The 286343-nt window shown below is 45.3% G+C and overlaps 4 protein-coding genes across 8 annotated transcripts; 3 read left to right on the top strand and 1 right to left on the bottom strand.

Annotated features, from left to right (window-relative positions):
* The first annotated feature begins 39799 nt into the window (after positions 1-39799).
* FN1 (fibronectin 1) lies at positions 39800-93883 on the top strand. Of its 5 annotated transcripts, none has more exons than XM_063162658.1 (46): positions 39800-39959; positions 40181-40309; positions 41776-41913; positions 43755-43886; positions 43994-44131; positions 46481-46639; positions 48037-48237; positions 49034-49213; positions 51036-51212; positions 52005-52157; positions 53967-54095; positions 55597-55740; positions 57521-57642; positions 58854-59031; positions 59158-59334; positions 61758-61886; positions 62003-62092; positions 62606-62800; positions 64125-64397; positions 67261-67527; positions 69097-69191; positions 69505-69673; positions 69931-70017; positions 70770-70961; positions 74570-74752; positions 75973-76062; positions 76179-76448; positions 76821-76937; positions 77297-77461; positions 78080-78235; positions 78980-79093; positions 80743-81012; positions 82765-82952; positions 84012-84099; positions 84265-84441; positions 84646-84735; positions 84909-85088; positions 85628-85717; positions 86439-86538; positions 86674-86887; positions 87988-88126; positions 88838-89002; positions 90055-90180; positions 90764-90870; positions 91834-91944; positions 92255-93139. In XM_063162658.1, exons 1-46 carry the CDS (start codon positions 39800-39802, stop codon positions 92327-92329), a joined length of 7029 nt encoding a protein of 2342 aa, XP_063018728.1. In that variant the 3' UTR covers positions 92330-93139. The 5 variants fall into 5 exon arrangements, with proteins under 5 accessions (XP_063018728.1, XP_063018730.1, XP_063018726.1 ...); XM_063162660.1 differs by adding an exon at positions 73253-73525 and having other exon boundaries at positions 86439-86887; XM_063162656.1 differs by lacking the exon at positions 92255-93139 and adding an exon at positions 93177-93883 and having other exon boundaries at positions 86439-86887.
* A 3044-nt stretch (positions 93884-96927) lies between these two features.
* Positions 96928-118282, bottom strand: ATIC (5-aminoimidazole-4-carboxamide ribonucleotide formyltransferase/IMP cyclohydrolase). Its single transcript, XM_063162654.1, has 16 exons — positions 118172-118282; positions 117586-117712; positions 116376-116452; positions 115364-115430; positions 112987-113075; positions 110996-111147; positions 110707-110863; positions 109428-109553; positions 109228-109335; positions 107970-108055; positions 106744-106833; positions 105345-105473; positions 104002-104094; positions 99477-99659; positions 97773-97928; positions 96928-97221 (listed from the first exon to the last, which is right to left on the bottom strand). Exons 1-16 carry the CDS (start codon positions 118191-118193, stop codon positions 97102-97104), a joined length of 1782 nt encoding a protein of 593 aa, XP_063018724.1. The 5' UTR covers positions 118194-118282; the 3' UTR covers positions 96928-97101.
* Positions 118283-142830: 24548 nt separating this feature from the next.
* Positions 142831-223189, top strand: ABCA12 (ATP binding cassette subfamily A member 12). The gene is made up of 54 exons (XM_063162653.1): positions 142831-143240; positions 146986-147079; positions 159127-159274; positions 161519-161607; positions 162612-162721; positions 163439-163624; positions 164435-164613; positions 167438-167550; positions 168601-168697; positions 168826-172950; positions 173570-173685; positions 174307-174413; positions 175853-176106; positions 176217-176329; positions 176760-176884; positions 177684-177857; positions 178739-178903; positions 179914-180115; positions 180703-180842; positions 181407-181526; positions 182620-182710; positions 184045-184224; positions 185109-185415; positions 187686-187800; positions 189154-189483; positions 190310-190379; positions 190481-190615; positions 191280-191435; positions 192165-192342; positions 193824-194042; positions 194658-194854; positions 195468-195628; positions 196366-196590; positions 197363-197501; positions 199317-199569; positions 201206-201292; positions 202075-202168; positions 203614-203741; positions 204649-204736; positions 205197-205302; positions 208677-208731; positions 209438-209615; positions 211862-211977; positions 212691-212850; positions 214120-214388; positions 215406-215616; positions 217068-217177; positions 217803-217947; positions 218076-218210; positions 218992-219095; positions 219341-219433; positions 219881-219986; positions 220496-220633; positions 221809-223189. The coding sequence occupies exons 1-54, from the start codon at positions 143172-143174 to the stop codon at positions 221926-221928; spliced, it is 11925 nt and encodes a 3974-aa protein (XP_063018723.1). The 5' UTR covers positions 142831-143171; the 3' UTR covers positions 221929-223189.
* A 13228-nt stretch (positions 223190-236417) lies between these two features.
* On the top strand, positions 236418-284931 carry BARD1 (BRCA1 associated RING domain 1). Its single transcript, XM_063161419.1, has 12 exons — positions 236418-236444; positions 238126-238508; positions 238611-238667; positions 243109-243254; positions 250418-251403; positions 261456-261536; positions 263501-263673; positions 271064-271172; positions 272639-272774; positions 273766-273858; positions 282805-282902; positions 283567-284931. Exons 1-12 carry the CDS (start codon positions 236418-236420, stop codon positions 283918-283920), a joined length of 2643 nt encoding a protein of 880 aa, XP_063017489.1. The 3' UTR covers positions 283921-284931.
* The last annotated feature ends 1412 nt before the right edge of the window (positions 284932-286343 follow it).

The following is a 286343-nucleotide window of genomic DNA, read 5'->3' as shown; positions in this document are numbered from 1 at the left end:
GTTTGGTTTTGTTTTTTCAGTGCCTGAATTCAGTTCCAGTTAGAATATTACAGCTCTAAAAACTCCCCTTCAAGATACCATGAAGTGATATCTCAAAAAAAAGCTGACATCTCAAAAAAAAAAAAAAAAAAAAAAGAGGTTTCATTAGCTATGTGGTACCTTAGCACTGCAACAGAGGGGACATTTGCCTTTCTGTAGTTCCAAGCAACACTTCCTTCACCCTCTGTACTTGGTGGGACAGATTTCCCTTTCTTCCCTTCTGGGCACAGAATTGCTGCCATAGAAATTAATCACCAGAGTCTCACAGTGGTTATCAAGTTTATATATAAAGTGATGATGGTACATGATTAGTTTCAAGCACCTGTTATTCATTGTGCATTATTCTCCACCTTCTGATTTAATGAGCATTTGTGACAGCTCAATCAGTTCCTGCTGAGACATTTGCACTGTCCCTGACTTTATCCAACAGCTCCTGTGAGGCAGCAAAGCAGCTGGGCACAGAAAAATATCCACTTGTCAGTCCTTGCATTTCTCAAGAGTTATGTGAGGCTTCATTATAAACCTTGGAGGTAATTAGAATTAGAGATTTGATTAATCTGTCAAATATGAGCTACCTAAGCAGCTCACACACACTCTCAGGAAAACTAACCTTTAGTTCTTATTTTTCTATCAAGATATATTTGGGAAGGAAAAGTGGGGCAATCTATTGTACTGGAATTATGAGAATAAAAATGTTTTATTTCTCCCTAAGAAAGAAGAAAGAGGTATTAAAATAAACCAAATCTTATCAAGGGCTAAGATTTCTACAGCTAAGTACATTTGTTGTCATCCCAGTTGTGGAAAACAACTTGCCTCTTCTAGCAAGCAGTGAAATTCCAGCAAGAGAAGCCAAAAGAAGTGAATGAATTCAGCTAAGCCTGGCTCCCCTAAGCTAGCTTGGTTCCACCTCTGTCTGGATTTCTCAAGGACACCTCAGACCCCACAGTACATCCAATACCATGCAATAGCTTCTTTGCCATTTGAAATTGGGAGCACTCATATTTGGACATAGGCTAAGCAAGGTGAGATTAAATTCCTCAGTTCTGAGTTAAGCTGTGTGATGGCACTATTATGTAGTTTTTTCAGTTTCAAAATACTGCCTGCATGTTCTACCACATGAGAAAAATCACTTTCCCCTGTAACAGCAGTTTTTAGCCATGAGAAGCTGCCTTCCATCTAAAATACAGATAGAACGGAGCACTAAATAAATTTATTCTCCTAGTGTTCTCTTGGATAACTGGGCTTTTTTAGAACTTTGTTGGTTTGTTTTGTTGCTACATGAAGTACACCTGCTCTGGAGAGATGTCAGGAAGCTTCACCCTGCTCAGGTCCTTTATTCTGACATTTGAACTGGAGATATCAAGATCTCCCAAGTAAGTTTTATTCCAAATCCATCTTACCTAGCAATCAAAGTCTGGAGGTTTTAGCTGTTTGTCTGCTTTTTCTGAAAGAGTAGAATTCAGCTCAAAAACTGGAAAATAAAGAGAGCTGAAATCCCAAGCTCATCTTTAGGCTGGTGCTGCAGTCTGAGACATCTGACAATACTAAGAACAGTCAAGCTGAACTCCAACCTCTCAGCCACATCTTACCACAACTGAAATCAAAAATATTGAGAGGTGATGCCACTCTGGAAACTTCTCCCAAAAAAATGCTCTGGTTTTAGAGACTCTAGCTCTGTATTTTATTCTTTTTTTTCCCTGTTGATTGCTTTGACATATATGATGCCAATTCACATCTTGGGCACTCTGCAGTTGGGTTTTTGGGGTTTTTTTTGATAATTCTTAATCCAAGGGTTTTGCAAGCAGATGGGTAGAAAGAAACATGTTCCTAACAGCCAGATGAGATCATCCTGTGTCATGTGTGATCTCTCACCCTCCCAGATTCAGACAATACCCTATAGACTTTGAATGTATCCATGTGATGCAAGTGTGTATCACAACAGTTCTCAGAAACGGGGGAATCTGGAACATCTCTTCTCCTGCACTCAAACTGTTGATATCTTACTGAAAAAGGACATTGTGAGGAGACACATGCTGCTCTGCAAGACAAGGGGGTGGGCAACAGCTGCATGGTATCCCTGCAAATCCAAACATTTAGGAACAGCTTAACCCAAAGAAAGTCATGGCTGTCAGTGCATTTTGAGATGCCAGACTGGAGCAAAGTCTCTGCCATCCTTCCTCAGCCTGTTTTATCAACACCTGGAACAATTTGCTGTCAAAGATGAAGCTGCCAGTGCCAGCATGGTGTGGGAGGGTACAACCCAGCACTGCTCCTTTTCCATGCCCCAGGGCTGCTCAGCCCACCCTGCCACAGCTTTCTCTGCATGAAGCACAGCTCAGCAGCCACTCTGAAAAGTAATGCTAATTTCCTCCTTGATTCAGAGCTAAGCATCACACAGGGATTTATTGGTACAGAACTGCTGTAAATAAAGACTACACGCTCCAAATACGGCATAATTTTTCTACCATGAGTGCTACAGAAAAAGGAGTCTTGCCTGTAATATATTGGTTAAATACATATAAACACCACAAATATTAATACAAGAAGTGTAGAGCAGAAGAGGACTCAGAGCCAGCTCAGGAGCACAGGGAGAGAATCCAGCAGTGTAGAGCCACCAAGCCATCCCTCTGGAAGTTTGATTATTTAGTTATTAGTTAGGTGGATGCTGCTTTGGACACGACCCCAGGATGGAACTGACTTTGATATTTAAGAGAAGCCAAGTGTTTTTAAGAGCATTCAACAAATAATAAAGGCAGATGAGCAGTCAGCATTAAACATTTCACCTGTCCCCAGGTATGCACAGAAGCATCTCCATGTCTGATTAGCCTGGAAATCTAAAAATCTCATCTCCAGCTTCAACTGCAGCTTTTCCTCAGCTTGGAGCATTTACAAAAACTCTCCCTAGTGGGGAACTCCCAGGTATCCTTTGAGCTGGAGGTTACAGTTCACAGTAACCAAGTTGCTCCACATATGTTGAATAATATTCAAAACTCACATTTAAAAAGTGATCAGGTATCAGCAGTTTGATTACTTGATAATTATACAGAGTTTTAGAAGAAAGCTTGCTTTTGGGATTTAAGCACCTGCTAAAAGAGACAGAGTATAACATCTAAAGAGAAACACTTGGAGATTGGGGGAGAAAAACAACAAGTTTAGGAATTGGACAAGGATGGCTTTCTGCAGAAAATCCAAGTGTTCAAGAGAAACACTGGCAGGCAGAAAGCAAGGAGAAATGTGTGGAACAGATGAAACTATGTGTGGATTTACCAGTCTCTAAGATCATCCCTACTGGAAATTCACTGCTCATCTGCAAGAACAAGGGATTATTTGACCATAGCTGGACAGAAATCAAAACCCTCAGGAACATGGTCTAAAAAGCAGGACAACATCACTCTTGATATTTTTCTATTTTGCTCCTTACACAACAACAGTAGGAAGACTGGACCCCACTGTGTCTTTGGACTTCTTATGGAATATACAGATTATTGTGCAAGTGTTTGGAGCTGGAGAAAAGCCTGTAACAGCTGGAATGCTATTGAATGACAAGCCATGGCAGGAACAGCCTGATCTATGAAATACAGATGAGAAACAGCCCAAGGTCTCAGAGAAGGGCACTTGAAGGCTTGTGAGACACCACAGAAGGGACCTCGGGAGAGGTGCCCAGGTGAAGGTGGAGCCCTGGAAGCAGCAGGGTGGCAGGAGCTGGCTGGCATTGAACAGGCAGCTCTAGGAGAGGCTGCCAGGGGTGTGGGGTTTGCCTTCCACCAGCAACCCTCTCACAGCTGCACAGGAAGATAGGAAAAACCCCAAATTTCACTTAAGATGTCTCTAGCTCTTTGTGAGGATCATGCTTTTTTTCCTAACAAAGACAGGCAGAATTTATGTACTTTTCTTCATACCAAAGCAATAGTACAAGGCTTTACATAAGTGTTTAGATAAATGTTTGTTAGTCTTACAGTCATAAGTGATGACTAAACCCAGATGAGAAGTCTTGGCAGAGAGCAGCAGCCAGGATTGAAGGACTGTTTTACCAAAAACACAATAATAAGCATTTTTGTTTGCTTTGGTTCAGTGGATAAGGCATTCAGGGATATTTGAAATCTTTGTTCAGATCCCTGCTCTACTTTGCTGTGCCCAACACACTGGGCTCATCTGCAGGATTGCCAATTCTGATATTGATCTTGTTATAAGCTTCTAAAGTAGACCCTTAACTGAGGTGGTTTGGGATAAGCTTTTCATCAAAATATAGATGTTTGTGGTGAAGTTTCGGGCTGGGGAGCCTTTCCTCCAAAAATATAGTTTATTCCTCAGAAAAGAAAAAGAACCTCCACATTGATCACCCAGGGGCTAGAAAATAAATCTGAGCAAAGTGTAAATTATTCAAGAAATCAGATTATCATCTAGATCATACAAATAGATACCCCCTTTCCTATTTAAATCATTGGATAAAAGTAGAAAATTATGGGTATTTGACACACACAGAAGTAACAAGAATGGCTGAGACCTGCATGGTTATGGTTGCTGTGCCATAGTGCAGCAAGTCAGGACAGTTATTTTGATTTCTACTTTTTCAAAGTGTTTTTTTCTGGCAGAAAAATCAATGATTTTCTGAAAAAAAAAAAGTTCTTCAAATGCTTCATTTTAGTTACAAAACTGCATCCTACCTGATCTGAAGAAAAACCAGGTGAATCCAGATTCCTGATTTGGAATGAATATTGTCATAAATCCATAGTGTCCATCACAGCATGTTTGGGGGAAGAATTTACTGCTGTTTTACATAATTTTGACAAGGATTTTACAGCATTTTCTTGAAGATGCCCTTCCAGACCAAGTTTTCTGGGTTTCATGTTTTTAAGGCTTTTGTTTTTAAAATTATAGGAATTTCAAAGCACCAGGTATTTCCACATGAAAAACCCTCAGTGTTGACTTCCAAAATCAAACACTGAATCCCACAAACTCCAGATAAAACCATGGATACCACAACATTCCCCCCAAGCCTTTCCCACTGTCTAGTTGAAAAACCACAGCTTGGAGAGAAATGAACTCAGTGGGGTGGGTGTCTTATTTTAAGCCTGAAATGCATAGTAAAAAAAAAAAACCCTTTTACTTGTGTTTATTTATAATGACATTGATCAGACCAGCATTGGGGGATATGTATAAATTCCACACTGTCATAGGTAAAATAGCATCCAAGATCAAATAATAAAACCTGGGGTATGGTTCTGAACATAGAGAGTCGATTTAAAGCTGCACAACTCCACACTCACACAATTTTCTGAGGCACAAATTAAATTCTACAAACCCAATTTGTCATTGTCCTTAAGTGCATGCTCTTAATTATGCTCCTGTTCAAAAAAATCTTATTAGTGCTTTGTGAAATGTGTGTATTGCAAATGGAAAAAATTAGGGGAAAGAGACATTAAATGTAGACCAAATAAAAGATTTTCTCATGAATAGTTAAACTGACTGTATTTAGTTTGCTTTTCTGTTTGTGTGTTTTTCTCTTAGCAACAGGGGAAAAACAGCCTTTTAACCATAAGAAACCATAACTGTAAGAGCATAAAAATTGACATAGAAAATAGGATATCTGAAACTACCTACAACAAATCACTTACACTGTTTAGGCAATAATTGAAGCAATTCCTTTAACTTTGAAAGAACTCAGATTTGTGTAACTACAAACAAACATTTAGAATTGTATTTTAAAGACATTCTTCCCAGAAAGCTTTACATGTGGAATGCATTCAAATGCTAGGAAAACCCTGAGGACTTTTATTCAGTCTATTGCCAACTCAGTGAGATTATTCATTTATTTAAAATTAGTCACCAGTTTATGTATTTGCAGAAGTGAGTGGGCCTGAAAGATTTCTTACATCCCCCTGAAATGCAGACATCTCTGCAGCAAGACAAAGCTGTTCACAAGCTCTACACCACAGAAGAAATAAAGCCATCAGGTTCAAGGAAGGCAGAACACAACAGCCTAAATTAAAACTTCACCAGGACTAGACTTTACATCATTTCCCCAGGCAAAAAGCACAACACAAGCTATTCAGCAATATGTTCACAAGTCAAAACTTTGCCTCTGCATCTCAGATGTGGTTTATCTTAATTTAGCAAACCCCAGAGGAGAGTGCCACTGATTTGAGTGCTATTAGCATCACCTGGATGGGATGAGATACTGCACAGCAAAGCTGGGAGGGGAAGGTGCTCAAACATTTCCCAACCCAGGGGCTGCAGAATTTCTGAGTAGCTACAGGAGGTAAGTTTTACTAAAGTATTAGCATGCAGGTGACAGAAAAAAAATAACCCTCTGAACCTGTTATCATGCTGGGAATGACTGCCATGGCCTGTTAGGCAGGTCTCACACAGCCCTAAAGTCTCCCAACACCTCACCACAGAGTGGTGTGATGAGAAGCTCCAAGGCAGTCCTGGGCTCTGCTTTTCACCAACATATTCCAAACAAATATTTGTTGGCAGTAAACCACCAAGGAAAACATGCACACCTTTGCACCTTCCAGCGTGGGCTGGAAATTAATGACCCACAGCTGGCAGCACACCTTCTCCTTCCTTGAGGTTTGAATAACTCAAGTAAACCACAACAGCAAAGTGCAAAACAGGGTTTTAACAAGAGACTTCCCAGAGCATGGAGACTTCCAGCAAATCCCTTTTTCCTAATCTCCATTACTGTATAACCAGCTGCTGTTTGGGAGCTTTCTGAGGAGGCTCTTATCAGGTGAGGGAAATCAAGGGTCAGAAAAAGAGCTGGGCACTGCTTAAGCCTGTCCCAGGTTTTCTTGCCTCCATCACCGTGCTAATCTCAGGCTGAACATTGCCCACAGGTAAGAGCCAAGCCCCCTGCAGCTAGGAGAACAAAAAGGCAAAGAAGATTATCATCTTGAAGGAAGGTGGGAAAAGCAGGTGGAATTTGCTGCAGTGGCTTGAGGGGTCAGTATGGCCTTACAGGACCAGCCATATGAGTTAGCTGACAGCAGGGCTGGGGTTATTTCTGCCCTTTTTGCTGTACAAACTTCAGCAGGCTCTGGGAACCTTGCAGCATCACCAGGACTTGGACAGCTCTTAAAAACCTTGACTGAGCAACACTTAAGGCTGCAAGCAAGTTGTGTACACCCAGCATTAAGCAGGTTCTGCAGCATTTAATACCTGCAGGAGCTCTTTGTAGGGCCCAGAAGAGACCAGCAGGCGCACCTGTACTGTCCCTGCTCCTGGGCAGCATCTTATCATCAAAACACCTTTTTTGCAGGATTTGTGGAACAATAACTTCCTCCCACAGCCTGTGGCAGCTTTGTCTGAACAGTTCTGCACACTGAGCCACACTATCAGTCTTGGAGGAGATACATTGTCACAGAAATGTGTTTCCTTTTAGCAAACTCACTGTCTCTTGTCCAATTTCAGAGTGGAAAGAGCTGCTTGAGGTGAACCTTGCAGCACCACCAGGACCTGGGCCTGAACATTGCCCACAGGCTCTTGCCAAGCCCCCCTGCAGTTAGGAGAACAAAAAGGCAAAGAAGATTATCATCTTGAAACAAGACCATTCTGGATTTTCATTTTGACTCCAGCCCACAGTTAAACTGTGTGTAGATTTGAGCTGTACATCCTTATTGGAAGTGGCAGGCTCTGGAGGACCGGTGTGCCTCCAAGTTTGGGAAATAACCACACCTACTGCATCCTGCCACATCCAGGGGACTTGGAACAAAGTGTCACCAGCCCCTCTGACCTAAAGCAGCCCCACAGTGTGTTTGGGCAAGCCCACAACCATCCGTGGTACCTGTGAAGATCAAGGGGACATCACAGACAGGATCAGCTGATCCAGAACGTTGGAGTTCACATTTCCTGGAGGGTTTTTGCTCAACAAGCTGACTGCATCTCTGGCTTAGATAAAACAACAGCCTGATCCTTGATGTTCTGCTGCCTGTGGTACACACACAGAGCACTGCTTTTAGTCCTTTTGGAAACCAGATCCACCTCATTCCCTCTAATGCACCCTGGAAACAATCCCATCAAGGAGGAGTTCACGACAGGGAGGCAAAGAGGTAACAGCATGAGCACAGGGTCTGCAGGACTCAGCCATAATCTCTTTGGGGTTCATTTGTGACCTAGAGAATAGAAGGAATGGGATGTGTCGCAGACACCTTTTATGAAAAATTCTTCCTTGAGGACTTGTCCTCTTGAGAAGCTGGGAGGCCTCAGGAACAAAATGTAAACATTGATTATCTGCTGCTGTGGAATGCAACAGGTGGATCTGTGACTGGCCCATGTTGGATGTTTGTGATTAATGGCCAATCACAGCCCAGCTGAGTCAGACAGAGAGCCAAGCCACAAACCTTTGTTTGTGGCTAAAATAATTCTATTTTTAGCTAGCTTTCTGATGAAACCTTTTCATCTATACTCTTAGTATAGTTTTAATGTAATATATATAATAAAATAATTAATCAAGCCTTCTGAAACATGGAGTCAGATCCTCATCTCTTCCCTCATGCTAAGACCCCTGTGAACACCGTCACAGGGATGGAAATCCTGGATGCCCTATGAAGGCTTCATCACTTGATACAATGGAAAATTATACAAGGCTGTTTCATGAGGGCTGGGGCTTCCAGCACTCAGAAAAGGGGGGAGGTAGAGGCAATGCCTCAGATGCATTTAAATGAAGCCTTTTATGTTCTAAAGTTTAGAACAGATAAGTTGAGAATGTTAAGTTCATAAATGTTCTAAATTGTCTGTTTAATTTTAAGCTTTGGTTTACAGGCCCAAAGTTCTGAGAATTCCTTGCATTTTGGATTTCAACATCTCCCCCTTCTTTTTGCCCCAAGAACACTCCTTTGATGGCTTTGTCAATCACATTTTATGCACTGGAGCAGGCAAGGCACAGCTGTAAGTACAACTATGATGACAAAAGCTTTGCCTGCATCAGGACTGAACAGACACTTATTTCAATGGGACAATAACTAAATTCATCCTTAAATTAGCTATAGTCTGAGGTTCTCACATAGCAAAGCCAAAAGCAGTTTAAGAAAAAGTCCTGGGCAGAAAGTATTTTGTTTGGACACACAGACAGAGCACCAATATGACCCTACTGCTGCTGACTAAACCTTTTCATTACAAAACACAAGCTCAAGTACGTGCAGGAGCAGGTTTTTAGCATGAAACATGGAACTCAAAAATCAACTGTGCACATGTATAGGAGATATTGGAGAGAGAACTGGCAGGATGACTCAGAGGGGATATGAAAAACACTTCCAGGACTTGCTTTTAACAAAGCTGACAACCTTCTGGTTTCTTAAATTATTGCATAGAGGGCTTTGAAGAAACAAAGAACACTGTAAAAACACATCACAGAGCTAAGTAAACACTCCACCCTAATAGGAAGTCTCTCCCCCCGCTCTGATCAGACATTTTTGTGTGCTTTCAAGGCTGAATTTCAGATCCAACCTCAGAAGTTCCATTCTAATGGCTATTGGACAAATCCCCAGTACCATGCAGTGAGGAACCTTATTCCAAGCAGTGTCGTCACAACAAAAATAAATTCAGTTCTCTGGCTTTATGTTGGGTTTCCTGAGTGACATATCTTGGTTGCAAGGTACACAGGAAAATTCAGACTCAAGCTAGTTACAAACAACAACTTAAAAGCCATTAAAAACTCCAAACTGAAAACAAAGCTTCAAAAGTCAGCATCAGACTTACACTGATTTTAATCCTGAGGGGTTTGTGACAAACTCACACCAATACTCTACATGAGCAGCTGCTTCTAAAGTCTGGTGCAAAATACATCAGTTTTAGAACAACAAAACCATCCAACCCCCTCTTTATTTTGTATTAAAACAAACCTATGCATGATGTGCCTTATTTTTCTTCCCTGACATCCTCCTGGAACGCCAGTGAAGATTTTTGCCTTCATACCATTGAACATTTCTTAGTGCTGCTTAAGCCCTTCTGCACATTTCTGCCTGGGATTGTGCCTACCACTCAATCCCACTGCCAGGCTTGCACCAGGTCTTGTGGCTCAATTCATGTCCAAGCCCAGAGTTAACTGCTCTAAAGTGAGAGGGGAGGATGCACTTACAACTACAATAGCCAGAGATATTTTCTCCCCCAAAAATGGTTAAGAGAAGACACTTCAGTACAATTACTACAGGGACAAGGAGCCTCACTCTTGTAGCAGTCCTCAGATAACTCCCTCACCTCAAATATTAGTCATGTCCAGAGCAGAATATGAACCAAAACATTTGGACATCACAAGAATGTTTTCTCCATTTGTGCATTTGGAATAAGCAAGATTACTTTTGGCTTGTAGAGTGTGAGAAAGTTCCTTTTCAAAGCTTTTCCAAGAGAGAATAGGAGAAAAAACACCTTCATGCAAGAAATATTTGCTTCCAGAACATTATGGCAATTGTTTGTAGAGGCTGTGAAAACTGGGACGAGCATTAGTTCTCCTAAAAGCAAGATCAAACTTCAAATTTTCTGAAAAGGTCCAGCCACAATAATTAGTGCAACTGTTTTTTGTTCAATTGTTTTTCAGTTATTGTATGATCTCAGTACACATGCTTGAAAGTACAATCCTGAAGTCTTCAAAGATTGAAAAATTAGGAAGTGACTTTCCACTGTTTTAGCCAGTGGACCAGTATGAGCTGTCTGAACATTACCATAACAAACCACCATTGCACCACTTAAAAATAATATTTGTCTACTGAAGCTGTCTGTTACAAAGTCATCAACTTTGAGCAGTTTAAAAAAAGGCACCAAATTATAGGGTGGAAGTGCTGAAACACAGTTTTATTTGCAGGGAATTTGCAGGACAGCTTTGCTCTTTTATCAGGAGCTGGCAGTCAAGGATTTCACATGTTTTTAAGATCCTAGCATGATCCAAGCACTACCAAACTTTGCCATTTACTGACATTCAGTGCACTCAGACATTTACCTCTAATCTTGCAGGAGTAGTCCCAACAGCCCTGGTCCCAGTGGGACTGGCTTGTTTTGGTGACCTAAACACCCAGAGCCAGCCAAGTGCCATTAGTCTGGATGTGGGGAAACATTGCAGGACAGGCATCAGCACCTACTCCACCCTCCTCACAGCACCCAGAGCCAGGGCAAAATGAGGTAGGAAATGCTGTTTCTAGGCAAGTTTCACTAGGAATGCACCCAATCTTATTTTCTCAGCCCAAACCCAAAGTTTTATGGCTGATTGGATGGACACTGACTTATAAAGCAAGATTTCTCAAGTCTGTTCCTGGTCCATCAATACCTTGTGATCTAGGACAAATTATCTTTGCTTCCTCTGCCTCAGAAGATTTCTTATCTACTTCAAGCTCCTTTGGAGAAGCCAAGGACAAGGAAGAAAGGATAAAGCTCCTGGTTTATTCATAATGACCCAGAGGTACAGGATTCCTCCCACATTGTGACTAACATCAGTAAGATGGATCAGTATTCCCCCCCGTTAAATCTGCAAAGCCCAACATCATCAAGAAAGCTTGAAGTGAAAAATGTAAAGTAAATTTCACTCCTCTCAGCATGTGCCATTCCCTGTGCATCACAGAGCTCTCACATTAACTTGCCCAAAGAGGGAGAAACATTGCAGTGAAGAGAAGCAGAGACCAGAGCTGGCCAAGGAGACAGACACACAGTACATAATATTTTAAGCCAGGGAATTAACTCCTCAGTGCTGACTGCAGTATTTTGAGGGCAGCAGGAGGCTGGTTTGCAAGGCCAGGCTCTCACCTCCTCCTGCCATGCTCCAGTGATGTGTCAGCAGGCTGATTTTTAGTCAGCACAGCTGAAATGTTTCTCTTTTGCTGTCCCCACTCATGATGCTCTGGAGCAGAGTCACTCTCAGCTGCTGTGGGATGAGGCAACAGCCTCTAGCTCATCCTACAGCTGGAGAAGGGAGCACTCACAGCTTCCCCTGGGGCATTCCCAACAGCCTGGAGAGCACAGCTCCTGGGACACAAATGGCACATGAGGAGAGGGAGCTGTGCTCAGCAATCATGGACAGCAACAGCTGCTCAGCCTGGAGGTTTCTCTTCAAGTGCCTTCCCTTTCTGCTCACCTTTGTGGCTTCCCTCACAGGCAGACTTGGCTAAAAAAGCCCCCATGGGACCTCCTCCCTCCATAGCCCACTGGAGCAGCAACTTAAATCAATTCCTTCTGTTGATGTTTTCTTCACAGTCTTCACTCAACATTTAAATTCACCTCCCCCCCAGCTTCAGACGCACAGGAGCTCAGCTGATTCCTGACCCTAGCATTGACACTTGGAATTGGCACACAGGAATTAATTCCTGGCAATCACATTCTTGGAAGCACATGTTTAACACAGGCTTTGGCATTTCCCCTACCCTGCCATTCAAAGTTCCCTTCCGTGTGTTGAGCATGGTCAAAACTCCCAAGTGGAGATTTCAATTTTACTGGAAACCTCCAAGTTAGTTCTCATTCCAAATTAGAGAAGTTTTCTGTTTCAACAATTCAATTACCATCTCAGGAAAATATCTGCTGGAGTAAAAAAACCAAAAAAAAAAATCATTCTATTTCAATAAAATTGAGGAGGTTTGTTCAAACAATGGTGTTTTGAAGCTTGATAACACAGTAACTCAACATACTCCCAGTGAAAGCATTATTATGAAAGGAAATCCTTCATCTTTGTTTGCTTACATGACAAAGCAACACTAATGCCAGCATTTTACCATCAAAGTTTTGGATTTGTCAAAATAAATGTGTTTTGCGTGGAAGCTTTCTGTCAGAAGGCTTCCTACCACATGTGCTCTCCAGAGCTGCCAGCACGAGGCTCTGTGGGGCAGCGGGCTCTGGGAAGGGGAGTCAGGAGGTTGCAGACAGCACCTCTCCATTGCTGAGGGACCATTGTTTGTGTGTCAATAAATACTCAGCAGCACAAGCTTTATATCCCTCACACCGACCCCAGCTTCCCACTTAGTGCTTCAGCTCCGTTTTTGCATGGTTTCCCCACCTCAGTGATTTTCGATCAATAAACCGAGCAGAAAAAAATAACTCACAGTTTATAAATACATCATTTATAAAGCTTCTCATCTCAGTTTCTCCCAGCCATGCCTCAGGGTGGTAATTACCCAGGCAACATCTCTATTGAAGACACCAATTTGCTGCCCTGCAGGCTTCAGCCAGGTAAGAAGAATGCTCTGTGTATCCATAAATCATATTTCTATCCAGGCTTTTGAGAGAGATACAGAACATTTAATAAATGGTTGCCTTTTTGTAATTTAGGACTAGAATCTTAAAATATTTGTTAAAAGAACTGATGGCAGATACTGTTTTTCTACTCATGTAATTATCATTAAATGCTTCAAAGAGGTAAATCTCAGATGTATGCAAAGGAATTAACTGCACTGATAACTTTCCAATGAGTGGAAGTTGTGCTTCTTCAAAAGTAGCCTTGATATTTCAGCTGTAGAATCAGCAAATAAGCCAGAAAAAAAGTCAAAGCAAAAAATTAAAGGGATGGCCAAGAAAGAAGAAATGAACAGATACAGGAGCAGTAAAATTCAGATTGGGAGGATTCAAATAGTGGAAGGAAAATGAGGAGTATTGGGTCACAGTCTGCAGCCTTTCTGCCTCTGCCATGGGTGTGGTGCAAGGACAATGCATTTCAGCCACAGCTTGGAAAATGAGAAATCTTCTGCCTGGGTGTGAAGCCAGAGGCAGCTGCAGGGAGCAGGGATAATGTGTGGATGACCATGGCTCAATCTCCCAATGATCTCCTCACAGGGAGATTTTTGTTTGCCATCACTGCAGAAATAGCACAAGCTCCAATTCTCTTGTTCCAGCTACTGCCTGCACTCACAATACTCCAAACTGACTCTCAACACAGACTGGGCTCCCAGCTAGTTAAAAAAAGGAATAATACTGAATTCTATCAAGCTTGTAACCACCCCAAGGCTCTGAACACCCCAAGGTGAGCTGAACACTGCTTTCAAAAGCTTGACACTGATAACCCACCCCACCAGCTGGCAGCAGCTCCAAGAATTCATTTCACCATGGGTGAAGCCCAGAGACTCTGATGGCTGCAGCTGAGTGCAGCACAAGCATCTGGAATTGCCTGGGCTTGAATAAAAGTACCAATATGGCATTTCAGTTTAAATGGGTGAAACTCAACATGACAGTGGTTCACACTTCACTTCCTGTCGAGCCCTTAACAACCAGCCCTGCCAGAGCTGTAGAAGTCAGGAATAGCCAGGGTGAGGCCATAAATCTCCAGGAGGGATCCTAGAACTTCACAATATATAGGAGGTATTAGAATTGGTGATTCTGTTTATGTCTTGCCCAAAATCCATCAGTCCTGGGATAAATTTCCTGCCAGTTTGTATGACCACAACCACCAGCAAACAGTCAGGAACTTGGACAAGACTGCAGCACAGCTCCTTGTTCACAGATAACCCAGATGAGATTTACCCAGCTCATCTCTAAAAAAAAAATATTTACAAATACTGCTCATCATCTATTTAATTTTACCAGATACAGTTCCTCAAACAGGCAGTGAACAACAGGAATGAGAAGAAAGAGTGGTTTGCATTGGGACTTCTCTCTGCCTGTTCCCCAGGCACCAAAAGCATACAAGATAGGTGGGTCTGTGAGTGGAAGACAAGAAACAGAGGATTCCTCAAACCTTTAACTGCTCCAGCTGCTCTCTGTGCCACCCTCCACAAACAAGCCAGTCTTTGTCCCAGCCTGGACTTCTGTGCTTTGCTCAAAAAGGGAAGTAGCACTCTGTCTAGACTCATTACAAAAGCACTTCCAGTGGTTTCTGCTGAAATATTAACACTTCTCCATATAGGAAAACAAGACTTTCACCATTTGCTTACGAGAACAAAGGACTGAGTTTAATTTTTTTTTAACCACTAGAATTGGGATAGTTGACAAAATATTGTAAATTCCTATTTATACTCAACACTTGCTCTTCAGGGAAATTTAGTTCATTGTCATAAAGACCACAAACTGAAAAATTTTTTTCATGACAAAGAAATAAACTTCATTTTTCTTTTGTTTAATAACAGCAAGTTTTCAAGTGCCGTGAGAAAGCAACTCCATTACCCAGGCCAGGGAAAAGACAAGAAAAAAAACCCCAATATTTGTAAAGCTCTTTCTCAAGAACATCACGGGCAATGCTTCAGGTGAATCAGTATCTCCATGGTCAATCACTTTCCATCCATTTGCTCATTTCCCACACACAAGGACATGCTGTCTTCAGCCTTCTGTACCATGAGTGGGCTCAGCTTCTCCACATAAGAACATGGAGAGATGATTCTGAATATCTGTATTTATACAGCTTATTTTGCTCTTTTGCACATCAGCAGCAAGAATAGCTGCCTTACCTGCAGAACTCATGGAACTACAGTGAAAAAATCCCATAAAGACTATCCAAACCTTGATGAAAGGCATTACCTGCTAAAAGCTTTGAGGCTGCTCTCTCTGCTCAGTTACAGAGCTGTGGCTGAGGACTTGCTGATATCAAATGCAAGTTTATGCACAGGAAGGCACTAAAAGAGAGCACAGGAAAAAACCACCATTAAAGCACTTTCATAATTGGTCTTCACAGGGGTTTTTAGCCAGTCTTACACTTCAGAGGTGCTCAAAGCAAGGGCAAAAGGAGTCCAAGGGTTTATCCCAGTCACCCCTGGTTAGTACCAGCAGAAAACACAGGCAAGAGATTCAATACTCTCTATTTAAAACATCCTCCTAACCATAAAGGAGATTTAAACAGTCAGCTCAGCTCTCTGCAATACTTTTGAGTTTTTAAGGAAAGCGGTGTATAATCAGAACAAAGTAAATTAGTCAGCATCTAAAATTCCCCGTTCACACACAGACACAGCAGATTCTGCAACACAAGGTTTCCCAGAAAAAGCTCACTGTAGGAAGTTTTCACACTTTTGAGCCTGGAGGAAACTTCATGGGAGTTGGATGAAGCAACTGAAAGCCAGGGGAAAGGGACACCATAGCCTATTCCAGGAATACCTTTTCCAAACGAGGATTTACAAAGAATTGCACACCAACAAGGCCAGCACCTAGAAAAGAATCTCCTTTACAAACTAGCAGCCGCAGAGCTTCCCCTCCATTTGAAGGCTGTGAACAGGAGCTAGGTGGTGCTTACCATGGAATCCACCTGGCGGCCTCCCCGCATCCCGTCCGGTTCTCACCCCAGTAATGAACTTGCTAATGAGCTTGCTAATGAGCTAACCAGCGTCAGCTTTCTGCTACAGCTGGGCACCAACGCCGGGCTCCAGACTGACAGGAGCTGAGGTTAATTCATTTCTCCCTTCCTTTGCAAACAACTCAAATGGCCCAGTAAATTCAAAGCTTAATTTGGTTCAAATTTTGCTCAGTACACGCTAAAATTTTGTATTTCAGAGGCAAAGATTCAGTGCCTCTTGCACTGCCCTCCCTTGTGGGTCTGCTGTCTCAGCCCCCTGTCATGCACAAGAGTTTGTCCACCTAAGCCATGCCATGAGGGCTTGAGAAAGATCAACATTTTCCACCACAACTCTGCTTTGACCACATATTTCCAACCAGTTTTCCTTTACCCCAAACATATTGAAGGCAGCAGGAAGGGGCTCTCTGTTTCAAATCACACTCCTCATCCATTTTATTTTTCATCCTATTTATCCATTTATTTCTAATTACACCCTTTAGAACCATCAGTATTAATATTACAACCCATTTGATTTTAATTATCACTTATTTACAGGAAGGGCGTGGGCAAATTAAATTGTAATTTGTGAACTGACAACTCTTATTTGCAAAAGGAAACAGCTGTGAAGGCCAGATTTTTTTTTCCTCCACTAAGAAAAGCTGGGAAAGAGAAATCCAGCAAGGAAAATGTATGACAAAGAGCTTTATGACAAAGAACTACTCCTGGACACTACTATCACATTTTAAGCAGCATATCCAGCTCCCAGAGGGATGAAGAGCAAAACTCTCCCTGTTTCAGTGGCACCAAGGCTGGCTGGAAGGGAGCCACAGATGATATTTCCAGGTCAGTGCTCCAGGAGCATCCCACATCATCTGCTGCACAGATGTGTCCAGATGTGGGGGTGGCAGCCTCCTGGAATGAGGCAGACAGCTTTCAGAGGAAGGCAGGGCAGCTCCCAGGCAGGGCAGGCTATGGCAGCAGACCCTCTGAGCTTGGGAATTCCAAGGAGAATCCTCACCTTCATCAGCAGCTTTATCATGAACCTTTTACATCTAGATCATATGTAAATTTTCTAGAATGTAAATTTTCTGGAATGTAAATTTTCTAGGGTCAATAGTTCATGGGAAATATAGAAAGGGATTTTTGTTAATCTGCAGACAAAAAACCCAAAATGTGCCAAAGGATGGCTGCACAGGGGCCCATCCCATGGCTGCACAGACAAAAGGGCTTTGAGAGGAAAATGTATCCACAGAGCTGCAGGAATGATTGCTTCCAGAAGAACGTAGGAAATCCTCACCAGAGGGAGGTCTGAGGCCACTGACTCATCTGGTGAGAGGCAAAATTGCTACTTCACAGTCATAAACCATTTGGGTTGGAAAAGACCTTGAAGATCATCAAGTTCAACCACTAACTCAGCAACACTTCACATCAGTGAAATTATGCTGGTTTGCAGGAGCAGATAGTCTGTGTCTACTGCAGTTGCACAGACAAGTTTTTTCAGCCAGAATTTTCCCCCACACTCTCCAAGAACTTGTGTGTCCCCCTCAGACTGGCTGGTGGGTTTATTATTTTACCACCACCCCATGGAGGAGAGTTGAAAGTTATCTTGGAAATATGCATTTACTCTCAGTTTGAATCAAAACATCAGAGGCTCTGCCTCAGACAAACAGCCACTCTGGAACCAAATTTGTCACATTTCTCACAGACAGTCCTTGCCAGTAGTGCTATCAAAAAATATTACCATTTCTTGATATTTTAATGATTCTTTCAACATCTGGTTATTTTCCTAAACACCCCAATTTCTGCATAACATGGTAAAAGACTGGTGCTGTTGTTAAATTCCTGTTTCTTTTTTAAAGATACATAATAAAGCTGGGATCTAATCTAACATCTTTGAAGATATCACTCAGTAGGGAGGAGGAACAGGATTTTCTGAGCCAGCAATGTCCCAAGAGCAGGAGCACCAGGCTCAGAGGAGCATCAGGCTCAGGCGGATATGGATCAGAGGGGATTTCTGGAAGTCACCTGGTGCAACCTGCCTCCCCTTCCATGGAGGGACAGCCTTGCTCAGGTTCTCAGAGGCCTCTTCTAGGCAGGGTTTAACATCTCTAAAGCCACTTCAGCTATTGCAGGAAGCACAGAGGCACCTCAGAGTAAATCCAGGGAGGCAGGAGAGTAAGTCCATTGATGAGAAGGTATAGGGAAATGGATGGAAGTCTAAAAAGCATTATTTTTTTTTCTATCAATCCTACCCAGAATAATGACCGTGAAATTGTTTTCAGAGAGTTCACAGATTCATGGAGCTCCTGTGGCACATCACCTCTGGATCTCCATACCATTATAACCCAGGATTCTCCAAAGACCTCTTCTGTGCCGTCAACACCTTTAATTTTACCATTCATCTCAATTTATTTGGCATTTTTCTTAACAGCTCAGCTTCTAAAGACACGGAGCACTAGAACAATGTCGACTTTCATGGTGAAAACCCCTGCTAGATTGTGGAGGAAAGCAGAACAGAGAACCTTACAGATTCCAAGGCCACAAGTCAAAAGCAGCCCCAATTAATTTTATTAGTTCAACACGCAGTGAAAGCTGGTTTGCTACCGAGCCCCGGCGGATACGGGGATTCTCAATCATTTCCACGTTAGTGGAGCTTTCATAACTTCTCTCTTGGGCACATTCAGGCTTACTCACACCTGAGCTCACACTTCAATCTTTCCTTTCAGTCACAAGATCTCTCTCTTTCCTACTCAACAATTTATTGCTGACTCTTACACGGACAGAATTATCCTTGACATTTGTACCCTTCTGGTGCAATGGGTTGGCTTTAGTCAGCGGGTTCAGAAGTTGAGGGAGAGGAGGATGATGATCACCTAAGGAAACAAAGTGTGGGCGACGCAGCTAAAAAGATCTCACAATCTGTAATCCAGCCTCATCTTTTCTAGGGATGTGACTCCCTCTGGAAATGACTGCTTGCAAGTAGCAAGACTCAAAGCAAGGCTGAGGCTGAGAGCAGAATTTGTCGCAAGGAGGCTCAAGTGGGAAATTTGAGTGTTATTTTTTAGCATTATTGTATGGGTGCATAGACAGATAATATAATGTTTTATCTTAGGGAGTGGGAGGCATGGGAAACATCTGCTGAGAGCATGACCACTTCTTTAATATATTAAATACAGGCATGCTGTAAAGGCAGATCACCCCATGTACTATTGAATTAAAAAATAAATATTGCAAAGCTTTATGTCCTGGTTTCCTGTTGCTCAAGAGACATTTGTGACGAGGTTTCCAAGAAGCAGTTTCACAAGCAGTTATCTAATTCTAGCTGCTGTGTCATGTTATAGAACAAGACTTTCTTCAGTGTTGGGTTTGCCACCCATTTGTCTCAACGAAATTTCCTACAAATCTTTCTCCTTTTTTTTATTCTCTCTGCTACCAATTCTGCACTTCATGTCTGGGTGATGTTTCTCTACAAAGAATGAGAAACCCTGTCTTTTCTATGATTGCTTCACTCCTTTTCTAATAAACACCGACTGCTATTAATCACTAGCTACCTAATTAAGCACTCTGCTTAATGTCCTATGGTTGGAAAGCAAAATGTTATTGCCTGGGTTTCTTTCCCTTCCACTGTAGAAAGGGTTTAGCTTTTGTCCTATCCTGACCCTGCTTTTTGCAATTATTTTTGCCATATAAAAGGCAAATTCCCAAATCCTTGCTCTCAGAAACTTCTAAGGGTCCCAAAGCCAGGAACAGAACAAGGTCTTGCTGCAGGAATTGGGGTAAATCTCCCCATTTGCAGACATATTGACTGGTTTTATACTTCTATCAATTCACCCATCATTTAATCCAATTAAGAGTCACTCCCTGGAGTTTTAAGATCTCCACTGTACTCATCTCATCCTCCCTCTCTGATCTTATGTTATCTTGGTCCACCAGAGACTTTCACTTGTAATTCTGCTCTGCTTAATTCACCCCAGTGGAGGACTGTTATTTCATTTGTGTGGGTCCATCTCCTCAGGATCCTTTTTCCTGAATCACTTCCTCTACAACAAACTCTTTTTTTTTAAATTAGAGAGCTGATGGTAAGCTGATGTAAGAGCTGATGGTAAAGCATTTTCCAACATGGGGAAAACAGTTGTATGACAGTATCTCCGAGTGCAAGTTGCTTGTCAACAAGGACTCCACTTAAAAATTATGTTAATGGACCCACCCAACTTCATAAAGCCAGCTTTGGAGGCATTAAGGAGACCTTTGGTGGTCAAGACCAGCTGAATGTATTCCAGCCCCAGAATACTGAGTAGGCTGTGTAAATGGCCTCTGAACTGCTAAATTACATGGCATTGTTTTTACTGAATGATTAAAACACTCCAACACCCACAAAGAACTTCCAAAACAGCTGAGCAAATGCTTTCAGAGGGTGTCACACTTTTTCCTTTCCATTTTTCAGACATGCTCCTTTCCAGTTTTGTAACTGTTGTAAATAAAAGCGGCAGGACAGATGTTTGGAGAAAGCAAAGAAAAGGGGTCACAAAGCAAATTAAAGCAAAACCAGCCTGTTCAGAGCTGGAGATATGGCTCCCAGTTTCTCTTCAAAAATAAATACAGATTCATGTGTCTTTATTTCAGTGAGCACAACCCAAGCTCATTTTACAATGTCTTCTGAGCAGAATGAAGAGCAACAAGGCATCACTCAGAGAAGGAAGAGCACAGAGGAAAGAATAATAGTGGAGTAAAAAGGCCAGAAATCCTTCTAAAAACAAAGCACATCATTAAAGGAGAAAAAAGCTCCATTAAACATAATATCTGAGACAGCAGTGTTTTTTTACATCTTACGCTAGCGCCACGAGGCCTAAAATGATGATTGAGAATTCTAAAGCACGATGTTTTGTAAAACAAACTACAAGACAGTCCTTGCCTTGAAGTATTTACTGCTTCAGCGTGGAAGGAAAGAGGCAGAGGAGAAGAAAATCCAAAGAGTTGTAGGAGAGGGAATGGGAACAGCACACTTATTCCCCTGACACCAGTTAAATGTTCAGTGCAACAACTCCCTAGTCTGTTCTTTTCCTTCAGGAAGAATAGATCTCAGCCACTTAAGAAGTGTTTTTAATTTAAAACTATTTTTACTTCAAAGCCTGAAGTGCTGCTTTGTAAACCCACCAGGCTGGTCTCTCACCAGTGACATTTTCCTATCAAAAAGGAAAATAAGAAAGGCAGCAGGAAGGAATTGATGAGAGGCTATCCCAGGACACAGGGGTGGCCCAAGGAAGCTGCACTCCTGTGGTCACAGAGACCAAGGTTTTCCAAAATCAGGAGGTGCACAGACAGGATTGCCAGCTGGGCTGTCCTGAGGTGGGAATCAGTGTCACGGTGACAAGACCTTGGTCATGCCACACCACAGGCACAGCTCTCAGCTGTTCATCACCATTTACCAGCAGCCATCAGGGCAGGGTTTTCCATACTGGAAACACTTGGCATTCCCACAGCACAGAAAACAGGGCTATGGAGGACACAGAGCACATTTTGGGGAAAAACCTTCTGGTCTTCATCAACTCCAGCTGGTGCCCACCAGGACAGTGCTGAAAGTGAAGGGGCACCAGCTGAACCTCTTGAAAATGAATAGCAGACTTTGAAGAAATAGAAGTGAAGGGAATTTTGGTATCCACACGGCAAGCATGAAAATAACCCCTCTTTGTACCTAAATGCAGCAACAATGCCCCGCTCCAACAACTGGGACCAACACTGAGTTGTGTCAACACATGACTCAGAAGAGGAGGAGGAGGAGGAGGAGAAGATGGAAAAAAGGCCAAAGGAAGGCAAGGCTGCTGGAAGAAAAGCAAACAAAAAGCAGCAGAGAAAGCAGCTGTGTTCTGAAGGGAGCGTGTGCGACTGGGAAATCGGTTAAATTTGGGGGAAATTCGCCTTCCATACTCCCAACAAGCCTGCCTCACATTCTCAGAGGGGGCAGGGGAATGAAAAACATACTTGGGGGTAATTAAGCAAACACGGGATGATTAAGAAGGTAAAGCTGCTCTCCCTTCTATCCAAACCACCATTCCCAGCACCCCAGCTCAGAGCACATTCCATCCTTATTTTTCAAATCAGCCCATTCCTGTACTGCCAGCTGCTTCCCTAAGCAGGGAATACAGCAGGTTGTGCAAGCAAGAAGGACAGAAGCCCAACCATGCAGGAAATCCATCAGGAACTGATAAACCCCATACAGGTATGGGATTTCAAGGGAAATGCAACCCCATCCCTACATGTTACAACTCCTATTTAATAGAGCAGGACAACCAATGCCAAAGATCTCACCACCATTTGAAAGACCCTGAAAAAATAGAGACAATTGCTTTTTTATGGTGGCCTCTCCAGAAGCAGCATTTAACAGATTCAGGGACATACCTGTGCAGAAAGTCAGCCCCAAGTCATTGGAATTTGTTACGTGTCACCAAGGCTCAGTACAGACCTGTGTTTGAGGTAATAAACCAGCAATCTGACTTTTCAATCACAGCAGACTCACATCCAAGGCATTTCAAAAGCCCTGCAATTTCAGCATTTATTTTCATTCCAAATCAAATGGGAACATTGCTTTTCAAGATTCTAATCAAAACAGAAGCAATCTGACTTTCATGCCAGGTTTTAAAAGAAAATTTTCTTTAAATTTTTTAAATTAACATAAATTTTAAAATCAGATTTTCTGCATTTTCAGGGGTATTTGAGATTATTAAAATGCTAGATCTGATTGTCTGGGAAATTTGTGGGCATTTTGCTTACATTTCCAAAGTTCTGACTTTGAGGATACAGTACCTTCCAACAGCAAAATACTTCATAATAGCATTTGAGTCCCACAGATTCTCACCCAGGAGTGCACTCAACACCTTGGGTCGTGAAAGAATTAGAAGGAATAGCTATTAAGTTAAGCAAAAAGAAATAATGCCGATTCCTAAGAGACACACAGGGCATTGCCCAGCACTTTTAATGTCAATGACATTAAAATGACAAAGGCATAGGATAAAATCCACTAAGGAGGCAGGAGAAGTCAATTTAAGGGGATCTCCCAGGAGGCACCACTCTGCATCAACAGTATCTCATCATTAAAAACCCCATCCCGTTTGCCACAATCGTAGGAGTGAAAGCCCGCAGCCCTGGCTTAGTTTCAAATGGGATTTCGCCTGCTTGTAATTTCACTTGTGGTTTCAACCAGAAAAAGTTGCTGTTCCCCTCTTGTTCCTGTAAATGCTGCTCTGCAGGGATGGATATGGTGGATACGCTGCTTCATTCCTCCTGATTCTAATTTCTCCTGAGTAATTATTTCCCTTGAATAAGTGTTTCCACTAAGTAATTATTCTAATGAATAATCATCCTCATGAATAAATAAAGCACTTCAGGACCTTACAGGGTAGGGCTGTGGAGCACTTCTCCCATCCCAGCTGTGGAGCAGCTGGAAGAGCTGTACCCTTGGCCTCTCTGCTGACCCCTTCATTTCCATCCTCTTTCAGAGTTGCTTATGATAAGAACAAAGCTCTGTAAGAGACATCTCATGCACAGCGAGGTCCTTGGTGCAACCTTTCTGAGCATTTCCACCCACTCTGTTTCAGGGAGAGTGGCTCCTCTGGAATCAATTAAATGACTCCCAACTGCACCAGCTAAAGATCTGCTCAGGTTATTCTCATTCCTGCCTCTTGCCCCAGCTCTGCAGCAGAGGAGCTCATGCCTCCACAAACACCCTTGGTCATTGTCTCTGTGAAATCTGTCTCTGGCTGGTTTGCCCTGCTTTGTCTACACAACATGCTGGCTGCTGTAACATCAAGGTATTTGCATTACCAGAAAAATCTTGGGTGTGAAAGGAAATTTTCATTTCCTCCTTAGCTGAGCACTTTACAATATGTGTTTTAATAAAACAGAGAGAGTCAAATTATTGCTTGTAAATGCCAATGTGCAGGAGAATTAATTAGGGCAGCAGCAGTCTGGCTGTGGAGCCTCTCTTGAGGGGCTCACGTGCTCAGGACAGCCAGAGCATGGATTCCCTGAATAAATATCTCCTAAAATTGCAAGCTTATGCATTTAATCTTGATGCAAAAAAATCACTGCTTTTGAAATCAGATTCATGATACACCAAGGGCCAGGTTTATCTCTGTTCCTGCAGTATCATCCATCAGCCCTGAAGGAAATGGTGATCCTGATATGAGGGAGGTGTGTCTGCCAGTGTGTCTGTAACCTGGAGGAGATTACAAAATATTTTTATAGCTTCCAGTCAGAATAAATCTTGAGAGGTATTAGGCAAGATGGCATAATAGTCCTGCTAATCTTCTCCTCCAGAGATTGGGTTTAGGCCAGTACACAATGGTTTAGTCAAAATAACCCCCAAAAATGTAGAGGGCAATCATCTGCTATGAGCTTAGATCCAATAAATACCCAGGGTGTTTAATTGTGCGTCGTTTTACATGCTGTAATCCCTCCACCAACACCTCAGTGCAGCTCAAAATGCTGTCAGTCATCTTAAGCTTTTGCAAATCCTTCAGCTGACTGTAGGAGTGAGACACACTTTTTCTGTCTCTCAGAGGTCTGTAGAAATTCTGGCCCACCTGCCAGAAAAATTGGGATACAAAATTAGGAGAAAGTGATGGTGAGATGGGCAGGATGAGTGTGGCTCCAGAGCAGGGAACAGGAGTAAGCAGGATCTCATGCCCAAAGGTGGCTGGCTGGGTCAGAGGATGGAGGATGCACCCCTGGAGGCACTTGGGTGCATGAGAAGAGTGCCCAGCAGGAGAAGCATCACCATATGGGACTCTAAAGCGAAGGCAAACCCCCTCCTGATTCCTGCAAGTGGTTGCTGTCCCTACCTGCCTGCAGGCAAGGGGTTTTGCTGTGAGTCTGCTGTTCCAGGGACACAGCCTGTGAAGCTGTTCCAATGTGATTCAGCCCAGTTTGTTTTGAAAAGCCCCACAAATACACAAACACATGTACAGGAGGCACGTAAACTGCAGCTTGTGTTGAGAGCACAGTTGCTGGGTTTATACACTTGAGCCAGGAAGAAAGGAATTCTTGTTGAAACTTGTTCTGTCTGTTGGTCTGCATGTAAACTTCACATATTTTGTGGGATGCTACGTCCACAGAGAGAAATCAAAATGCATGGGGGGGAAAAAGGAAATATTTGCACATAGTCCAGTCTCCATTTCTGCTTTGCTGCTGCACATTATTAACACACTGAACAGAACTGCTGGTGCTCACTTACAAAGACTATGAATAATTCACTCCTTTGATCTCTTTCAAAAATCAAGAGAAAGAAGAGATAGGGTAGGATAAGGATTGCATTAAGTATGGTAATGTTTAGAACTTCTTGAGTCTTGAATGCTCTTTTTTCAGGGGACCGACATATTAAAAATTAAAATTATTCCCATTAAAACTTTGTTCCCTGGTACAGCTGTCAAGAATAAGTAGAACATAACTAGGGCATTTGTGTTTGGCCAAAAGTCACCAAAATTTCCAAGAATTCTCAAGGGGAGTGTCAGAATCCCAAATGACCTTGACATCACCTCTGAACCAATAACTTGACATCTGTTAGAGGCAAGTGGAGAATGCTCAGTGATAAAGGGAGCTTATGTGCTTCAGCAGCAGAACTCAGGCAAAGAAAGAAGGGATAAGGAAAACTTCAGGCTGTAGAAATCAGTGAGATGCTGTTGCCAAAATTTAAAATTCTCACTTTGGGCTGTAGGAAAGGAGAAAAGCAGTGGAATAGTGTAGGCAAGACACAGAGGCTGATTCCCATCCTCTGTCTGTGATGCCACCCCTGTTATTCTGAAGCCATTCAACAAGATGTCTAGGGACAAATTGTAAAGAGTCTAGAAGGGAGCAGTAGGAAAGGAATAAAATATGGTCAGATATGAAAGTGAGTTTTATCTGGGGAAAGAAGGAAGAAAAGAAGGGAAAGGGAAAGGGAAAGGGAAAGGGAAAGGGAAAGGGAAAGGGAAAGGGAAAGGGAAAGGGAAAGGGAAAGGGAAAGGGAAAGGGAAAGGGAAAGGGAAAGGGAAAGGGAAAGGGAAAGGGAAAGGGAAAGGGAAAGGGAAAGGGAGGGAGGGAGGGAGGGAGGGAGGGAGGGAGGGAGGGAGGGAGGAAGGAAGGAAGGAAGGAAGGAAGGAAGGAAGGAAGGAAGGAAGGAAGGAAGGAAGGAAGGAAGGAAGGAAGGAAGGAAGGAAGGAAGGAAGGAAGGAAGGAAGGAAGGAAGGAAGGAAGGAAGGAAGGAAGGAAGGAAGGAAGGAAGGAAGGAAGGAAGGAAGGAAGGAAGGAAGGAAGGAAGGAAGGAAGGAAGGAAGGAAGGAAGGAAGGAAGGAAGGAAGGAAGGAAGGAAGGAAGGAAAAAGGAAGGAAGGAAGGAAAAAGGAAGGAAGGAAATCAAGATCTGTCACTGAGGCTGTGGGGGAACAGCCACAAGGAGGATAATTTAGCACAGTTTTTATCTTTAGTGGTTTAGGAAGAAATTTTTGCAGTTCCAAAGTGCAGCCCTGATTACAGAAGCAATGTCCTCCTCAGGAGGTGCTCAAGTCAAGATTAAACCAACATCTTCTGGACCACTTTACACCTCTGCTGTGTTCAAACCCCAGACTGGAGCATGGGATTTTTTGGATCCTCTAACCTTACTTTCCAAGGAGTACAAGCACCTGCAGTAAGCAGGTGTACATGCAATTCCTCTCTGCAGTCCAGATTAATAGTTGAAGTCTTGAACTTTTAAGAAGTAAAGGAGTTCTTCACCAGGCTTGAAAGTAGTCCAGATCTCGAACTTTGAATCCCAACATGTTTGCTGTGAAAGTGAAGGTCAAAACCCAGTGAAATTCATGGGTTCAAGTTTTGTCTGTTGCAAAGGGCTCACATCCATCCTTTCACCAGTGAAGCTGAACAGACATAAAACTGGAGACAGAAATGATAGTTCTTGGAAAATAGTATGTTGTTTTCTTTCTGAAATGCAGAAGGGTTATTTTGAAGACTTATTTTTTCCACTGTATTTGTTCCCAAGGGTGAATTTTTTATAAATCTAAATACACCTGAGACACTGAATGTTCTTTCTACCTTGAAAACAAACCAGGGTGAATTTTCATATACACAGATCCATTAGCAGAGCAGAGATCTCCATCTTTTCTTCCACTTGTTGTGCATTATGTCACTTTCATTTACAACATCCAAAATAGCTGTGTTTATAGCCCTTTGCAAAAAACAATCCTTGCATTGACACCTTTCCTCCCCGAGTCCCCTCAGTACTGTTTTCCAAGTGAGCATCAGGATACCTAGAAATTGTAATAGATATCAAACTGTTTTAATTTTTTTCATTTATTGCTAAAACTTGCTATGACATTGAAGTTGAAGCATTTATCTTTTTTCTTTACATAAATTATACATTTAGTTTGTTCAACAGTAAGATTTTTTCCCTATAAAGATGGATCTGTAAACTGATTTTCTCCCTGTTAACTTTCAGTTTTTCAAAGGGGACAGCTGCCAGATTTTGCTGACTTGAAATGGACTTAAAATTGAATTTGAAAAGAATTTCAAAACTTGAAAAGAGCATAGTTAGCATCATGTTATTCCATGTAGCACCTGACCCTAGAGGAAAGTGACCTGTGATTTTCAGAGATGCATTTACTTCAGAAAGGGCAGTGGGCTTTCAGAAGTATCTGACCACAAGCGAATTCCTGTGGAACACAGGAGGAACAGTTCTTGCAGTCCAAGTACTTCAGTTCTTTTAAAAAAAGGAACCATATTTCTTAATGCTGCAAGCTGGATAAGGGAAAATCTGCACAATAATGGAGTGTGGTCAAGGGAGGATTCCTGCAAGAATGGGATAGGGATGGCTGAAAATACAAAACACACAAGGAGTCAAGGTATTTCACCATGGTGGTAGGAGAGATGATTAAGATAGAGGTGTGTAAGCCAAGGTTTGCCCATAAAAGTCTTTGGTCTTTTAAACAAAGTGAAAACAGGCTGTCACACCAGCAGAAAAGATAGTTATTACTGTAGACATGATAGACCCACTATAAATTCACTTTTTGTCTGGCTTGGCCCTCTGCCACAAACGTGTTGCAAACCATTACAAGGATGCCTCATAGCCTTCCTTGACACAGCATCCTAAATTTCTTCCTTAGAAAGTGTGCCTCCAAACTTCCACATGCATGCTGCTTTAATTCCTCTGGCCATTGAGACAGAAAACAATATTTTTCAGATGTCGTGAAGGTGCAGAGAGGTGCAGAGAGGTAAGTATACACTAGATTAGGAGAAATCCCACTTGTTCTCAGCAAAGTTTCTCCAAGGTCTTGGATATTAGATCCAGGCCATATTAGAACCTGTCCACCAAAGCACCACAGAGCAATAACACCACAGTTAGCAGATAAAAATTCACACCTTCTGCCTGTGTTACTGCCTCCTGCTCTGAGCCCACTGCAGCAAAAGGGAACATTTGCTAAAAACGCCACAACCTTAATTTTAAAAGAAGTTTTGTGGTCCAGTGTAGCAACAGTTTTATTTCAAGAAGCATCTGGATTTTATTAGATGCAAACACAGTTGGTAGACGTTGAGGAGGGGGAGAGATAAAAAATGTTCTCCCTGGAATATTTGAAACCAGAAGCATTCATCATGCACAGCATACCCTTATAATCTAACACAGGGCTTTAGGGTGACGGTGCAGTTCACTGCAAAGCTCTTGCTACTGCAGTGAGTTATTGTATTTATCCTTCCATTGCCTCTGGCAACTTGCAAATGGTGGCAGGTGAAAAGTTTCCTTTCTTCTTTGCAGGATTTAGCAGTTGCTTGCAGCCTCATTCAGATTCCTTTGCAGCAGAAAAGACTGAAGAATGATTTCTGGTCCTTTCCAGACAGTTATGGACATTTGCTGAGCCTTTTCCCTACAAAAAAACCCTTTATATTTGGAAAGGCATCACTCACAGATGATGTTTGTGGTGCTCTCCCTGATCTTGGCTCTTCTGGCACCAGTTTAACAAGGCCATGTCTTCTAGTTCCCACTCAATAAACATTATGTAGTTTGTTCATTTAGACTGAATTTATATTGAGTAGACACATCAATAAAAATTTGAATGTGAATCTAAATTTAAAATTCCCAGGTCACAACACCCCGAAGTTATGCTTGGACTTAAAATCAATATCAAAAATCAGTTTTGTAAAGGAAGTTTCTTCTTTCAATAAGGCAAAACAAATCAGTGACTGATACCTAGTGTGGCATTTGGGCACCAGAAAGTGTAACCTTCCAAGGAGGTGAATGTGGTTCAGTTTATTTATATTCTACCATTTAGGAGAGAATTTCACCTGAAAGGAGTTAAAGATGTGAGCAGTCACCCTTAGCTGAGGCATGTCTGCAGTGTTCCTGTGCACTCATAGAAACAAATGGTGTGCACAGCACTGAACACACTGTGGGGTGTACTTTTAAAATGAATTTTATCTCTGTGTGACCCCTGATTTAAAGTGCTGTGACTTGCAAAATTTTTCCAAGTGTGCATCCCACCAGCAAGGCATTAATTGTGCCTGGGATGCTGTAGCATTTTCTGCCATCCCTAAAAAAAAAAAAAGGCAGTAATGTATGCAGCACCAATAAATAAACAGATTTCTGGAACAACTCAGTAGCACTGAAACCTGCTGTGTGGCACTCGGGGACAGGCACAAATTAATCACTTTAAGATTGTTCTGAGTATGGATTAAGCTCAGGCCATTTCCTCTTTCCTCCTGCAGCTTGGCTGGAACCAGCAGTGTTGGAAGGCACATTTTGTGTATCTGAGAACTGGATCTAAAAAGCCATTTAGCACCACTCAGAGAAGCTAACTGAGAGCATGAGCACACAAATATTAACTCATGAGGTCTCACTGATTCATGGGATGAACCTACACAGCTCTCCAGGGAGGAGCTTTGGCCAATATGCTTAAATCATGGGAGGGATTTTTCAGGATGCCAAAAGGATTAGGATGCTCCATTTTCATTAATAACCAGACACTGTGCAAGGACCCACAATGTCTTTGAAAATTCTTCTCCATGTGTTTGTTCAATATGAAATCATCTGGTGGGCTGCATCCTCCAGTGGGTGCATATCTGTTTGTTTCTTTTAAAAAGCTTGACTGCTTCCAAGAGCAGGAATAAACTCTTAGAAATACCTAATCAGTGTGTTCAGATCATAACCAATACAGCATTATGGGCTTTTATTTCCTGTTCTGTGTTGATTTTTAATGAACGTTGACATTTATATATAAAATACTTGGTTTTCAAAAGGCCAACGGGAAACTCTCTTGTGGATTACCTCATCCAAGCACAGATTTTTTTGGTGTGCATATTTGTAATTGTTTGAAGGTTTTCCAAGTGTATCTTAAAGTCACACCACAGTTTTCCAACACACTTACGAGAATGTTGTGAGTGTATGAAACTTCAAAGAAAAAAAAATAATTTTACACAGTAATGGTGCTTAGAGTTTGTGATGGACACTGGATGTGGAAGGAATATTTAGGCCCACATCCTGTGAAGGCTGACACACAAATTTAGGGATATAGCTGCAGTCCATGGATTTGGAGATGGGCATGGACAGTGTGTATTGAGAGCAATTTTGTGAGATTGCTCTGGCCTGCTTCAAAATCAGTGCCACTTTATGGTTTTCACTTTGGCTTTTCTATAAAAAAGGAAGAATTTCTAATGGTCTTAAAGCATCAATCCTTCCCTGAGAGCTGAGACAAAAAGAAAAACATTAAACAGAAATTAGGAGACTGAGCCTGCTCCCAAAGAAACCAAGGTCAGAAATGGTCTCATTTCAATGGAACAAAGTCTAGTAGTAAAATTTCTGCCTTCCTCTTAAATATTAGTCTTCCTTTGCTTCTCTCCTCATGTGTCTGCCACAGCTCTCATCTCTCCAGTAGCTGTGATCTGCTGCCAAGATTTGCTCTACTCTCCCTGTAATTTATGACCCTGTCATGCAGTTTATTCCTCCACACTTTCCTAGTGGCAAGGCTGAGGATACCAAGGTACCTAAATGCTGCTCACAGAGAGCAGGGAGCAGAGAGACAAAGCACATGCCTGCCTTTATTCAGGTGTGGTAAATCAAATCGTGGAAAAACTGCAGCAGGTAAAGCTCCACACTTTAATAGGTCTTTGCAGGGTCACAATGTGAGCCTTCCAGCTGCAAAACCTCACAGATCTGAAAGCTGAGAGCCAACAACAACAAGGAATTCAGTGCCTTGAGCTGCCTCTGGCCTGACGGTGCTCCCCACAGGTGATCTGCCTCCCACTGGCAAAGTTTCCACCAGACACTGTTTCTGCAGCAGCCAGGGGCATAAAGGACAGGGCTGTATGGACTCAGGCACTGGGACACCTGAATTTACTGCCTTTCAATGAGATTCAGGCTCACCAGTCTCTGGGAGCTGGCCTGTCAGACAATCTTAGGTCATAAATAGGATATTTATGACCTCCAACACATGGGAGGTAGATGTCCTTAGGCTGGCCTGAGCCCCCTGCATTTCAGAGGGGCCTAAACAGCAGCACCCAGAGCCCAAAGCTCTGCCACATCTTACAGCAATGCTGGTAAAACACTACTGCTTTTTCTGTGATCTGTAGGATTCTGTTGGCTTAAAGATCTCTTTCCCATACACAGGTGCTCCATCTTCTGTAAAAATTCCTATCAAAGCTATGTGTCTCTCTTCCCACTTTGACTTCCCTGTAAGAAATGTCTCAGGCTGTTTTGTTTATGAGACTTATACAGGCCCTTTGCAGCCTGCCATTTCTATGTCCCTGTGCACCACTGAAACAAAATTTTAAAAAAGGGAGAAGGAAGAGTCCATCAAGACATAAATTCTTTGTGTAGCACTAATTTTCAATAGTACACATGACATTTTTGACTGAAAATTAATTGAAGAGACCTTCTGTCAAAACTTTCCCTTCATTTTATGAGCACCTAATCTTCACTTTATAGTAATGCACTCTGTGGAAAATGTGAATGTTGTTCCTGGAAAGTGAGCTACGACCTCTTTCCACATTGTATATAAATCTGGAGACTATAATCAGATGCAGAAGCAATGTATATCTCCAGACTCTAAAGCTTCTACCTTCCCCAATAAATCTTTCAGACATAGAATAGACAGCAAGTGGGTTTATACTAATCCTGCCAGATTAATACCCCAATCTGATGATATGTATTTAGGTAATGTTTACTTCAATTTCTGCATGACCTGGCTAAGCAAAAATGTGCCTCCAATAAATATAGCTGGCTTGGGACATATTCAATCAGTACAAACACCAGATGCATCATCAAGAGCTTTGGGATATTTGTTTTTAGCATATGACCAAGATATGATGCATCTTTGAAACACTTCCTACTTCACTTAATAATAATGTTCAGCTTTTTTGGTCTTGCCAGAAGCTATCCTGGACAACATAAAGAGAAACTTTCCTCTTCAGACAGTGTCAAACTATTCAGGCTTTTTTTTTCCCTTTAGAACAGCTTTTTTCCCCCCTCTGTTTTCATACCTATGGAAATGGTAATCATTACTCTAGAACATTCTGCTAACAGGCTGAAATGCTGCACCTTTTAAGAAAAACGTGAATTTTTTTTCTCAGTTCAAGGGGCTGGACTGCAACTACCTTATTGCAAGATAAGAGATTTAGTTTTCTGTCCTTTACATGGCTAAGTACCTGCCTGGCCACTGCTCCCATGCCATTACAGGAAAAGTGTAGCCAAGAAAATGTAGGCCAAATGATGAAGCACTCAGAGGTGCTGGCTGGGCTTGAGAGGAGAATTCTGCAAGAGAAGAGATGTGTCTGAATCACCAGCTTTCCTGCAAAACACTGTGAAGCTTTAAATCAGTGTGTAAGTGTTTGGAAGTAGTGAAACAGATTCCTGGAATATGGGCATGGCTCCTTGTTCCAGGCAAACTGACTTGTTTTCACTTGTGATGTCCCAGTGGAAAACCTCTTGCAGCATCTCTAGCTGAGCCAGTCCTTCACAGGGCAAGGCTGAATCCTATCAGTGATAAAGTTTCCATTTCCACACAAACTCCTTTGCTGGGGTAGATGGCAAAAAGAATGATATAAAATGGCCCATGAAAACCATATATATTTATTGTTACTACACTCATTCATCATCTCAAGAGTGAGCACACTGCAAACTCTATAAATGCTGTCAGAAAGGCAAATGAAGTGAGTGACAGCTGTTGGAAAGCTCCAAATCTGTATGATTTCATGGATAGGTGGCTCACTACAGACTGAAAATACGAGCTTCAAACCAGTCCAAGATGTAAAGAATCCCCAAAACCAGAACAAGAATCAGAATCAAAAAACATATGCAGACTAACATCAGTTTTCAGTGCCAGGGGAAAAAAAATCTAACTCACTATAATCAACAGCTGAAAGTAAAGAAGGAAGTCAAAGGATTAATGACAGAGCAGAAATTTTCTGAGTCAGTATAGGAAGTCCTTTGCCATTAGGCCCAAATTTCAACCAAAATGAATCCAAGCACAGCTAGAAGATAACAGGAAGGCACCCAAGAAACAGGCAATGAGACATTGGGACTAAGGTAGCTCCATTTGCCAGCTTGAGTCCCATTTAGAGGTTTCCAATGGAAGTGATGGGAGGAAAACATAATTTCAATCCTGATGTCTATAAAGAATCAAAACTGTCCCTTGGCAAAGCTCCTCAGAGAAGAATCATACCTGTAAGAAGCCCTGGCTTCAGACTAATTGTGAGTTGACATTGACACAGAATGAAACTCCAGCCTGCTTTATTACAATTTCTTGCTAGAAGCTCAGCCTCCACACAGGGTTTGAATAAGTCAGAAGCAGCCCTTCTGCCTTATTCTGGGCCTCTCTCTGGGCTGGATTCCCATCCACAGAAGAGAAAGAGTTGTGAAAGTCCCACAGGAGAAGTGACACTATTGCTGGGCCATAGAAACGGCCAAGTTAAAATAAATACATCAGAAACCAAGGAACATCTTGCTGGCCTGGACCACCGGAAGGCAGAGGGTGGAAAAGCAAGGAGAAGAAAGTGAGAATGAAGACAGGGAGAAGACTCAAGTTCTATCCCAGAAGCTGGGAAGTATAGAGTAGGAGGCCAATGAGAACTTCTGGGCAGGGCTGAAAAACAAGTGAAAGTGAGAGCTTCTCTCATCTCTGAGAATGCAGCCAAAAAAATCAGATTATTTACAGTAAAAGAAGAAGAAGGAAACAAACAAAAAAAATTAAAGAAAAACTCCTCAAAACTGGCAGCAAAGAACTATCCACACTCTTGGCTCCATATAATGTTGGGTGGAAGGGTAAGAAAGAAACAGGGGACAAACTGCAGCTTGGAGCCAAAACATTTCCCTTCTGCATGCTCCTGGCTCAGTTCAGCCCTTTGTGACTCTCAATTTCAACCCCTTATGCACTCCCCTATAATCATCATAATATGTGGCTGCTCGCTTGCTCAGTGTATTCAACTTCCTCACAGCAAGCCAAGCTCAACCCAGCACTAACATTTATTTCTGGATTTTAACCAGGCCTGCCTAAAACCAAACAAGACTCAGTGTGGTTTGCCATATTCACTGGGAGGGAATAAAAGGAATTGCACTCAAACACCAGGGTTTGTGGCCAAGTCCACCTCATGCTGCTGGTGGTGATATCACCGCTATTTCACTTTGCTTTAGTATTTTTAAAAGTGCTGTGGAAAAAGGGAGGGTTTCAGCTCTGTTTCTGGGCTTTGAGGGAGATGCAAGTGATCCTAACAAAAAGGACATAAGTGACTGTTGCCCTTTCATTAAAAGAAAAAAACCCTTTATTAGTCAAAAGTCAAATTATTGTTAGAGACCCGTAATGACTAAATAAAAACAGCCAACAGAATGTGAGCAGGGCAGACATCAACTGGGAGATGGAACAGTCCTTGAGACAAAGTAGTTCCAATTCTGCCTAAAATAACATTTTTTAAGAGCTGGCCCCACTGTGCTCGGTGTGGGACACCAAGCCAGGTCCCAGGGTCCCAGTCAGCAGTGCTCTTGACGCATCCTGAAACAGAAACTCAGAGTTCCAGAGCGGTCCTGAGAGTTCCCAGAGCTGCTGCAGAACTCCTGAAACAGCAACTCAGAGCTCCAGAGCTCCCCTGAGAATTCCCAGAGCTGCTGCAGAACTCCTGAAACAGAAACTCAGAGTTCCAGAGCGGTCCTGAGAGTTCCCAGAGCTGCTGCAGAACTCCTGAAACAGCAACTCAGAGCTCCAGAGCTCCCCTGAGAATTCCCAGAGCTGCTGCAGAACTCCTGAAACAGAAACTCAGAGTTCCAGAGCTGTCCTGAGAGTTCCCAGAGCTGCTGCAGAACTCCTGAAACAGCAACTCAGAGTTCCAGAGCTGTCCTGAGAACCCCCAGAGCTGCTGCAGAACTCCTGAAACAGCAACTCAGAGCTCCAGAGCTGTCCTGAGAGCCCCCAGAGCTGCTGCAGAACTCCCTGTATGAGCATCAGGATGGGGTATCCAAAGTATTTAGGGCAGCACAGGTAGGATTCAGGCATCTGTGCAAGTCTCTGCCAAACATCTCAAATGTGATGAAGAACAGGTTTTGAGCTCTTTGAAGCTGGTGCTGCCCATCTGGAAGCTTCACCAGGGAATGAGTGTCCCATGCCACTTGCCTGCCAATTCCCATTGTTGTGGGTCTAATGAGAGTTCTCGTTTTTGTTGATGTTTTGGCAACAGGAAGCACGTCAGGATCTCAGGTTCTGTTCTTAATTCACTAGTATGTGATGTAAACACCTCACTGAAAGTTGGGAAAACAAACAAACAACCTGAAAGCCCAGGAGAACTCTTCTACCCGGGAAAGAATGGAAATCTCTTCCCCCTTGCCCTCCAAAGTTGCTCCCCTGATTTTGCAGGGAGTGGCTCACAAGGGTTAAAAGCCCGGGGCTGACAGTACTGCAGACTCTAATGCAAAACAAGAGCTGTGGCTGCAAACTTCTCAGCACTGGCAAACTACAACGATTTGGGTAGACCAAACTAAATCTCCTAATCCACGGACAGCTAGAGAAAGGAAATGCATTTTTCTGTGTTGATGACACCGAACAGTTCGTTGGGAAGGACTAGGGAGGAGGGAGAAGAGAAGGAATTTCCATTGATAGTGCCAGAGATGCAGTTAATGTCCTGTCAGAGAGCATTTATACCCCATGAAATTCATTCCTGTGCTGAGTCCCTGAAGCTGCAGCTAAGAGGCAGAAGGAATGGATTTCATTTCAAGAGCCCTGTTCCGGATTCCTGGACGAGACACTCAGCAGTGAATGAAGCACTGTGCAGCACAGCCTCAGCAGCCTTGAAGTGAATTTTGCTGTGACCTAACAAAAACCACAGACTTGAAATTGTGATGATTCAGAAATTTTCAGCTCGCAACAGGGGTTCTTGCAAAATATTTGGGAACTGCAGGAAGCGTTTAATGGTCTCCCTGTGTCAAGGAGAGGAATCCTGACCTTTTCTCTTCATGGTTCCTGTTCCTTATAAGCAATAATTTTAGAAGGATATAATTAAGCCCAAGTGGGCTTTTTTCCTAAGGTTGCTTATAGAATAACAAGTGACTTGGATTGGTCCTTTATGTACTGATTGACCCTCTCTTTGCTGTTGGATTGTGCTGAAGAATGGCTACAGGGACAGACCTTGCTCCCAGTCACACGTGTGGCTCCCTACAAGTGTGTGCAGTAAAGGAAATCAAGTGGAGAGGTTTATCTGCAGAGCAATACAATGGAGCAAGAAAAGTCAGGAGAGCCTTATAAGGGTATGTGCCTTTCCTAGCCAAGAGTCAAAAAGGTAGGATTTCAGTAGGGAAAAAAATTTGAATAGACCAAGAACATGAATCAGAATACCAATGGCTAAAGCAGAGGTTTGGGACATTCCTAACCCTTATTTGGATGCAGAACCCATGAACGGGTGGTTTATAAATTCAAACTGATGTCATCTGAAGGAAGATTTCAGGTGAATCTTCCTTTCATTTCCTGTTAGCTTGAGGGACAAACTGACAGAGGGACGGACAAAGAGCTACATCCCTTTCCTGAAATAAATAAGAGACATCTCACAAAGTTTAACAGCATGCAGTATAATAATTACTACATGCTTGTATTGTAATTACTGTCAGAGATTCCTTTAAAAAAGAAACCAGGCTGTTCCAAATAATTTTGAAATACTACTTGTAAGACTATTTGTGCCGGCTTGTAAATGATGGCTATGCAAGAAACTAATTTGAGCATCAGTGGAAATTATAATTTTGTTTTATGTGCTTCCAGTAATGTTTTCTCAAACAAGGATCTTACATTTGTCCCTGTATTTGTGTAACTAATTCTGTGGAAAGCATTAGCACAGTCACACGCTTGCTGACACTGTCTTTTCTCATTCAAATTTCAGACAAACAGTTTTCAGTTTGTGTAAGTACTTATACTGCCCTTGAAGACCTAAGTGCAGTGCAAAATTATGTGAACTGGACTTAAAGTAGACAGAAATGAGGTTAATGTCAATAATTTAACTTTCATGGGAACTATACCTGATACATGAACCTTTTATTGCCACTTGCAAATAATTGCTAAAAGCAGATATTTCTTCCTCATGTTTGCTTATTCCACTGCATCCTGCTCCTTAGGTACTTAGCTCTTATATTTAGCAGATTTCCCTGAGCAAATTTTACATGTCATAACCCTGCTGTCCTTGAAGGCTTCTCATAAGCCTTTCCTTTTCCATGCCCACTGAGCTCAATTAGCAGCTTGGTCTGGTCACACATTCATTGGCTCTATACTCAGTAACTGGAAAAATTATCTCAAATTGCCTCCTCATTGCATGTATGGATGGAAACTCCTCTTTTCCACTCATTTCCACTCAGTAGTTCTTCCTTTGGAGCAAGCTAGGTAAAGTACATCCAAAAAGTAGGTAAAGTACATCTCAACCAGCAGCATTTTCTGACTATGTGCTTTTCACCTGGCTTTTATCAGAGAATTCCAGACATGAGGTGGAATGTGAGATGGAATTTGAGGATGACACATCATATCTTAGGTCTCAGAAAAGAAGGAACACTTTCTGAAAGCAGGTTCTCATTTCAAGGAACTGGATATTTGCTGGTTTGTGATGCTGTGTCCTGCTTCAAAAGCTAATACTCTCCCTTGCTGTGGCCACCTAAGTTCTGTGAATATTATGTGGGATAATGTGTGTCCGGTGACTCAAAAATTAGATAAATTTTAAAAAAGGCTGTGCAGTGGATCTAAAAATAAAAATTAGGAAAGGTGGGAATTAGCTCACCACAGCTCACCTCAATTGCCAGGTCAGGTTTCAATTTCCAGTAAGTTTTCAGCAGAGTAGCTTGTGTAAATGTACCCGTGGGCAATCCTCATACAGGGGAAAGGAAATTTCCTTGAAAAGAGATATCTGACATCACAAGTAGGTGTTTTCCTGGAATGGAGCACGTTCTGGATCAGTACTCTGCCTGCTGCCATAGCCTTCATCCCAGCAGTGATGTTACTGCTGGCACGTCAGTAAAGAGAACACAGAGGGTTTGCAGGAAGTGGAACCAGAGCGTGGGGCTCAACATGCTGAAGAACTCTTATGGAAAACTGTGGATGTGCACCTTAAAGATGTCTGGAAACACTGTAGCCTTCTTCACACTCAGGTTTGTCTGAAGAGTTGCTTTTAGACATTGGGAACTGCAGCAGACTTTTTAGATTAACAATCCCTTTGCCAAGACAAAATAAGTGTGAGAAGCATGAAACCACCTTCCTGTATGGTCTGAACTTGGGTGCTGGTCCAGGCACTGTACCAGAATGGGGCATGCACTGTGCTTTGCTCACTGGCAGCCTGAGAGCAACACTTGCTGTTCACACTCTCTGCTTTGCAGTATTCCTTCAAACCAGGGAAAAGAGCCCCTCCCCGCAGCACCAGAGATGCCCATGGGAAGAAGACAGATGGAAGAGGTTGACAAAATTCATGTACAACAACAAGGTTACATTGGGGCATCACATTGAAGAACCCTTCTACTTAACAAAGGTTCAACACCTAGTATTTCTTTCACCTTTTTTTTTTTTCTTTTTTTTTTTTTTGTTCTCAGAGTTGATTTTGGACAGCAAGAAATAAAGTCAGACAAAGAGGGTGTTAAATTTATTTTGAATGGAATGCAGCGACACCGATTTTTCCAAGCGAGGTGTGAAAGCTTTTAACCTTGAGTTGCCAGCAGTAGATAAAACATCACTCAGAGTTGCTATTCCCAACCCGTATGTTACACCTCACCTTCTCCCCCGTGCAGAATATTACTCCTCCTGAACGGAGCAGTATCCGCTTACAGGCAGCGCTGCTCCACGGGAAAAAAAAAAAAAAAAGAAAAGTTTGCCTCTCCCTTCAAAAAAAGCCATTTTGTTCAGCCAGATGTTGTACAAAATGGCACGGCCGCTGTGCTTGAGCGGGGCCGGGCCTCCCACCCCGGCGGGGCTCGGCGGGGCGGTGGCGGCCCCCGCCCGGCCCCCGGCGGCGCCGAGGCCAATGGGCGCTGGGGCGGCGGCGGCCGCCTCCTCCCGCCCAGCCCGCCCTATATAGCGCCCGGCAGCGGCGCCGAGCCGTCCGTCGGGCTGCCCGTGCCGTGCCGAGCCGTGCCGAGCCCAGCCGTGCCAGGATGCCGGGCCGCACCGTGTGGCGGCTGGCGCTGCTCGCCCTCTGCCTGGGCGCCGCGGCGGCGACGGGGGGACAGCGCCGCGGGGCCGGCGGCAAGAGCCGGCGGCAGGCGCAGACCCAAACCACCTCGCTGCCGCAGAACACCGCCGCGCAGGGAAAGCGTGAGTACCGCCCGCGGGCACGGCAGGGGCAGGGCACGGCGCGGGGATCGGCACGGTGGCCCCGGGGCGTTTTGTCTGACCCCCGAGCTCGCCCCTCGGCTCGGCGGAGCCGCACACGTGTGCGCCCCGCGCCCCTTCCCTCCCGGCTGCTGCCCTCGGTAACGCCGAACTTTGCTTTCTCTTCCCCCTGTGCGTCCCCGTTCCTCGTCCTCTCCCCCCAGAGACCTGCTATGACAATGGACGGTACTACCAGATAAACCAGCAGTGGGAGCGCACTTACCTGGGGAACACTCTGGTCTGTACCTGCTACGGTGGGAGCCGAGGGTTCAACTGCGAGAGCAAGCCCGAACGTAAGTTTGGTGGCCCCTTTTGTCTGCGCCGAGACCCCAGCGCGGCTTTTGGTGCCGAGTAAGCCAAGCCTTGTACGAGTTAGGGCTGGCAGCCCAGGCTTTCCACTGACGTTTGGTACTTAGGGTCAGTAATGGGATCTACACTCAATTACACTGAAGATCTGGCTTGGGATTTTAAGAAATGCTTTTCATTAGCGATGGGCCTGCCACCAGAACCCTGAGCCAAACATCACTCATCTCTCTGGAGGATTGGATCTAAACATTAATTTTGGAGCCAACCTCTTCTTTATAATGAACTGAACTGACTCCTGGACTCGCACGGGGAAGTTCAAATCTGGAGTCACTTTGCAGCTCTGGCTCTGCTCTGTTTGATTGCTTCACCCCAACTTTTCATAGCTGTGCAGTGTCGTCAGCTTGTTTAAAAATATTTCAACTTACAACTTTCCACAGCCTCCCGGCCGTGCTGTGAGCTTTCTATAATTGAGTGTAAAATGAGATTGTTTAGTCTGTGCAGAAAAAGTTTAGGGAACGGAAAGAAGTTTAAATGCAAAGTCTGCTGGAGGATGCGTCTCTCCAGGATTCGGTGTAGTTTAGTTTATCAGATGCAATCTATCTGTATTTATTGGGCTGAAGCCACTGGTTTGCCATAATTCCTTTATGTTGCTCTGGAGATAGAAGAGATGAAAAACTGGTTCCTGGCTGATAGTGTTCATGTAAGACAGATGTGAGCATCTCAGCCATCTGTTCTGCATGGTTTGTGTGCTGCCTTTCTCATGACTGGAGTATTTTAAGGAGTACTCAGTCCCTTTACTCCCTAAAAGAGGGTTCAATCTACTTTTCCTTCCCCTGCAGAGATTCCCAAGTTTTACAGTTTTGAAGTCCAGTAGGAAGTTTTCCTTATGATACAATGAACTTTATCTGTCCAGAAGTGCAGAAAGTTGTTCTGCCTCACATCTTGAGTCTGGTGGCAGCACTGATGTTCTGTAATCACTCACCTGTGCATCAGTAGTGAACTTTGCTGTTGACTTTGGTGGGACTGCTGCAGAATTTGGGATTAATCTACACAGTTTTTGCTAAGTCAGAGTGAGGAGGATTAGCATGACAAAGCCCACAGTTTCCAGGGGTTGTTTGCTCCCTCCTGTCTTCTCTCCTGTTGGCTTCAAACAGCTGGGATTGATGCTTTCAGGCATGCCTGCCGTGTGCAACTTTTGGTTCCCTCAGGGAGGGAAAAAGAGGTTATTGAGGTTTTTGAGCATCATGGGGGCCTTGAGGGGCCAAATTTCACCCAACTTCCTCTCTGCTGTTTCATCCCATGAGGAAAGAGGAGACTGATAGGCATTTTTCCCCAGGATAAAAGGAGTATCTGTGTGAGGAGGCAAGGAATGTGTTTCTGTTGACTGTGCATGTTACTGGTGTGTGGTTACATGAAGCTGATTATTTGATTTTTATTTTTTTCTCCCTCATAGCTGAGGAGACCTGCTTTGACAAATACACTGGATCCACCTACCGGGTTGGGGAGACCTATGAGCGCCCCAAGGACTCCATGATCTGGGACTGTACTTGCATTGGAGCTGGACGTGGGAGAATCAGCTGCACCATTGCCAGTATGTAACTAAGAGCCTCTTCCTAGAGCTATTGTTCCTTAGAGTCATATTTTCCAGAGCAATTTACACACTATTCCCAGTGCCTGTTAGCCACAGTTGCATTGGGCTTTAATCCAAAGCCTACTAAAGCTTTTAATTTTAAAGTCCTTGTCCCGTGTACATTTGCACAACCAAACTCCTCTTTTATTTAAGAGGTCAAGTGCTGTGTGAGAAAACATAGGTCAAAAATTACTGTTAGTGTCCAGCCATACAGTCTAGTAACTTATGTACAAGAGTGTGTTACATCTTCACAGGTGCAAGTATAAAAGTAGTTCTTGGACTGGAGAAAAAGTCTGCTCTGCAGCTGATGGGTCAAAACAACACAGTCAGCATTAATGGGACTACTCAGAATAAATGATAATAAATGAATGTCACCTGATAACCAGTCCTTCATCCTCCAAAAATGTCATTGACCACTGGTCTCTAAGGCAACTGGGATTTGATATCCAGTCAGCAGCTTAACATGTTTCTGCAACTCCTTTTTCACTAGCCTGACCCATACTTTCCTCTTGCTCTTCCCTCTTTTCCCTTGGTCCTTTCTCCCCAGCTCCTGTTTCATGTCTCTGTCTGGAAATCCTTTCCTTATTGAGTCACTGAATTGTTCACAATTTCCCCTTAATTCATAATTGGACTTTCTGTGAGCCCAGAGGAAGATTGCTATGTGTCAGGATTTTTAGACTGAGGTTTTAAAGTCTCTGAGGTACCTTTTGAGAAAAGTCTTGCTGTTAAAAGTATCCAGTTTCTTGTTTAAGACACTCAAGCAGACCTTAGTAGTGTTGCCACAGAGGACTCGGAAACCAGCCATCATTGTAGCATGGGAAAAAAATAATGCATTAAATCTAACAAGTGAAGCTGGAGACCTTCTGAATTTAATGGCACTTTATTGGGCAGGGATGATAAGTGTTGTAAGAGAAAGAGTCAGTAAGGAAATTGCGAGTGTAAGAGCAGCCTTGTTTCCTCATCATCAGCCTGGTTTAGAGCTCACTGGAGAGTCTCACTGACTGCAACTGGCTTTGAATCAATCTTCAGAGTGCTGAGATTCCCTGCTTTCACAAATGAGCCCACAAAACATTTTACTGGCTCTTACTAAATGATGGGATGTGGCTGTTTTTTTCTTTTTTTTTTTCTTTTTTGTCTCGGATTCTTCCAAAGAAACAAACCCTGTGTTTGCAAACTGCCCTGCACCCTGCTGCCCTCCCTCAGTCTGGGCTGCCTCAGAGCTGTGGGGCACTGATGGGCGGGAATCTGCCTTCCCAGGGCCGGCTTTCCAAACCTCAAAAAAGGTCTGATTTCTTACTGGACTGTCACAAAAGAGGTTTGATTTCCCACTGGGCTGTCACACCAAGCACTACATGCTGTCCTGGCCACCATGTCCCTCATGAATGGCCACAGAGAAGCCCAAGTGGCGCTGCCTCAAACAAGATGGAGGCAAACCCTCTCTTGCCAGCCCTCAGCCTGAGGGCAGGATCTGAGGGAGAAACAAGGCCTCATCAGTCCCTGGCACTCCCTTTTCACCAGCCGGGCTTTGGCTGGGGTTTGGAACATGGAGAAGTTAGCTGAGGGGAGAGGACAGGGCTTGGGAAGTGCAGAAAATAGTGGGCTCCCACAGAAAATGGCGGGAAATGTTGAGTACCATTTTACAGGCCGATGTCCCCCCTCATTCTCCTCAATGTCCCTCCTCCGTCTTGCTGCCCCTTACCCCAACTGACCCCATTTGCTCCTGGCCAGATAGCCCTTACCTTGTCACCACCATGCTGTCCCTGTTGTGTCCCTCACCTCATCTCCCCTGTGTGCCACCACAGATCGCTGCCATGAGGGCGGCCAGTCCTACAAGATCGGTGATACATGGCGCCGGCCCCATGAAACGGGCGGCTACATGCTGGAGTGTGTGTGCCTGGGCAATGGCAAGGGCGAGTGGACCTGCAAACCTGTGGGTGAGTGGCTGCTCCTTCCTTCTCCCTGAGGGTGTGTGGGCCCTTTCTCCTCATCCTCCCTGTGTGGGAATGCCCTGGGTGGGCTCTGATGCGCTTTCCCCTCACAGCCGAGCGATGCTACGACAACACGGCCGGGACATCCTATGTGGTGGGAGAGACCTGGGAGAAGCCCTACCAGGGCTGGATGATGGTGGACTGCACCTGCCTCGGTGAGGGCAGCGGCCGCATCACCTGCACCTCCAGAAGTAAGTGCCAGCCTCCACTTATTTTGGCTTACTTCTTTTTCTTTTTTTACTTATTTTTCATCCTGCATGGGCAAGGAAAGTTATTCCTTCGTCTGCCCTGTGTAAGTAACAGTAGTTTGAGAGGGACAGGCATCCCCTGAGGAATGACGGGAAGCAGACGAAGGGACAGAGGCCTGTGGTGGTGCCCCGGTCACCATTTGCAGTCTGGGAACACTCCTCAGAGCTGGTCATCGGTGCTGGGACAAGGGTGCCTGGATTATTTGGGGATTTAATCTCATGGAGAGAGAAAGGTGTAAGGGATGTGTATTTCAGCTGAGCCACAGCCAGGCATCTCCCAGGAAATCAGGGAAATGGCTTGCCCCACAAAATGGCAGAGCATTTAGCCCAGGACATCCATTTCTGTGCTTTTGAGGAGCCTTCTGAGGGACAATCAAGTGGTTTTTAAGTTAAATACCCTTTCCAACAGCAGGATCTGCAAGATTAAAATATTTTCTTACTTCTTTCTGTCTTACTGTTTAATTTGTGTTAGGGCTTGTTTTGCCTGCTCTATCATCTCACCTATCACTTTTCCCACCCCATTTCCCACTCCAGCAGCACAGGTGAATTTTTTAAAAAAGTTTTGCATCATTGAGGGAGATTACCGTAAATACTCCATTTTATTTGTATTTGCAGAGCAAACAAGACTTTTAAAACCCAAAATCTTGCTTGATTATTGACCTTCTGTTCCAGTCCTGTTAGCTCTACTACAGACCTTACTTCTGTCTCGGGTTTACACCAGTTGCCTCAAGAAGATTTAACTTTGTACCTTATACCTTGGTTATGCAAGGTTTGAGAAACTATTCTGTAGCTTTTCAGTTGCCTCATATTCAGTTGCCTTGGGGCACACAAATAATGGATTTTTGCTGATATAAACAGCAGAGCTGATGATATAAGCAGCAGTAAAGAATAAGACACTAAGGAAGACCGAGATTAAAATGTAAGATCTGGACAGACTCGGTCAAGAAGTGAGCTATAAAAATCAACCCAGCCTTGACAATATTAAGTCTGTTAAAGACATGTGGGGAAAAATCATTAGCTGTCAAATGGGAATGAATAAAACAGAATGTGTTGTTTGTGAATTTTGGAGGAGTTATTACTGCTAATAAAATGCATTTGGCAGTAGCTTTCTTTCCATCACTCAGGTCTGTGCTGTTGTATCATGGGGGAAATTGCAGTATAAGGAGCTGTTCATTTTTCATTTTGTTTTCCAATTACATTTGAATAGAGAAATTCAAATTTATGTCTATAAAATGATACCTCTAGCCCACAAAATGACATTACTCTTCAAGTGTGTGCTGCTGTTATGTGTCTTTTATGGCCAGCATTTTCCAGAATCACAGCTGGTTGCTTCCGTGACATTTCAGCTTTTTGTTGAGAAGTGTGTCCATTAGACACATTTTTTTCACATTTGCAAAATTGCATGATGAATACCTCACCAATTTACCATACTTCTGGCAAATGCCCAATTCCTGGTCATTCTAGCAGTGTGAATCAGTAACATGTTTCCTACATTCACATTCTGTCCCATGTGCTCTCTCAGTGGCAATCTGGCTTAATGCATCTGTCCTTCCACAGTTCTTCATAAATCCATGTTCATTGATTTGTGATTATATTTGAGCCACTGTATCAAGTTTCCCTTGAATAAGAAGGTAAAATGTTGTAATGGAAGAAGAACTAGTTAATCCATGTGGATCTGGCATCCAGACAAAAGTAGTTTGTTGTGCTGTCCTTTGAACCCATTTGCTCAATTCGTCGGGGGCTGTGGGTTATTAAAGAGATTTAGAAAGTCTGGTACTCCTGGTATTACTTGAGCAGCTTGTATTAACTTCTCTGCAGCTTCATGCAGGCTTCTTTTGAAAGAAATGGGATTTTACATGTTACCCTCAAACAGGTTTTAGTCCCTTCCATATGAGAGAGAGAATTTGAACTGAGCCCTGTGTATGAAATGACCAAGCTGCAAAGACTCTTGTTTTTTTTCTTAAAAGACAAAAAAGTGTCATTAAAGCAAGTTTAGCTTTAAAGGTGTGTGCTGGACAGAATGGGTTTAGAATGGCTTTAAAAAGTAGCTCATTCTGACAATGGCTGCCAAGTGAAAGCACAGTTCTGGAAGTGAATGGAAATCTTGCAGGATTTTGGGATGCTCTCAGCCTGTGCAGTTTAGTTCATGTAGGAATTGCAGAAGTGGGCTCTAGAGAATGAGGTGTGCTTTCAATTCAGGTTTTAAAGGATGAGCTTGTTTGGTAGAGTTGGTGGTGGAGTGCTGGAAGCTGCCCAGTGCAGGCCCAGCTGAGAGTCCTGTTCCTCACACAGATCGCTGCAATGACCACGACACCAAGACTTCCTACAGGATTGGAGACACCTGGAGCAAGAAGGACAACCGTGGCAACTTACTGCAATGTGTCTGCACTGGGAATGGCAGGGGAGAGTGGAAGTGTGAGAGGCACACGGCCCTGCACACCACCAGCACTGGTGAGTGGCACATCATGGCCTGGAACAAGAGCAATGGCATGTTTTGGCATGTCAGGGCTTGGAGTTGAGTTGTTCCATCCAATTGAGGTTTTTGGAGTCTTGTCTGGGAAGGATCAGCAGCAAAGAGGGTCAGAGTTCAGCAGATGCTCCTTGTTTGTGCATGTGGAGATAAGATTAATTGGTACCTTGTTTCCATGCACAAATGGGGCTGGCACATACAGGTGGGATTGCCTGCACAATCACAGGGCAGTAAATCACATCCAGGGCCCTGCATCCACAGGAACTATCTTTGTCTTGGGAGCATGGCACTCCAAGTTAATGTTTGAACTTTGTCTTCCCCTCAGGGTAACTTTCTTGAAATGGCCTTTATTTAAACCCCACTGAGACCATCTGGTTTCTTTGACATGATAAATACACCTACTAATGGCTGAGCTTTAAAAACCCAGAAATGTCAAGGAATGTATACAATGCTGTTTAGTATCTGTACATGAGATAGCTTGTAATTTTGGTATGAAATATTGCCTAGTTTACGTGTAGCATATTTTTTCTGCCCAAGGTTTACATCTTCAGCTCCTAAATTCTTTTTCTTGTCATTTTAAGGATCTAGGTTTCTTATCAGTGAGTGCAATGTAGGGCTTCTGTTTTCCTGCAGTGCCTGCACTAAATTTTTCTTGGTAAATGACTTTTAACTGTTTGGTACCAGCAGGTTAACTTAAAACTTAGAAGGTCTAAATTTCAAAATGAGTAGCACTTCAAGGATGCCAGTATTTTCAAGGGTTTCCATTATTACTTCAGCAGAGCTGAATTTGTGGAGGTTCCTGTGGGAATCATTAGCAGAAGTTCATATGATGTAGACAACAACAAGCCTCTTGTCTCTCAGTATTATTTCAAATGGTAATGTGCTAAAAACTTAGATTCAAAATTTAAAAATTGCTGAGTAAAAGAATACATATTAAATTTATTCTCCTTGTTTCTCAATGAAAAATTCAAAATTAATCCTTTTTGCCTTAGCTCCCTACTCCCTTGGTAATTTTTATTCTCTTGTCACTGACCTTGATTTTTCTATTCTACATTTCCTTCAACTAACTTTTTTCCCCAAAAAAATTGTTTTCTAAGCAATTGTATGAAAAAGACTTTCTAAACTGTATGAAATGCTTTCTAAAGCCACTCTACAGGGTTGGCAGCCAGAGGCTGTCATTAGCAGAGAGGGGGAGTCGTTCTTCTAATTTCAAAACTTGCAAAGTGGAATAATTAAGCCGCGTCTCGGGAAGCTTGAGAGCGTCGTGCCTTCCGTCTGCTGGAGTGCCCGAGGTTTTATTATCTCAGCACTTAATGGCAGCCTTCTGTTGCTGAGCTTTGAGTGCCACATGTCCCTCCTGTGCCACGTTGTGCTGCAGGCTCTGGCTCCCCCAGCATCACCAACGTGCAGACGGCGCTGTACCAGCCCCAGCCGCAGCAGCCGCAGCCCCAGCCCTATGGGCAGTGCATCACCGACAACGGCGTCGTCTACTCCGTGGGCATGCAGTGGCTCAAGACACAGGGCAGCCAGCAGATGCTGTGCACCTGCCTGGGCAACGGAGTCAGCTGCCAGGAGATAGGTATGAGCTGCTCTGAGGTCTCTGGGACTGTCCTGTGGCTCAGTTTCCAAGTAGAACCCTTTGTGTGTGTGTGTCAGAAGTATCCTCTCAAGAAAACATGCTGGAGAAAGGTGCAAGAGGGAAAGAAATGGTTTGGTTATTTGAAGCCTGGTTGTTTAGGGCAGGAATGTTTCTCAGTGAGGTGTGTATAACCTTCTGAGAGGGAAACAGAGCCCTTGGGGAGCAGCACCCTTTGTGTGTGTGTGTGTGTGTGTGAGAAATACCCTCTGAAGAAAACATACTGGAGAAAGGTGCAAGAGGGAAAGAAATGGTTTGGTTATTTGAAGCCTGGTTGTTTAGGGCAGGAATGTTTCCCAGTGAGGTGTGTATAACCTGCTGAGGGGGAGCAGCACCCTTTGTGTGTGTGCATGTCAGAAATGTCCTCTGAAGAGGACGTACTGGAGAAAGGTGCAAGGTGGGGACGAAGTGTTTTGGTTATTTGAAGCCTTGTTGTTTAGGGCAGGAATGTTTCCCAGTGAGCTATTTATAACTTGGTGAGGGGAAACAGCGCCCTTGGGGAGCAGCATTAATAACTTCATTCAAATGGAGCTGCAATAATATATGTTTGGAAAAGAATGTGGAGGAATGCCACAGCTATGGAGCTGTCTCTTGGTGTGTATTGGCTCGGCTCCTTGGCAGTCAGTGTGGGTTCCCAGCAGCCAGCAACTTGGCCTGGAGGGACTGTTGCTGTTTTAGAGCCCTGAAATTTGTGAATTGCTTTAAACTGCAGTCTAATGCTATGATTGTCTCTCTGAAGCCGTGACCCAAACGTACGGCGGCAATTCTGATGGGGAGCCCTGTGTGCTGCCTTTCACCTACGATGGAAGGACCTTCTACTCCTGCACCACCGAAGGGCGCACGGACGGGCACTTCTGGTGCAGCACCACTTCCAACTTCGAGCAGGACAGGAGATACTCCTTCTGTACTGAGCAGAATGGTGAGCTCCAATCACAGCATCTGCACATGACCGTGGTGGAGGGATGGAGGAGGGAGCAGAGGACTCAGGAACAGGCTGCCTACCAATTCCAGCTGTCTGGAAGGACTCAAGGATGGGAATGGAGGGCTGTCTGGTGACAGAGCACTTGTATGGTCTTGGTGATTTTGGAGGGTGCAACAGAAGTACCCTTGAGTGTGACTGTGTTCACAGGGGTCCGAGGATGAGGGAAGAGATGAGGATCTGACTCCATGTTTCAGAAGGCTTGATTTATTACTTTATGATATATATTATATTAAAACTATACTAAAATAATAGAAGAAAGGATTTAATCAGAAGGCTAGCTAAGAATAGCAAAAGAAAGAATGATCACAAAGGCTTGTGGCTTGGACAAAGAGTCTGAGCCAACTGACTGTGATTGGCCATTAATTAGAAACAACCACATGAGACCAATCACAGACTCGCCTGTTGCATTCCACAGCAGCAGATAACCATTGGTTACATTTTGTTTCTGCGGCTTCTCAGGAGAAAAAATCCTAAGGAAAGAATTTTTCATAAAAAGATGTCTGTGACACTTGAGTCCTGTTTTCTGAACTGACTTTAGAATGGGAGTACCTGGTCATGGTGGAGCTTTGGCCCAAGGGATGCTTATCTTTGGCTTTGCTTGGGTGAATTGCTTCAAGCAATGCCCATATTAGGCTGCAAAGAGGAGGATGCCCATGGAGTACAGTTTGTGCAGCCCTGTCATTCCCTCCATCCGGGCTGCCTAGCCAGGCTGCCATATATAGCAGTGCTCTTCGTGTGATTTGTGGTCACTGATCAAGAGCTGGGGCATGACTAAGGCAGCAGCATTGCCTCTTGTCTGGGGATGGGGAGTGTTCACAGCACAGATCTGTCTACCTGTGTGGTTGCACTTCCTGGAGTGCCTGTCAGACATCCATGGAGCAGTGTCCAGGCAGCTTCTTGAGATCTTGGAGAGAATATTTCATGTTCCCACATGAAAATACTGCTTCTTACACTGCATAGACACTGTCTTTAAAATTCTATTCTACTCTGGTTGTTTTTCCCTGATAAAATCAAGCCTTTTTCTGCAGCACTTATAATACTTCATCAAAAAAAAAACAGACACCCAAAAAAACCACCCAAACACTGTCCCTGTCCATGTACATGTTCATGTTTTAGAGAGGCTTCTTGTGATACACTGTGGAAAAGAGAAATGTAGAAATGTGATATAGAAAAATCTCAGTAATTGTCTTGTTGTTCTACAATATTTGTAAAGCAGAGTTGCTCAAGAGGTGATTAGTTCAGGTAGATTACAGCCCTCTTTCCACTGCTGCTTGCAAAACATGAGGCTTCCAGCCTGCAGAGAGGTTGTGGCTTGTCCTGTTGTACATGACAGAGCTGTAACCCTTTCCTGAGGGTGAAGGCTTCCCTTAGAGCTGAGGGGCACCACTGGGAAATGGCTTCAGAGACAATACAGGTGTGCTGAGAGCTGTGAGTTTATTTCAGTCCCTAGGCCTTGGGAGAAGGCATCTGCAAAGCTACTTCCCAAGCACAGTAAGCTTTGGTTTTCCCTGTTTCCTGGGAATTCCCATGGCTGGCTCTGCAGCTCATTCCAGAGCAAAGCTTGAACTGAACTGACCTCGTGCAAAGCTTGTTTTTCCACATCTGAATTAATTAAAGCCAAGAAAAGAGGCCTGTGGATTATATACAGGGCACACATGGGAAAAAGCAGTGCTAGTGCTTTGTTTTCCAAGCTCTTCTGTGCATGCTAAGAGAAGAGTGCAGGCTGAATTTGCATCTGCTCCTTTCACTTTTTGTGCAGTTTTGGTCCAGACGCGGGGTGGCAATTCCAACGGTGCTCTGTGCCACTTCCCCTTCCTGTACAACAACCGCAACTACACCGACTGCACCTCGGAGGGACGGAGGGACAACATGAAGTGGTGTGGAACCACGGAGAACTACGATGCTGACCAGAAGTTTGGCTTCTGCCCCATGGCTGGTAAGGCTGAGAGCCATAAAGGGCTTGTGGAGCACGTGGTTCTTTGAGCTGGAAAGTGAAGATCTCTCTGTCAGATATTGATGACTTCTAATGAGCTGAGTCTCAGCCCAAAGCCCTTTAAGGCATTTCTGAAGTTTTCTTTTGTCCTTTTTTCCCCATTGACCACCTCTAGCAGGAGAAGTCAATTTTCATTACTTCTTTGCTACAAGCCAGTGGTAGGCATGCTCCTCAGCTGGTGTGAGTCCCTGATACTCCATGATACTAGTTAGTTTATTTTTCTTTTTTTAAATCAAACCATTTCTTTACCCCTCCCTACTCTGTCACAAATAATAGTTGTCAGTAGAGGTTATTTTTATCAAATGTTTTGGTGAATTTAACTTTTTTGTTGTGAGACTTGCTGGAATTTGCTGTTAATTTTTTTCTTGTCTTTCATCTACTTCTTCAGATAATGTTGGGTGCTTGGAGTTTTTCCTTTAAATTTCTCTGATACTCCCTGTAATTCTGATTTGGAGTCCTTCTACAAAGTTAAGAATAGAATCAGTTTGTAAATTAATTTTGCAAAGGACTTTGCAACAGTAGGTACTTCTACAGCTGAAAACTTCAGAAGTTTATACCATCAGATCTGCTGGTGTAGATCTGCTGGAGAACCTAAATTTGAGTGTGTGCCTAAAATTTCCTCGTTAAGATGCAGAAACCACTACCTGGTATGAAGGGGCATTGCAAATGGTCTCAGTCCTCAAAATCTTGTAAATTGTGGCCTCATAAATATTCTCTTGCTTTCTTCTCACCTAGCCCATGAAGAAATCTGCACAACCAACGACGGTGTCATGTACCGTGTTGGGGACCAGTGGGATAAGCAGCATGACATGGGCCACATGATGAGATGTACTTGTGTAGGAAATGGCCGTGGAGAGTGGACCTGCATTGCCTATTCACAGCTCAGAGGTACTGAATTTCATGTGGATATCACCACTTCACTCTAAGTAGGAGATGGGAGAAGTTGGTATCCTTTTCTATCATTGTGGGTTTGAGCCCACACTCAAGAACTGTTGTGTAATTTTTGGAGTAGTAAGGGGATTAGAGGAGCTGTGAAGTTCTTGTCTTGTTTATGTGCTGGAAAAGTATATTCCAGCCTTAACAGGCTCTGAAGCAGAAGCAAACCTTGCTTGTCTGGATCATGGTATCCCTCCCAACTTTTGTCTACACTTAGGAATTGGCAACACTGTGATTTTACATGGAGCTCAGTATAGGCACCTCCCCACCTCAAGAACAGACAAAACTCCAGACTAGTCTGAAGTTTGAAAGCAGAGCTGTTGTGTTTTATTGTTCTGCAGTGAAATTTTCAATTCCTTTGTGCTGGATTAGCCTTTTGCTGGCTAATCTATATGGAAGGCTGGCAGGAAAGCATGGAGATTACTCTTATTTATTTACTCATTTGTGTGAGTGGTCCAAGTGGAGAAGCACTTAAGCAGTACCAAAAAAAGAAGACTTAAAAGCACAGACATTTGATCATCCTACAGCTAACTCACAGCATTGGCTTCATGTCTGGAAAAGGCAGGGGGGTTGCTGTCAAGAGGCCAAGAAAGGACTCTTTTAACACCACTGCTGAAGTGGGATATAATTTATAGGAGAAGGCTCACTCAGGGGCTTTGGAAGGGGTTTTTTAAATGTGTTCCTTCAGCATGAAAAGCACTGCTCAGAGTTCTGGGCTGTGCAAGTCCTGTTTCCACTTACACAGCTCTGCAGTTCCTTTCTGGAGTTGAAGTGGTCTTTCTTGCCGAGGAGAGGGTAGAGATACTTTGCTTTTTCAAAAGGCAAAGGTTATCTGAGTAGAGCTGTTTAAACACAGCAGCCAGACCTTGGTGCCTGCAGGAGGGTCTGAGCACTCCTTGGTTTATCCAGATGCTGTGCCCATGGTGTGGGAAAATATCATGGGGAATAAAATCATGGGAATCATGGACTCACTTCCCCAAGGACAGCTGGTCCAGGATTGACTCCAGACCTGAACTTGGGTCTCTTGGGTCCCACTTAACAAAACAACTTGCTTCTGGACTTGTTTTCATGTTTGTTTTGTCTTTCTGCTCCTTGCTGTGATTAGACTGGCTTTAGGAATTCTATGCCAGATCCCAGATGGACATTGAACCTAATAGAGTGATACCATTGTACTACAGCATGGGGTCTGGTTACTGTGTTATGAGGGAAGGGTAGGCACCAACAGCATCTTGTGTGTGGGAAAGATGAGCCTCTGCCTTCAGATTACTACAGAGGGTAGCAGAGATACCTAGCAGAATAACATCATGAAGATGGCTGTACTTCCTCATTGTATTTTTATAAATTTGGAGCAGCCCTTTTCTCCTTGCGTAGTTGCAGTGGTTTGAGGCTGAGGAGTTTGAGCTGAGGTGTTCCTTAGAGGAGATGATCAGAGAGTCAGTGTGGTGGTTTAGAGTTTTGTTCACACATGGAATCTGTCTAAAGGAACAAAAAGGCAGTTCTGTAGCTGGATTGTGTCCTACAGACCTCTTTTCTGCAAGTGTTGCTTATTTGTACAGTGCTGGTAGATGAATTTGAGAGCTGGGCTGTGTGTGCAGCCCTGTGAGGGTCACAGAGTACAGAAAGGAGGGCTCCTCTCTGCCTTGGATGGAGCTGCTTACAATCGGTCTGTGTGCTGATCTAGCAAGGGAATGATGTTCCAGGCAGAAAGGTTCTGTCTCAATGCTCACACCTATTGCTGATGAGCTCTGCTCTCTCCCCCAGACCAGTGCATTGTGGATGGCATCACCTATGACGTGAACCAGACCTTCCACAAGCGCCATGACGAGGGGCACATGCTGAACTGCACCTGCTTTGGCCAGGGCCGGGGCAGGTGGAAGTGTGATCCTGTAGGTGAGTCACTGGCTGTCCCCCCTTGCCAGACACACTCTGTGCCTCTGGACAAACTGGCGTGGGAGTTTGGGCCCAGTCTTTGTCCACTTTCCGTCTTGAATTGTACAAAAGCAACAATAGAAGCAACACTGCATTTGCTGGAGGGTAAGTGAGAGGACATTTGTTAATTCAAGGACATATGCTTGGCTTATCACACCTGCCACAGAAAAACCTCGACTGTGGCAAGCATATGGTGTAAAATATGGTTATGGTAGCAGGGCAGTTAGCCTGTGGTGATCTGGCTGGATTCTGGTACCTCAGCTGTCAGCAGGGCTCTCAGCCTGAACACTGATAAAACATTCAGCTGGGCCCTGATGCTAGGATCAGTTTTCTTGCCTTTCTCTATCCTAAAATCTTTCAGAGTTTTCTCCTGAACTGAGGAAGGAACACCAGCATATATTAACTTACCTTGGACTGACTTGATTTTTTGGCTGCCCTTTGTTCTAGCAAAGAGAGAGCTCAGGATGAGAACACGTGTTAATAGTGCTCTGGAGGTTAGCTAAAACCATCATGATTCTCTGCAGGAAGGAGATTTCATGTCTTCTTCCTCCCCCCCTTCCCTAGAAAACCTTGATTGTAAGATATGACCTGACTGTTTGGTTTGCAGTTACTAAGTCCAAGAGAGCTTCAAACTATTGCCAAGAAAACCTATTAGAAATTGCTGGTTGTGAAGCTCTGCTTTATTAAGGGTAGTATCTCTGTGTGTTTACTCAAGGAACACAGATTGTAAAGCTCCAGAGAATTACTAGTTTGAAGGAAGGGGTGGGGGCATGATTTCAGCTATCTGTATAAGTGCAGTTAAAGTTTTAATTTTGTTGGCTGTCTCTAAACAAAGCTTTTCTTTATCCAAGCAAACGTAATGCTGGTTCTCACTGAAGATTTCTGTGGAGCCAGGCACACATGCAGTTGTCAGGGCAGAAAGTGTGCTGAAGTGCTGAACTGTGCTGTATTTACACTAGCTTAGCTGATTTCAAGATCTGATCTGTCCCCCTTTGGTTTATACAATGGTAAATCTGGAAAGATTCTGCTGAAAATAAAAACATTCTGGGGACTATTAAAACTTAAATGAATTCTGAAGGCAGGAGGAATTTTTGCCTTTGATCTCCTTGAGAGCAGCATGGTTTAGCTTTGGATGAGAGATGAACTCAGTTGGCCAAGGGCAGGATTGACCTCCAGAGTGGATGACATTCTTTCTAGAAGGAACACCCCACAGAAATGCATCACAGCTGAATTAGCCCTCTAATATCCAACCTAATACATGCAGTGCTGTATTAAGAACCTTGATTTGAGACTCCAATTCTGTTGCCACTTTATTTTTATGTACCTCTATTTGCAAATAAACATCGGTGCTGCATTTCTTTGTGCAAAAAGGGGGGATATTTTTGCTTTTGGGACTTTTTTGTAGCTATTCCAGTGTGGTTTCAGTAACACTCAGTGTGAACTGTCCCTCTTGTGCCTCCAGACCAGTGCCAGGACTCAGAAACCCGGACCTTTTACCAGATTGGAGACTCCTGGGAGAAGTACGTGCATGGGGTCAGGTACCAGTGCTACTGCTATGGCCGTGGGATTGGAGAGTGGCACTGCCAACCTCTGCAGACCTACCCAGGTAAGAAACCAACAGAAAATGAACTCACCTGCTGAGTGAGACCTGAGGAAGGCCAGCTTTCCACTCCTCACCTGTTGAGGTTTCTGTACCTAATGTCTTTTGATTTCTTCTTGAAACAGAACAGATTCTCCTGTCCCTTGGCAGACACAAGCAGTGGTCAGGGACTGATAAAGAGGGGCTCAGGCTGTTTGCAGCTATTCCTGAGGCCAGGGTTAGTTCATAGAATGACCCTCAGTGCACACAACAGCTTGGGCTTACATTGCCTCTTGGTATTTAGTGGTATCACATGTGTAATCTTCAGTTTATATTTCCTGAAATTCACATGTGTGGTTCTTCCTTTTCCACTCATTACAGAAGCAAAATCCATCATGGAACAAAATGTTTTTCCTGATCAGTGCCCCAAAGACATTAAATATTTGAACTCTTGTTTGTCCAGGCAATTCCAGGAACTCTATAGGAATGGGCAATGCCTGTTTGTTGTTCAGCTGTTGGTTGTTCAGCTTCAGTTCCCTGAACAGAACATGAGGGGAACTTCTCTACTTTCCTGTTCAAGGTTGCAACTGCCACTGTCTTAATCTGAATAAGATGAAGTATTAAGGCTTGCTGAGCTTCATTTACTCCTGTTGGACTGCTTAAACAAACATCTCCCTGAGCTATGTGAAATATGCATGCCTCCAGCCTGGAGACCAGGCTTGGGGCTGCTTTAGACACAAGAGTGACTGAAAATGTGTAAATAAACCAGATCTAATGTTTCTGAATGTAGGTTTGGGGTTAGGTGAGCTTTGAAATTTTCTGCCTGCGGGCAGAAGTTTGTTTTTCTAGAAATCCTGTTAAACGGGGAACAGGTATATATGTTACATGGTTGTCCAAATAAATTATTATTAGAAATGTTGGGAATGGGGTGAGGGTGCAGCTATTTAATGGCTTAAACACTTTTCTGCAGATTCCAGGGATGTCTTTGCTGGGATTTTCTGAGAACTAACATGAGGACAGTGCTGCTGAGTGTTCAGTGACACCTCCCCAGTGAGCCCAGGTTCTCTGAAAAAAGAGCCATAGGGTCATAAAACCTGTCCTTCTTTATTGGAGAGCTTGTTGGAGGAAATAGGCCTGAGCCTGACCTAGCTGAATGCAATCAGTAGTCTTAAGCATTAGAGCACTGCAGAACTTGTATTTTCATCAGTTCATGGCCCTCTTTTGTCTCAGGACTTCCACCTACCCTTCTGGTGGGGTTAGTGTGCAAAAGAAAAGTCTCGCTATCTGTGGAGTCCTCCAGAGAGTCAAGAAAATTTAGTGTTTCAAATGAACTGAAGAAGAAATTTAGTAAAATAGTAGAAGATTAGTGTCTATTTTCAGGTTGTATTCAGTGTCAGATCAGAAATTTTCCCTCACCATGCTGCATGATTAGACCTGGATTTGGCAGATGGTTTCTATCAGCTTCCCTGCTCCATTTCAGAAGATATTAGTGAAGAAAACAATTATTTGCTGAGAAGTTCCCCCCATTTCTTTGAAAAGCAAGGCTTTGCATTGCAGAGTTTTTCTGTACTAGACCTCTCGCATTTTCCATTTCATTGGTAGCTTACAGGAAATGGACCCAAGCAGTGCTCATTAACTTCCCCACAGAATTTATTCTTACTCACTGGTTTTCTAGGTGGCAATGAAGGATAGAAAGACAATAGAACTGATTTCCCATGTATATACTCTGTGAGCCATGTGGTTTTCTTGCTTTTTGATGACTCCACAACATCCCCAGCAGGTTAAAACAGCAACTCTTTTTTTCCAGGCTCAACAGGACCTGTTCAGGTGATCATCACAGAGAGCACCAATCAGCCAAACTCCCACCCCATCCAGTGGAATGCTCCTGAACGGTCTCACATCACCCAGTACATCCTGCGCTGGAGACCCGTGAGTGCCACACGTGTCATCATTTGTTCCTCAAGAGTCCTTTATTTGGCTTTTCCTGGTGTCTGAAAGAAGTGGCTGACACAACTTCTGCAAACTTGAGTTGCTTATTCACTGTCTTTGGCCTCTTGAGGTCAACAGCTACTCTTGAGCATCAAGGGGAGAGCCAGTGCTGTATAAACACTTCATGTTTTCTTGCCCAAACTTCACTGGTTGCTGTGTTCATAAAATATTCTATTAAACAAAGCACTAGTACAGCAAGCAGGCAAGTTTATATCCTTAGGAATGCAAATCCTTGTGGAAGCTTCTTCATCCAAAGAAATGCTGCTTTAGTAACATGTGCATATGCAGAAACTACTGGGATCCATTTTTATTCTGTTAATGTGGAGGTAAAAATGATTAGGATATGAAGTCATAAACAGCTTGTGTAGGATTAAATAAACAGTCACGCCCATCTTCTCCAAAGTCTACACCAAAACTGGTTAACCACAGCTTGTTGGCTGGCTCTTCTGTGAGGAATGATTTGGTTTAACCAGCACAGATGAGCTGAGTTCCAGCTCCCCTGAGTACAGCTTCACAAAAGACCACTTAATGATTAAGAACATTAGTACCTCAATGCTGCCTGTTATTAAGAGAACAATAAAGGCCCAGATCCAAATCCATTGAAGGCACTCAAATATTTTACTGATTTCAGTGTATCTTGGATGAAGGCCTGAATGAAATGGACTTTAAAGCACTGGAGTACAAACCTCAGAGGATGGAGCATTATTTTAAAGCTTCTCATAGAGTTCAAACACAGGGTAGAAGGGAAGAACTTCTCTGTATATTGTTTTCAGATGATGGCTTTAGAGTGTTATTATGAACAGGCTTCAAAAGTATCTTTTCCAGCCAGTACTTCATGCCTTACTGTGCTTTTGGTGAAGGAATGAGTTGAATTATAACAAATAATGCTCCTTTTAAAGGGTAAAGTTCACAGCTAGGTTGTTTTTAGTTTAACCCTGTAAAACCTAATAACTCAATGCCATTGGTCCTGCTTCTTGGCATATTTTTCTCATCTCCTTTGACTTGCTTCTGTCTGTGCACTAAAGCCATTCAAGTCACACTTGTGTTTGAATATTACAGGGAGCAGTGACCACATAGCAGGTTAGGTCACTAGATTGCCCTGCTTGCAGCCTAGGGAATCTCTCACTGTCTGAGTGTCCTTTTTCTTGCAGAAAAACTCAGGCAGGCAGTGGAAGGAAGCCACCATCCCTGGCCACAGGAACTCCTACACCATCTCAGGCCTGAAGCCTGGTGTGATTTATGAGGGACAGCTCATCAGTGTGCAGCAGTATGGCCACAAGGAAGTCACCCGCTTCGATTTCACCACAACCAGCACCACAGCAGTGACAAGTGAGCCGAGCAGGGGGACATCCAGGGAAACCTCATCTCCTTCACCCACCTCCTTGCTTTGTGCATCCCACTCAACACAAAATTGTAGTGATGCTTAATGCAACCTCTCTCTGCTCTCTCTGATAGGCAACACTGTTTCAGGAGAGACAACTCTTCTTCCTCCCGTGGTTGCTACTTCAGAATCAGTCACTGAAATCACATCCAACAGCTTTGTTGTCTCCTGGGTTTCTGCTTCTGACACCGTTTCTGGATTCCGCGTTGAGTACGAGCTGAGCGAGGAGGGTGACGAGCCCCAGTACCTTGGTGAGACTGCTGTGTGTGCCAGGGCAAAGCAGGGTGGTGAGATAATGCTGTGTGTGCCAGGGCAAACCAGGGTGATGAGCCCCAGTGCCTTGGTGAGACAGTGCTGTGTGTGCCAGGGCAAAGCAGGGTGACGAGCCCCAGTACCTTGGTGAGACAGTGCTGTGTGTGCCAGGGCAAAGCAGGGTGGTGAGACAATGCTGTATGTGCCAGGGCAAAGCAGGGTGACGAGCCCCAGTACCTTGGTGAGACAATGCTGTGTGTGCCAGGGCAAAGCAGGGTGATGAGCCCCAGTGCCTTGGTGAGGCAATGCTGTGTGTGCCAGGGCAAAGCAGGGTGATGAGCCCCAGTGCCTTGGTGAGACAGTGCTGTGTGTGCCAGGGCAAAGCAGGGTGATGAGCCCCAGTACCTTGGTGAGACAATGCTGTGTGTGCCAGGCAAAGCAGGATGGTGAGCTCCAGTGCCTTGGTGAGGCAGTGCTGTGTGTGCCAGGGCAAAGCAGGGTGGTGAGACAATGCTGTGTGTGCCAGGCAAAGCAGGGTGGTGAGCCCCAGTGCCTTGGTGAGACAATGCTGTGTGTGCCAGGCAAAGCAGGGTGGTGAGCCCCAGTGCCTTGGGTGAGACAGTGCTGTGTGTGCCAGGGCAAAGCAGGGTGATGAGCCCCAGTACCTTGGTGAGACAATGCTGTGTGTGCCAGGCAAAGCAGGATGGTGAGCTCCAGTGCCTTGGTGAGGCAGTGCTATGTGTGCCAGGGCAAAGCAGGGTGGTGAGCTCCAGTGCCTTGGTGAGGCAGTGCTGTGTGTGCCAGGGCAAAGCAGGGTGGTGAGGCAATGCTGTGTGTGCCAGGCAAAGCAGGGTGGTGAGCCCCAGTGCCTTGGTGAGGCAATGCTGTGTGTGCCAGGGCAAAGCCCTGCTCACAATCAGGGCATCACTGCTCTGTGGCACTCAGTAGAGCTGGTGTGAGCATCACAGTGAGCACCTCCCCATCTTTCAGGAGGATTCAGTTAGGATGTGAGAGTGGCAGGAGCAGCTTGGATTAAAAGCTCAGTTCTTTGTCTTTTCTCCATTAATAGCAGTAAGAGAGCAAGGCAAGTAAATAGCAATATCCCCTCAGAATGTTGTCCCAGAATTCTGCAGAGGAAAACTGCCTGAGCCAGGAGTGGTGGATGGGTAATAACTCTGAGTAGATATAATTATTCTTTTCACCTCCATGAATCTTTGCTCCATTTTCTTTGCTCAGTTTTTTTTTTTTTTTTTTTTTCATTTTACAATCATGTAAAGTTACTGGCTTCCACAGCATCCTGAAATGAGCAGCAGTGCAGATGAGACAAGAACCAAATCTGTTTTTCTGAACCTGCCTCTCAGCTGGTTTCCTTTGGCATACCTTTGTCCTTCCATCAGAATGGACAGAGAGAACTCTTTCCCAAATGCCTTCTCTTGGCTGCTTATCTCATGGATATCTCATCATATCTTGACTGCTCTGTCAGTTGTTTTGTTTGGATCAAATCTTCCTCATCTTTGATAATATGGCAGTTTAGCTGAGCTGAGAAGCTGGTTAAAGGCACTGGACTCAGACACAGGAATTGAAACTCATTTTCTAAAATTTTCTGTAGAGCCCATGGCACCACTACATGTAATTTCATTTGAACTTTTTTCCTAGTTTCCTGTCCTAACAGTGATAATAGCAATATCTCACCTCAAGCATTTGAAGTTATAATAGTTACTGGGACATGAGTGTGGTAAAACATGACAAAAAGAACAGCAATCTCCCGACCTAATAATTCTCCCTGGATTGTTGCTCCCCTGAACTCACAAGCTTGGGCACTGAGCAGTGGTGGCATTTGTGGGGACTGCCAGCACTGTCACTACCTTTCTTTCTGCCCAGACAGCTGTGAAGCAGCTCCTGAGCTCATTGTCTACAGACAGGGGTTTACAGGCAGACTGAAAGGCAATTCCTAGTTTTCCCCCAAGATGCATGGCTTCAGTCTGGTCAGCAAGGAGCTGCTTCTTGGGGAGTTTTCTACATCTGGCACGTAGGTGAACATCTGGGAGAAGGGAAAGAAGTTCACCAGCCCTCATAATGTCATTCTTCTCATTCATGAGTCAGTGTTTCCACATAACCTACTCATGTGAAAGTTTTTCCATATATTTCTGTACTGAAAGCTCAACAGTGAGGGTATGAAATGAGTGTTCAGCTGAAATGGCTACAGTGTGCAGGGGGCTGCTGCTCAAGCTGCCCTGCAATACCTTTGGTTGCTGCTCCAAACTCTCCACACAACTCTTCCACAGTGCAGAGAAACTGTTGTTTTATTGCAGGAAGACTCTGCTTCAACCTAGATTAGAACAGGCTTCTCAATTATTTAATTTGGAGAGAAAGCAAGAAGATGGAGTTGCTAAACCAAATTTTTCTCTCCTGCCTTCCTCAGATCTTCCAAGCACAGCCACTTCTGTCAACATCCCTGACTTGCTTCCTGGTCGCAAGTATATTGTTAATGTCTACCAGATCTCTGAGGAGGGAGAGCAGAATCTCATCCTGTCTACTTCACAGACTACAGGTATGTGTGGGTGGCTGTTGCTGCACTTTGAGAGCTGCTGTTACTGTTTGCTGAAGATATTTTTGTTGCCTCTCATCTCACACTTGCTGTCCTCCTGTGTTTATTGTCTTAAACAGCTCCTGATGCACCACCTGAGCACACAGTGGAAAGTGTGGATGACACATCCATTGTCATCAGCTGGAGCAGACCACAGGCTCCAATCACAGGTTTGTCCTGTTGGAGTGCACTTATTATTGATAGAACCTAAAATGTAGGTGAAAAGGAAAATATAACTCTGGGACAAAGGTATTGCAAAATTCTGCCTGGTCAGAGAGACCAGCTGGAAAGCACATGGGCAGTTCAGCATTTCCTTGGCTTCAGTGGCTGAACCAAGCAAGGCTGGATGTAAAACAATTCCTTCTGGATTTGTGTTAAATAAAAACAAGCCCTTATATTTGTATCTGTCATCCAGACCATCCCATAGTGAGCATGAGAACAGTGCAGGCCTAAAGCCACATGTCAGACCTCAGAGAGATCCTTACCCAGGTCAGGCTGTGCTTTGGAAGGTGGTGTGGGTGTGTGGTCTGTAAGTGGGACGTGAGCACAGGCAGGCCACAGGTCCTGCTGCAGTTCAGGACTATTTTTATCAAAGCTCAGGAGGGAGATCAGTTCAGCCCTCATTTCTAGCATTCTTTGTGCTTGCTGCTTGTGCTGAGGATTACATATTTCTCTTGCTTCAGGCTACAGGATTGTCTACGTTCCCTCTGTGGAAGGCAGCAGCACAGAGCTCAACCTGCCTGACACTGCCACCTCTGTGACACTCAGTGACCTGATGCCAGGGGTTCAGTACAACATCAGCATCTATGCTGTGGAAGAAAACCAGGAGAGCACTCCTGTCTTCATCCAGCAGGAAACCACTGGGGTCCCACGCACAGGTAATGCTCATCTTCTGGGGTTCAGTCACTGAGATTTCTGTTGCTAGCTAAGGGAGTGCTTAAATGAACTCAGTGATGGTTTTGTGGGCTTGAATTTAAGTTTCACTGGTATTGAAGTTCTCTAGTAAAATCATACTTATTGACACAATTAAAACACCACTCTGCATTAAGAGGGTGTAATTCCCAGGGACTGGACTGCAGGCAGGTCTTGCACTGTCTTCAGAACAGAAATCAATTTCCCAAGTCATCTTAGGGGGATTCTGCTAAGAAATCCTCTGAAGTGCCTGGTGTATTATTTTGACCCAGCACTTGGCTCACAGATGTTCAAGGTTATGTATCACACACCACAACACAATGTTCAAACTGTTCACCTGACTTTTACCTCTCCCTTCCAATCCTACCCATTATTTTCCTTTGCAATCAGTGGGGATGGGAGATTGCTCAGCATTGACTGATGTGCCAAAACAACACCATAGGATCTAAACTTGAGGCACTCAGTACTTAAAAAACTTCTGGTTTCAGGGTTCTTTAAGTATCCAGTTGGACTGAATAACCAAACCAAAAGAAGGGATAGTGAAAGAATTGGGATTTGATGTGGTAAGCAGTGGAATTTCATGGTCCTGCAAGTTGCAAGCACGTGTTCGCAAATGGGAATTTACCAGGAATGAACTCAGCTCAATGATTTTATGGTTTGGCCTCTGCATCTTCCAAAAATGTGCACTGGTTAACCTTAGGACAGTATCAGTCCTAGTCTCAAGAAACTTAATTTAAACACAGGAATTCAAGGGTGCAGTACTGTGGCCCAGCACTGAGGGAACTGCATTTTGCATTTGACTGCAGTAAGGCCAGATCAGCCCCTGTACTTGTTTAATTATAAAAGGTGGATTTCAAGTTAATCACAGACATTCAGAACATGCTGTGGGTTTTGAAAACCCTCTCTTTTAATTTTAGAAGGAGGTTACTGTTTCCAGCCCCTGGAGTACTTTTGTTTCCCCTCAGGCTTTGGTTCTGCATATACTTGAAGTTCTGTAGCATATCACATCTGGTCTTTCAGTACTTTCTGTCACAGCAAGATACCTTCTGAAGACATAGTATACTTTAAAGTAGATAATGATGTTTAGAATTGCAGTCTGCTTGAATATTGTCTGGGAATGTGTGTAGGCATGTTTACAGTGAGGTTACCCTGATTTTTTTAATTCAGTAAGTAGTCTTGGGCTAGCCATCGTTCAAGGAAAATTCACTTTTTTTTCCTTCCATGGAAACCAATAACTCCTCCTCCTGCTAAGGACTGCCTCTGGCAACTGTTGTACCCCTGTGCTTTCAGATGAAGTGCCTTCCCCCAGAGACCTGCAGTTTGTGGAGGTTTCTGACATCAAGATCACCATCATGTGGACCCCTCCCCAGAGCCAAGTGTCCGGCTACCGGGTGGAGGTGATCCCCGTGAACCGCCCCGGCCAGCACGGCCAGAGGCTGCCCATCACCAGGAGTGCCTTTGCTGAGGTCATTGACCTGATCCCAGGAACAACCTACCTCTTCAAGATCTTTGCTGTGAACCAGGGCAGGGAGAGCAAACCTTTGACTGGAGAGCAAACCACCAGTAAGTGTCTTTGTCTTTCCTCTGTGCTTTTTTTCAGCCTTTGAAGCGTGGATTTTTCTGTCACTTGGAGAAATGTATAAACAGAGCACTTGAAGTGCAGCAGTTCTAGCCCAGGAGGTATCCCATCAGTAGGATGACAGGGCTGGGAATTCATTCATTCTAACAATGATCTCTTCAGCAGATTTATCCTCCTCCAGGGCTTTCCAATGGGAGTTCAAGTCTCATGGCACTTTAAAACAATTTCATATGGCTGGAATTCAACTTTTTTATTACTGGCTGAGAATTGATGGACCCTGCAGTTCTTTTACAGCACAGATCACAGCCTGTGACTTTTATAATTTTTTCTTTCTTTTGCTGGTACCTTAGGGCAGATTTCAGTATGACTTAAAAGCCTTGCTGAGGTTCCTCTGAAAATCCCCATCTCCCTTCTGACAGCTCCATACCTATCTGGCTCCCCTGGCAGCAGTAGCTGCTGTGCCTGCACATGCAAGGAAGGCTCATGCAGGATCCCTCAGAATCTGATTGCTAGTGATCTAGAGGCAGTGCAGCTCCTCACTAGTGTGAGGTGAAATGCATTTTGTCAGGCACTGTTTTTTGCTTTGCAGCAGTGCAGAGAAGAGAGAGGGAGCAGTGGCTGGGCAAGATGTAGGTTTCAGATGGAAGAGTAGGAATTTTATCTGGGTGGTTATCTCTGTTTTTGGCTCAAGAGGAGCAGATCAGACAGAACATGGGAGATTGTTTGATCAGGTCCTGTTTATTGGGCAATTGAAGGGTGAGTGGGTATTTGTGATGGGTCACTATCCAAAGGGACAAAATTCAGCCATGTGCATCTGCTGCTCTTCTGCTACTTTTCAGTAAATAAGAGTAACTTCTGAGAACCCAGCCTGGCTCTTTGTAATATGAGAGGGAAGGAAAGGAAATGGGATAATCTGGGAATATAGCCATGCTGTTTGAGGAATATCCTTACCTCCATCCATAAAGTTATGAGCAGTGAATAGTGCCTGTCCCTTGGCTGTGCAGGGAGAATGGGATCCTTATGTCCATCCTTTGCCACAGGTGTCTAATTTGAGCCCAGCACAGATGGTGTGAGCACCCTCCCTCCTCTTTCAAGCGAGGCTTTCAAAAGCAAGGATGAAACTTAGGAATCTGAGCCCTCTTGGAAGCATTTAGAACAAGAGGGGCTCAGTTCCCAGCCAGATCTGTAATTTTCTGTGGTTGTTTTGAGGAGCCTGGGCTAGGTGTAGGGTTCCTCTGAAACTGCACAGAGAGGTGTACATTGGAGTATAGACATTTAATTCAGACAGCACAGTCACAAATGTCTGGAATCATTTTCCATAGGCTGTGATCATCTGCTTAACTGCTTGGCCTAAACCACATTGCAGAAACTATTCACATAAATTGCATCCTGTAATCGAAAGTCCTGGGAAACAGAAATCATTCAGGGTTCCCAAGGAAAACCCTGCAGCAAGAGTCTCTTCCCACGGTGTAAATGTGATTCTCTTTTTGGCCTTCCGTTAAAAAGCAGTCTACAAATAAACTCTGAGTGTGCGTGTGGCTTTTTAATCTTCCCCTTTTCCCTCTGCCATGGGGAGAGGAAGTGATAGAAGCCTAATAGAGCTGGCAAATTAAATGGTGCAGAAAGGAACTGACTTTAGGCTACACATTTTAGGAGGATACAATCTTTGTCAAATGAGACTTAGCCCAGATCTAAGTACCAGCAAGGGATAAAGTTGACTTTCAGCCTGTGGGTTGGAGATGGGCTTAAGCTAGGTTACACTCATCCTTTTCAAGTTCTCCCCAGTTTTTTCTAGTGGTGGAAGAAGGAAGACTTCCCTTCCTTTTTCCTCCCTCCTCAAAAATGGAGAAAACAAAAAGGACAAAAGCATCTTCCCGCTGAATCACCGGGAGAGTGATGAAAGCATTAAATTCTTTTGTCAAAATATTACTTCTCCAGGAGGAGAAAAAAGAGCATTGATGAAACTTCACTGCTCTTAAGTTCAATAATGGTTAGAATATAGAAATGGTGGGGAGACTGTGAACTCCTTGCTGCAGCCAGTGCTGCCCTCTCTGCTGTGGGGGCAGATTCCTCTGCAGAGCCTCACCTTGCCTCAGCCCAAGGCAGTGACATCTCCACCAGTCACTGTGGCTCCAGTGAAGGAGCTGTGCTGCCTCAGCCTCTTGTTTATGGAGCTATCTGGGTTATCAGCTTCAGCAGATTCTCAGGGGCACTGATAAAAAGGGGAGGAAGCCTGGTGAGAGCTGTTCCCTGAGTCCCAGGGCAGAGATGAGCATGCTTGGAATTGTTGGATGGTCGGTTCCATGGTGTGAATATTTTTAAGTAGATCTAGGAACTGGTTTTCTGCAGAAAGTCGCTGACTACTACTTATTTTGACATTCAAATGACAAAGTAGGGCTGGTTTATTTTGGGAAGGGATTTTGGGAGGACTGGGCAAGGATTTAAAAGAATAAATCTTTTTCATGGAAAAGGGCTAAAATTGGCTTTCCGTGCTTACACTGACAAGTCTAAACCAAGCTGGTTTTTAAAAAATGCTCTGCACTCATGAGAAACTGTTGAAATTCCTGAGTGTGTTGGGGTCAACCTTTAGACTGCCCTCCCCATGGGATGCAGAGATGGCAGAGACCCAAATCAGTGCAGCCTGGAGCACTCAGGTCTGCCTGTCTCAGTGTATTAATGGATGGCACTGAGGCGTGGATGCAGAAGTGAAATAACTTCCCAGCTCTCTCACAAGTCCCACCTTCTCTCCTCCCACAACCCATCAGAAATCCAGGCCATGGTTTGGAGGTGGGGGTGAGGTGGGGGTTCAGCTGTGAAGCTGATGGGTGTTCTGCTTTTCCTCCCCAGAGCTCGACGCCCCCACCAACCTGCGGTTCCTCAACACCACGGAGCACTCGGTGCTGGTGCTCTGGACGCGGCCCCGCGCCGTCATCACGGGCTACAGGCTGACAGCAGGGCCCACCAGGGGAGGGCAGCCCCGCACCTACAACGTGGGGCCCTCTGCCACCAAGTACCTCCTGAGGAACCTGCAGCCTGGCACCGAGTACACCGTGTACCTGGTGGCCGTGAAGGGTGACCAGCAGAGCAACAGAGAGACCGGCGTCTTCACCACTTGTGAGTGAGGCACACACGCGTCACATCCCCCTTTTATACCCTGGCCTTCTTCAGAACTTGTGCTGAAAGTGCCTATTGTGAGTTGATTTACAGGGGCAGCCTTTTGAAGTAGCATTCCAGCAGCAGAACAGCTTGGGAAATGCTCCTTGTTGTTCTTTCTGAACTCGTTGGCAGGAAAAAGGAGCTATTTGCATAAAAAAGCTTTTAGTAAAATATATTTCAGCTTTTCCTGATGATTAAAAACAAGAGGGAGAACTTTACTACTGGTGCCTCACTTTTGCTTAGCTGGATGTCAGAGAAATTTAATTTTACTTGATCTTCCTAATTGCTTGGTTTTGGCATGACAAATGAAGGAAAGAATACAAATCCCTTTAAAATGGGCAAGGAATGATTAGTCTGGTACTTACATAAAGCTGAAAGCAGTCATTTCTCAAGCTCAGCCATACCATCTCAGGCAGCTCAACTGCAGTTACCCAAACTGACACAAACTTTATATTCTATGGAGTTTTCTTGGGTTTTTTTTTTTTTTGCATTTTAGTCATCTCTCTTTGTGATGCTGGTTTGGAAGAAATATTAAGCAGATTTTGGAAGGAAAGGGAGTTCTGTAACAACCCCCACACACTTCTAAAAAGAGCAAATAGATCCAGTATTTAAATAATGATGATGCCATCACATAAACTAGCAAAAGTCAAAGCCACCCAAGCCCAGAACCACATCCTCTTTTCAAAAGAGAATGTGGTTTCTTTTAGAACAGTGTGAAACTAAAATAAGGGCTCAAACTTTCAATCAGAGTACCATTGTTGACATTGGCAAGGTGCTTTTTGCTGACAGTCCTATCTATAAATATTTCTCAAGTAGAATGTGATTTGATATCTTAGATTTAATATTTTCTGGCTTGTCTGAATGAAACCAGTCCAGTTTGAGACTTAGATCTGATTAACCAGGCCTCTTCATTAATGGCATTAATGAAGACCATTTTGGATTAAACTCAGTGTTGTTATTTAGGCTGATCTTGGCATGCACAGAGGCTTTGGCTTCTGTGTGATGCTTCTGACAGATGTCAGTGAGACCACAGATGCCTCAGACTGACATTGGCTCCTTTCTGCTGACTTCACAAGATGTTGGTGAGGGATGAGATGGTCCTTGCTGGGACAGCTGGATGACAGACAGGGGTGTGCTGTTCTGCTGATTGGAAGGCATATGGTGGGTGAATCAAAAAAAAAAGTGGGTTTTGAGGAACACTTTAGATATCATGCCAAAAAACAGGATTCCCAAGATTCTTGGAGCTGGATGCATAAAGGATCATGCATCCACTTGAGTATTTTTGTTTGCCTCAGGAATAAAAGCTCTGGCTGTGATTAGACCACTTGCATACTGTGTCTGTCAAGCCCAGCAGCGGACAAAAATAATCTGTCAGATCTCTCCCAAATCACTGGATTTGGGATCTAGTGATCTAGTTCAGCACTCATTTCATACCTCTGGCTATTTGTGCTGCTGTAGGTCAGGTTTTCAAACTGTTTGGAGCCCTCCCAGCAGGTAGACTTGAACTCTGGCCAATTCACTCCACAGATCAGCCTGCTGGCTCTGTTCCTCCTTTTAACACAGAAGTGACTGAGACCTCTATTGTCATCACCTGGACACCTGCCCCAAGGATTGGTTTCAAGGTAGGAGGAGATAAGTCTTGTGTTGGCTTTTCCTCTTGCTTCACTGTGGTGGGGAGGGCAGATTGAAGCCATTTCCTATGGACTGTGGTGAAGATGGCAGCACAAAGGGGAGAGGTGCAGAGGGCCTGTTGCTCACAGGGAGCAGGTTTAGGTGTCAGAGGTCAGTGCAGACATGGGGTTTCAGCTCAAGTGGGACATCTAGAGCACGAGTTACAGGGCTAACAGCTGGAGTTCAGCCCTGGTGGTGCTGCTGGGTGGTCAGTCAGGGGCTGACAGCTTGTGACTGAAAAGCACAAACCCCTGTGCCCCGCAGCTGGGAGTGCGGCCGAGCCAGGGCGGGGAGGCTCCGCGCGAGGTCATCTCCGACTCCGGCAGCATCGTCATCTCCGGGCTCACCCCCGGCGTGGAGTACACCTACAGCCTGACAGTGCTGATGGATGGCCAGGAGAGAGAGACCCCCATCATCAGGAGAGTCACTACACGTATGGCACCTGCTCTTCCTCCATCATTCCCTTTTCCACTCCTCACTGCCTTCTGGGAGGCAGTTCTGGTCTTTCCACCCTGTCGTGGGCTGGTTTTTCAGTGGCAGCAGCACTGGCTCATGCCATGCAGGGTCACAGCTTCAGGGGGGTATTTCTGGCTAATTCCAAAGGTTGAGGATATTGTGGGGAGTGGGGTGCTGAGGCAGCCAGGATGGCTCTCAGTGCCATCAGTGACCCATTTGTCTGGACACTTGCAGCACTGGCTCCACCGACCAGACTGCGCCTGAGGTCCAATCCTGACACTGGCATCCTGATTGTGTCTTGGGAGAGAAGCACATCTCCAGGTAACCTTGTGAACTCACTCTCTGCTCAAACCTCCTCTTGGAGCAGAATGCTAGCTAGCACTTCTTCTGTGGTGCCTTGCAGTTTGGTGGGAAGTCACCTGCTGATTTTAATTTAAAGAAAAATGTACCTGTTTCTAGGTATATTTAAGGATATAATTTGCAGCTAACTATAACTTGCTGTAGGACTCTTAATGGTTTACATTCTGTATAAAATGCTGATTTGGAGCACGAATGTGTTAGAATATTTCAGCTGTTTTAAGGATTTGAAGGGTTTCTTCAGGTACCTCCAGTGGCTGAAAAACAATCTGAGGGAAGGAAAGCAGAATGGACCACAAAGATTTGTGGAAGTGACAAATGGAAAGTGAAAGTTCTGACAATGTTCAGAATGAACTCTTCTCCCACAATAGCTGATGGGAGCTCTGCAATTGATTCCCATAAGAAGTGGATTGAAAGTTTTCAAAAACCTCTGTTGATAGCTGAATCTTTTTCTGAGAGTCCTGAGAGGAGTTCCTCTCAAAACTCCTGAGATTTTCAGTTTGGTGAGGTCCCAAAAGGAACAGAAATGCCATGAGGATGGCACGAGTAGCTCCTGCGAAGCTCAGTTAGGATTGCTTGACAAAGCAGCCTCTTTCCTGTTGGGCCCAGGGTGGCAAAATGACTTGTAAAATATCACGTTTGCTTCAGCTGTTGCACTGAGGACTGAGGTAAGTGGATCCAATAGGAAACTCCTGACTCTGGCCTCTGTATTTCAGGCATCACTGGGTACCGTGTGACCACTGCTCCCACGGATGGGCAGCAGGGCTCTACCCTGGAGGAGGTGGTGGGTGCAGATCAGACCACCTGCACCTTTGAGAACCTCAACCCTGGCGTGGAGTACAACGTCAGTGTCTACTCTGTCAAGGATGACCAGGAGAGTGTGCCCATCTCAGAAACCATCACGCCAGGTAACCAAAGCTTGAGCAGCAATTTCAGCTGCCCAAGCTCAAATGGCTGAGCCTGAGAGCTCTATAGTGCAGAGCTTGTGTTAGTCTGCTGGTAGAGGGCTTAGACTTCACATTTAGTCTCAAGAAGCAGAATAGCCACGTTCCAACCTGTGACAGAACTTCTTACACCCATGGATGGGCACCCTGTGTGGTGCTCCACAGGCTGGTCATCAGCACATGGATCTGCTGTGTCAGTACACTGAGCTGGGCAGCAGCAGCAGGGATTTAACTTAGCCCTGAAGTGCCCCAGCATCTGGAGCATAGCTGGTGGGAGCAGGAAGTAGGTGAGCAGAGGTATGAGTGGGAAAGAGCACAGGAGAAATTCTGGCAGCACTGGTGGCAGATGATCACTTGAGCACAATGGAGAGGAAAGTCAAGATGGAAAGGTCCATCACTGTGGCACTTGAGGCACAGTGTGGAGTGTGCCACCTCACATGACATCTGTGGGGACTGCAGAAACTGCCTTTGTAGCCACAGTAGCAAAATTAATGTGCTTTTCCCCAAATGGTTGTGTTTAGTTTTCCTTTGTGAAGGCTTTGTTTGTTTTTGTTTCTGCTCTGAGATGATGCCAGCTACTGTGTTTGCTTGCTCTTGTAACACTGCTTTAAAATTTCTGTGCTTCACTGAAGTGCTGTGTGCTCCCTGGGGTGAACTAATACTGTGAATGCTGCATAGTTATGCAGGAGTAGCTTTAGCCCTTCACCATCTTCTGGCGAGGGAAAGCTGAGAATGTATGTGTCTGGCTTTTACAACTCTTAAAGGTGATATGGTACATGCATTCCATGTGGATAAACAACTGTTTTACAGAAAACTGGCTTTTTTTTGCACCTATTCTGTAAAATAAGTGTTTTCCAAGAAAGACATCAAAATAGAACAAAACCACTATTATTAAAGCAATATTTCTGTCCCTGAATTTCTTTTCAAACTAACTTGTAATGAACAGAATGGACACAGAGTCCTGCATCTTTGACTCACTGATGTCTGATCCTGAGTGAGGGAGAGCATCCATTAGTTCCCACTGGTTTTGGGATCACCCTGATAAAGTTACACAGCCAAATCTTGTGGCTTCAGTCAATACCAATTTATTGACTTGAGCAACTGAAGGTTTGGCCATTGTCAATTAAAGATGCACCCAAAGTTCCCCATTCCCTGCCCAATTCTGCTGGTCCTAACATGCAGGAAATGAGCACCTTTGCTAATGGAATAATCAGTAGGGAAAACAGTCACAGCTGGGCTTATTTTCCCTACAGAAATTTAGGCAGCATCTTAAAGGTCATTAAAGGGCAATCTTATTCAGGGGCTAAAACTTGGGATTTTGAACAATTTTAGCCACATATGTGAGGCTCTTGGGCACATCATATGCTGGGCGTAACCTCTGAATTCGGGGATGTTGTCACTCAGACAAAATTAATACCATCTAAAGGTCATTTTTAACCATTTCCATGTTTCCAAGGGAGTGTTCTGTTGCTTACTGTTTCACATCATCTGTTTTTAGCACATATATTGCAGCAGTTAGTTGGTAAGTAGACCTTGAGGAATTCTGGGCCAGATCCTCAAGCCATTGCAGGGATTTGAGGCTTTTTTCCAAGTGCAGTGGAAGTAGTTCAGGCAGTGGATGATCTACTCTGGAACTTTGTGAAAGTTCTCAGCAGCCAAGGGTCTGATTTAGCCTTTTCAAGTGAGTTGATGTTTTTATGATACCAGTGATAAAAGATTGACCATTTGAACAAAACAAGAGTTGCAGAGGGTCAATCAACAGAGCTATTGTTTTATTTGCACTTTAGCAAACTTTGCTCTCTTGTAATTTACCTGGAGAAAGAAAAAAGGGCTGTGTTTTTTCTGCTTCTGTTTTTGTCAGAAAACGATGGGTCTTTGTGGCTCATCATTGCTCAAAGTTAATTTGTTGGAAGTTAAGTGCCTCTTGTTGGGCTCTCTGAAAATTTTATGTCGAAAGAGAACTGGGGTTTCAGCTTCTGAGGGGATCGGTGTTTTAGCTTCTGTCTGCCCAGGGAAGCAGCTGGAGACTGGTAAATCTAAGAAAACAAGCTGAAAACAACAAAAGCAAAAACACAACAAAAACCACCCCACCAAAATCCTTCCTTTTCCCCCAAACCCCAACAGAAATTGTGCATATCACCGCAATTGCTTCAAGTTCTGTCGATGTTAATAGTGATGAACACTGCTTTTTTCTCCTTGTCTTTCTTTTGCCTCTGTGTGTCTCTGCCTCTCCCATTTGCTCTTTGCCTCATTAGAGGTGCCCCAGCTCACTGACCTAAGCTTTGTTGACATAACTGACTCGAGCATCGGCCTGAGGTGGACCCCGTTAAACGCCTCCGCCATTATTGGGTACCGCATCACAGTAGTGGCAGCAGGAGAAAGTGTCCCTATTTTTGAAGATTTTGTGGACTCCTCAGTAGGATACTACACAGTGACAGGCTTGGAGCCGGGCATTGATTACGACATCAGTGTAATCACACTCATTAATGGCGGAGAGAGCGCCCCTACCACTCTGACACAGCAAACGGGTGAATTTTGAAAACTTCTGTGTTTTGTAACGTGGATGGTGTCACTGGCTGTCACTGGCTGTTGGGGTGCTGGGGCTTTGTCCAAAGAGGAAATGAGCCCCTTGCTGCAGGGAAGCCAGGCAGACCCAGCTGGCTCTTTTCCCCAGATGGCAGCTGGGGATGGATGTGGCGCTGCTCATTTTTGAATTGGAAGCATTTTAATACCATGAATGACTGCAGACTTGCCAGGCTCATTCACCTTCTGCTGTTCAGATTTCCAGGATCCAGTTGGAATCAAGAGCCTGAAACATGAGCTGTGTGTTTGCCAGATTTTAAAACTGTGATTGCTCAAAATAGGAGTGCTGGAGGGCAGAGCAGATCAGTGGACACCCTCCAGCCTTGACAGCTGTTTGAGCTTCCAGCAGCCCATTTCCATGGTGGCTCCACTCTTTCCACAATGCCCCAAAGGATGCAGATGGGCACCACTCCCTGAGTATGTGCCAGTGACAGCCATGCCACACCATCAAGGGTTTCTTATAGTGCATGAGCTGAAGGAGAGCTGGAAACTGGTTCTTGCATGAAATCCTGTTGGGTTTGAAAGTCCTGAGGCTGTAAATCCTCCGACATGAGTAGAAGTAGAGTCATAGGAAATTAGTGATATACCCTCTCCTCTCCTGTGTGTGCATGTATGGATTCTAGATGAGATTACTTTTCCATCTGTACCTGCTGTATGGCAACTTTAAACCTCTCTTGGCACCACATCTTTAATACAAAATCCAGCTGCTAGAAGCACATCCTTGAAACTTGCTACCTTGTTTTTAAATTAGCCCCACGGGGTACATTTAACATATCAGGAATTGCCAAGAGGTTAAAGCAGCCTGACAGCAGTGCAGACACATTTTTCTCTTAACTGCAGTAGAACCAAATGTAGTTTAGAAGTCTGCATGAGTCTGATGCCGTAGTCAGTTGTGCATGAGATACCTTCTCTGGTGGTTGATTCCCTGAGCAGACCCCTTGCTCAATATGAGTCTGAGAGCTGAGGTGGGTTTGTTCTTTGCTGTGCAGCTGTGCCTCCTCCCACTGACCTGCGCTTCACTAACGTGGGGCCTGACACCATGAGGGTGACTTGGACTGCCCCGACCTCCATCGTGCTGAGCGGATTCCTGGTGCGCTACTCGCCCGCCAAGAAGGAGGAAGATGTTGCAGAGGTCACAGTCTCACCCTCGGACAACATGGTCATCCTAACAAGTGAGTGGGTTACCTGCATAAAACAAACAAACATGAGAAGCCCCTCATCATAAAATCATAAGATTAATAAGAGAAAAGACCTCCAAGGTCTTTGAGTCATCAACTTTGCACCACCATGTGCCAATCCACACACACCACCTGAGCACTTCCACTCCTGGCCAACATTTCAGTGAAGAAATTTTTCCTGATATCCATTCTCAATCTCCTCTAGTGCAGGTTGAGGTCTTGTCTTTTTTTGTTACCTTGGAGAAAAGACTGGCCCCCACCTTGCTACAGGTTGTAGAGGGTGAGAAGGTCCACATAGCACAAGATGAGGCAAAAAAAATTGTTTGAGTGCGGCTGGCCAAATTCTCAGCTGATGTAAAGTGATGTTGCAAGCAGCCTCATAGAAACTCACACCAAATGGGATTTGGCCTCTAGCTTTACCCAAGTTAAAGCCAAACCACGGGCAAGTTTTTTCCTATCAATCCAAGGACAGTGATGAATCAGGCTGTGAGGCAATTGCATTGATTTGCAGCCTGGTTAGGCATTAACAGTAAATACGTGTTGTTCGCCTGGTTTGCCAGTAATGTCAAGGACTTGCAGTGCAGAGGTTCAGAAGAGGATAAGAATATGCAAAAGGTCATTGCTCCTTTGACTTTGTATGCTCAGACCAGAAAGCACATCCTGTTTTGGAACCTTACAGGACATGGCAGCAAAAATTGGGCGTTTTCCAAAAGCCAACATTAATTTTTGGGGCAAAAACTGTGTTGTATTTATAGTTGTTTGTTTTTTTTCTCTATCTGAGAACCTGGTTGGTTACATTAGAGACAAGACCTGTTTTCAGAATAAAAAACTAAATCTAGAGTTTGTCTGAGTTAGAACAGCTTTGTTGGAAATCTTTGGCCCTTATATCAGCTAAAGCTTTGGCCTGGTGCATAGATAAACTGGTAGATAACCAGAATGGACCCTGTAAAAAGGTAATTGCTTCTAGTCAGTCTCCACAAACTGATGAAGCAATGATATAGGATCTCATGCTCGTTGAGGCTAAAGCACTGCAAGGAGCCATGGTGCCACAAAAATAACTGATTTAAACATTTGATTGTCCTGGAAGTTCAGATCTTCCATCAAGCAAAACCTGATTGTCTCCTAAGAAGCACAGTTGAAATTGTGTAGGTCGATTAACTTCTTGATGTTAGCAAAGAAACATTAGCCCACATTCCTGTTCTTCAACTCCACAGACCTGCTCCCTGGCACTGAATATCTGGTGAGGGTCTACAGTGTTTCTGAGCAGCACGAGAGCGCACCTTTGTACGGAGTCCAGAAAACAGGTACTTGGATGCATCCTTTAAAAATTCATTAGTGGGACTGAATTACTTTTTTTTCTCCTGTGAAGATGCCAGGCAAGCCTGGTTGAGCTCACCCTTGTGTCTCTTGAACCACCCAGGCCTGGATTCCCCCACTGGCCTGGACTTCTCGGATATAACGGCGAACTCGTTCACGGTGCACTGGATCGCTCCCCGTGCCACCATCACGGGCTACAGGATCCGCTACCAGCCCGAGCAGGGCGGGGGCCGGCCCAAGGAGGAGAGGGTGCCCCCCTCCAGGAACTCCATCACCCTCACCAACCTGCTGCCAGGCACCGAGTACGTGGTCAGCATCATCGCTGTCAACGGCAGGGAGGAGAGCCTGCCCTTGGTTGGCCAGCAGACAACAGGTGAGGCTGCAGGGACTGCTGGGTTTGGGGTATCCTCTAGCAAAGTCGTTCCTCTTAAACTGCATCTTCCCTGCCAGCTTCACTTGTGAGGAAATGCCTGTGTGCTGAGGTAGGGCCTGATTTAGGAAAAGATGGGAGAATTCATGCTGCTTTCAGATGTTTCTAGGGCCAGCAGAACTGTTTTCATTAAATCCAGTCCAGTGCCATATGGTTTTTAACCAGATACATCTCTTTGGCTCAGAGCACATTCCTCTTCCAAGGACAGACAGATGAGTAGCAGAGGAGCACAGTATAAGTGGAGTATGTAGCTGATGTACAACTGTGTTTAAATTCCTTCTCTTCAAATTCCTTCTCAATTCTCTGTTTTTCTAGTGTCTGATGTTCCAAGGGACCTGGAAGTCACCCCTACCAGCCCAACCAGCCTCAAGATTTCCTGGGATGCTCCTGCAGTGACAGTCAGATACTACAGGATCACTTATGGTGAAACAGGTGAGGGCAGGCTGCTACAGCTGGGCACAGATTAGAAACTCTGTTCTGAGGCCATTAGAAAGCAAACAGCAAAGGCACCTTGGGCTGTAGCAGACATATAGGTGCCTTTTTTAAAAAAGAGCAAATCATATTTTGTCTACCTAAAAGAAAGAGAACCACTTCTAAAATTACTGGAATACTCTAGATACTATGTGTATGTTTCATTCTTTTCCTCTAAACAATTTTGACCCAACAATCACTGAAATCAACAGGGTCCTGCTTTCAGCTTGATGCACGTAGGACTGTCCTGTTTTTTGTAGAGATGTTAGTTGTATGCTTTACAGGTCCATCACATTTCTTTCTTAACCTACTCTTGCTAGGTGGAAGCAGCCCAGTACAGGAGTTCACAGTGCCTGGCACAGTGTCCACTGCCACCATCACTGGCATCAAGCCTGGTGTTGAGTACACCATCACTGTGTATGCTGTGACTGGCCGTGGAGACAGCCCTGCCAGCAGCAAGCCAGTCACTGTCACCTACAGGACAGGTGAGATCTGATTAAACCAAACAAGGCAAAAACCCCACAGCTTTGTGTTGGCTTTTCCCCATAAATGTGTATTGCTGACCCCTGGTTTCTTTTAGAAGCCATGGGCTGTAGGGCCATCAGTTTGTGGAGCTGTGTAGCTTGGTGGCACAGAAGGGGTCTGTGGACCTGGAGAAGGAAAACCTATGGAGTCCAGATGGAGATAAAAGCAGTGCTCAGCTGCTCACTGCAGAATGGAAATCCTGTTGGGCTCTCAATGTGGGGTCACTGCTGGCTTAACTCCAGTGCTTCACTGTCAGATTGTGATCCTGAGGAGTCTTGCCATTTTTTCTAATGCCAAGACTGTTGTCTCGCTCCTGATTTGGATATAGCCAAATCCTACTCCTTCTGTAGCTGCAGATAAAGGCATTAAGTAGCCTTTAAAGCAACAAAAATCATCAGCTAACATTGATATGAAATAACTCATCCATACATCATGGTTGAGGCTAGCGTGACAGAAAAATAAATAGCAACATGTGTTTTCTCTTCCAAGCAGTGCAGAATAAAATTCAGCCAGGACACAAAAGTGGAGGGAGGGTTTCCTGTACCAACATACTGAGAAAAATTATTTTTGTTGCCCAGAAATAGACACACCATCCCAGATGCAAGTCACTGATGTCCAGGACAACAGTATCAGCATCAGATGGCTCCCTTCAACATCCCCAGTCACAGGCTATCGGGTGACTGCTAATCCCAAGAATGGACATGGACCCTCAAAAACAAAAAATGTCCCTGCAGGTAAGAGTTATGTCATCCTTCACTGGATCTGTAAAGAGTGCAACATGTGACCACTGAAATCCTGCTGCTGGTTGTACCTTTTTTTTTTTTTTTTTTGCATCTTGCTGATTTTCAGTTATGTCTCATCCAGGACAGATGAGCTCAGGCAGATTTTTGTCCCAAAAGCTTCATATTTCTTTGACACCACTGTACTGCAGAAGTTTGTTCTTGGCAGTGTGCATAAAAAGTACCTGCATTTCAAAGAAATAACATTGGATTTTCTAGCATCCAGCAAAACTTGCTCTGAAATCCTTTTGGAAGTCACACAACGTGACCCTTGGTCACAGCATGGGTTCAGTCACGTACACTACAGGTTTGTAGTGTAGCACCTGTGGAACCTGCCATGTCAGCTCTCAGGAAAACTGCATGTTGTGGGATCAGCACAGCACTTGGGGATGCTTGTGATGCAGCTGAGCTGGTGGTCATTCTTATCCTAAAAAGTGGTGAAAGCTGGTCTCTCTGTACCTAGTTTTACACACTGTGCTAACCTGCCCTTTCAGCTGTGGAGCCTTGGAGCAGGTACAAATGGCAATTGTGCACTGCCAGAGAAGCATGGTGCAATTTAAAGGCAAATTTAATTTGTCAGTCCCACCTTGTTTTAATAACATTTATTCACTGTATGGCTTAGACAGGCCATTCATTCAAGGCTACTTTGAGGCCAGCTTTGTGCTGTTCTTTCTGACTGATGGTGTTCTCTCCTGCCAGATCAAACTCAAGTCACTATTGAAGGTCTGCAGCCCACAGTGGAGTACGTGGTCAGTGTCTATGCTCAGAATCAGAATGGGGAGAGCCAGCCCTTGGTTCAGACAGCTGTCACCAGTATGTATTTCACTTCATGGCAACAAGCACGTGTTTTCTATTGATCTCTGAACCTACCACCACATTCCCAGGGAAAGCAAAAGCTAGGGGCCTGGTCTCCAGGAGAGAGTGAGGTGGTCTGCCCTGTGAGAAATACCATGCACCTAAGCTGCAGATGCTGGCAAAAATGCAGTCCCTCTGCCTCAAACACTGCCAAAATGCAATTTCCTGCCCCCTCAAAGTGCTGCGCTTCTTATTTTCTTTCACTAAAGCTACAAAAGCCTTTTGGGGTTTCCAGCAACCAATTGGGTTTGCCATCAGCCAATCAGTGGATAAAATGTGCCGAGATCTCCTTTGTGTGGAGCTAGGTGGCAAAGGTGATTGCTGTTAAGGGACTGGACTGGGCTTGGGATCACTTGCCCTGTGTGAGAGAGTAAGGGAAACCACGTGGGTTATACTTGAGATGAAGCACTGCAAAAAAATGAAATTCCAGGACTGAGGTGCTGTGTAGAAAACAGCAGTCTTGCTCAGGTCACAAGAGGGACAGAAGACCTTGTAACTCAGGGCTATGTTTGAGCTAAAGTGCTTTTGAGGGATACCTCTGGGGTAGGGATTTGATTCTTACTTCCCTGCTCAAACTTGTATTCAAAACCATGACTCATCCTCAAACACTGCAGACAGCAGGGGCTTCTCCAGAGCTTTGCAGAGATGAGTGAAGAGTCCACATTCAAACCAGCAAATTCCTGAACAAAAATCACCTTTGCCAACTAGAAAATGCAGAAAAATGAGGACTAATACAATATGGCAAATGAAAAAGATGATGCTTTCTAGAAAAGCATGGTTCTGATTGAATATAAAAATCACATGCTAGATCCTCACATTTTGTGTATTTCTGTGATAGCCACTCCAGACTTCTGAGGAACAAGGCTCACTTCCCCTGCTCTGAGCTCCCACCTTGCCAGGAAATCCTGTGAATTGTTTTAATTAATGGAGGTGTGCATATCACCCAGTTGCACCTGTGGACATTCCCTGTGCACTCAATACAAAGCTGAAAAGTTTGTTTCTAACTGATTCTACAATATAATATCCTGAGTAATTTTGCTTTCTTGATGAGTATGTTAATTGGATCTTAATTTATGAAAGAAAATAGTGGGATGGATTCTCCTTGGACTGGCACTTAGCACAGCAGCTCCCAGTAGTGAACAGCAAGTGCAGCATGAACCCAAACTTACAGAGCCAGGTGGGTTCTCTGGCTGCCTTTGGCACCAGCAACCATTTACATGGCAGAAATGGGTCTTAGCACTCCCATTCCCTTTTTTTCTCTTGTCCCCTTTTAAGGTAGCTTAATGCTGCTGGAGTTGTGTGAAGGGGTTTTGGTGCCAGGGGGACTCAAAAATAGTTGAGAATTGGTGTCCTGGCTGCTTTGAAGGTGGCAATGCAGGTCCTTCTGGTTTCAGCAAAGCCAAGATTGCCTTCCTGCTGCCTGGCACTGCCAACTCAGGCTTAGGGATGCAAGCATGCGTGCAAGGTGCAGCACAGAGGAGAATCCAGTGCCCCCCTTGCCACACCAGACTGAAAACCGCTTTGCATGTAATGGAAATGCTTTTTATTTTCCTCACCCACAACCTGCTTTTTATCACTTAACCTCTTACCGTTAATTTGCCTAACAGACATTGACCGCCCTAAAGGACTAACATTCACTGAGGTGGATGTTGATTCCATCAAAATTGCTTGGGAAAGCCCTCAGGGGCAAGTCACCAGGTACAGGGTGACCTACTCAAGCCCTGAGGATGGAATCCATGAGCTATTGCCGGCCCCAGGGGGCGAAGAAGACACTGCTGAGCTGCATGGCCTCAGGCCAGGTTCTGAGTACACTATCAATATCGTTGCCATTTACGATGACATGGAGAGCCTGCCCCTCACTGGGACCCAGTCCACAGGTACAGCTCCCACCACCCCCAGCAGGCCATGGCAGCAGCGGGTTCTGCCCCCAGGGGTCAAGTGTGCTTCCATGTGCAACTGGTGCTCCAAGCGGGGCAGCCCAGGGGATGGGATTGCTCCTGAGGGATGGCTTAGCTGGGGCCAGAGAGCTGCCTGGAGCAGAGTCAGCCTGCATACACGTCAGGGAAGGGCAGGCAAGAGAGCAGGATTGCAGATCTCCTCCTGAGAGAAAGGAGGCAGGGTGTCCCGTGGTTTCATGTCCCTGGTCACGGAGCCTGAGCCATAGTGAGCACTCTCACAATGCTCTTGCCTCGCCTTCAAGGTATGGGACACTCAAAGCACAGGTAGGGACCAACAAGAGAGATGAGGGCAGCTTTCATGGCCCAGGGACCTTGCTGTTGGAGCCAAAGATCAGCAGGAAGGGCTGGCAGATTGCTGAACCCTCAGGTCTCACAGAGATCCCTTACTGGCACTGCCCTAGGGACCACAGCCTACTGCATGCCCACACCCTGCACCTCATCACCTCCACAGGAGACTCCCTTCTGTGCCAGGCTGATCCAGCTGCAATTCCATGCATTGAAAATTCCTTGATGAGAAAGGAAAATTACTGCAAGGAATTAGCTTAACTTTGCTTCCAGCAGTATGGAATCCATTGCAAGCTTCCAGCATTACCAGATGTGACTTTATTACAAAGACAGGTAGCACCTGTGTAATAAAGGTCTCCCATTCATTTGTGGCTGAAAAGTTGGCACTTTAATTCCAGGGGTGGAATGAATTCAGTGGGTCCTTGTGTATGGATCTGCTGTGCTAAACTGAGGCAAAGTGATGTAATGATGGAACAGCTGGCTGACTACCTGCCAGAAATGCAAATATAATGCTTTTTCAAACACACCCTCTGTGGTTTACCTTTTGAGGGCTGTTCCAAAGTGGATTTGAAATAATTCAAGATTTTCCATTGACTCTCGTGGGCTTTAGATTAAACTCTGAGCTAAGCCAGTGGGAAGAATTATCCTGTATTTCCACTTTGTAAAACTGGAAAGTGTTGATAGCCATGTGCCATAGTGGGCACTATGCTAAGGTGTATCTTTGCTCTGTTTACAGCCCCAGGCTTACCAACAGTAAGGCAAGAGACTATTTCAATGGACACTCCTTTTTTTAGGCATGAATTTGTTTGTAAGGATAGTGGATGTGTTAGCTCCTGAACAGGCTCTTGTGTGCTGAGCCTTATGGCCACCACAGCTCTGCTTTTCCATTGCCTTGCTCGCTGTGTAAGTGGCTGTAAAATGCTTCCCCTCTCCATCTGCAGTATTTTTATATCTTCTCTGCAATTCCTGAGCCTGCTTCCTACTCACTTTTGTAAATCATCCATGGTATTTTGGAAATGAACAGACTGGGGCGAGTGGAGCAGGACTAAACCGTGAGCTGTGTGATGAAAAGCAGAGACTGGTAGAATAATTAAAACAGCCTGGCTTGCTAGAGATTTAATCACCTTCCCAAGCCTTTACCTTACATCACAGCAAATGTCATTGCTCACTTAAATTCAGGATTGAAGCATTGATATCTCCTAATTTCTGCTGAAAAGTGTTTCTGTAGATTTGAACAACACATCCCCTCCCACAGTGTTTTATGCCTATGTTTGTACAAGGCACTCCACTTTCCTGGCCTAAACCTGTCTCATGTTCAGGAGACAATACTGTCTTACCCAACTGTCTTTTTTTAAAGTAACCCCGTGCCTGTCTGGATTTTTGCAGCAATTCCACCTCCAACAAACCTGAGGTTTACTCAGGTAACTCCCACCAGTCTCACCATCAACTGGAACGCGCCCAACGTTCGCCTCACTGGCTACAGAGTCAGAGTGAACCCCAAAGAAAAGACTGGTCCTATGAAAGAAATCAACCTTTCTCCAGACAGCACATCTGCAGTCGTGTCTGGCTTGATGGTAACTTTTTTTCTTTGTGTTGTGGAAATGAGATTTTTGGAAGAAATGTCAGATTCCTGGGTCAGGAGCTTCATTGGAGTAGATCATTTCAGCTCCTGAGGGTCTGGCTCTGAAGCTCATGGCAAGTCAGCCTGCAGCTACTCAGCACTGTAGTTTTTTTAAAAGGCAAGTAATTGGCCTGCTGAAGCTGCATTCTACCCCCTTCCTCATCTAGCACAGGGAGACTGGATGCCTAATCAAATGCAAATTACCAGGTTCACAATCAAAAGTAACCAGCAAAATGCTTTTACTCATCTCTCACAAAAGAGGTCAGATAAAGTGATCTGATGCAGAGATTTCAAGCTGTGATATGGGGGCTCTGGCAGTCTATTGCCTATTTTTAAGACATCTGCAAAATATACATTAAAAATATGAGTCTTTTGTGACTTAGGCTTAAATTTGCTATATAGCTATCTTCTCCACTGGAAGCATTTCATGAGTTCCTGAACTGGAGAAGGCTGAAAATAACTGCTTTTATGGTTTCTGCGATCTTAAAAAGCTAGTGATCTGTTTTTAAGGAGTTTTATGAACCATTTTCAAAAATGAGCCTTAAAAACATTCTAATCTAAGTGGACCCATGGTCTGATGCAGCTAAGGACAAAACCCCCCATGCTGATACATTCACAGTTATCTTTTATTCACATTATTTTATTCTTTATCATAGCAAATGGCATCCATTAACCCTGGGAAAAATAGCAGGGAAATTAGAGTTTCTCTGAAGAATCAGCTTTAAAGCACAGATTTCTAAAATGAGGGGTGATAAATAAGCTTCTGCCAGGATTTCTTTTCCTCCTGAGTGTGCATATGTGCACAGTGTCTAAGGGTCCGTGCCTATTCTTTTATTCCAGCTGGAAATAATTAGAATTATCCCATCAGTCCTTCCCTAATTTATTTTAAGGCTTCATTTTTCAGTAAGTGATGACTTAAAAGCGTGGCTCCACCAAACACTGACTAAGGGCAGGAATATTTCCCTCTGTGCTGGGTCCTTCTCTTAACATGGCACAACTCTGTCCATTCTAGGTAGCAACCAAGTATGAAGTGAGTGTGTATGCCCTGAAGGACTCCCTGACCAGCAGACCAGCCCAGGGGGTGGTGACAACCCTTGAAAGTAAGTGGTGGCCCTCCCCAAGTGACCACTGAGTGCTGTGTGGGTGCAGAGGAGCTGTGCCCAAAGTTGGGGCTCTGCCCAAAGCTCCATCCCAGGCTGCACCAACCCTTGGCTGGTAAGATTGCCATCCCCCCTGTACTGACAGGACCCTTCCCTTGTGTGCAGATGTGAGTCCCCCTCGCAGGCCCCGGGTGACAGATGTCACTGAGACCACCATCACCATCACCTGGAGGACCAAGACTGAGACCATCACTGGCTTCCTGGTGGAAGCTGTCCCTGCAGGTGGCCAGAACCCCATTCAGAGGACCATCAGCCCTGAGTTCAGGAGTTACACCATCACTGGTAAGTGAGGGCTGCTCCAGGGTCACATCAGAAGCTACACTGGGTTCTTGTTTTGGATTTGAATATCCTTGATGAGAAATACTACAGGAGCAAAAGGTGGGAAAAAATATCTGAGGCATCAAGAGTTTATTGAAAGACCTTCTGATGGCCATCCTAGGTGGCTTCCTCTCCTTAGCTAACATTTGTGTTTCAACTTCATTTTAGGCTTGCAGCCTGGCACTGACTACAAGATCTACCTGTACACTCTGAACGAGAATGCACGCAGCTCCCCGGTGGTTCTGGATGCCTCCACTGGTAATGACCTTGTCTGACCTTTTTGCAATCACATATGGCCAGTTAGGAGTTGTCTATATCTGATCACATTTAATATTCCCTGGCAATAGGTTTGAGAAGGGTGTCAAGCTCGGGTGAAGAATATGCTGGTGTTTTCTGTATTTGATGTTGTGAACCCTTTTGTTTCCACCCAGCTATCGATGCTCCTTCTAACCTGCGCTTCCTCACCACCACGAGCAACTCCCTGCTGGCCACGTGGCAGCCTCCCCGAGCCAAGATCACAGGCTACATCATCAGATATGAGAAACCTGGCTCACCTGTCAAGGAGGTGCTGCCTCGGCCCCGGCCCGGCACCACCGAGGCCACCATTACTGGTAACTCTGTTCTGTCTGGGAGCTCTTCACCTGAAACCCTTGAATTTTGAAAGAGATGGAGGGGGAAGGCCTAATTATAAAATGTGATTATAATTCATGATTAGCTAATAGGGAGAAAATTGTGTTCCTTTACTGTGGTTTCCAGTACGAGAGTTTTCCTGTAAGCACACCTGTTCTACAAACACATTGCACCTCACTGATCAGAACAACCTCCACATTTGAACAGTCTGGTGCTTGTTTCCACTATCACCACAGTTGTTATCCTTTCAAGAAAGAAAAGCCCCTGATTCTGGCACCCACCAGTCACATGTGCAAAAGATCCCTTATGTTTGGGTTTATCATCACAGCTGACATGGTCAGACTACAAACTTGCTCTGAGGAACAGGAGGCTGAACTCTGCCCTGTCCTGAAAAGCTCGGGTGTGAAATGCAATACCCAATACTGCAGCCATACCCACCTCTCATTCTGCCTTAGTTCTCACACATAATCATAAAAAAAAGCAACTCAGAAGTCTAAAATTGTTCTTCCTCCCTCCCTAGGTTTGGAACCTGGCACTGAGTACATCATCTACATCATTGCTGTCAAGAACAATCAGAAGAGTGAACCACTGGTTGGCAGAAAAAGGACAGGTAAAACAAAGCTCTGGATTGTTGTGTGCCAACAGGAGAGAGCTTTAACAGTGTGAAATACATTGAAGGACATTTGTGGGGGACTCAAATAATGTTTTTAAAAATACCCTGTTCACACACTCCTTTTCTTTGAAGGCTTTGTAAGGAGGTTTTCCTTTCTAAGGATGCAGGAGGTATACTTCTGAATTTATATTAGTAACACTTACCTGTTTGAACACTAGCAACAGAACAGTGTGCTTGATGCTGAATTCTTGCTTGGGTACCTAATGGATAATTTAATCAGGGTTAACATGACTGTCTAACACTTGATAGTGTCAAATGCAGAACCCATTCAGTTTGTTACTTGTTGCATTCCTCTCACTTTGCAACTTTCACAGTACAAGATTGACCTATCACAAATTACCAGCTGGTCATCCAAATATGATCAAGGAACAAGTTTCTTCCTGCTTACCAGTGATTCCTCTTAAAATGAGAACCTGCAACTATCTCTTGCAACCATTCCTTCTCAGTTTGAGCAGTGATGGTGGGTTGCAGTGTTCAAAAGTGTTGCTCAGCTGTATGAAAATTTCACACCAGCACACTTAGGTGTGAAAGATGCAGAGAGGGAAATTACCTTTACAATCAGTGCAAGGTCATAAAAAGTGTAATATTTGATGCTTGGAGTGGTGTAATGCAGCTTTTTTGTTGCTTTGCTTGATGGCCTCCAACCTTTGTTTGCCAGATGAGCTCCCCACGTTGATCAGCAGGCCACACCCCAACCAGCCCGACATCCTGGACGTGCCTTCCATTGACGAGGGGACCCCTTACCTCACCAACAACAGGTACGACAATGGCAATGGGATCCAGCTTCCAGGCTCCTCTGGGCACCCTCAGACCGTGGGACACCAGGGCCAGCAGATCTTCTTTGAGGAGCACGGCTACCGGCGGCCCGGGCCCACCACAGCCACTCCCCTCAGGCCAGGCTCCAGGCTGCCCAGCGTGGACGAGGCCATCGAGGTGCCCGGCTACCAGGTGCCCATCGTGGTGGAGCCCTTGTACCCGCACGGGCCGCGGCGCAACGACAGCCAGGAGGCCCTGTCCCACACCACCATCTCCTGGAGGCCCCTGCTGGAGAGCTCTGAGTACATCATCTCCTGCCAGCCCGTCAGCCAGGACGAGGACACGCTGCAGGTAACGGGCTGCCTCAGCACAGGGGTGGTGAAACTTCACCTGGGGCTCTCGGGGTGCCTTTGCTGTGCTAAGGGGTGTCAGAACCCAAAAAATTCCTCAGACTGCCCTGGAGGACTCAGGACCCTGGCAGGCACCTCAGAGGCCTTGTGCCTTTGGCACCCCTGTGCCTTTGATCTTGACCCATGGAAAAAATTACCAACCTTATATGAGGATTTACAAGCCACAAAGGTTTGAGTAGAATGATAGTGAATTTATCACAGAGTGAAAAATAGATTTTTTTGGGGTTTTTAGAATAGAGGTTCAGGAGGCAAGATAGACTGGATTCTGCCCAGATTCTTCCTTCTTCTTGGCCTCTTTCTTCTGCTGTGATGGTGGCACTTTTGGATTGGTTGAAGCTAGAAGCTCACTGTCTTAACACAGGTGATAGGTATTGGGAAGTTATGATAAATAGTGTACATGTAGTTTTTAGTATAAAAAGATAACACCAGTGTGCCTCAACCTTACCTGCCAGACAGACCTGGAGAAAGAATTTTATTGATAAGAAGCAATAAACAACAGAAGAATTCTGACTCCTTCGACTGCTGGGCTGGGAAGAGGCATGTACGTGTTTCAGAGTCACTCTGAGCAGCAGAGATTCTGAGAAAGGGAGTGGCAGGAATTAGCCTAAAGAGTCTGATGAACACATAGCTGAGACCAGGGTGGATGAAAGCCTCCTCATCTCCTTTATGGAAAAGGCTGCAGGATAAAACTGCAAACCCAGAAAACTTAGAAATGCTGTCAGCAGTGACGTTTCACCAGGGAAGGGGGCAGCAAGCTGAGTGGGAGTTTCAGAGATTGAGGTGCTGCTTCTCTAAGCTACAGCTACCTACTCTTCCAATGAAGTCTCCTTGAAATAGCAAAACTCACCCCTCATGATCCATAGTCCAGGGTAGCTAAGTCTAACTTGGTGTTATCTGAAGTTCTTAGAGTGCCTAAGGGGAGTGGTCTGGCTCCATCATGGTACAGAGCATAGGGGTCATCCTAAACCTTTCCTATGAGACAGGTAACACCTCCAGGGTGTTACCACCTCTCTGGTGACCTGGCATTGTCTCTTGTTGCAGTTCAGGGTTCCTGGCACTTCCTCTAGTGCCACGCTCAAGGGTCTCACCAGAGGGGCCACCTACAACATCATAGTGGAAGCCCTGAAGGACCACAGGAGACAGAAGGTGCTGGAGGAGGTGGTCACAGTTGGCAATACTGGTAAGGAACAGCCTGAGGGAGCCTGGCTGGACCTGTGCAGCCCCTGCCTCATTGCCCTTACTCAAGGTCACCTACCTGGTGCCCAAGCTTGACAACAGATCAGAAAGGAAACTTCTGACAAGGACAGTTCGTAGCGGGACACTGGGACAAGTGATTTGTGAGGTTCTGGACCATCAGCTGATGATCACCCCCTGAACTGGTGGCTGTAAAGCACCCACCAGCCAAGGCACACTCCTAAGGTGACAAATCTGACAAATCCCTCTGCCCCACCACAGGGTCTGCTCTCCTTCTCCCATCCCCTGACATGCCACAGAACCCACAGCAGCCCAAAAAGGTGCACATGCAGCTACCACCCCCCTGCTGTTCCTCAGCATCTTGCAGCACATTTTCTCCTAAAAACAGGCAAGAGTCAGGTTGTTGCTCACCAGCAGCAAATGCAGAAACTCACACTTGCTTCGAACTTGGCAAATCAAAATGAAAATAGCCTTCATGTCAGTTTTTTTATCATTCAACTGTTCTGACACATGCAAATGGAAAATAAATCACAGGGAGCTGGGCTGCTGACAACCATCAAGGATATGCCCATGGGGTGACTCCATTACTGCCAGGATATTACAAGAAGAAAAACATGTGTGTTCACTGGAAATCAGTCTGTCTGTCAGCAGCTGCCATTGCTGTGTGTGATGCCTGTTTCTCCTCTTTCTGTTGCAGTGTCTGAAGGATTAAACCAGCCAGCTGAGGACACCTGCTTTGATACTTACACTGGCTCCTTCTATTCCGTTGGCGAGGAATGGGAGCGCTTATCTGAAACTGGCTTTAAGCTCTGGTGCCAGTGTTTGGGCTTTGGCAGTGGCCATTTCAGATGTGACTCTTCTAGTGAGTAGCTTGCTGTTAACCATCCCCATCCCCACTCTCCTCCAGCAGCAGTGCCATGTTTGACAGACTCAGCCTGGTCCAAACATGGAGCAAATGAAGGCAGGATCTTAAACCAAAGCGATGTTTTGCATCGTGAGAAGTGATGGAAAACTTTGGTTACCTCTGAGCTTTGCAGCTAATCTAGAATTGCCATCAGCAACAATCAGTATTATATTGATAAGAGACATTTTACCTTGCCAGACATATCTAGGTAATATGGGAAAGTGTGCATTTCAGTGGGTATTACAGCCAGTGCTGGTATTACAATAAATCTGGTTTGCATTGCAGGCAGCCTTTGCAAAGCAGCTTGCAAAACTAGTTTTTAACTAATTTTTCTAACACTTCTGCCTAGGGCATTAAGTTTTATTCTTTGCAGAACTGTGTGGTTTACATGGAAAAAAAATCCAACTTGACATAAGGGAATGGAACAAAAGTCTGTGATTGAGCAGTTTAACACAACACATACCCAGCTAATTGAAATTAGGCTTTTAAATTGGGGAATAAGCTCAGCAGAGAGAGTATTTCTGCAATTTGCATAGATTCAGAGGAGTCTATGTAGAGACACTTAATTTTACAGGAAAAGATGTTTATTTTACAGGATTAATATTTATATTTCATTATTTGATACACATGGCTTACCCATGGTGTCTTGTGAGATTGTGGTAAATTTTATGCTGGGTATTTGCACAAAAAAGAGCATTTAAATATTTTTCTCTCCTATCCTGCCCCACATCTATTAAATTCCTTTTCATTTCTTTTCATCTCCTGTGAACCAAACCTCCTCTCCCCACTCTTTGTCACATCCTGCTTTTTTCCCAAGAGCCTCTACACATTTTCCAGAGCTGGAACAGCCTTCAGCAGTTAAAAACTGCAGGAGCTGAATCCATTTCCTCCTTGAGACTTAGATGAGCTGAGAAGATTGTTTCTCCTGCCTTTCCTGAGACAATGCCAAGCTCTTTTCCTCCTGCTGCCTGTGGGATAACTCCTGATTCTTGTTCCCCTGCCTTCTCCAGAGTGGTGCCATGACAATGGAGTTAACTACAAGATTGGGGAGAAGTGGGACAGGCAAGGGGAGAATGGCCAGATGATGAGCTGCACCTGCCTTGGGAATGGAAAAGGAGAATTCAAGTGTGAACCTCGTAAGTGTCTTTGTGCTGTCAGTCTGAGCTCTCCTTCAGCAGGTCTCAGCTCTGTCCTGCCAGGAGGACAAGCAGACTATCAGTGTGTCTGGTTCAGGCTGAACTGGTGACAGCTTCAGGCTGTTCTCACAGGAGATGAAGGCATAAATCTCACATTCCTGAGCTTGAAAAGAAGAAAACCTTTTGTTAGCTCAGGTCACAGCACACTGAGCACCTGTGTGCCTCTGGCCCTGGAGCTGCACACCAGGGACGTGTGACTGTCCAAGAGGGGTGGATTGCCCCAGCTGGACTTTCCTGCAGGGCCTGCTGCCTCAAGCTCCTCTGGCCTTCACACTGTCACTCAAACTGCATTGCTTGTGTCAGGAGAACACCCCCCTGCTGGAGGTTAAATTGTCTGGGGAGCTGTGAACATGGCTGATGTTCCCCTGCCAGCCAGGGAGCCTCTGCTCAGACAAGGGGAGCACACTCCCCCAGGGGCTCCCTGCTGATCACCAGGCTGCTTTGGAAATGCTTTGGGAATGCTTTGGGAGTGCTTAAAGCCCAGCCCAGGCCCTGCAGCTGAGCTCTGCCTGTGCCTCCACAGATGAGACCACGTGCTATGACGATGGGAAGATGTACCACGTTGGGGAGCAGTGGCAGAAGGAATACTTTGGGGCCATCTGCTCCTGCACTTGTTATGGAGGACAGCAGGTAAGCAGCAGGGAGGTGGGACCCAGGGGAGGCTGTGCTGGGCTGCACTTATCAGACACTTATCAGGGAAGGGGCCAAAACAAGCCCAAATAAGGAGAAAAGTAATTAGGAGAGCTGCAGTACTTGCATTGGTGCTGGTCTGGTGTAACACAGGAGCAGCCTCACTGGTGCTGGTGGCTCTAGCCTCATGTATGAATGATCATGAATTAATGGCTTTAAGCTGAAGGAGAGTAGATCCAGATTGGATATCAGGAAGAAATTCTTCCCTGTGGGGGTGGTGGGGCCCTGGCACAGACTGCCCAGAGAAGCTGTGGCTGCCCCTGTGTTGAAGTGAGGGGAGAACGACCATCCTTTGATGCATCGGACTCGATTTATTGATCGATCAGCCAGCTTAAATAACAGTGTTAACAAACTTCATGCATATTCCAAAATCCAGGTTCATGATAGGCTAACAGAGAAAACTCTAACCACTCCTTTTGTTTTACTACACCGTTGATTGTTTACACAAAATAAAACCAGTGTTCCCACTGTGATATGAACGGTTCCCAAAACTTCCATATTTGTTCCCAGGGTGCCATCTTTTCCCAGAGAGGGTGTTTCGCTTGTTATGGGAAGACTGCCTGAGAACTTTGTTTATACAATGATGCCTGAAAGAGTCTAATTGTTTATAGAAGTCAAGCTGAGAACTGTTTCACAACTACCTATTACTTTTCTCTCAATTGCATGGCTTCATGGCCTTTTTCTTCAAGCCATGCCTGAACTAAACTCTCCACACCCCTGGATCCCTGGAAGTGTCCAAGGCCGGGCTGGATGGGGCTTAGAGCAGCCTGGGACAGTGGAAGGTGTGGAAGGCGTCCCTGCTCACAGCAGGGGGGTGGAATGGGATGAGCTTTAGGGGCTGGATTCAGTGAGCCCTGGCAGCTCCTTGGCCATGGCACCGATGGCCCCGTTGTGTCCCCGCAGGGCTGGCGCTGTGACAACTGCCGCAGGCCCAGTGTGGAGGTGGCCCCCGAGGGCTCTGCTGGCCACACCTACACCCAGTTCACACAGAGGTACCACCAGGCCACCAACACTGTGAGTACAGCTTTCCTTCTCTGCCCCACGCTGCTGTGAGGCTGGCACAGGGGCGGGCTGGCTGTGGGTTGGTGCTCCCCTGGTAGTGCATGGCAGCCCCCAGGACACACACACCTGCTTGAGCTCACCCCCCACACACACGGGCAGTGCCACAGTGCCAGCAGTCCCACAGGGCCTCGTGCATGCTCGGAGGCAGGAGTGCATGGAGTGGTTTCCACTGTGTGCTTTGTGCTGGGAAATGTCCCCAGCAGCTCCCAGCACAAAGCACAGCCAGGACAGAGCTCTAACTGATTTCCTTCCCTCCTGACAGAACGTCAACTGCCCCATTGAGTGTTTCATGCCCCTAGATGTACAGGCAGACACACAACAGCCACGGGGAAAGTAACATCCAGCGAGACTGCTTGCGGCCATGGCAACAGACAAACCAAAGTGTAAACCCCAATGTGCCACGAGTACCATCCAAACTGGAGTGATGCTAGCAAAAAAGTGCATCTAGTGACAATGGCCCCCTGCTCTGGAGCCATTTGCCCAGCTTAAGCTCAACTCACAGCTTCTCCAAGCGCCACTCTTGGAGTGTTTCAGACTTTTCTCATGATTGATAGCGATTGTCTTGGTTTTGCTCAAAGGGTTGAATTCCAGTTGATATTTTCAAATTTCAAGAGGGCAAGGGAAAAAAAAAATAAAAGGAGGGGAGGAGGGGGAGAGGTTGTAAATCACAAATTTGGTGGGGAATCAAAATACTGATGGGAGGGTGGGTGTAGAAATTCAAGGTTCCCGTGCTATGCAAGAACATTTGAGTACAGCAATACTGAGGTTTAGGGATAGGAAAGTCCACCAAACACTTCTGCTTTCACATAAGCGTGCAGCCAGCAATAAGATAGGAACAGCAAATCCAATCACTGTGATATTTAAAATATGCACAGTCCTAATTCTTTCTTGATGATCCTAGTATTTTTCTAGCTGTATCTTTATATCTCATACTGTTATTTATCAGTTTTGTTCCCCTGACCTTCCAAGTGTTTTTATATGGGAATAAAATGTATGGAAGACACTTAGTATGCAGTTGACAAAAGAGGAATTTGGTGTAATTATGATCAGTGATTATTTTTATACTGTAAGTGCCAAAGCTTTACTACTGTGGAAGAGGAAAAAAAAAACCAACTCTTTTAATAAAAAGATTTACAAACCAGACAAATAGTTTAAGTGATTCTCTTTGCTGCCGTGGAATTTAGGATGAAGATGATTATTCTCAGCTGGATTATTCTGAGGTGGATAATTCTGAGCGAGATGATTCAGAGCTGGAGTAACACAAGATGGAGCAAACATCCCCAAGAAGAGTGGAGTAAACCTGGAGAGAATATTGCTAGAGCAGTTTGTTAAAGAAAGGCTTCCAGCTGCACCCCTGCCCCCGTAGAGCACAGACAGTGGTAGGTATGGCACGGGCAGGAGGCACAGGCTTGCTTTGGGGCAACAGGGGAAGGGGGGGGAAGGCAAACAGCCCCTGCTTTGCACATGAACTGAGCTAGAGCTCGTTCCAATAGCTAGAATTCAATAAGCTTCCAGTGGCTGAGGTGCCAGAATTAGTGAGACAGTCCAAACCTGTGAATTTCAATGTGTCCAAAGCTACAAAACCCAGCAGGAGACAGGCACCAGCTGTGGGTCTAAGCCTGGCTGTTACAGGCACAGACCCTTTTCTTGTCTCCTGTGCCTCTACCTCATGGTGGGGAGGGAGGTAACAAAATGCTCCTCACAACCCTTTGGCTGAGAGTGAGCCAAGCCAGCAGTGAGTCCTTTTGCTTGCTCTGCCAGGACCTGTCCAGCCTTTGCAAAGGCCAGGTCCTGTCAGGGTTGCTGAGCCCCCTCCCCTGGGCTGCACACGCACTGTACTGCTCCAGGCACTGGCATTCTCTGCACCCAATAAAGCATCACATGAAAACTCCATTTGGCTTCTTGGCATGTGGCAGCTGCCAGCAGGGACTGATACCTACAGAGCACCCCAAAACTCTGCAGAGCAGGATGATTGCAGCAGCAGTCAGCTCTACCCCACCAGTGCTCCAAAGCCAAACATGTCCCTAAAAAATACCTGAGAACTGAAACTGGCCTAGACAGAACTCAGAGGAGTCATTTCCCATTAAACCAGACTGGTTTTCCCAAGTAAGGGCTACAGATTTGGGACCAGAGAACAACTCTGCAGTGATCCTTTCACTTTGTCACTAAATAATTCACTTCACTGTTGTCATTACATTGCAGAGGTTCCATAGTGGTAGAGTTTTGTACCTCCCTGATGTTTCTTGCAGGCAGCTCCTCCAGGCACTGACTCTTCCTTGTCCTCACTGCAGCCAGCTGACTCCAGTTCCCCTCAAACAACCAATCCACTCTTCTATAACACTCTTCTTACTGGCTACAGGTGTGGCCTGTTAACATCAGGCCTGCTCCTAATCTTTAGTAATCAGTCCAGCTGCAATTCTTTAGGGGATAAGATTACATCCTATGCCACCTTCATTTACCCAAACCGTATCCCCCTACACTTCATCAACAAACTGAAGGGAGTCAGAGCCCACCTCCTCTCCTCTGCCACATCTCTTGTACCAGCAGCAAACACCTCCCCTGCCCACAGGGAGCATTTCAAGATAAAATCATTTGAACAGCACTTTTCCCCAAGCTCCCTGTTGAGGTTTGTCTGTGCCTTAAAGCACACAGTGCTCACAGCTAAGCCCTTGGCAGTTCATTTCCAGAGCAGGAGGCACATCTCCACAGGGCTTGTGTGCTCAGCTTTGGGTAGAGCCCAGGAACAACCAGAGCCAGGGCTCTGTACTCCAGGGAAAAGTGCCTTGGTGGCTGAAGAAGAAAATAAAACCCCTCTGTTACTGCTTGCCAAGGCCCAGAATGGTTCCTCCCTGCTCACATCCACATTTTGAGAGCTGTTGTCTCCAAGGTGCCACAGGTGACAGATCCCAGCCTGGCAGCAGCTGCTCCTTAGGCCACAGCAGCTGAAGGGACATTCCCTACATTCCCTTCCCTCTGGGCAATGACACCAAGCAGAGCTCACAGTGTGCTGGTAATCCCTGCAAACAGCCAAGGCAGAAGCAGATCAGCACACCTCAGGAGGGACACCTTGAGACCACCACAGCCCTTTCCTACAACCACTCCCACACCTTCAGGGGAAGCTTCCTTTGGGGGAAGGTGCCAGGCTGGTTGGAATTGTCACTACAGGGGACAAGGCATCCCCAGAGACATTCCTGTGAAGTCACCTCACACCTGGAACCAGACCAGAGATTTTTATCAACCTTTATCCACTCAAGTGAGGCAAGATCGTCAAGAGCTCTCGTTTGGGACATTAAACAATCCAATTTCCCCCCTCTGACAACTCCTGCCTGTCCTTTAACCTTACCACAGGCACAACAGGCGGGAAAGCAGGTGCTGAGATGTTGTGTACCAGCCATGCAGCACAAGTAAAGCAGCAGGCAGGTCCTACAGAGCTATCAGCCGAGGCAGACATTCCCTGTCTCCTGCAGATCTCACCTGAAGATCAGTACCCATTAACTGCCCTCAGTAAAACAAACAATGCCCCAAGGACAGCAAGCGAGGATCAGGGGAATCCACAGAGGAGCTGCCAGGGTTTTACTGCCAGCCTCTGTTTTAGCCAATGCTGCAGAAGATGCAGGTGAAGAATGCACAGAGGGATTCCCTGGAGAACCTCACAGCCACAACAGCAGGACACAGAAGACATGTAAGGAACATTGTGGACTCCCCTCTGTGGAAAAGTCCCCAACCCCAACTTTTAAACTCCAAGCAATGACAATTTAGTGGAAGCAACAGCACAGAAAACAGTCAGAGGCCAGGGTTGGGGTTAGCACAGCAAAGGGGCCAGCCAGGAAGAAATGGACAATTTTTATTTTGGATTGCAGTCAAAAAAGTAGAATGCTCTCTACCCTGTCCTGTCTCATCCAGTCACCTGGAAATGATCCATTGTAGAGATCAGAAATGACAAAATGATCCACTGTAGAGATCAGAAAAGAGAGGACTCTGCTCCCTTTCAGGCTGGAGCAAGGGCATATGGAGTAACAGTGTTAAAGGAAAACCAGTGTGTGGATTATGGTACCTTAAATAACTCACCTGGAAGTGTCTCTGCTTTGCTCCATTTGAACCAGTCTGGATCAGACCATCAGGTAAAACAAAAGCCATGGATGGTCACAGTCACAGCAAGTCAGCAGCACCCCCAGATTTCCCCTCTCCCAGGTCCATCTCCCACCTGGGCAGCCCTGCTTGAGCCAAGGGCACACGTGCCCACTCCCTGCTCTGCACCAGCTGAGAGCTGAGCCCACTGAAGTGTTCCTTGAAAAACTCTGGGCTGCTCCTGGGCAAAACTGAACAGATTTTATAAAATGGAACCAAAAAGAGAAAATCCCTTTGGAACAGGCACAGTGACTGCCAGCAAAACTGTGTCTGGGCTCCTCCTGCACTTCTCTCACTGTGCTCCACATTCTCACTCTGCTTTTTCCCAGACTTATGTTCAAATGTGCTTAATGCAAACTGCAGACAGCAGAGAAGAGAAGTGGCTCCAGACACTTTCCCCTTCCAGCCTGTGAACTCTGCTGTGCTCCCAGTAAGGGGACAGGCCTGTCAGTGGCTCTTCTACCTTGGAGAAAGCAAAGTAGCACTGCCAAAGCAGAGTCTAGGGCAGGGTTCAGAGCACCAAACCCCACAGTGCCTCGTGCAAAGGAGCTGCTCCCCTCTCCTCCCAGGGAAGAGGACAATGGATTAGAAGTACCTGCCGACCCAAAAAACCCCACCAACTCCACTTAGTTCAGGACAATGCTGATCTTTATCAGTTCCATGAGAAGCTGAGCAGAAGCCAGGCTTTCACACCATTCCACAGGCCCTCTACTGAATTTGTAGAGTGTGGACCATAAAACCTACCTCAAAACAAACCCTTTTTCCTGAGGACACAGAATTTGGGGGACAGAGACCACACAGCCAGCAGGCAGCTAACAACTGTACGTTTATTTGCAAAAGACACTGATTTTCTACACTGGAAGCCAAGTTGTACCTCTTCCTTCTCCCTGAACAAGGGGAAAGGCCCCTTCCCAGGCTGCAGGAGCCTCCCAGTACAGCAGTACAGCCACGTGGCTGCTGGTGAGGCCGTGCCCAGAGGGCTCAGTGGTGGAACAGCCGGAGGTTGGTGTGGATGAGGGTGATCCCCAGCTCGTTGCAGGCCTCGATCACGACGTCGTCGGCAGCCGAGCCCGAGGGGGCAGCGATGAACTGCACTCCACTCTGCACACACAGGGCATGGAAACACAAAATCCCCCTCAGAATGAGCTGGCAGTCCCAGTTTTTTATCCACATCCTACTAAACAAAGGCTTCTAGTCCCAAAGATGCTCCTTAAGGGAGCAGGAAGTTCTCTGCTGCTCAGAGAGAACCTAAAATGGTTGCTCTGGAAGCAACAGGCCTTGGCTTGATATTCCTAAATGGTTTAATAAACTTTAATCCTCTATTCATCCCAAATCAACAAAATGAGCAGTGACTGGATAATTACTGTCCATGTGAGAGCTGTAACCACCAGGAACATCCTTCCCAGGCTCTGCTCTCCTAGTGCAGGCATTTTGCTCAGCAGTGCACACAGAATGAAAAGGACAAGCTCGGGCTGCACAACCATTCCTCTGGAGCCACCCCCAGCCCCCTGGAGCCAACCCCATTCCCCTGGAGCCAACCCCATTCCCCTGGAGCCAACCCCATTCCCCTGGAGCCACCCTCAGCCTCCTGGAGCCAACCCCATTTCCCCTGGTGCCAACCCCATTTCCCCTGGTGCCACCCCCAGCCTTACCCGCTTGGCTCTGTCGACGTTATCCCTAAAAGGGAAGAAGGCATCAGAGCTGAGGGACACAGCAGAGAGCTTGGCAATCCACTGCTTCTTCTCTGCTTCTGTCAGCTGCTTGGGCACCTCTTCAAACAGGGCCTGCCACTTCACCAGGTCCTCATCCTGCAGGCACGAGAAACCAGCTCAGCCCCAGAGCACACAGCTCCCCCTGTTCCCTGCCAGGGGGATGAGTGATGGCCTCCCTCTGATCCCAGGATTTGTGCTCCATGACTCTGCTGCTGCTGGGAACTTCATACCACAGGGTTTAAACACATCACCACCATCAGTTATTTCTGCATCCTTTTAACTCCTTCCCTCTCTCACCACAGGACCTGAGGGATTCCTCTTCTCCCTCCTGAATTTCCTCTGCCTGCAGTGTGCTGCTCCATAAATGCCAGCAGGCATCTGGTAGATGACTTAACAGCAGCTCAGTTCATGATTAACCTTCTAAAACAGCAACTGATCCAGTTCTTACCCCTTTAAACAAGCAACTGCTCACTAGGTGATTCACAAGGTCCCTAATCCAGCTCTTGGCTTTTGATACTTAAAAAGGACATATTATGTTGTTGTCTCACTATGGCCCGTAACGGGAAGGTCAGAATCTGGATTCTGAGAATCCAAAGTGCCACACAAGCCAACAGCTCTGTGTGAGGAGGAGCCAGTGACAGGGCAGGGAGAACTGGAACATCAGCTGGAGCTTTAGCCCATCCTCACTGCTGGGAGGAGCCAGGAGGTGAAGCCAAGGTGCTCAGTGGGGCACCAGGGCTGTGGGTGCAGTATGGGAGAGGCAAATGAGGACACTTTGCCATGGGGCCAGTAAATGACCCTGGGGGATGGATCACTGTCCTGTGCCTGGGATGCAGTGAATGACCTTGGGGGATGGATCACTGTCCTGTGCCCAGGATGCAGTAAATGACCTTGAGGGATTGATCACCACCCTGTGCCCAGGATGCAGTAAATGACCCTGGGGGATGGATCACCATCCTGTGCCTGGGATGCAGTAAATGACCTTGGGGGATGGATCACCACCCTGTGCCCGGGATGCAGTAAATGACTTTGGGGGATGGATCATCACCCTGTGCCCAGGATGCAGTAAATGACCTTGGGGGATGGATCACTACTCTGTGCCCAGGATGCAGTAAATGACCTTGGGGGATGGATCACTACTCTGTGCCTGGATGCAGTAAATGGCCCTGGGGGATGGATCATCAGCCTGTGCCCAGGATGCAGTAAATCACCTTGAGGGATGGATCACTACTCTGTACTGTAGGTGCAGTGAATGACCGTGGGAGATTGATCACCACCCTGTGCCCGGGATGCAGTAAATGACCCTGGGGGATGGATCACTGTCCTGTGCCTGGGATGCAGTAAATGACCCTGGGAGATGGATCACCACCCTGTGCCCGGCATGCAGTAAATGATCCTGGGGGATGGATTACCACCCTGTGCCTGGGATGCAGTAAATGACCTTGGGAGATGGATCACTACTCTGTACTGCAGGTGCAGTAAATGACCTTGGGGGATGGATCACTACTCTGTACTGTAGGTGCAGTGAATGACCCTGGGGTTTGGATCACCACCCTGTGCCCAGGATACCCCAGCCCTGGAGTCACCCATTCCAACCCCCAACTGGCACAGGGGCTGGCGTGGCAGGCGCTGTGGTGCCCTCACCTCTCCGATGGTGTCGGTGACGTACTGGTCGATGGCGTTGGAGATCTCGGCCCTCTTGACGCCGCCCTTGAAGCGCATGGCCAGCACGCGCGGGTGGTGCCGCAGCCACCAGCTGTTGGCCTTGTCCCCCGCCAGGCGCGTGCAGTGGATGCGGGACTGCTGCCCCGCGCCGATCCCGATCACCTGCAGCACAACACGGGCTCAGAGCTGCCCCAGGGCAGCTGCTCCTCCTCACCCAGGCAGGGAAAGGGTGGGTGAGGAGCGGGGGAATGCCTGCGTTCCTGATCCTGTAAACTGGCTACAGGGCCAGCTGTCGGCACTGCTGGCTTGTACAGCTCTTTGGAGCTGACAGTCACCCTCAAACGCTGATGTGATTTCACCCTTCTAAATAACACTGCCCCAGCATCAGAGTCAAAGCTTTAACCTCAGGAGAGGGACACAATCATGGTTTCTTTTCCAGCCTCTTCTGGTCAGTGTTAATGCCTAAGCCCAGGTCACGCAAACACCATCATCTTTCTGCTTAGACACAAGCTTAACCACATCAGCTGAGAGGTGCAGTTTGTCTGGCAAGGCTGCTAAAGAAGTAAACCCACTGCTCACTCAGGAATGCTGGTCAGTGGCACTGTTACATCCATGGATTCTCTACCACACATCTCCTGTGCTGCCATGTGCCAGAATCCAGGCTTTCTGAAATGGCTGCTGCTAACCCTAATCAACAGCACTTGTGCTTGATCTCTAACAGATAAGCAAAATCCACACAGTGGTTTTATCTCAAGGAAGCTGCTATGAAAATACAGCACTGGCTCAGCTCCTGCAGCCAGGCCCAGCCATCAGGGATGTCAGACTTGGGTTAGAAACTTCTGTCCATCCTGTGGGTCCTATGGAGAACTGCTGCCATTCCAGTCTGGAGATGTGACAGGAAACAAGTCTCTCCCATCATTTCCTGCTCAGCCACAGCTAAGCTGCTCCCCAGACTGTTCTCCAGAGACATGATGCTGAGGCTTGAGGTGTTGGCCAGTGCCTCAGAGTTCCCAGCTCAGCCAGGGACAGATGGTAAAGCCATAAGCTGCAGGCTGCCCTCAAAGGAATGACTCATTTGTCTTCCCATTCATCAAGACACGGTGACTTCACCTCTTACCAGAACCGTAAAACATTCTGCTGGATCCTGTTCCCCCAAGGAGCAAACGAAAGGCTTGGGCTGCTATCAGATATAGTCTGCTCAGCCATAACTGAAGTCACCAGTGTGTAATAAACCCACAGGGATATTGCTGGTACCACAAACACTGGACAGACACAAAGTTTCTTACAGTTTAGTGGCACCTTGCCCCTGACAAACACTGCTGATGTCCAGACTCTGCTCTCAACCCACCCACTTCCACTTCCAAGGGAGCCTGGACCCAGAGGAGCTGGGGCCAAAATCCCATGGAACATCCCCAGGTTTCTAATGCTTGGCATGTCCTGTGTCCTTTCCCAGCCACAATGGTGTCTCAGTCTCCATCAGGTCCTTGTGAGCTGTGCCTGGCACTCCTCTGATGGAATGAGGTGGATGTGCAGGAGTAACTCCTGCTACCTGTCAGCATCCCAGAACCTTTCTGAAAAAGCCTTTTCCTTTCCTCTGTGAGCCACTCAAAGTATTTCACTTTTTCTGTGACCTAAATTTTATCAAGAGATCAGTAACTAAATTTTGGCTTGTATTCAACAACTCCAAAATGGCAGGGACTTTGTACTTCAGCTGATCAAAGTGATGCAGCCTGTGAATTCCTCACAAGCATGCCCACATCTGCAGAGCTTTATCTGTAACACTGGTTCAAGCCATTGTTTTGCCTTTTTTAAAAGCACAGGTTTTGATGGAACATTTCTGGGGAAGATTTTCTCAATCCAGCCTGGAATTTCTGGTCTAGAGAAGGGAAATCAGGAGGTTTTAGCTTTTCTGCTTGATAACACAACCTTGAGACTTGTACCTGCATCTCCCCTCACACTGGCCTGTACCAATTCCCTGCCCTTTTTTTTCACTTTATAAAATCCTTTTTCCTACACCTCATCACTCCCTGCCCCACACGGTGCCCTTCCCCCACAAAAACACAGCCAAAACCTCAAAATCCTCCACTAAGGAGCCATTCCCCCCCTTTCCTACACAAAAATTAATTATGTTTCTTTCAGAGCCTAATCTCCTGGGGATCCAAAAGTGCTTAAGCAGAGCCCATGAAGTGTGAGCAGTGAAAGGAGACAGCAGCAAATGGTGAGTAGAAAAAAAAAATAATAAATCTATCACTTAATAGAAAAAAGATTGGGTGAAAATTAAGAATTACTTGACTAGAAACACTTTGGTTCACAGGAGAGTCAAACACACTCCATAGCTGGAATGCTGTGCAATAGCACAGAGTGGATGAGATGGATAATGCCCAAAGGATTCTTGCAAAATGATCCAGACTGCTCTGGGTTTACTCAGATTTACCCAGGCTAATGAATGAAAACAAAAACCCTTAAGACACCTGGAAATATAAAAATCTAATAAAGGACTTGACCATTGGGAAGACAAACAAAACAGGGAAGTCACTGGGAAAGCATAAGGTAAATTAACAGGTTTGTTTTATGCTAGTGTACAGAGAATAAAGGAAGAATAATTTTAAATTGCTAATTTAAAACATGATGGTGTCATTAAAGCAAGTGTAAATCAACGTGCTACAAGCTGAAAGGCAGCCAGAACAAGTGCAAGTGTTTATTGCAATTAGTGGCAGCTGGCTTCCTGCAAATGAAGTGACACTCAGCTCCAGGAATGCTTCCCACTCCACACTGCTGGAATGTACTAACACAGCCACCTTGCTGGAGGGGCTGATGTCTCACACACCAGAGCTTTCCAAGGTATCCCCATTTCTTAGGGATGCTGTGAGGCTGAAATACCAAAAAATAAAAACAACCCATTGCATGAATGCTAGATCCTGGAAAACCAAAAACAATGGGACTGAAAGCAAGCTGGACTTCCCAGGTGTAGCCCAAACCAGATCAGATCCTGGGGGAGCAGATGAAGAGCAGCAATGTGGAAGGTGAAATGTGGGGATTTTCCACATGAAAATCTGTGCAGCCCAGCCAGCTGAATCCCTGCCTGCCCAGGGATTCCCTGTCCCTGCTCCCTTCCATATGGCACATCCATTACCACACACCCTCTGCAAACAGCTGAAACACCAGACTTGCAAAAGCTCCAGGGAAATTGGAAATTGCTGCTGTGATGAGGGGAAAGGAGCAAAGACAGGGACACCTTTGTTCTGGGGCTATGGGATCTAACACTGCTGAGTGCAGACAATCATTTGAAAGTGAAGCAAAAAGAAACCCAACATAAAGCAGAATAAAAGACAAATGCTGGATCACCAGAGACATCTTGTGAGGAACCACAGAGCACAGGAGCAGCACTGCAGCCTTTTCAGGCTGTACCAACAGCCTGACAAACACACATCAGTGCCAGTGCAGGAGAGCACTGCAGCTCAGTCTCAGTCTCCACCTGTGGGCTTCACTCTTTGATCCATTTTGCTGATATATAATGTACCAAAGCTCAAAAGCATTCTGTATATTTTTCTTCTGTACTAATCCAGGCCTACTGAAAACCTTCCATGGAGAGCAAAGAGCCAGCTAAACAGCACCATTACAAGAATGATCTGCTGGGTAACAATACAACTTTCAATACCTTTACACCAATTTTTAGATAAATTATTTAGGCTGAGCACCTGGTGATGACTAGGAAAGAACTGACTTTTTTTTAAAATTCAAGATTCAAACTGAAAGAAGGGAAGTTTAGGTTAGATATTAGAAAGAAATTCTTCCCTCTGAGGGTGGTGAGGCCCTGGCACAGGCTGCCCAGAGAAGCTGTGGCTGCCTCATCCCTGGAATTATTCCAGGCCAGGCTGGACAGGGCTTGGAGCACCCTGGGATAGTGGAAGGTGTCCCTGCCTGTGGCAAGGAGTGGAATGGGATGAGCTTTAAGGTCCTTTCTAGCCCAAAACCACTGTGTGACCATATGATTCATAATCTCAATTACACATTTGATAATGCCCCTATGAATTCCAACATACATCATCAGCTTTTTAAAAAAATACAACCAGGGAAAACAGAAGATTTTTGTTATCCCAGAGGGATGAGAAGAAGAAAGCATATCCCATCTTCCTAAGGAAAAAGTGAAAACAAAGAAGCAGTCAGAATCCAGCTGAGAAACCTACTGTCATTTCCTATGGGCTCTACATAGACTACAACACACTCTGAGAAAAATGATGTGAAAGAACAGAGTAGTTAGACAGAAATGACTCAAGGCCACAGTGCAGAAGCAGGTAAGAGCTTTTCCAACCCCACCAATGAAAGAGCCAGCCCTGCCACGACCACGACCATGAAAAAAGAGCAGCAAGGTTTTGAAGCAGCCTCTTGAGAAGCAGCTGCTCTGCACAGGGCAGCTCCTCTGGCCCTGCCCAGCAGCTGCCCAGGTGCAGGAGGGTTTTCCTGTGGGCAGGGGGTGGGGCAGCCCTGCTGCTGCAGCTCCTACCTGGCCATCCTTGGCGTAGCAGACCGAGTTGGATTGGGTGTACTTGACAGCGATGCTGGCCACGATCAGGTCCCGCACAGCGGCCTCGGGCAGCTGGAACAGAGCAGCCCTGTCAGCACCCCCTGTCAGCCCTGCTGCACCCACACACAGGGAAAACAAGGAGCTAGGAACACCCTGGTGTGGTCAGTTACCAGCTAGTTTTGTTTGGATTGAAATCCATAAATGATTGGTCTTCCAGCTCTCAGGGTAAGACTCAATCTCAGTGGGTTCCATCACTGTCACTGACATATTTTATGAAAAATCTTTGCATTAAGATCTTTTCTCTTGAGAAGCTGAAAGCTTCAGCTTCTCCATGTTTTGCTGCTTTGGAATGTGATTTAGAGAACTGTTTACCTATCATGTGAAATTGTTTTTACTTGATGACCAATGACAGCCACCTGTGTCAAGGCTGTGAGCAGTCACAAAATTTTATTATCATTCTATTCTTTCTATTCTTTTCAAGCCTTCTGATGAAATTCTTTCTTCTATTTCTTTAATATAGTTTTAATATATAATTTTCTTTTAATATAATATATATCATAAAAAAATCAGCCTTCTGAAACATGGAGTCAAGATTCCCATCTCTTCCCTTGTCCTGAGACACCACCACACATCACTGGCCTTCAGCCTGAGAACTCCTCTGCATTCACTGTCATCAGCTGTGCTCACAGGCAAAAACCAGGACCACAACAATTAGAGCAGCTCCCAAAAACTGTATTATTTTTAAGTTTTCCATTCCTAATTTAGAAAAACGATTTTTATTACCTCAATATCTGAACTCGCTTCTGAGCCCATGACTAATTGTGTGCTCATTAATGTCTGATCTCATTCTCATTAAAAAAACAGAGACAAAGAAATCACTGAGAACTTTCTGGTGATGTGGGCTCTAATTGCTGAGCAATAGAGCAATAGCCAGGCCAGAGTTTATACAACACCATGCACACAAAAGGGTGAGCTAAACAATGAGTCAGGAGCTGTGACGGATCCTTAGCACATGGCTGTCTCACCATAAAAAAATTGCACACGGTAGCTTCTTGTTTACAAAGAGCATTTACAAATATTGTGGTAGCCTGAGATAATGGGAAAGCTCCAGCTCCTCTTATTTATCCAAGGAATCAAAACAAAGGAAAGCCATCTTGATTTACTCAAGTATATGAGGTGCAGAAAGTCTGCTGCATTGTTTACTAAGAGCCAGTTAAACCTCACTAAAATAATTTAGGAGCTCTTGTGGTAAACTCCCCGATGAAGGCACAGCAGCTCATTCACTGCACGTGTGTTTAAGCTCACTCATCCCCCTCACTCACGTTTTTGTTCTTGGTGACAATGTTCTTGAACAGCGAGCGGTCGATGACGGCGTTGTTCCTCTTCTGCATCAGGTTCAGCCCGTAGAGGGTGCGCACCTCCAGGTCGTCGGGCTCGTAGTGGGGATCCATCTGAAAGCCACAGAGAGCCCAGTGAACACTTCTGCACCAAAACCTGCACTCTCCCAGTCCTCACACAGGGGAAAACATGCACACACACACAGAGCCTTCCAGAGGAAGGCAGGAATATCTGGAGCTGCTTCCTACATGCCTCAAGGTACAGCTCCCAGCCCTCTGTGGCATCCAGAACAGTGAATTTGGAGCTGCTTCCTACCTGCCCAGCCCTCTGTGGCATCCAGAACAGTGAATTTGGAGCTGCTTCCTACCTGCCTCAAGTGACACCTCCCAGCCCTCTGTGGCATCCAAGGACAATGAATTTGGATCTGCTTCCTACCTGCCCAGCCCTCTGTGGCATCCAAGGACAGTGAATTTGGAGCTGCTTCCTACATGCCTCAAGTGACACCTCCCAGCCCTCTGTGGCATCCAGAACAGTGAATTTGGAGCTGCTTCCTACATGCCTCAAGGTACAGCTCCCAGCCCTCTGTGGCATCCAAGGACAGTGAATTTGGAGCTGCTTCCTACCTGCCTCATGTCACAACTCCCAGCCCTCTGTGGCATCCAGAACAGTGAATGGGATTTTTTCCACAGCTGCACTCCTGGGGCACATCTCCACCCCAGCTGGAAGCACAATTATTAATTTACACCAGCCCAGGGATCAGGTTAACTGGAACTGTGATGCTGCACTCAGGTCCACCCATGCATGGCCTTACTCAGAATTTTGGGGGCCCTAGCTGAGGTTTCAGACAGGAAACAACCCAGACTAAGGTGACCAGCTCTAAATAGGAGGGTGCACATGCTTTATGTGGTTTGCCTAATTCACTGAAATGTTTCAGACCAACTTTCCTTAGCTTTGCTCTGCATTCAGCCCTGAAGACACAGGCTTCACAATATGACCTCATCCTTGAGAAGTTAATTGAATTCCAGGAGGTAATCAGCTGCCAAGACTGTCTGCAATTCCATTCCTTCTTGCCTGAAGCTCCTGAGCCATCTTCTCCAGCTCCCCTGGCAGCTACACTACAATTGCAACCTCAGCTAAGCCTTGGATTTTCTTTTTGTGATGCTACAGTGAAGTTCTCTGCTCATTTGTCTCTCAGAGGCAGCAGAAATAGGCCCTGACAGCAATCTGTGATCCATGAGTCATGTTCAACAAAACTGAATTTGGAATCCCAACAATCACTGCAGGAACCAGGAAGGGAACCTGACACTGACTTGAGCACAGCATGTAAAGGTCCAAAGTGTCTGTGTTTCCAGCTTCATCCCTGACTGGATCAGGGGTACAAACCTGGAGCACACAGTAAGCACCATTCTTCTTTTTGGAAAGGATTTTGAGAGCTTCTTCCTCATAGCCAGGAGCCACCACACCATCAGACACCTGCAACACACAGAGATTTCAGCTTCCACAGGAGAAAAATGGAACATGGGCTAAGCTAAAGCTGCACCAGCCTTTTCCTGCACTGAACACACCTCTCTTGGGGTCTGTGTGTATCCTACAACAGTAAAAACACTGTTACAGTGTGGGCCTCAGTGCTGGAAACAAAAACCAGCAGAGCATTGTGAGCTCTTGGCAGAAGTTAGTAAAAAGCACCCTACATCCCTCTAATCAGAATGGAGCTAATAACTAATATCCTCCTCCTAATATCTTCCTCCAGGGGGAAACAGCTTGACCATGACATCCCCACTTCTCAGCCCTAATGGTAAACGTGGCTTAAAATCCAATCAATCCTTATTTCAACAGTGATACTCCTGGGGAGGCAAACACCCTGGAAAAAGAGCTGTTAAGAGCATGGAAACTGAGAGTTTACATTCATCAGTGCCATGAAGCCATACACAACTTCCACATTTGTGCCTTACAGTGTGGGAGAGAGTTTTTTAATTTTCAGCAGCACTGTACCAAAAGTTACCCTCACAAACCAGCTGAATATGCTCTCTCATTTGTTTGGCATCACAAAATCACAGAATAGTTTGGTTTGGAAAAGGCCACCTCCCTCCATCCTCCTGTTGTGGACAGGGACTAGAGCAGGCTGCTCCAAACCTAGAAGATTCTGTGATTCTAAGGAAAAAGCACAGCCTGGGAAGTGGCTGAGCCTACATTTAAGTGGCAGGTAGCAACCTATTTCCAAATTCCTGCCTTGGGCAAGGGGCTGGCCATCAGCATTCCAGCCCTTCTTTTCTCCCCTGACAGCTGCTCAGCCAAATATTTGTGACAGCCTAAGCAGGGCTCCTTTCCAGAGGTTTGCAATCATCTCCTGGAAAGCAGCATTGCCAGCTCTGCTGTTTCACAGGCTCCAGCACACAGCCAGGTGATAATTGGTAGGGAAAAAAGAAAAAAAAGAAAAAAGACTGGTGTAAATTCTGCACTCCAGATCAGAGGATGATGACAGAAATGGCCCAGTAAAAGTCCTCCTGGTAAAATGGGTCAATTTCCAACAAAAAGGCTGTCACAGAGCCATGGCTGCATCTGAAATGATTCTCCTGGATGGCCTGGAATGATGTGCTGCTGTCACTGACCTCTCTGGAGATGATCTTGGCAGTAGGCACGTCACAGACATCAGACAGAGCAATGAAGTCACCAAAGGAGGACATCCGATCAGCACCTGAAAAATCCTCATTTCACTCATCTGTCACACTTCAGCACCAGACAAAGAAAACTCTCCACTCCTACAGTCCAGTCAATTGCTGTGACAGCTAGGAATTTAATCCCACAGCAAAAATAACCAAAAAGAGGCCATAAAAGCAACAAGGATGAAAAATCCTACCTCAAACACATGGACCTTTATATATTCCCATAGTTCAGATATTCTTCCTTCTTCACTGCCTCTGTCAAAGCTCTAACTCTGTAATGACTACCTCCAGCTGAACCCTTGGTGGCAGGAGGACAAGGAGAGGCAAGGATCACACAGAAAGATTTTAGATGGGAGACAGTTGGAAAAAGAGGAAAGCTTTTAGATGGCTATGCTCCCACCTGGCTTTTCCTGCAAGAAAGCAGATCCAGAAATGTGGCAAATTTTTTCTTCTTCTGTTTTAAAATAAGTATTTTCTATTTAATGGCATAGCTAAGGTGACATCAATTCCTATCAGAAATGCTCCACTACTCAGCAAGGTCAATTCTTCTGTCCCTGCCATTCTAAGGGTTTATTTTTCTGGCAATCATGCAATGGTTTTGTGAAAGCAACATTCAAAGGTGGTCTGTGAAAAATGAACCCAAGCCAACGTGCTCCTTATCAAGTCTGCCTTGTTTTTTGTAATCTCTGCAGATTTTCTAGGAATGCCATGGAAAATGAGAGATGTAGCAAAATATCTCAGCTAAGCAGAGGAAGCTGGTTTTGTTTACTTTTCTTAGCTTTTTTTGGTGAGCTCTGCAGTAGAAAAGCATTTTTAAAAACCCCATCAAATAGCAGACAGAAAGATCTCTAGTCAAGTTAAACTTTCCTGAGCAGCCCAATGCTGAGTGTGCTACCAGCAGTGCTGTTTATCCAGGTCCTTTAGTCAAAGCCTCATATATATACATATATATATATATATATATGTGTGTGTGTGTACAAATTTAAATGGTCTTCTATATTCATCAAGGAACAGAATCCAAAGTGGTTTTATCGCTTTGAAACCGTACACAAGGGCTGCTCTCTTGGAAAGCAACTTCTGACAGGCAGTCAGGAAGACCCTTCTGGAGAAACCCCCTCTGGAGGAGGAGTGTGGTGCCCAGGGAGGAGCAGGGCAAGAGCTGAGGATGCTGCTCAGGTTTGCCGCGGCTCTCTGGAGCCCTCACCTCTGCTGCGGGCGTAGGCAGAGGCCAGGGGCGTCAGGCTCTTGTGCAAGTCGTGCACCATGCACACGTGGGCCTCCTCCTCGCTGAGCGGAACTCCAACAGCAGCACCTAGCGGGAAACACGAGCCAGGGCACTCGGGCTGCCGAGCCTGCCCCAGGGCCTGCCCACACGCCGGGGGCGGGGAGCAGAGCCCAGCCTACCTGCGGGGCTGACGTGCTTGAAGGAGGCTGCGGCCGGGATGCCCAGCGCCTGCTTGAGCTCCTTCACCAGCTGCCAGGCGTTGAGGGCGTCGCAGAGGTTGATGAAGCCCGGGGAGCCGTTCACCACTGCAAACACAGCACATGGACGTGTCAGAGCAGGCAAAGCCTCTCCCCAGAGCCTGGAGAGCCAGCACAAAGGGTTTCCCCAGAGAGCACTCAAATCACTGCAAACTGTTCTTGTTCAATGACCCTGGCTCCTCAGCAGCTGGTGGAGTGCCCAGAAATCCACACCAAGAGTAAAGGCCGTTTAAAAGGCAGCTCTCAAAACGTTTTGCTCTGGTCCTGAGAAAAGAACTGCTTGTACTGACATGGCAGCACTGTGAGCATTTCGGGAGACTGGAGGACAAAAGATCATTTCAACAATAATCCAGATTCAGGAGCAGTGAGCATAGCACTGCTCTGCTGCCATTCTGGGAGGCAGACTTGCAAGCAAATCAACCTCCAGTGCAGGAATGGAAAAGCTTCCTAAGAGGTCCCAGAGCTGAAATGGGGAAAATGCTGCAACACAAAGCTTCACTGCTTATTCAGCAGGACAATCCTGCACACATTGAAAGGAGTCTCAAGAACAAGAGTAGCCAGACTTTCCCTCACTACAACAATGCTGTGGCAAGTGGCACACCCTTGTAAAACGGCACAGAGACACAGCAGACCCATCCCAAATTTTCAAGTGGAACTTGTATTCTACAAACCCAAGGTAATAATAACCCCAGCCTGCTCAAATCCACCAAAGAAAGAAAGACCAAAAAAAGAACAAAACCAGTTCAAACCTAGGGAAAAACAGCTTGGTTTCTTGGTTTCTAGGCAGAGTAAATAGTGACACAAAAAAATAGGGAAGATACTAAACAAAGAAAATTGCAAGCAGAAAAGCATCATAAAAGGATAACAAGGTTTTCCTTTGCAAAATCAGGATCTAATGTCATGCAGAAAGTACACTACATAAATCTGTTCACAGCATCTTGGACACACAATCCTAAAGGTGCAGAGAACAAGGAACTGCAATTGGTCTTGTGGGGCTCAACAAATCAGCATTTCTGTCTCATACAGCTCAACTTTGAACTGCAAAGTTAGTGCCCCTCAGTTATAAAGCAGCTGTAAGACACTGCTGGCCATCCCCTGCACTAAGGTGCAAGATGGTGTTCCAGTTTCCAAGGCCTGTCCAAGCACCTCCATTCCCAGCTCTCCCAGAGCCCCCTCCAGGCCAGCAGAGCTGAGGGCTCACCTGTCAGGGGCAGTTTGGGGCTCGTGGTGTAGAGCTGAGCAGGACTCTGGTGAGGATTCATGCCGTACCTCAGGGGCAGCTGCGACACCCCCTTGCTGTACTCCTTCCTGAAGTAGTCAGAGATGGCTGCATCATACTGAGCAGTGTGGGTGAAGGCCTGGGGACACAACAGGGGACACTTGTCAACTCAGACACATCACCTCACAGAGGATTTGGTGTTTAAAGGGGTACAGAACCCCTTTCTACACAAGTTTAGCCTGGTTCTTCACGGCAGCAAAGCGTGACCTACCTTGAGTGCCAGCAGGCGCCGGGTTTCCATGGCAGTGTCCTTGTCCCTGGAGGCTGCCATCTCTTTAGCCACTGCAGCATAGTCTGCAGGGTCACACAGCACTGTCACACGGGCGTGGTTCTTGGCAGCTGCCCGCAGCAGGGCCACTCCCCCTGCAAGAGAGGGGCACGGCGTGGAGCACTTCCCTCCTGGACACAGCAGCGGCAGCAGTGAGGCCAGGCAGGGACAGGAAGGGACTGCACCATGGCTCCTTTGTGCCACATGTGTCCCTCCCTTCAGCACAGAGAGGGGGGAGAGTGCTCTTCAAAACGCTCAAAGCTGCTGGGTTTGACTCAACGCTTGTCGGTTTCTCGGCTGTTTGGGTGACCTGGAAAGGCCCGGGGTGGCCTTGGACAGTCCGGCGCTTCACAGGACGAGAAGAGACTTCTGATCTTTTCTCGGTCTCGGTGTTTATTAATTGTTTATCTAAAAGATTTTCTCTCAGCCCGACAGAGGTCTGCACAGCAGCCAGCCATGGGCACACTGAGAGCCCCCAGGGCGGTCACTTATCTTTATACCCGAAGTTACGTGTACAATATTTATCATTTTTCCCCAATACCTTCTACCCTTATTAACCGGTGCACTTCTAGTAATAACCAATCCCAAAGTGCCACCATCACCACAGAAGATGGAGGCCAAGAAGAAGAAGAAGAAGAAGAGGACACACCCCAATTCCTCTATCTTACTTTTTTAGACCCCCCTGTACAGAAATCTTAAACCCTGTGTTTTACACTCTAATTAACTTATCCCTTCACCATTCACCCAGTGAAATCCTCCCATCCTCATACAGGTGTTGTCTCCCGTGCAGGATCAAAGTGCAGCCACCAGACACTTCTGGCAACATTCCAGGACTCCCGAGCCCCCCAAGGGTGGTCTCGGCCACTCTGCACATCAGTCCTGAGGTGCTGAGATTCCACAAACTCTGACTGGGCTTGGCAGACACCAGAACAGAATGTGGGCTGTGATGAGCAACTGGGGCAAGAAAAAGAAGATGGCTGTCCCCACACATGGCCTAACCATCATCCTCTGCACACAGAAAGATTTGCTTCCACGCTGCCACACAACAGAGGTTCCCAAATGTCTCTGCAAATAATAATGAATCTTGCCCAGGTCCTCTGTGGGAGATAAAACGCCATGCTTCTCCCTTTGGTGTGACTGCACTGCTATTGCAACTCTTTAAATCACACAAGATACCAGGCTGCTGCAAAGGAAAAGCAGAGGCTGGCATTGCTTCATGCAGAGCAAGTATTACTCCATAAAACATTTAATAGAGAGCTCTGCTGGGCATCATTTGGACTAAAGTACTGCAAGAAAATCCAATCCCCATCCCAGCACAAGGCACAGAACTGTGCCTGTGCTGTTCACAGGCTGCCAAGCAGAGATGCTGCAGTGAAGGCACAGCAAGCCTTTGGGGTTAATAACCAGCAGCAGGAGAAAACATGCTGATGTCCAAAGCAGGTGTCCATGCTTCCCAGCTCAGGTCCTGAGCACTCTCCCACGTGTTCAGACCAACCCCTTCCCTTCTAATGGCTTCCTGCAGTGAAGTTCTCACTCATCCTCAGAGCACTTCCAGTGGCTCAGCTCTGCTCTCCAAAGCTCATGTTTTTTTAAATTTCTATTACATTGTCAAGCTGTAAAAGAGGGTTAGTCTGTTCTTTGTGTTTCAGCAGGAAGCATGGACCACCTGGCCTTTCCTAGCACAGCCCTCAGGCTCCTCCTTTAGGGCAGTGCATGCCTTGCCAGCCTGTTATGGACACTTTAATTGCTTAAAAGCAACGAGGCTTACCCAGCTATGCCTTCAGCCTGCTCCTTGCAGCTCCTGAGCAGACTTCCTTTACAGGTGTGTAAAGAACACCAAACAAAAAGAGAACAGCTGAGACCACTCAGAGTTCAGAAGCAAAGAGTCTGTCTGCAAAGCAGATTTTCCCTTCTTTACTTTCCCTTCAACTTACCAATATCAATCTTTTCCACTGCATCCTGGACAGTCACACCAGGAGAAGACACGGTCTTCACAAAGGGGTACAGGTTGCACACTACAACTCTGAGAATTGAGGAAAACTGGGTTACTCAGCAAGAAGTCAAAGTGCCAAACTGGGCTTGGCAAGCACAAGATATCACCACTAATTTCATGGTCTTGTCTCTCAGATAAAATCCTGTGGCCAAGAGTGGTGCTCAGCCCAAGGGCAAGTGATGGTACAGTGCATTAAAACATTCAGCTGAATTCTGTGTATCAAGCAGTGTCAGAGCCACAGTTTGCAGCAACCAGACTGAAGGAAAAGCTTCTTTAAATACATATGCCTGAATATAAATGTTTAGTGATTTTGGTGCCCAACCTGAGCCATTCCAAAGGACTTCAAAATGGGCTCTCAGCAATACTGAAAGTGGGCATCCACCAATTCTCCAAAGAGTGTAAGCACCCAAGAAAGATCCATTGCAAACAAAGTACAATCTAATTTTCCACAAGTTTTCCAAGAGCAGAAAATGACCTACGTGTCACCTTGTGGACTTTTAAAATACCAACAATATATGAAACCTGAGTGTGCAGCCCAAATGCCATAAAGCTTCTGTAGCACATGAAAGTGGAGGAGAAAATCGACTTTTCCCTCTCAAGCTAAGACTGGACCTTACTGGAATTAGTTTTTCCATCTGATCTAGAAGCAGGTCTGTATTCCAGCGAGCATGATGTAATAATAACTTGCCTGTCCCATCCTACCAGAGCCACAGGAACTGCAGTGAGAGGAGGGATTTGTTCTGACCTTCACAAGCAGGGTTTTTAATCCAAGAGAATTAATTTACTCTCCTGATCTGTGCACATGAAGGTACAGAACTCCAAGGCGTGCTCAGCATGGCACAGAACTGCTGTGATGAGTACCCTTGTGTCCAACTCACAACATTCCTTTGTTCCCACTCCCTGTGAACTCCAGCAGAAGGGATGAGAAGCTTCCAGTATGGATTTCAGAACCCCCCTCCATGTCTCTGAATTTCCTACAATGTCTTTTATTGTCTCTTGTGTTTCTGATGCCCCCTTCCCCCTGATCCATTCATGCTCCTGACCTGTTGCAAACCATCAGGAACCTGTTGGCTTTAACACTGCTAAGGCTTTTATTTGTGCAAATCAATATCAGGCTTTCCTTCACTGACTTGGATATGCAAATTTTATGCAACTATGCAAAGGCAGTCCTGCTGAGGATCAGCTACTTCTGCTTTTTGCAAGAGAACCTGAATCCAAATTACCAGTCTGGCTGCAAGTGCACCATAAGTCACTGATGTAAGGGCACGTTATTCCCCCTGCAATTCAGCAGAGCCTGCTTTAATATGCAGCAGGCTCTGAAGAGCCACCACTGCTGAGCCATCTAAGAGGATTCCTGTGGTTTTAAATTTCAGGTTTTCCAATTCAGCCCAGAAATCCATCCATCAGTTTCTAACAGTAATTTTAAAAACTCCAGATGCATTCTGGCCCACAGTTGTACTGTACCTCCCACCCTGGCTACACCTGCAATTTGCTATGTCCAGCTCAGCCATTTGCTTCTGAACCAGGAGCTACTCCCTGATGTACAACTGGTTATTCACAAGCAGTAGCTGGATGTTAACACCAGGTAGTTACACACAGCCCCCAGCTGCTCTGTGTGACTGAACTAAGTAAACACATTCTAACAAAAACTGAAAAAAGCACCCTAAACTTTGCTACATTAGTGCAAAGTAGCAAACTCTGTTACTTCAGCTTCTGGATGCAGCTCACTTGCTCCCAAGGTGGCTCTCAAAGTTGAAGTTTTCTGTCTCTTATCTGTGTGTTTTCTGTCTGAACAAATGCAGTGTTCCTGACCCATTTTCCATGTCTATTCTTTATTTATGTGTTGAAACTCAGTAAACATTATGCAAATATCAAAGGGTATATTTACTAAGCAAGCATTTCAAAATCAGGAATTGCCATCTGATCAGACACGTGGAACCAACCTGAGGGAAGATGAGGCAGCTTCAAAAGCACTGAAATCAACTCTTCAGCACGTGTAACGTGGCCCTACACTGACTGAGTGTAACGTGTCAGATTTCCCAGGGAACCAGCAGGAATTCAGACCTCTGAGTTCCCTGTGGAGATCACAATATAACTTTCTTGTCTCAGCTTTCTCTTACTACAAGTGGAGAAGATGATCCTGTAGAAAATTATGTTTTTAAACATACAGTTTGTCCTGCCAGGGCAAAGAAAGGAGACTGCAGAGCTGCTGGTGTGCAGAGGTCACAATTCCTACTGCTCCCCTTCCTTGGTGTTGACTGGACTCTGCTGTTGGTTTTTGATTACTGATGGATTGCATCACATCCATCAACATTTACCTTACAAGGCTGAAATCCTGTTTCTTCATATCAGCATTATCCTCTGGAATATTGCGAGCCAAGATGCCTAGTTAAAGAAAACAGTGCATCTTTATTAAAAAAAGAACTAAATCACCACCAGCTTTTTAATTCAACATCTCCCTTCACACTGTGCTTTTTTCCTCAGCCTTTCTAGCTTAACTTTTTCATTTTAGTTCAGACAGCACCCTCAGCCCTGCTCCTTTATTCCGCTTTACAGTCTTTGGCTGTTTAAATTCCATGCTAACAGGTGGAATGCTAAATCCTAAAGTACTCCAAATACTGAGCAACAACCTCAACAACTTTCTAAGCACTCAGTTGCTACCCTTCAAACACTGAAACCATCATCAGGGATTTCAGGGGAGAGGAAAAGGGCACCTGCCCTGTGAGACAAGGGAAGCAAGAGAGGATGGGCAGTGCAGGTGGCTGGTGGGGTCTAGAACTCAGAGAAACATGAGGGTGACAGGCTGGCACAGTGTGAGGAGCAGCACAGTCCTGTGTGCAGGAGATTGTCTCCAGCCCTCATGGGCTGGAGGTTCCACTTGAGGTACCCCAAGCACAGCAACAGGAGAGGGAAGAGCAGATGGATCAATGTGCAGGCAGAGCAGATATCAGAGATCCTCCCTCTGAGAACACACAGGAATCACCCCTAAAGCCTACACTGCTGTGTTGTTGTGCTGCACAGCAGACCCACCCACAGTGAAACTCTGTGCAGCTGACTCTGCAGAGGCATTCACAGAGAAGCTCTGTTACTTATAGCCCCAGGGAGAGAGCTCTGCTAACTGCAGACATGCCAGCATTGCAACAAGGAGCCAATTCAGCCACCCTGCACTTCTCCTTCCCGTGGCTTTCCACCTCTCCTTCTGCTCCTGGAGCAAATCTGTTCCTGTTACTTGGTTCTTCCACACAACCCTTAGAAAAGGCATCTGTCACCTCCTCTTCCCACCCTTCCTGCCCTCTTTTAAGAGTGAAAGATGCATTAGCAGAAACTTACCAGCATGGACTGCAGGATGAAGGGTTTTCACACGCCCACCCAGCATCTCAGGGAAGCCTGTCAGGTCTGACACATCCCTGCCCAAGGGGAAAACAGCACATGTGCCATTCTGACTTTATCTAGAGGCTGAATGACCCAAACCAAAGAAAATGTATGGATTTCACTACAAAACCCCCCTGTGGCAAAGGGGCAACAACTGCTTTTCCCATGGATGGAAATGGAGTTCATGGGTCACACCCAACTAAGCAGTACAGCTTGAACACACTACAATCACCAAGATAAGCAAACCCCAAATCAGAATGGTTTACATAGAAAATGGAAGGTCATGAGGAGGTGCTCTTCCTCCCAGCTTAGTTTCACCACTCCTTGTGACTATTTAGGGTGGTAATAACAATAATGAGGGAAGCATCATTTGCTTCAGGCTTCACTGACAGCACAGCCAAAGAAATAAGTTGGAGACACAACCAAGGGCTGGGTAGCAGTGAGCTCTGGAGGTGATGTAGATTTGTGCTGATGTGTCCCAGGGGCCAACCACTGTGCTCACAGGGAGCAAAAACAGAGTCACAGCCACCTGCCCTGCCAAATAATTGACTTTTTTTCATCACTGCACTAAAACCCATTTTTATTTGGCCAGAGCTGTTTTGGTTTTTTTTTTGTAATAACAGCATGGAAGAAACCAGAACAAATTTCCCCAGAATCATGGGCTAAACCAGCCAGTGACTGTACATGACCTTTTTCCAACAGTGGATGTGCAACTTAGAGCCTTTAGGCTCAGTCTGCATTAAGTGAATTGTGCTGGGAAAATTATTTGTGACCAGTGAACTCCAGTGAGCTTCAACATGTTCTTAACATATCAATGCTGTCCCAGGAGCAAGCAAAGATCAGCTTCACCTGGCTGTGAGGAGCAGCACTCAGGGCAGATTATGAAAATCAAGGTAACTGATTGTCCCATGGAAATAAAGTTGGTTCAAGGCAGACAAGGAATGCCAACAAAAAGCTCCTCACAGTAATCCACCTCAGCCAACAGATATGCAGACAAAAAGGTTCTGAAGTTTGCTTTGGGGTAGGGTTTTCTTTTTTTGTCGTTGTTTTTGAAGGGAAGACTCCTTTCAGACCAGTTTTCACTCATTTTTGTTCACAGAGAAAACAATTTAAGCAGCCTCAGGGCCCACAAGAGCATTTTTGGCGATGTACAGGGGTGTGTGTGTACCTGACCGGCAAGCCAGCATCCCTGAGGGACTTGGCCGTTCCTCCGGAGGCAATCAAACCCAGGCCGAGCGCATTCAGGCTCTTCGCAAACTCCACCAGGTTGGTCTTGTCAGAGACGCTGAGTAAAGCTGGCAGGCGGGAAGAGCGCGAGTGGTTGAGTTTTAACGGAGAAAACAGCAGGATTAAGCGAGTAAATTCAGCGTAGTTTAGGAGCTGCGTAGTTTAGGAGTTTAGGCGGGGCCAGGTGCCTGGGGAGGGGACGGGGAGCAGCACCAGAGCCTCGCGGTTCCCCTCAGGGGAGAAGCCGCCCCTCAGGGAGGCCACGGCCGCAGGGCGCGGGCCCGATCGCCTCAGCGCCTTCCCGCGGCAATCGGTGCACCGGGAAGAAGGGACACCCGGCCCGGGGGACACGATCAGTGCCCGCCCGCTCTCGGCACCCTGCGCGGGAACCAGCGCTGAGGCGCCTTCCGGGGCCGCGCTGCCGAGCCCAGCCGAGCCGAGCCGAGCCGGCGGCCATTGCGGCGGCAGGGCACCCCCCCACACCCCTCAGGGCTACCCTCCCGCCGCCATCGCCCGCCCCGCGTTACCGAGCTGCTGCCGCGCGGCCATGGCGCCGTCGGTGGGTGCAGGAGGGCGCGGAGGAAGGGAAAGGAAAGGACGAGCAGCGGCGGCCCGGCGGGATTTGGGCGCACGGGGGCGGGAGGCGGAGGGGGCGGCCCGGGCGGGGCGGGGAATGGAGGGAGGCGGCGGTGGCGGGCATGTGTGTTTTGGGACACACGCGTGTCCTCGGGGCGAGGTGCCATGGAGGGTGAGGATGTTCCGTGGGCCACGTGTGGGCGAGCGGGTGTTCCCGCTGCACGTGTGCTCAGGGCGTGTGTGTGCACGGCATCAGACACGCACACGCACACACACACTAGTGTATCTGTGTGCTTTGCCATGGATGTACCGCACCCACACAGAGGTACTTGTATGTGCACACACACACACACACACATACAGAATGTTCGGTGCTGGGACACCCAGCTTGGTGCACAGATGAAAAGTGAGGGGCAGGTGAGGCAATAACCCTTCACAGTGGAAGGTGGTGCAGTAAGGATCATTCATTTTTCCAGGAGCCCTGACAGGAGTTTCATCTCTGGAAAGTCCTCCCGCAGAGCTTCCACACGGGCAGAGGCAAAACCCTCGTTTGCCAAGTCTGAGGTAAAAAAATCATTTGCAAATAGCAAAGTGATGCTTTTCTTTATTTATTTTCTATTTGTCTCCCTAAGGGGAGCTTTCCCCCCAAATTTCCATATATTCCTTGCAGAAGAGCTTTGTTTGTTTTCCCTGTGGGTCACAGGTGATGCTGACTGAACTTGTTGGCTTTAAGTGGTTAAAATCTCTGTTTTGCCTCTGTGCACTGACTGAACTTGTTGACTTTAAGTGGTTAAAATCTCTGTTTTGCCCCTGTACACCCAGCAGGGTTTAGCTGCAGCACTGGGACAGCAGTGCTCTGTACCTAGAGAGCTCTGCAGTTAATTTGCAGCACAAGCCCCGGCCCCACCCGGTAATATTGAATGGGGAATTCTGTCAGCACGGGCAGGCCCCCGAGGCATCCCTGCCTACTTCTGTCACATTGTCATCGGCCACACAGGGGTTCACTGCACACCTGCAGCTCCCAGAGCACTCAGGCTGCATTAAGCTCTCCACTGGCATTACAAAAGAAGGAATAAACGGGAATTTTTAGCTCTTGCAGGCAAAAAAGTGGGAAGTACAAAGTGCAGCTGGAAGGCCCAGGCACTTGGCTGTTGTGATTTGTGAGTCTCTGGGCTTGGGCAGTATTGTCTGTGTGAGGAAGAGTCAAGCCAGAAATACCAAATATACTGAATAAACCCAGTGTGTGTGTTACTCTCAGTAGCAGCTAGTGACAAGCAGCAATAAATTACTGCTCAGAGGGTGGCTGGGGCCAAATGAAAATATACTGTTAAGTAAAATATACTGTTAAGAGCACTATCATTATGAAAATACACACCTTGGAGAGAATAAAAGTAGTGCACAGAGTACAGCTGAGGCAGGCTTTGGTGATGATGAATGTGTGAGCAAATGAACAATTTGACAGAGCCCTGCATTTTTATCCAACATTGGAGAGCGACTGTGAATTCCAGCAGGGTGCCTGGTGGCCCTGTCAGCCTGTGCATGAGGACAGGGACACTGCTGCCTTCAGACAAACAGTGGGAGGGACATTGTCAGGGTCAATAATGGTGTTGGCTCCGTTGCCTGTCCAGCAGTTCGTTGTCCCTTGGCACCTGAGGTGAGGCTTCTGTTTGTGCAGGAGTGGCAGGGGGTGGTTTGGGCTTAATCCCTGTCCCAGCACAGGAAGGACATGGAGCTGTTGGAGCCAGTTCAGAGCAGGTCACCAACATGATTGAGGGATGGAGCAGCTCTGCTGTGAGGAAAGGCTGGGGGAATTGGGATTGTTCATCCTGAGGAAGGGAAGGATTTGGGATGAATTTATTGTGGCCTTCCAGTGCCTGAGGAGCTGGAAAGGTGGAGACTCTACAAGGACCAGGAGTGACAGGACAATGGCACATGGGGTCAAGCTGAAAGAGAGCAGGGTTAGATTGGCATTGGGAAAAAATTCTTCCCTGTGAGGGCAGTGATGCCCTGGCACAGGGTGCCCAGGGAAGCTGTGGCTGCCCCTGGATCCCTGGAAGTGCCCAAGGCCAGGTTGGATATTAGGGCTTGGAACAACCTGGAATAGTGGAAGATGTCCCTGCCCATGGCAGGGGAGTGGAACTGGATGAGCTTTAAGGTCCCCTCCAACCCAAACCACTCTGTGTGTGAGAAGGGTCATTCTGGCTGTGTGCTAAGGGGTGTCTGGATTTGGATGTGATTGACATCTCCTGGTTTGGAGATGGCTTTGCAGGGAAATCAGACAGTCTGCCTCCCCAGAGGTTAAGTTTTGCTTTATAGAGCTTAATTTTAATTGCTTTTGGTGATGTTTAAAGGATATTCAAATATCCTGTGCTCTGCTCATGTCCCATCATTTATTCAATAGGAATGGGGTCTCATTGGAGCCTTTTCCTGGTGTTTTAAAGCACTACAGAAGCTCTTCCTGAGCCAAGAATGCAGTAACATCATATTGGAAATAATGGCAAGAGGTAAATGCTAGAATTACAAATACCACATTAAGGTTATTTCTAAATCATACCAGGGCCTACATCCAAGAAAGAAAAATCAGCCTTAATAAGCACTGTGCTCTGCTGTGTTAATAAGGAGAAGTAAAAAGAGGTTGAGGCTGAATAGAGGCACACAAAAGGGATGGTGTTAGGACAATACCTTAGATTCTCTTCTCTTTAGGCTGTAGGGAGCAATGGTGCTTTTTAGCTTGGCTCTGAGTCTCTGTTGTGAGTCTGTTTTCTATTGTTGGGGTTTTTTTTCGTGTAGCAGACCAAGAAGGGTGTAGATAAGCAGGTCAGTTTGGCTGTTGGTTAATTTGTTAGGGCAGGAAGCAAACAAGGCAGGGTTCTGCAGCTCCCTGCAGCTGCCTGTGGGCTAGCAGAGGGTGCAAGACAAGGAAGACTCAGGCAAAAAGTAGGATTCCATTCAGAGTGGATTTCTGTGGCTGGCCTGGTTTGGGGCTTCAGAGGTGAAGTGTCATGAGTGGTGAGCATTCCACTGATCTGGATCTGTCCTAGCCCAGGAAAGGTCTCTCATCTTCACAAGGCTGCTTTGGAAAAACATGTTATTGTGGGCATCTCTGCCTGTATGAGCACAGTCCTCAGCTTTGAAATTCCCCATCCTGCCCAGCTTATCTGCCTTACCCAGGCCCTGCTTTCATTTACATCCCTCCCCACGCCTTTCCTCAACAGCCCCATGCCTGTGCTGTGCTCTGTGGTGCCCTCAAGCAAAGGCTGTGGTGTTCAGCATGATGAGAGACAAATTCACCTCTGTCCTGCTCAAACTCCTGTTTTCCTCCCTGGCAGCAAGGGGAAGCAAGGAATTGTTCTGATATCTGCTGTCTCCCTTGAGGATGGTGTTTGCCAGGCACTGAGCCTCAGTTTCTCCAGTCTCCCAGAGAGCACAGCCTTGCAAGCACTCATCTGTGCCCCTTAGTGAGTATTATGGGATGGCTTACTGCTCAAGTCTCCTTGGCAAGGGCTTCAAGTGCCCTGTCTCAGATGCTGCACAACAGTGGAGGTGAGAGTGGAATTGAATCCTCCCAAGGCTGCCTCTCAAGGGTTACTGCTGTATGCAGGCTTTTGGTTTGTTTGCCTTTTGCTCTCAGGGTTCATGAGAACTTCAGGGTAAAATCTTTCTGCAGTATTCCAGGAGAAGAGCTGCTAAGTATTGCTCTGTTGAGCCTTGTTCAAGAGCTGCATCACACAGCCTGTGCCACTCACTGTGGGTAAACTCTGGGGTAGCTCCAGCACTGAGCTGATGAACAGGCTGGCCAGGAGTGTTCCACAGTAACAGAGAGGCTCAAGAGCCCTGATGCATTCTGAGTTTCTTTTTCAGCCCTTATCAGCTCGGAGCAGCTTTTGTTTCCCTGTGCTCCTCAGAGGTCCCAGTTAAATCACATCCATGCCGTGCTGCCTGTCCCTGTAAATCCCTGCTCAGGGTCCCACGGAGCTGCTGAGGTGACAGTGAGCCTTCAGCTGAAGTTCAGACACCCCACTGAGCTCTTCAATCTGACCTGGGGTGTGAAGGTTACATCCCCTCTTCACTCACCAACACCAGTGGTTGCTTTTCCCAAACCTGTGGTGTCAATGTCTGATGCTTTTCCTGCAAAAGAACCAATTTCCTTGTAATAGAATAAATCTTGCAGATTTCAGCCTGAGTTATTTTCCTAATGCTCTGGGTTATGGATGAGACCCAAAGGTGCATAAACTGAAGGACGATTTATTTTCTGAACACTTCCATTCCTTTCCTCCCAGAGGCTGGTTCCTATCCAAGCATAGAAGGAAAAATAATACAAAAAAAAAAAAAAAAGAAAATAAATAGTTTCTCTTGTTGGCAACTCAGTGCCTGCTCTATGATCTGAGCCCCACATACAGGCTGTGGGTGAACAGGTCTGTTTGCAATTGCAAATATGGGGTTTGCAATATAAAAAAAAATCCCATCCATTTTGAGGTTCCTTGCCTTGTCAGGCTGTTTGTGTGAAAGGAAGAATTCCCAGAGGAAAGGAAAGAGGAGGAAATATTTGATTTGGGTGTTTTTGCTGTAGGTACAAAGAAATAACTTTATCCATAAATAACAGGCTGCTTTAGCTTTTCACAGCCCCATGGAATCCCAGAATGTTTTGGGTTGGAAGGGACCTCAAACTCATCTCATTCCAACCTCTGCACTCAGCAGGGACACCTTCCACTATCCCAGCTTGCTCCAAACCCTGTCCAACCTGGGCTTGGACACTTGCAGGGATGCAGCCACAGCTTCTGTGGGAAATTGAAATCACTGATTCATCGGTGTCTCCCGTGCCCCCAGCTCTTTGGACACGAGTGTTTGTGTCCCTGGGTGAGAGGGCTGCTGCCGGGAGAGCTGTCCTGTCCTGCCGGGAGATCTGTCCTGCTCGATCCCGCCGGGATCCTGCGGGACGCTGCCAAGCGTGCAGGGAGCCGGCTCCCACTAGGGCGCGCTAGGACTGTTAAAATGGAGCCGGTTTTCCGCTGCCATCGGGGTGGAACCCTCAGAGATCCTGTGTAAGGAACGGCACTTCTGGCCTTCCGCAGGGATTCTGGCTGAGTTCCCCATCTTTTGAGTACATTTCCCTGGATGAGTGTGCAGCAAAGCCAGCTGTAGCTGCCTCAGAGCACTGAGGTTTGGGCTGGGACAAGCGCTGGCACAAACCTGTTGGAAAGCCCTGGCCTGGACAGAGGGCAGGGAGAAGCTTTGTCCTCAAGGCTGTCTCATCCCACAGTCCCTTTGTTGGCTGCTCTGTAAGGCAGAGGGAGTGGAAATCTGTGCAGTACCTGAACATGGACAGGAGTACACCTCAAAATCCCATTGTTGGTCTGCTGTTGTCATTTGTGCATTTTGAAACAACCCCTAACAAGTTGCCCATCTTCACAGGAGAATTTCCTGCCTCCACCCAGGCCCTGGGACCCCTGTCTGCTACCCTGGTTTGCTTCATGTTTACTTAATTAGCCAGCTGGAGCATAATTCCTTTCATGATCCACGGTCTAATACATAAAGATGACAGTGACACGAATCTTGGCTCAGGTTTCAATTTGCATGTTAATTCATTGTGGTTCCCCAGATGGCTGGAATTTGCTCCAGCAGGATCTGGGAGATGATGAAATGGGTGGGTGTGCTCTCCTGTGTCCCTGTGAGAGCCTGGAGCGATAGGTGACACAGTTTTACTGTCCACCAGGCATCATCTCTGCTAGATCTCCAGCAAAAAGCAAAGCAGAGGTGAAAAGCAAAGCAAAAATGCTAAATGAGGAGCTTGTCTTAGTACAGAATGCAAACAGAGTCATGGCTCTGGTAGCTGAGAAGCATCTGGAAATGGGTGAAGCTTGATTAGGAAGGAACAGAGTGATTTTACACAGCAACCCAGTCCCAGTCATCACTTGTGTAGAGAAGAGGGAGACTCCAGGCAGGGAGAAAACAGTGATTTCCCTGAGTGCCAGACAAGCCCATGTTGGCTGTGAGGGGTTTAGGCACAGACCCCAGCACTCCACGGGACTCCTGTTTCTGTGTGACATCCAGGAGACGAAATGCTGCGAGCCTGTGTTCAGTTCCAGCACTCTGGGCCACCACAGGACACTGACAGCAAACACAGGCAGAGCTGCCATTTCCCTGACATGCCTGAAAAAGCAGCACCTTGCCAGAAGTGGCACGGGCTCTCTGGGGAGGACAGCCATAGGTGGGTATTTATCTGTTCCATTAGAGCTGAGTGAGATCCAGGCCCTGGAGAGCCGGGATCCAGGATGAAACCAGGGCTTGCCGCAAGGCCCTGTGAGCTGAATAGAAATCATGGCTAAACAGGAGGATGGGAAAGGGAGACAGAGTTGTGGGAAGAGGCATGGGCAGCATCACACAGCAGGCAGTGCCACAGCCAGCGAGGCTTGGAGCACTCTCTAGCTGGCAGATGGGTTTAGTTGCAGCAAATCATCCATTTTCAGATTTTGCTGATTTTACACAGTCTAATTTTAATAACAGAAGAAAAGAGTGAGACGTTTTTTTCATAAATCACTTTTTCCTTTGTTTTTCCTCCCAAGTAACTGCACTAGGTATTTGTATTTTAGTCTTAGAAGCATGGATAACATTTTAATGAAGAATTTGTGGGGACAAAAAATTGAAAATAAATGTTGTCTCTTCTCTGTGTTCAAAACCCAGTGGCTTTGGATTCTCCAGGAGTTTCTTGTGCTTTATGAAAACGCTGTTATCTTGTATGCCCTGCATTCATAATCTGTTGTGCTTCCTTCTTTGTGTTCTGACCTTCCTTGCTCAGAGTCTCAAGTCACAACAGGACAAATTCTGGCTTTTCAAAATCATCTTCCTGATGCTTTATGGCTAGAAAAAGAAGGGTTTTTTCCCCCCCAGAAAACATTGTTAAATCAAGCCTTTTCATTTTTCACCTCAATCAAAGCCAAGTTTCTCAGCTTTTCATTAAAAAACAAGTATTTGAAGTTGTTCAGGAGGCCTTAAAGTGAACATTTCCAGGTTCTAGAATAAACACTGTCATTTTTCAGATACTACTTTTCAAGGAAGCAGGATTTAATCATGTAGCTTCTGTTCCATTAACTAGGTTCCATTAATATTTTCAGCTAGCTTAGTACAGCTGCTTGGGAATTGGAAAATGCAAGGTTATGCAAATTCAGTGAGGGGTGTTGGTGTTTCCCTGCATGAAACAGTGTCTGGGGGAAAAGCCTGTTCACAGCTGAAATCTCTTGGTGCAAAGCCCTGGGCAGGACTGGGTTCCATCAGTCCTGGGCACAGAGCACCTGTGGCAAATCCACCTGGAAGCAGCAGGGAGCCTTCAGGATGGGGAGGATAAACACCACCCCTCATTAGGCAGAGCTGAGGCAGGTACTAATTATACTAATTAACCTGGAGCTGCAGTGGGGCTGCTCCTGCCTCGTGCCCTGATGGTTCCTGACTCTCTTGGGGCGAGGGCAGGATCAGTGTTGGCTCTGCTTGTGGTGCAGCTTCCCTCCTCCTTTTCCTCCACCTTTTCCATGCATTTCAGGCATGGAAGCTGTGTCCCTGTGCCCATCTGTGCTCAGTGGCTCTGGAGCCACTGGAGCTTTAATTGTGTGGAGCTGTTTTCCTGAGCTAAATTAGCAGACACATGGGGGTGACAATTTGGGCCCTGTATGAGTTTGGTGGTACAAACTGAGCCTGGGACTCAGGCCAAGGCAGCAGGGCCAGAGGGAATTTAATGGGTCTTCCTGCAAGACACAGCTACAGACTTTCAATTGACTTTCTTCAATTTGTCTAACTAATGTCTTCTCCAGCCCTGCTTTTTAATTCATGATACTATCATCAATCACATAATTATGACCTCATCTCATTCTCTGTGAAGACTTGGGTGACAAATAAGGACAGGGTCACACTTCAGTTTGTGTTGCTGTGTTTTATTGCCTAGATGAAAAGAAGCAAACATGCTGGGGACAGAATTCCCCAAACATAAAATCCTGCTGACAATATGCAACATTTGGCTATTTCTGCAGAGCTGGAAAGCAGGACTTTTTGGTTGGTTGGTTTTATTGACACTGTTTTCCACATAAATACACACCTTGTCAGACCTGGGAACAGACTCCTTTTAACTCATCTCAGGAGCACACATCAGCATCATAACAAACACATGGGGAGAAGAACTATTTCTGCAGGCAAGTGGCAGCTTATCCAGGGTCAGATAAAAATCCTTCAGAGAGAATATGGGAAGTTCTTTTCTAGGTTAACCACTGCAAGGGACTGAAATCCCAGTGTTAGGCAGCCTCAAATTCCACTGATGCCATAAGCCATGGCAAGGAGCACACTGACATTAGGAATTAAGACCATGATTGAATCATGTGAAAGGGTTTTTACTCCTGAATTAATGTTAGAAATTTGATTCTAAAGTTATAGTTAATTCTTCACATCCTGCATTTTTGTTCAGCTTTGACATTTCCCTGCCAAAACCTCCCTTTGCTGAGCCACTTCATAATTTTGCTGGGTCATCAGCATCATCCCATCTGGAAAGAGGGTGGTTCTGTTCTTCACAGACATTTTAGGCTAAAGAGATCTTCTAAGCATCTTGGGAAGACCCTGGATGCTGAATTCCATGGGGTTCCTTGGATTCCCAAGGAGGGATAAACCCCAAGGGAAGTCTGGTGTTTGAAGTCTGATCTGTGGCTCTGTTGCAGACACTTGGAGCAGACTCCACCCTTGCACAACAGGAGAAAACCATGAAGGTTGGAAACTAGAGTAGAAACATTTAGAATGTATGGGGTGTTTTTATAAACCCATCCATTTTCAAGCCACTTTCCCAATTTTCTGAGCCTAACTTGTAAGTTCTGAGTGTTTGGGGTGGGCAGTAGCACACAAACAATATCCACTTCCAGCACATGGGCATTCACAAGCTTCTCACTCTTCCTCCTACAGATAATGCCATGCAATCCTCTTCCTAATGGTTTGGTGGCACAATGCTCAGCCAGTTTGAGCTGTGCCATGCCATGCCATGCCATGCCATGCAGCAGTTTTGCTGCTCATCTCTTGTATTCACATTTGGTAGCTGAAATACTGCAGCCCTCTGAACCTGCTTTCCTGTTTCCCCCTGATTTTCACTCCTGCTCACATTAGCACTTAGTCATCTTTACAATCCTTGCCTTTCCCTGTGTTCTCTTCTCTACAGCATGACCAAAATTTGTTAGCACAGGGTTTTTATGAGCTCCTGCCCTCACTAAAAAAGGCCCAACTTGTCTTGGGAAGTTTCCCCCATCAGTTTTGACATCTCCTGCAGCTTGCCATTCCTTAGCATTAATTTCTATCGCTTTCCCCCATTTCCCTGGCAGAAATTCTGATTAGGCAATAAGTGCTGGGCCATCCATCATCTCCTGCCAGTCACAAGTCACAGGGTTCTTCTCAGATCGTTCTTAATCAAGCCGAGAGTGCCACGGGTAGCAGAGCTAAAGACCCGATTCCCGTGGCCATCCCCTGGGATCCCGTGTGAGCACGGCTGTAAGGCAGAGCCATTGTGAGAGCCCCGTCACACAGCCCCGCAGCACGGCTGATTAAAGCCCTGCAGAGCTCCGAGGGCTTCACAAAAGTCCTGTCAGTCAGCCTGCATTTGATTTCAGGTCTGATTTTCATTTGTTTACAGTGTCGCCCATTATGTGTAGAGTGTTTGCTAAACACTGAAGAATAATGGTCCTGTCCCAGGTAGCCGACAGCAGAAGGGCTGACAAAGGGAAGGAAGGCAGTAAAAGAGGTAATTTATGTATGAGTCATGCTTCCCAGCCAGCTGTGCTGATAAAAAATGGCCACTTTTATGGGAAGGCTGGAAAAGAGCAACGAAATTACCTTTCTGAAAGAAAACCAACCCAAACCAAACAAAATATTTGGACCGGCAGTTTGATTAAAGGTGACTTATTGCCAACAGCACAGGGAAGGGAGTCCTGGGGAGGCATTTGGGTTTATCAGGGAAAGATCTTTCTGGCACAGACACCTGCACCTAAAACAATACTGAGACAGCAGCAGGAGGTCCTGCCTAGGGCACAGAAAAACCTGATATGGAGGCAGGAAAACAGAGGATACCAAGTGTGAGAGATGAGAATTGATAAGCAGGAGTGGAGTTAGGATCTGGGAGCAGTTGCTGAGGCAGGGGAGGAAATCATTGGATGCGGTGTTGTGGGAGATGAGAATTTGACTCCATGTTCTCAGAAGGCTGATTTATTATTTTATGCTATTATACTAAAAGAAATTATATACTAAAACTATACTAAAGAAAGAGAAAGGAGACATCAGAAGGCCAAACAAGAATGATAATGGAAACTCGTGACTGACTCCTCAGAGTCTGATACAGCTGATGGTGATTGGTCATTAATTAATAACAATTCATATATAACCAATCAAACATTCACCTGTTGGTAAAGAATCTTCAGACCACATTCCCAAGCAATCAGATAATTATTGTTTTCCTTCTTTCCTGAGGCTTCCCAGGAGAAAAAATCCTGGCAAAGGGATTTTTCAGAAAATATCATGGTGACAATTGGAGGTACTTTTTCAGCAAATTGCCAAGCAGTCCTGTATCCACCTGATGCACAGAGCTCTGCAGGAAGATCTATGTTGTCATCCAGCCACGTGACTTGGGGCCTGGCTTTGCTCCACTTAGAGGCAATGACAGACTCCTATTGATTCATGGGAACCATAGAAATCAAAGAAAACTTGCTGTGGCAACTGGCTAATTCAATAAAAGCATTGATTTTTCCAGCTGGACAATTAGAGAGCATGAATGCAGTGTAGCTGATTTCTGTCCCTGAATTAATGTAACAAATGATCATTGATTCAAGGGAGAGGAAACTGTACCCCCAAGGAAAGGAGCTTCCACAGTAAAAATCCCCCAGCCTATGTGTGCTGGTCCTTAATGTGCCAGAGACAGAGCTGGTTATGATTGTGTGTCTGTCTTGGTTAGCACACTTAGGAGTGAGTTACTGTCACCTCACAGAGCAGCCAAGCTAAAGGCAGACACACAGGGCCAGGGAGAGCCCTGGAAAGGTGATGCAGGAGACCATGGAGTTCAAAACAGGTACTGGGAGCACCTCATAGCATCCCTTCAGATGAATGGCTCTGATTTTGCCCTGGGTTTGAGATGGAATCATGGAATGGTTTGAGTTGGAAGGTACCTAAAGATCTTCCTGCTGCACCCCCTGCCATGGGCAGGGACATCTTCCACTATCCCTTGTTGCTCCAAGCCCTGTCCAACCTGGCCTTGGACAGGGAGGGGCAGCCACAGCTTCTCTGGGCAGCCTGTGCCAGGGCATCACCACCCTCACAGGGAACAATTTCTTCCTAACATCTGATCTAAACCTACCCTCTGTCAGTGAGAAGCCATTCCTCCTTCTCCAGTCACTCCAGGCCCTTGTAAATGTCTCTTCATTTTTGTTGTCAGCTCCTTCAGGTGCTGGAAGGTTCCAATTAGGTCACCCCAAAGCCTTCTCCTCTCCAGGCTGAGCAATCCCAATTCTCCCAGCCTTTTCCCACAGCAGAGGTTCTCCATCCCTCAATCATGTTGGTGCTTCCTCTGGACTGGCTCCAACACCTCCACATCCTTCCTGTGCTGGGTCCCCAGGGCTGGAGGCAGCTCTAGAGGTGAGGTCTCACCAGACTGGATCACACAGCTCTCTCGTCCTCCACAGTGAGGAAGATACTTTAAAAGAGGAACTTTACTTACCCCACATGCAGTAGCTGTGAACTGGCCCCGAGATTTTTGGGGCTGTTGGGTATTTGCAGACTTAAATTATGGCTCATAGGGTATGGTTACTTGAGGTTATGGCTTAGGATATTGCTGCCCTGGCTGAGGAGTCAGAGTCCCAGGCAGTGTGAGGATTTCTTTCACAGGAAACTGGTGTGCCACTTGTCCATTGTCGGAAGCCAGGACATTCCTCTGGCTGCCCTGGAGGGCTCGAGCCCCTGGCAGAGGGCTCAGAGAGCTTGGCACAGAGTCAAAGCCACCTGTGCCTTCAATTTCAACTCATAGAAACATCTACCAACTTTGTGTGAGATTTACAAGCCACAAGAGTTTGAGTAAAATGCTAGTGAATTTATCACAGGGTGAAAATGTAGAATTTTGAAGATTTAGAATGAAGGTTCAAAAGGCAAAATAGAAAAATCTAAGCGTGTTCTGTCTTTCTTCTTCTTCTTCTTGTCCTCCATCTTCTGCTGTGATGGTGACACTTCTAAATTGGTTTAAGGTGGAGATAAACTGTCTAACATAAGTGATAGGTATTGGAAAATTATTGTATATAAAGTACAGGTAGTTTTTAGTATAAAAAGCTAACACCACCCCAAGGGCAGTCAGTGTCCAACCTGCTGGACAGACCTCCGCAGGTCTGAAAAAGAATGTATTAAATAAAATAAACAACCTTGAGAACCAAAGCCAAAGAATCCCAACTTCTCCGTCGAGCACATGGCTGGGAAAAAAGACTTTTTAATATCTCAAAAGCCATTTCAGCAACAACAAACCCAAGAGTCCATTTGCAAACCCCCTTTGCTGTTGGGATTCATTCTAATGGTGTTGAAGCATCTGAACTCGCTGCACCATGGCAGCCCCCCAGCCTGGGCTGAGCAGTTCCAGATGCTGCCCAAGCCTCCCCCAGGGCTGAGCCTGGTTGCAGCAGGGTGTGCCCAGCCCCTGATTCAGGCTGGCTGCTGGCTGTGTGGGAGGTGCCATGTGGCACAGGGGCTGCTCCCTGCCGGGTGTCACCGGGGCAGGACAGGCTGTGACATTTTAACAGCTGCCCTGTTTGCGTCAGTGCCCGCGAGCCAGGGCCCTCACCTGGGGGTGTTTCACCTTGCTCCCTGCCTTTGACGTGGATGGGCATGCCAGCACCCCTGGCCTGCCAGAGACAACACCCACACCCCTGTGGTGGTGTTTGTAGGGGGTTTAGGATGAGGGAAGAGATGAGGATCTGACTCCGTGTTTCAGAAGGCTGATTTATTATTTTATGATGTGTATTATATTGAAACTATACTAAAAGAATAGAAGAAAGGATTTCATCAGAAGGCCAGCTAAGAATAGAAAAGAATGATAACAAAATCTTGTGACTGACTGAGACAGTCCAGACAGCTGGGCTGTGATTGGCCATTAATTAGAAAGAACCACATGAGACCAATCACAGACCCACCTGTTGCATTCCACAGCAGCAGATAACCACTGTTTACATTTTGTTCCTGAGGCCTCTCAGCTTCTCAGGAGAAAAAACCCTAAGGAAAGGATTTTCCACAAAACATGTCTGTGACACTGACCTGCCAGAGACATCACCTCCTCTCCTCTCTCCACTGCTTCTGCTCTGGGTGCTTTTTTTGTTCCATTTCTAATGGCCTGTACCTGCAATAGAGATGTTCTGAGAGGGCCCAGCAGACACAGTGCACCTGCTGCCCTTCATCACAGCAGCAGCAGTGAGGAGGTGTGATAAGAGTGGTGCAGCATTAATGGAGCAGGATGCTCAGGGCTGGAGGGGAGGAGGGATATTTCCATCAAAGCTAAGCTGCTTTACAGCACAGCCTGCTAGAAAGTGCTGGTTAGAAAAACCTGTCTATTAAAAGGTCAGGTGTGGTCCTGAGTTCTGGGCTGACACTTGCTCAAGCTGGTAAATGATACATAATGATCACTTATTAGATTAATTTTGTCTATTTGGGGTCGCTGTGAACAGCCCATTAGAAAATAGTAGGTTTCTCTGAGGCTGCCAAATGCTGGTTGTTATTATTTCTGCAGATAATACTGAATCTGTAACTTGTTTGAGAGCAGCTTATGCAATATTTGGTGATCAGATTTGGAGCATTAACTGGATAGCTCAACTACTTCGTGTGCTTCTCTTCAGTGACCATGGGAGTGTAACTCTTAGAATCAGACTTCAACAATCATGGGGACAGCCACAATTAAAGTTCCACTACCCTAAACCACTCAAAAATTGTATTGGCCTCTCTGATTACCATGTCTTTGTAGAGTCTCTGGTTTTCAGCTTTTCTTTTCAGTCATGAGAGCTGAAAATTAATCTTTTGCTTCAAGTGAAGGAGTACTCTCACTTATATCCCAGATGCCAGCACCAGAAACACCAGGGAGAAAAATGAAATACCTGAGAGCATAAAACTGCAAATGTACTTTCAGAATACAGCACAGGATTTGCTCCCAGTAAACTGCCAGAGCTCCTGCTGCTAGTGGAGAGTGCTTGCTGAAAAACAACGTGAAAGGTGCCAGACTTATTTAAAAATTCACAGCCACATTTTCATACTCAGAATTCTCTCCCAGTGTAGTAAGAGAGCTCCTGGAATGGTTGGTAGCTGTCATGGAAGCTTTTTGTTTCCTAGCAAAAGGCACAGAGGCAACAGCAGCACAGGCAAGAGAGCTTTGATGCACAATGTTCAAAAGCCTGATTTCTATTTCCTCTCCAAAGACAGGCCCTCCAGAAACCTTCCTTAACCTCTTCCAGGTATGAAATAGTCCAGGATGGGCTTTGGTGCTCTTCTTCACAAGATTCTTCCATGTCCTCCCTGCAGGCATCTTGCCAAACAGCCAAGGAAAGTGTTGCTAGCACTGCTTTCTTCTGTGGATGGATTTTGATTATTAATAACTTGGTCAGGACGAGTGGAACTAGTTCACATCTTGTCAAAGCAGCATGCTGCTTTTATGAGACTTGCCACTGCCCCTTCCTCCTCCAGACCATGCCTTTCATGTGCCTGAGCAGCACTGAGGTGACTGCCTGCTTCATTGAGAGCTGCTGCAGCACAGGAACCAGCTCAGGAAGTGGTTTACAAACAGCAAAGAGAAACTCAGAGACAGAGTGAAAAACAGGGGAAGAAAGAGATGATTGCAGTTTTAAGTTGAATTTCCACGACCTTCCAAGCAGGCATGCCAGGATGAGCACATTAAATTCATGTATTTCTCAACAGCAAGGGCTGTTTAGCAATAAAGACCTTTAGCACTGAAAGAGGCTCAAAACAAATCTTTGCAGCCAGCAATAAAACACAAGGAGTGCCATGCTGAACATCACTGGGTGGCATAGCTTGTTAAGGCAAGAGGCTGGAGGCTTATTTGTGCAATCCCTGCAAGAAATGCTGTCCTGTGACACACTCACTGTCAGAGATAACTGCCTTGGAGATTAAAAAAGAAAGAATTTAATGTGGCCCTTCCAGTGCAGTGCTGTAGCCACACTAAGGGAAAATGTGCACACCCACAGATAGTGTGAGAGCTTTTTGAAACTTGAACCAAACTGCATTTGGAATTGGGTTTAGAGCTGTTGATTGTTGCCTGTGAAAAAAAAAAAAAATAACTGTTAGAGATGCTTGCTGTGCATCCTCTGAACAACCTGATCCAGGGGAAGTGGAAAAGTGGTCCCCACCTTTGGCAGGGACTTAGACTGAAGGATCTTTAAGATCCTTTCCAACCCAGGCCATTCTATGACTCTGTGATTCTAGAAATTAAGATTAAAAAAAGTCTCAAAACCAATGCATAATACAGGGTTTTGTCTGGAAGTTCCCAACATCCAGTCCAGGAAAAAGGCAGGGTGGGATTTTCACATTTTCTCCTGTAAAAAAGGAGATGTTTGACTCCCCAGCTTTCCTGAGATCTGAATAATGAAATAGTTCTAGTCAGTGTTTATAGGAAGGTTTGACTCTGGTGGTGCTTTGCTTTGCACCCACAGAATGCCAAGAGCCTTCCTGCCATCCAGGAGAGGCCTCTGGCTCCCACAGGCTGCTGTCCCAGTCCTGCAGGGATTTTTTCCACAGGCTTTTCTTCCTCTTTGTGGGGAGCTGTTCCACTTCTCAGTTGTCTGTGGAGATAAGCATGTGTATAAATGATTGTAGAAGTGGGTTATTGAAACTTTGGGTGTACATTTTAGGATGGTTTCTACCATTTTTTGGGATTTTGCAGGCAGATTTGAGTTTGCCCTGCTCATGCTCCAAGGAAAAGTGAGGAAATGTGGAAATGTGTCTGTGGTTAGCTGACACAGCATTCCAGCTCAGCTCACAGTGAGCTCCAAGCATTGCAGCCACAGCTCTGTATGCCTTTAAGAATCAAAGCAAATATAGAAATTCTTCAAGACTCAAGGCAAGGTGATGCTGAAACTCCCTGTGCTCTCACACCACAGTGTGTAGCTATGTGTATGGGAGTTACTCCATGTTCTTACATGCAGGAGAGGTTTTTTCCAAAATCTCTCTCCCTTCCCAAACCCACTGTTTAACCAATGCTTGATAAGGATGTTTTAAATTATTGTTTGCATCAAGTTTCCTGTAGAATTTAAGATAATTTCACTGTCACAAAATATCCAGTTGTATCCAAGTGGCACTAACATATGGGACTGGGGGAGATCCCATAAATCCCAGTGGTGTAGGAACACAGTGTTTTACATTGGTGGGGCTCCTGCCTGTCTCCAAGTGATGAGCTCCTGGCAGCCTTTGTGCCCCAAGCAAGCTGAAAATAGTCCTGCAGCACAGAATTGCTTTTTGGCAGTGTTTTGTCCCATTGCTAGCCCACTCTTGTTCCAAATTATTGTGTCTAATTTTCCTCATGTAAATGCAGGAGATAGATTGTTGATTCTACAACAGCTGGGTTAGTCAAATGAAGACCATGTCTAGGTATCATGGAATCCCCAATTTTCTGTTCATGGCCTGAGAGGAAAAATGTTTCCAAAAGGAGACAATCACCTGTTTGCTGATTTCTGCTATTACTTGTTATGTTATTTGTGCACCTCAGGTCTCTTCACCCAAGCCAAACAGCCTGAACTGGTGAGGAGGTTCATGCCTTGCTGTGTCACCTGTCTGATGTGGATATTACATCCACATTTATCCTCTGGTTTAGCTTCTAGGAAGAGCTTATATCCCAGATAAATACACAATCCCATTTGCCAATTGTCAGGATGGCAGAACTGAGCCTTGCTCACCCATTTCTAGTGAGATACAGGCATACATCTCTCACAGTCTGTCCTGGAATTAGTTTTGGAAAAACAGGAATCAGTTCTCTCCTTCCCAGGGGTTTACATAGGTTAGTGTCTACAGAGGGCACCCTCTTCCATGGCATTGTTTCCTCAAGCACACATCTGATGCTGCTTCTGTGTTCTTGGAGGCAATGAATGTTGCTTCCAGTGCATCATCAAGTGTCTCATTATTAAATAATTAGAAAAGGTTTTTTAGAAGCATTTTGGCTGTAAAGAGCTCCAATTACTGCTGTTACCACAACCTTCTGGCAATGCAGAGGAAGACACTGGTGAATCTTCCTTTGATCTTTGTTGAAACAAGCTGGAGAAAATGGGCAGACCTTTGGACTCTAAATAATAAAGCTCTTAAAATAAATAATAAAGCTCTATGAGGCCCTTTGGAAACAGACTGTAACTTCCTGCCCAAAGGTGTTCAACTTCTCCCACAGGCACAGTGTCTGTCCTGTGCTGTCTTATCACTGGTCCTGCTGCTTACATTTCTGATTGTGGTATTGTAATGGCATCCAAAAGGACACTCATCCTTTGGCATGGGTTTGAGGGGTATTTTATGAGGGGTTTTTATAAAGTAAAAGTTTTTCTGGACAGAAATTTTGGGGGGCAAGGAAAGGAAACCAAAAGGTTACAAACAATGTCACTTTTTGGAGATTTTCAACATCAGGTTGGCAGTGAGGGGAATTCTGGCCAGAAGCTGCAAAACCCAGGAAGATGTTTGGGATATTTTGGACTGCAGACCAAGGAGCCTAGAATACAGTGACCAAAGAACCTTTCTAATAGTCAGAGGGATCTTCCAGGCCTGGTCCTGCTGCTTACATTTCTGATTGTGGTATTGTAATGGCATCCAAAAGGACACTCATCCTTTGGCACGGGTTTGAGGGGTATTTTATGAGGGGTTTTTATAAAGTAAAAGTTTTTTTCTGGAAAGAAGCTTTAGGGGAGCAAGGAAAAGAAACCAAAAAGTGACAAACAATGTCACTTTTTGGAGATTTTCAGACATGCAGGTTGGCAGTGAGGGGAATTCTGGGAACTGATTTTCAGACATGCAGGTTGGCAGTGAGGGGAATTCTGGGAACTGATTTTCAGACATGCAGGTTGGCAGTGAGGGGAATTCTGGCCAGAAGCTGCAAAACCCAGGAAGATATTTGGGATGTTTTGGACTGCAGACCAAGGAGCCCAGAATACAGTGACCAAAGAGCCTTGCTAATAGTCAGAGGGATCTTCCTTCCAGGCCTGCCAGATAGGCAGAGGTCCTGGAGTTGTGGCTGTGGACAAGTTGCCTTTCAGCTTTCCAGTGCCCACGGAGTGGGACCAGCACAACAGGACCTGTCTGACCTGCTGAGGAGGTCCTGCAGGGTGCATCACTCTGTGCCCACCAAGCATGGCTTGGTTTGGGTGTGACTGACCATCTGTGGCTATCCAGAAGCTGCTGGACTGGCTGTGCAAATCCATCCAGCACTCCTGGAGCTTGATTTCTCCTCTTTCTCTGTTCCATGCCCAGGATAACTTCCATGTGACAGCAAAGTCCCAAGATCAACTCAAGATTTCATTTCTGTTTGAAAAGTGAAACTGCAGCATGAGCCAACTCTCTGAGGTGCAAATCTAGAGTGGGGTCTGCCTGCTTGGGCATCTCCCAGGACACCTCCCAAGGTAAGGGCACATCATGGAAGCCCCAGTGAGCAGGGAGAGGGGAATGCAAACTCAGGGTGTGCAGGTGAGGCCCAGCTGGGTGGCAGCACATCCTCCAGCCCCTCCCAAGGTGCTGCCTCTCCCAGCACGTGTCCCACACCTTTCCCCAGCTCTCCAGGGATCAGCCTGGGTGCCCTGTGCTCAGGCACACACGGGCTTGGACATGCAGGGCATGCCTTATAATGAGCCCTTCTCTGTGCCCTGCACTTCCTGAAGGACCAGGCTGATTCTTCCCAGGAAGGTGCCTGCTGCTACAGTCATTAGGGAAAGGAGGGGTGAGCACTCTCTCCCAGGCTGATTGCAGAGCCACCTTCCTTTCTTGCCCATGTCCACCCTGGCAGTGAGAGAACCAAACCCTTTTTTGGGACAGCTGCCTTTTATCAATGATCTTTAACCTTTCCTTTGCTAGGAGTGAAGGAGCTCTCAGAAATATTCTGTAGGTAAGCAAACCCATCACCGTGGTGCTGGTGAGGGATTATTACAACACCTATTTTTCTCCACAGCAAGCAAGTTCCCAGCTCCAGGAGGCTGACAGGCCTTGTGAAACTTGTCATTACTCATCAGCACTCCCTATGCTCGTTTAGATCCCAGGGTGGGGTTTTAATTAGCTGATTTTGTAACAACACCAGGTGACTTGGTGATGGACAGTCACCCTAGAAACCTCTTAAGCAGGAGTGTGGTGGCTGCATGTCCTTAGAGTTTGCTCTCAGATTGCTGTTTGCTTCTAGATATTGAGCTTTTTGGGGTTGCCTGTCAGCCCTTCCCCATAGCTTCCCAGGCTGTTGGTGGATAAATCCCACAGGAATGAGCTGTAGGTTCTCCACTGAAATGTGCAGCCAGGTAGTAGAGAAAGAACATGGTAAAGTGCCTGGGCTGGAAATCCTGTGCTTCTTTTAGAGAGTCCACATGGGAAGGAGCATGTGTGAGTGCACTCCAGCTATGGGGGGAATAAATACTGCTCACAACTCAGTTGCTAAGTCTGAGCAAACCTTTAAGTAGGTGTTTTATTATCCTGTAATATAATAAAAATTATGGTTTTTCCTGTGTTTTGTATAATTATGTATATATTGGTCAAACAACTGCATTATGGAATGTAGAAAAAAAGCCTTTACTAAATCCACATGACTGAGGGTTTAACTTCCTTTGATGTGCAAATATAGTTAATTTTTAATTTGATACTATTTTAATCTTTCATGAAATATGGTTCAATTGCATACAGAACAGCCCACCCATGATACAGCTGTTGTCCCAGACACATCCTGCCTCTATTTCCTTATCTTTACAGTCTGTTCCTAGGCCTCTTAACTTGGAAGCTGTTTTGTTGGAGTTTTTTTGGGCAGCTTTGCTGACACTTTGGCTTGGAAAGCACAACTTGTGCCCAGCCTTGGAAATACCAATTGTTCTTTACAAAGTCAAATCTATTTTTCCCAGTGACCTTGCTTTGACCTTGTTATCAGCCTTGCCATGAATAGTGTGATCCCTAATTAGTCCATCTGTCAGCTGTCCATGCCCACATGATGGGACAGGAGCATTGCTGGCAGATTGGAAACCAGCTGAAAGCACCAAGAATGATAAATGAGAAATGTCAGGATTTGGGCACTGGCATCAGATCTGGGTTTAACATTGGTGAAGATCTGAAGGAAGGGTTAAAGGACATCCTAATGAAACTCCCATATCACCCACTTGCTCCAGCCTTGGGATTCAGTGGGTTTGTGTAGACTGGGAGTGGGGCCCCCAAAAATAAGACTTTTGAGAAGGGGTTTGTTGTGCTCACACAGTTATGGCTGGGGCCTGATTCATTAAAACCCTAAGTCAGTGGCTTCACTGCATACTCTGAAGAACTGTGCATTGCTGAGCAGGAATAGAGTGGGGGATGGCTCTACTGCTGTACCAGGGAGAGACTAAGCTGGGGTTCTTGGTGCCTGCCAGGAGCTCCCAGCAGCTGCTGCCTCTCACTGCTCATTTTGTGCCACAAGTCTTTGCTGACTAACTTCTGATCCTGATCCAGGCTGGTGTGTTGATGGGATCACAGGAGTTTGTAAGCACTGGAAAAGGGGCAGTGTGGAGCCTGCAAGCAGCCCTGTGGTAAGGTAGGGGTTTGTGTGTGTGTGTGGGAGCCTCACAAATCCAGCCCTCAGTGCTGGGTGTGGTGGGAAATGATTCATGCACCTGTAGGTTTGCTAGGACCACATGTGGCTGAAGGTGACCTTGGGAGGAAAGGAGTAGGGTGAAAGACTGGCTGGGAACAGGGCGCCATGGCTTTAAACCCAAAAGTTGCATTTCTCTGCCTTTTCCTAAATCTACTCTGGCAGAGCATTGTTGACATAAGAGGAAAAAACCCAATGGTGAGCTCTTCTGCAAATCCTCTTCTAAATGTTTCAGCTTGTCATGCCTCTAATTCATTTGCAGGAAGCTTGGACTTAGGCTAAAATAAAATTTATTTTTGTGCTTATCTGCTCTGTTATCAGAGTATCTCCAAGCTCTGCTTGGTCTGGGGGCTTGTTCCTGGAAGCAAGGCTGCCTTGCAGGAAAAAGGAGTTAATATCCAAGAACTCTGAGCCAAAAATCAGCTGCACAGTTCTCCTTGACCTCTTTGGAGCAGGCCCTGTGTGAGATAATCCTTGTTTTGATGACAGTGAGGAACCATTGGAGGGAAAAGTGCTTCCAGGAGAGGCTGCTTTGCAAATACATTTTAATAGGGGGAAAAAATCACCAATAAATAGTGGGAATGTGTTTGGTGGCAGAGTGGTACCATGGTGGTGCCATATCACCTGCAGTTTCATGGGGACTATAAATAGTGGTGCCCCTTTTAGTTTTTGGAGTGTTCTGAATGTTTTTAAAAATGCTGAGTGAGCATCTCTCACAAAACCATGTCTTGTGCCTGAATTTGGGCACCCAGGAAATGTGTTGGGATTTGCATTTCCAGGCTCCTGCCATGCCATTGGAAGGAACTAGGAGCAATTCCCAGGGAGTGTGTGCAGCCTCTCCTGGGGGATGCCATGGGCTCAACCAAAGCCTTTTTTTACCATTTCTCAAGTGGTGTTTCATTTTGTCTTACACCACTGCAGCATCATCCACTGCTGTGCACTGTGTTGCCTAATCCTGGCAAATCCTCAGGCAACTGCTGCTCCACCTGTGAGGGAGTCAGGGCTTTAAATTGGTTAGAGACTTTTAAATGTTACCTTCCTTGGTGTGCTGCAAGGGCATGTGATGTTAGAATCATGGAACTGGTGAGGCTGGAAAAGACCTCAAAATCCAAGCATCTATGCAGCCACCACTGTGTGCACCTCAGAACCACATCCCAGGGATAGAGACTGGCACTGACTTCAGGGGGGTAAATCAAAGGAGATCAAGCCTGCACTGTCAGGTTTGATCCCCTTGTATTTCACAGCCAAGCCAGGACTGGTCATGAGCAGACTGCTGCATTTTGTGCTGCTGCTGTGTGGAGCTGTCATTTTGGCCAAGAAACCAGTGAAATATGAACGATAAGTGTGGCCATTTTTCTCATTCCCCCACTGTGTTAGGGCTGGAGAGAGCCCCCAGCAGCCCCTGAGTGACCCTGTGCAGCAGCTCCTCCACAGCACTTGGCTCTGTTGATGGATCCCTACCTTGCTGCTGCCTGTGGCACTCTCAGCAGCCAGCCCTGGCACGTTGGATAGGTAAGGACATGTCCTGCAAGAATGTTTCCAGCATCTGGCAATCATTCCCTCACGGGCTTTATTCTGTCTTGCATCGCTTGCCTCACTTTTCATTTCTCATAGAGGTAACTGGGCACTCTTGGGAAGCACAAATGCTGCTGAAATAAAAACTCCTCTATTTGAAAGAGCATCCCAAGGAAAGGTCTGCTGGTGAGTTCTGCCTCTGTGGGGTGATTCTTCCTGCCCTGGAAGCTGCAGCCCCTGCAGGGTGATGAGAGCTGCAGTACAGGGGATGAATCATGGCTCTAATCATTTGCATTGGATAAAAATCAGATTTCAGAGCTCCCCTGAGAGCTTTCTCAGCTCTGTGGGCACAGAAACAGATGCTGCTTTTCTTCTCAGTGATCTGAACCACCCCTCAGTGGGTTTGCCCTTCAGCTCAGAAGAGCCCTGGTTGTTCAACCAGAGGAATAAACCAACTGAGGATGTATTAGGAGAGGGAAGAATTTGGCCTTTCCCTCCTTTCCCCCTCTGGCTATTTGCACATTGGCACACTGGGACGTGTTCCTGCTCTGGTCACTTTGTCCCCAGCCTCCTGTGCCATCTGCAGGAATTATTAAGTACAGGAATTAAAAAGCAGAAGATTATAAGGGTTTAATAAAGTCCTCATCCTGTCTTCTGGAATGGGAATGCTGTGGTGTTTGGGGAGATGAATGCAGGTGCTCTGAGAGCCAACTGACACTGAGTTATTCTGATTTTACAGTGATGATCTTGAACAAATGATCCTTTGGGTACTTCCCAAGGGGAATGTTTGTTGACTCAGTTCACAAAGGAAGTAAGGATGTGCATTTGCTTGGGAAAATTATTATCCAAATCATAGTGCTCTTTTGAAACAGTTGTTTGACTGAATACCAAAAAGAAGCAATCAGACACTTGCCTTAGAAGACCTTGGCAAGGCAGTGAATGGTGAAATTATAAATTTCTTCTCTCTTACCCCCTCAGAGCAGAATTATCTATATTTGGATTTCTTTTTTTCAGCCCCAGAGAGGAAGTGAATGAAGTTTGCAAATCCTGTTTGGACCAAATGCAGTGAATCCAGCTGTGCTTCCTATGTGGAGCTGAACTAAAAGAGTGTTCCAAGGAGCAGTGCTTGTTCTCAACTCCCAGCCCCAAATGGGATCCCTCTCCCTCCTAAGGATATTTGGTAGAGAAATAAAAAGGGGAATGTAGAGCTGGAAGGTTAAACATTTAGGTTTCTTCCCATTGCTATCAAAACTATACCAGGGAAGCCTTTTAGGTTAATTTTAGCTCCAGCTTCACTCCCATTGCTGGAATGTCCAATCTATTTAGGCTGGAGGTATGTGGGGCAGGGACTGTTCTGGGTCTGTTGCCATTCCAACCTTTGCAGTGCCTCCTTACCAATCCAGAGAAGCTGTTTCCCTTCACCAAGTACCACATGTCTCTCTCCCTCTCAGTGCTTTCAGCAGCCTTTGGAGTCAAAACTCCTCTGCTGCCACCTCCACTCTGGTCCCTGAGTGGAGTTTGGCAAGGACTCCTTCAAGATGGTTCTCATTTTTGAGGCCTGAAGTTAGTTTGTGGCTGAAAGAAATGCCATGCACAGGAATGCTTTTGGATGTCTTGTGGAATATGCTGAGAACAGTGATGTCTTCCACTGCTTGCCAAGTGCTTCAAGGATGTCTTGGTATTAGCAGACACCCAAGGGGGACCAGAGCTCTTCCAGCTGAGCAGAGCCCATCAGACAAATCCATATTTCAGATTTATGCTGCTCCTGTTGTGCAATGAGAAGTTCCCTATGCTGTCATTGCTTTCCACTGTACCTGCCTCTTCTCTTTGCTCTCATCTTTGTTCTTTTTAGGTACCACTAGCTTGGAAAATTCAGTGATTAGTTGAATAATGAGTATTTAAGCCACACTAATGCTCTGAAATCTTGTCAAATCTGGCCCATTCTCAGGGGACTTGGTGTGTTTCATGGAAACCAGCCAGTGAGAGCCCCAGCACTCGATTTCCTGGAGGAAAGGGAAAGGGAAGGGAAGATGCAGGGAGCCAAGCAGTTGGATCAGTCCCTGAGATGCAGGCTGTAGCTGTGGATGCTTTCTCCCCAGGCATTCCCTGTGAACTCAGGGAAGTCAGACTGGCCTGGCAAGTGGCCTAACTCTGCTGCTGCTGATGACACCTCTCCAGCAGAAGCAGTGTGTGGGCAGACAGGGAGTTTCATCATGGGGAGGAGGAGGAGGAGGCATGCATCACCTTTTGTTTAAGCAGCAGCATCTTTTTGGAATGCTATCCATTTTATCTGGGAGGGCTTGGACAGGGAGCATCCAGGAGAGGCTGGATATTGTAATTAACACAAGTGGAGGCAGGCTGCTGCATCTGCCCGCCCGCCCAGAGAGGAAGAACCTGTTGAATTTGCTAGGAGCTATTGCTGTGAGGACAAGAGCCACAGTTCCTGGGAGTACAGCAGCCACAAGTGGATGGAGTAGCTGCTTCAGAGCTATGCTGTGGGGAAGAGGCAGAGGCCTGGATTTTGGACACTGGGTGCCCTTTTGGGTTAGAGCCTCCACTTTTGCCTCCTAAGCGTGGGGAGGAGGAGCCCGCAGCCCCCTCGCTCTCGCTTGGGTGAGCCAAGCATGGCTGCACTCTCCCAGCACCTCAGGATCCTGCTCTGGAAGAACTGGCTCAGTGTCAAGAGGCAGCTGGTGAGTGTGGGAACAGAGGAGTGCAGGAGGGAGAGCCTGGAAACACCAGGAGCTGAGGAGCAGGGGGGGCACTGCAGAGAGGGAGCTTGGGCTGGTGGAATGGGAGAGTGGTGGTCGAAGCAGAAGGAAGGGAATGGCACAGAAGTGAAGATGGATTTTGTGTGAAGTCAGGAAGAGAAGATGGGTCTTGTATAAAGCTCAGGAGTCCAGACTGAGTACTGTGGATGCCTCTCTTGTTTTCTCAGGACAATGTCTGTGCAAACAAAACCATGCACAGACTCGTGGGCAGAACCTGCAGTTCTGTACCTGCTGCCATGTGAGTGACCCTGTGCCTGCTGCACAGCCTCTGAGGAGCCCCTGGGATCTGGGGGTGGTGGGGCTGCCCTTACACAGAGCCATTTGTAAAGGATGGATAAAGAAAAAGTAGCTCAGGTGATACTTTTGTTATCCAAGAGGGATGCAGGTAGGACAGGTTTCCAGTGCAGTCCAGTGTGCTGCAAATCAAACAGCCCAATGATCTTTGTGTCTGAGAGATAAACCATTGCCAGAAACATCCAGAGAGGGATCTGAGCTGCAGCAGCATCAGGGAGCAAACATTCCTGTAGGAGGGATAGCATGGCCAGGCAGAGTAGTGTTGTCCCAGTCCAGTTTTGGTGTGTGGTATTTTCAGCAGAAGCCTGGGCAGTTCAGGGAGCTGCACCATAACCTGTGCTCCAGAAACCCAAACGTGGTGGGGTTTGAACTTGCCCTGCTGGAATGGAAACCTTGGCAGGCACAGGAAGTGCTGGCCAAAGAGAAATGTCCATGGAGGGTGTGATGTGAGGGTGAAGTGAAAGGCCTTGTATGACTATATGCAAGGTCTGTTCCAGCTCACCCTGCCCTATGTCCTGGTTGTGGAGCCTGATCCAGAGAGGTGCTGGGTGCCTCTGACTCCTGTGGAAATGCTGTGTGCCTCAGAGCCTTCTTCACTGCTGCACAATACACTTTTCCTGAGATGCAGAAGAATCCCCATAAATTATCTCTAATTTCTCAAGAGAAATTGTAACAGCCTCGTTAAAAGCAGAAGGCTTGGGTCCCTTTTAGCTCCTGTGTACCCTGAGTAAATGCCACCTAAGCCCTGCCTGTGCTTCTGACCACAGTCTGACTTGCTGTAATTCTGGTTTCCTGGGGAGTTGAAATATCAACTCTGTAGACCTGAAATGTCAATTAAAATAAAATCTGGCCACTGCTGACTGTTTTATGGCAGGCATGCCTTGCAACCCTCCTTAATTTCCCTCTCTTGCTCCAAATTAGGGAGCTTGCTTAGGCTGAGGAGGGTGTGAGGAGGTAAACTCAGATCTTTTTGGGAGCAGAGTTGGGCCTGAGTGCCAAAGGGAACTGGAGATATTGGTGCCTCTTGTGTCTTGCACTTCATTATTTCAACAGAGGCAGGAAGGGGAGAGAAACTGTGCACTCAACCAGAGATCCTAAGTAAGCTCTGAGAGATTAAATCAACTTTTAGCAGTGAAATAATCCAGCAATTGAGAAATTATGCAATCTACATCACAGTTGTTAATGTCCCAAGAGCCAGATTGAGGTTGGTTGTGGTTCCATTGGAGTCAACATGTTCTGGCTGGGGTGGTTGTCTTGTTTTTGTTTATTAGAAATGCCTGGGACAGTGGGAATGCTGTGATGTTGCAACTGATGTGCCCAGCTACTATTAAATCCAATTAAGTCACAGGACAGAGATACTGAGAGAAGACATGTCTGGAAAGTTGGGAGTGTAAGCTCAAAATGGGGAGGGACAATGATTTTCCTGAGTAGGAGCAATCAGTATCCATTTATTGTCCCAGGAATGTGACAGATGTCCAGCCCTCCCTTTAGGCAGCTTCTGACTAATATCAGTTTCTGTGCTGTTACCCCATAATTTTACTTTAGCCTGTGTGGTGCTAAACTAGGAGGACACATTAATAATACCATTTGCATGAGAATTAATCACAGTTCAACTGCATGTTTGGGGACTGATTATAGGGAAAGCATCTGATATAAAAGAAATTACTAAAATATGTCAGTGCCAGTGATGGATCTTGTTAGAGGTTGGCAGTGTATACATAAAAAGCAGGAAGGGCATTGTCTGTCTGAGCTAAAATGTGGCTGAATGCTAAAATTATAGGAGCACCTCTAAAGGGGTGTGTGGGGAGGTGCCTTGTGGTTTGATGTCTGTCACTTACCTATTTTGGGGCACAAATTTGCTGCTACTTTCAAGCCTGAGTCACCTCATCAGGGACCATAGGGATGGAGTTGCAGTGGAACAACCATCTTTGGGCTGAATTGCTCTCCAGGATTTGTCTGTCTGTCTGTTTGGCTTTATGTTCCAGTGAGTGTTACAGGAAATGAAAATTCGGTTGTGGGCTTGGAATTACTTTGGAAAAACAGCTTTGGATAAGATGTACTGATCTTAAAAAAAAATAGCAACACAACGATGAAAAATGGGATTATTTTGAAGAAAGACATCTTTGCAGTTCCAAAAATGGGCATGAAGATAGAACAGCAATTTTGTAGCACAGAGGAGTTTCAGTTTAACTACTGATAAATGGAAAACTCTTAATCTAGTAAGCATGGGAGCCAGCTCTCCCCTAGTGCAAAACCAAGGGATTATTTGAATAATTACAATTTCCTAGCTCACAAAACTCAAAGATTTTGGGCATCCTCCCTAGATTGGTTTACTAGACTAGATGATTAATTCCAGTGTTTTCTTAATTCTTGTCCATTGAAAGGGGCAACCCTCATGTCAGAGGCAAGAGTGCTATACATGTTCATGTCCATTAGGGCAATATTACATTATTTCTCTTCCACCTTAAGTTAGATATATGGAAGAAAGTCTTCCCTGTGAGGGAGATGAGGCCCTGGCACAGAGAAGCTGTGGCTGCCCCTGGATCCCTGGCAGTGTCCAGTGCCAGGTTGGATGGGTTTGGGGCACCCTGGGGTAGTGGAAGGTGTCCCTGCCCATGGCAAAGGGTGGGACTGTATCAGCTTTAAGGTTCCTTTAACCAAAACCATTCTGAGAATCATTTCAGCTCATGTGTATGGATTGCTACAGTCTGGAGAGGGAAAGGTGGCAGAGATTTGGGCTGCTGGGGTCAGAAGTTCTTATAAGGGTTTTGTTCTTGAAGATGTGTGTTCTGTAGGCAGGTTGCACAACTCCATAAACCCCTTCCTCTGCCATGCTTGAGCTCCACATCTTGTGGATGACCACTGTGCAAATCCTTCCTTCCAGCTCTACCATGAGGACCCACTGCTTGTGAAAAACAGCTAAATTTTTTTGGGGGGGGAAAACTGCTGTAGGCTTGTCAAACACTTCAATTTTGGGGTGTAGGTCAATTGAAGTTGTATTTATCCATCATTTCACTGAAAGTGAAACCAAGCTTTCACTCTGCAGCTGCTTTATCTTCTGGCTGGTGCTTCCCAGCATGCCTTTACTGTGACATAGCAGTGTCTCAAAGCTGGGTAAACACAGTCCCCCATAATTACCAGCCAAACTGAAACCCTGTGCTGCTCTCAGCCTTGTTATTTGCTCTTAAAATCTTCAGTAGTTTTTCTTCCTGAACAGATAATGCTTGGATTTTAATTGTATGCATGCCAGGACAGGTGTGATTTACAATGCACCCCATAACTCACTTAGGGCCCTGCTTGTGCATTCCAGACAGGCTCTGGGTGGCATCAATGCCACAAACGTAACCGATTTATTTTCATTGCTCTTTTATAGGTATGGTCGTTTGTTTTAATTTCCTGGCCCGTGGTTGTTTTCATAATCTTGGCCATTATCCGTCTCAAATTCCCTCCAGAGCCACAGCAGAACTGTAAGTAACTGGTTTGTTTTTATGTCTGTGGGGTTTGGCTCTCATTTCAGTGCCTGATGTGTTCATTTGATGTGTTTTGTTACTTTTACAAATTTGGCTCCGTGTAGTTTCCAGTGGAGATTTCCTGGGATGCATCATGCTGTAAATAAAATGTGTGTGCTCCTCTGAGGTTGTTTTTGCTCGTGGTTGTTTTTTTTTTTTTTCCAAATTAGCTTTATAATTAGAAAACAACCTTAAAGAACTGTCTCATCAAGATTTATTTGGATACTGCAATATAAATTTCCAGGATAAACTGAGGGAGAAGAGGGCAGCTGGGGGGAGAGCTTACTCAGTAAAATGAGTGAGGGCAGAGGCTGCAAGTGTGATTATGCAGGTGAGGTGGCAAACATGAAAGGTTTTACCTTGTGCATGCCACAGGCAAAATGTGCACATTAAAGTATCTCACTGCTAAGGCTCAGCTGAAGAGGGATAGCTTGCTTGGCTCCTGGGACCTGATGGTGCATGTGAGCCCCTTGTAATAAAAACAGCAGCTCCTAGGGTGGCTCAGGAGTTGTTGGGGGTCAAATGGGTTTGCACAAGCTGGTTCTGCTTGCAGGCCTCTCTCCTTGGGTCAGGAAGTGTCCATTTCAGAGCAGGGATGCTCTTGGGTCTGCTCTAAAGCACTTCTGCTGAGCAGTGAGTCCTTACCACCACCAGAGGCATGTCCCAGCCCTGGGCACTTTTGTTCATGAAGTAAAGCAGAGCAAGGAGCTCTTCATCCAGTTGGGAGCCTGTTTTCCTTTCACAGTGTTAGCTTTGAGTTGAATCAAATGATAAAGCCATGGAATGGTTTGGCTTGGAAGGGACCTTAAAGCTTTTCAGCACCTGGTTGATGGCAGAGACACCATCATGGGTGACCCACATGGGGCTGCAGGAGCAAAGCCCTGGCATGGGCAAGGTTGGAGGTTTGTATTTGGGGCAGGGAGACTGATGCAGGAGGACAGGAGACAGTGGCTGGCAGCAGAGGAGACAAGCATTTGTCTCCCAGTGTTTGTAGCTGTGCCATGTGTGGGATGTGGCTGGGAGGGATCTGCCTCTCAACACTGGGATGTTCACCCTGGTGTGATTCTCTGCTTAGAAACTCCTCTTCCTCTGTGAGGTGTGAGGCAGGAGCACACTGTGACAAGTATCAGGCATGCAATTAGGATTGTCCTTGTAGCAGAGAGTCCTTGTTACAGCCTAATCCCTCTGAAGCATTGTGTACCTCCTTCCATAGGCAGGGATGTAGGCAAGTTCTTCCTGAAAGTATTCTTTAATGGGAAAGAACATTCTTGAAATATTGGGATAATTTTTGAACCCCAAGCCCATCTGCTGTCAGCAAAAGACATCTTTAGGCATGGTATATATTCCAAGTTCTCCCAAATTCCCTGGAACAAGTTGGAGCAGGCAAGACAGGACATGTTGAGCTTTGTGAAAACCCTGGATTTTGCCAAGTGTGGAAATGGCAGACCTCCCACACTGCCCCACCAGTTGTATTACCTGTCCCAATAAATCAGATAAGTTGGATGTCAAGGGAGCCATCTGGATGGGGAAATATTTATTCTTTTATTTGACATGGTTATCAGTTTGAAGCTATATTTATTTGCAGCATTTTTACTCTGCATGATCACATGTCTGCCTTAATGAATTAACAGCAATAATCTCATGACCTGCAAGTAGCACCAGCAGTTGTGCTTTGCAGGAGAGGGGAAAGTTGGGCAGTGTCTTTGGATGAGTTCCCTTTCCTTGTGCAGATTAATTTTATTTCAGTGCAACTCTCAGTAAGTGTGTGAGTAGGAGTCTGTCTCTCTTAGAAGTGGATGATAGGAACTCTCAATTGCAAGAGAGGTTTTTTGCTGGAAAATAATGGTTTTGGTGTGTTCTTGTGATCCAGATGTTCAGAGACCATCTAAGAATCCTGAGGGAATAACAAGGATGCTAACCAGAGCATCAAACAGCCAGTTTCTGCTCCTACTATAGTTAAATAAGAACAGTTGCTTGACAATTACACTTTTTTTTTTTTTTTTTGACAACTGGAAAAAAATGTATCAAACTTTTTGCTTGAAAAGCAAAAGATAAATCACTTGGGAACTTTCCTTTTTGATAGAAAAGCAGGCGGGGGTGGACACATCTAGGAAAACTATTACAGGAGGGGATTTTATTCATTTTATTCATAAAATTCACCTTATGCTGAGTTCCAGTGCCTGCCTTAAGACAGAATTGTTAAGTAGTGACAAGAAATTGTTTCCAGTTCTGCTGTCAAGAGATTATTACAGGTAGACAAAAGTCAGGAAGCACAGAATCAATGGCACAGAGATGGAATAGGCTACTCAGATGCTGATGTTTGGAGCCTTAGAGATAACCCCACAGAAAATCCCACTCTGTAACCTTATCTTGTGTATTCAGGGCCACAGAAATATCATGAAATCTATTAATTTTTTTTCAATTAAAGCAGCTCAAATTGAAGACAGTAATTTCTTCTGAAGGGCAGCTAATACACATTGAATAGATGGAGGATTATGTAGAGAAATTACCTGGCAAATATCAGTCAAGGTGAACAAATGGCAAGGGTTTCCTGCAGGAGCAAGTTGCTTGTGCTGAATTATATTGTGTAGCACTTAATGCAAAGGGAGCTTGTGCCAGGCTGAGCTTCAGAGGGAAATGACATGCCAAATAAATGTCACCACTCCAGAGCTGCTCATAGGAGAGCTAAGAACTGAGGGAAACAAGGAGCTGAGGCCTGATAAATAATTTTCTTCACAACTAAAGCATCCTGTATCTAGGAGGTAAAAAAAACCCTATCTCTCTTCTTTATTCAGGGATTCTGTTTGATGATGTGTTTCCAGGTCAGCAGAGATTGTTGTCAGGAGAAATGAAAAAGAGATTTCACTGTCTGCATACCCAGTTTCTGTGATGATCCCAGAGTCTTACAAACAAAATCCCCATCCAGCTTACTATTCACATTGCAGTTGTGACTTCTGACCCTTTTATTCCAGCCGTTGTCTTTGCTAGGACACATTGGGATGTGTATGTGTGGAATAGGAAACTCTGGACTGGATCCTGCAGGTGAAAGCCACCGGGTTTGATGGTATCTCCCAGACTTTTGTGCCTGTGTCACCTGTTTTCTAGAGCAGGGACACAAATCCCTTTCCATCCTGCAGGTTTTAGCAAGGTATGGGAATTGTGTGCGAGATACAATCTGTCCCTCAGGGCTCAGCCCACTCAGTCTGCAGAGGAGCCCAATTACGCTGCTTGCTTTAACGAGCTGTGACACCCTGTCACACCCTCCCCGCCCGATTCCTTCCTTTCCTGCTGGCCTCCTCTCCCTGCTCTAAGTTGAACCTCGTCAGAATTCCCGGCAGGAGCTCTCCTGGGTGTGGTTACAGAACCCTGAGCTGTGGGGAGGATGTGGGGCAAACCTCGCCCCTGTTAGACCCCGGGTCTGCTCCTGTGGTGCTGTCAAACCCACGCCTCATGCACAGACAGTTCTTCATGAAAAGCAGCTGTGCTCTTGGGTCTGCTCTTAAACCCACCAAATTCTGCCAGGGAATTCCTTGGCAGAGCTTTTCCCAGTGAAGCACTTTCTACCCTTCACCTCTGCCCAGAATTTCCCCCCAAGATTTCCCCAGTGTTGTGGAGATGCCTGCAAGGGTGCATTGCATTCACTCAGAGATTCACTCAGCAGCACAGTCCTCCACGAGGCTGCTCTGTGCAGCCAATATTCTGGGGGAATATCATCACAATTGGTTATCTGGTCAGTACAAGCACAATTCTTTGGGTCTAGCTTAGAGCCAGAGCTATGAAGGAGCAGAGTCTGCTCTCATTCTTGGCTCCAGTGCTCCTGGGAGAAGGAAGGCCCAGGATAGGCTCTGCCTCTGAGCTGCATCCCATTCCCATTGGACCTTTGAACAGGTCCAAAACTGGCAGGAAAAATCAGAACTCTCTGATGCCTTAGGAGGTATCTCACGTGGAGGTGAGAAAACTCAGAAAATATGCTGTACTTTATAGGAATTTGCCTCTTAGTTGGAGGCACCTGTGTTCATCTCTTTTCCCAGTAATGTGGAAAAATTAATAGGTTCCCATGCTAATTACAGGGAGTTGGGATGATGGCTCAGCTGCACAGGCCACTCCATTCATTTGGATAAGTCATGGATATTTATGCAAGTCATAATCCACCCCCAGGGTTCAGCCTATTCTGCACACAGCAGACTGCAGGCTCTCCTTCACCACTTGCCTGTGGTGGAGCAGCCCCTCTCCTTGTGTTCCTTTACACTGCTTCATTTTCCTCCCCTTCTTTTCTGTCAGTCTTTCCTCCCCTTCTTTTCTGTCAGTCTTTCCTCCCCTTTCTGCACATCAGATTTTTGTATCTGATGGAGTCTGCAGTGATGAGGGAAATACCTCAGCAAGTCTCTTGCTCTGGTGTGAATGTTTTGTTTCATTCTGTTCTGCTGGGGAGCAGACTGCCTTGTAACCCTCTGTTTCATTAAACCAGACCTGAAGAGGGTATGGATTATATTAATTAACCCCATATTTGCTGGAATAGACATCTACACTGCTTTCCTTGCATGCAGAAGCAGTGCCCAGCCATATAGTACCTGATTTTCCCCTTGGCTTGGAGATCAGCTGCTTAAAGAGAGCACTGGGATGTTTGTAATGCCTCCCTTGTCTTAAATCTCCACACTTCCCTTTCTTCCCACAGACTCTTCTGCCTTCTGGGGTGTGACTGAAGGATGTTCAGGGCTGGAGCTGGGAACTCCTGACTTCCCACTGTGATTTTTCCTTCCTCATTGAGCAGGGCCTTGGGGTGATCATTTAATTCTAATTGACTTCCTGAAACATCTCAGTCCAGGCTCTGGGATCTAAAAGGGCACAGGTATTTTTCCAGAGGTGCTGAGCAGCTTGGCTTAGACTGGAATTAGCAGTTGTTGGTGCCTGTGTTTCTGGGAAGGAGGTCACTTTTGCTTAAAGAATCTAAACCTGGGCTCTGGAGGCACTCAGCATTGAAAGATGTTGGTTGGTTAAACACACTTTCTGTGCAGGTGTTTTTGCAAGAGTCTAGATATGGATTTCAGTTTTTAGGTTCCAGTTTCTTGCTGGGAAATGTCCTGACTCTCATCTTAGGTCCTGTTTGGGTAGGGCTCATACAGACAAGATCATCTTAGCTGTGTTACAAGACCAGGTTAGCCTTGTCTGCATTAAATATTGCTTTCAAAGAGCCCTCTAGGAAAAGGGCTTGTGTGCAGGTACTGCTTTCTCCTGGTGTGTTTGTGCTTCAGGCAGTGGAGCATCCCTTGCTAGCACTGTGAGCCTCCTCAGCTCTGCCCTCACCTCTGTCATTTCCCCACCTTGCCCTGGGTTTGCAATACCTCTCTGAAGGGTTCCAGGTTCCACCTCCTCTCCTTTGTTCCTGCCTTTGGTTTGGAAGTCCTTTCTCCTCCCTCTACACCTGCTGCTCTTTGACTCCTTTGTGATTTTTATGCTCTCTGCTCTTTATGATCATGAACCTGATGTGATCAGATTGCAGCTCTGATTTTTAATTTATTAAATAAGGAGGTGGAAGTGGAAGGTCTGTGGCTGAGCAAAACCAGCTTGCCCAGTCTTAATGAGCATGGAAGTGGATTGTGTCTGCTCTGGGTTGGTCTCATTGCAGAGCCTGAAGTGCTTGGGGGAAGAATTGGGCAACAAAATGAAATGTTTCTTCCATGGAGGCCACAGAGAGAGGGAGGAGTGTGGCTGTGAGTTGTCTGCTGCTTTGATTGCAGTGTCCTGGGCAGGACATCATGAGAAAACAAGGGTCCTGTGGCTGTAAAGATTAAAAAAAATGCAAGGCTTGGATGGATTTATCTGGGGCCCTGCTGTGCTTCCATTTCAAAAATCAGGAGATGCAAAAGGAGGCTGTATGAGGTGGGGATCAGTCTGTTCTGCCATGTCTCAAGTGAAAAGATGAGAGGTAATGGCCTTCAGTTGTGCCAGGGGAGGGTCAGATTAGATATTAGAAAAAAAATTGCATGGAAATGTCACAGCAATAGAAGTGCCAGGGCAATTAAAGATTCTGTTTTAATAGGTAAGGCATGAACCAACTGAGTATTCATGTATAAAGAGTGCCCTGCTTAAAAATTAATCCCATCCCATAGATTTGATGATTTAGTTTAGTTTTTGGAGAGCGATTCAAAGTCCTAGCATTAGCATAAAGCTTTGTACAATAAAAAAAATAAAAATAGGCAGCTTCAGTTGTTACTGATAAATAGATGTGAACAAAGCTGGAAATGGACAGTTGCATGTGGTTGGAGGGAAGCAGGATCTTTGTCATGTCATGAAACAGGCACTTTTGTCATTTTGGCTGTTGAAAAAAAGCAGAAATTAAAATTTAAAGTGATGCTGTGTGACAATGAGAAAGACTAGAGGGGAAGCCAGGAGGTTGTGTGTGCACAAACACAGCCAAACATTTGGCACAGGAAGTTGGGAGGAGGTGACCAGAGCAGGACATATTCTCACTAGGAGCTTTTGTGACTCTTGAGATAAATATGGATCACAGCTGATAAACAGTTTGGGATCTTTTGCTGCTCTGGGTTAGACCCCACTGCTCAGGGGTGTGTAGGAACACAGCACAGAGTGCTCCCTCCACTACAAAAATCCTGAAAGGTTTAAGCTTTCTTCAGCCAGCAGCTGAAGGGGTTTGATCCATGTGGTCATTTTAGTAGCTGCTGACAAATCTATTTTTGTGAATTTGTCTAATTCTTTTGAAATCAATGTCTGCTTTATCCCATGGCAGTAAGTTCTACAATGTTTTGATATTTGTTACAAAAATCTGTTTTCAGTCCTGTTTGCTGGTTATGCCCTGATCTCACTGTATTTTGGTGTCCCTGTGTTATGAGGAGTGACCATTTTTTCACCCTTTTACTCACTGATTCCCAACTTTATTCATTTCTTACCAAACCATTTTTTGGCTACTTTTTCCCTAGCTGAAAAGTCCCAGTTATGTTGTTGCCTTGTATGATTTGGCAATGATTGAATGCATTTTCAATTAAACACAATACTTCCTAATGAAACCATTAGCTCATTAGTGCCTCCATTTCACCAGAGTTTAGATTTATATGAATTTTTTATGAACTATGGGAGGAATCTGGAAGGACTTAGAGCACAGGTAGTGTCAAAATGTGTGCATTTTGAAGGCAATTGAATTTTTTTCATGCCCAAGTAGTGGTGATAAAACCCTAAACTGGAGGTGGGTAGAAACCAGAAAAACTCAGCTGGGGGCTGCTGTGGTCATGGTGCTGATCTGCTGAATTCCTGGCTGGATCAGCAAATGGCTGGACTCAGCTATAATGCAAATACCACAAACCTCAGAGCAGTGGAAGCAGCAAAATCAATGTGGCCACGTGAAACACAGTCCATTTAGGTTTAAACATTTGGGTCAGCTTCAATTAATCTTCTAGACCACAGTGAAATAGTCATTGTCATCCCTTTTGTATGACATTTAGAACCACCCTGACATTTCTCATACCAAGCACCTTTACCTGAAGAAAACAAAATGTTTTGCTCCTGTTGAGGGGAAGTGTGCTGGAATTTACAACATTCAGAAAAATAGGAGAAATTAATTTTCTTTTCTTATTCTGCATGAGAGCAAATGGGGAAAAGCTAGAATTACCAGTGGCATGCATGCATTAATTGGTATCTTATGTTTGTTGTTACTGTTCTGCATGCCTTGTTTCTTTCCAGCTCTTGGAGATGTGGTTAGATGCTACAGAACAGGGAGAACCAGCCCATGCAGCTCTGAGCCCTCGGCCTCCTCTGCCCTTTGGGAAGCCTCTGTCCTTCAGTTCCTGAGCCCTTCTCTCAGTGGGGACAGGAAACCAAAACTCTCTGTCTGAACACACAGTGAAAACCTCTGCACTTGGGATTCTGCTGCTGGCAGAGCCAGAGTCAGGCTTTGCTATCAGGATACACATCTGGGCTTGGATTTTGGTTGTAGATGTGTCAATTTGGCCAGAAGTGTGAGAGGGTGATCTCTCAGCTCAGACATGTGGCAGCAGGGGGTGCAGTGATCTCTCCCCCTGAACTCATGGGCACTGATAATGGAACCCTTCAAGGGAAATTGGAGTTTTAGCAAATTAGGAGGTTTAAAGCTAAAGGCAGTAGGAGGATTGAAAAAAATTTTTTGTTATGTGTTGTGGATCTACTCTAGTGTGTGATGAGGGATCATAAAGCTGGGGCTTGGATAGGGCATTGCCATAGCTTTGAGTGGGAGAAGGAGGTGCCTGTGGAAAACAAAGGGATTTCCAACAGTAGAAATACAGCAAAAGTTTCTAGTGGGGGTGTTACCCTTCAGGGAAACTATCACCATGGAAAGACTGTCCTTTAAATTTTACAGAGCAGGCACAACTCTCCTCCTGTCACATTTGCTAGCTGGTGCTTAGGTGGTGTGCTGGATAAACTCAGTATGGAGATCTCCTGGAGCAGCTTCCTCCCTGGCCATCCATGCAGGGGTTGCAGGGCCAGCAGGGAACTCATCTGGCCCTGGGAATTTGGCTCTGCAGTAACACCAGCCCAGAGCAGACACAATCCACTTCCATGCTCATTAAGACTGGGCAAGCTGGTTTTGCTCAGCCACAGACCTTCCACTTCCACCTCCTTATTTAATAAATCAAAAATCAGCACTGCAATCTGATCACATCGGGTTCATGATCATAAAGAGCAGAGAGCATAAAAATCACAAAGGAGTCGAAGAGCAGCAGGTGCAAAGGGAGGAGAAAGAACCTGCACATCAAAGGCAGGAACAAAGGAGAGGAGGTGGAACCTGGAACCCTTCAGAGAGGTATTGCAAACTCAGGGCAAGGGGGGAAATTCATCTGGGTGGGCAGGACAGCCCCTGTGGCTCTGTGGGGTCACATCTTCTCATCCTCAAGGGGATGGAGGGCAGGAGGAAGGAGCAGGGAGATAGTATAAATCTCATGGCTCACCTTGGCATCAGTAAAGTCCTTTGCAGGAAGCAGGGCTGGAAACCAGCTTGGGTCTAACTCACACCACATGGGAATCTGGCCCAGACATTTTGGGTTTTTCTGCGTCATGGTCTTTCTCAAAAAACTTCATTAATTCTCCAACTGCTGTCAGAGCCCAGGCCTCTTCCAGAGGAGTCCTCCCTGGCACTGCCACTGCTCCTGTGCCAGGAGCATCGTGGGGTAACACTGGTTTGTGACTCAGGAATGGATCAGGAGACCCATGGCTGCATCCAGCTGCCAGCAAACTGCTCAGCATCTGCTGAGAGCTGGCAGAGCCTCACCGAGTGCCTCAGCCTCATGAGCCAGCAGTGTCTTCACAGGCATTGGGCACCACCACCAGTGGCAGCACTTCCAAACTTCAGGTCACAAATTCCTGGCTCTTTGTATCTGGGGCTGCTGTTTCAAAAGAAAAAGAACCTTTCGTACAATACCATTGCTGTGTTCTGATGCTAAACACTGTGATAGAGCAGCTGATTGTTTAATTGCCCACTTAGTTCAAAGTGTGTCACCTTTGAGTCCAATTCTTTGAGTCCATTTAGGGTTGGTTCACCACTGCTTGGGCATGAAAAAATTCTCTTGCCTTCAAAACCCACACACTGACACTACCTATGCTCTAAATTCTTCCAAATTCCTCCCATAGTTCATAATTCTAGAATTTGTTATTGCTGTAAATGTACCTCAAGGAAGGGTCTTCCTCTGATCTGGATGCATCAGGATCTCTTGCTTTATCACCTCTGTAAACATCTGGCATGTCTCTGGAGAAGACCAGTGCTCTCCAGACCCATCCTTGTGTTCCCCTTTCAGCTTTACCCTGGGGAGTTCCACAGCTTTGGCTGCTCCTGGTCTGCTAAGAGACATGAGCTGTGTGGATGTGGGTAGGTGTGGAGGGCACTGAAGGGTGGAGCTCCTACACATCCTTGTGGCTATGCCCTCCATCCCAGGCCCCATGGCTTCCCACATCTTTGAAGCTTCATTTTGGGAGGGACACTGATCCAATGAGGTCTGTGGTGTGCATTTTTGGATTGGTGTGCAAGTCAATGCCCTGCATGGCAATGAGGGTGTGGGAGATGAGAGGAAGGTGCCCATGTGTGCAGAACGCTGGGCAGGGCTGTAATTGGTGATCCCAAAGGGCAAACACTGCAGACATGACAGGGATATTCACACAAGGATGCTTCCAGATTAAAGTGCCCTGCTCTAAAGTTTCCCTCATGGACAGCAGATTAATTACCCTGCAACACCTTTAGAGTGGTGGATGCTTGGTCCTGTGGCCCCAACAGCAGAAGTTCTGCCTGGAGGGATAAGGGAGCTCTTTTGCTGCCCTTGGTGCTCTGAGATTACTGAGAGCTGGTTCAGCCAGCTGTGTAACTCCTGAGGGAGAGAGGGAGGGAGGGGTGTAATTCCTGAGGTGGCTTGAGGGATGCAGGGATTGTTGGGGGAAGCTCCCCACAGCAGGGAGCCTTCTTCATGTTCTTTAATTTTCTCTTGTACTCCTAACTCTCCACTGAGAATCACACCACCATCAAAGTGGGTGCCTGTACCTCTGCAGGTCTCAGGGGCCTCTATGCTGGTTGCTGTTTTGGCCAAAGCAATGGGACCTCCTTGCTAAACCATGAGCTCTTGTGTTCTGACAGAAAAATGCAGCAACCAAATGTGCTGAGGAAAGCTCAGGAAAATCCACTCTCCATCAAGGAGACCAACAGCCCTGGAATCCACCTACCCCTGCTAAGCCCTCTGGGAGCATCTGGGGTTTGACCACTGCTATAATGAGTAAATGTTGTGCAAATGTAGTTCTGTGTCCTTGCTGGAGGGGTGAGAGATAAAGCTGTGCCTGAGAGAGAGTCTCAGGTCATCTTTGAAGACTAAAGAGCAAGGTAATCAATTACCACAAGCCTGCCCGCAGGCCTTCAGCAAATCTGGCTCCTTTCCATAGGAGGAATAATAGCAATGTCCTTTGCCAGGTAATTTTCCAAATGATTATTTTAAATAATATGTTGCTGTGATCCAGCAAAAGAGTTTGGAGATTTATGAGAGCGTTTGTCTGCGAGAGGAAGAGCAGCCATGAACTCTGCGGGCTGGCAGCGAGCAGCACGGGGCAAGAGGCACATCCAACACTCCCAGAGTGTCTCATTGCTCAGGACCCCTCTGTGGCTGGAGAAATGGACACAGGGACACACATCCCATCCCTCAGCACTGCCTGCCAGCATCCCAGCTCACCAGGCAGATGGTGCTGGAGCTGCTCTGAGCTGGGAGGATGCACGGGGGGTGGTGGTGATGGATGGCTCCTCTGCCTTCCTGGGGCAGCTCTGCTCAAAAGGCAAAGGATGTTTGTTGGTCCTGGATCCATTGCCCCTGCCTGTGGTAAAAGCAGAGGCAAAGCCCTGTTTTAACAGCAGCAGTGGGTGCAGTATTTGGCAATGCATTTGATTTCCTGGCTTGGAAATGAAGATCGTGGCTTTGTGTAGAAAACAATCCCACAAGTCTTGGAGAACATGTTCTCATGGGTGCTTCAGGTTACTCTGGTCATGTGCCTGCTTTCACTTTATTTTATTTTTTAAAAGACACAATTAGAATACCTTAATCTAAGTGGATTTTTGTCATTTTTTTCCTGTTGTTGGATTTGGGAGAGAAGGGAGGGAATGTGCAGTTGTTTCAGGATCAGCAGGTATCCTATGAACAAATATCTTGGCTCTTCTTCCTACTAACTGGGAGCCTGAGCAACTGGGTCTGGTGGGACATGTCCCTGCCCATGGAAGGCATGTTGGAACTGAGCTACCTTCAAGGTTTCTTCCAAGTCAAACCATTCTGTGATTAAACAGCCTGTGATAGCTTTGTCAGTGTTGAGGAGGTGCTTGTAGTGGGATTTGGCAGATGATACTGCCAGGGTGGAGTCAGTGAAAGGAGCCTCAGTGGAACTGAGAATCTCTCCTGCTGTTTAGGAAGGGAAAATAGCACATCCTGACAGAAACATATGGCCAAAAAGTGCACGTCCTCATCATCATAATGGCATTTTGTCTCTCTTTCTCCCTCCAGGTTACCTTGCACCCCGAAACCTTCCCAGTGCAGGCTTCTTCCCGTTCCTGCAGACGGTGCTGTGTGATTCCGATGCCAGGTGTAAGGGCACACCATACACACCAGAAGATCTGCTGCCAAGACTTAATGACATCTCACCCCTCAGACTGTAAGGGAATCTGAATATTTCCTGGTGTTAGGAGGTGTAAAACAAAGTCTGTTTTGAGGGGGAGGGAGCATCCATGCATGTCTGTGTGTATGTACAAATTTGTCCACAACAGATATGCCTCAACTACCTGTTCTAAGAGATGGCTGACACTTAGAATATCAGCTGCAACTGGACACTTCAGAAATAATCACATTAGGGACAGCTCTCAGTAATGTGTCCACTGATTCAGGCTTGAATCTTCTACTGAAGGGAATTTTGCTCCCTGAGAAAAACTCTTCAGCTCACCCAGATCAAAGCAAAGGAACATGGTTTTGCATGGCTGTGGGTCAGATCAGTGATAAGACTTGCACCCAGAGCAGCCCAGAATGTTGATCTGCCACTGAGAGGGATCAGTTCAGGATACTTTGGCTGGAAGTTTGGATGTTAGTTCTGGAGCAGCTGCTGTTTGAGCACATCCTCCAGAATGGGTGTCCTCTCTGCAGGCCATCAAACATGTTGGGAAACACATGAAAATGCAGAAACATTTTTTGCCCATGAAAGCCAGAGATTTGCAGCATGGAGCTGGCTGGGCGTGTTTTATTGGAATGTCCATTTGCTGAAATGGAAATGTTCAGTGGGACCATTTCAACTTCTTGATGTTCCAGTTGAAGTCAAACAGGATTTGCCTTGAGGCTTGCCAACCAGGTGGTTTCTACACCTTGGCTGCCCAGTTCTGACAGACCCCTGGGGGACATGCCCATGCTGAGGCCTGGCTGGTTAATGGAGAGCTAAAAATCTGAGCATCTCACAGTGGCCCTGGTTGCTCATCTTTGCTTTTAGGTGGGAGGCTGCTCCATAGTCAGAGTCTCAAATCCCCCCTGGCGAGAGGTTGAGATTCTGAAGAGCTAAAATGGGCCCACCATCAGGCAGTCCTGAGGTTGGAGCTCCTTAAAGATCCTCCCTAAGGCAGAGGGAGTCATTTCTTAGGCCAATTCAGTGGTCAGAATCTCTCCATGGGTGGGAAGGATGATTAAGGATGTGGGCAACTGAAGTTGCACGAGGTGAATCCTAATTGAATTCAAGGTCATGCAGCAGAAGAGAGAAGGGAAGGCAAAGCACATGGAGACTGGATGCCTGGATTCACAGCTCTGTTCCTCAGTGTCATTGTTTTTTCCTGGGCATGTTAAACAATGGTTCATTTGGGGTATTGAAATGAAGAAATGGGAGCTTCTAGTGCCAAGGCTGGAGATCTTCCATGGGTTTGAATAGCTGCAAATCCTCCTTGCTTTCTGCTTTTGGTTTCTGAAAAGCTGTTTAGGAAGTAAGTGGCTTTTCCTGCCAAATGAAAACCAAAGGAATTGGCCAAATTTTATATCAAGAACATGAGTTATTAACAAGCATCTTGACAGCTTTTGATGCTTGAGATTGTGTGTGGGAAGTATCATTATAGATATGTGGCCATTCCTCCCCTTGCATGGTCAGCAAGGTGAGGAATGTGTTGGTGTGTTCTGCAAGGAAAAACACCAACTATTAAGTAGCCACACCAAAACTAGCAGGATGCAGCAGAGTCTAAAACCTCAGGAAAAGATTCCTTGGGAAGGGGAAAGCTCCAGATGAATAGGTGCAGCTCTGCCTCAGGGGTGCAGGATCCTCATTGGTGAGGTTGTCACAAAGTGTTTGAGCCGTGGCCCTTCACTACCTGGATCTGTTGTTTTGTAATATTCAGCTAATCCAGGCTGGTTTTCTCCTCTCCCTCCCATTGTGCAACTCACTGAAGCTCTTGTTAAGCTGTTTTATAACTTGCCCTAAAACTATGTATAACCAGAGGTCAGCAGGGAAGATGGGCAAGGTTCTCCCCTTTGATTCTGTTCCTTAGAGGCATTTACCAAGGTGTGCATGGTAAGGTTGCTTGAAATTTCCCTTAATGAAAGAGAACCAAGTCCAAAAACCAAGCTCAGCAGCCTTTTCTCCTGTAGTGGAATGTTTGGGAAGGATGAGTAAGGTCCTGTTGTCTGGAAGGATTTCTTGGTAAGGCCACACACTTTATAGCCATGGAGTTCTGGACTTTTGCTTCCCCAAGAGACGTGCCAGGCCTCCAGAAGGAACCAGGCTTTTGCATAACCCAGATTTCAACACACCTGCCATGAAATCCAGCCACAGACACATTCTGAGTTAAAGCAGTAAATTAATTATAAGAAATTCTTGCAGTTGTTACAGTTGTCTCTTCTTTTTTTTCCTTTTTTTTCCTTTTCTTTTTCCTCCCAGCAAGCGCAGGAGCTCATCCAGTGTAGCCAAGCACAGGCAGCCATGGCCATGGAGTGCAGAGGTTCCTGAAAGCAGGAGTGCTTCACTGGGTAGGTTCTCACTGCTCTTTTGAAGATCTCTGGACAGAGCTGCAGTTCTTAGAGCACTGCTGAAATGATTTATGTGTTTCATAGAGGCACATGACAATGGCCACGACATTAGTGTAAATTCTTGGGGACAAGTACAAGTAGCTGTAGAGAGGACTTTGGAATTTGGCCAAGAAACCAGGATTAAATGGTTGTGTTTCACAGGAGCAATGCAAGATCACGGATTGATTGGACATTAATTAGAGACCTGGCTGTTTATGGAATATTGCCCTTTCACTACCCACAAATTCTCCATAAACAGCTTATGATTGTTTTTTCAAACAGGTTTTTATCCACAGTTATCCAGCAAATAAGTTGTCTTCTGTGCCAGAGTGGATATTTATTGTTGGTGATGTTCTCCTCTGATGTGATTCTCTTTCCTGAAGGAACTTTCAGCCTGAAAGTTTCCATAAAATCATTACAATTATTATTTATTGATGGTAATGGCTGGTACAATCTGCAAGCCATCGTGATGGATAGTCCTTTCTGCAGGGAGCTCACGATGAAATGAATGATTACAGATTTGCATTTGCCTGTTCTGCTCCAGCCATTCACTGTTGCAATTAGCATTCCTGCCAGCACCCTCTGTGGTGCACAGACAGAAAAAAGCAGAATGCAAAGGGGACCAAGTGCAGAGGCGTGGGGAGGGGAAAAACAAATCAATGAACAGTTATGGGAACTATTGACTCATGCTGATGGTCAGGGAGGAACTCAGTTCTACATTTTATTTAAAAGTAAAATTTAAAATGATAGGTCGTGGCCCCATATAACAAGTTACAGTGTCATCCAGAATTTCATTATATCAGGAAAAACCCTAAAGTACTTACAGGTAGCCATTGGCTGTACCTTTGGAAACAGTTTGCTAATGCACCCAAAGCTGTAGGTAGCTGTCCTGTGTCCTGCTTTTATGGAGCAAAGAGGTTTGAAAAGCTGTAAGTGAAATACAGTGTTTCAAACTGTTGTTGCAGCGTTTGGGGATTTGGTATCTCATGGAGAGAAAAACCTTCAGAATGTTTCATCACCATCCAACTTGACTTCCAGCACCCACACGTTCAACAAGATCTTCAATTTTGGGAAGGTAAGTCTGTATTTGCATAATAGCTGAGTATGAACATTGTGTATTCTCATATTTAAAGAATTAGAAGCTCAAAGAACCAAGACACAGCTTTTATTGCTTTAGGATCTCCCTTATTATGTGAATGAGCTTTATTTGGGAAACACAGTGATTGTGGGTGGATTTTTAAGCTTTGTGGTGAGTTTTTTATCCTCTAGGCAGAAACCAGGCAAACCTTGAGACATAATATCATGAAATACTAAATATATATAAATACTCTGAGATACTTTGTTCAGAACTTGTGTGAGTTAAGGTATTTGCAGTATATTTTCTTTCTTATGAAATTAAAAATATGATGTCAGAGGCTTTGACATTCAAATATTTATTTGCCCATGCTAGTCCTGCAGTGGCATCAGAGGCACTGTGTGTTTATTGTATAGGTATTTCATATTTATAGAATCTATTGCTTTGTAATAGAAATTTGTTACAATTTAGTGGACACTGCTTTTGTGGTTTGGTGTCAAGGCCTACAAACACTTAAGCACACAATTTCTCTTTGTAATAGATGAGGAACTTGAGGGGTTTTAGTGAAACTGTTCAGCTGTTAGAATTCTGTCTATGCTGTAACCACAGTGTTTTTCATTTACTGCTATCCCTTAAATAAGTTTCATCGCTGCATTTAGCACCACCCCAAACACAATATTGCTTCACAGCCCCCCTGAATGTTTTTTGTTCTTCCAGAGGCAGCCCCAACACTCCACTGCAGGGAGCCTCAGGGCCCTGCTGTGCCAGCTCCTGTCGCGGTACCTGGCACATCCTGGTGCCACGGGAGGGAGCATGGCAGCCAACATCCACCACACCTTCTGCTTCACCAACTCCTCGCTTCTGGAGGCCTTTGCCCAGGAGTTCAGGACCCAGCTGTCCCAGGTGAGTGCCTGGGACCTTCCCTGGGGGCTGCAGCTGGGAGCTGTGGCAGTTCAGACACGTCAGGCAGGGTTTGGAGCTACAACGCGGCCCCTCGTGGGCAGGAGTTGCTCATCTCTGTGCCCAAGGGCAAGTGGGGCACAGTGAGGATGAGTGAATTCTTGTGAATGGGGTTAACCCAGACACCTCCAAGCTGAGAACATGGCTTGGAAAGGCAAGGGTCATCCAGCCATCAGCTCATGGCTACCAAGGGTTCTCACCACGCCTGGGCCTTGCTTCTCCTCTTTCTTTGCAGGTCAGTAGAACAGCATGAGGATGTGGTGTAAATAAGAGTGTTTAAACCTTAGGAAGGCAATAAATTTAATTGTGTATTACCTCAGCAGTATCACTTCATCCAGTGACTTCTGCATCTGATCCAGCAATTCATGATTGAAGCAGTACTTGTCTCTGGGAAAGCAATATAATTAAAGCAAATTAATCCTTTAAAGATAAAGCCTTCTTCTTTTTTTTTTTTCTTAGCCAAGGTTAGAATTGATATTAATTTTCTTATATTCCTAGTCTTTGGACTCTTTAGGACATTGTGAATTGTAGGGCTTGTCTGAGCAGAGAATTTATTGTACAGCCTGGGGTGTGAAGGTAAAACACAGTCACACTCTCAGTTATTACCTGTCCTTTGAATGTATTGTTTGCAAGCTTGCATGCACGTGCAGTTCCAGCTAAAAAACATAGAAGTACCCCCCTGAAGCAAGACTTCTGGTTAATAAATAATTTCTTCTGGTTCTTAAATAATTCCTTACATTTTTGTTTGTTAAGGTGCAGCACAACCCAGAGTACCAGGAGACTTTTGTCAATGAAATGGTCTCATTTCTGACACTCATCTCCCAAGTGCAGAATGACACCTCCCTGTGGCACCTGCTTTTGCTGGCCCCAGATGTGTTTCAGGACAACATGCAGCTGCGAGACATCATTGATTTCCTTCAGAATCCAAGCAGGTAAAACAGAGAAAATGGCAGGAGAAGCACTGAAAGCTGCTGGGCTTGTGTACTGACCTCTAAGGGCATCATCTTTCTTGAAAGAAAGGTGTTACCTTAAAAGCATGATTTGTTTGGGGAATGATGCAGCTCCATGCTAATGCATCTCTAAAGGTGTCTGTGGACTGTGAGCAGTGTGTTGTTTTTCAGTGACTCTTGTGTCATTCTTTTAATGGGAACTTGATATAAACTCTTGAGTTTTCTCCCAGCCTGCTCAGAGGCACTGTCATGCCCTTGTGCACATAGAAAAGCTGGTGAGTCACAGGCACTGCCTTTGGTGGAAGAAAAACCCTCCTGGCTGGATGAAGAAAGCAGCCAGCTGCTTCTTTCCAGAAAAGCACAGAGCCAAGTTCAGCTTGCTTTGGAACACCTCAAGCACTTGAAGGAGAGCAAGAATGTTGGTTTTTAAAACTGATTTCCTAATCTACTGCTGGGTTAATCCTTCAAGACTGGTCCCAAGAAAGCAGAGAAGAGAGGGAACCTGGTTTTCTACCATATGGGCTTTAACACATCTGACTTGAAGAAGAGAGTGCCAGTTATGCACTTGCTCAGGGGTTATATGAAAACAGAGCTGGCTTAACTGCATTATTTAACTGTACTGAAATATTTGATGCAGTTTGCACCTAGGGCAATACAAATTTCTAAAATGGGCTTAGCCTTGAAATCCCTTTCCTGGGCTGTAGTTTGGCTTAACTCTCCCTGATCTCCAGAAGACACAAGTTACTCAAGATTAAGGGACCGTCTTCCAAACCATCTTCTGGATGTGTGACTGATCCTGCTTGTTACAGTACATGGAGGACACCAAGAAATTGAGTGTCTTCAGACTGCTTTTTGTTTTTATCTTGCATACATGAGCAGTTGGGTTAAGATGCCAAAAGAAGTTGTAGAAGCTTTGATTGCACCCAGGCTTAGAGGGACTCACTTTTGATCACTGGAGTGTTGCTGAGGCACTCAGAAACCTGTACATTTAATATCAAGGTAATTTTCCATGCTGCATTGTGAGACCCATGTGTAAGCTGTAATGTCCTTATCCTTAAAGGAGTCAGCAGCAGTGTGGCAAGAATTGTAATTTTATTCAGAAGCATTTTGTTCATGCTGCTGTTTCAGTCACAGGAGTATTACATTTGGTTGCATTTACTGGCTTGCAGAACCCAGCCTATGAACCAGCCCTGTTGGAGTGCCCAGGGAGAATTAATATTTACTGTGCTGCCCTGCTTTGCTCTCCAGCTGCAGAGCTGGGGGAAGTTATCATAGGCACAACAAAGAGGCACATAGAATTTCATCACCAGAGCTGTGCAGTGCTTTTATGCCTGGCATCTGGCACTGTAAATGCATGAGTAAAGAGTTATTGCAAAGAGATTGCACAAATAGTACTTTTAATGATGCTTACAAAAGCACATCTTAGCCAGCCTGCCCACGTCTCTTACTCAGGCAGGACTGAACTCCTAAAAAAGTGCTGTACAGGGATTTTTTTTTTGTGGTTGAAATATGAAGGTATAGAAGAACTTTTGCTCATTGTTGCATCTGTATGAACCGAGTGATAAACACCACCAGTGTGAAACAGTAACTTCCAAGTCATGAATCCTATAGAAAGTTTAGCAGCAAATTTTATTGCCCACAAAAACCTCGTTTGCAGACTGATTTCACAAATGTTCCTGTTTGTTGCTGAAAGATAGTTTTTCAGCTAAGCATATAAGCTGAGCTTTTTCTCCACAGCCAAAGTCTGCAGAAACCCTGCAAGACTGAAATTAAAGGGCAGCAACAACACTTGTTTCCATGTTTGCTGCCTTCTGATCTGTGTGATGTGCATCCATTTTTGGCAAGTCTGTGCCTGCCTCCTCCTTGGCTCTGCCATTGCTCAGCTAAATATGTCATTTGTAACTGGGTTTCTTCCCCTCTAAGACTCTTCCAAGCACATCTGCAGAATGAAAATGATGAGCACCAAGCCCGGGAAGCCTGCATGGAGACATTATGTTAAATTAGGAGAGAAGAGATCCCCAGTGCTCTGCTCTCAGTAGCAGCCTGTTCCCACAGATCAGTATGTATTTATTCATGCCACTGAGATCTTTGTGTGTCACCTGCACAACCTGAGGCAGGTGAGAGAGGAATGGTGCATTTCAGTGACCCCACAGCTACTGTGAAGGCTGCTCTTTATACAGGAGAAGAAGAAGGGACTAAAAATCACAGTGAAGTTTTCAGTAACCTGCACACCTGAGCAGGCAGTCCTTTAAAGTAGTTCCTCTGTGATACAATATGCCTGATTATCAGCTTGTTCCTTCCTAAGCCTGGAAAACATTCCTTGCTTCCCTGACAGCCTGGATATTACAGCATGAAAAAGGAAAGAAGGAGAATTGGAAATGGTACCAGTTATTTGTGATCACTTCTTCCTTCATTCCTCCAGATGTTTTCCCCCCTGGGATCCCTGCTCTCCCTGGAGCCTTGTCTCCTTGGTTCTTGGGGATTTTTAGGAGGGAATTCCCCTGCAGCAGTGAATCACATGGCTGCTGTGTCACCTGGGTGTTTTCTGGATTTTAGTGGCCTGTAGATTTTACATAACTCTGAAAAAGTGCACCTAATGGGTGCCACACGAGTGTTTGGGCTGATATACCACCATGGCTTTCCCTGGTGTTTGTATCTTGTGCATCATCAAACAAATCACTAAAAATAGAGGTGATGTCTTGTCTGTCAGACATTTTAAGAATGATAGGCTGTATTCCAGCTGTTTCCTATTAGAGCATATAAACCTGTAACCACAATTTATTTTCCTTTTCCCCCCCTCCTTCAGTGTTGTGCTGGGAGCTCAGAATGTCTCTGCATCTCTGGTGAGCGATGATAGATTCAAAACTGTTCAGAATGAGGTTACAGATTCTCCACTTCCCCTGAACTGCTTGGAGCAAGGTAAGACTTCTCCATCGAGTCATATCTCTGCTGAAAACCTGTGGTGCTGAGGAGAAGCAAACTGCAGGCTAATGAGTAAACATACAGATTGCACACTGTTCAGGGCTCAGCGTAATGGCTTCTTCCTTCAGCTTTTTACAAATGCAAATAAAATGCCTCATTTCAAATGGAAAAGTAAAAAAGGCTTGGGCTTGTCAGTAGACAATGAATTAACATGAGTTTGTAGCCTCAGTGTAAATGGGGAGCAGTAATGGTTCACTTTGATTTGCTTTTTTTGGGGGGTGATGTCAAAATCTGCCTCTAGTTGTGGGCTCTAACTCAGCTTGGTGCAGCAAGGCAGGGGCAGCACAATGAGCTGTTTACATCCTGATGAGCCATTCCTTCAAATCCCTGTCCCTTCAGCAGAGAGATCCCCCTCTCACTGGGGATCTGGGAACAGGCAAGGGAGAGGAACTAAATGCTACAAGGGACAGATGGGGATTGCTGTCCCTTCTCTACTTGTTTCATGCAGATTGTGGGAGTTGAGGTGGGTAAGAAGAAAGATGAGGTGTGCAAGAAGGGAAAACATGGAAAGTGGCTGGTGAGAGGATTGGGCACATGGGGATATCAAGATGAGTGTAAATGGCTGTGGGGGACATGAATGATGCTGCAGACAGAGCTTATATGTGAGCAGTAAAAAAGCAACCCTAAATGAAGGGAAAGAAACCATAATAAATCCTTGGCCACCTTACTCTGCATTACTGACAGCAAAGTGCCCCTAAAGCAGGAGGAGACCTCTGTCAGCATCCAGATCACAGGAGCATTGAATTGTTCCTGAATTATTTCAGCACAGAAAGGCACTTCTAGGATGCCATCCTCACTTCCCTTGAAAGGCCAAGAAGAGTTACACCCCAAAAGAAAACTCAGATTTGTAACCAGGTTATTGTGGCTTGTGGTAGGAGCCTGACTTCATATGTGCATATTGTCCTGAATAGATTTGCCATTATAGCACCTTTCATGTTCCAGAATTATGTGATCTTTACTAATATTCTTTTCACATTTTTGTTGTAGATAAAGAAAGAAGTTGGGTGACCAGATCTATTTGTAATTCCTTTGTTCACTGGAGAGACAATCACACTTTAGTATCTGAATTGGAGGAAGTTCTAAGGTGAGACATTAGCTAAAGGGATATTACTAACAGTGTAATTCAAATCTATGATCTTTGCTCTAAATCACCTTACATTTCCACTTGCATTGATTTCATATTCACTAAAACACTTTTTTGTTCCCCTCCAGAAAAATAAAGTCACCAGAGATTGGTGGAAAGCTCTCCAAGAGGTCCATTAATTCAGATGATTTAGAAGCCATACAAAAGCATCTACAACATTTAAAAGGCTTTGAGGAAAAAATGAATAGAAGTGAATTAAAAAGCTTAAATCTATTCAGAAATTTGAAGAATGAAACATTACAGAAATTGTATGCATTTCTTGAACTGGGAATGAATCCACACCATGATTATAAATTAAAGGAACCATATAATAAGGAAATAATTGATGAAATCTATAACTTCACATCACTGCAATTACAGAGTGACTTTAATGAGACTTCCATTTTCAATACAATGACCCACTGGAAAGAAATTCAGAGGGCTTTAAAATTAGCTACAAAGCTTTGGAATCCAGCTCTCCTAAGTAATTCCAATTTTAGTGCATTGAAAACTGAGGATGCTCTCAAAATGTTGCTCTCCACAAGCATGCCATCACTTCTGGAAGGTCTCAGAGACGGTTTGAGTGGATTGGAAGAAATACCATCTGTGTTTTCTGATGATCTGCTTGAGCCTGACTCCTACAGAAACTTCCCAGAGCAGCTCCTAGCTCTCGAGGAGATGTTTTTTAGAATGATGGGCACAAATGTAGGCTATCAGTACCTCCTGCTGCCTGTGTTTGAGCTGATGAGGGCCGTAGAGAAGTCCATGGGGGAGGCCTGGTGGGATGAGCTGAACGTCTACTGGCGCATTGGGGAGAAGCTGAGATCCATGAAGTGGAATAACACAGCCATTGTCGCCTATGGGCAGTTCTTGGAGGTGCTAAACAGCCATTTGCAAAAGCTGAGTAATAAATCAAGTGGTGTCTTCAGTGAGGAGCTGGATCAGCTGTCAGAGCTCATAACAGCTGTGTTTAAAGAGTTTGGGGAAAGCTCTGGAGTGGCCAATATCTCACAGGTCACTCAAGCCATCCAGAAGACGTTGAACATCTTAAAAGACTTACAGCTGAATTATAATGTCAGTGCATTAAAATCTATAGATCTTTTCTTTAATTTTAACAATAAAACCTTGGAGAGCTTGTCTGAACTTCTGAGAACAGGAATGAAAATCCTTCATTATACAAGTGCCAGTGAAGATTCCAGTGAAGACATAATTAAACCCATCTATAATTTAACACATCTTCTACTGCAGGAGTTCAGCCAGTCTCCCTCGCAGCACAATTCCTCACTACAGGCAAGAATTTGGGAGTTCTTGAGATCAGCCTTGGATCCTTTCCTTGAGCCCAGCAGCAATGGCTTCAGGACACTCCAGAACTGCTCCTTTGAGCATCTGCTTGACATGGGCCTTGAGGTGCTGTTTGAAAATGCCACTCTAAGGGAGTCCTCAGGCAGGAGCCCCTGCAAGCCCCTCTTGCATTCCTTGGGCATGGAGGGTGGGACAGGGAGCAATGAGACCTTTACCAGGCTGTTCCAGCTGGCCATAAACAACCTGCAGCTGTCCCCAGAGTTTGCTGCTGCCTACAACAACAGCAGGGAGAGCTTTGCCAAGGAGCTGTCGTGCCTCAGCCGAGCTCTGCGTTTGTCCCTGAGTTTCCTCTCCAAGTTAGACCTTGTCTCTGGGCTGGGAAGCTCGTGGCTGCAGGAGAAGGTGAGAGCTCTGAGTGCAGCCACGGAGGGGCTGGTGCAGGGTGATGCCTCGTGCCCCATCCCAGCCCAGGACGTGGGGGATGTGTCCCCATCCCAGCTTCTGAACGTGCTCCTCCCTGCCCTGCTGAATGAAACAGCGCTGAGCTCCCTGAATTCCTCTGGCAGCTCAGCAGCCTGGGATGGGCTGCCTGTGTTCTCCCTCCTGCCAGCAGCTGCTTCCATGAGGAACAGCAGCCTCTATGAGCTGCTGCAGGTGGGCAGAGCTGCCTCCAGGCAGCCCGAGTGGGGACACTTCTCCCGGCTGTGGCACGCCACTGGCAGCCTGCTCACCTCCAAATGGAGCCTCACACAAGTGGGTGAATATGTGGAGCTCCTGCAAATGATGAAGAAAGCTCTAATCCTTGTGGACTTTGGAGTGGCTCCTGGAAAAGCATTGGTGCATCAGATCTTTCAGAATTCTACTGAAGCGATGGAATCCTCAGATCTGAGTGATTTGTACAGTTCATTAAAACTCCTTTTCAGTTCAGCTTCTGCCACAGACAACACACTGGACTTGGAAAGAATGTTTCAAGAAATACTTCCTCTGTATGAAGAGGGTGGTGAGGGACTGTTCTACTCTAATCCCTATGGAAAAGAAAATCAAGATGTTCTGACTATGGCTGCAGTGATTTGGAACGAGATAATTTTAAACAGGACTCATTTTAATGCATGGGAGGTTATCAAAATGCTTGCACTCGATGCAGTCTCGCTCGAAGACATTGAAAATTACCTCAGCACAAATGAAAAAGTGTCATCATTATTTTCTGACTTCTTGTTGACCCCTGAAACTTTTGAAAATTTTGCAGAACACCTTTTGTCCCTTGAGAAACTTCTTGGTGCCATGGCAAAGGTGAATACCAGTGATCATTATCTGCTGATCTCTTCTTTGTCTAAGCTAATGCAGAAGCTCCCTTCTGGAGGGCAGGCAAACGAACTTGATGCTTTCTGGCACATTGCTGAAGGTCTGCAATCCTTGAACTGGAGTAATCCAGACAGTCTCACTGCCCAGTCACTTCTGGACATGCTGCAAAATCTGCTAAATACACTGGAAAATGACTCCAGCCTTCCTTTCAGTGAGGAACTGAAGCAGCTGCTAAACTTTGCATCTTCCATATTTGAGCTGTATGGTGAAGATGACTCCAGGGGAAACAACATCTCCACATACTTGCAGGCCATGCAGAGAGGTATCTTAACTTTGAAAGGTCTGCAGGAAAGGTATAACATCAGAGAGCTTGAATCTCTCAGCCTGTTACTTGATTCTTACAGTAACCATACTCAGAGACTGATGGAAATGTGGGGAGCAGGAATGAAAGTCCTACATGACACCAACTTAAACAAAACATTGGAGGAAAAAATGGACTCTGTCTATAATTTCTCAAATTTGCTGCTGCAGGAGTTCAGCCAGTCTCCCTCACAGCACAATTCCTCACTACAGGCAAAAGTTTGGGAGTTCTTGAGATCAGCCTTGGATCCTTTCCTTGAGCCCAGCAGCAATGGCTTCAGGACACTCCAGAACTGCTCCTTTGAGCATCTGCTTGACATGGGCCTTGAGGTGCTGTTTGAAAATGCCACTCTAAGGGAGTCCTCAGGCAGGAGCCCCTGCAAGCCCCTCTTGCATTCCTTGGGCATGGAGGGTGGGACAGGGAGCAATGAGACCTTTACCAGGCTGTTCCAGCTGGCCATAAACAACCTGCAGCTGTCCCCAGAGTTTGCTGCTGCCTACAACAACAGCAGGGAGAGCTTTGCCAAGGAGCTGTCGTGCCTCAGCCGAGCTCTGCGTTTGTCCCTGAGTTTCCTCTCCAAGTTAGACCTTGTCTCTGGGCTGGGAAACTCGTGGCTGCAGGAGAAGGTGAGAGCTCTGAGTGCAGCCACGGAGGGGCTGGTGCAGGGTGATGCCTCGTGCCCCATCCCAGCCCAGGAGGTGGGGGATGTGTCCCCATCCCAGCTTCTGAACGTGCTCCTCCCTGCCCTGCTGAATGAAACAGTGCTGAGCTCCCTGAATTCCTCTGGCAGTGCCACAGGCTGGGATAACCTGACCTTGCTCTCCAGTGTGGCACAGGATGAGCTCCACAGCCTGCTGCAGAGGCTCCAGCAGAGCCTCACCATAGGCAGCTACTACACAAGTGTCTGGGATGTGTTTGACAGCTTCCTCAGCACCAAAAGGAACCCAGCTGAAGGAGCTTCCCTTGCAAGGCTCTTGGAAGCAGTGGCAAGTGACTCTGCCAGTGATCTGTCAGCTCTAGAAATCACAGAAGCCACCTTCTACATTCTCAAGGCGCTGAACATCCCTGGCCTGCTAAATGAATTCAGTATGAGTTCCAGTTCACCTCCTCTCTCCAACCAAACCAGTTTTGACACTGTGATTGATGTCGTTGCTCATCACTTCACTGTTGTGGCAGAAACCCTTTACAACAAGACCCTGCCTTGGACTCTGAGTGACCACACTCTGTCCCCAGCCAGCTTGATCACACAGTGAGTTTGGGATTTGGGAATTGTAATTCCACACGTGGGTTGTGACCACCATTCTCATTCCAGCATGAGAAGTGTGGAATTTTCTTCCAGTGGAACAACTTAAGCCTGCAATCACTGTAATTTAGGACACAATGTGTAATGTGGGTTAAATTGAAGAAGAGGAAACTTCTCCTTGAGCTGAAAGTACAGCTGAAAGTCAGACTAACAAAAAATTTTGTGTGTTGGCACACATATCAATGCAGTGGAACAGAGTCCTGAAGGAGTCTCACCACCAGTGGTAGGCTCATGGGAAAACCTTCCTTTGTGGGATGACTCTCTAATTTTTGATCCTCGGTCTCCCTTAGGTGTGCCTTTCCATCTGTGTAATGCATCCATCACATAGACGTGAACTTTTCAAGTGTGTTTTCTTATTTTGAGAGTGAATGACAGCTTTGGGAAATAACAGCAGAAAGAACTGATGGAATAAAACTGGGGGGGTACCCACTTAGGAGAGATGGCTTTCATCTGGAATTTTTATTTACTCTGCTGAGGAGCAGCATCCACAGCTGACAGGTCCCTCACTAATACATACCTTGTTTTTGAAAGTGAAGCTGATTTAAATTCCTATCTTATTTTTCAGATTTCTGTTTTTAGAATTTCAAAACACCATCTTGCAGGTGACAGCGAACAACAGCTATAACCCTTACCTGATGTGTTTAATAAATTCTGCAGAAGCTGAGGATGGGGAATTGACAGGTGATCATGATTTCATTAATGCTCAGGGGCCTCAGCTGCAATGTGTTTTACCTAATGGTGGGAAGGAATGGTGCTGCATGGTTTTATCTGCTGGCAATTAACTGGAGCTGTGAGACATGGGCAAGCCAGACTGGGGTTTTGTTTGAGTTATGTCGCTTTGGGATTATGAGTTTCCATCCCAGTCTCTCCAGAAGGTACATCTCTTCTTCTCAGTGTGATGACAGGATGCTGACACTCAGACAAAGCAATCTTACAAATAGAAAATTCTTTCCCTTCCCAGCTTTTTGTAGCTGTAATATGACAGCAGTTATTTCTGAGAGCTAACATGGTGTTTCGCATAGATACTCATCTTGTGTGCTTATTGTAACACCCAAGAGGTTTTACCTGTGCACCAGCATGGGCTGGATTTCACTAGGAACAGAGCACCTACTTGAACTCAGTCCCTTATAACCCAGATTACAATTTGGGCCTTGCTCTGTGATTTCAGAGGTCCTCAGCCGTGGGGGTTTGGTGGAAAATAGCAATGCTCAGTTGGCCACAGAATAAAAGTGCTAATATTCCCTCTGTGAAGTTTCTGGCATTTTTGTCTGGAGTAACTATTGTTTTTTTTTCCCTGCACAGAAAACATCACACTGCTTTTGAAGCAAACTCATCTGAAAAAGAACTCTTTTATGCAAAATAATACCTCTGAGAAACATTCATCCATACCAGAGCTCCTGAAGCTAAAAGTGAGTCTGCTTTAAATGCTGACTTGAAGGACATCCCGCAGTGATACATGAATGTGCAATGGTGGTTTTGAAAAACAGAGTATGGAAAAGAGTTTTTTTAAGAGAACGGCTGATAAAAACTAGGGCTGAAACTCTGTGTTCTGGGGGCTGCCTAGATTTGAAGGTCACCTGTAAACTGGGTTGAGGAACTTGTTCTTTTATCTGTCCCTACTGAGTGTACATCCATTTTTCAGAGAAGGTAGAGGTGTTCCTGTCCTCCCATGGATAGGATGGCTCTGTTTGCCACCAGCTGTCCCAGGAGGATGAGCACTGCAGAGATGGCCAGTGACAGCATATTCCTCAGTGCACCACTAGTTTTAAAATTCAGTATATTGAGACTTCCTGAAGCACCTTGCAGAGCTGCAATCATTCTAGGATGCCTCAGCTTCTCTTGAGGAGGAGGCAGGGAGGAGTTCTGAAAGGCACAGATAGGGATTAGATACCTCTGCCCTGCTGAAAATCCAAGGAATTGTGCACTCCTGAGTGGCAGTTAGCAGCATGACTAACTGGGTTACTGCTGTGCCTAAGGAGCTGTACCAGCCCCAGTGTGGCTGCAGTCAAGTCCCCACATGCTCCTCTGGCCCCAGATGTCACACAACACCAGAATGGCTTCTGAGGTGAAGCACCAGGATTGATTCATGGAGTTCCCTCACCAGCTTTGGGTTTGGCAGTGCCTCATTTGAACAAAATGCTTCTTCATGACTGCACTAATAGCATGCGTGCACTTCAGTCTATTGCTCCATATGAGAAATAGCATTTAAAAGTCCCTTTAAAAAATACAGCAGTGTGCAATGTTGTTGCTGTGTAATATATCTGTAACAATAATATGATGAGCCTCAGTGTGACAGGTACTTAAGGGCATAAAGCTGAAAATAATACTTCCCCTAAGAGCCTGATAATGTAAATAATGATGTCAGACAAGAGGGAAGCCCATAATAGCAAAGGACTATAATTTGACACAGTTTGGCAGATGAGGAAGCTCTGACTTGTGGCCAAGTCCCTTTCCTGTGCTGCAGTAGATGACCAGGTGGTATCTGAAAGGCTAAACCTGTTGTGCAAGATAGATTTATTTGGTCTCTGAGAAGATTAATTAATAAACAGGTAAGTCCAATGGAGTGCTGCTGTCTTAAGTGTGTTGGGCAGGGGAAATGACATGTTAAGGTTTGCAAGGTTTATTAGATTCAGCCAGGCTTGCCAGAAGCTCACACAATGATTGTCACAAGCTGTTCCATTGGCAGACCTTTTGAATGAACTAAATATATATATATTTCAAAATCCTAGTCCTAAGGAGACAGAGAAAGGGACAGCTAGACTCTTTAAAGCTTGCCTTTTACAATTCTCTCATCTAACTGGTGTTTGTGCATTTTTCTCCCTTTTTTTTTTCCAAATGTCCTTTGAAGATCTCTCGCCTCCAGGATCTGACAGCACTTCTGTGTGACCATGAGAGCTTTCAGTCCATCCAGCAGCTCTGCCAGCTCCCTGAGGCTCCCTTTGGGGAGCTGTGTGAGCAGGGCCAGGCTCAGGAGCAGCTCCTCCGTGCTGCTGAGCTGAGCAGCCAGCTGGTGGCCAACGTGCTGAGTCACAGGAGGATCTCCCAGGAGCTCCAGAATGTCCTCATTGGGGATGCCACAGACATCCAGGCACAGCTCAAGTGGTGAGGCTCTCTCTCTGAGCTAGACTGTTTTAGTATTCTGTTTATGAAATGACTTCTTGCCTTCTCTTTGTATTCCTACTTTTGTTTGTTGTTTTGTTTTTCCAATTCAGGCTTCAAGAAAATGTACCAGAAATTGGTTTCTTTCAAGAGATTCCTCAGTATGTGGCTACTTTGAATTCCATGTTGAATGTCACTGAGGGTTTAACAGACTCCAGCAAGCAAGGTACTCTTCTGTATTTTCTTTACAATGTTGGTAAACATCACCACTGGTACCACACTTGCTGCTGGAAGTCCCAGACTGCCCAGCTGCCAGGAAGAGCTGGTATGAATGAAATAACCACACAAAATGACCTTGGGATCCTTTATCTGGGGTACTTCCAGAGCCTGTTCAAGACCACACTTTGTTTTCTTTACAAAAAAAAGCACCAAGTATTTCCATCTGAGCAAATTTTGCTGTCCTGAGATGTGATAACTTCAGCCCAAAAACCAGACTGTAAAATGTAGGGAGTAATGACTGCATGTTCCAAGTTTTTTTGACTTTTTTCTTGTGAGCAGCGAGGTACCACACTCCCATACTTCACATAAGTGCTTGAGATTTGCTGTGTGTCTGGAGAAAGCTGTAACATCAATTGTTCTTTGACTGTTTATTCCAGAAAAGTTAAGAGATGTATTTAAAAATGTGGAGCAGCTCAAAGAGGACCTCAGAAACACAACAGGAATGTCCACAGCCAGCATTGATGCTCTTCTGGAAGCATCTTTCCCAGAAAACAGCAGTCAGGTGAGTTTGCTGTTATCCTTTAGGGAGGTCTTGTTGCTTTCTACTGCTCAGACCATTAAAACTGTAATTTGAGCAGGTCACTGGGTGTGTGACAGCACAGATGACCCCACAGGGACAGACAGAGGATAGCAGGGCATGTTATGGGTTGGGAAAGCCCCCAGGAATGCAGTAGGAGCATCACTGTTGTCAGCCCAGCCACTGGAGACTGGGAGCCATATGGTCCCTTGGGCTGGAGCTGGACAGCAGCCAGGCACTGCCTGGACAGGGATGGCTCTGATTTGGAGCAGGGCACAACTCTCTGGGACACACTCAAGGGGGCTGAGCAGGGTTTTCAGTTGTCCTGGTCACTGGGAAGTTGTCCCAGTCCAGGTGGAAGAGCACATTTATAACCACAACGTGTGAGAGCGCTCAGGGTCCAAAAATACCCTCCCAGAATGAGAGAAGAGCTTCCCTTCCTCAGCCTCCTGCTCCTGCAAGCAGAGCTCCAGATGCTTTCCCCCTTCCCAGCCATCTTGTCTGGACTGGGCCCCAAAGAGTGTGCTCTTTTCCAAACTTCACATGCATCAGTCAGTGAGAAATTGAAGCCACAAAAGTTTTTACTACTGTGCAAGCTGGGTAGTAAAACACAGTCCTTAGGATTTGTCCCTGGGAGCAGGAGTAATGGGCAGGCATTTTCTGGTTCTTGGGTGGTTGAAATATGGCACTGTGGAAAGAACAACAGCCAGGCAAGATAAACCCAGGCATGGTGGAGTGTGCAGTACACCCTTAATAATTCTCTTTTCCCTTTGTGCACACCCAGCTCCTCTCTCAGGTGCTGCAGCTGGAGTCCTGCAGTGCCCATCCCACTGACCCACAGCTGCAGGTGGTGCTGCAGGAGCTGTGCAGCCTCCCTGTGCCAGAGAGGACTCGCAGGACCTACCTCCTTGGGGTCACCCTGCTGAGACACTTGGACATTTACAATTTCTTGTACAAGGTTAGTGCTGGATTTTTGGAGTGCTTTCTGCACGCCCTGGCTGAAAGGTTATAAAATATCATTGCAGTGGCCAGAAGCTACACTGATTTACACAAGCCAAAGATCAGGCTTTGCTCATGCAGCAAGTTTTATTGCATATCCATGCTGTGACAGCGTGGATATAAATGAGAATCCCAGCTGGTGTAAAGCAGCAAACCTCATTTAAAGGCACTGGACCTACTCTAAATGCCTCCCTGTCTGCTAGTATCCTTTATGTGCTGTCACAACCTTTTGAACACTCCCAGCTGACCCAAAAATGAGCTAAATTTTTTGATGCCTTGAAAAGGGAAGCCCTGGAAAAAGTCCTGTAACATATCTTTTCCCTATCTATTTGGAACTACAAAGTTATTAAATGATTGAAATTCCCCCCACCCCCCAGCTATAGCAACAGCATCTAAGAAAACATTCATGAAGAAGTGAATAGTGAGCATGTATTTAAAAATACAGGAGTGATCCTGGGCAAAAAAAAAGTTGTTAAATGACAATGCCAATGAATTTGGGCTCAGGTCAAAAGTCACTTGTGGTGTTTGACACCTGTGCTCTGTGAAATGGGAGATTTGGTCGTATCCCAGCCAGTACATGACACATATTTCCCAACTGCAGATGTTTGGAAATACACTGTTAGATTATGTAATGTTCAGGTGAAAGGTTTGCAAAAGTGCTTGGGGATTTAGGAATACTAATCCCATTCATTTCCCATGGGACACCCCCTCTGTAAAGCCTCCTTGCAATTTTGAAAATCCCACAGTGCTCATGTTTGAGTTAACACAATATGGGCGTGTGCATGCCTGTGCATGCAGATTCCTGCTCATCATAATTGATTTCCTTCCTGCCTCTTGCAGATGTTTTTCCCTAAGGAACTCCAGAAACCTATGGACAAGATGTTAGGCCTTCTGACAAAAATGAAATATTTCAGACACCAGGTTGAATCTGGCATTGATCCATTGCTACAAGCTATTCATTCCCTGAAAAAGCTCCGACAGTCCAGGAAAATGCCACTGACTAAGGTATGTGTAGCCTGCATGTGCTTTTGAGGCAAAATACCACTGAAATGGTTTCCACAGTAATTTCTTATTCTAGAAACCACAGGTGCATTAAACATAGATTCTGTTTCAAAGCAACAGTGTTCTGAGGAAAAGCTCTATCAAACTTATCTCTGGAAGTGTTCAAGGCCAGGCTGGATGGGGCTTCTGGTAGGTGTCCCTGCCCATGGCAGGAGGTTGGAATGAGATGAGCTTTGTGGTCTCTTCCAACCCAATCCATTCTGTGAGTCTGTGTTGCCTTCCTGGGGGAGTTTTGATTTGGAGCAGTGGGACCATCATGTGCTCATGAGTGGGGGGGAAGACTTGGAGCAAGAATGTCTTAAAGGAGAGAGGATTTGCAGCAAAATACTGGAAGGATCAGCTGGAGAACTGCCCACTAAAGGCAAACTCTCCAAAGTCAGCAGCAAAAAACTGCCTTAGCTTTAGTGTGCATTAGATCACACCCAAAGCCTCAGAGTGCCCAAAACATTCAGTACAAACCCATTACTGCTCTGACAGCTGCAGTAACTCCAGGGTGCTCTGCCTTCATCCAGCACAGTGCCCAATCCATCTCTGATCCATGGTCCAGGAGAGCACAAGTGGCAGGAATTGTTCCTGGTCATCATTCTGCCTGCACATTGCAGAGCCACGTGCAGCCATGGGCTGGATGGGGACAGTGATGTGCACATCCATGTGACAAATGTGTGTTGTAACCCAGGTGTGTGAATGTCACCAGGCACACATTATAGGGAATTTCTCTGCACACATTGTAGGCACTTCCCACATTGGTTGTCATACCTGGAAATAAATGTGCCACCTCTGTCATAACAAAAAAATACATGATTTCCATAGAAAGTTCCTATTTTGGTAAATGCAAACCTGTCATAAGAAAGCAGTATAAAAAAGTTCAGTGCTTTCCTTCTCATTCTGTTATTTGTCTCCAAGGGGGATGCTTTCAGTGTGCAAGATTTATTTGTGTTTTGTCTTTTCTGCAGACATTATTTAAACCAAACAACTCTGGGATAACACATGGCACTTTTAAATCCATGTCAAAAATCCTCTGCAACCAGGAGATCACACCCTTGTTTTTTGAGTCTTTGCTTCCAGACTTTGGAGACCCTGTAAGCAACAGCTCTCATGCAGGGGATGTCTATGTCCAAAAGCTGATGAGGAAATACGGGATTCCTCAGGATTCCAGTAAGTCTGGCTTTTCCCTAGGGCACAAACATTTCAGAGCTGAACTCTGCTATTTCCAGACAGATCTAGTGCTGAGCTATTCTCCATATGTCTCTGAGGGCTGTAAGTGCTCATTATTTATGGTAGCTGAAGATCTGCACTGCCCTAATTGTTGGTGGTTTATTTCCATAAATGTTCAAAGGGAAAACTGCCTGTGCAGCAGAGCAGTGCTTGACACTGCACTGTCTCCCATTTGTTGATGATCTGGTCCTAGGGCTCGACAGGTCACTGCTTTTCCTTGATGTGTAGTTTTCCTGACTGTACTGACATTATTAGCTCCTCTGAGTTCACAAAACTCCATTTAACCTTCAAGCAGACAATGTTGGCTCCAGCAGAGAGACTCTTGTTGTCTTGAGTTCAGCAACAGGAGATCTTGGGGGTGGATTGCTTTTGTCAAGATGCATTAGATCAGTCAGTGAAGAGGGCCCTGAAGGTATTCACTGGCCACAGCAACAAACTGGGCAGATGGGAGAAAAAACACACTGGCAGCTTTCTTGTGTCTGGTCTGTTTGTTCTCAGTGTAATTTTTTGCTTTTCTCCCCTTGCAGCCCCATTTTGCTTATCCTTTTACCTGGACCTGGTCAAGACCCCCACTGGAGCTTTGATTTGGTCTTTCTTAAAACCAATGGTGCTTGGGAAGATCCTTTTCACACCAGACACCCCAGAAACTCGAGCAATCATGGGAAAGGTATGGCTCTGCTCCAGGACATCAGCATACACCCACTGCACAGGGCTGTAATTTATCTAGCACAGGCTTGTTTCCCTGGGAAGCAGAGGGCTGCTTTCTCACTGTTTGGAGTATTCATCACATTATCTTTACCTGCTTGCCTTGCTGGCCATATGAGTCATCTTTTGTCTTTGGTTGAATCTTCTCTCCAGAAGCTGCTGTTGGTCTAATATTTATAGGACAATTGTTGAAGGCCTCCAGCTTATCAAGTTTCACCCCCATATTTTCAGCCAGTAGGAGAGATGTGTCTCCCAGGACAAATGCTGTAACCAGTGCTTGTTCACAGGCAGACCAGAGGCAGAAGGAAAGCAGATATTCAAGACATGCCCTAAAATATAATATTTTTAAGTACTTGCATAAATCCAGTGTGTTAAGACATTTTGCCAAACAATGAGAGTATGCTAAGAAAAATCCTAAGGAAAACAAATTTGATCTCAGCAGTCTTATTGATTTATTTATTAATTAGTTAAAATCTGTAAGGTAATGAATAAAGTAATCCTTTTATGTTGTGGGCTTCTTTTGTAGTCAAATGCAACCCTGGAGCAGATGGCTGAGTTGGCCCTGAAGTCCCAGGAGTGGCTGGACCAGTCTCCTGTCATCCTGAATTCACTGACTAAGTTAAACCAGACAGTTCCAATGATCAAGGTATGACTTCCAACCTCCCCTCTGCCTCTTGCCAGGAGGGAATCTGTTCACTGAAGCAAACTGGGCTTCCAGGGACATCTTAGGTCAGCTGGGGAGGCCCCTCTCAGGGTGTCCTGGACTTCACAGTTTCTGCCTGTTCCTTAACAGAGATGCTCCTGCCTCACCTTTCCCTGTAAATTCTCTTTCTCAAATGAACTGTTTGTAATATGTTCCCTGACCCTGGCTGTACTGGGGCCTGCTGGAGGGAACACTCTTCAGTTTGTAAATTAACTTTCTGCTTGATGGACTGATCCAGCCAGCCAAGACCAGGCAAGAAATGAATTTTTCAGAGAATGAAACAGTATCTATAATAAGCATGTAGTTCTGGGTACACACATAAGAGCTGGAAGATGTTTTGTACCTCAGTGAATGTAAATAAAATTTCTTTTTCCCCCTCCTAAGAAGCCTAGCCTTGCCTGGATACAGAAGGCAGTAGACTGTAATGTTACACACACTTGTTTACCATTCTCTGTAGTAAAAATTGTCTCCTTTTCTTACAAAAATGAGATCCCTGGAAGCCAAAAGCATTAGCAGTTAATTTTAGGGGCTGGAATTCATTCTAATTTCCATGGCACCAAGAGAAAATCCAGAGTGGAATATGCAAAAGTGAAATGAAATGCTCTCTGCTGATTGCAGTCATTGGTGGAATATTCAGCCAAACAAAAACCTGTGCTGATCTCCAAGTTAAGTTTTGGTTGCCTTTGCATTGTGCACTGGCTGTGTTCACAGGACTTAAAACAGACACAAGGGAAATTTACTTCTAGAATAACTAAAATCATCCATGATTTTTTTGATGGGACTCCAGTGCCTGGTGGAGACTCAGTGGGCATCCTTTCTTGACTCAGAGAAGCACTGACTTGGATTTAGGGAGCTTTCTATGGTGTTTCCATTGCTGACATTTCCCCATCCTGATGCAGAGTGAAGGGAGTAGGGAGGGGGCAGTGCAAATACCCAGTGAAGGCAGCTGCTTTGTGGTGGTTTGGATTTGCACAGTGAGTGAACTCAAGGAGCTTCTGGTCAAACTGATGCTTTGTCTTTCTCTGCTTGTTGGTAGAATGCCCTGCAGAACCCCTTTGTGCAGGTTTTTATCAAGCTGATGGTGGATCTGGACGCAGCTGAGCTCCTGAGTCAGATAAATGAGCTGGGTGAGTGTGTCCATGATGTGCTGCCCTCTTCCTCACTTGTGCTTCAGGCCTGGGAGCTCCAGGTTCAGCCAGCTGCAGCCATCCCATAGTCTGCTCTTCTCTGGCCCATGTTGGAGGCTCCAGGGCACGGCAATCGCAGTGATGCAGAAATCTTGCAGGGAAAAGGCTCTTAGAGAGCAGAGTCCTGGTGTGGAGAGGTGTTTCCCCTGGGTGCTCGGGCTGCAGGGACGGGAGCTTTGCCGCGGTGTGTGGCCACTGGGGGACACTGTTCAGCCGTAATTATGGCTTCAAATGAGCTACCTGGGACTCGGCTGGAAAATGTCGTGGAGAGCTCCCTTGCATCGCAGCGAGGTTCAGACCAGAACTTCTCCAGAGCAGAAGAGCCAGGGATCACATAAATGTACCCAGGCTGATGGAGCCAGGGGCAGCAATGCAGGAGATGCTCTGCTGCAGTTTGGTAGGTCTGCAAGGCCCTCCAAGGTGGCATTTGGAGCTGTGCACTGTGAGAATCACCAGTAACAGTGGTGGTAGTACATCCCTGTGAGTGCATGGGGGATCCCAGTCCCTTCCTGCCAGGCTTGCTGTTCCTACCTGCTTTGGCAGTGAGTGGCCAGGCATGTCACCATAGATCTGGACTGTGCCAGCAAGGCCCAGCAGCAGCCAAGAGTGATTATGGTCTGTTGCAGCCATTTACATGCAGTTGGTGCTGACCCCTGTGTTATTCATGAGCAACAGCTCCTGCCTAAACTCCCCATAAAGCCACGGAGCCTGCAGCAGCTGTTCCACATTAGTTACCTTGCATTATGCAGCCACCTTTGAAACCTGCCAGCAAACAGCAGCATCTTTATTAACTGCAGCATCAGGTTGAGTCCACACATCAGCACAGCATTCACAGCTCTGCCTTGATGTGCCTGGATAAAGCATGTCCTCCCCTGAGACACAGCAGCTCAAAAGGAGAGTTGATTACCTACTAAACCAGAGGGTGTGGAAGGAATGGGGAAAGGATGCACCACGTGCATGTCTAAAGCCTCAGCAGGTTAGTGGGGACTTCTGATTTGGGATGGCTGTCACATCCCATTGCTGGCATCCTCCCAAAGGCAAGCTCACGAGCATATTACAAATGATTAACATAAAAACTGGGTCAACAGCATGCCTCCATTGCATTGCTGAGTGCAGAAATGTATTTCACACTGCATATTTAGCAGGATGCCTTTTGGTTTGTTTTCTTTCCTCCTTTCTGGTGTCATCAGCCGCGTGAAGGAGTGGAAAGATGGAGTGGGATTTCTGCTGGGTGTAGTGATGTTGGAGGGGTTGTTTGTGGGGTTTTTCCCTAGATGATATCCGGCTGGAGCTGCAGAACAACGCTGATGTTGTTGAGCAGCTGAACACTTTGGCTGCCCTGGCTGTGAACGTCTCCTCCTGCGTCTCCTTCAACCGCATCCAGCCGGTGCAGGACTTGGACGAGATGGAAGCGGTGGCTAAGGAGCTCTTCCTGAAGAACGAGCTGTTTGCAAGTATGTGACAGTCCCAAGTCCCCCTGACAGTTAAATTCTGCCTGATAGAGTGTGGGAATGCAGCATAAAATATTTGGCTTTTCTCCAGCAACTGTTGTGGTCACAGCTCCCACCACACTGCAGTTGATTTGGAGCAGGTGTGTGTGGGACCTGCACATTGAGACCTCCTTTTCATACCTCCTCTTCCCTTGCACCTCCCCTGTCTGTGGTCAGCTGGTGATTCCTCTTGGTTAATTCTCAGTTTGAATAAAATCCCACTGGCCCAAGGTGATCTTTGTGCAGACATTTCCTTTCAAGCTGCTCTGGGAAAAGGTGCTTTAATCAAGAAAGGTATCACAGAATCATTCAGGTTGGAAAAGACCTTTTAAGATCCTCAAGTCCAAATATGAGACAATTCAATTTATTAGAAGGTCATAAATCACTTGAGGTATTCCAGCCAAGCACCATAATGGTGTACTGGGTCTTCTAAGTCACACTTTTCACATTTGTGGTATTGGATTGTGGGATCAAACTGCAGAGAGGGGTAGAGGGAGCATAAAATAGGAACTTATATTTGTATCATTAATACATCTTAATGTTTAAAGATTAGATCCACTCATAAATCCTGTGACCTGTTTGCTTTTATACTTCATAATTGAGGGGTAGATAGAAACTTCTGCCTCTCTTGGAACTTCAAACCTTGGTAGTATTTGTCCTTTCCCATAGCAGCAGTTTTCTTCTCTGTTCATCCTCCATTCTATCACATGTTTTACATATGGAAAAAACAGGAAAAATGTTCTGGATAGAAAAATTTCTGTGAAGAGGCCTTGTAAAAAGGAGGAGTTTCTACATATCTGTGTGTGCTGTCGACTCCAAAGGAAATCCTTTTCCCTTTCTTTTCCCAGGTATCATTTTCAAGCTGCCTCCAAGGCCTGGCCAGTCAGTTCCTGGTGGCCTGTCCCTCCCTCCTGTGCTCAACTACACCATCAGGATGAGCAGCAGGATCACCCAAACCACCAACAGGATCCGCGAGCGCATCTGGACCGTGGGCCCGCACAACTCCACCTCCCAGAGCCAGATTTACAGCAGGGCCTTCATCTACATCCAGGACAGCATTGAAAGGGCCATCATTGAGCTACAGACTGGCAAGAAACCAGAGGAAATAGCTGTTCAGGTCCAGGCCATGCCCTACCCCTGCTACAACAAGGATATGTAAGTTTGGGTGGCTTTTGCCTTCGTGTTTTGTGTCAACTCATCTTGTCCCTGACTGGTTGAGTTCACCATTCCTTAATACCATACTCACATGGCATAAAAATAATTTCATTCTGTTCAGTTGGGGTTTTTTTCTCAAGAAAATTCCCAAAAGAGAGAATTTTTGACTCTAAGATGGTCTGTTTAGTTTGCCTAATCTTAGTTTTCAGTGTTTTTTTAATACCTGGTTTGTGGTGGTAACTGTAGGTTTTCCAGCAGGTAAAACTCCCTGTCCCTGTTTTGCTACACATAGTGGGGTTGAGATTTGCCAAAACTTGATTAAATATGAGTCTTGGCTTGTTCTGCAGGTGTTCACATGCAGACAATGCAGCAGAACTTAGAAAACTGATTTTTTTGGGGAAGAAAGGGTGCCTAGGTTTATGAGCTTTACAGTGGCCAAACTGAGTGGAAAACACACCGGGAAGGGATTTCAGGGTCCATCAGGGAGCACTGCAGGATGTTCAGCAGAAGTATTGATGTGAGGATCACTGTGCCCTGACTGAGTGTCTCCCTTGGAGCAAAGGGATAGGCTGGACCTAGGAGTTTTTCCTACTGAAAAACCTCCATGCCAACTGCATGAGCCGAAAGATTGTTTGGGAGCTGTAAAATATCATTTTTGAGCCACAGCAGAGCTGTTCATCTCCTGTGTCAGCTGGCACTGAAGAGAGCTGGGCACCTAAAACCTGTACCCCCTTCTCAGGACAAGGGAGGTGCCCAGGAAGCAGGAAGGAAGCATCCAAACCCAATTCTGCAGCAAATTCCTGGGTTATTTCTGAGAGAGAGTTTTGTGCAGTGATTAACTCCTGGGAAAACCACTTGCCTTTGGGTTTCCCTCTCCCCAGCCCAGGTTCAGAGGGAGGTGTTTGCTCAATTATTGAAATACCTCAAGGCTTTGGATTTGCATCCAGCAGAAGTCATCACAAAATGTCTGCTTATTGATTATTGCACAGTTATTGCACAGTTACCATACTGGAGAGAAGAGGGGGGAGAATATATATATAGATATATATATGTATATATAGATATATTTATATTTTTATATATTTATTTATAATTTATATATTTATACATTTATATATAAATATATTTTTATGTATATTTATATGCATTTATATATATAATATCATTATATATTTATATATTATCTATAATATATATTATATATAATAAAATATAATATATGGTATGTAATATATATGTTATTTATGTATTATGTATTATATATTATATAGTATATAGTACATAGTATATCATATATAGTATATTATATAGTATATATAAATATACTATATATATTATATAATATTATATATATATGTATATATATAATTTATATATGTTGTTATTTTTATATATATAAGCACCAGTACACAAGAGGTGTTGTGCTATGCTGAATTTTTAGGAGAGCCTTTCCTGGTTCTTTATAAATAAGGCTTCATTTGCATGGAAGCATTTCCTAAAATGCTGGTTTATAGGAAATTTTCAGCTTTACAGGGAAAAAAAAGTTTGAAAACAAATGTAATGTTCATTTCTCATTGTTATTGTACATTATTCCAGGAATAACACTGGTTGTGGGTTTTAAGTCAAGTTTCTAAATTAAGGAGGAAAATGTAAACCCTGCAGATGGAATGAAGGGGATCCCCTGCTATAAAAACTTGGTTTCCATGTCAAAAGGAGAAATTTATTTTTGACCATTGTATTTGGGATTTTTTTTCCTCACACATTTGGCACTGGAAGGTTTTAGCTAAAATGAGGAGCTAAGAAATGTGCCCTGGGTCTGCCTGTCCTGGGGGGTGGTGGGACAGACAACCTTTGGGAAAACACCCACATCCAGACTCCAACACAGGAAATATAGCCTGATCATGAAATTTGGCCATTAGATCTGGGTATTATGTGATGTTTCCAAATGGAATGCAGCTCATCAGAGAGCCAGGAGATGCCACTGCCCATGGTGCTTCTTGCCTCTGCCAGTGGTGCTGCTGAGCAAGGAAAGCCCTCTGCAACATTAAAAAAAATAAAATATTCTGAGCAGTCAGGAGTTTGATGAATAGAAAGTCCAATGCAATGGCAAAGGAGTCTTTTTTACTAATTATTAATTTTATTCCACATTTTGAAATATAAGCATGTCTTTTCCTGTGCCATAGTATTGTTCTGAAAAATATATTCTTGTACAAAGCCTTAATCCTCAGAACATTTTGTATTCAGCTAAAGCTTGCTTTTGCCTTTTACAGGTTCTTAACCAGCGTGACCTACTCTCTTCCATTTGCTCTGATGGCTGCCTGGGTGCTGTTTATAGCTGATTTTGTTAAAACACTCGTTCAGGAGAAAGATCTCAGGCTTTATGAGGTATGGGGAAACTTTCTGGGGCGTGCAGAATTATAAACAGATTTTCCTTATTCGTGGTTGGCGTGTCTGATGTGCAATATTAAATGGAGCAAAACAAGCATTAAGGCAAATATTCCAGATACCTATTGTTTGACCTGCAGTGTGTGAATTCTGACATTATAACCAAGCTCAAAGCCATGGAAATGCAGGGTGTTTGCCCTTCAAGTGGAGGGAATTGCTTTGCAGTGCTGAACACAGGAAACATGGGCACCTCACAAAATTACAGAGTTTCTGAAGATTTAAAGCTCTCTAAAAATTGACTTTGAGTCATACCTACTGGGGACAAAGATATGAAAAGTGACTTATTTCCTATCCTTGAAGTTATTATACTTAATATTTCAGAAGGTGCTACATATTACATCAGCTCCTCTGAAATGAAGTTCTTCATTCAGGCTGCCTGTTGGAAAAGAAATGACATTGAGACATTGGGAATTTATGAAATTAACTCAGGTTTTCAGTGTGATCACTGTCAACAGAGATGAACAGCGAAGAACTTTTGTCAAACTAAGCCTCAGCAAGCAACAAAAGCTTTGGGCAGATTTGTTTTTTATCCAACACCATGGAAACAAATACTGATTCACCAAAAACACTTCCAAGAAAGGACACTCTGACCTGTGATGAGATGAAAAATGAATGAACCCCAGGGTGTGCTCTCTGGCAGCCCCCTACTCTAATTTAGACAACCCTTTTCACTGTCTCCAAGGACCAGGGCATCATTAATCTTTTTAGCTGTGTTATAATCCACAAGAAAACACCAGCACATGTAGTTTCTTCTGGGTTTATCAATACAAATTTGCAGTTTTATGCAAGTTGCAAATTAGCAAGCTTCTTCTGGATTTATCAATACAAATTTGCAGTTTTATGCAAGGGGGATTAATTATCAGCTAATACAAATTAATATTTTTTCTTTCTGACCATAGTAATTTAGCTGTTATTTTTTTGTCTTGGGGTTGTGTGAGAAAGGTCTGGTTTCAAAGACATTTGAGAGCTTTTAGGCTTAAGCCACTGGATCTATTATCATTATTTTAAAAAACAACCAAAAGGCTTTAGAAAACTTACAAATCTAAGGCCAGAAGGTGCTTTGGAGCCTGTGGGCTGTGACATTTGATCCTTGCAGGTCCTCTCTGGCTTGTTCTTTTCCAACAGACTGCTCTGCAAACTGTGGGCATTCCTGAAATGGGAGTGCAGGGTTTGTCCCTGGATAGAATGAGCGTGGTCTGGTTGCAGGCCCTGTCCAGAAGCTGGAAAAAGAAATAATTCTTCATTTCTCTGAAATGCCACTTGTGATTGTTATTTTTACCTTCCTCTGTGCAGTACATGAAGATGATGGGGGTCAATGCCAGCAGCCATTTCATCGCCTGGTTCATCGAGTGCGCCATCTTCCTCCTGATTACCGTCACCTTCCTCATTGTTGTTCTGAAAGTGGGTGACATCCTTCCCAAAACAGACACAGCCCTCCTGTTCCTGTACCTGATGGACTACAGTCTGTCCATCATAGCCATGAGCTACTTCATCAGTGTTTTCTTCAACAACACCAACATCGCTGCCTTGGTGGGCAGCCTGGTCTACATCCTCACCTTCTTCCCCTTCATCGTGCTGCTCGTCATTGAGAACCACCTGAGCTTCTCTGTCAAGAGCCTCCTGGTGAGTTCTGCTTCTCCATATTCCCAGGCAGTGTGTGGAGGCAGGGACCTCAGTGCATTCCAGCTTTTATTGTACCTCGTGCCTTTCTGAATTCCATCAGCGGGTGGTGACAAGCACGCTAGGAGAGTTGGCCATGGACCTTTTGAAGGACACCTGGAGTTAGCTGTGTCCCCTGACTGAAGGCACTCCTTGTGGAATTTTAGTGAGTTCCCACCTGCCAGCTGAATCACAGTAGTTTGAGCTATGTGTTTTCATTGCAAAAGAAAATGAGCTGCTTTCACCCACTCTGAAAAACCAGGCTGTCTCAGTGAGAGGTTTGGGTTTGCTCATTGCTGCCTCAGATCATCCCTGGCTTCCTGTGTCTCAAATCCCTACACATGGGAGTAGATGTAAAGCCTTGTTTCTTACCAAGGGGCAGAGTAGGTAGGTGTTAGGTTCCAGAAGCCAGACTCATCACCAAATTCAGGAAATGAATTAATGCAAGTGGTAAAAGAATTAACCACATGGCTCCATGAGGTAATTCTCAAGCACTGCTGTATTTCAAAGGCCTAAAATAAAGCCCTGTATGAGGGAGGAAGCTGTGTCCAGGGTGTGGATGCAAAAGAAAGTCAAGCCCCAAGGAGACATTTCAGCCTGTCACCAGGTAGCACTTCCCATCACAGGCCTGGTCCAGTGCTCCCTGTGACTGCTGGGGAAAAAACAAACCCAGCACTCATTTTTGTGGCTATTGGAATAACCCAGTGAGGTACCTGATTGCTTGACTGACCTGACTTCTCTTAGAGACTAATTCAAATGTTTCTTGTTTTCAATTTTGTTTATCCCCCAGAGTCTGTTGTCTCCAACTGCCTTCAGTTATGCAAGTCAATACATTGCTCGCTATGAGGCACAGGGCATAGGTGAGTTTGTGGCTGACAGGGCCAGGCTTTGAGCTCTCCTGGGGGTGGTATTTCACTGGCTGAGAGGGGTTCTGATTGCATTTCTCAATTCCTCTCTGCAGGACTGCAGTGGGACAACATGTACAAGTCCCCAATGATTGGAGACAACACTTCCTTTGGCTGGATGTGCTGGCTCATTCTGATAGACTCCTTCATTTACTTCATCCTGGGCTGGTACATAAGGAATGTGTTCCCAGGTAAGGGTGCAGAGCACTGAGGGTGGTGCTGTAGCACCTCTTTTAGAGAACAGTGAACACAGAGCTGGCTGAGGCAGTGAGACAGTGGACACACTCTGTCCCACACCAAAGGGAGCACAACATTGTGGATGTCTGAGCCTGTTAATGGCACTGAGAGAGAGCAGAGCAAGGGAGAATTAGGGTTTCTCAGCCTGTCACTTGGCTAGGTGGGTTTCCTGAAGAAGCTGAAGCCAAGGACACAGGAGGGTGTCACTGCAGTCTGGTGGGTGAGAGTGGAGCATGTTAGACTGCATTTGTCAGCTGAGTGATTTTGAGCTGTGTTACTTACATCATTTGGTTTCAAAAAGTAATTCCTGCCTTGGGCAAGAGCCAGTACATTTGTCTTTTGCTTTTCTTCCCCACCTAATGAAGCAGTCCACTGGCATACGGAAATCTACCCAGTGGAAAATGTAAAGTTCTCCTGCCCTCCAGCTATGGAGTTACTCAGAATAACAAATTAGTGACTGCTTCCTATTGTGCCAATCAGAAAAGTCTCTACAAAGTCTTGGTGGTGCATGAACATATCAAGAAATCTCTGTGAAGTTAATTTTTGCTGTTTTGAGTGCACCCCACCAGTGGCACTTCCTGAGGAACAGATAGCTGAATGAGACTCCTGTTCCTGCAGGTAGATATGGCATGGCTGCTCCCTGGTACTTCCCACTGCTTCCATCTTACTGGATTGAGTACAACAGCTACCTGCCCTTCTGGAATGAGAAACAGAGATGCCTGCTCTTCTCCAAGCTGATGTTGAGGAAAGAAGTCACCCTCCCCAACAAGATATGTATGTGGATGCTAGAAGGGGTAGCAATAATAATTTATATTTTGGGTAAACAAAGCCAAATTTGTGAAGGGGCACCATAGTCAGAAAACACCATTGATTGTTATTTTGAAGCACAGGAAATATTGAAAGCTGGTACTCACATGAATGGAGATCTGGCCCTTAAATTATATTTGCTCTTTCTATTTGTTGTGCAGAGTCAGTACTGATTTTCACACCCATATTTGTGTGTGTTGTAGTTGGGCAGTTACCTTCCATGCCTGTCTGTCTGTGTAGAAATACACTTTTGTCTGGACAAGCAAATACAGGTTTCCACTTGGCAAAGGGCATGTGTTCTTCTTTGCTTATCTCTTTAAATATTTAGCCTGTAAAATATTAGGATCACACATAAAACCTTGCTCTTTCCACCTAACTGAAAATAACTCTGTAGCTTTACTCCATGTCCTCTAACTTTCTGTGCTTGTTTAGTATAAATCAAGTTAGGTGCTCTGAAAAACCTAAATATGAGACCTTTCCAGAAGTGATTAATGCCTGTTGTCAGGAGTTGTTAGAAGCTTCAGAAGTAAAAAGAAAAAATCCCAGAGAGTTCAAAATGATACACATCTGGTGGCATGTTCTCAGTGTTCCTGGCAGAAAGACACCTGCTTTTCTGTATTTTGGTTTGCTCTGAGATGAAGAAAGTAGCACAAGCACTGCAGTAGCTGTCCCTGACCCTTCTCTTTGGTGTCCAAGGTGCCCCCCACCCTCACGTGGAACCAGAGCCCACCGACCTCCCCTTGGGAGTCTCCCTCCACGGCATAACAAAGGTTTATGGATCCAAAGCTGCAGTGGACAACCTCAGCCTCAACTTCTATGAAGGGAATATCACTTCCCTGCTGGGACACAATGGAGCTGGGAAAACTACAACCATGTGTGTATCCTTTAAAGCAGCTCTTTTTTATCCTGTGGGGTGTGGCTGGGTGAGCAAGAGGGCAAGTGCAGCAGTGGGAGGCTGAGGAAGGTGCTTCACTAGGCCAAATCCCTCCTGTAGTTTCACCTTGCTCATGGATGACCTCAGGAGTTCCTTCATCTGTTAGAATTCTTTAGGTTCTAAAAGGTCCTTTCCTGCTTAGGAGCATGCTTTTTAATCTGCTGAGATAGCTGGGATACACAGCACAGCAGCTGTTCAGGGGTTTTGTTCCATGGCCTGGGGTTAGGTTGTTCTGGAACCTGTGGGGAGCTCATGCACACACCAAAGCTGAAGTGATACCAGCAAGAAAACTTAATAAAGATACACTTCAGCTGTACAGAGACATGTGTTGGCTGGGCTGGAATGGCAGGGGATTAATGCATTGGCCTTTCAGCCTTGCTGTTTATAAATTATTATTTGACTTGTTAGATAACAGCACTAAAACAGACCTGTAGAACTTGATTTCTCCACTGATATATATGTGCATATCTCTGAAAGGAACATTAAGCTGATAAATAGAAGCCTCAGAAGAGCCAAAATCAGTAAGACAGATGTGTGCTTCACCTCAGCTTATTATCAATTCACCTCATATTCTGTTTGCAAAGTGTAGCAAAGGTGATATGCAGAAAAGTATAAAACCTTCCTGAAACTTAGCAGAGGCTTCAAATCCTGAATAAGGTCACAAATTACTGCTTTTAAATGATGGTTTAAAGTCCCAGGAGAGAAGAAAAACTCTGTGAAGGTGAAGGGTGGTCTGAGATGCATCTTCTCCCTTTAGTCCCTGCAGGACAGCACCAAAAATGAGCTGTAATGTGCAAGTAGTTATTCTGAGCAGAGGGAGTTTGACTCAGCTCCTGCTTGGTGGGTGATTATTTGCTTGAAGTAGATGAAAGTGCTGCCCACTGTGAGGTGTCTCATGGAGAAGTCCTCTCCCATTTCTCACGAATAATGGCAGTGAAATCAGGTCTGCATGCTCTGCTGGGATTAGGCAGATGAAGAGGAGGTTTTCAGTCCCAGCTGTGGTTACAATATGAGGCCCTGTGGGCACTCCAGGCAATCCTCAGAGAACAAGGAGTCTCTGCATTCTGGGAATTCCCAGTAACTAAACTGGAAGTCAAGGGCATTCCTGAGTGTGGGGGATATGGGTCTGAGCTAGGGAGAGGGAGGCTGCAGCAGGTAAAAGCAGAAGGGAGGAGTAGCCAGGGTGAGCTTGGAGCTTGGCCCTGCAATCCCACAGAGGGGAACAAGGATGTCCATGGATGTTAATTTGCCTCAGCTCTGCCAGAGCCTGGCACACAGTGGGCAGTGGTGTCTGGCTGGAAGGAATGGGAGGGGACACAAAAAAACCTTGGAAGTGGTGACAGCTCCAAGGCCACGTGAAAAAAATTACCCATGGCTTCCTCCTTTTTCTAACTTCCCCTTTCTATTTCATTTTCCTTCAGATCTATTTTGACTGGGTTGTTCCCTACATCATCAGGCACAATCTTTGTGTATGGCAAAGACATCAGGACTGACCAGGAGGTGATCAGGAAGAACATGGGGGTGTGCATGCAGCACAACGTGCTCTTCAACTACCTCACCACCAAGGAGCACCTGCTGCTCTATGGCTACATCAAAGTCCCTCACTGCAGCAAGCAAGAGCTCTACCAAGAAGTGAAGAGGTAGAAAAGTAGCAGGAATGGGGGGGAGGAGGGAGAGAGGGCTGTCAAAATAGTTGTGTGGTGGTGCCAGTGCCCCTGCAAAGCTCAAAATGCTGGATTGGAGGTCTTGTTGCAGCTCCAGCTTAGGGTTCAAATGGTGCCTTGCTCTGACTAGAGGAATATATTGATACCTGTGCTGTAAGAAAACAATATCTCTTCTCCGGGGGTTTACAGGCTGCTGTGGCAATTATTTGGAGATGAATTTATAGGCCTAAGGGGCTACTCCTTGCTGCTTTACAGTTTGCCCTGGGAAGAGATTTAATCAACCAGTCAGAAAGATGATGTTGGCTTTATTGGTTCTGCAGAGAAATGAAGCAGCCAGAACATCCCAGGGACTTTGGATCTTGGTGTCTCAGTTGATGGGGTTGAGCCTTTAACCTTGACTTGTCAGATGAAAACTTTGAAAACATCCTCAAAAATGTTTTAAATGAAAATCCCAGTGACTGAGCTGCAGGGTGACTCTACACTGTGACCACTCAGCAGAGCAGGATTTCATTTCCAGTTACAGTTTTTTCAGGTATTTTCAGATTCCCTGCTTGAAGGACAACTTTTGGGAGTTTTCCCTCTGTTTTGCAGGACTTTGAAGGAGACTGGGCTGTACAGCCATCGACACAAGCTGGCTGGCACCCTGTCAGGAGGGATGAAGAGGAAGTTATCCATAGCCATTGCTCTGCTGGGGGGATCCAGGGTGGTGATCCTGGATGAGCCAACCACGGGCGTGGATCCGTGCTCCCGGAGGAGTATTTGGGAAATCATCTCCAAGAATAAGAAAGGTACTGTGAGGAGAGATGATGTTGCCCTCCAAAGAGGGACAAAGGTGATTTGTGTCATTTTACAAAGATGGTACCAGTGGATTTGAATTGTGGGTTTTGGAGGCCAGAGAGAAAAAAATTTGGGAGACTGGGATTTTGCAATTCTGGAGGGTCCATCCTGGTTGGTTTCTGAAATTCAGTGTCATTTAAAAAATAACTTCACCATAGAACACAGCTTACAATAGTGTAAAATTTGTCTCTCTTGTTGCCTTTAATTCAATTTCAATAATAATTACCAAAAAATGCAGTTGATTTTCACCTGATACTCTGTGTTCCCTCATCCAGTGAGGCTTTCAGCTGTCTCACTGTTGAGATAAGGGCAGATCTGACCAGAATGTGATAAAATAAAATTGCTATTAACATTCATTGTGTTGGGTTAATAATGTGGATTTACTTGCCATGGGCTGATCCAGAGCAAGGGGAAGCTCTGGAGCCCCTGCAATTATATTGATGATATCATTGTGTAGGGAAATACAGAAACTTTTGAGGAAGAAAGGAAAATAACCCAAATCCTTCTAAAATCCAGTTTTGCCATAAAACCAGGTGTCCATTCTGTGGTGACTGTGTTTTCCAGGCAGAACCATCATTCTCTCCACACATCACCTGGATGAAGCAGAAGTGCTGAGTGACCGGATTGCCTTCCTAGAGCATGGAGGGCTCAAATGCTGTGGCTCACCTTTCTACCTGAAGGAAACCTTTGGGGATGGCTACCACCTGACCCTCACCAAAAAGAAGGTTTGTGTCTGAGCTGATCCCAGAGCTCCTGGCAGCTCTGTCTCCAAGGGAGTCATCAGGGCTGGTGGAGGGATGTATGGGCAGGAGCTGAGTGATCTCCATGCCTTGTGAAAACAGCAATGTCAGGGCTCTGCTTTGGTGAAAAAGAACAGGGTCTCCTTGAAGGTTGAAGGCAAGGCTGCAGAATGTGAGGAATAAAGCAGATGGAAAGAGCCCATCCATAGTGTCTGGCTTGGGCAAAGTGTTCTACTTGCAAGGAGTGGGGAACTCTACTCTTGCTAGCATTTATTACAGTGCTGTTGGTAGCCCCAGCACCATGAGGTACCAGCCCCTCTTCCAGACTGCTGGCACTGGAGACAGAGAAAGTAAAAATAGTCCCATAAGCAAGCCCTGTTTCCCATGGGGAAAAGAGTGAGTTTGTGCTGGCAGCCACATTAAGGTCTCTGCTGTCCAGGCTTTTTCTCTTTTGTGCTACAAACCTCTAGCACTGCAAAATAGTTGATTCAGCCCAACCTGCTGAGGTTATGGATGGACCAAGATGGGAGACTGTCACACATCCCTTTTTCAAGGGCCAGAAATAACCCACTTTCATCTTCTTTTGATATTTATCCTGTTTGATAGCTGGACTGAGATCACTTACCAATTATGCTCTGGGACAGGATTTGGGCTACATCCTGCAGGAGAAAGGTTGACCTTGCAACCTTCTCAGTGACCAGAGTGTTTTCCTCTTTTTTCAGAACATGATAGAGGAATGTGACACCACAGCAGTGACCTCCTTGATCCAGTCCTATCTCCCAGAGGCTTATCTCAAGGAGGATATTGGTGGAGAGCTGGTCTATGTGCTTCCCCCCTTCAAGTCCACGGTGTCAGGAGCCTACCAGGCCCTCCTCAGAGCCCTGGACACCAGCTTGAATGATCTCCACCTGGGTTGCTACGGGATTTCCAACACAACTGTGGAAGAGGTATGAGCTCAGGAGCTGCTGGATTTGCTGGAATGTCATGGAGATTCATTTCACAGCACTGTGTGGCTCTGCTCTCTGGGCATGTTAGGAATTCCATGAGGGTTTCAGGCAGGGAGGAAGGGGTTACACTGAGGTACACATGAGTGTGTGGATGCATCTATAAATCTATATATATATACTAATGCACTGTCTCACCTGGCTGTGACAGCCTTTTGATGTTTTACCCAGAAAATGAGGCTCTGGAGTTTGACTGAGGAGAAATAAACACAGGCACCTTTCTGCCCGTGGGAAATCTCTGGTCAAATAAACACATTTAATTGCATCAGAAATAAAAAGTAAATGATGAGCAGTGATGAGCAGTGATGACCCATGTCTTGCAGAGGGGAAGGAGGGAGATTGTTACCTTCCTGCTCAGAATTTCTTAGTTTCTTTTGAGATGTTTTGCTAAAGCAGCAAGAATCAGGTGTACATCATGTCCCATGTGCCATGACTGCACACTCCCAGCATGGAGGTAGTGGGATTGTCAGGAGCTAGAGGGTGAATATCCCAGGGAAACAGGTTTGACTTTCCACTGCTGCAGCAGAACAGAGACAGGAGTATATGGAAAAAAAAGTTAATTTCTCTCACTGAGCACAAAGGGAAGAGAAAGAGGATTCTTGTACATAACTGCTGCACCAACTACAGCTACAACGCAGGAGAGTGGGTTCTGGTAATTGTTTTGGTAAATGGAGTCATTTGGGCAAATTTCCCTTCATATTTTCTTGCTCCATAGGTGTTCCTGAATCTGACAAAAGAGCTGGTGAAGGACCAGCAAGAAGATGCTGTGCTGCCCCATCAGCTGCCTGGAGTCAGTGGTCACACTGGTGGTGACGAAATGTCTGTGAGCACAGACACCTTCACAGAAAGAGATGGTACTCAGTCTCCTACAGGGTTTATTCCAGATTTACTGCAGATGCAAACACTGACAGATGGACTGATTTGAGCTCCCTGTCTTCTTTCTTTGTTGAAAGCCACATTTCACCCAGCCAGGAATCACAAAACTTATAAATCACTGGAAGTACAGCACTCATCAGTCCTTTAGATCCCCTGCTTTGGAATAGTCTGAATCACAGGATAAATTACTAAAGGGGTTTTGTTTGCATCTGCCTTCCTTTACATTGATCCAGGTTTTAGTCTAATCAATACAGCATGTGGGTGAAAGAGTAAATGTGTACCTCTGAAAGTAATTGCTGTAATAGATGTAGAGGATTATTTCCCCATAACTAGTAGAATTGGAAAGAAATTCATGGAAATTCTTTAGTCTGTTGGAAAAGCAGCACAGCTCTGAGCTGGGTCCTCCTTGATGCTTTTTGCTGTGCCCCAGACATTGCAGTTTAGCAAAGGGGCCTAAGGGAGCAGACAGTGGGGTAAATTCAGAAGAGAACCAAGCTACACCACTATCCCTGGGGGTCTGAGACCTCCTAAAGGTGGCACAACCCAAAAATGAGACATACCTTGGGTTAGAAGCACTGTTTTGTACTTATAAATATACCATTTATAGTCAGGAAGGCATCCAAGGGACAACACAGAGGTATTTTTGTCCTTCTCAAAGCTGACCTGCACTATAAATGTTACTGTAAACAGTCACTCAAGTAGAAAAGTGTTTTGTTTCACCCTTAAAGAAGGCTGAGAACGATTTGCTTCATGGTGTATTATACAGGTTAATATTTCATAGAGAAGAATAGCCAGCACAGGATTTGGCTCTGTTTTTAGTATACCACAAAACCTGTCCATGCAAGAGGCCCAGTGGCTTGTGCTTATTTTCTTATTTCAGAATTAATTCTGTTATTTTTCTGAGGACCTGCTTTTTAAATTATGAAAAATTTCAGCTTGCAAATCTAAAAGAAAAATATGTTTGCCCTGAAAGTTGGAGTGAGTAGGTTGGATGTAGATAACCTTTTTCATCTGGAAGCCTGTGTTCCTCTTGCAAGGTCTCACACTGAAGGTCACTACATGTACACATCTGAAATTTAACAAAATACTGGTGTTACATGAGCTTATGACTGGAGCCCTGTCCCACACCTGATCCTGTGTTTGGTCCACCTTAGTAGTTTGGATTTGCTATCTGTAAAGGTGTACAGGAAGTGAAACACCCTCCCAGAGTGCTCTACCCATCACCTCCCTGCACTGCACAAATGCAGAGCCATGACCCAGTGCCATCCTTTGTGCCCAGACCAGCTCCTGATCAGGTCCCATCTCCCCATCACCTCCCTGCACTGCACAAATGCAGAGCCATGACCCAGTGCCATCCTTTGTGCCCAGACCAGCTCCTGATCAGGTCCATCACCTCCCTGCCTTGCACAAATGCAGAGCCATGACCCAGTGCCATCCTTTGTGCCCAGACCAGCTCCTGATCAGGTCCATCACCTCCCTGCACTGCACAATTGCAGAGCCATGACCCAGTGCCATCCTTTGTGCCCAGACCAGCTGCTGATCAGGTCCCATCTCCCCATCACTTCCTGCCTTGCACAATTGCAGAGCCATGACCCAATGCCATCCTTTGTGCCCAGACCAGCTGCTGATCAGGTCCCATCTCCCCATCACCTCCCTGCACTGCACAAATGCAGAGCCATGACCCAGTGCCATCCTTTGTGCCCAGACCAGCTGCTGATCAGGTCCCATCTCCCCATCACTTCCTGCCTTGCACAAACACTGAGCCATGACCCAGTGCCATCCTTTGTGCCCAGACCAGCTGCTGATCAGGTCCAAGAGCCTGCGGGGTTTGCCGCTGCTGCTGAAGAGAACCTCAGCGCTGTTCATCAAGAGGTTCCACCACACCCGGCGGGACGTGCGCGGCTTCATCGCCCAGGTCATCCTCCCCGTGCTCTTTGTGATGGCTGCCATGGGCCTGGGGACACTGAGGACCAAGGAGACCGAGTACCCTGAGCTGCCTCTGTCCCCCTCCCTGTATGGCACAGCTGACCAGGTGGACTTCTTTGGGTGAGTGCTGCTCCTCGGGACCTTGTGAGGCCTTGTGAAGGCTGACCTAGAACAGAGACCAAAGAATTAAAGAGTTGAAGGATAAAGTAGAAATTTTAATAAAAGGCCTCAATGGATCCACCTTGGGCAGCACAAGGGCCCAGCCAGGGCTACACCCAAGATGGACCCAAAATGGTCACAAAATGGACAACCGATCACAGGGTCTCTCACTTTTATAAGTTCTGCTCCATTTGCAGATTGGAGTTAATTGTCCAATTACAGCTTTAGGTTATGAAGTCCCATCCTGCTTTTTTCCTCTTTCAGTACACTGTTGTTTGTGCTCTTGGGCCTGAGATTTGGATCATTTGTCCTTGGTCCCCAGCTAGAGAAGGAATTGTTTTATCTCCCTACTCTGTGAAGAGAGCTCATCATCCCTTTATATAAAGCTCAGACCTACACACTTCAAGCACACTTAAACATAATCTGAAAAATATAAAAGCAAAAACCAGAGACATCATTTCAGAATGAGCTCTTCAGGGTTATTTCTGAGCACAGCCAGTGTCCTACACATAGGACACGTGGTTATGCTGTGCAGACAACACAGAGAAACCCTGTTCCCAAGGGATCTCTGAGGACATGGCTTGGCTCAGACCAGAAAGCTTCAGAAAAAACAACCTCTGATTTGGATTTAACTATGAAATATCTGAGAAATGTTCTTGGTGTTTCCCATTGGAGTCTTTCAGCCTTATAGCAGCCACAGAGTTTTTCTTAATGTATACATACATGCTCCTCCCCCAGTGTGAAATGAAGTACCCAGATCAGTTGCCTCCAACATTACAATTTTGAGATCAAATTCTATCCATCTTGTGAGCATTTCCCTCCTCTCTGTTAGCAGAGGATGTTCTTTCCTGGTCAGGCCCTGCTGGTCCAAGGCACTCAGGCAATTGGAAGAGCATGTGCTTTTCCAGGGTTGTTAGGATGCCACCACTGAATTATGTCATTCTCCTTAAAAATCCTGTCACCAAAACAACTATGATTGGAATCATTTGGTTTTCATGCTGTGCACCTCTTTCCTTCTCCAGTAGTTCTCAGCTCTAAGTCAGAAATACAAAATTCAGCTCTAAAGCCATCTGCTCTAGGTGTTCTTCCCAGGATTCCTCACACCTTTCCACTTCAGTCCTGCTAGATGGGAGAATGAGCCAGAGTTGCATGCCTGAGTCCTCTGTTCCTAATGTTCCCTGCTTCTCCTTTTGGATCATTGCTAGAGAGCAGGGGCAGAACCAAGGACAATCTTCTTGAATGGTGTGAACCAAGTGGATGTCATGGATGAGAGACCTGATTGAGTCAGGGCTGCAAGCAGTGCCTGGAAATTGCAGGAGATTTTTTTTTTCCCCATAAAGAGAAATTTGATTGTCCAAAAGTATCTTGCTTGGATCTAGAGGCAGCAAATCCCTGGAGTGGCTGAGGTGATGAGGGCTCCTTTTAAAGCTGTGTGACTGTCCTCACGTACTGCGTGTCCTTCAGAGCTGCTTCCACAAATACTCAATTATTCAACACCTTAAATCTGTTTCATTCAAGCACAGTTTTCCTCTACACAGTGGCAGTGGAAATTCTTTGAACCTTCTCCTGTTTTCTATTTTTCTTTGTTAATTCTTAGGAATTTTAATGAAACCACAGCTGCTTTAGTTTCTTCGATGCTGGCTTTCCCTGGGACGGATAACACGTGCATGAACGAAAGCAACTCGTAAGTATTGGGGTTTTTTTCCACTTAAACTCCAAACCTGCAAGAGAATTGGCATGACACTATTAGCCATTAGACCTTAATAACCATCTTTGATCATGGGCAGAATCCTCATGCATTGGACTCCTGCATTATGAGGAGTGATAAGGAAGCAGCTTTGGTGGTGGCAGGATGCCAGGAGGAAAATGAGCAATTCTCCTCTCTGAGAAGTGGTCCTTGCCGCCCCAATAATTCCAATTATAACATGAGCCCACGCAGCAAGTCCTCAGCACAGGGTTTGTTACCTCTATCTAGAAGCTGTGCCATGAGGGCTGGTTTGTTTTGGGCTTTGCAGATAAATTCTCAGGATGGTAAAGTCCTGGGCAGACTTGAATGGTCAGGCAGGCAAATATTTACCCTGTTTGCAGTGACTGCCCAGGCAATACAGCCCATCACAGAATTGCCCAGGGATTGCCACAACAATAGCCCTTATTTCTGGGCAGGTTTCAGATGCTTTTGGCCTCTGAGTGCCCATTCCTTGCAGTGCCTACTGTAGGAATGAAGTGATGCCTGGATTCCATCTGATGGCTGAGCGAATCCAGGCACAGGGAGGGCTCTCTGCCAAGGGGCACAGGAGGCAGCAGCAGGCTGGGGATTCCCTGGACCACCCAGAGCTGACAGGAAGCTCTGCATTTCTGCTGGAGCTGCCCAACTGCCAGCCTTGCTGTCATTAAACATGACAGCAATTAGCTTCGTTTGCACACCTGAGCCCAGAGAGCCTCAGAGGAAAATGTGTTCCTTTTCAGGCAGTGCTTAACAGAGGACAAGCTTGGCCAGTGGATTGCCAGTGGAAACCAGAGAACTAAATATTCTGCCTGCAACTGCACAGATGGCATCCAGGTAACTTGGATAAACCCAGAAGTGAAGGGGCTTGGGGGATAATTGGGGGCCTTGTTTGTTGGGAGGGGTTTTATGGCTGGGGCTCAGCATTCCAATCCCTCCTGCCTCTGTTTGGCCTTGTTGAATTTACACACTGGATAACCACTGTCTGCACCAGTTTGGGGACAGGAAAGGAGACAGCATCCTCAGAATATTCACACCCTAACATCCCTGGGAAAAGGTTTAGTGGTGTTTTTGAGTGTTGTATGATTGTCCCTTTTGACAGAGGGGAGCATGTGTTCAAGAGGAAGATTTCATCTTATACCAGCACTGTCACTATATAAAATCACAGCTACTTTTGCTGCTTGCTCCTCAGAATTTAACTTTATGCAAAGTCTAGATCTGCTCCTTGTTCTAAAAATTAATTATTAATAATAACAATTTGCATTACAGTGGTACCTACAGAGCCAGATATGGGCACTGCTGGGATTTGCATGCACATGGGGAAAAAGCAGATCCTGCCCCAAGGATGTTACAATTTTAGTTTAGTTTGGGGTTGAGCTCTCCTCCCTCTACTGCTGCTCACCAGTCCTCAGCTTTTTGCCATAGCAGATAAACTCATGGCACCATGTGATGCCTTTTAACATAAAGGATGTACTTAGCTGAACGTTTCTAGTCATTCTTTAAAATGCAGCAGCTATTTTGTGCAGTTTTCTGGACATACACCTAATTTCACATCATTAAAAGTATTGGCATAATTTCTCCAGCAAGTTGGGATAATGTTCAAAGCTGATTCTCACCTCTAGCAGGCACAGGCAGGTGTTCCTCAGCATGGAGGAAGCTATTTTGTGTATTCAGATGAACAGATGCACAATGGGGGAGTCCAGGGCTTTTGTTATGGATGAGCTGAAGGAAGAAGCCAACATGCTGTCTGGGAGGACACTTCAACCTCATGAAACACTGATGTGACTTTGGCCCTCAGCATGTGAAATTATGTATTCAGGACTAATTCAAGGTTTCTCTGAAGCCCAGGAAAACATTTGCAGTGACTGACAGTAAAGCAGAAATGTAGAGTGTAGCTTCTGAGAAATGGAAGTTGAGAGTTTGATGCCACCACAGAGTTTTCTGCTCTGTGAGTTGTTTTGCCTTCTGCAGTTGTCTGTGCAGTCACTCTGCTAAGTGGGATCAGCTTTAATTCAGCCAAAATCTTCCTCCATAGCATGAAGCACATTTCAAGGTCCCACTGATGCCAGGAGAGCTGAAGGGTAGATTTAAGCAGAGGTTGTTTTTAAGCAGCTCCCTGAATGTTGGGGACAGTGTGCAGGGATGTGTGCTGTGTGTCCCTGCACCCTGGCTTGGGAAGGAGCAGAAATGCTGCCATGGCAGGATCTCAGTCTTGTCCTCATGTGGTGGGTTTTAGTTAAAACACAAACACTAAAGTTTTTTCTTTGTTTGTCCCCCCTCAGACTTGTCCACAGACAAACTACACTCCCCCTCACAGAAGGACCTTCTCCACAAGGACCCTTTACAACGTGACAGGGCACAACGTGGAGAGCTACATCCTGGCAACCACCAAAGATTTCCTGCAGAAAAGGTACAAACCCCTCCCTCTGTGCTGAAAGGCACTGGGAGCAAGGCAGGACATCCCACATCCCCTCTGCATGAAGAGGTGGCAGGGCAGTGGGGGTTTGGACTCTGCTGAAAGGAGCTGAAGTGCCCTGCAATCATGGATAAAATAAAAAAAAATTAAAAAAAAAAAAAGAAAAAAAGAAAAAATAAGATAAAAAAGAAATAAAATAAAATAAAAAAAATAAAAAAAAAAGGTAAAAAATGAAATAAAAAAGATAAAGGCTCGTGCAAGTGTTCTGCTTGACACAGCAGATCATAGCCTGGGGATAATGTGTCAATCAGTTGGCATGTTGGGGCTGCATCTGCAGACAAGCCTTTTTTGTCTGACTCAAATCTTTAAAAAGAGGAAAATCTGATACAGCCTGTCATGAAGTAAACCCTGGGGAGAGATTTTCCTCCAGATTTGACTCTCTGAAGAGTCTCAGTGAGAGCTTCACTTGGAGGAGAGCATCCATTGCAGTGAGAGCAGAGCCTGAGCATTTCCTTGTGCTGTGGGGTGGCTCTTGGGGCAGAGGTCACCTGCCACTGGGGCTGGCAGGAAATGTGTCCATCTGCCACTGACAAACTGAGCTGCTCATCTCCTGGGTCAGAAGCAGCATCTCACCCCAGAGTGGCAGGCACACAGCTCAGGAGTCCACTGGGCTCCAGGATCTGCCTCAAAGGGAGGCTTTCAGCACCTTTGTGACAAGTTTGCCAAGCTTCTGGGGGCTTTTACCCCCCAAAGAAAGGCTCCCAGGGGAGAGGTGGCTTGGCTCCTCACTGGGATAAGCTCTCTGAAGTCAGGGGGCAGTGACATGTAGGCATGGCCCATCCAAGGCAATCAGAGCTTTGGGATGAGGGCAGTGATGCATTTCACTCTGGTTTTCACTCAGGTATGGTGGCTGGAGCTTTGGGCTGCCTTTGACACCAGATCTGCAGTTTGACATCAAGCCAGTGCCCCCCAACAGAACACTGACTAAGGTAACCAAGCCCCACCTGCTCATCCTGGCATGGGAAGGGTGGGACTCAGGAGAAGGAATGCCAAGTTCATGGATATTCCAGAAAAAAAGGCAAAACCCTCTGAAATCTGCAGCTTGGCATGACAAAGATGACTTGCAGTTCATTTTCTTTTCTCTCCCCATTCTTCTTTATTGGTTTCACTTCTCTTGCTAGCAGGAGGCAATTTTTCTGCTGTCATAATTTTATTATACAGAGGTGAAAAGATCAATTAGTAACACTTTTATCTCACGAGGGGATGTATGTACCATAACAAGGACTGGCTGGTGCATTCTGATATGCCCATTTCTCTGGTTCAGCTCAGTGAAAATGTTGTAAAACACCAGGGCTAAAATTTGAGGTAGTTTGCACAAGTGAAGCAGGACAAACCAACATGTTGTCATTAATAACTCCCAAATTGTTTCAATTTCTCAATTGTGTGCAGGTGTGGTACAATCCTGAGGGTTATCACAGCCTCCCAGCCTATCTCAACAGCTTGAACAACTTCATTCTTCGAGCCAACTTGCCAAAAAATGAGACTTCCAGATATGGTAAGTGTCCCTTTACAGGAGCAGATAACTTCTCCCCTTTGGAGGGATATCCTGCTTCTGCTGAAACCAAAGCCAACACTTACCTTGGCTTCAGTGAGACCTTTTCTTTATTCACTGTTCTGCAATTCCTTTCAAAACAGAATTCAAGAGGATAAATAAATCACAAAGCTCATTTGTCTTAGAGGCTCAGGGGAGCTGGACAGGGAGCCCCAGCTCCTATGTAAAACCCTTCATCTGAGACATGGCAGCAGTTCCTGATTGATTTATTGCCTCTCATGTGCCACTGCCAGGTCTGTCTTTGATAGGTGCCCATCAGTTGTGCACAGAAAAGTTCCTCTAGGTCATCTCCAGGGGTGGATTAGGAAATTTTAGAAAATTAGATTAGGAAATTTGAATATGTCACCCTTCTGCTGAGAGCAGCCCAGGGTGAGTGGGCATCTGTGTTTGGGTTTGAGTGAGAGTGGGGAGGGAGAGATTAAAGAAGAAACAGAATTTCCAGCTGTGTTTTTCCTCTGACACATGACTTACACCAATCCAAGGAGAGCTGATGGCCCATTTGGGGTCCTCATAGTTTCTCCTCCACAACACACTGCAGCATCCCCAATTCCTGCTGGTAAACCAGGGCACTTTGCCTTTCCCTTTGCAGTTTAGCACCTTTCAATGTGCAGTGTGGGCACAAACCTGTCTGTGGGTGTGTCTGCCTCCAGAGAGTGCCAGGGTGCAGAGACAAGAGAGAGATTTATCTTGCACAGAGATGTCTGGGCTCTGCTCAGCAATTGTGTGCAGAACACCCTCCTGATTGACTTCCTTGGAGCAGCAGTGCCCTTCCAGCCACGTCCTGGCCAGGCCCAGCCCTGCTCACCTCAGAGGGCTGCTGTCCCTGGTGACACAGGCACAGGTGGCAGTGTCTCTTGGCTCACAGGACATGTCTGAGTTGAGCTGTGATGGATCCAGCACCTGGCCTGGAGCTTTGAGTGTGACACCCTGAATTCCAGCAGCAGATGCTGATCACAAGTGGCCCCCAGTGCTTCCCAGTGACACAGAGCCTTGTCCTGGCTGTCCCCTCTGGGCTTTGCAGTGTGCCCTCAGCTCACACATCACAGAGCTGCCAGAGAGGAGACCCCAGCCAGGCACTTCCAGCAGCAGCAGCAGCAACATCCCAGAGCAGCTGAATTATTAAGCAGTGCAGCTCCTTGCTCTGTCTCTCTATTCCCAACACATGCTGTGTTGGGAAAGAGCAAAGAGCAAAGGCAGGAAGCTCTTGTGAACAGCCAGAAAGTTCTCACAGGGAAAGTTTTCTACCAGCAAAATAGCAATTTTCAGGGGGAAAGAATAGCAGCAGGTTTTGTTCCATCTGTCCTGCTGCTTAGGTGTTTTTGGAAAGAAATACTTAGTAGTAAATGACCAGACAGACAATTCTGTGCTTCCCACTAATCATCCAAGCCAGAGAAAGGGAGAAATAAAATGAGTGGATGAGGCTGGTTCCCCTGAGGTGGAGTAAATCCAGTCTGAAACACAGCTGAAGGCACGTTCTGTGGGGTGTGCTCCTGGCAGCTCAATGGAGTTGTTGTTGTGACAAATAAATGATGGTTTAAGAGCCATTGAAATGGCCAGATAAAAATGTGTTGCCACTTCAGCAGTCAGAAAAAGGTGCCAGTCCTGCTTTAGAGGTTTGACTTAGACTGGGTATATTTAAAAAAAAAAAAAAAATACATAAAAAGCTTTTTACCCTGTCACTAAGCAAGTCAAAATAGCTTTTGACTTCTGTATATTGTGCTTTCTCTTCTCTCAATCCCAGCTAACAAAAAAGGAAGAAGCATTGAAATGGAAATTTTGACTTCTAGCCTAAGCTGCAGTAAAGGAAAATGGCTTTATAGTGAAGTATTAACAGATTAGACAGACAGTATCTTTCTTTCTCTCTCTCCTTTTGGAGAAGGGAAACATTTCCTGGCTGTTTGTATGGCTTTATCAGCAGTCGAGGATTTTAATCCCATTTCTCTCACTGATGACAAGACTGAGGTTTGGTCAGGGTTTTTTTTTTTTTCCACCAAAATTAATTTCTGATTAAATCCTCCCTTTCAAATTCATTTGCCCAGTATGGCATTTGGTCAGCTAAACCCTCAGGCTCCTCCCTTCTGGTCCCCCCTGTCAGAGTGCCCATTCTTAGGGAAAATTACCCAGAAAAATTCTTCATCACATCATTCCTAAGGTCTGCCACCTGGCTGTGAGGAGCTTAAATTCCCCAAGTGGCATGGTATAGAAAATCTCTGAATTTTAGAGCAGCTGGAGGTCCCCCAGCACTCCCTGAGGCATTTTTTTAGATGTCAAAATACGAATTGAGGGCCTCATTTTTAGGCACATAAACCTGGGAACCCTTTCTCAGGCTCTGGAGCCTTAGAGACTGGGCTGCCCTGCTGGTGGGGCCAAGGCAGAGACCTGAACTGGAGGATGGGACTGGCCCACCAGAGCCCCTCCATGCTCTGCCTTTTGCTTTTGTGGGCACAAAATGCCTCCAGACGTGGCAGAAGCACTGTGGTGAGCAATACTAGTGAGTTTTGGGCTAGGAGAAGGAGTGCTTAAACCTCATCTGAAGATACCTGCACATAAGCAGAGAATTTCTCATTTGGAGTTTGAATTTCTCATTTGCAGTTTGAATTTCTCAGAGAATTTCTCAGTTGCAGTTTGGGCCTGATACAAACCCATTTTTAATGGATTAGTTTTTTGGAAAACATCACAGGGACTTATCAGTGTGATAATTAAATTTTTGCTAGTAACTTTTTGATCAAAATACTCTTTATTTTATTTTTTTCTGTTTTTTTAAGACAGAACAGTTCAGAATTAACTCACTGCCACGCTAGGGGCAAAAGTAGCTTGCCTAGGTTTCTGCTCTCACCTCCAGAGATCCCATATGGAGAAAGGCATCTATGACAGGCAGGTAGCAGTTGTGGAGGTGGGCAGCAGGGAAGGGATTGTTCCTGGTGATAAAAGAGCAAATGGGACAAGGTGGGATCAGCAGACAGCAGCTCTGAAGCAGAACACATCCATGAGTTTGGAAGGTGGCAATGCTGAAGGATCTGAGCTGGAATGCACAATCAGCCCCACAGTGCCTGATTGGAGTGTGGGGAGGGAATGGGGCTGGAGGAACAGGGCCCAGGTTTGAATTTCAGATCTGCTTGCAGCCAAGTGAAATCCAGGAAAAAGGGAGAGGCTCAAAATCCTGCCCAAGATCACACAGAGATGACAGAGCAGAAACACTCTTTTGATCTGCTTTTCTTCTCTTTCCTCTCAGTGTTCTATATTGTTGTCAATATCAGGAGCTGCTGAAGGAAGCTTTAATTTGGACACATTTTCAATTTCTTTTTTCCCTCCCATAGGTATTTTCCTATCAGCTCACCCATATCCTGGAGGACAGAGTCAAGAACAAGTAATGTAAGAAGATTCATTTGGATGATGCCTGAATTTTTTTTAGCTTTAAAAGGAGCAAACCACTTATTGCAAACCATAAACCAGCCTAAATTATTGGATATCTTTCTCTAAGTGATGAAACTGTTCTCACTTGTGTTCATTCCCCCTATACATGAATAGTGTCCTACTTGCCCCCAGAGCTGGGGATTCCTGTGGGGGTTTTTTGGCAGGATCTCATGGAGATCTGGAGGTCACAGTTACAGCCACACACATTTGGGTGTTTGGCCATATAAACAAACAAACAAACAAAATAATAATAATAATGATGATCATGATGATGGTGACATAATTTTCCTTTTGGCCCTTCCACTCCATGCTGGGGTCCAGCACTCCAGCTCAGTCCTGTGAGTCCCTTTTGCTGGAAATCATTGCCATCAGCACAGGGAGCAAAGAAAGGAGGAAATTCTCTCTGAGGGTGGTGAGGCCATGCCTGGAAGTGTCCAAGGCCAGGTTGGACAGGGCTTGGAGCAGCCTGGGATAGTGGAAGGTGTCCCTGCCCTTGTCAGGGGATGGAATGGGATGAGCTTTGAGGTCCCTTCCAACCCAAACCATTCCAGGATTACAAAAGATCTGTCCCAGAATCAGGACCTTATTCCTTCTGAGCCTCAACAGTGAGGGAAATCTGCCACTTTCACTCACCAAATTCATGTTTCTCCCCCTTTTTTCCCAGGCTGAACAGCTTATTGGACATCATAGTGTCCATGTCTGTTTTGGTGGGCTACTCCATCACCACAGCAAGCTTTGTGCTCTACATGGTCAAGGAGCACCAAACCAAAGCCAAGCAGCTGCAGCACATTTCAGGCATTGGGATGACAACCTACTGGGTGACCAACTTGGTTTATGATCTGGTAAATAATTCACATTCCTAAATGCACCAGGGGGAGCATTACACACCATGAGGGGAAAAAAGTTCTTTATTTAAAGTTCTTCTTATCGCCACCAAGAGTGTTGTATAGTAATTGTTCTCCAAGGCACTGGGGAGGATTCAATGTGAACTGCAGCACTGGATTGTGCCAAGCAAAGGCATTCCTGCTCTCTGGAGTGTGTGTAAAACACCCAGCACATTTATACAGGAGCAGGCTTCAGCCTGGTTTCCATCCCAGCACCCAGTGCTTCTCTGACAGCTTACAGGGCTGGATCTGCTGCCAGCCAGGCTCCACAGGTCTGGGGTGAGGCTGTGGGACTCAGGGCTGCAGCCACTCTGAGATCCCACAGCAACAGCTGACACAGCCCTGCTGGGCAAAACCCCACCTCTGGCTGGAATGCTGCCTGTGTTATGAAGTTTTTAAGCCAGGAAAAGCTACAAATGCAGCCTTGCAGGACCTGAGCAGTTCTTTTTCACAGCGCTGCAAGGATGTGCCTTGCTGAGCTCCCAGCACTATTCCCTGGTAGAGATGTGCCCTTGTTTCCCCTGAAGTTGTTTCCTCCTGGTGCAGAGGGCTCATGGCACTGCTGGAAAGCATTGCTGGGCCAAGGGGAAAAATGTTTGCAGTGTGTGTAGGCTAAAGGGCTTTGTGTGTTCTGCATTCCCTGTGGTGCAGGTGTCAGACCCTCACACAGGGAATGGGCAGTGCAGCCAAGCTCAGCTCCTGAGCCTGGCACTGCCAGCTGGGCTGCAGTGGTGACCAGCTCCACTTATCCCACACATTTCTGCTGTGAGGCACATCTGCAAGTGCCTGAAACCCCAGTGTTCCATTGCTTCCCAAAAGCAGGAAATCCTCAAGGACATTTGGGTGACTGACCCTCTTTGGTGCAGGGAGAGCCAAGGGCTGGAATCCCATGGGGAATGTGAGCCAGAAGGGCCTGCCTGGAGGGGCTGATGAGTGCAGGCAGCAGCACAAGGATGCCCTGCCCTGCAGGGGGAATTGAGAGGATCCCAAGGCAGCAGCACAGGATGCCCTGGCCTCCAGGAAGAATGAAAGGGAGCCCAGGACAGCAGCACAAGGATGCCCTGCCCTGCAGGAGGAATAAAGTGGGTCCCAAAGCAGCAGCACAAGGATGCCCTGCCCTGCAGGAGGAATTGAGGGGGTCCCATGGCAGCAGCACAAGGATCCCCTGCCCTGCAGGAGGAATGGAAGGAATCCCAAGGCAGCAGTACAAGGATGCTCTGCCCTGTAGGAGGCTGGAAGGGGTCCCAAGGTGGCAGCACAAGGATGCCCTGCAGGAGGAATTGAGGGGGTTCCAAGACAGCAGCACGATGATCCCCTGCCCTGCAGGAGGAATGGAAGGGATTCCAGAGCAGCAGCACAAGGATGCCCTGCCCTGCAGGAGGAATGGAAGGGATCACAAAGCAGCAGTACACAAGGATGCCCTGCCCTGCAGGAGGAATGGAAGGGATCACAAAGCAGCAGTACACAAGGATGCCCTGCCCTGCAGGAGGAATGGAAGGGGTCCCAAAGCAGCAGTACACAAGGATGCCCTGCCCTGCAGGAGGAATTGAGGGGGTCCCAGGGCAGCGTGGCCCCAGGCTGGCTCGGCAGTGCCCTGCAGGGAGGGTGGAGCCGGTCTGTGCCTGCCTGCCCGCTCCGGGCCCTCCCTCCAGCCCTGCATATTTGTAAATCAGCCTGTGGCCAAATCCCCGGAGCCCTTGCACAGTCGGTATTCAGCGGGCTGAAACTAATGCAGCGCTCTCGGCAACTTGATATTTCTCAGTGAATCCCTGCCAGTAAATTCTGCAAATCCCGGAGCTGGGGAGGAGAGGGAGCTCTCCAGGCAGACTTTTGGAAGCTCTCTGGCTTGACTCAACACTATAAAGACTAGATTTACAGGGCACAGTGAACTGGTGTGACTGCAAGGCTAACAGAAAACCCAGAGGGGTATTTTTCATTCACAACCTTTTTTTAAGGTACTTTCTGCCCACTCTCCTCAGTGCTGAGGCTTTGCCTATTCAAAAAGGCTTTGTGGGAATTCATCTGGGGGGAATTGAGAGCCCACCTGTGTTTGGCTTCCCTAGAAAAACCATTCCCTTAGAAAAACCCAACCAAGCTGCATTTGTGGGACCAGATTCAGTCCTGGCATTGTTTCTTCTGTTTGGTTGTAGGAAGGTGTTTCAGAACTGTTGTCCTAGTAACATCTTTTTAATATCATTTTGCAGGTACTTTTTATGGTCCCTATTGGACTCTCAGTAGGAGTTATTTCAGCCTTCCAGATCCCAGCTTTCTGCAACAACAGTAACTTAGTGGCAGTATTTCTTCTGCTGTTGCTCTTTGGGTAAGTGTGGAGCTTAGTTATTTAAATATCACTGCACAGGGTAAGGAACTGGCTCTTGCAGACTGCTGCAGTCTGAGATCCAGGGGGGAATATGTGGGCTTTTCTCTTCAATATGCCCTTCACAAACAGTGACTGAGTTGCTCCTTCCAGGAGCAGGGAGGTGAAGCATTGTTCTCATGCCTGCTTTATTCAAAGCAATCCCTACATGAGGACATAGAAATCTCCAAGGTCCCAGAAACAGCCCAAGCTATAAGCAAATGCTTGCTGACCTCTTGCAAAGTTCAAGAGCATTTTAACAGCACACAGCAAAATAAACAGCAGTATCACAATTCTGGAAAACTTAGACTTGAATCCTCCAGGCCCAGTATCTCTGTTTTCAGGTGGGGTTCCATTTTCAAAGTATGTCTCATAAACCTTTTCTCCAAATCCTAACAGACACAAAGGCATTTTTCCTTTCTTTAAGCTCTGTCATGTGGAAATGTAATTACATGCCAAAACAGAACTGTTGTGTTCCAACTCTGGGAGTGTTCAAAGCCAGGTTGGACAGGGCTTGGAGCAACCTGATCTGGTGGCAGGGGGTGGAACTGGATGGGCTTTAAGCTCTCTTCCAACTCAAACCATCCAATGATTTTGTTGTCTGATGTCTTCAGTGGTTTGTTTTCAAAGCAGCCTTTGAGTTACCATGGTTTTCTCTGCACTGTTGGTATTTATAGATATGCATCATTTTCCTGGATGTACCTGCTGGCTGGGCTGTTCAAGGAAACAGGGATGGCCTTCATTGTTTATGTCTGTGTCAACCTGTTCTTTGGCATCAACACCATTATCACTCACTCTGTTGTGTTCCTGCTCTCCCAGGAGAAGGCCACGGACCAGGTAGGAGCCCCACAGGTACTGACTCTGTGGTGAGCCAGCAGGAGGGTCCCTGTGGGCCTGGTGGCTTTGATCAGGTCTGTAGCAGCTGGACACAGCCACAGGATTTCATGGGCTTCCCTACAGACAGGACATGAGTCACATATGGATCTTGCTTGGCTGTAAATCTGCACCCCCAGCAAAGAAAGAAATGATGGTGACAGAGGGGAGAGCATGAAAAGAGAGGGAGAAGACTGAGGACTCTCTTTATAACCACCCTGGTGATGGAAGGAGGAGGGCAGGAGGTGGTGGAGATGCTCGATAAGAAGTTGTTGATGGACACTTCAAACCATTGCTGAGTTCTTGAGCGTGAGCTGTGGGGAGTGACAGCTGAATGTCACTGCCCTGAGTCTGACATGTGCTGCAGCTAACCCAGCACCAGCTGTCTGTCATTCCAGTCTGTAATGCAGTCATCTTCTCCCTGAAAGGATGAAAAACAACCCAGAGACAGTGATGATTCCCTAAAGCAAAGCCCTCTCTTAACCTGAGATCTGCCTGGGAATGGCTGGGATAAAATGCACACCTTACATTTAGATTTCTTTCTTTATGAAGAGCAATTACAATAGCTGGGTTGGATTTTTCTCTCTGTCTGGACAGAGTTTGTTCAGCAACCCCTTGGATTTTAGGGATATGCAATTATGATCACCATTCATCCCCCTGTGCCCCAGTGGCAGGGAGTCAGTTCCCTTCCATGCTAATTTAGTGCCTCTCCAGTTTGCTTTGTGCCCTAATCCTTTCTTCTGCTAGAAATGTACCAGAGTTCTTTACTGTGAGACTGCACTGGGCTGTTCTGCTGTGAATTAGCTGGAAAAGCCCTTCTATGTCTAGAAAAGCCAAACCTTTTGTTTTATGGAGATGTTTGTCCAAGGAAAACAGCCAGGGCAATGCTCCAGGGCAGCAGGCTGTGCTGGACAGATTAGGGGGGCACAGTGGCAGGGCTCAGCTCTGGCTCATGGTGGGTTCAGGGTGCTGGAGCAGCAGCAGGGACCATGCTGGGAACTGGCTGCTGTTTACTATGGGTGATCACAACCTCAGAGCTGCCTGTTGACTTTTATGACCTTGTGTCTGTGAAACGAGCTGTCTGCAGAGCTCTTTGCTCTCAATTTATCTCTGCTGAGACACAGGCAAATCCCAGTGTAATTGTTACACTTCAGTCCCACAGTAAAACCTATGAATTTATTCCATGAATAAAAGCAGTGACTGACTGTGCTGCTCTTTGTTTTTCTTTTCCAGGGCTTGCATGATCTTGCTGAAAATTTAAGGCATGTGTTCCTGCTGTTCCCACAATTTTGCTTTGGCTATGGCTTGATTGAACTCTCTCAGGATCAGGCACTGCTGGGCTTCTTAAGAGCCTATGGAGTGGACTACCCTGACAAAACCTTTGAGCTGGACAAGACCACATCCAAGCTGCTGGCCATGTTCATCCAGGGCACCGTGTTCTTTGCCATTCGACTCACAGTGCACGACAGGATGGTCCAGAGAGTCTGGAACAAGGTCCTGGAGTAAGTAACATCTGCAGCCTCAGTCCTAAGTAACATCTGCAGCCTCAGTCCTGAGTAACATCTGGAGCCCAAGTCCTAAGTTGTGACCGTGTTCACAGGGGTCCGAGGATGAGGGAAGAGATGAGGATCTGACTCCATGTTTCAGCAGGCTTGAGTTATTATTTTATGATATATATTATATTTAAAGTATACTAAAAGAATAGAAGAAAGGATTTCATCAGAAGGCTAGCTAAGAATAGAAGAAGAAAGAATGATAACAAAGGCTTGTGGCTCAGACTCTCTGTCCAAGCCAGCTGGGCTGTGATTGGCCATTAATTAGAAACAACCACATGAGACCAATCACAGACCCACCTGTTGCATTCCACAGCAGCAGATAATCATTGTTTACATTTTGTTCCTGAGGCCTCTCAGCTTCTCAGGAGGAAAAATCCTAAGGAAAGGATTTTCCATAAAAGAAACACTAAGTAATATCTGGAGCCTCACTGGGAACAGCCACAGCTCTGTGATCTCATTCTGGGTTCCTGCACCATCACTGGAAATTATGCAGGACATAATTTCCAGGACAATTTGTGAATGTGGAGTGAGTTTTCTCTCAGTTAATATTAGAATATTAACTAGGGTTAATATTCTAATATTAACTGAGGTTAATATTAGAATATTAACCTGGGTTTGGTGGGTGGATACTCAGCTGTTGGTGAGGGCTGTCTTCCACTGACAACCTCCTCTGTTTGGCTCTCCCCATCTCCTCTGCCCTGGGTGCACACAGAGAGGAGTGAGAACATCCCTGTCTCCTGCATTAGGAGCTGCCAGCAAGGCAGGACCTGCTCCAGCCCAGAATATTTGCTGACAAATAGGAGGAAAAAACAGGCAGTAAGAGAACTGGGTGGAGCAAATACCAGGAGAGAATAGAAACTGTATGTCTGAGTATTGTGTGCATGCCCTGGGGTTTCACAGGGAGGCTCCCTGGGATCCACCCCGGCTGGTGCCCGAGGCTGAGTCCCTCTCTGCCCTCCCCAGGTTCCTGTTTGACAGAGTCCATGGCAAAGCCTCCCTTCTGCCCCCTGCGGCCGTGGAGGATGGCGATGTCCAGGCTGAGAGGAGCCGGGTGGAGTCTGGCAAAGCTGACTTCGACGTGGTGCAGCTCCAGAACCTCACCAAGATCTACCACCTCCCTCACAAACGCATCACAGCAGTGAAGAACATCAGCCTGGGCATCCCTGCTGGGGAGGTGAGTGAGGGGAAAGGCTGCAGGCACCTTCCCCTGTCACTGCCATCTTCTGGTCTCTTCCTTTCTTTGCCTCATTTATTGATTCTTGGGGTCACAGAAGGCTCCTGGTAAATTTGGGATATCAAGTGACAGTTTAGAGGCCCTAGAAGGAGGGAAAGTGGATGGAATTGATGGAGTTCTATATTCAGAGCAAAATGTCTGCATGCTCTGCTTGTACAGTGCAGTCTTGGGGGGGGGGAGGGTCACTGGGGATCACCAGGTGGTAAATAATGACAGCAGAACGTGCCCAGCTGAAATTAGTCACCCGAACTGCATGGGAGATGGTGAGTCAGGCTTATCTGCTTGTGTTTTCCCATCAGGGGAAGACAAATCACTCCAGCTGAACACACATTTTCATGAATCAGGACCTAAAATTAGCTCCAAAGAAAGCAACATTCTTTGGTCATGTCAGTGCAGTGAGAAGTGAAAAGACGGGAGTACACAGAGCACCTCTGAGATCCAGAGGAAACTGGAGACCAGATTGTACCTCAGGCTGTGCACCTGACTTGTGGGGAAGGTTGGAATTAATCCTTGACACCTGGTTTATTTTAATGGCCTGGGTCCCACTGAGATGAAAGGACAGTATCCTCACATGGACACTGTGCATGTCTTTATGGCTGAGGATTTTTTACAAGCCAGGACTGCCACTGAGGTCTCTGACTTCTAGCAAAATTCACCCTGATGCTGGTGGGACTCAGGGCACCATTCCCCAGCTGTAAGCAGGAGCTGTGGCCCTGCACTGCACACTGTGCACAGCTCCTGTTCCTGTGTGGACCAAGGTGGGGAAGGGCCATGGGTTGCTGTGCATCCCCAGCACAGGAGGGCTTCCACATCAGCTGCTCTGTGCTAATGATGGCAAAATAACAGTAATTAACAGCACAATGGAGATGGCTGATGCAACACACAAGTGCCTAAATCCAAGTTTAGCTATAAAATGTGGATTTTACCATGATATGCTGGAACTACACTACAGGGAGATAATTCTTCATCTTATTAAGGTGGTTCTTTGGTGATGCTATGTGACAAAAACCTTGTGTTGATCAAGGTTTTAAGCAGTGCCAAACCTGACTCACCCCATTCCCAGGAGCAGCTCTGTCCCTGTCAAAGGGAGGCTTGGCACAGATGAGCTGCTGGGGATTTGGGCCTGAGCTCCTGCAGAAATGCAGCTCACAGTAAAAGGACTGACTCTGCTGGAGACACATCCTTGGTTCTTCACCACATTAAACAAATGGTGCTAATATAAGCTGGAGTATATTGCACCATAAACAACCTCCATTATAACACTGGCATGCTCTGAGCTCCTCTGGCAATTCATCTTGCTCAAGGGCTGGAAGAAGAAGGGCCAAGGTGCACTGAGCACCCATCTCAGAGCAATATTTCTGCATGTTTACATTTTGACTTTCCTTTCCCAGTGCTTTGGCTTGCTTGGTGTGAATGGAGCTGGAAAGACAACAATCTTTAAGATGCTGACAGGGGATATTGGAGCATCCAGTGGAAGGCTGCGGGTCCAGGATCACTCTGGGTATGGAGGATATCATTTCTGGGGAAGCAAATCAACCTGAGAGCAGTTTTTAAGGCTGGGTGGCAAAGGAAAAGAAATGTAAAAATCTGAAATAAAACACTCAAACCAGAGCAAAAGTAAATAAACCAGGGAATTCATCCTTTGAAGGTGGCATGGTTGCTTCCTGGGAGGGGGGTTGCATTTTGCTGCTCAGAGGTGTTTGTTCCACTTCAACCCATTTGCAGATGGGATCAGGCTCAGATCCTCAGCAGTGGGATCCCACTTCTAAGCCAGACCTGGAGCCCAGCAGGACTCACCTCAAAGCTTTCCTTACCAGGTGTAGGCTTGGTGGCAGCTGTGCTGGCAGTAACTGGGGAGCTACATACTGGACATGCAGCCTCTGCAGAACTGGGGGCCTGAAAGCTGGAGCTCTGCAGATCCATCTTGCATTTTCCTTCAAGGGTTGGGGAGGTGGCTAGGGAGTAGGAGAAAGGGATGTTCTCCCTCCTATTTAATTCCAGAGCACACTGGCAATTCAGTGAGGTTACAGTGATGTGCCACCTCCTTCCACAGGTCCTTGAATGACATCAGTGAGGCCCACTGGCAATTCAGTGAGGTTACAGTGATGTGCCACCTCCTTCCACAGGTCCTTGAATGACATCAGTGAGGCCCACTGGTCACTCTTTGGCTACTGTCCTCAGGAGGATGCCTTGGATGACCTGCTGACCGTGGAGGAGCACATGTACTACTACGCTCGGCTGCATGGCATCCCAGAGGGGGACATCAAGGGAGTGAGTAGCAAGGGCTTTGACTTGCAGCATTTCTGCCATTTGGAGCCTTTAAATCAGTCCTTCAGTAGATCCATGTGTGGTATTCCATGGGCTGGGCATGTTGTGGAAGCAGAACTCTTGTCCCCTAGGTTGTACTGCAGCTCCTGCACCGGCTGAACCTGATGGCCTACAAGGACAGAGTCACCTCCATGTGCAGCTATGGCACCAACAGGAAACTGTCAACTGCTCTGGCTCTCATTGGCAACCCATCCATTCTGCTGCTGGTGAGAAATGGGGTCTTGTTGAGAGGGAAGAGGAGCAGGCCCTTGGGCTGGGAGGAGAACTTGGACAGTCTCACAAAACCTCCTCAGGCACAGCTTAAGGGACACTCCCCACGTGCCCATGCTTGGCCTGACAACAGAAACCATCACAGGGAAGTTCAGATTCCAGCAAACAGCCATCTTTTCTTTGAGGGCATAAGAGAGTGGCAAGTCTTTCAGTTTCTCTGGCAGCACCTTCCACAAGTCAAAATTAGACCATACATTTGCCAATTAAACTCTGCTCTCTCTTGTCTTTTATTTCTATCAATTTACCTGCACAGCTTTGCAAGAAAAGCAGCAGCCAAGGCTCCAGAACTGTAGGAGAGCAAAGGGGCCACTTTCCTCAGGATTAGAACGTGACTGCTTTTTTAGGTTTGGCTTCCTGACATGCCTTTCACTCTGAATTTCTAGTTCTTCCATGGGCTTACCCCATTGGTAAAACCTACCTTTTTGTGCAGTTTTCCCACTTGCTGTGCACTCAATGTGTGCAGACCTCTGTGAGCAGGATTTCCAATATTAAGTTTGATACCTAGTGGACATAATTATCCCTTATCCTGACTTCTATTGAGCCCAGCAGTGCTGCCTTTACTTCTGACCACCTGCCAGTGCTCCTGCTGCTTTGTGAGATAAAATACCTCTATAAAAATAGGAGGGGGGAATTCTCTCTATACTAAACTCCTGCCTGAGCCCAGGCTTGTTTATTTTTTGAGTGCAAATTTCCATCCAGTCCTGTCTTTCCCAACAGGATGAGCCGAGCTCTGGAATGGACCCGAACGCCAAACGTCACCTTTGGAAAATCATCAGTGAGGAAGTGCAGAACAAATGCTCAGTGATACTCACATCCCACAGGTAGGGCTGGCCTGCTCTGCCTCTCTTTTTGGGGTCAGCACAAGTGTGGAGAGACCCATCCCTCCCTGGTCCTTGCACAGTTTCAGGGCACCAAGCTGTGACAAGTTTGGGGGTTTGTTGTGGCTGAATGTGGTGTCCAGAGAGACCCACAACACTTTAGGGAAGATCAGTGGTGTTCCCCAGGTATTAACCATATTTTTATACTTTCTCAATGACTAACTAGAGCTTCTTGGTTGGTTTTGCAGCATGGAGGAGTGTGAAGCCCTGTGTACCAGGCTGGCCATCATGGTGAATGGGACATTCCAGTGCATTGGCTCTTTGCAGCACATCAAGAGCAGGTCAGTAAAGTAAACCTTTTCCACTTTTACTGAACAGCCTCTGGAGTTACTGACCTACAGCTCTGAGTGCTCAGAACATGAGACCTGTGTTATCAAAACAATGACATTTCCTGGTTCATGTCCCTTAAACAGTGCTGAAATTCTGTGTTAACTAATGCACTTTCTACTCCCTCACAGCCTGTCTTCCCAGAATGTGTCCCGCAAAGTATTCTCTTCACTGCTACAAATGAGAAATGTGTATTAGGGCTGAGCTTTGCTTTTATTAGTTATAACAATAGCTCAGCTTCTTACTAAGTTTCACTCCAGGTTAACAATCCTGACCCCATTCAAGCTGCACCATGCCTGGATTAGATTTCCCCAAAGAGGCTGTGCAGCACTCTCAAAGGAGTTTCTTCATCTGTTTTTCTCTTTCCTACAGTGTTAATTGTGAGTTTCTTTCTCCCCCAGATTTGGAAGAGGATTCACTGTGAAGATGCACTTAAACAGCAGCACAGTTTGCACTGAGAAGCTGACAGAGTTCATGAAGTCACACTTCCCAAATACATACCTGAAGGTAAGCCAGGCAAATGCTTTCAGGAGAGGCTTTCAAAATCCCTTCCAAGTGACCAAGGAGATCCTTGCAAGGTGGACATCTTGTGACAAACTGTGCACATAGACCTGAGCTCTCAGAGCCACACTTGTCACTGCTTTCAGCTGCATTTTCTGAGGGCTGGAGCACTCCAGTTCCTGGTGGCTGAAGTGACATCAGCCAAAGAGCTGCAGTGACCCTCCAAGGCAGCTGTTAGGTGCCCCTCTGCCCTGGGAATACCCTTCCCTCTGAAGCCTGGAATGGATAGAAACCCCCTTTAGGTTCAGTGGGTAGAGATGCTTCCAGTACTTCCAGTAACTGAGTAATTGTAAAACCAGAGTAACTGAGTCACAAATCCCATCCATTGGCTGTAACCCAATCTCTGCATGAATCAAAACTGCACACCTGGAGCTGGAAAATGCCATGGGCACTGTTGGATCCAGCTGTTGGATTTGTTGGCTCTTGGCTTTCCCCCACCACTCCTGTCCCCACAGGATCAGCATTTCAAGATGGTGGAGTACCATGTCCCAGTCTCTGCAGGAGGGGTAGCAAATATATTTGATCTCCTGGAAGGCAACAAAGCAGCCTTCAACATCAGGCACTTCTCTGTGAGTCAGACAACGCTGGAGGAGGTAAGGAATTAAAATGTGAGGCCATCCATTTAAAACTGCTAACAGGGGAGCAGAATGATGGTTACACATAATGGACTGCTGCACACAATAGACTACAGTTTGAAAGGGATTTCCATCTATATTCCTCCTGGGGGTACTTTGTCAGCACTGCTGCCTCCAGGTACCTCTGCTGGTGCTAGGGAAGCACACACAGAAAGCTGCCTGGAGCATAAAGGATCTGTTCTTCCCTCTGCCACTGCTGATTTCAGGAGCCTCGTGGCTGTGGGTGAAGGGCAGGATTATGAATCACCCCCAAATCCAGGGCTAGGCTTTCTACCAGTCCTGAAAACATGCTTAATTTCACTTTTCTGGTTGTAAGTTCACTTAGCATTACTCCAAACTTAGCTTTGGGGTTCATTCCATTTTCCCTGGGAAGAACATTCCCAATGACAACAAAATCTTGTAGGGAGCACATCAGCTGAAGGGATTGCCACAAGGACTATCCAGCAGAAATCACCCTGTTGAGCATCAGCACCTGGAATGTTAGGTTTGTCCCAGACAGAAGAGCAGAGCTGCAGCCCTGCAGTGCCATGGACTGTGACACAGCAGTCTGGGAGGGATTCCCTCAGTGCTGCTCCAGTAAGGGGCAGTGGCTGTGAGAGAAACAGGCAGGCAAAGCACAGGAAGCCCCAGCTCAAATTTTGTGGGAGGACAGCTTGGCTCTGTGAATATGCAAATGTGATTGCAGGGAGTGTTCTGGTGAGAGTCCTTTCTGTATTCATTAGCTGCTGTTGAAAGGAAGGCTGTTATGTGTGGTTTCATACACCTCTCTGTACACTCTGCGGTTGTGCGTGAACAGATGTCAATTACACAGGGACAGATGGGTTTATGAAGTAATCATGGGACTGTATTACAGTGTGATTGAAAGGAGCACTGCATGGGCAGTGCCTGGCTGGCTCCTGAGGAGCCTGAGCTGCAGGACAATGAGGTTCTGTGCAGGAATGTCTGCACATCCATTTATTTACATGAGCCCACAGAAGCCCAACCATTTGCAATTCTCAAATTCAGCGTGAATCCATCCCCGAGCGAGCTCTCCAGGCTCACAGTCAAATGAACAGCCATGCCTTTTTTATATTCATTCATGTCATAAATTATTTATGCTGTCACACACTGACTGTTTTCCTTTAAACTTGCAGGTTTTCATCAACTTTGCTAAAGATCAAGCAGATCCTGATGGCGTGGACGCAGGTCCTGATGTGACATTGGACAGCTCTGACACAAGTAGCCAGGCTAGCACCATAAGCTCCATCTATTGAAGGGATCACAGAAGCTGGGGAAAAGCCCTGACAGCCCCTCCAACCCTGTTTTAAGTGATTTTAGGGTGATGGGGATAAGCAGTCCCACTTTCTTAAAGTACTTTGTTTTTTTGATAAGCGCTTAATTAACGTCACTAGGAACGTGGTAGGTGTTTGAGACTGGCACTTGGTTACAAATCAGATTGGGCTTTCCACAGGTTCTTTCCCCTCCACCCCCCATTCTTGTTTTATGATCACTGCAATGGCTGTGAGGATTTAAACACCACGTGCTGCTTGTGGCTGTGATGGAGCAGAGGAGCTGTGGGCAGTGCAGGTGTCTGACCACAGAGCAGCCCCACAGCCACAGAGGAAAGCCACACTCCTCTCCCTGCTCAGCAGCAGACTTGCTGGGTGAAAGTGGCTCAGTTCTGACAGGCTCTCCCTGGGGAAATGGGGCTCATGGCCTTGCCCCTCCTCACAGGAGGGTTGTGAGGATGCAGGTGTTAAATACTGACAGTGGCAAAGGCCACTGCTGGGGGCCATCTTTGGCAATGACACAGAGCTTCTCTGGTTATGTCAGCACAAATATAATTATTTTATAAGTTAGTGCTTCCAGTGGTTTTGGTTTGTTCCTGTAGCTTATTCCAGCTCTGTGTAACTCCTCTGGTCCCAGGCAGTTCCTGGCTCTTGGTACCCAGTGGAAGATGATTCCCCCAGGAGCCCCTTTCTCCTTCTGGCTGGAGTTCAGGGCTGCTCTGGAACAGTTGAAGAGTGGAACAGGGCAGGTCTGTTGGCTGAATGCTCTGACTGGAAGAAGCTCTTTCCTTCATAGGATTGTATTTCCCTGGGCACAGCAGAAGCAAGGAGCACCCCCCTTGCTCACACAGCCTCCATCTCCAGCAGCTTTGCCTCTTTGTGTCCTCTCCAGTGACCTTCCACCTCAGCCCCACGTGCTGGCTGCCCCCTGACCCTGGAGCTGTGTTTTCCCACATAACAAGGCATCATTAGCTCCTGCTTCAAAGACTCTGCCTGCTGGCTTGGAGGGAGTGCTCTGCCCATTCTGAGAGCAGCCCCCAGCAGCTGAGTTCAGCACACCACCACACACACCCTGCTCTCTTCCCCCAGAATGATTAATAGATAGGATAGTTTAATATGGTTCTTTATTAGATGTATCAGCATAAGGCCCCAGAGACTCGGGTTTGGGTCAGGGCATTGATGTACCTTCAAGCACAAAATGAACTTCAACTCTGAGCTCAATAAACTTGCTGTTGCTGGTAAAACAGATTGCAGATAAAGCCTTACCTTGTGAGACCTGGGGTGGCCCACACAACTTACCTGGGTTCACCCACACAATTCCAGCCAGGTGGTTTCTTCTTCCTTTTCTTCTCCTTCCCTCAAACTAATTTAAATCAAAGGAACCTTTGATGAAAGCTGCAATGACACATCTTTGTTACCCTGACCATGAGTTTGACTAGTTCAGCTTCTCTGTGATGCCAGGATTTGCTGTGAGAATTGTGCAAGGAGTAGGCACTTTGTAAAACCCCAAACACCCTTGGTATTCAGTGGCATGCTGAAATTCAAGGTTTAGCTGCTGCAAGGAGGTCATGTCCTCTCCTTGGTCTTGGTGGAAACTTCTTACTGATAGTAGGAGGAGTTTTATTATGGATTGAAAGTATTATAGAGCTTTGAATTATGCTTTAACCTGCTGACTGTAATTAAAACTGGGATTCAGCTTCTTTGCAGAATGCATTTGACACCTGCAGTTTATAAGTGACTGAAAAAGCTGCCCAGACATCCATTGTAGCCTCTATTATTATGTCTCCAGCTCTGCAAAAGCTCTTTTTTCTCATTTTCATTGCACATCTTACACAGATCATAGTATAAAATTAAGCTTTTCGCTAATGGAGGGCTTGTGCTCCCTGCAAAGGACTGAGAGCATGAATGCCAATGATTTAAATGCAGCCTTGTAATACCAATCAGAGTATTATTTTATTATGTCGATGGCTTTGCAACTGCCAGTGAAAGATGGATCTTCAGACTCTGTCCAGATGTATTTTACATGTAATTGAGGGAGACTGATACAAAACTATTCTTTTGTCCCTTTAGAGCCTACTAATCAAACAGGGAAAAAAAAAAAAAGGAAGTGATTCATTGATTCATTGGAATACTTCAGCAAGTTGCAATTTAATTGTGTAAAATAGAGTTTTGAGGAGAAAAAAAAGGCAAAAGCATCCTTTGAATTCCCACCCAATTCTGGCATTAATAGAAACATCTGCTCCGTGTGAAATGTGTCACGGCCATGATCTACAATCCCCGCTCTCACTCGCAGGTAAAAATAAACCATCTGCTCTTGCAATCAAACTCTGGGTATTGGTCCAAGCAAGGCACAGTTTATTTACTGGGGGAATTGAACTGAGGCCCGTGGAGAAGCAGCTACATCCGTTTGGGGGCTGGAAGCATCTGGCAGGGAGCTTGTACATAACGTCACCAGGGGCTGAATTAGCATTCCTGCCACTTTCCAAACACCCCATTCCCTGCAGAGCCTCAGATCCATCCCGGCCCTTTTGGAAGAAGGACGACATGTTCTAAGCTCAAATTGAAGCAAAACCCTTGGAAGCCAGCACTCTCCTGCCTCTGAACATCAGCTCCATGCCTCCCATCCCCTCCTTGTCTCCCTGAGAAGGTCCCAGGGGTGGCCAGGAATGCAGAGCACTGACTGAGAAACCACTGGTGAGCATCTGAAAGGTTTTGAGGGTCTGCAGGAGAGGGGTGTCATACTGGGTGCCTCCCACCGCCAGCCCTCTCTGAACCCCCTCAGAAGGCAAAATTTCTGCTTCCAGAATGAGCCACCAAGCTGCCTCCTTCCTCTGGCCTGAGCAGGGAGCTGGGATTGCCGCGTACCACGGCACACACCTCTCCAGGAGGCAGAGACGAGTGTGCGTTCCAGGGGAAACAAGCTTTTCATCTTCCTCCTTTAAAGCAGCGTCACCTCAGTCACCCCAATATCCCCCGAGGGGGCAGCAGTGCCAGGGCGAGCCCGCCCAGCACGGTCACACAGCCCCGGGGCGTTAATTGGCACCGGCTTCATTTAAAATGCATTTAACAGCAGGGACAGGCAGGGCAGTCGCTAAGCAGGGCCAGGGAGTCAAGGAGGAATTGCAGAATTGGTTGTGTGCATTGGCAGGCTGATTGAAGTCAGGTTTGTAATTGGAGTTGTGGACTTGGAGACAGTGATTCAAATCTCCATCCTGCCTTTATCACTTTGTGCTGCTCCCTTAGCTCTGCTCTCGGTGCTAATGGCACTGAGGGCTGGTTTGGCAGGGTCAGAAAGGGTCTGGCAGGGCTGGGGAAAACTCTTCAGACGAGTCGGTGTTAAGTAAAATATTGTAAATATAAATTCAGGGTCTCTAATGGGATTTTTTGGTCCTTTCACGAGAGCTGCAGGAGTGGTTTTGTTACTGGGTCAGTTCAGTAAACATGTTTACAGCTCAGATGAACACATCCAGGTAAACAAAATTCAGTGACTGCTGGAGCTTAGGGGCTGGTGGTGCCCAAGGACCTGCAGCCTGTGAAGAGTCACTCCTGGGTCCAGAATTTGAGGGATCCATCCTCATAACAGGCTCACAATGGGGTTTAGCCTTTTGGAGGAGCTTCAGCTTCCTTCCATTGCTGCAGCTTCACTGAAGTTGCTGGGAGGCTTTTTGCAAGCCAAGAAAAATATCTGTCTCTTCAGTTAATAGTGGAAGGGTTATTTTGTGAGCTGGTGGAGAAAGAAAAATGGGTTTTGGATGGCAACAGCACATAGCATGATTTTACTTTTTTTTTTTTTTTTTTTGTGGACAACAGCTGTGATCTTGCATAGCTCTAACAAAGTATCAACAGCATATTAAAAGTGAGCACAACACAGAAAAGCAGCAGTGGGGAATGACAAAAAAAATTGAATTCACCAGAATTATCATTCCATGGCAGTATTTAAAGAAAAAAAATCACTCTAATTAATTTAGTTGTTCGGGGAGAGGATGGAAAGAAGGAAGATGGCACTGAAATAATAAGAAGAGCATTAGTAAGGGACACAGCCAGCTCTTGCTGTTGGCTCTGCTCCTCATGCTGCTCACATACACAGCTCTGGGAAGGAGGGAGCACAATGGTGAGTGCAGCCCATGTTGGGCCAGACCTGACTCCTCAAAATATCTGTAGAATGCACAAAATCACCACAGGGAGTGTGAGAGTTTTGGGGCTGGAGGCTGCCCCATGCCACGGTACAATCCTGCAGCACCTGGATGGTGGCACATGCCCAGAATGGAAGAGTCCCACTGGGATGAAGAACACAGACCCTTGTGCCTGCAACCCATGGAGCAACACTTGGAACCAGTTCTCCTTCCCAGGTGCTCATCCTGGGGGGTGCAGCCCCCACTTCACTGCTTGTTGCTGCTGGAAGACACTTCTGGAAACAAGGAATCCACCAGGGAGAGCAACCCTGATGGCCCTGTGCTGGGGGTGAGACAAGGACATGGCAGTGCTCCCATGAGCTGTAAGGCTCAAAGCAGCAACCCCACCATCTCCCCAGCCTCGGGTGTCATGGAGGTGCTTTGCTTTAAGCAGTGAGGCTTTCTCTAGACCTGCAGGTTGGGTAGAAATTAAGCTTCTCTTGCAAAGAGTTCAGGTCTTCACTGACAAAGAAAAAAACAAAGCACGGCCATGGCAATTTATGGTAACGCACGGGAGATGGAATCCAGGTGAAGACAGGGGAATATTTGAGGCTCTTACCTCCATGAGCAGGTCAAGGTGAGCTGTCAGCCCTCTACTCTCCGTGTCCTGGTTGCCAGGGGAAGGGTTTCTGCCCAGCCCTCTGCCTCTTTCCCAGCCAGACACAAACCAACTGAAGCACATCCAGTGTGTGACAGGGAAGAGGAAGCAGGATGATCTCCATAACCAGCCCCAGCTGAGTTATTCCTGCACAAGACAGCAATGAATCTAAGTTAAAATGATACCAACCAGATTGAAATGCAATTAAAGGAGTCCCCTTAGGGTTGTGCATCCAATTAGTGGCATACCTTTAATTACACCAGTGCAGTTCCAGGCAGACGTGCTGAGAGGGCCAGCAGCCCAGAGCTGAAGCCTGCCTGGTGACCCATGTCCCTGAGGTCCCAGAGGAGGGACATGAGGGTTTGCATCACCAGCAGTGGCCTGCTCCTCCCCTGGGAAAGGGCTCCCAGAGGAGAAACACAGGAAGGAACCTTTTTCAGCTTTGTAAGAGCAATTTTCTCCAACAGACAGTTGCTGGAAAACGATTAAGATCCAGGTGCTTCTAAAAGGTAAGAGCTTTTCACACATTTTTGTACATGACATTTCCCTCTTGCAGTGCCAGAATGTACCCTGCCTCCAGGAACCGTGAAAGTTAAAGCAACAGAGTTGACTTTGATAAGAAAACTCATTAAAAAATTAGCAATGCAAACATTAGGAATTGCTAGAAACACCAGAGCACTTCTAGGTGTCCCTTGGCCATCTCTGTGCAGTTACATGAGGTAAAAGAAGCTTAGCCTTGAGCATAATTCCATCCCCAAAGCAGCCAGCTGTGAGTCTGGAGTATGGCTCTTGCTCTGGAGCCTCAGCTGAAGTCCCTGTCAAAGCCCGCAGTCAGGCTGCTCTGGACAGCAGCAGGCTGTGTAACCACACCTTGCTCCCCCAGATTCTTATTTAAAATCCTGTCAAAGAGAGAAAATAAAGCTGAAGGAGACTCTCCTTTGCCCATTGTACCACAAAGCCTGAGGGCTGGCATGTGTTGATAATCCAGGTACCCTGTTTTAATGCAAACTCACATCACCACATGGAGCCCTGGGATCAATTCTGAGGTGCACAGAAGCAAATGCTCCATCCATCTTCACATGCTCCTCCTCAGGTGTTTCTTTAGGTACCTTCAATGCCAGTAAAACAAGCAGAAGCTGAGAGCATAGGCTTAATCAGATTAACAATTATAACCATTCCCATCCATCACTGCAAAGCAGCTGCAGTGCTGCCAAATCCATTCTGCTGCAGGAACCCGGGGAATCAATGCCTGATCACCAGGCAAGGGCAGCTCTGGCCTTGCCATAAAGAGGAAGAGAGCTGTCGGGGCCTCTAGCTGGTCAGAGTGACCCCAAGAAATGTTCAAAGTCTCTTTTCCCAGCCCGGCGCTTGAACAAGGAGTCAGGGCTCTTCATTTCTCAGTCTCAAGGTTGTTTATTGTATCTTATCTATAAAATTCTTTCTCTTGCCCTGGTGAGGTCCACTCAGCAAGACAGTCCAGGCACTCTGCCTGCCCCCAGGGCTGTGTTATGTCTTTATACTAAAAACTACAATGTATACAATGTTTACAATTACTTTCCAATGCCTATCACCTATGTCAGACAGTGAGCTTCTACTCTAAACCAATCTGTGCCACCATCACAGCAGCAGATGGAGGCCAAGAAGAAGGAGAAAGGCAGGACATGCCCAGATCCCTCCATCTTGCCTCCTGAACCCCCATACCAAAAACCCCAAAATCTACTTTTTCACTTTGTGATAAATTCACTATCATTCCACTTAGATTGTTGTGGTTTAAGATCTTCATCTAAGGTTGGTAACTTGCTCCACGGGTCATAATGAAAACCACAGGGGCATTTTGGGCTCTGTGCCAGGGTCTCTGAGCCCCCTGGTAGTGGTCTTGGCTGCTCAGGACAGCCAGAGGGATGTCCTGGCTCCTGACAGAGAGCCATTGCTCAGCCTGACTCCTTTACTCATTTTTTATGAGCCTCCAGAGCTCCCCTGAATTCCCAAAGCCTCTCTGAGGAGCCACAAAGGGCGTGATCCCTCCTGGGCTGCTGCTCATGCTGCAATAACACCCTGTGAGAACATTCCAGAGCAAGGGCAGTGAGGCTTCTCCTCCCCCCTGCCTTTGCCATTCAGCATTTGACCATCCTCATCACACACTCAGCAAGGACCTTTCTCCCCCACAATCAGCTCTTTGCCACATATGGGTGGATGGCAGCAAAGGCAAAGCTGGGGTGTTTGTTACAAACCACCCTGGCTGCTTGTTTGAGGGACCCTCCTGCTCCTCAGGGCTGGATGGGTGAAATCAGGCAGGATTAGGGAATACCATGCCATTGCAGCCAAGGGGACCTTCACTGGGAGGATTTGGGCTGCAGACCAGGCAGTGTAAAAGCATGTGCAAGCTTTAAAGGTCCTACACCTATGGCTGGACCCCCAGATGCCTGCAGGGGATGGAGATGCTCCAGGAGGAATGGGATGGTTTGCTCCATGCCTGCTGCCCTGCCTTTCCTGACAGTGGAGGCAGCACAGCAAGGGGATGCAGCTTCAGACTGAGTTCATATTTCAACCACTCTGGGAATCCCATTGTGTGCCAGAACCACATAACTCTGTCAGCCTGCAGGAAAATGTCATTCCTGGGTGAATGTCAGTGACCTGTGAGAGCAAGAAACCTTCACAGCTCCCTTGGAGAGTCTTGATGTTGTAAGGGGTCATTTTTCCACTGTGAATATCCCACATGAGGTGACTTCAGGGCTTGAAATCAGCTCATATATGATGCTAATATAGTGCCCCTGTGAATAATAGAGCACCACTTCTCCCAGCAAGGGAAATGGGAGAGATGAGTGTCCCCCCTGGACTGCTGAGTTCCTGTATTATCTCAGCAGCCTCATCCTGATAAATCAAAGCTGCTGTGTTGTACTTCCCTCCCAGCCCCTTCGGCATTCCTGGCTTGGGCTGTGTGAGGGAGCACTCCAGCCTCTGAGGTTATAAAGTCCTTGAAATCACCTTGGGATGTGGGAAGCTGTTTTCCCACCTAGGCTGTGAAATGCAGAGGTGCTCAGCACCCACCTGGTGCAAACAGGAGGGTCTGTGCCAGAGCTGTCCCATCCCCACGGGCCTGCTGGCAGAGTGGGGCAGGAAAAAGGAGCCTGTGCAAAGGGTTTGGATGGCTCAGGGCTGGGGAATCCCAGCATGGGGCAGTGCAGGTGCAAGGCTGGGAGTGCAGAGGAGCTCACAAACCATCCTGCTTCCCTCAGGTGGATCAAGAGGAGGGATTGCAGCAAAACCAGGGCACAAAAATAGGAATTGTGCTTGCAGCATGGTGTGTTGGAGTGACAGACCCTGACAACCTGGAGGGGAGGGTGTGATGGTGTCATCCACTGTCACAGCTTGGCTCTCTTCCCTGCAGAGGCTGGAGAAGCCAGACCTGCTCTCAGAGGTTCCCAGAGGGAAACAGCCCCCCTGGCTCACAGGTCAGACCACTGTTTCTCCTGGAAGTTTATGGCAATCCTATTTGTGGATTAAAATGCAGCTGCCGAGGCTGCTGGCACAGGATTTACAACGTGGCCTCAAAATACAGGAGAGAAGGAAAGCTGAACTCTCCTTTGATGTTTGCAAGTGTAAACTGCAGACCTGGGCTGAGCACACTGTAAATAAGGATCATTAATCATCAGCTAAGTGCCGTGCAGTTGCTGTTATTTACTATAACAACATAAATCACCAGGAGCCACTATCATGTTAACTTGGATTTAGTATGGATTAGGATGGAAGAAATAATATCCTCACCTATTTGCAGAATCCATAACTTTACTTGTAAACACATACAGATGTGGCTTTTGTTCCTTGGTTTCCTCCAGGCAGGATGAAGTCAGGAAGATGTTCTGGGAGCTCTCCATGTGAGGGACTGCCAACAGCTCAGGCCAGGCTGCAGCCCCACAGAATCTCTCTTGTGCTGACACGGTAAATCAGCACCGAGGGGCAAAGCAAGACCAGGAGGTCTTGGACCTGTTCTGCCACCCCCAGCCCCAGTGCAGGGCACAGTGCTGGCACTTGCCAGCTGCTGCATTGCACCCATGGATCTCTGCAGTAACTCCACAGGTTTCCTTATTTTTTTATCTGCAGCTCAACCCTGGCTTTCACATTTAAAAAGCACCAGGCATGGGTTTTGTGGGATGCTGGAGCCTGCTGCTCCTCCCTTTGGAAGGAAGGCTTAGCAGGGAAGGAGCATTTCATTTTAAATCAAGGGAGCATTACCCACATAGTTCGTATTCCCCAGAAATGCCAGCTGCAATCCTTGCTGATGTATTATTTTTTCCCCTGATTTGACTTTATTCAAGCTAAAGGTGGGGCTGAGACACTCGTGCACCAGAGCAAGGCTGGCAGGGCACCAACATGACAGTACTTGGTGTTTTGGGTGTGGAGCTCATGCCAGATTGGCTCCATCCCTCTCCACAGATCATTTCTAAATTTGGTGGTGGCACAGCTTCACTGCCCAGGGATCCTTATCTCAGTGCTTGGGCACAGCATCTGTCTCTGCCCTCAAGCACTCAGACAAGGTCCCCACTTCTTCTCTAGCCTCCAAAATAACTTGAATTTTTTAAAGTGAGGCAAGTTTGTTGCTAAGAAATCATAGCATATTTCTTCCCAAAGTCAGTCCTGGTTATCTGCTTTATCCTGGTGGAACTGGAGGTGCTGAGCCCTGACTGAAGGTGTGGAGATCCCTGACTGACCTCATGGAGGTCACCAGTGCTGCTTTAGCTGCAGGTTAGTCCTGATTAAGAATTAGGCCTTGATATCTGGGAAACAATTATGGTTTGCATTTTTAAAATGTAACTGGAAGGGAAATAAAAAGAATTTGATTTTTTTTGAGGTGTCCCAAAGATTTCTCTTAGGCTTGAAGCTGCAATGATACTTTTAAAAACAGTCACAGGTGAAAAGAACAAAAGCAATGTTGCACCTGCACTTTGACTCCACTGGGTCTAAAAATGCAAGTAATTGCCTTTAATGGTCTCTGTCATTTTGAACCTGTGTTCTGTGTGTGCCAGATGAACAGGCATCAAACCAGGGTGAATCTCTCCAAGCATTGAGCCAGCGCTGAGGTTTGTATAAATTAAAACTGGGTTAATTATAATAATTCTACTGCAATAGGGATAGTATAGTAAGATTAATTAGAGGGGGGCTAATAAGAGGATTCAAACTACACTAGTACAAAACCTGCACCCAGGTTTTTCAGTGGTTTTCTTGGACTTTTCTCCCACTCAGCTCAAGGGCAATCCAACATCTAAAAGCTGCTGCAGAGCCTTGCCTGTGCTTTCCTGAGCAGCCAGGCTTGCCTCACACCGACCATATGTCTGTCTCTGTCTGCTAGCAGCTTGCACCAAATATTTTCCTTTTTCATGGTGCCTGAGCAAACAAACACCATCTGTGGGGCTTGCTGAGGGAAATCCTGGCCCCCTGGTGCCAAAGGGAAGGCAGCCACACGTGTCCATGGGGCTGACATTTCTGACATCCACAGCCTGAGACAAGAACTTCCCTCTGCTCCTCAGCTCTGCCAATCCAACCAGCAGAGTCAGGACCTGGCATCTCCCAGATTTAAATTCGGGTTTTATTGAAGAAAGGCTGGGTCCCATCAAAGCAGACTGCCTAGCCTGACCCAGGTTAGTGGGTCTGCCTTGGGGTGGTGGTAGGTGGAAAAGGACAAGAAAACTGTTTTTGGGTAACTCTGTCTTGGATGCACCCACCCTGCTGGGGGCTTTGGGCATTTTCCAGCTGTGCTGAAATCCCTCAAATCCCAGGACTGATGTGGATTTTTGGTCTTGGAGGGCAGCTGATGTGGGATGCAAATTATTCCCTGTTCAGACTTTTTTCCTTCAGAAGTTAAAACTCTGGGGGGCACCACCTAGTAGAGAGGTCTGTGCCATCTCTCCATGCACCCCAGCACTGGAGCAGGGGAGCATCAGCAGTTGCTGCAGCAAAGGTGTGAACTCAGCTGGGCACAGGGTTTTCTCGTGCTTTGCTGTTCTCTCTTACTTGCCTTTCTGCAGGAAATCCCTTTTCTGGTCAAATCAGAAGGGTAATTTCAATTTTGTAAAATCCCCCACAGCTTTTGACCCATGTGAGCATTGACAGAGATCTCCTGCCAGGCGATGGGCAGGTGGAAATTAGCTGTCACCTCTGGTGCTTTTCTGCAGTGCTGGGCCCAGAGCTTGTGCTCTGACCAAATCTTTTGTACAAGTGCCCTTTGGATTTAGCAATTCACACGGTGAAAGCAGAACCAATGAACCACAGGCTTCTCTGCTGCTGCCTTTGATTAAAAATGCCATGTCTAACACCAGCAGATGTTCCTGCTATCGAGACTCGAGGAATAATTCAATGCCGTGCAATGCAATGCTGACTGTGCTGCTTAGTCTGAAAGTGTAATAGACTTTATTATTATTATTATTATTATTATTATTATTATTATTATTATTATTATTATTATTATTATTATTATTATTATTATTATTATTTCTTCCTTTGAAGGATCAAATCCTTCAGTATTTGAAATCTTAAAATTTGGTAGTCTAACAGCCCTAATCAATTCCTGCACTGAAGGATCTCAGCAGCCCCATGTCTGTCAAATGAGCACTGCAGTCCATGATGCCTCTGCCACCATGGTGAGCTCACAGGGCTTTGGGTGTGGGGCAAAATTGGCCCCAGAGGGGTGGCTGAGGAGCAAACTAAGCCTGTTAAAGCCCGTGATTCAGAGATTTGGGAAGAGAGGGAATTCAAGGATGAGGCTGCAGCTCCTCCAGTTTTTTCTGCAGTCTTCTGATGAAGAGGATCCATCCTATCACTTGCTGTGGGTGTGCAGCACGTCGAGCTGAGCACCCTTTCCTGGCAGGGTGCAGAGGTTTCAGGATGTGCTCTGTATTCAGGTGGACGAGAGCAGAGGGATCCCCTCTTCAGGGAGCTTTGGCTCTTTTAACCCCTAAGGAAACAACAGATTTACAAAACTCAGTGGAACTGCTTCCCTCTGCACGCTACACAGTGCATCACATAATAATTGTATATTTGTTGAGAAACAGCTGGGGAGCTCCATTAAATGAATAAAATATCAGGTAGCAGTGCATTTCCATAAAAAGGTCTTCACCAGATGGGCAATGCTTTGAAATGAAGCACGAGGCAGGCGAGGATTTTTCCCCTCCCTCATCAGCCAGGGAGCTGAGCCATCCTTCAGCATGGCTTTGGTTCTGGAGCTCAGCATTGTTTGGAAATCCCATTTCCAGCCCAGCACAGTGAGGATGAGCTCTGCCTCAGCAGGGTGGTGGGGATGAGCCCTGCCTCAGCAGGGTGGTGGGGATGAGCCCTGCCTCAGCAGGGTGGTGGGGATGAGCCCTGCCTCAGCAGGGTGGTGAGGATGAGCCCTGCCTCAGCAGGGTGCAGAGCTGCTGATTCATGCACGCACCAACGCTGCTGCCTCACTATATCACACCACTGCTGAAACCCCTTCACTGGCTTTCTGTCATGCAACAAATTTATTTTAAAGTCTGTGGGCCTTATACTGCCTGGAATGGCTTAACTTGTGCTTTAAATACTGCATAAACCAAATTTGGAGTTATATTTCTTCCTTTCCTCTGTTCCCCCCCATCATTTTTTTTTGCTTCTGACTGTCCAATTGGTTGCAGTAATTCACTGCTGAAGAAGACATTTCTTAGATTTCCAAGACTGCCAGCTCCTTAACCTTTATAAAATTAAGGAGAATGAATCATTTCTGACTTCTACATCTTTCTGGAACGCAAGCATTTGTTAGATGCCGGCTGCCCAGGGCAGTGCTTTGCCTCAGTTTAACTTAGTTGTAAATGTTTGTAAATTCCCACATAATGTCTCAGCACAATGGAAACTATTGCATCTGTGGATTTATTGAGAGAGGCACTAAACATATTTCAGCTGCAGGAAAGGATGAGGAGGCACTTATCTGCTTTACTGTGCTATACACTATATATCGGCATCTCATATTTTGTGAACATAAATGCCAGGTTGACTCAAGAGATCTATGGATCAAGTGTGGTTTGTAACCTGCTCCAAATGCTTCAAACTGCATTGAAGTTTCATCTCAGCTGTGAGGCCTTTTGCCATCTTTCAGGATCCCTGGTGCACGGGGAGCTGCTGGGAGCTGGGGTTTTGGAGCACAGGATGAGCCAAGTAACAGGGACTAGGTTAAGATAGGTTAAGGTTAAGGTGGTTAAGGTTGCACTTGGCAGTTCTTCATTCTTAAGGGAAAAATGACAGGCTTGGCTTATTTTCTTAACCTTATTCTTATTTTCTTAAGCCTTATTCTTATTTTCTTAGCTTATTTTCTTAGCGTATTTTCTTAAGGAAGTTAAGTCCCCTGGCTTGCAGGGCTTGTGGACAAACTCCTCTGTGGGCAGCACACCCAGGGCACCTCTGCCTGCCCCTTTCCCTCTGCCAAGACAGGAGAGGAGGATGCTGTGCCCTGCAGCAGCTCACTGCACTCAGATGACAGCAGGAAACGTTCTCCAAAGTGCTGAGAGATTTCACAATTCCACATCCTCTGTGGAGCCCGTTTCCCTGTGTGCACCTCTGCTTCATATTAGTAAAAAAGATAAATATTTAGCCTTCCCTAAAGAAAGAAACAAAAAAATAGAAAATTCACAATTTCAAGCTGGAAAGCAAAGGAGTGTGACCCTTGGAAACTGTAGAACCTCCCTCTTGGAAGACATTAATAACTTATTAAGAAATACTTTCAGCTCTGATTTAGCACCCATTTAAGTAAAACTCCTTCTGTCTAGATGGCTGGGACACCCCTCTGATGGCTGTTTTCTATGATTGTCACAAACCAAATTTTGCAGCCATGTCCTTTTATGATGAAGTTCCCTCAAAGAATAACTTGCTCGCTTTAATCACGTTTTCTCTGAGATTTATGGCTTGATGCTTATTCACTGGCGGAGCTTCTCCACGTGAAATGTCAGTAAGCCCGTTATAAATTGCTCCTGGCATTCCTGCTCTATCTTTTACTTGGCCAGGAGTATTTCTACCTGAAAGTGATAAATTCCTGCTATAACTACTTTATGTGCTCCAGTAATTACGCTGTAGAGGGATGGCAGGGGCTGCATCTCTGTGCAGGTACCACCTAAAAAACATCAAGCTGCAAAAGTGGGAGACTGGGCTGGGGCTGGGGTGCTGCAAGACACACAGGCTGAGGGCAAAGCACCCTGGAAAGCTGAAATAACTGTGACTGGTAAGGTATCTCTGCCTGGTATTTATATTTATGCTGTGTTAGACATGTGAAAAATGCCAAACACTTGTTTTTAAAATTTTAAAAGTTTAATAGTAATAAAATGGTTATAAAAATAGTAATACAATTAGAGTAATAATAATTTGGACAGTTTGAATAAGGATAATATGAGACAATAGAAACAAAGAGTTACGGACAGTCTGGGTACCTTTTTCTGGGCAAAATAAGCCCAAAAAAGGACCCACGTTAACAGAGGATTAACCCTTGCCTGCCTAACAAGAACCTGTTGCACATTCATACACCTCATACATGATGCATAAATTCCATTCAAACACAGCATTCTGTCTGGTCAGTGTCAGCTTCTTCCTCTGAATCCTAACAGAGTCTTCATGGCTGAGCGAGGTGGGAAGAAGTTCATTTGTTCTGATAATGGAGCAATAAATTCTTTTTCTCTGAAAGATTTAGGTGTCCTGTGGCTGCTACCTCGATGCGAATCCTTTCTTTAGAAAAAAAGGTATCCTATATAGCATAGTTTCTATTTCAACATTTTGTTATAATCTAAAACTAAATTTAACATACTACTTAAGAGAATTAATACAGCATAACTTTCTAACATAACACATCTAATATTAATTTTAATATTTGCAAAAAGCCAATCATAAAATACACATTTTTCAGAGACATGTTTGTTATAGATATAGAGACACTGGGAAGACGTACACAGGAGCATCAGGTTTGGGTAGGAGATCAATTCAGATGGTGTTGTGGTATCTAGACGGGCAGAGACCAACAGCAGGAGGTTCAGGAAGGCCAAGTGTGTCCTGCACTTTGGCCAGGACAACCCCCTGCAGCTCCAGGCTGGGAAGCTGGGAAAGGTGCCAGAGGCAGTGGCTGCACAGGAGCCCAGGTAGGCAAGAAGGCCAATGGCACCTGGTCTATATCAGGAATAGCGCAGGCACAGGAGCATGGAGGTGATTTTTCCCCAGTGCTGGGCGCTGCTGAGGCCACACCTCGGGTGTTGTGTCCAGCTCCGGGCACTTCAGGACACCGTGGATGTCGAGGGGCTGGAGCAGTCAGAAGGGCAGCAGAGCTGGGGAAGGGGCTGGAGCACCAGGAGCAGCTGATGGAGCTCGAAAGGGGCTCAGCCTGGAGCAAAGGAGGCTCAGGGGGGACCTTGTGGCTCTGCACAGCTCCTGACAGTAGGGGACAGCCAGGGGGAGTCGGGCTGTGCCCCCAGGTGTGAAAAATGCGTATTTTATGATTGGCTTTTCACAAATATTGAAATGAATATTAGATGTGTTGTGTTAGAAAGTTATGCTGTATTTATTCTCTTCAGTAGTGTGTTAAATATAGTTTTAGGTTATAACAAAATGTTAAAATAGAAACTATGCTATACTTTTTTTCTAAAGAAAGGACTCGGATCAAGATAGCAGCCACAGGACACCTGAATCTTTCAGAGAAAGAGAATTTATTGCTCCATTATCAGAAGAAACAAACTTCTTCCCACCTTGCTCAGCCACGATGACGCTGTTAGGATTAAGAGGAAGAAGTTGACACTAAGCAGACAGAATGCTGTGTTTGAATGGAATTTATGCATCATGTATGAGGTGTATGAATATGCAACAGGTTATTGTTTTTAAGGGTTAATCCTCTGTTAATGTGGGTCCTTTTTCGGGCTTATTTTGCCCAGGAAAAGGTACCCGGACGTCCGTAGCGCTTTGTTTTTATTGTCTCATATTGTCCTAATCCAAATAGTCCAAATTATTATTACTCTAATTGTATTACTATTTTTATAACCATTTTATTACTATTAAACTTTTAAAATTTTAAAAACAAGTGATTGGCGTTTTTCACACAGGAACAGGGATGGGATGTGATATGAGGAAACGGCTTCGAGCTGTTTGAACTTGTATCGTTATTTGCCACTAGTTGGGAAGCTCAGACACTCTGAAGTAGAGTTAGAGACTCGTGCGGAGCCATTTCTGCCATTACCCTGAAGTTCAGAAGTTTAAACTACAACAAGCTCCCGCAGTTTGATGTTCGTAGAGGCAAAAACACTGTCAAGACTGTCGAGCTATTCTTTCAGTCCTAGTCGATCCTGAGGACATTAACAACCTATTTTCCCTGTAATTACTGCAGACTCCCACCCATGGAGTCGCACGTGAAGACATTAACACCCAATTTTTCTGCCACAGCCCGTGCTCCGAGCGAGTTTCGCCGGGCCCGCCATTTCCCCGGCCCTCCCTCACGGGCGGCCCCGCCCCGCTCCCGGCGCGCGGGAAACGCTGAGGGCCGGCAGCGCGCGCGCGGCCTCCGCGCCTGCGCAGAAGGGGCGGGCGGGGGATTCGGAGCGGCGGCGGGAAGCGCTGAGGGAAGGAAGGGCTGGGGTCGGAGCTGATGAGGGAACCGCTGTGAGGGGAGCCATGAGGGAGGCGCTGCGCGGACGCTCGGGCAACCAGCCGGCCCCAGGCAGCCCCCTCCGCCCCGCTGCCCCCTCCATGGCACCGCCCGGGCACACCTGGTCCCACACCCGCGCCGCGCTGGGGCGGCTGGAGAAGGCACTGAGCTGCTCCCGCTGGTAATGGACGTCCTCCTTCCACCTTCCCCCCCACCCTGTTTTCCCCCACAGCCCTTGCTGTGTGTGTTAAAAGTGCCGCGTTTCTCCTTGCTCTGCCCACAGCGCCGGTGTCCTGCGGGAGCCCGTGTCCCTGGGGCAGTGCGAGCACGTCTTCTGTCTGTAAGTACCGGGGCCGCCGCCGTGCTGTGGGAAAGGACCGGCAATGGGCACGGCTGGGGCCGGCTGCTCCTCCCGGGGAGCTGACGGGGACAGGAGAGCGGGAGCCGCTGTTCCCCTGAGGGTCTCATGTAGAAATTGTGGTTTAGGCTTCAGGATGCTGCTGGCCAGGTGTGAAGGGGGCTTTCAGTGTGGTGGAGGGAATTGTCCGCTTGTAGTGAGGTAAAAATCCAAAACAACCTGCAGTTCGCATCACCCTCAACTCCTTTCTTCTCACATAAATAAAAAAGAGCGGCTTGGAAAGGTGTTTCCTGTTTCCGAGGGGGGTTTTCCTCTGCCCCTGAGGGCGGGGTGCTGCTTGTTGTTGGCTTGGCCTTCTGCCAAGGCTTTGCTCCTTCAGTTCTGCTGCTGTGCCTGTTGCTGTTCTCACACACATCCAAACACATCGGCACAGGCAGGCTTACCTCTGCTTAGAGCTGATCAAATAATCTGAGTACTTCAAAAAACTGAACTTAAAGTTAACTTTTAACTTAAACTGACTTTAATTAGAAACGTTCTGCCAGCAAAGCGCTTCTGAGGTGGCGGTGGTCAGGTTACCTGTTGTGGGACAACTCACTGCATTGTCAATACAGGCTGGGGCTGAAATATCTGTGCCCCAGAGCCGCCTTTGAGTGAGGTGGGGGAATATTTTGGCCACCGTGTGTGTCACTGCTCTTCAGGGCATGCACATGCAAACACGGGGAGTTAAAAGGTCTGCTGTGTATCTTAATGAGTCTGTAAGCAGTCTGATAAAATCCTACCTTTGTCAGGGTGAGGAAGAAAGATACTGTCTAACCTCTACTTGTAAACTGGCATAGATACTCAGCTTTATGTCCTGTTATAGTCAGTATGTCCGTAAAAGCTGAAGAAGCCCTCACGGATGTGTATCCACTCCCTCTCTTCAGCTGCACTTTTCTAATAGGAGTTTACAGTGTTGAAGGCCTGAAAGGTAAAACACAAGTAAAATGTATTTACTGGCTTTTTAAGGAGTAACTGATTGTGGGACAGGTGCCCTCAGCATCTCTTCCCCTTTAGTATGCATGCACTAAAAGATGCACAGGTGATTTACTTCTCTCCAGACACGTCTTTTCTCCCAGCTGTGGCCACTAATGGCTGTAGAAGGCTCTTGAAGAGGGACCTTTTACAAAGGCACACAGGGACAGGGTTAAGGGGAATGGCTTCACGCTGAAAGAGAGCAGGTTTGCTTTGGATATTGGGAAGAAATTCTTCCCTGTGAGGGTGGAGAGGCACAGGGTGCCCAGAGAAGCTGTGGCTGCCCCTGGAAGTGTCCAAGGCCAGGCTGGACAGGGCTTGGAGCAACCTGGGACAGTGGGAAGTCCCTGCCATGACAGGAGGTGGAATGAGATGGGCCTTAAGGTCCCTCCCAGCTGGAACCATTCTATGATTCTGCTGTTTGAAGGAATTATTTAAATTATTTATTTCATTTATACAACATACCTATGGATCATTTTGTAAGTTAACCCGCAGAAACTTGTAAAAATTATTTATAAGCATGAACATTAATAATATTAATAAATGTAATTGTTCAGCTGTTGGGCATCTAAGGCCTTGTGGTTTTATTTTGGATAACCTCTGGGTATTCTATGTGATAGATTTCAATCACCCACTGTTCGTTAGAGTTTTGTGGGGTTTTTCAAGAAAAATTTTCCAAATACCAAGAGAACAATGCAGTTTGTATTGATGAGGCTGGAAAGAACAGCTAACAGGAGTTTTAAGCACTCATTAGCAGCTGTTTCTTGCTCCAGAAAAAGGAGTTTATTTGCTGTTATCTGAGTTATTGTTGTGCCTGATCTTTTCTCTCCTTTATTCCTGACCTTTTAGCAGCAATTCCACCTGTCCTTTGATGATTGAGTCTTGGGCAGTGGCTATTTTTTAAACTTAACCTAAGGAAATTCGGATTAATTTCTTTAGAAGCAAATTAGATATTTTCAATAATATTTGCAGCCACTATGAACTATTCTCAAAACTAAATTACATAAAACCACAACGTATTTGCCACACCTTTATAATCTCTCCAGTAAGTCCAAGTTGCTGCTGTTTCAGTTACAACTCAATTGTCTGCCTGCATGTTGTCCATTGATGTTTAACTGTTGAAATATCAATTTCCAGTATCTTTGATGTAACCCTGGAGTAAAAATGAGTTAAATTCTGTTGGATCTGGAACTTTTAAAGAAGCACTCTCAACTCTGACTTCAGTTTTGTTACATTTACGTGATGTTAGGTTTATGTTCTGTGAAGTTGAAGTTCTGTTACTTTGAAGTAACCGGGTTTAGCTTCTGTTAAGATTTAATTTCTGTCAAGTATGAGTGTTTAGAGCTGATTCCGGTTCACTGCTGAGGACAGACATTTTTTAACACACATGAGGAGGACTGGCATGAGGCTCCTGAAATATGGAGTGAAATTTCTGAAACGAATGAGCTGCAGTGCTCGGGTCACACCTAAAACAACTGGTTCTCCCTCACCATGGGTTTGACATGGACAGGGGTGTTTATCAAGATCAGTTCCTGCAGTTTTGGTGGGGTAGCTGTGCTAGGTTACCTGCACTCATTACCATTACCTGCCAGCTGTGCAGTTATTACCAGCTGACTACAAACCCCCAACAAAACAGGTCATTAAGAGATGTTGTGGTATGAAGGTCATTCTGCTTTTCCTTTGCAGTGCCATTTACAGGGGTGGGAAGCCTGAGGCCAGCTTCCCTAGAGAAGATCTGGTTGGCCCTTCCCTTTGCTCCAAGGGATTTGTCAGATATCACCTAGGATATGTTGGGGCTAAGAGCTGTGCTTCAGTCTGCCAAACACAGCAGTGCCTCGGGCACAAGGACCTCTCCCCGTTTAAAGCACAAAACACACCTAACAGCAATTTTTCAGGTCACTGAGACTGTTCAGACTGATTCAGCTTTGGCTGTGTGGAACTGTAACCTCTATTGAATAGGATAGATGGGAGATGGGATATAAATAACCCTTGAATGTTGCAGTTCAGATGACAAATCATAAGGTCTTCTCACTGCCTGATCAAAGAATAACAGATTTTAGGCTGCTTTGGGGAGAATGGTATTAGTGAGTAAATCTGTTTTTCCCCACCTATCCCACCATGATCATCTGGCATAAATGCTGGGAAAGAGCAGTGAGAAAATACTCTGAGCACCTGGAGATCCTGGGACTTCATACAGAAATGCTCACACAGGTGAAAGTTCTTCACAGCACCAAGCAAATTTTAACTAGGAGAAAGTGGAAATTGTAGTTTACTATGGGTTGGCTTTCTGGCACTTATTTAAAAGTGCAGGAAGGCTGCAGAATAGATGTAAAAGAATTTGTGGTTTCAACAGTGAAGCCTGATTGTTACCTGGAGTCCAACAGCAGTGGAGCATTTGAAAATTTGGGTCAGCTTGTGAGGCGCTGTGTTTTTCATGGCTGTGCTGACCAGGCTTGGGAAGTGGGTTGCTTGATTTTATGTTCATGTCGATGGAAGGAGACCAGGACATCAATTTGATCATCACAGGCCCAATTTTATTGATCAGTACAGCAGGTTAAATACAGTTAATAATGAGCTTCATACATATTGCAAAAGTTGAGCTCAGGATTGGTCAGTTACATATCAGCACCTACGCCTACTTCTACATTCCTATGGTTCTACTTTTGATACTTTCGACATATTCTTAGGATGTATTCAGGACTAATCTCAACTCCCTATCCTCATGTTGCAGCGAGGTCACTGCTGACTCTTCCTTTCAGCTTGCTGACTGCTGACTTTCTTCCTTCAGCTTAACCAGCGGCATTATATCAGTGTGGCCTTTCTCAGCTAACCAATTATTAATAATGCTCTCCACATTTCCCCCGTTTTCTTCTTGAGCAAGGAGATTAGTTTGCCATGTTTTTGCTATTGTACGGCTGACCATGTTTTGGATACAGTTAAAGATACAAGGCAAAATAAGCAAAAACAGTAAAATTACACCCAGCAGTCCTATAGCATAGATCACAAGGTTCCTCAGCCATGGCCCAAGTCCTAAGCCTTTAAGCCATTCGTCAATTCCTAAACCGTCTTCTTCCTTAAGTTTGTGAAGTCCCTGTTGTAATTCTTTTATCTTAGTGTGAATGGACACCGAATGATCAGACAGATTCATGCAACATGTTCAGCCATGGTAAACGTGTCCTGTGTTTGTGACTAACTCGTGTGGGCTTTCTGACGTTGCCCCAGTAAGAGATCCTGGCTGGGCCGTGGCATGGCTGATGGTGGGTGCAGAGGGTGACTCCCCTGGATGATGGCTTCTCCCTGTGCCTTGCAGGTCCTGCGTGGGTGACAGCGTTGGCAGCTGGGCCGTGGCATGGCTGATGGTGGGTGCAGAGGGTGACTCCCCTGGCTGACGGCTTCTCCCTGTGCCTTGCAGGTCCTGCGTGGGTGACAGCGTTGGCAGCGGGTGCCCCGTGTGCCACGTGCCGGCCTGGGTGCGGGACGCGCAGATCAACCGGCAGCTGGACAACATGATCCAGCTGTGCAGCAAGCTGCGGAGGCTGCTGAGCACCCACAGCTCAGGTGAGGCTCACCCCTGGGGGCTGCACGCTCCAGGCCACCCCTTTCATTGTCCAGCAAATGAGCGGTGCAGCCCTGCTTCAAATTCCCTGAGGCTGCTCCAAATCGTGTTAGGAAAATCTGGTTTGAAGAGAGCTGTCTGTGTGGATTGCTCGTTCTTTGAATCTGTTTTAGTAAGAAATCCGTGTGAGCAGGTTAGTCCAGAATTCATTAGAATCAGTTTTCCAAAATGAGATGAAGGTGGGAGAGATTGCTGAGTCATGGGGCACAGCTTGCCATATCTTATGGGAGCCCCTGTGTGTAAAGTTGTACATTAAAGAATTAATGCATGTCTTCTCCTGCCTCTGGGTTGCTGTGCACTGACTGAGCCGTGCCTGCTGTCCCAGTAATTTTCAGTTCAGGTTTTTTGCACATGGGAAAAATGATCTGTGTTCTTTGCCTAAAAACAGGAAAGAAGCAAGTCTTAACTCATTTGTTTTCTGGTCCCTAACAATCAGCTAATCTGTGCTAGGAGATTGCAGGGAATGTACTCTGGGAATGAATCTCTATCAAATTTTAGGTTGTTTGTCAAAGTGGGCAAAAGTGTGGTGAAATCCACATAGGTGATTGTGTGTTTCTTCTGCAAGCTCAGAGAGGAGCGTTTATGTAATACCAAGTTTTAGAAAACATTCATTTAGTTGTCAAATACAGAATAGGTAATTCTTCCTACATTGTTGCTTTCTAATATGTTTGTCTAAGTTAAAGATTCCTTTTCTGTGTGCAATCCCATCAGCACCTTCACTCATTTATGGAATATCTCTTTATTGACACCAAAATGGATTTTAAGTGACGAGGCTGGAAGCCTGTGTCCAAGTGTAAAGGAATACATTTTTATATAGGTATAAAATCCTATGGTGATCAAATCTTCTGGAGCATAGAAAACAGATGATGGCTTAAACAGGATTTCAGGGAAACATTTGAAGTGATGAAGGCTTTTAAAAGCACACTTGGAAGAGAATCATTCTGAGAGGAACTGTTTGTGATGCTATAAATAAACCATTTAAATTACAACATGGTAGCCTTATTGATACTGTTTAGATGTTTTGGAGAGCTCTTAGAGATGGATTAACTCTTAAAAATGTGTCTGATGTTTAACTGTACTAAAAATTGAATAGTACATTTAATCCCATAGTTCTTCTAGAATGAAGTGTGTGTGGTGTGGCTGGGCCACAGAACTAAATGAGGTTCTTTTTATCCCTTGTTCTGACTTAAAAGCAGACACAAAATAGAAGTTTACAAGAGTGTTTCATAGAAATGATTTGGGAGATGCCTTCCTGTCACTTGGAATCTTTGCAGCGTGCTAAGGATTAGCACAGTGGCCTTTGGGATGTTTGATACTGAGGGTAGGAGAAAATCCTCCCCAGCTGTAATAGTTCACTGTCAGGAATGGCCTGAATTGATAAATAAATGAGCACACCTCTAAGAACAGCCAATTATATACTGGGAAAAAAACATGGGTGAAAATCACAGGATATTGCAGCTTTAGAGATTTTGAGAGCAAATTCTTCAGGATGTTTTGGCCCTCACCTCCCATAGATGTCTGGATCCATGAAGTTCTGCCTTGAACTTCATGTATCCAAAGAGAAATACGTTTGAGTTTGGAGAATCATTGGTTCTCTTCTCTTGTTAAGGACTTGCTTCATGTTCTTACAGCACTTCTGTCAACAATGTTTTCTTTTGTGTTAGAAGGTCAGAAATTGTACTTCATGTTCCACTAAAGGAAATAGACCGAAAAATCAATCTTACAGTGCAGGAAAGGAAGAGAAGCAGTTGAAAATAATAATATTTCCATATATTTATGTTTTATGTCCCTTTTGCACATTTGCTTGTTTTGAGACAGTTGTGGCTTCTCTTGAATCTTGTTGGAGATCCTTGTTGACACTGAAATTATTAAGTGCATCCTGCTAGTAATTTTTTTTTTTTTTGTCTCTGACAGAGCTAGTGCATGCCTTGAGTTGTGTATTTTTCTTTTAAAAAACCCCATGGAAGTGCTGTGACTGAAAAGGATAGGGTTAAGCTCACACTGAATATTTCAAATACAAAAATCCCTGTACCCTGAGGTTCCACAGTAGACATGAGAGGGATCTCACTTTGTATTCCATTGGGATAAAAATAGCTCCTGCCAAACAGCATGTGCATTGTAAGGAGCAGCAGCAAATAATTCAGGGAAGACTGCACAAAACAGCTAATACTTCCCTTTTAAATTAGAGGGAAACACAGCCAGTGACACTCCTGGGGTGACTGAAGATGAATTGACAAACAAACCTGAAACTGGCTGTGGAAAATGCAAATTCTAGGTGGAAAACTCAAGCTATAGGTAGGACATGCTGAGCCTCCAAATGAATTCACTTGTTGGAGGTTTTTTGTGCCTAGTCCCTGGCAAGATGAGGAGAGGTGCCTGAATTTTTGGCTGCCCTGTGCTGTGCCTTCCTAAGGGTGAAGGGAAAAGCTGCCTGCAGGCACCACAGGTGGGATGTCTGCACTCAAACCCTTCAGCTCTGATGTTGAAGTGTCCAAGGCACGTTGGGAACTGACCCTGGTGGGATGATGGGTGGAACCATGGGCATAGTGCACATAAAACACTAGATTTGTTGATTGACAGTGATCATTTTGACAGAGAAGTTGTAAATACTTTTCTGTGTAATGTTCTGTAAAAAGAAGGGATTGTGTTAAATTCTCAGAACCATCACCAAGCATTTATAGTTGATTTTACCTTGTTCTTTGTAGCAGTCTGCTTCAGTTTTACACATCAAACAGAAAGCCTTCCTCCCTCTTCTCCTGCAGAGCTGCACCTTGCAGGAGTTGGTCAGAGCTTCCCAAGCTGATGCTGCTGGACAGTCAGTGAGATGACTCTGTTTCACATTTACTGGCTGTGGAACTCCTGTTGTAACAGGTTACATTGCATTTCATGGCTGCTGGGACATTTTTCATGGCATCTAAAGATTAAGTTTTGAATAGCTGGGATTTCTCCCTTTCCCCTTCAGTGTTGAATACTTAACTTGCAAAATGATCACTCTTCAGTGAAGGCACTAATGTTGCACAGATGGTACCAAAGCTCTTCCCTTTGATTTTTAATAAGGGACTAGTTTGTCAAAGAGATTTCTCAACTTCTGTTCTGAAACCCATAATAGAGAATAATTGGAAAGGCACACAATGTGCATCATTATTTTCCTTTGATGCAGATTAATGATAGCTAAACCACATTTTCTAATTGCTCCTTTTTCCCCCCCTGCACTAGCCTGCCATTGCACTGCAGCAGAACTTGGAGCTCTGGTTGCAAGGCCCTGACCGTGTCCTGGTGTTTTTGTGTACTCTCAACCCTTTTAACACTTAAGAAATCCAACTCTATTAAATGCCAGCATTGAGAAACTTGTGCTTATTAACTCTAAATTAGAAACAACTCAGTTGCTGCATTGTGTATCTGAATGTTACATTTAATAGGTAATGGAGACTAAATTTACTGCATTTATTGTAGGCTGATTCTAATGCTGTTATTGTGGATGCTCTTTATGCTATTGCACATGCTTAAAATCCAGAATTAGTAAGGAATGCACTACTGATTTACCTTGTCTAAATGCCTCTCTGAAAATTTTTGTGAGGACACTTATGTATTAAAAAGACAAATCAAAATCATAATAGTAATTTTTTTCAATCCTGTTAAAATCCAAGCTCTGGCTTCAAACACAGAGACAGCAGAGAATTCATTGGGATTGATTTTATTGTGAGCAATTTTCTCCGAAGGTACTTTAACTGAATGAACTTAGCTACCAGATAATACCCTCTTTATATAAATTAACATTTACTTATTAAATCATAAGAACTTCCTTTCAGCTTCTTGGCTCTGCATCTCCCCTCTTTATTTCTCTCTCTCACAGCTCTGGGTCCATCAAAAGGTTTGATTTTCAGGGAAGTAGATTGGCCATTTGTCATTTGCAACTTGGACCTTGCTTGTACCTTGTACACTTTGGAAATGGAGGAAGGGGGAGCAGAAAATGCAATTTCCTGCCCTGGTTGTGCAGGGCTGGCCTCTGGATGGGTGGGTCTCTTTGACATCTTTTAATCATGTCCCCTGAGTGCCTCCCTGTTCTAGAACATGGAAAACACTCCTTGGCAAGTGTTTATTTAGCATGTTGTGTTTGCAGCAGGTTTGTAATAACCTGCCTGGTAAATCCCTGCTGAGCAACAAGCAGTGAGCAGATGAGTGCAGGAAGCCTGGTGGTGGATTTTTCACAGGCTTTCCTGCTGCCACAAGTGGTGCAGCCAGTGGAAATGCTTCATTGTGTTCTGCTGCTTTAGATCATACTTCTGAAGGACTCTGCCTTTGATTGAATTTGTCACTTGGACTTTAAAGTCTTGCTGTGCTACACACATCAAAAAGAATTCTGGCCATCATAAAATTGTTGCACAAATGACTTCTGCAAGCTGATTTTATTATTTCTCTCTACTTGGGGATGACTGATTCTTTTAGCAAGGTAAATATTTGACAAGGAGATCTGCTAGTTTGTGTAAACACTGGCAAGATGAGAAAATAGTCACTTGTGTTTTATATTTTGCATCTGTTTGCAATCAAGCTCTTCCTTTTTTTAGATGTTATTGGCAGAATGAGAGTGGATGTGTTCTCAAGGCTAGCTAGTTCTGAGATTTCAGTCTCAATTTCAGTGCTTTTTCTCTTGTTTGCACCAAGCCCAGCCCTAGAGGAAAACCAAATAGCTGCAGTTCTGTACTTGATGATTATCTTTAGATGGCTAAATGATTGATTAACTAGCCTCCAGCTGTATTCTTAATGACACTTCTGGTCTGATGCCTTACATATTCCTCTAGCTGAATCTAAAATCTTTAATTCCAGGGGTAAGTAGGGTAATTGAAATCAAGATTAAGGAAACATTTAACTTTGCAATATTGCTTTAAAAGACAACTGTGCATGTCTGTTTTAGTGGTGAATTACTAGCTGCACAGTTCTCTTTTAAGTGGAGTTCCAAAAGCACTTTTTGTGACTAAGGGATTGGAACCAGTGTGTTGGTTGCTATGAGTTTATCCCAGCTTGCTGTGAAAAACTGACTGTAGTTACTAACACCAAAAATAGAAGGTGTGGAGATAATAAATTAGCCATAGAAACTTCATGCACTGAAGTGCAAGTGATAGATTGTTGCAGTGAGTGTCTGTCACTGTTAATAATTGAGACTTTATTGCTTGTTTTAAGAATACTTAAAACCCTCCCCTCCCTTCTAATCTTGGTCTTAGTGCTGCTTCAAAACAAAATTCATATTGGTTTTATGTTTGGTTGTTACAAATCACCAAGACTTTTGTGAGTGGTAGTCCCTGAAGTTTGAGGCAACAGGAGGAGTGAGTTGTGCATTTACTTTGTCCAAATAACCTAAAATAACACCAGTTCAGAATGAAGGAATTGGTGAAAAATCATCTGTGGTTCTTTTGTGTCAAAAAATGGTGAAATGAAATTAGTGTCTGACTTTGAGGTCACTTTATACTCCTTAATTTATTCTTAGGCCATTGAAGACAATATTTATGTGCTCAGTCCTTGTTCTCACTGTTATTTCATGTGCTGGGGGTACAGGATATTCCTGCATCATCCTGCTCATTGATTTGTAATGTGCTGTATGATGTGATTTATAAAATTGCTCCACTGCATATTTTTAAAGAAATGTTTGAGATCATCAAAATGCTGAACTTCCTTGAAGTTATTTACTACCCAGGGGTAGAGGATCAAATGACAGGACACAATTGCTTACAGATTTTCTATATATATTCCTTTGCTTCATCTGCTATATCTGTGGAATCAGTCAAAATTTCTCAGGAATGTTTGACATTTTTATAAGGACATTGTTTTTGCTTGCTTGCACCTATTTTTCCTTTCCATCTTTGGATGAACTCTTATACCTCTTTAGAAAATTGTTTCTATGCTCTTTTATGTATGCACATGCCTCTTTGTTATTTCCAAGGAAAACTCAGTGAGAAAACCAACTTCTGTCCTTTTCTGACCTGCTCAGAACTCTGCTGTGCTCTGAACCCTGACTGCTGAAGGAATTTTATTTGCCAGGATGCTCATTGGCCTGTTGGATCTCTGAGCTCCACAGTGGCTTGTGGCCTGGCCAGGGCTTTTAAAGTCACTGTGTGTGCCTTGTCAGGAGTGCCACCTTGCCAGGGCTTTTAAAGTCACCACATGTGCCTTGTCAGGAGTGCCACCTTGCCAGGGCTTTTAAAGTCACCACATGTGCCTTGTCAGGAGGGTCACCTTGCCAGGGCTTTTAAAGTCACTGTGTGTGCCTTCTCAGGAGTGTCACCTTGCCAGGGCTTTTAAAGTCACTGTGCCTTGTCAGGAGTGTCACCTTGCCAGGGCTTTTAAAGTCACTGTGTGTGCCTTCTCAGGAGGGTCACCTTGCCAGGGCTTTTAAAGTCACTGTGTGTGCCTTGTCAGGAGGGTCACCTTGCCAGGGCTTTTAAAGTCACTCTATGTGCCTTCTCAGAAGGGTCACCTTGCCAGGCTTTTAAAGTCACTGTGCCTTCTCAGGAGTGTCACCTTGCCAGGGCTTTTAAAGTCACTCTATGTGCCTTCTCAGAAGGGTCACCTTGCCAGGGCTTTTAAAGTCACCACATGTGCCTTCTCAGAGTGTCACCTTGCCAGGGCTTTTAAAGTCACTGTGCCTTGTCAGGAGTGTCACCTTGCCAGGGCTTTTAAAGTCACCACATGTGCCTTGTCAGGAGGGTCACCTTGCCAGGGCTTTTAAAGTCACTGTGTGTGCCTTCTCAGGAGGGTCACCTTGCCAGGGCTTTTAAAGTCACTGTGCCTTCTCAGGAGGGTCACCTTGCCAGGGCTTTTAAAGTCACTGTGCCTTCTCAGGAGGGTCACCTTGCCAAGGCTTTTAAAGTCACTGTGCCTTCTCAGGAGGGTCACCTTGCCAGGGCTTTTAAAGTCACCACATGTGCCTTCTCAGGAGTGTCACCTTGCCAGGCTTTTGAAGTCACCACATGTGCCTTCTGAGAAGAAATGAAGGCACTCATAGATTGTATTTGGTAACACTTCATCAATCCTTGCAGTTGTTATGTTTTTTTTTTTTTGAGGTTCTGAAGAGTACTCTATAATTATTTTTCCCCCTTGCTCATGCTCTTAGGTTCAGCAGAGGATCCATCCACACCCCCTGAGTCAGAGCTGGAGAAGAAGAGCAAGAAGGAGCAGATAAAAATGTGGTTCAGCCCCAGGAGCAGGAAGATTCGATGTGTTGTGAACAGGAGTCAGGCTGGCACTAAAAGCACTCACCTTGCTCAAGACACATCTTCAGTTTATGATTTTTTTCCTTCCCCTCCTCATGAAAAGCCCTCTAAGCCAACAAAAAAACCAACTCAGAGACAGATTAAGAAGACAAAGAAGAAACATCTAGCAGACATTAACAAAGTGTGGAGCTTAGAGAAACCTGAGCACACAAAAGCTGAGAAGGCTCCCAAGGAAAAGTGTGTGACCATCTGCAGTCAGCCAGTCGTGCTGTGCACTCAGGAACCAGAGAGTCCTGAGCACAGAGCTCAGCAGGAGCCTGTGAAGGAAGCTGACTCCAGCAGTAATGCAGAAGATAAGGAAGTTCTACCACAGGTGGAATCCCCAGAGAAGAAAGAGAACAGTGAGGCTGTGTGCCCTGCAGCAGAGAGCAAGGAAACACGTGGTGCTGCAGAGACATTGCTGTCAGCAGCAAGTGAAGTCACACCCTTGAAGCGTGGCAGGGAGCAGTGCAGACTGCAGGGTACTCCTCAGTCCAAGAGAGCCAGGAGGAGTGAGAGGGGCACTCCTGGGAACAGGCAGGCTGATGGCTCAGAGGAGTCTCTGCAGGGCTCCCCCAGCTCCCCAGCCACTGAGCTGACACCAGTCCAGATTTCCTCCTCTGCACCCAAACTCACTGACGCTGGAATGAAGACCAGAAGATCTGCAGCCCTTCAGGCCACAAGCAGTCCTTCACTTTCAGAGTCTCCCTCTACCCCATCCACTTCCAAGAGTTGCAGTCAAGGAGCAACCCCACTCAGTCCTTCTGTGGTGAAATCCCCTGGTGTCAACTCCATCGCCAGAAGGAATTACAAGGGAGAGACTTTGCTCCATGTTGCTTCCATCAAGGTAGGACCTTCATCTTCTAGTTCAGCTTTAAGCAGAAGTTTAAAAAGACAATGTTGTTTTAAAAATATTCTGAAAACCTGTTACTTCAGAACATCCTATTTCAGGGAGGGAAATCTCATTCTGGGTTTACTGGGAAGTTTCCAACCTGATTCTCTGATTTCATCAAGAAATGACTGAATGATCAAAGATGATTGTAGTTGGAAAATGTCAGAGCATTACAGTGTCAGTTATACCTGTGATAGTTCAGCTTTAAGCAGAGGTTTAAAAAGACAAGGTTGTTTTAAAAATATCCTGGAAATTAGTTACTTCAGAGTATCCTATTTCAGGGAGGGAAATCTCATTTTATGATCTTTTTCTTCTGGGTTTACTGGGAAGTTTCCAACCTGATTCTCTGATTTCATCAAGAAATGACTGAATGATCAAAGATGATTGTAGTTGGAAACTCAAAGCATTACAGTGCCAGTTATACCTGTGAGTTTTAGGAAGTGATAAGCATTTAAATGTTTTGGCCTTGTGTGCCAGGAAGCTGTCTCTGGTTTGTCACAAGGAGTTTAGGAAGTATTTCAGATCTCACTGAGTGACCTTGATCAGTTCACTGGTAACTCAGGCAGCACAAGCTCTGAGTTATGTACATGAGAATAACTCTGTGAAACATTAACATTATAAATGTGTTGAGATCCACCACCTGATGCAAATATGATTCCCATGCTGAGCCCTATGCTCTGAAGGGAAGGACAAGAATTGGGGTTTTCTCAGTTTTGTGTAAGCCCAATATTATTCTTGGAATGCCAGCTATCACTCATGATGCTGTTATATCTTAACCAGTTCCTGGAGTGGTACAACTTCATGGCTTTGCTCTTTTCAGGGGTTGTCCTTGCCCATTTCTTTGGAAAACATGTCCCACTCATCAGGTGGACTCATGGCAGCTCCCTTCTGAGAGGTCATTTCAAAGAGTTTGTGCTCTGGCAATTTAAATGTACTTTGTGTTAAATCATATAACACAAATGCTGGGTGGTTAATAAGCTGCATCTACTGAAGAATTGATTCCTCTGTAAGCACCTGACATTTATACAGCACTTCTGGCTGCTGAGACAGAGGCTGTTCTTGATAAATAACTCTGTCCTCTTCCAAAGGCATTCTAATAAGCCACTCCTGCTGCAGGAGACCTTTCTAAATGGAAGTGTCAGCTGAGCTGAGTTCAAATCTCATATTTGATGTCATTAATATGGAATTAGGGGGGAGAAAATGAAATGCTGTCCTCACAGGACTCAAAAGCTTTGAGGGAGAGATCTCTTATTACCTCTTGTCACAAGTCCTGCATATTCCTCTTTATTAAAACACTGTTTACAAATTACCCTTCCATGATTTCCTGAGAATTTGTAATGAATGCAGTCATGACTGACTGGTTCTGATAACATGGCTCTGCCCTGACAAGTTTTCACACAGGTGTGGTTTGCAGCAATGTGCCTGGTGCTCCTTTGGAGCACAGGTATTTCATCTAAGGAAACAGCATCCCTGCAGCTTGTGGAGACTTGGAATATTGGCATGTTGGTGATATGCCAATAAGGTTTCATTGCAAAGCATTTTGGTGATAAATGAAAAATTAGGCAGTTCATGCTGTAGACAGAAAGGATGATAAACATGTTTTGATTATTGAAGTTCAGTGGTGTTGCTGGCATTCCTCACTGGCATTGGTGCAGCCAAAAAAAAAGCTGATTTCCAACTGGAGTGTGGGCAGTGGGATGGGCTTTTCCAGTCCTGTGTGTGAGTTCCTTTCTCTGTTGTCTTTTGATGTTTATAATTATTGAGCTAAAGTGGGAGATGGCTTCTGTTCCTCATGAGCTCTGCTGAGGTTTTTATCCAGCTGCTCCATCCTCATTGAGGTGCTCATTAGCAAAGCCTTGTGTAGCTAGGTAGGGCTGCAGGGTGATCCCAAAGTTTCCTTTGAAAAGGAACTAAAATAACACAAGGAAAGTGATCCCTTGGTTATGATTTTTTAACTTGCAGGAGCCCTCTGTGAACTGATAAAACTATTGTGTCAAACTGGTCTTGAAAATACCAGGCTTTATCCTCTTTGTGTATTTTCAGTGTGGGGTTTAGATTTGTTGGTTTGGGTTTGGTTGCTGGTGTGGGTTTTTTTTTTTTTTCCCTCAAATTAGTTGAGAATTTTTTTTTCCTAATTTTTTTTTTTTCCTGAAAGAAGCATTTCTCTTCCAGTTTGATTTTATGGGCAATTTTTTTTTTCTTGTTGTTTTCACAGCCAGTAATGTTTTTCCATGTGTGTAAAGGGAAACAGACTTGTAGCTGCCACCCTACCCCAAAGTAAAATGAAGTCTAATTCTCTGGGGCTTCATTAGTTATAAAAACAAATCTGTATCATTTTCATTAGCTGTTAGGGTCTAATACCCAGAATTTAATTAAAGCTAATTGAATTATCCCTTTTTTTCTTATTTAAAAGAGATCATAAACAAGGTTAGCAGGCATGAAAACTAAGAGTGTTGTGTTGTTTATAATGATTCTGAAGGATTGTCCCCATTTACTACTACTACTAGTTACTATTTTCACTGAAATCAAAATGGTTCTCAAGAAAGGTTCTAGTGGGGATGAACTTAATGTTGAGTTAAACTAATAAATGAAAATAAAAATGAAAATAAATGTGACTCTTCCTGTAGCAACCAGCAGTCACGTTTATCTTCATAGTCATTAAAGAGGAAAATCCAATTAATTAAAATACAAAATGTGACCTGTTCAACTCTGAATATTCTGACCTAATGGGAAATTGCCCCATCACACAGCCCTTCCACATGGGACTATTTTTTACAGTAAGGACAAATTGTTCTAGGACCAGCTCTTGCATGGCAATTAAAGATTTAGGACTGCAGGAGTCAGTGCAGAGTCCCAAATCTGCTGTGGAGAGAGGAACCCCCTGTAGGGGGATAGAATATCAGAAAATAAAGATAGTGTAGAGAGTAATCTTACTTACCCCTAAGGAGATTGTCAAAGATGAGGAGCAGGCCTGAATTTACCAGGCCACAGCTGTGAGCAATGAGAAGAAGATGCTATAAAAGAGTGGGGTGGCTAGGTGGGAAGGGAACTGGAGTCAGTGGCTGCTTTGTGAAGAAGAAAGAGTCAGTGCTCTGAGAGATGCCCATGAGAAACACCAAGAAGGTGTGACACTTTTGTGATAAGGAGACAGCAGTGTGGAAGCCCTGTGATAAGGTGACAACAACCCCCAGTGCCTGGGCACTCCCTTTCAGGTCTGGGTGCTGCCTGTGCTTCTGCTGTGCTGAGGGAAGGGATGGGGCAAATTGTGGGTTCCAGGGAGAGGGACAGTGAGCTGCAACACCAGAGGGTGACAGGAGACCTTAGCACAGCCAGGTGTTACAAGGAGTGGATGGGAAATAGCTGGGAGAAAGCTCCTGGTGCTTCAAGGTAGGAGGAAATAAGGAGTTTTTGTCCCTCTGAGGAAGGAAGAATTTGCCTCTGTGCAGAGCATCTGCTGAGTTTGGAGAGAGAGGTGCTGTATTTGGACCAGTTTTGGTGATCTGCTGTTCCAGGAGCCCTTTAGTTTTCTCAGCTCTTGACAGCTTCCCCTCCTTGCACTCTCAGGACACTCACAGAAAGGTTTCACCCATGGCTAGCCTGCTGTGCTGGACTCTGCATGGTCATTATAATTAACCCAGTAAAATAACGAAGATAATTCCTCCTGAGCCTGTGAGAGTGCTCCTTTATTGCTTTGGTACCAGTTAATGACACACCAGGAAGGAGAGCAGAGGAGACAGTGCGCTTGTGTGAGCATGTGATGGCAAACAGCAGGATGGCTTTTAAATCTTGTTTTCAGGTGTCTGAGCTATCAGCTGTGCACTTCCTTGCCTTTGGGACTGGATCTGTGTGTGTCATGGTTGAGAGATGGGTCACAGATTAACATCTGCCTTCCCTGAGGGGGGAGGTCAAGGCAAATGTAAAATAATGCAATGGTTTCAAATGCAGCACTTGAGAATATGGAAACTGGCAATGAGTCAAAGCAATCCGTCTTCCCAAGTGCTGATTTGGAAACCTGGAAACAAATGACCATTTCTTTTGCAATAATGCTTGCTTGTCACCTGTCTCCTTTCTGAGGCTGGGTAACTTCTTGCACGTTTCTCTTTATTAAAGGGTAAGCACAACTTCTTCTATGTTTGTTATTAGGGAAAAGTCTGTAGGGAATTCATTTGGAGGATTTTCAGGTGAGAAGCTTGCAGGATCCTGGAAAGAATTCACAATTCATATAAACTCTTTAATTCATATTTGTCCTCCTTGACCATTTATGAGTTCTGGATAATCTAGTTCCAGTTCTGATAATCCATAGTTCCATTTTATGAAAACCATGATAATCTAGTTCCATTCATGATAACCGTGATAATCTAGTTCCATTTATGATAATCCACAGTTCCATTTATAATAACCATTTAACCATTTTATTATAATAATGATAATTAGTTCCATTTATGATAACCATTTAACCATTTTATGATAACTGTGATAATCTAGTTCCATTCATGATAACCATGATAATCCATAGTTCCATTTATGATAATTCACAGTTCCATTTATGATAACCATTTAACCATTTTATGATAACCATGACAATCTAGTTCCAGTTATGATAATCCATAGTTCCATTTATGATAACCATGATAATCTAGTCCCATTCATGATAACCATGATAATCTAGTTCCATTCGTGATAACCATGATAATTTAGTTCCAATTCTGATAATCCATAGTTCCATTTATGATAACCATTTAACCATTTTATGATAACATGATAATTTAGTTCCATTCATGATAACCATGATAATCTAGTTCATACCAGTTATGATAATCCACAGTTCCATTTATGATAACCATTTAACCATTTTATGATAACCATGATAATCTAGTTCCAGTTATGATAATCCATAGTTCCATTTATGATAACCATGATAATCTAGTTCCATTCATGATAACCATGGTAATCTAGTTCCATTTATGATAATCCACAGTTCCATTTACGATAACCATGCAACCATTTTATGATAACATGATAATCTAGTTCCAGTTATGATAATCCACAGTTCCATTTATGATAACCATTTAACCATTTTATGATAACCATGATAATCTAGTTCCATTCATGATAACCATGATAATCCACAGTTCCATTTATGATAATCCACAGTTCCATTTATGATAACCATTTAACCATTTTATGATAACCATGATAATCTAGTTCCATTCATGATAACCATGATAATCTAGTTCCATTCATGATAACCATGATAATCTAGTTCCATTCATGATAACCATGATAATCCAGTTCCAGTTCTGATAATCCATAGTTCCATTTATAATAACCATTTAATCATTTTATGATAACCATGATAATCTAGTTCCATTCATGATAACCATGATAATCCATAGTTCCATTTATGATAATCCATAGTTCCGTTCATGATAACCATGGTAGTCTAGTTCCATTCATGATAATCCACAGTTCCATTTATGACAACCATTTAACCATTTTATGATAACCATGATAATCCACAGTTCCATTTATGATAACCATTTAACCATTTTATGATAACCATGATAATCTAGTTCCATTTATGATAACCACGATAATCTAGTTCCATTTATGATAATCTATTCCTCCACAGTTTAAACAAGCAAATGGCATTGTCTTTGAAAGAGGGATTTTTTGGTTCATTTGTTTGAGCTAAAGATTGAAGTTGCTTGATTAAATTTGTAAATAAAAGAAGAAATATTGGTTGAAGGAGTACAGCTTTTTAGCTTCACCTTCATGTACTCTCCTAATTTGTTGGATCTCTCTCATTAACTGGTAGAATGTGTGTGTTTTCTGGTAGAACATGTTTCCATTTATTTAGCAATTTGACTTTTTGGGTGGAAAATACCTTGCTTAATGGAAGTTGTAAAGGGCAAAATGGGAAAAAAAAAACCCTGTAAAATAGGACTAAAAGGACACTTGCAGTTCTTAACCATATGTATTAAATTCAGGACTTGAGGGAAAAGGGAAAAAAGCCTCCAACAAGCTTGTGTAAGCCAAGTAGAGATGGTTTTGTGGTCTTATGGCAGCCGTGGCTGCAGGAACTAAATTCTCCTTGGGAGGAGGAAGTGCTAAAGGCCTGTAAATGCTCCTCTCTGTCCCATCTCCTGCCAACAGATGGCCCCAGCGCCTTTCCTGCTTCTCCGGGAGCTGCGGTGCCGAGGAGGAGCAAACCCGAGCCGGCTTCACTGCCTTGTCACTACAGCTGAGCTTTGTTGTGAGCTTTGTTTGTTCCGAATGGATAATTCTGCATTCTGCACTAGCTCCTGCCTTTTCAAGAGCTGGATGTAATCCTTCATTGATAATTAGATTTCAAAAGAAACACATGCCTGGGAATTCTTAATGGTAGGAGCATTTCTCTACCTGCTGTTTGCCTTGTTCTCCTTTTCTGAACAAGAAGTGTCTCCACTTAACGTGTCCCCTCTGCTAAGAGGGTCTCTCCTTATGTCCCCTGGTTCTGGCTTCTTGGTGCAGCCTGGTGATTTTCCTGCTGCCTCCAGTATACTCAAGGAACTCAATGTGCAAAATTAATTTCAGCATTAGTCAAAGCACATCTTTATGCAGCATGTTGGAATTTAGTCATTCCATACTGCTAGGTGGAGTTTCTTCTGCTCTCTTGTGGAGGGCAGACCTGGCATTGACATATTTGTGTCTGGATTTGCACATCTGTGCTCCTTTTATCTAAGAGTTTAGCAAAGCATTTATTAGCTTATAAATGTTAGTAATTCCATCAGCTTGGGTAGAAGTGGCCAGTGTAAAAAATAACCAAGCCACTCTTTTTTTTACTCTTGGATCACATTTATTTGGCTCGACTTGTCATCTAAACCTGATATCAGCCTCTGGAAGATGCAGGCAAATGTCAGAGGCACTATGGTTGGATTTGATGATCTTCTAGGTCTTTTCCAGCCATAATCATTCCATATTAATAGGTGTAAATTTCTTCTGCTCTCTTGTGGAGGGCAGACCTGGCATTGACATATTTGTGTCTGGATTTGCACCTCTGTGCTCCTTACTTTTATCTAAGAGTTTAGCAAAGCATTTATTAGTTTATAAATGTTAGTAATTCCATCAACTTGGGTAGAAGTGGCCAATGTAAAAAATAACCAAGCCACTCTTTTTTTAGTCTTGGATCACAGTTATTTGGCTGGACTTGTCATCAGCCTCTGGAAGATGCAGGCAAATGTCAGAGGCACTATAATTGGATTTGATAATCTTACAGGACTTTTCCAACCATAATCATTCCATACTAATAGGTGTAAATTTCTTCTGCCCTCATGTGGAGGGAAGACCTGGAATTGACATATTTGTGTCTGGATTTGCACCTCTGTGCTCCTTATTCTTGTTTAAGAGTTTAGCAAAGCATTTATTAGCTTATAAATGTTAGTAATGCCATCAACTTGGGTAGAAGTGGCCAGTGTAAAAAATAACCAAGCCACTCTTTTTTTTACTCTTGGATCACAGTTATTTGGCTTGACTTGTCATCTAAACCTGGTATCAGCCACTGGAAGATGCAGGCAAATGTCAGAGGCACTGTGGTTGGATTTGATGATCTTCTAGGTCTTTTCCAGCCATAATCATTCCATACTAATAGGTGTAAATTTCTTCTGCTCTCTTGTGGAGGGCAGACCTGGCATTGACATATTTGTGTCTGGATTTGCACCTCTGTGCTCCTTACTTTTGTTTAAAGTTTAGCAAAGAATTTATTAGCTTATAAGTGTTAGTGATTCCATCAACTTTGGTAGAAGTGGCCAGTGTAAAAAATATCCAAGCCACTTTTTTTTTACTCTTGGATCACATTTATTTGGCTTGACTTGTCATCTAAACCTGGTATCAGCCTCTGGAAGATGCAGGGAAATGTCAGAGGCACTATGGTTGGATTTGATGCTCTTAGAGGTCTTTTCCAACCAAAATGATTCTGTGATTGTGGTCCTGCTTTGATACCATGTCTATGAATGATCTGCCACTTGAAATTTAGTCTTGTGCTTTTTGAAGCTGGATGTTCACCTTCTGGTGGCTGAGGGAAGAGCCTCTGAGGACACAAAGGCCCGTTCTCCTGGCTCTGCTTTGTTAACCCCTCTCTTGTAATCCTGACTGGCAGCCCCCATCCAGGCACTGCACAGCCCATGACAGCTCTCCCTCCTTGCTGTCACTCTCAGTGCTCTGTGCTGCTCGTAGGGAGCAGGTTCCATTTACAGATGACATGATGACAATATTTATCTTCTGATAAGCAGCAAAACAGCAATTTTCTAATTTTGACATGGGCCTGGATTTAAGTCTGGGGATGTTGTCAGTCCTGGTGTCCACACCAGCAACATTTCCTTTGATGTTTTACAAATCAATGCTCACATAACTGATGTGAAAAGCTGTGCTAGTATCTGATGCCCACACAAATTATTAGCTGTGCTTCCTGCTTTAAAGCAGTGCTCCTGAAATGTCAAACCCTTTGCAGTGCATGTTTGCAAACTGAACTTTAAATGATAAGCTCAGCTCTCGCTCATTATAGATAATTGTGTTCTCTGTGTCTTAATGCTGAGCTGCCTCTGAAGAACTCCTCAGGTTTGATCTATGTCTGTTACCTTGCAACCATAAAGAATATGCTGCTGCTCCAAGCCTTTAATTGCTTTGAAAGGTAACATTTTGCTGGGACATCCAGCAAAATGTGAATATAGCACATGAAATTTATCTCTGATGTGGTAATTTGCTTGATGGTTGTAAAGCCAGCGAATCTCAGCATTTATTTCGGTGAGTTTTGAGTTTACAGTTGTTGCTTGCTGGATTTATTTTTGCAGAGCAGTCTGTCTTAATATTTTTTCTAATTTAAAGAGTAAAGATTAAAGCTGTTTTGTTTTTTCAAAGAGTTTCTTGGTAACAAAATCGGATTAAGTTTGTTTTTATTGTATTTAAAGCTTAATATAATATTCTCTCACCTTTTCCAAGGCTTGCTTGAAATTCCTTGACTTCCCATTACTTAAAGGCATTAAACTTGGTGCATATCATGGATTAAATTTCTCTCTTTCAGATCTTTTTTTATATTTAGCCCTGGCAAGAGCTACATACCACTTTAATAGTCTCTTCATTTGGGATCTCAATAGCCTGGTCTAGGCAAAGTGTCTGCAGTTGTATTGAAATACTTCATTTTGCCTAAAATTATAAGAATTGAGGCCTGCACTGCAGAGATCTCCTTGCCTCAGCTTCCACAGGCACCTTCCCCTTACCTATTTATAGCTGCATCTGGATATGCTCCAATCTTATTACCAGCTTTTGTTTTTCAGGGTGTCAAAACCTCTGATTCACAAATTCTGCCCTTTTGCTTCCTTTGCCTCATCTCTATGCAGCCTCTTTTCCTTAGGCTCTGCATCAGTTTCCACCCTTTCCACACCTCCTTGCTAACAGTGAAAGCTGAGTGTAGCATTTTCCCAAAAAGCAAATTAAAACTATTTTGGTAGATCGCTGTCAGAGAAAGTGTCAATGAGATTCAACATAAAGTAGTAATTGCAGTGTTAAATAAAACTCTTTTCCTTTCGTGGAAAACCAATTTCTAGAAGCTTGTCAGGCTTATTAATTTATTTCACCTGTGTTTTCAGACAGTTACTTTGATTAACTTGAAAAAAAATCCAGTCTGAAGGACGAGGAAATTCTCAGTAAATGTTCCTGACTTTAATCCTTGCAGTTTGACTGTAGTGGACAGATTGCAATTTGTTCAAACTTTTCCATTTATTTTGAATTAACTCTGTTACACACATAGTTTTTATCTAGAAATATGTCTTTGTGTAAATGTGTGGGTGGTTCTAAATGAACAGCAATGATTAACTGTGATCTCCAGGTCAGTTGAGCTTTTGTTATCCTGACAATATCTACATGGAAGGCTTACATTATAACATTTTTATTGCAGCTAAATTTATAATTATATTGTATCTATGTATTTTCTTCATTACTTTTTCATAACTGTTTTTTTTTATCCTGTGTAGGGTGACTTAGCAGCTGTGGAGGAGCTGCTGAAAAATGGGGCAGATCCCAATGTCAAAGATAATGCTGGCTGGACACCACTGGTGAGTGTTGAAGGCTTCTTTCTGTCATCTGTCTTCTAATCACATTTCACTTCATCCCTCCTTTCCTCTCTGATATTTTACTTCCCTTCACACACATTTAGGTGACAGAGAATTATGCAAAGTGAAGGAGTGATGATAAACAAGGTTGAAATAATTCATCAGCAGCCACTGACCTGCCCAGGTGTCATTGTCCTTTGCTGGGGTGTAGGGCAGGCCACAAAATTGATCAGCTGGTGACTCTGCAAATGCAGACAATACAGCTGGGATAACTCAAAAATTATCAATTCAAAACAATGCTTGTGTTTAATGGGTTCCTAATGTCCTCAGTGGTTTGGAAATACATCAAGTAGTGGTGTGAAAAAATTGCTCGATTGAATTACAGAAAATAAACAAACGGTTCTTGTCAACCATGACTTCTTCCTCTCCTGCAGAATACTCCTGGCAGCCTGTAATTTGGAGGGGTTTGTTCCCTGTGGTCTAACTTGCACACAGTTGGCCTTTGTTCAGTTCTTCTTGGGGCTTTCTGTCAGTGCTGGGCTGGCACAGACATATTTTATGAAAAATCTTTTTGCTAAGATCTTTTCTCTTAAGAAGCTGAGAGGCCTCGGAAACGAAATGTAAACAATGGTTATCTGGTGCTGTGGAATGCAACAGGTGCCTCTGTGACTGGTCTCATGTGGTTTTTAATTAATGGTCAATCACAGTCAGCTGTCTTGGACTCTCTGGTGAGTCACAAGATCCTCTTTTTTTTTTCCCCTCTCTTTTTTTTTCCCTCTCTCTCTTTTTTTTTCCCTCTCTCTTTTTTTTTTTCCTCTCTCTTTTTTTTTTCCCTCTCTCTTTTTTTTTTCCTCTCTCTTTTTCTTTTAATATAATATAACAAAATAATACATCAGCCTTCTGAAACATGAAATCAAGATACTCATCTCTTCCCTCATCCTGAGACCCCTGCAGACACCACCACATTCGGTGACCCTGAGTGAAGAACATTCCCACATGGGGTTCCCAGGTAAATTCCTGTCAGGAATGTGACACAGCACTCTTGCATCATCTTCCCTGCCATCTGTGGAGTGCTGCCATGGGTTCTGGAGTCCCCCTGTGGGTTCTGTTTCACCTGAGTCCCTGTCACCATCCATCCTTAACGGAAGGGTTTCCTGATGGTTCGTGGATTGATCTCAGGGTGCAAAAAAACCAACACAGCACAGGGAGATTGCAGTAATAATCAAAACAGATGCACCTTTATTGAGTGACCATAGCAAAATGTGATAGAGGGATTAAGGGAGAGAAAAAGATAAAGAGGGGGATATAGCTACCAAATGTAGAGACAAAGTCCTTTGGTCCACTCCAGTTGAGGATCCGCCTGTTACGTCGGGGAGATCTCGAAATCTCCAGCTAACTCAGAGGTTTTTATTATGATAACTCTGTTGGAAATTGTGAAGGGGAGGAAAGAGATACCATAAAGAATAGTTGTAACAAGTAGTCCATGCTCTCAGCAGTAAGCAAGAGCCATTGTCTCCTTGGCCCAGCGGTCTCACCTGTAGGGAAAGATACAGGTTTGGTCAGCTTGCCTCCCCCATGCACCTCCCCTGGGTTGGGGGGTTTCAGTCCCAGTCCTTGGAAGGAGGAGAGGGGCCTTTTCACAGAGGGATTTCATGTCTTGATCTTTGATGGAGAGGCTCCTTACATCTGTCTGTCTGTCACAGTGCTGTAAAACAGGTGAGAGTCTTCTGCCAGGCCGAGAGGTGGGACAGCTTCCAAGGCTATTGTTACAAAAAGCACACAGTGCCCCCTTCTTCTCATTGGGCTCAGTGTAACATGCAGCAAACAACAGCTTAGCGCTGTGCTCAGATCTCCAGCCCCGTGGCGTGTGTAACTTTCTCCCACAGAGAAGACAGGAGGGGGCTTCTCTTCAGTGGCCCTCAGATGGGGGACAGACTCTCACGGCGCCCCCGTGTGTTTCCCCGCAGCACGAGGCGTGTAACCACGGGCACAGGGAGGTGGTGGAGCTGCTGCTGCGGCACCGGGCGCTGGTGAACACCACGGGCTACCAGAACGACTCTCCGCTGCACGACGCCGCCAGGAACGGCCACCTGGCCGTGGTGGAGCTGCTGCTGCTGCACGGCGCCTCCCGCCACGCCGTGTGAGTACTGGCATTGCACCCGGGCTGCTCCTGCCTTTACTGGGGGTGTTAGAGAATGTGAAGCACTGCTGGTGATAAATGTGCTTTGTGGGTGTTCAGCTTGTGCTGTTAAATGTGTGCTGCTGTGCGTACCAGGTGGGTGTTGCCTTTCCTTTTGGCTTTGTCCTAAGCTTTTCTGAGGATTGCCTGAGTCACAGATAGCTGGAGTACTGGAGAGGAAAGTAACAACATATGCTCACCCTAATCTTACACTTTCCTGTTGGCATCTTGTTATAGCTGCTGTCAGCTCTAAGATGCTGAGCTAGATGAGTTTTGAACTGCTACAGCTGGTTTTTGTCTCTTTACTTTTACTACACTACTTGCTAGCAGAAGGCATTTTGCTCCAGTCTCTTCTGTTTTCACAAATGACATAGAGGCTGAGATTTGGGAATTTTCACTTTTGCCTTTCTGGATCCAAGCTCTAATCCTTGGTACACCTTTTAATTAAAAAAAAAAAAAAAAAGCAGCTAAGTAATATTTTCAGTTGACTCTTCTATACGTTTAAGTCTCCTGAAGATTTTGGCATTTGTGTATAGGAGGTGGTAAAGAATCTTTCAGTGTATGAATAACCCCTGTTAGCATTCCAGGCACTAATATAATTTTAGGGGTTGTATTGTTGCTGTGCCAGGGCCTGTGTGTATAAATTTGAGTGCAGTGCAAATTGTCAATAGGTGTGTGCGTATAGAAACACAACAGGATGAAGTTTCTGTGGCAGCCATATGAAGAAACATAAACAAGTTCAGCTTAATCACTTCAGCTCTCAACATTCACACTCTTGAAGCTTACAGAATTAAAGTACTTGGTGGAAAGCACAGGGTTCTCATAAAGTCCTAATCTTGAATATACTAGAGTTTAGAAAGCAAGACAAAGGCAAAGCAAAGCAACAAGACTTTTGACTCACAACTTGAGCATGAAAAAGTAAAACAAAGATCAGTTGTTCATCTTCACTTTGTTCTTGAGCAGCAAGGACTGGTGCACCTGGAGAAGCTGCCAGCTTCAGAGATTTTCAAGCCCCTTGAACACGAGGAGCTGGTTGTGTCACACTTAGCACGTGTGTGTCTGCTGTTTGAAAGCACAGCCAGCAGCTTTGCTCTGAGGTTGTGGCAGGGTTTCAGCTCTGCTGGCTTTGCTCAGCCCAGCTTCCAAGTGCCAGCCATGGACTCAGCAGGGCTCCTGTTAGCTCTGCTGCATGTGCTCCCACAAACAGAGGTCAAGCTGAACCTCTTTCAGCTCATTATATGTGAGCAAACATGACTCTGTTGAAACAGAAGCTTTTTAATCAGGGAAGGGGAGATTTATGTAAACCTTAAGCCCTGCTTTAACTTTTCACTGAATGTAGATAACATTCAGTTAAAATCTCTGAGAACAAATGTAGCTGCCATTAATCTTTGTGTGATTTGTCTGGGTGCTGTGGCACAAATTCAGTCCTGTCCATCCTTCCTGGAATAACTGAGGCTTCCAGATCTTCTGTAGGCTCTCTGGCTGAAATGCCACTGTGTGTGTTGCATGGAAAAGGGGTTGGGGTTTCCCCTCCCCCATTTTTGCACATAGCATTGGAGCCACAGAGAAACAGATGTACAAGCCAAGTTTTCAGGCTTGCTCTGCTCACCTCTTCCAAACACTGTGAAGAAACAGCAGAAACAAGAACAGTGTGTCTGAGGCTCCTGAGAATGCCTTGTGCCTCCCTTCCCTCCTGTGCCCCAGTAGCTTCCAACAGTGAGTGGTGCTGTGATCTTCCCCTGGATCATGACTTTGCAAATCTCACAGGATATTTTTGCAGCCTCTGCCAGTTGCAGTCCTGATGAGGCAGTGGTTGGATTTGGCTAGGTAAGGGGTTTGAACATTCTTGCAGCTAGAAGGTTTAGTTAATTCTTTTTTCCTAGTGGATGCAGGTATCCTTGTAATGGAGTCACATCTGACAAGAGGCTTGTTTTTCTTCAGTGACTTTTTTCCTAGATCTCTGAAAGCAGCTGGCCACAGTTCTGAGAACAGGAGATGAGAACAGGCTGATCACTTCAGATGGTGCAATTACAGTTCATTTCATTATGGCTAGTTATAATCGATCTCTTTGTACTTAATGCTCACCTTCACATTATTTTAGGGTCTTTACAGTAGAAGTTGAAGCAGTGATGAGTAGAGTTTGCATCTCCAAGGTGTATTTTCTTGAGGACTGCCTTAGCTCACACACTGCACACCTCTCAAGTTAAGACTACACCAAACCAATTTTGTCAAACGGATAAATTGGTCTAATTTTAGTTCACTTTTTTTTTCTCTTTGGTGTATAAACCCCTTTCTAGTCCTTTTGTAGGCTCTCCAGGCTCACAATGAATTAACTTTCAGCCAAGGAGAGGTCTCTCCTTAATGTGGTGGGATAAAGTGATTCTTCTTTATCTCACAGGAGCGGGGAGGAAAGTTTGATGAGTTCACTGTGGTTACTTAAGTGTTTTACTTTAGCTAAACTAAGTAAAATGTGAACATGACAAATGCATTCAAATCTTACTTGGGACACCATGAAATATATAGCATGAAACCTCCCAGGAGTGACTGATGTCTTGCTGCTGTCTTCACAGTAGAATTAACTCAGTTTGGTGTCTTAATGCCCCTTGTGTGTTGAAGAGTTAATCTACTGGAACAAAAACAGAGCTTGCATCCAACAGCCTGCTTAGAGCAGTAGTTTGGAAATTGAGCATGATACTCAGTTGTGCCAGGTGAAATTGATTTTAAAGGTGTGCAGGAATGACTGAGAGCAGGTCCAAAGGCAGGTGAGACACACTGGTCTGTGGAGGGGTGTAGGATTTATCTGGGAAACCTCAGTGGGTGAGGTACAGCCCTGTCCAGAGAGCTGAGACTTTGCCCTTTCAGATTTAGATGTCAGATATTCACAAACTCTTCCAGTGGGCACATTCCAAGTGCCTTTCAGGCTGTGTTTTTCTCCTTTCATGTTAACTTGTAGTGCATTAAGAAATGGCTCTATATAACAGGAAGCAGCCATGTATCTTTTGGACCAAGCAGGAACAGATGAGGGCTTCCTCTTTTGCCAGAAATTAATCCTGGGATTTCCTTATTCCTTGGCAAAAGTTCTTTTTGGAAATCTGTGAGATTGAATAGTTGTGGCACTGCAGTTGTCCACAACTTCATTGAAGTTTTCACTGTCTGGGAGAGACACAAACTACAAATGAAAAATATTACATGGACCAGTGGACCTATTTAAAGGTGTGCAGTAATGACTGACAGCAGGTCCAAAGGCAGGTAAGACTTGCTGGTCTGTGAAGGGATGTAGGATTTCTCTGGGAAACCTCAGTGGGTGAGGTACAGCCCTATCCAGAGAGCTGAGACTTTGCCATTTCAGATTTTGATGTCAGATATTCACAAACCCATCCAGTGGGCACGTTCCAAGTGCCTTTCAGGCTGTGTTTTTCTCCTTTCATGTTAACTTGTAGTGCATTAAGAAATGGCTCTATATAACAGGAAGCAGCCATGTATGTTTTGGACCAAGCAGGAACAGATGAGGGCTTCAATTAATCCTGAGATTTCTTATTCCTTGGCAAAATTTCTTTCTTGAAGTCTATGAAATGTAATAGTCATGGCACTTCAGTTGTCCACAACTTCATTGAAGTTTTCACTGACTGGGAGAGACACAAACTACAAATGAAAAATATTATATGGACCAGTGGACCTATTAATTGTCCTACTGGTCCTGTTAGTTTTTTTACATTAATCTCCTACACATAACTAATTTTTATTTTTATGGCTTTTTACAACATGCTTGAATTCTTCTTTCTTTGCTTCACAGCAAGCCAAGTGATTTGAAAAATTAGATCTGTGCATTTGCAATTTCACAGTACTTCCTAAATGCTTTCACTCAAATGGGCTGTCTTTCCAGTTCTTCATGCACACTAAGTTTAGCATTAGCAGAAACTGTCATCTTGCTCTGGGTTTTTAGGTGTAGTGGTTGTGAGTCTGACTCTGAACAAACCTGTGGGAGTGCTAAGGGGAAGACCATGGTCCTCAATTATAAATGGCACAGGGACAAAAGTGATTATAACCTGCAGTCATTCCAGGAGGCATTAGACTCATGGCACTGATACCATTTTGTCTCCTTATTCTGAGTCAGGGTAGTGCAGGTCTTTGCTGCCCAAGTGCAAGACAGTGTGCTGAGCTTCCTGCTGACAGTAGGTTAATTAAATTCCTGGCTCTGTTTGGATATCTCAGATGGTCTTTCTGGCTACACAGATGAGGTTTTCTTGTGTGTCAGGTTCAGAAAAGGTTTCTACTTAGCACTTATTTTTAAAATCCAGGTGCTGCCTGGGGAGCCCTGAGCCAATCAGATTTCCATGTCTGGAGTTAGTGAGTAGTGCACTGGGACCTGGCTGCAGGATTTCCTTCACTGCTGAACTCTTCTGTGGGACTGGGGCAAAACTTGGTTTGTGGAGCAGCTTAAAAGCCCTGGTTATAAAGAATTGCAAAGTATTATGTCATTTCATGGAAAGTCACACTCAGATTTGGTTGTGTTGCTCCTCACTGGGCTCCTCTTTGTTCTCAGCACAGCCATCCTGCTGTGGGATTGGATTTGTTGCAGCTGTAGAAGCCCCCTACTGATTATTCAGTACCTTGATGGCTGGCTGACAGGAGGCTGCTTGCACCCAAATGTACACTTGACTCTGGAACGTTTGAAAAAACTTCTAGAAAGGCCACTTGCCTTCTGGTAGAAAGAAGGGTGCCTTGGGGACCTTGTATTCCAGCCTAGGCACCTCAGCAATTTCTCTCCAGCAGAAACACTTGTGTGTTCCTGCTGAGTGTGGAACTCATCATGTGCACTGGAGCCATTCCCAGCAACCCCAGATTTGTAGGAGGAGCACACAGAGTTATTGGTATTTCTGAAAACACTGTTTGTGTGTTAGGGTGGATGTAATGTGCATGTCTGATTTGGTTTTGAATATTGGGTAACAATTCATCTTAGAACAAGGTGGATGATTTCCCTTGTTCAGATGGATGAGATAAAGATGGATGTGAGCACCATTTCCCTAAAGCTTCTGCTCCCCATTCCCCTGCCTTACTAAAAAAGTACAAATGTAGTTTTCATCCTTTCTCTTTGAAAAGTAAATTACAACACTCTCCTCCTTGAAAATCTGTTGTTAGGATGTGTTCCTTGTATTGGTTTTGATTATGTAAACCCTCTTTTCTCCTGTTTCAGCTACACTTTCACACTCTCTTTAAGCTCAACAATCTGTTTAGTTGCAAATATTCTAAAGTCCTAAACCATTTCTTGTGCTGGTGTTCCTTTTTCAGACCTCAGCTCTAAAACTTGTCACAATTTAACTAAGCCACCTTAACATGCAGTAAATAACCCTTAATTCTTCAATGCTGAATAATGATGGGACAGCATGTCACAACACTCTAGTGTAAGAAGCAACTAAAACAGGCATAAAACTGTAGCAGAAAATTGTAAGTGAATACAGAAGGAGGAGCTGGAGCTTGTGTTTGTACAGTTCAATTGGCAAAAAATGTTCTGTATTTAACTGGGGTGGTCTATATCTTTTTAATGGTAAACATTGATGAGGGTTTTCTTTCTAGGGTAAACATTGAGGTTTTTTTTCTATGGTAAACATTGATGAGTTTTTTCCAACAGTCAAGAACCTTACTGTGCTTTTGGAGGGAAAAGCACTCCCAAATCTGTGCTACTGACATGCAGGGATTCCTCCCTCTGCTTAGCTCACAGTGGAAGGTCAGCCAGCTAGTCTAAAGGTGATTTGGGGGTGTTTGATGATATTTATATGCATTTTTCCCCCTGTCTGGATGCATTGTTCAAAGGAGCTTTATCTTGCAGCAGTTTGAGTTGAATATTGGCCTTATTTAAGGAAAGGGCAAGAGCTACCCTGATGATGCATGACAAAGCAGGAACAGCATGACAATATTTAATGGGCTGCAACTCCCAGCCTGGGCAGAGATTTAACCAATTATCTTTCAGTCTGCACAGTTTCTATTATGCCTGCACTGTGCTCATTAGTAGCACAGAAGAGCTTGGGGTTGGTAATAGTGTAAAACACCATCCTGGACTCTTCTGGGGGGGATTTTTGTGGCTTGGTGTTTTCCCCAGGGGCTGTGTTAGTGAGCAGGGCTACAGAAGGGTGCTAAGGTCAGACTTATCTTTCAGCTCAGCACTGGCCAAAGCCTCCTAGTTAAGTCAGAGTGGAGACTTAATTTGAGCTGCTCTTTGGGCTGGATTGGGTTATGGCCTTCTGTGGAATTCCCTGTAAAGCTTCCTGGATTCCTACTGCACAGAAATGTGTGGCCAAGAGAGAGCTCTTCAAAGCTGCAGTGGTCCTGTGACCTCTTTAAATGTTTCATTGTTTGATGACTAAGCTTGCCAGGTTTCAGACACTGAGTCAGGGCTTTGTTCTCATGACAAGCTTCCCCTCCATAATGAGCTCTCATTGTGCCTTTGGAGAGCCAGAGCTGTGTGAGGTGGGCAGCAGAGGATCAGCTGCAGCAGCCATGATTCTCACAAAGGGCAAAGCAAGCAGAATATTTCCCCAGAGTGCTGGCAGAGGCTCCTATTTGCTAATGGCAGTGATACCTGTTCTGCAATTTCAGGCTTTCCTCCCCTCACTGCTGTCCTGCAGCAGCAAAGTTGTGTGGAGAAGAAATTGAAGCCATGGCTGAGTTTGATGTGTTTGTAGCAATCACCTTTGTCTGAGGAGTGCTAAAAGAGGAAATCAGTCTGGAAGCACAGCTAATAACTGTGAGGTGCCACCTGCAATCAATAGCTTTGAACAAAATTGTCAAACCAACTAAAATCTGACTGAATTGGCTCTAATGTGTTCTGTGGAACAGTACACTGAGGGAAAATGAGATGCACACTCAGAGTTGGAAGTGCAAGGGAGCTGTGGTTCCCAAGTAGGAAGCAGATAGCTTTTCCCATAAAAGCACTACCACATCAAGCTCCCATGTTTAATACACTGTGGAGAGTCTTCTGACATGTCTTTTATGGCAAATGGATAAGCCAAAAATACATTGCTTGGTTCTATGACTGCAATGAAAGATTAAAGCTGAAATTTCTGGGTCTTGCAAATGATATCAAAGTGCATCTTGAGACAGTTTAACAGAGGCTGTGGTTTATTTAACTGAACATTCTGCTCTGAGCATCCCTTCCTCCTCAGCCGAATGCAACAGCTTGTAATTCAGTATCCATCTGTCTTGGATGCAATTCTTACTTGAAGCTTTGTGCTTTTAGCTGAAATTACATATTAATAAGAAAGTGGGAGGGAAAGCTACCCAGCTAATATGCCTGGTTAGTTAAGAATCAAGTCACATTTTATTTACTTAAACCCATCTGTGCTTGTTTTGCCAGTAATATATTTGGTCTGCGGCCTGTGGACTACGCAGAAAGCAAAAAGATGAAATCTCTGCTCATGTTACCAGTGGAGAATGAATCATTTTCACTCACCCAGCCCTCTGAGGTAAATGTCTGTGTGGGTTTGTTTTTGTGTTTTGCTTTTTAACAGAACAACAAGCTGTGAGTTCTTCTTTTAAATATTGAAGGCTCGGATGTAAGTACAGTACATCACCTCCTTTGACAGGGAGGCTTAAAATAGGCTGGGAGCTGTCTTGGACAGTGTTTCCAGGATGTGTGTGGAACACTGACAAACTATGAAGTTCTGTGTTACAGCTTTATATGGGAAGACAAAAGATGTTTTTTGTCATGTGGTTTTATTACAGGAGAACAAGCCTGTGTTATTCCTCAAGTATCAGTGCTTGATCTTTGCTGTTGATGTTGTTTTTCTGCATATCTAAATTTGTTCTGCTTTCCAAACTGCCTGCAAACAGCAGCAGCCTTTGTTCCAGGTGCTTTTTGTGTGCCTTTAAAAGGCTGTTCCACTGTCATCCTTTGTCCAGCAATGGAAATATCAGCTCAGCACTAGAAAATAGCTTTTGAGAGGTTGTGCTGGGATTTTTGTTTTTCTCCTCCTTTGGACAAAGACTTCCCAGGACTTGTAACCAGAATCAGGTGCTCAGACCTAACAAATGGCTGCATTATGAAATGCTTTGTGCTTCCCAGTGGAGGAGGATTAAGCTGACCTGGCTGATAGAAACAGCCCATATCTACTCCAGCCCATACAGCCTGCAAAGATCCCTCCTCACTGAGGTCACAGGGTACCCAGTGGCCAAAAGTAAACTTGCTGCTACACCAGGACTGATGTGGCTGTTCCTTCCACCTGCAGCAGGTGTAAGATGTAGCTCTTCTGTGCCAAACAAACCATTTTGGTATTGGCATTTGCTTTGGGGTGAGTGTGTGCTCACATGGATGACTTGATCCAGAGCCTGAGGCTGTGGGGTAACTGGAGCTCAAAGGTCTGTCTGGGCTATGGAATCTGGAGTATTTAGGAAAATCCAGGAGCTGCAGTATCCTAAAGCTTCTCTTACTTTGCATTAACACTACCCACATCTGAAATCCCACTTAAGCACTGGTTGCTAACAGGGTAAATATTAGGGACTTGTACTAAAAGGAAATGCAGATATTAATTATATAGGTTACTCAATAATGTTCTGTTAATACTTTGCTAGAAGTAGGAGGTTTTACTACTTAATTGGGATTTTTATTCTCCTTCAGCACTGCAGTCTGCCAGGCTGTTTACACAGTGTTCAACCAGCTCTGTGTGTGCCCCCCAGTGTCTTTAAAAAGCACCAAAGAGGGCAAGGGAGGAAAAACTGATCCATGGTTTGGTACCTTGCATAAGCTTCATGAAGTATCTCTAATGTGGAGCTGATTTGTTACATGGACATTTATTCATGGCCCCTGTCCACTAAGCTTGCCATGAATTGTTTCAAAATGCTTATTCTTGAAAAAGAAAGCTGCCCAGTAAGTAAGTTGCTTTCTTTATGTTCCCAAATATTGAGCTGATTGCAGAGTTTTGTGTTCATGCAGGTGCTGAGCTCCAGCCAGCCAAGAAATGGACCCCTTGGTATACTGGGGAGCAATCTTAGTGTGGAGCAGCAGAAATTGCTGAGCAAATTAGCAGCAGTCCTGAAGGCCCAGAGGTGCACTGAATTTAACAGCAGAGGTAAGGAGTCCTGTTGAAATGTCTCTGTCCAAATATAAGTAACTGCAGTCCTGCACTTTATGGTTTAAGGTACTACCTGCAAGAGGCTTTTTATCACTGCTGGGAAGGGCAGTTTCTGAAACCCCTGAGCTGGAGCTGCAGTGGGGTGATGGTGTGTTTTGCATGTAAACACATAATAAAGCTTGTCTGGCTATCAGGGCAGGAGGTTTCAGGGGGAGCCACAGTTGGGCAGTTTATTGTCTGTTATTTAAAATCCCAGAGTCTCCTCAGAGGCCTCTTCTCTTTACACCCCTTTTACCAACTTTAAGGTCTCTGCTTTTGAGACATCCTGTAAAGTTTTTACTCTCCAGAAGTGAGCCTTGAGAGAAGGGCATGGCATTGACTGAAAGTTTACATATCTTCTCACATGCTGCCTTCCTTCAGATTTTGTACTTCATTAAGATTGGTGAACCCAAATTAGGGGGTTTGGTGGAGTTCTTTTCCCCTCAATGAGGACAGCAATATTGTCTTTAATCCCTCCTGTTTCTCTTTGGAGTGCTTGTGAACAAAATGTTAAGATAATTTCCCCCTACCATCTTTCACTTCTGGATTACTATTCCAGAATGTTGAGTGGAGTTCTGTTAGCTTTGTATTAAAGCAGTGAGATCCCTCAGTAAGATTCCTGTCAGAGTTAAATATAACTCTAAAAGGATTGAAAAAAAATGCTGTCCTATAAACTGGAGCCTCATCTGAAGATTTAAGTGTTAGTGTAGAACTATAAAACCATGAGTTCCCTTTTTCACAGCAAGTGTATGTTGAAGCCCACAAAATTTCTAATAGCTCTCCTACTAACTCAGATCATAGTCTCAAAAATCACCTCCTTGTGCTGGAAAGAGTACTGATAAATTATTATAGTCTGCTTATTCTTTAAATAATGATTGCTTGCTTTTCAGCCAGGCATGGTTCTGATTTTTCTGTGCTTTTAGTTTTACTGATGTAATCTCTCTCCTAGTAACTCACCTTGTTATCCCTGATGTTCCAATGCCAACCACTGTCAAGTGCATGATGGCTGTTCTGGCTGGATGTTGGGTCCTCAAGTTTGAATGTAAGTATTAAAGATGTGGCACTCCTTGGGGTTTTTAAGGAGAAATTGTAGATGGAATTCCAAAGAAACTTTCTTTTTCAACAATATCAATAGCAGTGCTATCTTGACACAAAGTGCAAGGCATTGTTTTCAATTCTCAGGAATGACTAGAAATTTACTTGAATATATTTGATTAAATGTAATTACTACTTCCTTGGTAAGAGTGCATTTCATCATTAGGTGTGTTGAAGAGATCATAGCCTAAGTATCAGTGGGGAGTGAATTTTTTCATTGCCACATTAAGACTGATTTGGAGCCTTATGCAAGACACCCTGGGAGAGAAGGAAGGGTTTTATTGAATTCTAGGATTTGTTATGAGCAGTTTGCATTGAAATTGAGAGGAGACTTTGGCTTGCTTGGGGTATGTGCTCAAGGCCTGTGGGAAGTGAGCTTATGTTCACATACAAGCTCAGATCTATTGGAGGTTGGAACTTTTAACCTCCTTCTAACTTCTAATTTAGCATGCAAGTCATGTTTCATGCAGTCTGTAATTAGTGTTTATACAGTGCATGCTTTTTATACAGCTGTTCTGTGGACTTAAACCCTAAATTTTGAGTTTATTTATTTATTCTGATGTATTTCTTAATATCTGCCTTCACAGTAGATGCAAAACACATCTTCTTCCCCTTGACCTTTATGTCTAAGTCCCTTTAGCTAATAAGGACACTACAAATGAGTTAATTACCCATGGAAAACTTACAGACAGATTTCATTCCAGTTTTCTACTGTGTGACTAAATGTCAGAACATAAGGATTCTTTAATGGCCTGGACACTAATGTTTATGAAAACACTGTGCAAAGCCTCAGAAGCTGCAAACTAAAGCACAGCATCAGGTTGGACACTGGACTCAGAGTGTTCATTTGGCTTCCAGAGAGTTTGTTCCATGCTTTTTTCCCCAAGACTGAAAACCCTGTTTCTGTGGTGAATTCCTTGGCAGGTCCTTGCCTTCACTCAACCCAGAAGGTTTGCATACATTCTATCCTGTGTGCTTCCTTTATTTCATTTCATCTTCCTGCTACTCAGATGCTTAGAAAACTTCTGAGTGATAGGGAGATTTCATTAGTGAGACCTGAATTTAAATCTTCATGAAGAGCTTTCATATTTAGAGGCAATTGGAAAACTAAAAAAAAATACTATATAGTCCAGGGGTTATTCACGGAGTATTTTTGTGGGTTTTTTTCACAGTTGAGTTTTATTTTATGCTGTTGGTACTGATTAATACAATCCTGGCTGCTAATGCTCCCAGCTTAGTAAGCAACATACTACTTAAAAGCAAGTGATTCTCCTCCCTAGTGGGAAATGTTAGCAATAACTCATGGGGTCTGATGCAGCTAAGTGCCTATAATTAACAGCACCACTCCATCTGTTCCCACCAGTCTGTTATCAGTCTTCTTCAGAGTCATTACAAGTTAAAGATTGTTATAACAAATAATGGGACTCCTGCTGATGGAACATTTGTCTAGGAAAAAGAGGTCCTTGCTTTTCCTTTTCATTTCCATTTATCGTGCCTTTTTGACTTCTATTTGGATAAGTTTCCTTAAATGTGATGCAAATAAACTTCCAAAAGTATGTGCATTTCCTGGTTATATGATAAATATAAGTTGTTTATGGTTCACTGTTCTAAGCTATTCACTTAAAGTGAATTCATGTTGAAAAAATTCACTAAAATATTTGAAAAAACAAAGCTCAGTGAGGCACTTAATGAAATGCTGACTATGCATAAGGGAGTGTTTGAATTTTTTTTTTTACTACCAGGTAAGCTGCATTTGACTGCTATCTTTAAAGTTATATTTATAGCCAACACATTATACCTCTTCTTAAAAAACAGAAGCTTGCAAAACAGTATTTTATTTGAGAGTCTCATATGTTAACTCTTGTGTTACAGCAAGCTGTGAATATTATACAAAGCAGTTTCCTTCTCTTGGTGTGATTCTGTGATACTCCTGTTTCCATGTGTCCATGCACACAGATCCAGCATCCATTCATATTGGTAGAGAGGTAATGTGCAATATTCCAGCAGGGTTTGAGCTGTTGGGGAGCCAAGATTTAAGTGTGTATCCCCAGTTTTTGTCTTCAGGGAGGAGATTAGGATGAAAGGATGTCACTACTGAGCAATATTAGATCTTCACAGAAGAACAATTGGATGTTACCAGTTGCTTTGCCACCTTTTCTGTACACAGCACACTGTCAGCAGTGCATCCACTTGCAAGGCAGCACAGAATTGAATTGAGGCAGTGTTGCCACAGTGCTCCTTGCCCTTGGCCATATCTTTCACTGGTTTCATTATTTTATGGCCTTTATTATTTCAGGGATGGTAATAGGGCACGAAGTGGCCAGTCATTATCCTTCTGCAAGTGGGCTGAGACAAAGCTTCAAGCAGCACTGTATTTCCTCTCAGCTTTATGTGCAGCATAGAACAGTGTAATTAAAACCAGCAGAAGTCTTTAATAGCTTTTCAGCCTGGTTTTTTTCTTAAAGTTATTGTCATCTCTTAAAGCAGGGAATGAAAAATGATCTCAGTAATGATATGCATTGAAACAAGCTTGTGTCAGTCCTGGCAGAGAAGTGTCTGGCAGAATTCTAAGCATCTGATTGCTCATTCCTTCCCCTGCTTTGCTTACCTGAAAGCAGCAGCAGTGATTTAGTTCTGATCATTATAAGGAGGCAGAAAAAACTGCTTTTCCTGTAAGGACTCACAACAACAGGGAGTTGACTGGAAGAGCTAGGGGACTGCATGACTGACATTTCAAGGTGAAAACATCTTTCTGAGTTTTCTATGCCCATCCTTGTTTAGGCTGTTAGAGCAGAGGAGTGCAAAGCTGCTTGAGCTCACTGCTCCTCAGGCTGGACTGTCTCTCTTTCATGCAAAAACACCTTTTAGGTGACTGGCTGATTCTCAGCAAAGCCCTCCCTCCTTGAAACACCCAAAACTTTTGATCACTGGAGTTTCATGCTCTTTCTGTACTTGGAAACTTCCTTCAGCAGCCTCCTACAAAAGGACTTTAGCTCTGAGAGGCTTTAGAACTCTCCCAAGTGCAGGTTCTGGTTGTATGGGGTGTGCAGCTGAGGGCAGTTCTTCAAACCAGCAGGGGCTGAACTTCTGTGCCTGCACCTGCTGGGAAGGAACTCACAGCTTTACACAGTGAAGCTGCTGGGGTTTGCAGAGGAGAAAATGGGAGTGAGAATATCTTCAGTGTGGTGTCTGCAGAGATTGGAGGTGGGTTGGTTTGAAATAAGGTCTAGAAGAAAAGGGAACTTTGTTTCCAAAGCTCCTTCTGTTCTGTGCCATCCAGGTACTCAGTTTTCCATATTTGTGGAGTTCTTTGTTCTAGTTGGCTTCTGGTTTGAAGAAAACATGGCATCAAGGAAGATGATAGGAAATACAACCTCACTCATTAAAAAGCCTGTGATGGAATCCAGAGGATGAGCACTCCTGGGGGAATTTAAATTTAACCTGACCTTAGGAAAGGCTACCTCCAGTCACTTTGATCACTAGAAAACAGCTGTGGCCAGCAGTGTTTCTTTCCAAAGCAGATAGAACTCCTGGGGCTCCAAGTGAAGGAATAATTTTAAAATCACATGCTCCCAGCTGCTGGGAATGTTTCAGGACTTCCTAAGCACCTGTTCCATGCTGTTCAATAAATACCACCTGGATTCACTTGCAAGCTACCATTCTTAAGCAGATGCACTTCAGTCTCTGCAGATCTTGTGTCATTTGCATGTGATGAGCAAACAGACTGCTCTTGTTTCACCAGTGAGATCTCTACCTCACTCCATGGAAATCTCTGTGTCTGAAGTCAGTTTATGAGCATATATAAGAGACTGTGTGAAAATTCTTTGCTGTAGCAGAGGCCTGTAATGCTGTTTATGAAAACAAATTGAAGGCAGCTATGCCAGATTCCCCTAAAGCTTTCTCTCAGTCCAGATTTCTAGGTTAAAAAAATCCCACCAGTCTTTACTCAATCTGCATGTAAGTTGTAAAACCTATTGCAGACTGAGCTAAGGAAGTATCAGGTGCACTCTCTACCAGATCTTGGATGTGTAGTATTTAATCTTCTTTGTTGCTATCATGTATTCCTAAATTACCTTTAGCCATTCTGAGAGATTTTTGGGACTAACCCCTGCTCTTTGCCTTATTAATGCAAATCCAACACAACTCCACTAAGGCTAATTGAGTTACTGAGAGATACCCTTGGGTATCTGTGGGTGATTACAACTTGTTCTTGGCAACCAGGTTTTTTTTGTACTTCATTCTCATCAAATTGTTTTTGCTGATGCAGTTAGTTTCATTACAAACCAATAAGACTTACATGCATAAGGATTAGAGGGCTCTGATGTTAAATTTTGCAAATAATGAGTTCTTTTATTTCCAGTGCTAGCAGCTGCACTTGTATCAAAGGTCAATTAGAGTGGGCACCCTGTTAACCTGCTTGCTCCTTAGATCTCAAAGGTGAGAAAGGCAGGGGCAGCTGCTCAGTGAGGTAATCAGCATCAGTGTAGGTAGTGATGCTTTACTGATCTTGTTAGTCAGGGGAGAAAATGAGCAGTGCTCTGTGTGCCAAATGTGGATGCATTAAGCTAAAACTTCTTCCTGCCAAGTTTTCTAGGGACTTCAGTGCAGGCTTGGATTTTGGTAAAATTTGGTGCAAATTACCTAAAACTTGCAGCTGTGAAATCAGCTCTCTAGGAGGCTCTGGAGCTTGTGATGCTCTGTATTTCCAGGGCAGAACCCTACAGGATCCCTGTGCCCATGGGAGCTGACCCCACAGTGGTGTTGTGTCAGGCCAGCTTTCTCCATCAGGGCTTGCACACTGCCCTTGGCACTGCAGGGCAGCTCTGCTCTGCTCCATGAGCATTAAAATCCCACTTGCACTCACACAAGTGATTGATGCAGCTACTGAGGTTAAACTAAAGGGCCATTAACACCTAGCTGTAATCATCACCCTCTTCTCTCCAGGAGCAAGGATAAACCTGAACAGCCTCAAACTTAGATGGTCCACAGCTCTTACTGGCTGTAGTGTTAAGGAATAAATCAAGAATGGCTGAGACCCTGTGCAAGTTGGATAATCTTATGTTAGAACAGAACAGATTAGATTTTTAGTCAGGCCTGCTGGTCAAGAGTGCACAGACTCTGAATGTGTAGAGGAAAACAACACAAGCCTGATCTCTGCTTCCTCCTAAAATTACAGGTGTCTTCTCAAAAGTAAGTTTAGGTTCCCTTCCATTTTCAGAAACCTTCTTCAGGGCTGTCCTTGTCCTTCTGAGATTCAGTCCTATTTTGAACATTTTTTGCATAAGTACCTAAGATGTCCATCTCAGTTTCAGAAGGGAGATGGCATCCTGGTTATTGTTAAATTAGGGTAATAGCAATTTTTTCAGTCCATTCATGTGACCAGTGCCTTGGCATCAGATTCTCACTGGTGGATTTTCAGTGAGAGTGCTAAAGAAATGAGAGTCTGATCTCAGGAGTTTGGGGAGTCAGTTAAACATGGCTCCTGTTGGAAATCAAAGGGGCATTTTGACTTAAATGATGTAAGGTCAAAGAGCTTCTGGAAAAGTTCCTGTAAAAGTAGCAGACTGATATATCTGTGAGTAAAGTATGGAGTTTTATCTCCTTTTATATGTCCTAATCAGGATGATACTGAATTGGATGAAGAGACCATTAAAATGGAACTGTCTTGTTATCTAGCCATTTATACATGTTAGCAGTTTTAAAATTAATGCCTACTGAAGGAAAAGACCTGGCCTATACTGAATGGACTCAACACTCATTTTCAAAGAAGATAAAATCTCTAGCAGTAAAAAAAAAAAAAAAACCAAAAAAAACCAAAAAACAGGCTGGAAGGGTCTGCAGTGTGCTGCAACCTTCTGTTTGCATCCCTACTCTCAAGTGTAAAATTGGATATCATTGTTTTTAGCACAACATCATCTTGTGATTGGTCATACAGTCTCCTGGAAGAAAGGTAAAACTTGTACATTCCTGCTGCTTGCAAGTGACACCATAACACAGCCAGAGCTGGTTGTTCTGTCTCTGAGAACCTCACCTGGGCTATTGCATCCAACAGGATTCACTGCTCCTGAAAATGATAATGGAGATTTAGAGATCTAGAAGCAAGTTTTGTGTGGAGAGGGGGTAAAAAAGAACAGGAGAATAACCTTTTGTTTAGACAAATTAATATGGAATTTGGTATAAAAACAGCTTGAGCCTTCTGTCATTTTATCTCATATATGAGAACGAGGGCACGTGTCCCTTTTATTTCTTTTTTTGTTCTGATATTTGACTTCCTTACTTCTTTAATACAAACTCTGTAGCATGCAGGAGTCATTGAGGAGAAAGGAGCCACTTGGCAACAAATCAGTCTGAACAAAATCTGCAGTTAAAGGCCATACTGGTCTCCATCACTTACATTATTTGCTTTCCTTCTTCTAGTCAGGAATTCTTCCTCCATGAATAAATAATCCTTGACTGTTCCCCTCAGTGTTGTAAGCACCTTTCTCAAACCTGTGACACTCATATGTCAGAGCAAATTCTTCTTCTAGATCTTGTATGGAAAATATGTTCACTAAATGAAAATGTACTGGTTTTCCATCACCAAAAAAAACCCCAGAGGTTTTTTTTGCTCCATGAAGGTGTGTGTATGTAGACCTAGCTGTTGCCTCCTGAAATATTTATAATGAAGGAAGATACCTGGGCACTGAATTTGTGCTCTTGGCTCTTTATGCTATTTGGAAATCACATCCTTTGTGTCACAACCCTGTTAAGACACAGATCTGGCCTGTTTCTAGCTGGGAAAGAAAAGTTGCAGTTAATGAGAATGCTGCTCATGCAGACACTTGGCAGTTTGCATGGCTCCAGTTTCTGCAGGAAACAGATGTGTGCCTGGTGGTTCTTGTGGGCACAGGGAGAGCAGGATACAGGTGGATGGGTCTCTCTTGTGGCCCTCTTGGAGGATTGTAATCAGGTGTGACAAGGAACTCTGAGGCTTTCAGCTCCTCACAGGAGCTGGCACTGTGAAATGGACTGATGTGTGTAGGCAAGGCAGACCTCACTGATTTTGCTTTCTGTGACATCAGCTCTCCAATGACATTAGTCATTTCCCTGACTTCATCTGTTTTTTTTTTCCAGGCAAGCAGCAGTTCAAAAAGACATTGTAGTCTTTTATATTCATTCAATCTTTTATTACTTTTGTATCCCATTTGCTTCATTTACTGATGCTGGCTCTGGATGCTCAATTTGTGATGCACTTATTGTATAAAAACCTCATCTCTGTAGTGAAAGTCCTTGAAATCGAGCTTTTGATGGTGGATTGAAATAAAACATGCTCTTAATGAATGGACAGTTCCATTCTTAAGATGAGATGAGAGTTCTCCCTTTATGGTAAGTGGCACCCATTAATATCTGTATTTCCTTGGAGGGAAGGAACAGCAGTGTAAGTTAGAGGCACATTGACACAGGAAGTCTTGTTGAATTGTGGTGATTTAAAATAAATAAATAAAATGTGAAATAGCTTTTAGATTTATTTCTGAGTTATGAGTACTGAAATTAAGTTATCAGTATTCATTGCTGTTATCAATAATGAATATGTAAGTTGCCTTTCTGGAAAATCCATGACTAGGTTTGCCCTTCTAGTTCATGTTAATTTTCCTTGAAGGAATGAACAAGTGCAAATAATCAATCTGATACTTGCACAGGGAGGCAGATATTTGCTGCAGTGTTCAGCCAGTTGCAATTTTCTGTAGGGGTTTATCTTTTTTGATGTAAGCACATTGAAGTACTTCTACCTAAAATGTGAATTCCTGTTGCATTTTGTGAATTTGTATGAACTGACAGCAAATTACTGCGAGCTTCTTTCAAGATCTCTCCAGATTAAATATTCCTGTCCATTGTCTTCTTACTGCCATGGCATCCAAGTGCCTTTGTCAGTGATATTTCTCTTCATAGCCTTGGGCTTTCTTCCTTTTTAGGGCCAACCCTCCACAGTTCTCCTTTGATTTGGTTCAGTTTATAGTTTTTATATACTGTGGGTTTCCTATTTTCCTGGTGCAAAGAAGTTGCCTGAATTAGAAACACAGTGGAAGGAGTGAGGTGCTATAAAAGTTACAGCCTTGGCCACATTGTAAATCCTCGTGGAACCCTTTGCAAAATCAGCTTTGCAAACTTTTTCCTGGGTAATTCTTATTAATGGCTTCAATGTACATGCAGGCAAAATGTTCCATCCTTGAATGGGTGACCACAGCAATTCCTCTCCCTGGAGTGAGGTCAGGCAGTACATTTTATGGACGTTAGCAATGCATTACCATCAGGGCTTTCTCCATTGGAAAAAATAACTGCCCCTAAAACAAGGTAAAAACATGTTGACTCTAAAAGACAATCTCATTATGCAGCAGTGCTAACAGAAACGAATGCCACTGTTAAACCCCAGCATAAATCTCCAGTTTGTGCTGATCCTGGAGACCTTGAAATCCCATCTGATTTGTAATTTGAGGCTGTGGCTGCTCAGGAGCAGCTTTGTGCTTGCCTTGTAATTGCTCTTTATCAGGCAGTTGTGTCCATTCCATAAGCGCTGTGCTGGCTCCACGCACTGCCTTTGAGCTCCCAGTGATCAGCAGTTTGACATTTGACATTAAGTGCTTGACCTTTGGAGGATAAGAGGAAGAACTAATAATTCCTGGTGTTTATAGCCCTGATTTTAGTGTGATACTACTTCTCACCATCTCACTTGTATCTTCAAGCACTGTTGTAAATTTTTTCAGGTTTTAAAAGCAAATTGCTAAAGCACACCAAATGTAATGTCTTGCATTGTAATAATTTTCTCTTAGACACGTTTTAGTCCCTAAAATGACATGCAAGCCTCTCTTAAAGCTTGGGGTGTCTAATTTCTGCCTCCCTTATGTGGTTTTTGCAGGGGTACAAGCCTGCCTGCAGAGCTCAGCTCGAGAACAAGAGGAGAAGTACGAAGTGCAGGGTGGCCCCCGGCGCGGGCGGCTCAACCGGGAGCAGCTGGTGCGTTAAATTTAGTGTTCCACACAGCCTGGATTAATGACCTGGGGCTGGGCAGCTCTGCCCTTTGCCACACAGAGGTGCAGGGGATGTAAAACTTTAATGTGCTCTTGGACAGGAAATTTGATTATGTGCAAGGTGATCCAGAGAGCCGTGAACACCCATAAAGCTGTCATTTTTCTCCATTAGTGGAGATGTTGCTGTAACCTTGTCAGGGGAACACTGTTGCACTCTGTAGTATCACACCTGATGGGACAGGAGGTGATGTGCTTTGGTCTTCTCTGCTCAGCTTTAGAGCATAGTTCTGAAAGAAAAATGGTTTTATTACTATTTATTTCCATTTAGGACCTTTTTTACATTTAACTGGGTTCACTGCTGGTTGTTTGCTGGATTACACTGTAGGATTTACTAACTGCATTGTAACAGTAGCTGTAAATACTCCTAACTCATAGTTCAAACCCTGTTGTGCTGGAAAGTATTTAAACATAAGCAAGAATTTACCACATAAACAAGCTTTTCTTGGCTGCATTCTTACCCTGAGAACCTTGCATGTTAAGTTACTGTTCTACTTACAAATTGTAGGGGTTTAGTATGCTCTGCGTTTTCCTTTCCACTTTTTTGTTGTGAAGTCCTGTATTCATGCTTGTTTCTTTTTTCTTCCACACAGCTGCCTAAGTTATTTGATGGATGCTACTTCTACTTTATGGGACCTTTCAAACAGCACCAGAAGAGTGACCTGCTGGAGCTGGTGAAAGCAGCAGGTGGCCAGGTGCTGGTTAGGCAGCCCAAACCAGACAGTGACGTGACCCAGACCATCAACACAGTGTCCTACCACGCAGAGCCCACCTCTGACCAGAGGCTCTGCACTCACTATGTCATCTATGACGGGGCTTCCAAGTTCCAGCCGCAGAAAATCCGGCAGGGCAAGGTGTGGATGGCCCCCTCCAGCTGGCTCATAGACTGTGTGATGTCATTTCAGCTCCTGCCTGTGAAGGGAATATCAAACAGCAGCAAGGCTTGAAAATGGGCTCAGTCTGGGGCAGCTGGGATGCTCTGACAGGCTGCTCTGAAGCTGGGATTTCTGGTTTGGATTCAGCAGAGCTTTGAGCATTTCAGTGAGTTACTAAGGTGACTGCTATGCTGGAACATACAATGGAGGAAAGGATTGAAAAATTGCCCTGGCTTATTTGATATGCTTTATTTTTACATTGAACTTAATAAATACTTAATAAATAATCACTGACATTTCCTAACTGAGATTTTGCAAAATGAAACCTTTTGCTTTCTTGATTTGAACCAGCCCTTTGTAGGCAATTGAGCTTGACTCCATTTATGTTGTGTTTAGCATCCATTGATAAGGATCTGCTGCAATTATCAGGATTTCCCAGGCCAGAAATTGTATTTAAAAAAAAAAAGAACTCAATGCATTTGAACCTGTGCAGACATGTCAGGTGACATTTATTATAACTTCTTACAATTGAATTTTGCTGTAAATTCTTAGCATGGGATAAGTCTTGTGAAAATCAGAGTTAAATAAATGACACGAATTCTTCTGGAAGCAGACACTTTTGAGAACACTGTATTTAAATATCTTGGTCTAAAATTTACTTAATTGTAACAAGATTCATGCTTTACTCACTTCTGCCCTCATTCGTGCTTGTAAACATGTAACTATAATTCAGTTCTATTTTCTGAAGGCTTTTAAGCATTGAGGTACTTATTTAATTATTATAGTAAATATTTTTGTAAATTTGGATGGCTGCTCTCATAAGAAAGAAAAAGAACAAAACAGTGATCACAAAAGAATTGCTTCACTTTGCACCCTTGTACCTGAACAGCTGGCTACAGTGGATGAATGTTTGATTATTTCCTATTTGTTACAATATTTCTTATAATGGCTCTTAAGTTATTGTCAGAAACTTGTGCCCTCACTCTCTGTAATGTTTTGTATCTTAGCTTGTGAAATTGTAATTGAGGAATGGTGTCCTGGAATGATACACAATAAGAATGATGGTTGTGGGCTAGTACACAAGTTTTGTGTGTTTGTTTTTGTATTGTTTGTAATAATGAAACTTTTTTATGTGCAATAAGTTTGGAGCATCTGTTGCATGAGCTTGGCTGCAGAATAAGTGCATATCCCATACATATCTTAACAGGTAGATGAAAACAGTTTTCTGTGAGCTCAGTACAGCTGTGAAGATGCTGTGTCACACCAAGAGCTGTTTTTGCAGAGGAGGAGAGCTGTTTTCTGTTTCCATTGCTGCTGGAGGTCCTGTGCCCTGTAGAACCATTAGAAGTGTTCACAGCAGGTAGAGCAGGTACAGTTTTCAATAGCATCTGCTAGATTTGAGTAGCTGGAGTATCTTAATCTTATCATTTATGTTAGAGTGAGTCATTGCTGTTCACTAAAAGCAGGGCTCATTAGTAAGTGGAGCAGCCCATGGGATTAATGGGGTTTGGGGTTTTGTGCAGATGAACACTGGCAGAGAATGAGGCACCCAGTCAATACTGTGTGGGCTTGGGCATTTGTCTTAATAGTTATAGCACATTTTACCTTGGCATTTCATAGCACATCAATACACCTAATGCAGTGTTCTTTGCAAAAGTAGCAGTGAATCTCTGCAAAATTCTTAGGAATGGAGCTTTTCTGCCCTGTATCAGGAAGAAATTCGACCCATCAGTAATCCTGCTCTGTGTTCTAAAGTGGAGGCAGCACTTTTACAGATTTTAAGAGCTGTTGTTCTATGGCAGATGCAGAGAAACTCAGAAAATTGCCACGAACGTTTTGGGTTTTTCCAAACCATGCTCTGAACCTCAGCCTTGTTCCCTTGAATACAGGTGTGTTAGCAAGCAGTGCTTCTCTCCAGTCACATTAAGAATCACCCCATGTCACACTGAGGAGAGCCCCTTACCCCAGATTAACTCTGGCCCATCTGCTTCAGGTCTCTGCAGGAGTTCAGAGTGATCAGCTCATGTACAGGTAGCCCTGAGGAGCCTCACAGTAGACTTTTGATGCCAGAGCTACAGCAGGTGCCAAACACTGCTGAATGAAGCACTGCAAGTACACAACCTTTAAGGTCAGTGACACAGTAATTACACAGTAATTTGCTCTTTCTCATTGTTGGAAACAAAGGGATAGCACTTGATAGAAGAGCCCTGTGGTAAGCATAGATCAAATCCCTTCATCCATTGGATGGAGATTGGCTCCTGAAAGCAAGGCTCTAAACTCCTGAAGTGAGGTAAGGAGTGTGTGGGGATCATTTCTCACTGTATCTTCTCGTCTAAAACCCAGGGTGCACTAAAGGAAGGCAGGCTGAAAATGGAAAAGGATTTTAGCAAGTGTGAGAGACTTGTGGTCCTGATGGCCATGGGGGCTTGGCTTAGAAGCAGTGAGTAAATGAGTTTATCAAAGAAAATCTATATTAGAGGTTAATGAAGAACTTA

Source organism: Melospiza melodia, chromosome 8 (assembly GCF_035770615.1).
Source record: "Melospiza melodia melodia isolate bMelMel2 chromosome 8, bMelMel2.pri, whole genome shotgun sequence".
Lineage (NCBI taxonomy): Eukaryota > Metazoa > Chordata > Aves > Passeriformes > Passerellidae > Melospiza > Melospiza melodia.
The sequence above is the reverse complement of the archived record's forward strand: the minus strand, read 5'-3'. Positions and strand labels throughout refer to the sequence as shown.

Bases quoted from the DNA above. Each gene is read 5' to 3' on its own strand.
- BARD1 (XM_063161419.1), top strand. From the start codon at position 236,418: ATGCGAATCCTTTCTTTAGAAAAAAAG. The intron at 271,173-272,638 runs GTAAATGTCTGT...GTGTTCATGCAG, and splicing joins CACTCACCCAGCCCTCTGAG to GTGCTGAGCTCCAGCCAGCC. The intron at 273,859-282,804 runs GTAAGTATTAAA...TGGTTTTTGCAG, and splicing joins TTGGGTCCTCAAGTTTGAAT to GGGTACAAGCCTGCCTGCAG.
- FN1 (XM_063162660.1), top strand. From the start codon at position 39,800: ATGCCGGGCCGCACCGTGTGGCGGCTGGCGCTGCTCGCCCTCTGCCTG. The intron at 51,213-52,004 runs GTAAGGCTGAGA...CTTCTCACCTAG, and splicing joins TGGCTTCTGCCCCATGGCTG to CCCATGAAGAAATCTGCACA. The intron at 76,938-77,296 runs GTGAGGGCAGGC...TACTCTTGCTAG, and splicing joins GATCACTTATGGTGAAACAG to GTGGAAGCAGCCCAGTACAG.
- ABCA12 (XM_063162653.1), top strand. From the start codon at position 143,172: ATGGCTGCACTCTCCCAGCACCTCAGGATCCTGCTCTGGAAGAACTGG. The intron at 174,414-175,852 runs GTGAGTCTGCTT...TGTCCTTTGAAG, and splicing joins CAGAGCTCCTGAAGCTAAAA to ATCTCTCGCCTCCAGGATCT. The intron at 203,742-204,648 runs GTACAAACCCCT...GTTTTCACTCAG, and splicing joins AAAGATTTCCTGCAGAAAAG to GTATGGTGGCTGGAGCTTTG.
- ATIC (XM_063162654.1), bottom strand. From the start codon at position 118,193: ATGGCCGCGCGGCAGCAGCTCG. The intron at 109,554-110,706 runs GTGAGCCCTCAG...CTGTGTTTGCAG, and splicing joins CCCCAAACTGCCCCTGACAG to TGGTGAACGGCTCCCCGGGC. The intron at 97,929-99,476 runs GTGAGGGCACCA...TCGTGCCTGCAG, and splicing joins TCACCGACACCATCGGAGAG to GATGAGGACCTGGTGAAGTG.